The sequence below is a fragment of the Podarcis filfolensis genome (assembly GCF_964270895.1).
Source record: "Podarcis filfolensis genome assembly, chromosome: 1".
NCBI lineage: Eukaryota > Metazoa > Chordata > Lepidosauria > Squamata > Lacertidae > Podarcis > Podarcis filfolensis.
In genome coordinates this window covers 12,249,955-12,473,878 of record NC_139604.1, presented here as the reverse complement: position 1 = coordinate 12,473,878, position 223,924 = coordinate 12,249,955, and the positions used below count along the sequence as shown (strand labels likewise).

General features: G+C 43.6%; 6 protein-coding genes and 1 long non-coding RNA gene across 28 annotated transcripts; 2 read left to right on the top strand and 5 right to left on the bottom strand.

Annotated features, from left to right (window-relative positions):
- Window positions 1-550: 550 nt before the first annotated feature.
- On the bottom strand, window positions 551-55,236 carry LOC310768349 (aldehyde oxidase-like). Its single transcript, XM_083626337.1, has 35 exons — window positions 54,740-55,236; window positions 52,849-52,906; window positions 50,125-50,221; window positions 49,576-49,684; window positions 48,107-48,233; window positions 47,768-47,829; window positions 46,775-46,861; window positions 45,861-45,941; window positions 44,441-44,585; window positions 43,489-43,581; window positions 42,564-42,715; window positions 42,310-42,403; window positions 39,526-39,635; window positions 38,759-38,943; window positions 36,919-37,081; window positions 35,881-35,973; window positions 35,129-35,298; window positions 33,798-33,924; window positions 32,708-32,830; window positions 31,280-31,376; window positions 30,409-30,533; window positions 28,346-28,479; window positions 24,611-24,698; window positions 22,822-22,908; window positions 20,614-20,805; window positions 19,294-19,521; window positions 17,157-17,252; window positions 15,059-15,187; window positions 13,617-13,691; window positions 11,375-11,427; window positions 10,092-10,206; window positions 8,426-8,491; window positions 7,346-7,534; window positions 4,308-4,475; window positions 551-4,029 (listed from the first exon to the last, which is right to left on the bottom strand). The coding sequence occupies exons 1-35, from the start codon at window positions 54,815-54,817 to the stop codon at window positions 3,976-3,978; spliced, it is 4,050 nt and encodes a 1,349-aa protein (XP_083482463.1). The 5' UTR covers window positions 54,818-55,236; the 3' UTR covers window positions 551-3,975.
- Window positions 55,237-57,506: 2,270 nt separating this feature from the next.
- Window positions 57,507-77,612, bottom strand: SGO2 (shugoshin 2). 14 transcript variants are annotated; one of them, XM_083628259.1, is made up of 9 exons: window positions 77,035-77,612; window positions 70,291-70,468; window positions 67,551-67,726; window positions 66,037-66,114; window positions 65,310-65,392; window positions 64,286-64,500; window positions 61,633-63,321; window positions 59,188-59,338; window positions 57,507-57,900 (listed from the first exon to the last, which is right to left on the bottom strand). In XM_083628259.1, exons 2-9 carry the CDS (start codon window positions 70,433-70,435, stop codon window positions 57,795-57,797), a joined length of 2,643 nt encoding a protein of 880 aa, XP_083484385.1. In that variant the 5' UTR covers window positions 70,436-70,468; window positions 77,035-77,612; the 3' UTR covers window positions 57,507-57,794. The 14 variants fall into 14 exon arrangements, 13 of the variants coding, with proteins under 13 accessions (XP_083484385.1, XP_083484387.1, XP_083484390.1 ...); XM_083628261.1 differs by lacking the exon at window positions 77,035-77,612 and adding an exon at window positions 71,653-71,793; XM_083628264.1 differs by lacking the exon at window positions 77,035-77,612 and adding an exon at window positions 71,653-71,793 and having other exon boundaries at window positions 59,188-59,326.
- Window positions 68,667-70,282, bottom strand: LOC310743866. Its single transcript, XR_014539279.1, has 2 exons — window positions 69,774-70,282; window positions 68,667-69,291 (listed from the first exon to the last, which is right to left on the bottom strand). It is a non-coding gene; the product is annotated as an uncharacterized lncRNA (long non-coding RNA).
- Window positions 71,825-89,872, top strand: KCTD18 (potassium channel tetramerization domain containing 18). 4 transcript variants are annotated; one of them, XM_083631571.1, is made up of 7 exons: window positions 71,825-71,927; window positions 81,861-82,062; window positions 83,823-84,034; window positions 84,601-84,794; window positions 86,087-86,181; window positions 87,136-87,238; window positions 87,994-89,872. In XM_083631571.1, exons 2-7 carry the CDS (start codon window positions 81,906-81,908, stop codon window positions 88,535-88,537), a joined length of 1,305 nt encoding a protein of 434 aa, XP_083487697.1. In that variant the 5' UTR covers window positions 71,825-71,927; window positions 81,861-81,905; the 3' UTR covers window positions 88,538-89,872. The 4 variants fall into 4 exon arrangements, with proteins under 4 accessions (XP_083487697.1, XP_083487695.1, XP_083487694.1 ...); XM_083631569.1 differs by lacking the exon at window positions 71,825-71,927 and adding an exon at window positions 73,218-73,706; XM_083631568.1 differs by lacking the exon at window positions 71,825-71,927 and adding an exon at window positions 78,064-78,173.
- A 628-nt stretch (window positions 89,873-90,500) lies between these two features.
- On the bottom strand, window positions 90,501-160,049 carry SPATS2L (spermatogenesis associated serine rich 2 like). 3 transcript variants are annotated; one of them, XM_083629968.1, is made up of 13 exons: window positions 130,938-130,977; window positions 130,602-130,663; window positions 127,790-127,898; window positions 124,550-124,599; window positions 119,822-120,065; window positions 114,197-114,397; window positions 110,680-110,815; window positions 99,953-100,011; window positions 98,633-98,742; window positions 96,834-96,936; window positions 95,829-96,055; window positions 93,220-93,646; window positions 90,501-91,087 (listed from the first exon to the last, which is right to left on the bottom strand). In XM_083629968.1, the coding sequence occupies exons 1-12, from the start codon at window positions 130,960-130,962 to the stop codon at window positions 93,248-93,250; spliced, it is 1,725 nt and encodes a 574-aa protein (XP_083486094.1). In that variant the 5' UTR covers window positions 130,963-130,977; the 3' UTR covers window positions 90,501-91,087; window positions 93,220-93,247. The 3 variants fall into 3 exon arrangements, with proteins under 3 accessions (XP_083486094.1, XP_083486096.1, XP_083486095.1); XM_083629970.1 differs by lacking the exons at window positions 90,501-91,087; window positions 130,938-130,977 and adding exons at window positions 92,266-93,086; window positions 159,538-160,049 and having other exon boundaries at window positions 93,541-93,646; XM_083629969.1 differs by lacking the exons at window positions 90,501-91,087; window positions 130,938-130,977 and adding an exon at window positions 159,538-160,043 and having other exon boundaries at window positions 92,266-93,646.
- Window positions 160,050-200,964: 40,915 nt separating this feature from the next.
- MAIP1 (matrix AAA peptidase interacting protein 1) lies at window positions 200,965-207,665 on the bottom strand. Its single transcript, XM_083572768.1, has 5 exons — window positions 207,245-207,665; window positions 203,905-203,976; window positions 203,137-203,263; window positions 202,001-202,151; window positions 200,965-201,203 (listed from the first exon to the last, which is right to left on the bottom strand). The coding sequence occupies exons 1-5, from the start codon at window positions 207,638-207,640 to the stop codon at window positions 201,125-201,127; spliced, it is 825 nt and encodes a 274-aa protein (XP_083428894.1). The 5' UTR covers window positions 207,641-207,665; the 3' UTR covers window positions 200,965-201,124.
- Window positions 207,666-207,927: 262 nt separating this feature from the next.
- On the top strand, window positions 207,928-221,889 carry TYW5 (tRNA-yW synthesizing protein 5). Of its 4 annotated transcripts, none has more exons than XM_083572545.1 (8): window positions 207,928-208,229; window positions 209,288-209,442; window positions 213,522-213,591; window positions 215,583-215,627; window positions 217,509-217,646; window positions 217,864-217,951; window positions 219,909-220,097; window positions 220,345-220,412. In XM_083572545.1, the coding sequence occupies exons 1-8, from the start codon at window positions 208,149-208,151 to the stop codon at window positions 220,395-220,397; spliced, it is 819 nt and encodes a 272-aa protein (XP_083428671.1). In that variant the 5' UTR covers window positions 207,928-208,148; the 3' UTR covers window positions 220,398-220,412. The 4 variants fall into 4 exon arrangements, with proteins under 4 accessions (XP_083428671.1, XP_083428669.1, XP_083428668.1 ...); XM_083572542.1 differs by lacking the exon at window positions 220,345-220,412 and adding an exon at window positions 221,514-221,889 and having other exon boundaries at window positions 207,941-208,229; window positions 219,909-220,025; XM_083572544.1 differs by lacking the exons at window positions 207,928-208,229; window positions 220,345-220,412 and adding exons at window positions 208,259-208,443; window positions 221,514-221,889 and having other exon boundaries at window positions 219,909-220,025.
- Window positions 221,890-223,924: the final 2,035 nt, after the last annotated feature.

Here is a 223,924-nt window from a genome sequence, read left to right as displayed (position 1 = left end):
GGCTTTGAAGTTGGTGTGGGCCCTTTCCTGTTTGGCCGCAGGCAGGGAGCTCTGGCTGGACAGGGTGCTGGCCAGCGGAGGGTCTTGGCAGCTGATTTTGCGCCCCCCCTCGCCTGTGCCCCTGGCAGGGGCCCATCTCGCCACCCCCTAGCTATGGCCCTGTTACCAGCAGTGTTTGGATCACTGTGGCAAGGCTCTCCATGTCCAGGGATGGCAATAGCTGGCAAATTGGCCAGAGATAGTAAAAGGCACTGCTTGTGGAAGCCACTTGAGCCTCCAAAGACAGCTGTAGGAGCACCTCCAGGTTATGCACCTGTCCCTTCAAAGGCAGTGCAACCCTGTCCAGAACAGCTAGCCTCCCCAATTCATTGACTTGAAACTACCTATCCATGTTGAGTAGTTCCTGGGATTATACCAATGGTAGGATCAGGGTTGACAGAGATGGGAAAAGGTATCAACATTGCATATTTCATTCCTCATCCGACTCTATAATGACTCTCTACTTAACACGCCCAGCACTTGTGGGCGGTTTCAAGTAAAAGATCAAAAATGGAAGCTTACAAAGTTTATTTATGTAATAGGACTCCAAGGTACATCTGTCCACACTAAAACAGAATGGGACCTTTTGTTCAACAGAAATGAATACCAACAGTTGTAGTGATCACATCACCTTAACAAGCTTGATTAAACCAGCAAACATTTCCCAGACTTAGGGTACTTACAGATGACCAGGTTATCATTCATTTTGATTTGTTTGCACAAAATTTCTTGAGGTTATACACCATTAGTTGATACTGATTTGTGTGGAAATTCTAGTACATCACATCAAGCAATTGTAACCCTACATTTTCCAGTGCGTCTTCCCAACACTTTCCTTGCTACAAGAAGTGTCATTTAGAGGGAGGAGGGTTTGTTGCATAAGAGTGCCAAATACACTTTAATTTTGTAACCCGAATTTGCTACTTGCAATCGAATTCCCCCTGCAAAATAGCAAGCAGAATACCTTACATGCAACCATGCCAACAGATTTTTGCATTTTTCTACCAATATTACAATAGTACAATGCATGAGATGCACTGTACTTCTTGCTTGAATTTTTCTTTGCACAGAAATGCTAGCCTGCTGGATGAGGCCAATGGCCCATTTAGTCCAGCACCCTGTTCTCACAGAAGCCAACCAGATACCTGCAAGAAGCACGCAAGCAGGATCCAAGCATACGAGCCCTCACTCCTTCTGCGGTTTCCAGCAACAGGTATTCAAAATAATACTGCTTCTGACCATACAGACAGAGCACAAGTCTATTCTACGTTTGTTCAATACTCTTTTAAAGGCTTCCAAGTTGGTGGCTATCACTGCCGTTTATGGGAGTGGGTTCCAGAGCTTAACTATGTGTGAGGTACTTCAATAAGCATCACTGAATGTCCAGGACTTCTAGTGTTATGAGGGAGAAAATATTTCCTCAGTCCGCTTTCTCCATGCCTCACCTAGTCTTATAAAATCCTATCATGTCACTACTTACTTGCCTTCTCTCTAAACAAAAAAGTCCAAAATGCTTTCCTCACAGGAAAGCTGCTGCAGCTCCTTGATCATTCTGATTGCCTTTTCTGAACCTTCTCCAACTCTCATCCTGCGCATCATCAGTTTTTTCTGCTCTTCTAAACAAGATTCAAAAAGGTATGAAATTATATCACTGCACCTGTGTACTTAGGCTGCTTTCAGACAGGTACTTATTGATGGGTGTTCCTCGTGCAGTTTTTTTTGCACAATCTCATTGGCATCAAAATGCTACACTGTATATTCTCCCTCCTTTAACCTGCATTTACCCTTCGGCGGGGGGGCGGGCCCCTTATTAAAAAAAAACCAAAACTGTTGACAACAACCCAATTGTGATTTCTAAACAACCTACTTACAAGATTAAGTCCCTGCCCAGAAGCCCTCTGTAAGATTTAGTTCTGCTTTGGGTGAACGGACAAAAAAAGGGAGGTGCCGCCAAACACAGAATCTTTCTTCCAGCTTTATAATACATAGCACAATTTGCCCAGCGTCCTCGCATCGTTACACTGTGTGCTTCCTGGCCCACACCAGCCAATCCTGTGAAGCAAGGAAAGGCACAGCTCAATGATATCAAAATACAGGACAAGTTGTACCAGATGGCACAGAGGGGAAAACTCACAACACTGCCATTTTCATATCGATCCAAGGTGCATGCAAGGGTGTGGGTGCAACTGCACATACACAGCATCGGTTAAGTGAAATGCAAAACCCAGGAAAAAGAGTGTGAGGACAAGGACTGTGAGTGACAGCTGAGATGGAGAACCTGGGGTCTCCAAGACCAACCATATGGTATGGTGGCATGTGGACTCCAATAACATTTGGAGGGGTACCAACCCTGGATCTCTGGGAGTCCCAGGAACTGCCATTGTCTTAGCCGGAATGAGTGCAACTAGTCTTCTTCCTCTTCCTCCTCCTCCCATTAAATTCTTTGCCACTCTCATCACCCATGAGCATGGAAGGGATTATTATTTTTTATATTGCACATCTCTAATTAAACTTGTTGAGAAACTAATAAATTAAAGTTCGGTGAAGTGCAAGCCAAGTGATTCAGTCTTCCTGGCAAAGCTACACACAAGAGAGTAACAGGGTAAGTGTGAAGCAATATTACTTGTAGGCTTCATTACTCGTGCACCTGCATGCTTAATCAATTTTAATCCATGCTGTAGTTTAAAAAGGTGTGATAACAAGGCACATAATCAAACAACAGATCACTCCTCGAATTATTTCCTTCGCCTTTCAAGAAATAATCTGCATGCTAGCCTTAGGAAGTGGCATATGCATCTTTTAATGTGCATGATTTTTATTGCCTAGTGCTTGATATTCTGGAAAGACAGCTTATCTTACACAACCCAACCGTCCCAAGAGATAATGCATGAACCAGATGTCTAAGATGCACAAAGGGACTCTTCCTGGCATGCACCTTGTACCTTTAACAGTCAGCAGTCATTAAACAATGCTGTCTCACACCCTGAGGATGTTGTCTGATGCCCCGAGCCATCTTTCATGCGCACCACTGCACAGTAGGTTTCCTAAAGCCAAAACCAGCTCAAGATTTATTTTACCACAGACCTTGTTCAAAGTAAATAAAGTGAATCAATTTGAGATTCGCACTTCAAAGACAACAGCAGCAGTAGGCAGATGCTCAGTGGCAGCCAATCCTGGCATGTGGGAACAGGGAAACACACAGCATAATGAGACGAGGAGGATGCAAGGCAAGTTCGGCTACTATCAGCCTTCGCCAACCCAGATGTTGTTGGACTCCCAAGTCCCTTCAGCTCCAGCCATTTTATAACCAATGGTCAGGAATGATGGGAGATGTAGTCCAAAGCATCTCAGGCTCACTATGTCGGGGAAGGCTGAATTAGATATTGCCTGAGGTTGGGGGAACTCTGTGCATGGTTGCTATGTCTAGTAGCCGGCACATGTTTTTGTGTAACATTTAGTAATACCTTGAAAAACTGAGGGAAAGTGGTGTGAAAGAAGCAGAAGATGGATGGAAAGGTGGTTAGAGGTTGTAGGAAACTTAGTAGCCAGAAAAAAGGAGGGGACGATGAAATGGGACCCTGGGAGAGGAGGGAGAGTAGACAGGCAAATGAGATAGAGAGGCAGGAGACCCCTGGATCTGCTGAGGGGGCTCCATGAAGGAGACAGAGTATGTTAGCACTAGGAACCAAGCAAGGCAGATAGAAACAACCACCAAATGGTTAATGGTTAGGCCTTGAACTGTAGCAGCCTAGTACCAAACAGTGTGAAAATGGTAGGAGACTGTCATGTAAATGAATGTGAAGCCTGCAATATAATTCCCCACAAGAAAGCAACTACTGAACTAAAATGAACTGCATTTGTTGATAAAGCACTGGAAGATGTTGACTTGAAGAAGTTAGCACTTCATGGCACTTTCTGCACATTCCTGGTTCTTCTTCAAAGGGAGATTTCCCACGAAACAGTGGACTTGCTTTTTTCATCCTTTGGGATCTAGAAAAATGAATAAATAGTAAATGGAACAATCAGTCTCGAAGAGTCATTGCTAAGGCTTGTTGCTAAATCAGTTTGGACTTCTGTGCAACTGATGCAACAATACCTGAAGGCAACGAGAGAAAGCCACTGGAGGCACAAAAGATTTAGGGTGCCATTAAGGACAGACAGACCAGAAGATGCTACGTCCTGATTTTAATTTAAGAGTAACCTATTCCTCATCCTGACAGTCATGAGAGAAAGAAGAATTAGGCACCAGATGCATTAAAAATCTTTACCATCTTCGTAAATTGGTCATCACAAGCCATTCGCACTCGTTCAGGAGTCAAGGGGCTGTTCAACACAAAGTCTGATGGCAATCCTCTTTCCTTCCTGGCAGCCGCCACTGCATCCCATATTGCAAAAAAAACAGAGCTCCCCAAGAAAAGTGCCGCTTCACCAAGGCCCTGCCAAAAGCAGAGACAAAAGCAGTGAAATCATGTTGAGGCATTAGCAAATATTTCACATCAAGAACCTTTCAGGGAGCATCTCTGTCCGCACATGAAATGAGTTTTGTTTTCTCGTTGTGTGGGAACAAGACCCAGCATCTGACACACTCTTAAGAGCTTGGTGGCATCAGCCTTTGTGGACTCACTTGGGCAAGCAGGCAGACCTTACATGAGCCAGCACCTTCATGTGGCTGATGTGAGAAGCCACAGGAACCTACTACATAACACCCATGATGAACAATACACTCTTTGCCCTCCCTGTGCTCAGGGCTGGCTCCAAGCTTGAGGGGGCCTTCACGATGGGGCCACTAGTGGGCTTCCTGATTCGGTATGTGGTGAGTGGATGTTCTAGTCTCATTCTCTGTCCTTCCACTTATTTTCCACTAAGCTCCAAGGGTGGTAGGTGGCACTGCCTTTTTGAGGAGGAGGAGGAGTAGTGATGGTAGCAGAAGTAGAAGCACTCCTCAAATCAGTACTGAGTGGCTTATCAATGTCCACAGATTCATAATTGCAACGGTGCCCACCTGTTGCTCATTGGTGGAGAAGGAGACAGCTGTATATCTAACAAGGGTCCTGTGGCAGCCTTTCTGAGAATGCTGACTGCAAACTCTGGGTTATTTTAGAAAGGTTTTTAACCTATTCTGAGTGGTTGCTTTAAAAATATATGTGAAAGCATGAGCTTATATCCACATGTGTGCACATGCAGCTTTTTAAAGACTAACCAAAATGAAAACAAACAATGTGAGGCCACACCTCTCTGCTAGCAATGCACGGCTGCCATTCAAGAACATATTTTTCTTGTGTCCTAGTCGGTTCACAAAGATCGCTCACCGTATTCCGAAATGGTGGCAGCCGCAACTGCGGCCAGTCACAGGTGCTGGAGAGCTAAGGGTAGTGGGAAGAGCAAACTGCCCATGCAGCTGGCTGATGTTACAGGCTAGGAATCTGTGACTGTTATTATTCTGCCCCTCTCATCTGAGCTTGGGCTGCCACTATATAGCTCCCCCTCATCTGTGTTTATACTAAGATGCAACATCTGTCCAGTTCCCTGGAACGACGAGTTTCATTTTACATGCCACACTTTTTACATCCAAAAGGCCAAAAGTGAAAAGCCCTTTTGAGTGTCAGCCCAATAAGATCAAGATGTGGATGGACACAATTGGTGTCACCTGATATTAGTGCTTTCCCAGGGGCAGATGGGACTTGTCAACTTGGGAAGGGAGCCCATCTTGGAGAAGGAAAACACTGATCCTAGACCTCAAGATGCCATGTGGGATATCTTTGGAAGAAGAAAAGGCTAAGGAGTAAACCCTGCACAATTCCAGAGTGGAGCCCCTAAAATGGTTGGATGTACAGTATGCCTCTTTCCTTTAACTCCTGCAGTCAAGCTGGTGCAAAACATATTGCTCTACTTTCCTGTGGAACACATCAGTGAGGCTGAAAGGGGAGGCTCTTGTCATCTGGGCAGCCCAGGACCTCCATACATACCGCCCAGGCCTGTGCTACAGGGAGGTCATTTTGGTGCTGCTAACACAGTGGTTTGAATTCACCCCTGGAGGTGCACTCCATTGTCTCTCAAAACAGATGGATGCCAATCAACAAGCAAAGGTGGTTAGCACAGCCAGCAGAGCTACAGATAATAACACTCAAGTATGTGGTCTGCAAGGGATAATTTAGGCCTTATAGTCACATTCCGTCAAGCTGCGTAACTGGCCTAATCCCCCATTAGGCTTTTTGGCCTTGTTGTGCTAGAAGTTTGACATAACTTGTGTTCTGTTTGGCTGCAAGTAGATAACTGTGCTCTGATTGTTTTTGGCTAGTTGGCACAGTTTTTCTAGCTGCCACTGCCTCGATGAGTAGTTAAGAGAGACGGCTAAAGGTAAAGGTAAAGGTACCCCTGACCATTAGGTCCAGTCGTGACTGGGGTTGCAGCGCTCATCTCGCTTTATTGGCTGAGGGAGCCGGCGTACAGCTTCCGGGTCATATGGCCAGCATGACTAAGCCGCTTCTGGCGAACCAGAGCAGAGCGTGGAAACACTGTTTACCTTCCCGCCAGAGCAGTACCTATTTATCTACTTGCACTTTGACGTGCTTTCGAACTGCTAGGTTGGCAGGAGCAGGGACTGAGCAATGGGAGCTCACCCCATCGTGGGGATTCAAACCGCTGACCTTCTGATCAGCAAGTCCTAGGCTCTGTGGTTTAACCCACAGTGCCACCCACGTCCCTGTCTCGAAGGGTAGTTAAGAGAGAAGGCTAGGCCACTGTAAAAATTGCATTCCTTATTTCCGATTGTTTTATAGCCTGTTCTGCTATCATGCCTCCAAAAAGGGCTTGGAATGCCTCAAAACTGACTGCTCTTCTCCCGATAGGGGGGCATGCTACAGTGAAAGAATTGCCTAGCAAGGGTTCCCACTGGAGTATGTCATGTATTTTCCTTCTGGCTCTGCTGCATTGTGGTCTGCAATCAATATTCCAATGTGAAGTTGAGGACTTCAGTCTTAGGGGAGACAACTTGCTCAATAACATGTCACAAAACGGAATGAAACACTCCTGATATTATATCCATGTGGGCATAAACCCAACCGCTGTTAAGCGCATTTAATCACTGTTGATTTCAATCGCACTTATGCCTGAATGGCTGTGGGATGGATTATAGCCGCATGATTAATAATACAGTAACAAGATATTCATAGTGAAAACAACTTATTCTCTCATATCATTTCCATCCCACCCTCCAAGTCTGCAGTTTTTCCTTCAGTAATATGGGTCACTTAGGTTTAGCAGGAGCGAAAGGGAAGAACTGCACCTTGGATTTCAATCTTCTTACCTTGGATGAGTAGATCGCTGTTGGGTTTTGGCTAGATGCCAACAAGGAGACACTGATCTGTTCTGGAATGTCACAAACAGCAGGGATCTTATACTGATCTGGGCCCCGTGTGTAGAGGACCCCCTCTGGGGAATATTTGAGTTCCTCTGTTGTGTAAAGACCAAGGCCCTGGACAAATGCACCTTCAATCTGCCAAGAGGAAGTATAGCTTATAGTGAGATTTCCATATACTTTGTTGTGTTACATTAATACGAGCTTTCGTTACATTGTCTGAAAGTGATGCTAGCTTTAAAATTATAATTATTTATTATTAAAATTGAACAAATGAACCATAAAAGCAAGCATAAAAATCTAACATCTGAAAGACAACTAGACACCTTACCATTAATATTGTAATTAGACTTTCAGAATTCTATGAATAATGCTGGCCTTTCACAAATATTTCAATTCTTTCTTCTCTTTCTCTTAAATTTCACCATCTAACAAAGCTGAAATGGGTGGGTCATAAAGAAGGCTGATCGCCAAAGAATTGAAGCTTTTGAATTATGGTGCTGGAGGAGACTCTTGAGATTCCCATGGACTGCAAGAAGATCAAACCTCTACATTCTTAAGGAAATCAGCCCTGAGTGCTCACTGGAAGGACAGATCCTGAAGGTGAGGCTCCACTACTTTGGCCACCTCATGAGAAGAGAAGACTCCCTGGAAAAGACCCTGATGTTGGGAAAGATGGAGGGCACAAGGAGAAGGGGACGACAGAGGATGAGATGGTTGGATAGTGTTCTCGAAGCTACCAGCATGAGTTTGACTAAACTGCGGGAGGCAGTGGAAGACAGAAGTGCCTGGCATGCTCTGGTCCATGGGGTCATGAAGAGTCGGACACGACTAAACGACTAAACAACACATTTTAATTACCCATTTCTATCATAAGAGTTGGAAGGAGGTCCAACCCCGTGCTCAGTGAATTTATGTATTGTTGGGTTTTGTATCTGTCACTGAACAGGATCGCCTTCCAAATCATATGATTCTAACTGAAGTGAATTTAGCACCTCATAGCAAAATGAAGAAATTCTCAGGACTTACCTGACCTATATCCATTGCCGGATTGATGCTGCATCCAATGTCCATAACAATATCTGTTTTGACATTCTGTTAATGAAAAACAGGTTATAACTTTGTATTACATTCGAGGGACTGAAGCATGAGGAGATGAGCCAAATATTATGGATAGGATATCGAGAATTTGTACCCAGTGTGGTATGACCTATTTGTGGCTCATTTTGAGAAATAAGTCCCAATGAATTTAACAATACTTTATTTGTTATAAGTATGCTTAGGGCTGCAGTCCTTATCTTGTAATATTTCCCCCAGTCTAAAACCGTATTAAAGTCAATGATGCTACTTTCATTTTTAGAAGTAGGTAGAATGCACAACACTTTAATGGAAAAGTAACAGTAGCCAGGAAAACTGGTGCATTGTATTGGCTATGGCTAAGAGCTTTGGCTAAGAAACCAACAAATACCAGCTTTTGAATCCTCCCAATATACTGATTGAAAATGTATTGTAACTTTTTTTTTTTTTAAACTGAAATCTGTCAATTTCAGTTTCTCTCATATTCTCTTTTCCCCGGTCTTCCGTTTGCCACATTTCAGTCTGTGAAAAGTCCTCAAAAATGTGTCAGCATTTCAGTGCACATATCTTCTAATATACCAATTTTTGCAAGCAATTTGCACTTATATAATTGCGTTTTTGTATTCACTAAAAAGAAAAAAGAAAAAAAAGAAATAAAATGTATTGTAACTTTTGAATAAATGTTTCTGGTTTTTTTTAAATACAATTTTCCTTCAACTGTGAATGTACCGGTCAGCCTTTCAGCCTTAAAGCCAGATTCCCATATACCAAAAAGGAATAATGCTGCAGGAATCCTGCAAAAATTAGAGATACAATATATGCAAAGTGGACTACACTCGTTTATGTGCTATATAAATGCTATGTATTCTTTTTATCTTTCTGTGGCAATAAACACTATACCACTTCTATGGGAAAATTCATGTGCAAATGGAATTCATAAATTGTAAAACTTAAATAAAAATCTGTCTGGTTCTGCACAAGACTGCCTGCTTTTGCCCAGTCAGCTTTGGAAGAAAACAGCTGGGAAAAGGTCAAAGTAGAGGCTGTTGGCTACAGCAACACAAGTGCCCGGATGAATTCAATTCACATGCATGTGCCATAGCAGCAACTCATGGATTACTGAAGTCACACGAGGAAGGAGGAGAGGTTAAACTCAACTCACACAAGAAACCACTATGTATCCTGCACCCATTTCCAATTACCGTATTTTTTGCTCTATAAGACTCACTTTTTCCCTCCTAAAAAGTAAGGGGAAATGTGTGTGCGTCTTATGGAGCGAATGCAGGCTGCGCAGCTATCCCAGAAGCCAGAACAGCAAGAGGGATTGCTGCTTTCACTGCGCAGTGATCCCTCTTGCTGTTCTGGCTTCTGAGATTCAGAATATATTTTTCTTGTTTTCCTCCTCCAAAAACTAGGTGCGTCTTGTGGTCTGGTGCGTCTTATAGAGCAAAAAATACGGTAGCTGTGCTTTGTAGAAACCAGCAGGATTTATTGCTGTCCACTGCAAACAACTGTTTAGACTGAATACGACAAAGAAAACACAAGAGCCTTTCATTAGTTACACAGGAACTTGGCTGTGCTTTTTGCACTAGCTGTTAAGTGACACCTGACAGTTTACCTTGTGGTCTCCAGTCAGACAGTCTATTTCAACCTCTGCGCAGGCAGCTCCAAAAACAAAATATTCAAATGGGTGGCCTTCCCCTTTCTCCCAGTCCATGTTTGCTTCATAACCTCTGCAAGAAGCAACAAAGTATGTTGGGGAGTAAGGGATGCTTGCAGGCGTGGGAACAGCAATAAAAGAGACAAGGGGGGGGGGAATAGCAATAAAGAGCCTCACAATCACAGTGATGTGCTGGACCCTCAGTTGGTACAATCAGTCATGACAGTGGAGCTATGTGAGATTTGCTCTGATAATGCATCATGTTGTTTAAGAACATAGCAGCAGGCCTGCTGATCAGATCAAATGTTCATCTAATTCAGCATTCTGTTTCTGGAAGTGGCCAGGCCTCCAGGAACCCCACCAACAGGAGATGTAGGTAAAAGCCCCCAACATTCTTCTCCCCCAAAGCCAGTCAATACTATAATGGCTAATACCCACTAATAGATCTATGGATTTGGCTTTTCCTCATTTAAAGCTGTATCATCTACCACTCATCGTTGCCACATTATAGTCTCCCTTGATGCAGTCAGAATGCAGCGCTGACCTGAGTTCTCTGATTCGGAATGACTTTTCCTTTACAGAAACATAAAAAAACTCCTCCAGACTCACTGACAGCACGTTTAACCAAATGTACAAATTTCTGAATGCGACCAATAATTCCTTCCACTTGATCAGTGGGCTGGATCCAAAGTTACTGTGAGCAGAATGCAGATCATGAGAAAGCCCATGAGGTGGGTTGGGGAGGGGGAGAACAGGTGAGTTTTGCCTGAAAAGTTGCTCTGGAGAGTTGGGAGTGTCTCTGGAACCATTTGGGAAGCAGCACAGGGCAGCCTTCCTCTTTCTCCAACTGGTTTTTAAAAAATGCATCTTTCTCCAGCAGGACGATCTGCTGGATCTTAGTGCCTTTCACTCACAGAAAGATATTCACAGAAATATTTCACTGAAATATTATCAATTTAGTGCCATCAGTGTGCATGGTTCATTATAGAGTGCAAAACAGTAGGCCACAGTCATGTATCTTTCACTCTGCTGCCAACATTCTCCTTCAGGACCTTCATGTACAAGACTAGACACGACATGCCCTTTTCTCTGTATGCTTATGTCTAAGCAGTATATGCAACTACTAAAAGTATCAGCTCAAGTCATTCATGATCCCTGCAGAAGCTACCTTGTTATGCAAGTCATTACAATAATTCTCTTTTGACAGTCACTTCTTGAAGTCATGAGTTAATATCTAGTACCTGAAATAACCTATAGCTGACAGATTGATACTCTGCTCAAAAGCTTCTTTGGCCTGTAAAACAAGCAAGCATAGTAAGTTTATTCCTTCAAAAAGCAATCTTGTATAAAAAAAGATACCATGGCCATGCTAAAACCAAGACATTCCTATTAATATTTCCAGCTAGACGATCAACTCATGGGCAGGATTTGAGCTATGAGTAACAGAAGTAATCAGGCAATAATATTGTGGTTATGATTTAATAGATAGAATATAGGGGGCAGCAGAAGGGGAGAAAGAACTCCATGGAAAAAGGGGTGGGAAATCAACAAAAAGAAAAGACGAAATTGTGTTTTGATTGTATATGTTAAAAATGTTGAAACTTAAAATATAATCGAAAAAATTTGTATTTCCAGTTGACTGAAATGGAATGTTGCACATATGAGAACTGTGGAAATGAGGCTTTCACTGAGTATGTAAGACTGCTGGTAGGAGCTCAGGTAGCTGAATACTCCTCCAAATAAAACAATCCCATCCATCCAGAAAACTAGTGTTTCAGGGAGAAGTATGGCCTAGCCTTCTTCCTGACATGATAGTTGCAAGCAGTTATTTTTTCTATGGAGAGGCGTCCCAGTACATGAGCTCTCACTAGCACCACACACAGGTTTATTAGCTTAGTTAAGAGTCAAATTGTACCTGATTCTTAGTAGCCGTATATTTTCCTCCAGCAAAAGAGAAGCACCTGGTGGTGGTGGAAAAAGTTGCTTTCTATATAGCGGCGTGCGCCATAAAGCTTCTGGAAATGTGTCTACAGTACCGTATTTTTCGCTCTATAGGATGCACTTTTTCCCCTCCAAAAATTAAGGGGAAATGTGTGTGCGTCCTATGAAGCGAATGCAGGCTCCTTGGCTTCAGCGATAGTAACGTGAAGCCTCTGAAGCGCAGAGGGAACAGTCCCTCCGCGCTCCGGAGGCTATGTGTTGCTTTCGCTGAAGCCTGGAGAGCGAGAGGGGTCAGTGCACACTGACCCCTCTCGCTCTCCAGGCTTCAGGGATAGCCGCAGCATGAGTTTCCGCTGCACTCCAAAGGCTTCAGGTGGCTATCCCTGAAGCCTTTGGAGCGCAGTGGGAACCCGCGCTGCGCTCCGAAGGCTTCCGGTTCCTTTTGCTGAACCCGGGAGAGTAAGACTCTCCCAGCTTCAGCAGAGAGGGAGAGCTGTGCAGCGCCCCTTCAGTGAAGCGGGAGGAGAAATGGAAGGGGCTCCGTTTTTCCTGCCGCTTCGCTGAAGGGGCGCTGAGCAGAGAGGAGGAGAATTTTTTTTCTTGTTCTGCCCCTCTAAAACAAGGTACGTCCTATGGTCAGGTGCGTCCTATAGAGCGAAAAATATGGCACTTCATTTCACCTCCTCACTGCTCTTAATTTAAATGTTAATTCGTCCACTCAAACCGTAGACTAATATCCCCCCTGGAATGTGTCCTTCAGCTGTCGTAACACCCTGTGCTTGCCTAGATGAAGTACGGAGAACTGTGCATGCAGAACGGTGGGAGGGGGATGCAGAAATCTGTGACTTTTGTGCAGCTGCAATGTTGTTTCCTTTACAAAGGTAAGAGTCATCAATTGCTGTGCACACCACTTCCCACAGGGGAAAGCAGTTCTTGGTGTGAAAAAGATTCCTCTCCTCTGCACTAAGTGCATTAATTTAAGGGACAGTGGAAAAGAAAACAAGCCCATTTATAAAAGTGTGAATAACAAATCTGAATGAAGAAACTTGCCAAAGGCAGGGGCAAAGTCCTGCATAAACACAAATTCTTCATATTCCATTTTCTTTCTTTAATCATGTTGCGGTAAGCTAGGCAAGTTAAAACAAGAGGTTATGACTTGGCTCTAAAGTCATATAACATTTAATACAAGTCAAATGTCTGTTGTGGTGCTTCTTATTTAATTGCTGTAAGTCAATCAATCCCTTTGTTATGGTCAATAGCCAGTGGTCAAAATAGAAACGTCCAAATATATAAAATGATCCCCAACAAAACAAAGTAAAGACTGACAATGCCGAAATTACTAGTAACTGTATCATACTATAGAATACCAGGAATAGAGAGCAAAATTACAAGTTGCTAAAGTTTTACAAGAATCAGTACTATAATTAGCCATGCTGCAAGAAATTGATGCTTTCTGATCTGAAGGGAGTAAAAAAACATAAAATGTGCCCTGGGAATTTCCATATAAAGGGTAATCCATGGAAACCACAGAACTAATCTTACCCACTCTTTCCATGTGCCCTTAGGGTTCTGTCTAATGATGGGCTCAAGATGTTTCCGGAGGGTCTGGCAGGCATCCTGATGACATTGGCACAAAGAAGAAAAAATTCTATGTAAGACATTTGAAGGGTTCTGTTTTTGCCGTACTGCTGTGCTGTTGCTCACACCACAGGAGTCATTAAACACTAGACTATGGCATTGCCAAGAGGTTATTTCAACAAAAAACCAAGAGCCTCCACATTCAGTCCTGAGCAGCTTAAATTTTGCAACTGATGCCCAGGGGAAGGGCATCAGTTAAACCTCATTAAGACTTCTTCTGTACTACAACCAACTGGGCAAATTTGCACTAACCAGATGTTGCATGCTCTGTGCTGTAGCTCATCAGGTAAGGACCATAGCTCAGTGGGGGAGTATCTGCTTCGCATGCAGAACATCCCAGGTTCAATCCCTGGCATTGCCAGGTAGGTCTGATAAAGAGTCTTGCCTGAAAAACCGGAGAACCACTCCCGGTCAGTGTAGACAAAACTAAGTTAAATGGGCCAGATGTCTTACTTGGTATATGGCAGTTTCCTATGCTGTTCCTGTGATTCGTACATTCCCACCTAGCTGTTTGAAATCCATTGCAGGATAGAGCATGAGACTCTTAACCTCAGGGTCATGGGTTCGACCCCCACATTGGGTGAAAGATTATTGCATTGCAGTGGGTTGGGCTAGATGACCCTCATGATCCCTTCCAACTTTACAATTCTATGAATCTGTGAAACTCCCAGCACTTTCCAGCTCAGCGTGTATCTTCTCTGCAAAACACAATGTTGCTCAAGGTATGGGAAAAAGAGAAAGTAGGACTCAGCTCCTGAAGGAGTGTCTCCACCCCCATCGTTCAGCGCCAAGGGCCTTCTGGCGGTTCCCTCCCTGCGAGAAGTGAGGTTACAGGGAACCAGGCAGAGGGCCTTCTCGGTAGTGGCACCTGCCCTGTGGAATGCCCTCCCAGCAGATGTCAAGGCAATAAGCAACTATCTTACTTTTAAAAGACATCTGAAGGCAACCCTGTTTAGGGAAGTTTTTAATGTTTAATGCTGTACTGTGTTTTTAATATTCGGTTAGGAGCCCCCCAGAGTGGCTGGGGAAACCCAGCCAGATTGGCGGGGTATAAATAATAAATTATTATTATTATTATTATTATTATTATTATTATTATTATTATTATTATTATTATAGTTTATACGTTATTTAAGGTTGCAATCCTAAAACACAACCAGGCACCTGTGTTCAAGAAGTCAGTGGTGCTTTCTTCTGAGCGTTTTTGTGCACTTAGTATGAAAGTCTTTCAAAAAAAATCAATACATTTCATCATCATCTAACAGAAGTAAGCTCCTATGAATATCTTTCAAGAAGCTGGAACCTTGGAATTTTGCATTAACTAGAAGATTAATATCTTATTTTACCTTCACTGCCATTCCATTGACATCCGTTCCCATTGATCCAACTGAAGCACATGCATTAGGGACTGTCTGCGTACTTGTTTCACAGAAGTGAATATTTGACATTGGCATCTTTAATTCTCGGCTTGCAACCTAGAATGAGAAAGGAAGACATACAATATTCTGTTTTAACTACAGCAACCTAGACCAGGCTTCCTCAACTTCGGCCCTCCATATGTTTTAGGCCTACAACTCCCTTGATCCCTAGCTACCAGGACCAGTGGTCAGGTATGATGGGAATTGTAGTCTTGAAACATCTGGAAGGCCAAGGTTGAGGAAGCCTGACCTAGACCTTTACACACACACACACACACACACACACACACACAAGGGTTACACCTCATAGTTCTGCTTGTAAAAGGTCTTTTTGGGTTCAGTGGCATTCACAAAGACACTCAACAAATGCCATTGACCCAAATTCCCCCACTTTCAGCAGCTGAATACTGTATGGACATGGTCATGGAGGGGGTATAGCTGGAGAAATCAGATTAAGGTTTAGCTCCTCCACAATGTCTACCGTATGTAGACCATACAAAGAAGCCAGAACCTATTTTATTGTGTACATGTATCAGGAACTGATAACTATTTAATCTGCTTGTGTATAATCACAGCTGTTCTGCATATTAACCAGAGTAATGCTGAAGATAGGTGAAGAGATGTCAGGAGAGGTTGTTGTTGTTGCTCCTCTTTTAATGCTGCAGACGGTTAAGGGAATCTTCAGCAACTTTCACATCTTGGCACCATCTTCTTTGACTAACCTTATTGCCCCAATGCAGATTAATGTTGAAGCAGAATTAAATTATGGCTAAAAGCATGTGAAAGTAATGCAGACCAGAAACAGCCAGGTTTGTCCATCTTTTCATCAAGCATAACTAGCTCATTGTTCCCAATGTGGCTTCCCAACTACAAATAAAAGGCAGTATTGCGTGGCCAGGCGGAGACCCCCCAGCCCCAGGTGACCCCCCCAGGTGGAATAATGACTCATGACAACGTGTTATGGGATTATAATTGGCCGAAACTTTATTAAACTTTCAGATGTAGAAAGACCTTGGCTTAGGCATTGGGCGTTTATCCCTCCCAGTCCACAGCCAGGGATCTGGGGAACATCAGGGTTGTCCAAACAGTGTGGGGATTGGGCTGGCTCTGGAGAATGTATGTTTAAGCAGAGAGCCCGCCCCCCATTTCGCTGCAAAGCAGGGGAGAGCACTGACAACCTATCGGCGTACGGCCAGTGACTCCACTCAAAACAACCCCTTTAATGGGGAACCCTGGGATTGCCGCTACAGGGGGGGCATGGGTCGCCGCTTCACGCCCCGCCCCCCAATTTAGGGAAGATAGACTAAAGGATTCCGCCCAAGGCCTGAAACTGCCAAAGTTGTGACTGTTTTGCTACGGGGAAGGCAAAACCTGCCAATGCAGGGAAATTCCTTCCCGATCCTTCAACAGGAACCATCAATGACCGTAGCAGCGCCCGCATACCTGTAAAGAAGATGTTAACCTGCAAAATGAAGGCATAAACTGAGGGAGGGCAGGGGACTGAGGACTCCCAGGTAAGTTCCACCCTCTATTGTGTATGAGGGGGGTCCCAACCCTACCTGGTCGATTCCCCTGGCAACACCTCCCCAGCTGGGATTGGTTTACTGTCTGAGGTGGGGTGGGAACCTCCAGGTATCCAGCTTGGGGAGGTGAAGCCAGGCCAAATTGCCGGAATCCTGTGGGATCAGGGGGCTGCACGCGGCCACGCAAAAAGCGCCCCCCATTTGAAGTGGGGAGCAGTCATTATTAGCCACAGCTAGAGGCAGTAATGCTTCCAGTTCCTGGAAACCACGGGGGGTTGGGTCCTCAATTAAAACTGGGGTTTGTAATTACCCTTACCTTGAGATCAGACCACTATATTTCATCTGGCATAACTTCACTGAAACTAATAAATAGATGCCAGGAAGTAACATGGATTGCTGCCATCTTTTTAAAGCAGAAAATTAAAGATGTCAATCAGCAGAAAATCTCATTAAAGCAATTTGTTATTCACACACATAAGCAAGAGATAAGCAATTCCTAGTACCTGGATCATTTTGGTGTGGAGCCCTTGCCCCATTTCTACACCACCGTAAGTCAGAAGCACGGACCCATCGGTATACAAATGAACCAGAGCAGCGGCCTGCATAAAATAAGAACACACAGTTTGGCTCTGCACTCTGCATGAAATGAGCAGAAATGTTTTCAGTTGGGCTGTCTTTATCAATCTAAAAGTGAAGAGTTATATATATTTTAAAGAGACGCTCTGCAGTGAAAGGTTAGGATTGCTGCTACAATCTGCTGCACTAGTGTTAGCCCTATTATTAGGTCAGGGATTGGCAACCTCAGGCCAAGGAGTCAAATGCAAGCCTCCAGGATTTGCCCTGACTCTTCCCAAGCCACACCCGCTCTCCAAACACAAGTCCCTAGCCGTCCATGTTTCACACCCTACACGAGTGCTTCTCCCTTGCTGGAATATGCACTTGAATACTGATAAGAAGAGTTTGGATTTGGATTGCTACCCCGCTTTATCACTACCCTAAGTAGTCCCAAAGCGGCTAACAATCTCCTTTCCCTTCCTCCCCCACAACAAACACTCTGTGAGGTGAGTGAGGCTGAGAGACTTCAGAGAAGTGTGACTAGCCCAAGGTCACCCAGCAGCTGCATGTGGAGGAGCAGGGAATCAAACCCGGTTCACCAGATTACGAGTCCACTGCTCTTAACCCTACACCACGCTGGCTGTTGCTCGTTTGGAAGATAGAAAAGGGTGTGTAGAAACTAGCCAATGGTCCAAAGATGAAATTCACACTTGTTGCTCTGTCAGCTTCTGCCTTTGGCCCTCTTCACCCGTGAAGGTTGACAGAAGGGCTAAAAATTATTTCCCCATCCTTGCATTAAGCAGAGGAAAACAGCTGCCCCAGGCAAGCAGATGCTGGGATGGTAGGGAGAAGGGGTATAGGAGGACAGAGATACACGCAGCCTAGCCTGCACCCCTAAGCCAGTCTGCTGTCCTCATGTATGGTGGTGGACATTGCCTGCTCAGAAGTGCTGAAGTGAGCTTCCACTGCCAAATTTCTGTATGTGGAACTGGAAACGCCCTGTCCTTGTGGACAGCAAAATGTCTCAGGGCAGTCTTGAGCACGGTGTTGCTAATCCAGAACGCGGCAGCCAGACTGGTGACTGGGAGCGGCCGCTGAGACCATATAACACCTGTCTTGAAAGACCTACATTGGCTCCCAGTACGTTTCTGAGCACAATTCAAAGTGTTGGTGCTGACCTTTAAAGCCCTAAACGGCCTCAGTCCAGTATATCTGAAGGAGCGTCTCCACCCCCATCGTTCAGCCCGGACACTGAGGTCCAGCACCGAGGGCCTTCTGGCGGTTCCCTCACTGCGAGAAGTCAAGTTACAGGGAACCAGGCAGAGGCCCTTCTCGGTAGTGGCGCCCTCCCTGTGGAACGCCCTCCCACCCGATGTCAAAGAGAACAACTACCAGACTTTTAGAAGACATCTGAAGGCAGCCCTGTTTAGGGAAGCTTTTAATGTTTGATGTATTACAGTATTTTAATATTTTTTTGGAAGCCGCCCAGAGTGGCTGGGGAAGCCCAGCCAGATGGGCGGGGTATAAATAATAAATTATTATTATTATTATTATTATTATTATTATTATTATTATTATTATGCTGGTGGTACACAGTGCTAGTAAAACTGCCATGTTGATGGTTCACCAGCAATGTAAGGATAATGATGATGATGATGATGATGATGATGATGATAGGAAAGTCAAAGTTGCAGTGGCGGAACAATGGAGCTTAGTGGGAATTCCATGCCTGCTTGGGGGTCTGTCATAACTTGAGAATACACCACTGAAAGCTGCAAAGGAGACGGCATAAATAAAAACCACTCCCATTTATGGCCCTCCTACAGTCAAAGCGCAGTAAAGGATTACAACTGACACTGCTGCCAACCATGGCACACATATCAGGAGCATGTCTGCCCTTGTAAGGGAGAGTAGCTCAGATTTCAAGTTGTGTGGCCAGGGGCATGCAAGTGGGAACTGCGGTGAAAGGGAGCACTTTTCAAAAACGAAACAGAAAACAGCCAATAATAATAATAAAATAAAATAAAAACAAGAAAGGCAAGTGACCGATGCTTGTCTTCTTGTACAGTGTCCAGAGAAACTGACCTGACCTAGGGAGCGTAAGCCAAATCCAACAGGGAACGTCATGGGAATAATGGCAATCCCTTTTTTCTTCCAGTAATTGTCCTTATTGAATTTATTCACAGCTTCTTTCCTGGTGTGATACATAGACTTCTGAATGCATTCATCCCAGCATCTGAGGAGGTTCTCTGGGTTGAGCTCTTGTTTATAAGCTGTCTGTCCAGTTTCTTTGTACATATTTTTTTCTCTAATCTGGAAGACAAGTATCTCAGCAAACTGCAATATGGTGCCACATAATTAGCTTTGGGAGCTAAGATGTATTTACCCAAAGCCAAACCTTATATACCGTAGATTTTTCTCAGCCTATTGGTAGAATTGGGCCTATTTATATTTTATACACACACACATACACATTTGAACTATTACCAGATCATAAAGTATTATTAATACTAGCATCAATACAAGCAAGTAACAATAATATACAGGATACCTCAAAAGCAAGATTCAGTCACACAAGGAGACTTAATTATATGACCAGGATCAATATACCGTATTTTCCACTCCATAAGACGCACCAGACCATAAGACGCACCTAGTTTTTGGAGGAGGAAAACAAGAAAAAAATATTCTGAATCTCAGAAGCCAGAACAGCAAGAGGGATCACTGCGCAGTGAAAGCAGCAATCCCTCTTGCTGTTCTGGCTTCTGTGATAGCCGCGCAGCCTGCATTCTCTCCATTAGACACACACACATTTCCCCTTACTTTTTAGGAGGGAAAAAGTAAGTCATATAGAGCAAAAAATACGGTATTTGAGAAAGCAAATTTTTCAACAGTGGCTTTCATCTAGGTCTTATTAATACAGAAACCAAACAAGCCCATTTCTTATGCTACATTACAGCTGAAAGGGTCCCAAAAGTGGGGAGCAGGGAGTTGATAGCCTGCCCACCACTAGAAAGCAAGAGGGCAATTAAACTATTGATGGGACTGAAAACAATGTTAGATGCCAAGTTCTTATCTCCTACTGACACAGCTACATTTCTCTCAGGCTAACACTCCTTTCTGATAGGCTTTCTGAAAGTTCAGTCTCCCAAAAGTCCTGTGAAAAGTATCTTACAGTCCCTGGTTTATCTGAAATCTTCAAAAGTTAACACTTTCTCCTCAAAAAGATTTCCTCTGTGTACTCGGGTCTCTTCTTTCTGGGAGTGCATAAGCTACTTACATCCAGCCTTCGCTCTCACACCTCTTCCCAGAATGCCCTTTGCAACCAGGTGCACTTTTTCATTCACTCTTAAAATTTCAGAGCCATAGGCATGCAGTTTCTCTTTCTCCCCGCCCCCAATCTACCTCCTCTGGTAATAATCCACATCTGGCTGCAACGCGCGTTATCCAGGCTTCTGTAATGAGTCCTCCTTGTGGGAAGCCGAAGCCACGGAAAGCAGTGTTGGGTGGCATGTTTGTCTTGCAAGCGCGGGCATGAGCTCGGATATTGGGAATCTTGTAAGAATTATTCAGTTTCAGCAGCATTATCTCCGAAACCTTCATTAGGGGAACATTAATAGCTGAGCATGAGAATAACAACAATATGAGAGAACAGTGGGCCGTTCGCAACATAGGATGACCTTCTTCTAATACTGGCATTAACCACTCCCACTCCCCTCTCCAGGAACTCCTGAAGCTGTTGCCTCCATTTTTGCGTATTGTTTTGGCAAGGAGAACACTGAGAAGCTGGGATGGTTAGTGCTGTGCTGCTACTAGGTCTCTTGCCGAAACAAGTTGAGCAGAGGTTAAAATAGGCACGAGGAGGAGGACTGATTACAATGCACAGAAATGAAAATGGGATCAAACAGGCAAGAAAGAAGCTAAGGTTCATATGTGGTGGGTATGCGAAAAAATGAAAATATTTTGGGATTTAATATATAATGAGTTAAAGAAACTTTTCAGGTATACCTTCCCCAAAAACCCGGAGGCATTCTTATTAGGGATAATAGGGGACGAAATAAAAAAGGAAGACCATAAGTTATTTCAATACGCCGTGGTGGATGCTAGGGTTCTTGTAGCACAAAAATGGAAGTCATCGGAGATTCCAATAGTCATGGAATGGCAGGAAAAGTTTTTGAATATACGGAATTAGTGAAAATGACATATAAGATCCAACACCAAAAAGGGTCAAAGTTTGTAGAAGAATGGAGTAAATTTGTAATGTATATAGAAATTAACTGTAGAAGCCTAAGAACTATAGCAGGATTAACATAATTCTTGTGACGTGTATAGAAAAATAGAAGAAACTGTAAGAGAGGATGTATACCAAGAAAACCACAACTGGGAAGGAAGGAAGTCAAAGCGTGATTTAGCGCAATGTAAATAAGATGACATTAAGAATGATTGTAAAGAGTGTTTTTTCTTTCTTTCTTCTTTTTTTGGAAAATGTTAATAAAAAGCATTATAAAAAAGAAAGAAAGAAGCTAAGGTTCAGATTCCATGTGCCACAATCAACTGAAGCAAATCAAAGCTAATGCCTATTGCTAAAGGGAGCCAACGTGTTGCTCCCCAGAGGTTGTTTGGTTGCAACACCCACCATCTCCGAGTGTTTACCACATTAGCTGGGGCTGATGGGAGTTGTAGCCCAACAGAATGTAGAGGGGCCCGTGTTGGCTTCCCCTGGCCTACTGACACTAGCCTCTTTTCACAAATGGGGGGCGGGGGAGAGAACAGGACCGCACTAGCCATGCCCCAATGATGGCACACGTCTCGGGCCATGCCCCTCCACATGCCTTCAGGTGTATGCATGCTGGAGCTTCTGTTATGAAGATCAGGTTGTGTGTGACTGTAGCTAATGTGTATTCTGGAAAATGTACATTGCCAAAATATCCCAAGTCTGTCTGCACTCAGCTATTTATGTTGAATGCCATACCATACATTTATATTAAAAAGCCGTTGGGCGAGTTGAACATTTTCACTGGTTTGTATGTGTGTGTATATTTGTTTTGGATTTAATTGTTGAACTTTCTTGTTTTATCTAAACTGATTTCATTGTTGAAACATTGTAAACTGAACTCCTGCAACTGGACGGGTGATAATGTAACATATAGTAACTAGGGGAACAGCAGCTTTTTAAAAATCACCCTACATAAGTAAATCAATTAATCAATCTTTATTACGGTCCAGAGACCCAACAAATCGTTACAAAGCAATGCACAATTCAGACAGCCTACCTCAAGGTTAAACAAGCATTTTGTTCAGACTTAAAGATAGGGATCATTGGTTCTTGCAACCACTGATAAAAACTTTGCCACTGATAATGTTCTAGCGTTTGTTCGGTCTTCCAATAGGAACCTGACATAGTGAGCCTCTGATTTTCCTGGGAAAGGTACCAGCAAGGGTAATATCAGTAACTAGGGGAACAGCGGCTTTTAAAAAATCACCCTACATAAGTAAATTGCATTCATCCTCATAAGAGCTGCCCTTTCCCCCACTGTTCTCATAGGAAGGTGGTGTTTTGTTCATTTTCCTATTGTACAACATGAAAAATCATTCCGATTAAAACATACTCACCAGAACAGAATCATCAGTGGTGCATCCTCCATTCAAGTACAAATTGATATCCAAAGCCATGATTCTGCCATCACTCATGAAGCCAACCTAAATTGGATCAATGAAAGGACAGGCTACTTTGAGCTGAATGCCCGGTACTCTCCACTTATCTATTATTTAAATGGTACTGCAGCAAAATATAGTCTTTGCGGGGGGGGGGGGTGTTCGGGGTTTTTGAGTGGGGCTTGCTGTTCTTTTTTCGTATCTTTATTTTAGACCTTGTGATTTACTTTTGTTGTTTTGTAGTTATGTATTTTTTCATGTTGTAAGCCACCTTGAGCATGGATTGAACTGTGGAAAGGTGGCATACAAATAAAATTATGTATGTACGAACAACCATTCAGTTAAAAGGATAGCTTTCCCTGCAATAAACACAGAAGATGAGGCCAAATCTTTCCATATTTTCACTGCAATGTTGACCACAGGCAGATCTAGTCATTTCATTATAATTACAGTGCTACCTTGGGTTAAGTACTTAATTCATTCCGGAGGTCCGTTCTTAACCTGAAACTGTTCTTAACCTGAAGCACCACTTTAGCTAATGGGGCCTCCTGCTGCTGCCACGCCGCCAGAGCATGATTTCTGTTCCCATCCTGAAGCAAAGTTCTTAACCCAAGGTAATATTTCTGGGTTAGCGGAGTCTGTAACCTGAAGCATATGTAACCTGAAGCGTATGTAACCCGAGGTACCACTGTATATCCTTTTGTAAGTTGCTTTGAGAGGTGAGAAGAGGAATATGATGTTTTAAAATAGGGCAATATTTAAAGCATTTACATAGTACATCATAAGGTTCAGGGTGCTTCAAATACATTGAATGCGTTTGGATGATAAGAATGAGATATGAAACAGCCTTTTGCCAACCCTTCATTGTTGTTGTTGTTGTTTAGTTGTTTAGTCGTGTCCGACTCTTCGTGACCCCATGGACCAGAGCACGCCAGACACTTCTGTCTTCCACTTCCTCCCGCAGTTTGGTCAAACTCATGCTGGTAGCTTCAAGAACACCGTCCAATCATCTCGTCCTCTGTCGTCCCCTTCTCCTTGTGCCCTCCGTCTTTCCCAACATCAGAGTCTTTTCCAGGGAGTCTTCTCTTCTCATGAGGTGGCCAAAGTATTGGAGCCTCAGCTTCACTATCTGTCCTTCCAGTGAGCAATCAGGGCTGATTTCCTTCAGAATGGAAACCCTTCATAGAAGCCACCAAATAAACCTAGAAGTCTTAGTTATCTTCTTTGCAAACACTCTTTGAACACTCCTCATCATACCATTTCAAAAACTGAGACACAATGGCTTGCTGGGAGCTCCTGAATGTGTGAGCTGAATGTAGCAGCAGCAGAGTCAATCTCTGCCATGTTTGGATACTTCACACATCTCCAATGTGACTATGCTTGTACATGTGCAGTCCCTTCTCCAGGCAACTGGCAAGCATGCCTTTGCAGTTTCTTGCCTGCATGGGAGAGATGTTATTTGCAGAAGAATGTTGCAAATGAGTGAGGGAACACATGTGGGTAGATACCTTTCCCATAACTGCGTTCCTTGAGTGCAACGAAGAATGCCAACAAAGTTTGAAGAGGACTGAAGGACCTCTAGTAATGTGAGCCTGTGACTTTCTACTTTCACAGCTCAGCCTCTGAGGTACCATGCTACATGTGTGGCATTCACAATTGATGCAAGTGCATTGTTCTATGTACACATTTATTTGCAAGATGAGAAGCAGGAAAAAATTCTGACACACAGGTTAATTCTGCTGCTTACTTTATATTTGCCAATGGTTGGGTGACGGCCTCCGGTGATTAACATGTCAGTGCTTCTGTCTAGAACACAGCGAACTGCATGGCCTGTCCTGAAAACAAAAAAAATAGCTAAGTAGAGAGTGACAAAGAGGGCTGCCCCAACCTACTAGGCAATTCAAACTACTGCCTTGGGCGGCAAAACTCAATGAGTGCCACTGCAATACTTATGTAATCATCAAACAGATTTCAGGTTTCTGTAGAATGTGGGAGATATCAGAGGAAAGATGCAAGGAAAAGGAGAGAGCTCTTTAAGTTCAAAACAAGCTGTTCACACCAGTGGTGGCTGTGAATGGAAACTGAAGCAGGGAGAGAGAGAGACAGCTCTTTTTGCATAGATGTGAAAGTGTAATTTGTGATCTTTGAGAAACATGTTTTATTTTCTAAGTTTGCAACAAAAAGAGGTATTTTATGTAACCAAGCCTAAAACGCCCCTTTGATGCCTACTTTTATGATAATGTAGCTTAACATTTTCTTAGGAGCCCTGCACATCATATGGCAGACAGAGACATGTGATCCATGTTTATTCATCTAGAATAACCAAACCCCTGCTCCATGTTCATAATAACTGCTACCACATAAACTACTACCATATACTTGAACTATAGGCAATGGATCAAACGGGAAGGGAGCTATACTATCACCAAACTAGTTGTGATGTTAAACATGTTGGGCAGAGCCATACCATATACAGTGGTACCTTGGGTTATGAACTTAATTTGTTCCAGAGGTCCATTCTTAACCTGAAACTGTTCTTAACCTGAGGTACCACTTTAGCTAATGGGGCCTCCTGCCGCCGCCCCGCCACCTCGCGATTTCTGTTTTCATCCTGAAGCAAAGTTCTTAACCTGAGGTACTACAGTGGTGCCCCGCAAGACGAATGCCTCGCTAAACGAAAAACCCGCAAGACGAAAGGGTTTTCCGATTTTTAGCGGCTTCGCAAGACGAATTTCCCTATGGGCTTGCTTCGCAAGACGAAAGCCCATATGGAAATCTCCGGGGACAGCGGGGAAGTGCAGTGCGCCTTCTCCTCTGTTCCCGGACCTGTCCTGAAGGCGCGTTTTTCCTCCCCACCCCAAGCTGCAGATGTCTGCCCGGCGCGAGGGGCGCTCTGAAGCAGAGCGCCCCTCGCGCGGGGCAGCAGGCTGCTATCCGCAGCTTGGAGAGCCCTGCGCAGCGCTTCTCCTCTGTTCCCGGACCTGTCTTGAAGACTTGCGGTGGGAGGAAGGTTTTCCTCCCCACCGCCAACATTCAGAAGGCTGTTCTGAAGGCTGGCGGTGGGAAGAAAAGCCCTTCTCCCCCGCCAGCCTTCAGAAGAGTTCCCGCAGGGCTGCCTAGGCTGCGGATAGCAGCCTGCTGCCCCGCGCGAGGGGCGCTCTGCTTCAGAGCGCCCCTCACGCCGGGCAGACATTCGCAGCTTGGGGAGCCCTGCAGGAGTTCCCCATAGGGCTCTCCAAGCTGCAGATAGCAGCCTGCTGCCCCTATCCGCAGCTTGCGGATAGAAGCCTGCTACCCCGCGCGAGGGGCGCTCTGCATCAGAGTGCCCCTCACGCAGGGCAGACATTCGCAGCTTGGGGAGCCCTGCAGGACTTCCCCGCAGGGCTCTCCAAGCTGCGGATAGGGGTAGCAGGCTGCTATCCGCAAGCTGCGGATAGGGGCAGCAGGCTGCTATCTGCAGCTTGGAGAGCCCTATGGGGAACTCCTGCAGGGCTCCCCAAGCTGCGAATGTCTGCCCGGCGTGAGGGGCACTCTGATGCAGAGCGCCCCTCGCGCGGGGCAGCAGGCTGCTATCCGCAGCTTGGAGAGGCCTGCGGGGAACTCCTGATTTTCAATGCATTCCTATGGGAAACCGTGCTTCGCAAGAAGAAAAACTCGCAAGAAGAAAAAACTTGCGGAACGAATTAATTTCGTCTTGCGAGGCACCACTGTATTTCTGGGTTAGCGGAGTCTGTAACCTGAAGCGTCTGTAACCTGAAGTGTCTGTAACCCGAGGTACCACTGTATTTAAAGAACATTCAACACACATTTAAAGCACTTGTCTTTCACCAAAGAACCCTGGGAAATGAAGTTTCCCCATCACAGAGCTACAACTCTCAGTGCCCTTAGCAAACTACATCTCCCAGGATTCTTTGGGGGGAGCCAAGCGCTTTAAATGGGCACTTTATGTGCTTTTAATGTATGGTGTGGATCTGCCTGCTGCCATCTGTAGGTCCCTTTTCTTTTTGATAGTATCCATTGTGTGTGGAGGTGATTTGGCTTAACCCCTTTCCCTATGGCTTTTTCCACCACCAGCCCAGCTAATATTTACAGATTTGCACCTCCGGCGAAGAAACAGCAGCTTCACTCCCTGCCAGCTGCTATTTAAAAGGGTGTAGGGACCCCATGACAGACAATGTGTCTAACATTCCATCTAGTTTCGCTCTAAGAAAACCATGTTATTATAGCCTAGAGTGTTCAGGTACTTAACATTTCAGACTGCTGTGTGTTGTGCTTGTAAGCTACTGTGCTCCTTTGAGGTTGTATTCACTGGAGTCTTTTGCTGTTTTCACTGTGCTGCTCTTTTTAATTTGGCAACGTTCCTTTCATATTGGATGGCACTGCATTTTTTTTTAAATTGTAAACTGCCCCAGGAACTCTATAGTGCTTCTGATGTGGAATATAAATGCAGCAAATAAATGCTTTAGTAATTCTTTGGATGCTTGTCTTTCCAACTTTGAGCATGTTTCAGCATTTTATTCACATGCTACCATCTAAGGAAATAGTTCCAGTACTGATCTCGCACATATCAAGCACATACGCACAGAGAATAGTTATTATCATGTCTGCAATCCAGAGGAGACAAAACTTTTAAATTAAATGAGCTGAATAAGTATAGTATCTTTTTAATAAAATGAAAAACTTAAATCAGGGAGCAAGCCCCAGTCCCTTAATGTGGCTTCCTTCTCAGTAAACATGAACAGGCTTGCAATGTGAAATCCCAACATTAACTATCATTTATGGTGATGGGAATGGTAGCCCAAAACCTCTGGAAGGCGTCACACTGGCTACCCCTGGCCTATGTAGTTAGCAGCTACAGCAAAAAGTATAAATCCCTTTGTTTAAAAAAAGAATAAGGCCAATTGATCTCACCTTGGTAACACGGCTACATTTTATGTGGTACAAAAAAAGTAATCACAAGAAACCTCTTAACATACACAGCTTTTTGAAATTTAGTTTTATCCTTAGATGAGGATGCCCAGCACCAGTGAAATATATCTCTTGCCACTAAAATCTGAAATGGTGGCTTTGTATCCAAAACACAGCCTTTCTTCGAGATAGGAACCACTTGCACAACAACCCATTGCATTGGGCTACAGTAGACATCCTGTCTTTTTCTGTTTCAATGAGTCACGATGCTACTGTCTCAACAGAGGCTCTGTTGGTCTCAGCACAGTATGGCAAACCATATATACCTCCTCTACATTTGCCAAGAGTTTTATGACAATTCCTTCCTGGCATTTAAATCCATCCAATACTACTTTAAGTATCAAAATAGATAAGTTCAATTTCTAAAAGCTTGTTGACTGTCTTCCAATTAGCATTGGAAAATGGGATGGATGTTTCACCCGCCTTATTCATTATTTCATTTCCCATCCCATTCCCATTCCACTGCTTTGACAGACAACTTCATGAGCTATCGTATATACACACACACACTTACTTCTTAGCTGCCACAGCAGCAACACATGCCAGAAGACTTGTCTTCAACAGTTTTCCACCAAAAGCCCCTCCGATTCGTTTCACATGACACATGATCCTGTTGCTTGAGATGCCTAAACAGGAGGCCACCATTTCCTGCACAAAACCAAATATTTTATTATGCCGGTACAATCAGAGGTGTCTCAAATGCAGGATAACATATAGGTTAAAAAAGTAAAAGGGGAAAAAAAAACCCTTTCTAAAACTTGGACCAACAGAAATACTTCAGAGGCTGGTTGTTGTTTTTCTCCTAAATCTTCTCCAAAAGTTGCTGAACATTAGCAGAATCAGGTAAGGCACCAGCCTTGGTATAAAAGCAAATTAATCATAAAGGCAAAGGGACCCCTGACCATTAGGTCCAGTCGTGACCGTCTCTGGGGTTGCGGCGCTCATCTTGCTTTATTGGCCAAGGGAGCCAATACAGCTTCCGGGTCATGCGGCCAGCATGACGAAGCCGCTTCTGGTGAACCAGAGCAGCACATGGAAATGCCGTTTACCTTCCCGCTGGAGTGGTACCTATTTATCTACTTGCACTTTGACGTGCTTTCGAACTGCTAGGTTGGCAGGGAAATTAATCATAGCTGAAGGCTTATATGAGTCTATTGTTTCCTACCTGCGGAAAGCAATTTACCAACCAAGATCCAGAAGTCCCCGAGCTTTTAAGAGTCAAAGTTTAAGAGGAAAGTTTTGGGGCTTGTTTGGAATTCAATAAATTGCTGTGGGTGCCACAAAATACCCATTTCACAGAAGAAAAATTGGCAGTGCTCAGAACACCCTCAAAGGCAAAACAACTACCACTCCAATAAAACATAGGCAAAAGAAGAAGCAAGCAGGGAACCAACAGTTCCTTCCCGCCAACAAAAACACGCCTCAACCCCTCAATCAATCAAACAAGACAGTAGTAAATACATTGGGAGGGTCAGGAGGCCTTAGAAGGTGCCAAGGAGGATGTCTGAGGATGATATGGTGGCCATGGGCACCACAATGGGGGCCTCAACAGTAACTCTTTGAACCACCATGGAAAGTAAAAAGGTAAAGGGACCCCTGACCATTAGGTCCAGTTGTGACCGGCTCTGGGGTCATGTGGCCAGCATGACTAAGCCACTTCTGGCGAACCAGAGCAGCACACGGAAGCACTGTTAACCTTCCCACCGGAGCGGTACCTATTTATCTACTTGCACTTTGAGGTGCTTTTGAACTGCTAGGTTGGCAGGAGCTGGGACCGAGCAACCAGAGCTCACTCCATCATGGGGATTCAAACCGCCAACCTTCTGATCGGCAAGTCCTAGGCTCTGTGGTTTAACCCACAGCGCCACCCGTGTCCCTACCATGGAAAGTAGGCCAGTGTTATTATCTCACAATTACTGTGAGGCAGGAGGGGGGGCTGAGGGTGAGTGCGAGAGGCTTGCCTAAAGCCACAAAGCGAGTTCAGGAGTAAGGCAAATTCTGAGCAGGCTCACAGCTTGTTTTTGTAACCACTACTCTGTGCTGCAGAATAGCTAAGCTCAGTGACACAGATAAAATGTCAAATCCTTAAGCCCAGCCCTCCCATATCTTTAATCATCATCAGATGCCAATCTTAACTGCGGAAGGGGGGGGGCAGGAAGTTGAAAGTTACTCAGGCTTAGCCTTTTGTGCAACTCTCCGGGGGCAAAAGGTGTTGCGGAGTAATGGGGCACTATCAAGTATGCTGTTCTCGATTCCAGCCTTGATCTGATTTGATCCTTTAGGGTTTCATGATGAAAAAGGCAGTGGCACAACAGCGGTTTCTTTGCTGCTTTAGACTGGTGATGCAGAAATTGCTCTTCCTTCACAAAATGTTAGAAGCCCAGAACCAGGTGTAAGAAAGAGTCCATTCTGCAGCTAATCTCCAGGGTAGCATCCTGATTTCCAGGTAGCAGCAAAATATCAGTGGGAGCCCATAAGAGAGGAAGTGATAATGCTGAGCCCAATAAATGTAGGGCTTTAAGAAACAGAGAACGTGGCTGTCACTTGTGCAACATGTTATGAGATAGCTCTCTTAACCTGTACAAATGCTGGATGCTGGGTGGACACAAACAAGTTCATTTCTTTATCCTCTCCTGTTGGAACAGCAAGAATGCTCTGAGTTTCCATATAAAAGTGCTCCTGTCCGCCAACATGGATCTCGCCTGTTTCAGAAAGAGAACATCTTAAATCAGTACATCCAAAAGTGTGCAGCCTGGCTTTCTTGAGACTGGGAAGAAAGTGGATGAAAAGCCATACTGCATTGTGCATAATTGTAGACAAATGTTCAGAAGTTACAAATTATTGCCTGTGTGAGAATTAGGGTTAAGCACCTGCATTCTGACAAGGTATATATTCAAATCGAACAAATAGCTGTTTCTGACATTGTATGGTGCATTAACTACAGTGGTACCTCGGGTTAAGTACTTAATTCATTTCGGAGGTCTGTACTTAACCTGAAACTGTTCTTAACCTGAAGCACCACTTTAGCTAATGGGGCCTCCTGCTGCCACCGGAGCCCGATTTCTGTTCTTATCCTGAAGCAAAGTTCTTAACCTGAAGCACTATTTCTGGCTTAGTGGAGTGTGTAACCTGAAGCGTATGTAACCTGGAGCATATGTAACCCAAGGTACCACTGTATATTCGCAAGTTTGGGAGGCATGGATTTGTATTGTGTTCAGTCCAAGGGCACTGACAAGTGGGGTGTAAATCAGGTACAAGGAGCCTTTAGATTTCCAGGTGTTGCTGAACTTCCAGCTCCCATCATCATTGGCAGTGCTTGCTGTGGCTGATGAAGTCTCAGTTCAGCAACATCTGGAGGGCCAAACGTTCCCCACACCTGCTGCAAATGGTGGGGTGTCTGTTCTGTGGCTTTCATGGTAAGGTTTTGAATCAGCAGGCTGCGATTTACCTTCAAGTACATGGTCGACGACTTTAAATGCTTCCTCCACATTTCCTCGTTCCAGTTTTCTCTGTGGTTCAAAGAATGAATTGTGCTCTATTGCCTCCTGCAGCAACAGAAGAGACATACACCTAAGCTCAGAACCCTACCTGTTTATTTTGAACAAACTGCCAGCACCCCTTGAGGGAAAGCCATGATATTTAAACTTTTATGCGTTGTGAATATTTAATATAAAGGTAAAGGGACCCCTGACCATTAGGTCCAGTCGTGACCAACTCTGGAGTTGCCTGCTCATCTCGCTTTATTGGCTGAGGGAGCTGGCGTACAGCGTCTGGGTCATGTGGCCAGCATGACTAAGCCGCTTCTGGTGAACCAGAGCAGCGCACGGAAATGCCGTTTACCTTCCCGCTGGAGCGGTACCTATTTATCTACTTGCACTTTGACGTGCTTTCGAACTGCTAGGTTGGCAGGAGAATATTTAATATAGACAAGCCCAAATACACAATTTATAGGGCAGGCTGTGGTGCAGTAAAATCAGAAGCAACGAGTATTGTGACACCTGAAAGATTAACCAAGTCAATTATGGCATAGGCTTTTGTTTACTAGAGTCTGCTCCATAAAATGCAATAAAGCTTCTTTTTGTTGTGGTTGTTTAGTTGTGTCCAACTCTTCATGACCCCATGGACCAGAGCACGCCAGGCACTCCTGTCTTCCACTGCCTCCCGCAGTTTGGTCAAACTCATGCTGGTAGCTTCGAGAACACTGTCCAACCATCTCGTCCTTTGTCGTCCCCTTCTCCTTGTGCCCTCCATCTTTCCCAACATCAGGGTCTTTTCCAGGGAGTCTTCTCTTCTCATGAGGTGGCCAAAGTGTTGGAGTCTCAGCTTCAGGATCTGTCCTTCCAGTGAGCACTCAGGGCTGATTTCCTTCAGAATGGATAGGTTTGATCTTCTTGCAGTCTATGGGACTCTCAAGAGTTTCCTCCAACACCATAATTCAAAAGCATCAATTCTTCGGCAATCAGCCTTCTTTATGGTCCAGCTCTCACTTCCATACATCACTACTGGGAAAACCATGGCTTTAACTATACAGACCTTTGTTGGCAAGGTGATGTCTCTGCTTTTAGCATCTTAAAAAGCAATAAAGCTTAGGGCACAATAAGCTTATACCATAATAAGATGGTTTTTAAAGTGCCACAGGACTCTTTGGTTCTTCTGTTATAACAGACTGACTGCCAATATGGAAATTAGTAAAATCCGAACATCTGGTTGTGAGCCTACTTAGCCCTACAATGGGACTAGATTGTTTTAAATCAATGTAATTTGATTTAACTGGGTTGTGGACTGAATCAGACACCTGGAATTTTAATAGAAATAACTAGTAGTACAAATAAATAACTTTTATCACAGCAGCAGTTAAGAAAAGGCTGTTCTTTACCTCAATGGTCAGGATCACAGGTTCTTGAAGTTCATACTGTATTTTCACTTTTGCAGCTGCTTGTTTAGCATGAACATCTGAATCTGCTACCACTGCACAGACAATCTGACCCACACAGGTCACCTGAAAACCAGATAAAACCAGTGTCTTAACTTTTGGACACACATATTCCACAGAAAGCTGATGAAACTGCAGTAAGCCCACAACTTACACCCATTTAACTAGTGTGCATTCAGCTTTATGCATCTGGTAATTTTAAAAATAAAAAGGGGCAGAATTCTGGGGAAAATGACTTTGGCTATCCCACCTGCCATTGAACCTAGGTGGAATCCACACAAACATAAAAATCATTCTGAAAATGCTTTTTAAAAAAGCGTTTTTAAAAATATATTGATTTTTCCAGTAGGCTCGCCATCGCCATCTAGTGTCACATTGTATATTGCACTTAAAACAGTTTTATTTGCAGCTGTATAGCTGAGTCCCCAGTGTGTTAGACTATGCTGTACATGATTTTGGTTTTAGTCGTCATCCCCAGAATGTAACCCCTGCGTAAATAGTGGGCTTACTCTACATACATATACAAAGTTATCTCTTTTTTATATTAAAAAGTGTGTATCCTAAATCTCAGCACAAATATTTAAGTTGGTTCAATATTGGCTCCACACTGATGCACAACTAACTTGAATAATTAACGTAGCAAGTCAGTGGTTTGCTGGTTGCACACTGGTGCACAAACCAAACTGTGGGATCTGCATAATTTCAGGAGCTAGTTGAAAGCTGCACTTTTCCCAGTTGTCCCACACTTTACTTTCATTAGCCAGGCATGAACTGAGAGAAGTGTGAAAAAGTACTCTGTGAATGAAGCCCAGTCAAGAAACTGTCACACACTGTCCCTGGCAGGGGAATATTATAGAGATAAAAAGTGAGACAAATCAGTGAACACTTAAATAATAATGCAACAGAAACAAATACTCAAACAAAAAACAAAGTATATATACAATGGAGAATGAGTCAATTCTTATTTAGATTAACAAAATTAAAATAAATAGTTTAAATAACTATGAACTGTTGATGATTAAACGTGGCATACCTTTTCTCTGGCAAACACAATATCTGGGACATCATAGTTGTAGAACTCATTAGTCGCTGGGACATCCTGAACAGAAACGATATCAACTACCCCTGACACCTTGAGAGCTTCTGAAGGATCAATTGATCTGTAAGAAGCAGTGCAAGCAAGTTGACTAACAATAAGAGCAGAAACAATTATTCACAGGTTGCTGGGACAAGGGCGGGGAGAAAAGGAGGTACATGGCAGAATGAGGATGAGATGGGCCAAGGGGCTGGCAAAGACTAAAGGGGCTATGGGACTGGGGTGGGGAAGCAGTGGGATGTGTCGCTTCGACACTGAAATGGAGACGGGGCTGGTAAGGAAACTGGGGGGGGGGGAGAGGAAAGGGGGTGAAGACTTAAACTGGCTCCCAGTACGTTTCCGAGCACAATTCAAAGTGTTGGTGCTGACCTTTAAAGCCCTAAATGGCCTCGGTCCAGCATACCTGAAGGAGCGTCTCCACCCCCATCGTTCTGCCCGGACACTGAGGTCCAGCACCGAGGGCCTTCTGGCGGTTCCCTCACTGTGAGAAGCAAAGTTACAGGGAACCAGGCAGAGGGCCTTCTCGGTAGTGGCACCCGCCCTGTGGAACACCCTCCCACCGGATGTCAAAGAGAAAAATAACTACCAAACTTTTAGAAGACATCTAAAGGCAGCCCTGTTTAGGGAAGCTTTTAATGTTTAATAGGTTATTGTATTTTAGTGTTTTGTTGGAAGCAGCCAGATGGGCGGGGTATAAATAAATTATTATTATTATTATTATTATTACTACTACTACTCTGTACCTCCCTCATATTTGGGTTACATGCAGCTATTACATGCCACATCATGCTTATTTTGTATTGTTTTTACAGTGTTTTCCATTATATTGTACTTGAATTTATTGTTATACACCACAACTTCTTATCTTATAAGATCAGGTGGCATATTGTTGTTGTTTAGCCATCTTAGTCGTGTTCAACTCTCGGTGACCCCATGAACCAGAGCATGCCTTGGAAACTCTCACTTTCTTCTTAAAGCTTCTCCTTTTTTATGTCCGTGGAGTTTTCTTGGCAAAATACTGGAGTGGTTTACCAGTTCCTTCTCCAGGTGGATCACATTTAGTCTAAACTCTGAGCTATGACGTATCCGTCTTGGGTGGCCCTGCACGGCATAGCTCTTAGCTTCTTGGGGTTATTAAAGCCCCTTTGCCACAACAAGGCAGTGATTCATGAAGGGGCAGGTGGCATACACACACACACACACACACACACACACACACACACACACACACAATATATATATATAGTTTTCTATATTGCGGCACATACACAATCTTTGCATGGGGTTTAGAACTGGTTACTAAAGCCAAGAAGAGTTCTTCATCAACGGTGCGAATGTCATCACAATAAATAGCTTCCCCTGTGGCGTGCTTAGTACCGGCCTGGTGCATAATTGGACGTCCTACGGGATCTTGAGGAAGCTGTCCTGGCTCCACATCCTTTTTAATTAAAAGAAATAAAGAAAAGGAAACCACAAATCAACTACAAAAAAGTCAAGACGGCCCTTTGCTTTAACTTCTTTTCTTTTTAATGCAAACTATTTCTCCTTTCGACAATCTACGCCCCCCCCCAATTGCAATCACAATGAGATAAACTGCATCCTAAACTGTAAGGAAGAGAAATCAGGGCTTATCCACACTATGTTTTAGTTCAACTCTTTCAGTCAAGCTAGTGCCAAACTTTTACCTAATACTTTTACCATAACATGCAAGTGAACGAGACTAGCATGAAAGCAGACTGTGCTTCCCTTAGCTTCCGTAGTCCTTCAATGTATAGCCTAAAAAAGCTGAAATCAATGACTCTCTGGAACACCTCTCATTCCACCTTGGAAATAGCTCACTAATCTAACAAAGCTCACTGATCTGACAAAGAAAGCTAAGATAATGATTGAATTCTAAGCAGGCAGCAATAGCTTAACACTTAGAGAAGTCAAAGCCTGATATTACAAAACCCCCTCAAAATCACAGTTTTGAAATAATCCATTCTGTGTAATAAGGTAGTACTAAAGTAATTCTACTCACCTGATACTTTTGCATACTCTGTGGCATTTTGATATGGAAACTTTCAAGGGCACTTGCATAATTATCTGGGATATCAGGATACTGAGTAGGATACTGTAAGAAGATGATTTGTCACATTTTATAAAAAGGAAACATTTAATTAAAACTCAATTCTAAAGTTAACATGCACACAGACACACACCTCCCCATACACAATTACAGTGGTACCTTGGGTTACATACACTTCAGGTTACAGACTCTGCTAACCCAGAAATAGTACCTCGGGTTAAGAACTTTGCTTCTGGATGAGAACAGAAATCGTGCTCCAGCGGTGTGGCAACAACAGGAGGCCCCATTAGCTAAAGTGGTGCTTCAGGTTAAGAACAGTTTCAGGTTAAGAACGGACCTCCAGAATGAATTAAGTACTTAATCCGAGATACCACTGTAAATGTAATTCAATTAAATAAGTTTTTGAATGTTTAAAAATGAACTATACCACGGTCCTTGCAAAAAGGGACAGAATCCAAAAATAAGGATATGTGCAAGCATGTGTGGAAGAATAGTGGGTCTCCTCTTTTTATATGCACCTCATGGGTCATTGTGAGAAGAGGATGTCAGACTTAGAGGGGCCTTTGGTCTGATCTAGTAGCAGAGCCATAGAGACGTAACCTGGGGCAAAACATAGTCTCAAGACTTCCCCTTCCTCCATCAGAAGAAAATGCAGCATGGAATATAAACAAACTAAATGCATTATATAGTTTAGTGAATTCCTGGCTCAACATCTATTACATTCACCTTCCAACATCTAGAAATTATAATTATAAATTAAAATACTCCCAAGACAACAACTCGGCAGACTGGGATGCAGCTTCTAAAATAACCTGGTAGGCTGCTCACCCTGGGACTGCTCCCTTCAAATTCCACCCAGAAATGGAACTGAATTATGTAGGCATGCAGGCATGCTAATGTCATTTACCCAACACTTTGGCTTTAAATGATTTATGAATCAGGCTGGTCACATATAACTGCAAAACGGGAATCAATACAAATCAAAATTACCATTATCTTCAGTGACTGCAACACCTCCAAGTAGAATTTGAAGATGAAACTAACAATGAGAGTTCTTCTGTACTCCACTTTACCACCTGGAGCTGAACTTGGGAGAATAATTTCTTTGAGGACCACTCTGCAAGCTTCATCCAGCATCTGCCCATCCCAAGGTCTGGAAAAATAAATAATTATATATACTCAGTAAGCGGGCAAACTGAACAGTAGTTGTAAATCTACTATTAGAACAACAGTAGTTGTATCCTTACTATTCATTTCCTATAGGATCACAGCTCTAAATGCACAGGACTGTATTCAGCATAGCACATTGGTACAATCTCCACCTCTCCCTAAATCTGTCTGGGGGGAGGGTTTCATTCAACCCCACAGAACAGATTTGGAGACAGAGCAAAGCATACATGGGAGGAAAATTCGCCTTACACTAGCACAAAAATAGTGCCCAGAGTTTTGATCATGAAGTTTTTACTCCAACGGGCTATCTCAGTAAAATTAGATTCTTAATGGGGGAAAGACTTAAAACATGCATTCTGCAGCACACTGTTATTGTACAGCAAGGAAACAAAGCAGATTCACTATTCCAATGGGGATTGATATTTTGGGGTGCCTTAGTTATGAGTATCTTCCTTTGCTAGGAAGTAAGTGGATCTGATTTCTGTATTTTGGTTAAAGAATATGTGCACAATATACAGCTTACAAAAAGGACCCCCATCCCAAGGTGTTCCTGTTTAAAACTGTACAAACTCCAGTTTAATTTTTTTAAGACCTATGTAGCTAGACCTCCTAACTACTGTGGTAAATTTGGAGGTCAGAACAATCATAGAGGGCTAGAACCAAGGAGTCAGGCTGCATATGTTTTTCAACTCTTTTAATGACTGTTTCTTCGGTTCCATTTCAAAATAAGACTAGACTAGAATAAGTATAGCCTGTCCACCAAATCTAGTTAACGCAAACAGTGACAACTTCATTAACCAAGGATGGTATTCAACTGTTTTATTCAGTGCAGACGCACTGAAATTAATGAACTTGACTAAGTTAGGTCCATTAATTTCTGTGACTCTACCCTAAGAGCACAGGAAGTAATGGCATATGCTAACTTATATGCACAGATGTAAATTTAGAAATACAGTGGTACCTCGGGTTACATTCGCTTCAGGTTACATACGCTTCAGGTTACAGACTCCGCTAACCCAGAAAAAGTGCTTCAGGTTAAGAACTTTGCTTCAGGATGAGAACAGAAATCGTGCTCTGGCGGCGCGGCAGCAGCAGGAGGCCCCATTAGCTAAAGTGGTGCTTCAGGTTAAGAACAGTTTCAGGTTAAGAACAGACCTCCGGAACGAATTAAGTACTTAACCTGAGGTACCACTGTAGCTGCTAAGATACTCAAGGCAACTGACAATCATTAAACATTGCATGCATGCATGCATATTTTTTAAAAAATACATCATAAATTTAAAATGCTTAAAATATGCAGAAAATACAAAATGATTTCACAAGAGGGCAGAACTTGTTTAACTCTTGGTACTGAACTGCTTGCCCACTTGTGAGTTTGTGTGATCAAAGACGAACAGAATGGAAAAGTAAAGATAGTTCCATTGTGTTGATGAATCCAAAAGGAATTCTGAAGAACAATAAGGTCTGAAATATTCTTACAACCTATTTTATATAATTTGTCCATTTAATTGCTGCATGTCGAGCATTTATTCGGCAACAATATGATTTTAGTATTTGAGAACTCACAGCTTATCTAGACGCCTCTTACTTAGGAAACTGCTACCATTGGGGTGAGCTTTCAGTCTAAAAGGTGTCAATGCTACAGGAAATCATATAGTACCTTCCAATGAGCGCCTGACATGTTTGCTTGGCGGCAACTGTAGTGAAGCCAACACCTCCGTAACAGATGCGGAAGTCCCTGATGATGTTGCAGTCTTCTTCAAAGACAACCCTCATCCCTGCTGTAACAATAGGTAAAGCATTTTCCCGCCTCGGAGCTTGTCGAAATGCTGCGACAAACTCACCCTGAAAAGGGATAGGAATCAGAATAAAAAAGAGAGATTAGTTGGGCTACAACGTTTTGAAATGCCACCTTTTATTACAGGACATTCCACAGCAGCACTCACAACTTGACCATTGAAAACTGGGAGAAAGGTTTTTCCTAATTCTCCCCTGGATCGTATTCAAATCTAAGTTTAAAAGGCTGTATTCCAGTTGCAGACCGCCTTTGTGCCTTAGATTAAATTTGGAGGCTACTGCTATATATTCTCCCCTACATGCAGTTTGATTCCTATTTTTCACAGCAAGCTGAATAGAGTATGGGGAGAGCAGGGTCCGCACTACAGATGGTTCAAAGCCCTGGAGCTCTTGAAGCAAGAGGCATAGCCTCTGGGCAAGGATTGGCAGTCCCATTAAGAAAGCACTTTGCCCCATGCAGTCCCCATTGAGAACTGTTCACATATTTATGAATGTATTATGTTCCAGTCCCAAACCAATCTGAATGTTGCAAAAACATTGACATTTGCCAAAATATGAACGTTGTGGATCGTCATCTAACATTTTTTTTTAATAATTACCAATCTTAAAGGAAAAGGAAAGACTACTGACCTTCCTGGAATGTGGGATTTTAACAGACACTAGGATCTCCTCTGATTCCAGGGTATTGTTTCCAAGTCCATCAGCAAAAAGGTCACTGAAAGGAATCTGTCGCAGCCTCCCTAACAGAGAACATTAACATCCATACAAATTGAAAATAAATACTAAGCACTGTAAAGAGATCACAGAGCGATCATTTTGGCTTGGCTGACATGGAAAATTCTGGACTAGTTATGCATGTAGGTTGCAGAAACTCACAAGCAATTCCATTGGCTTGCTTGCTTAGGTGGCAGGAGTGATCACTTTCTCTTCACCCCCTATAATTATTAAAGTGTGCCAGAGCTAAGTCGGAATGCTTTTGGGAGTCTCACACCCTTGCATTTTAATATATCTACCTAAACTTGTAAGAATTAAGATTACCGGAAGAAATATCAACAACCTCAGATATGCAGATGACACAACCTTGATGGCAGAAAGTGAGGAGGAAGTAAAGAACCTTTTATTGAGGGTGAAAGAGGAGAGCGCAAAATATGGTCTGAAACTCAACATCAAAAAAACGAAGATCATGGCCACTGGGCCAATTACCTCCTGGAAAATAGAAGGGAAAGAAATGGAGGCAGTGAGAGATTTTACTTTCTTGGGCTCCATGATCACTGCAGATTGTGACAGCAGCCACGAAATTAAAAGACGCCTGCTTCTTGGGAGAAAAGCAATGACAAACCTAGACAGCATCTTAAAAAGTAGAGACATCACCTTGCCAACAAAGGTCCGTATAGTAAAAGCTATGGTTTTCCCAGTAGTGATGTGTGGAAGTGAGAGCTGGACCATAAAGAAGGCTGATCGCTGAAGAATTGATGCTTTTGAATTATGGTGTTGGAGGAGACTCTTAAGAGTCCCATGGACTGCAAGAAGATCAAACCTATCCATTCTGAAGGAAATCAGCCCTGAGTGCTCACTGGAAGGACAGATCCTGAAGGTGAGGCTCCAATATTTTGGCCACCTCATGAGAAGAGAAGACTCCCTGGAAAAGACCCTGATGTTGGGAAAGATGGAGGGCACAAGGAGAAGGGGACGGCAGAGGACGAGATGGTTGGACAGTGTTCTCGAAGCTACAAACATGAGTTTGACCAAACTGCGGGAAGCAGTGGAAGACAGGAGTGCCTGGTGAGCTCTGGTCCATGGGGTCACAAAGAGTCGGACACGACTAAACGACTAAACAACAACAACAAACTTGTAAGGGTGCAAGGATGTTACACAGTAAGGGCCATAGCTCAGTAGTAGAGCATCTGCTTTGCTTGCAGAAGGTCCCAGATTCTGTCCCTGGCATCTCCTGGTACAGCTGCAAATGACCCCTGTCCAAACCCTGAAGAGTCACTGCCAGTCAGTGTTAGCAACACTGATCTAGCTAGACCAATGTCCTAATTCCGTATAAGGCAACTTCCAATGTTCCACAAACTGCTTTGCAAAGAACATATGCAAACAACCAGAAACGCGTGTGTATACTTACCACACAAGTCTTCTCATCATAACAGAAGTGTGCCTTACCCAGATTTTGCACAGTCAACCAACTAAGCCTGGTTTGTGAGATTGCATACTGCGCCTTTCTTAATGTAACATACAAAGCATTGCTGTGCCAAACTACACATTGCATTAAATAGGCCTTCAAAGTTGTGTGCACCACAATTGCAGGAGACCCTGATTCAGATTAGGACTACAGATGGAGGGGTCCCACCCCTGTCCCCTGCCATGATGTAGTCCTGATGAAAATCACCTCTCTTGTCCACAAAAGCTGCTGCTTACCCCAAAAAGAAAGCTGATGTGGGCATCAAAAACATGTCCTTAGTAGGATAAGCAGGCAGCAGGAAACTCAGCTAGTGAATGAATAAATTTATCAAAGGCCTTAGAGTGAAATACAGTGGAACCTTTGGGTTACGTACTGTCCTCCTTACGAATGCTTTGGGTAACGAGCTCTGCTAACCCGGAAGTAGATGATCCTAGTAGCAAACTTTGCCCTGGTATGCGAGCGGAAGTCACGTGCCAGCGGCGCAGCGGCAGGAGGCCCCATTAGTGAAAGCGCGCCTCGGATTAAGAACGGACCTCTGGAATGAATTAAGTTCGTAACCAGAGGTACCACTGTAATAGGATCTTCATTCCAGTCCTCACTGAGATATTTGCTTATTTGTAAAAAGAATACACTGGCACCTTTGAGTTCCTTATTGCGAAAGGGATTAGAGTGAAAAGTACAAAAATATGATGAAGGCTGCAACTCCATACAAATTCACCTGGGGAAAGTCCCATTGAATTCAATGGGCCTTACTTCTGAGTACAGTGGTACCTCAGGTTAAGTACTTAATTCGTTCTGGAGGTCCGTTCTTAACCTGAAACTGTTCTTAACCTGAAGACCACTTTAGCTAATGGGGGCCTCCTGCTGCCGCCGCAGCACAATTTCTGTTCTCATCCTGAAGCAAAGTTCTTAACCTGAAGCACTATTTCTGGATTAGCGGAGTCTGTAACCTGAAGCGTATGTAACCTGAAGCGTATGTAACCCGAGGTACCACTGTAGACATGTATAGGATTGTGCTACACAGCTTACACTCCCTTTGCCAATTAAAGAAAGAAAGAAATATCCTCACAAGCAACTATCATAGCCACAGCCTTATCCCTAGCTCCCTCAAGGGCACAGGTCTGCAGCTGGCGTCCCAGGGACCTACAATGTGTTCCAAATACATAAAATAGATTTGGAAGGCTTGGATAATACCGAGTGTGATGGAAAACTGAGAATGTGTTTGGTCCTACCTTGCGATGCCACATTGAGGACACAGTTGCTAACTGCTAGAATAGGATTGATGTCAGATGTTGAACTTCTGCTTATGATATTTCCTCCAAAGGACTAAAAACAAAAAAAGGGGAGGAAAAATGCAGTTTCAACACAAAAAACCTGAAACACTTACAATGTCAATGTTAACAAATTAAACTGGAAAATATTTGTTTCTCAGTTAACAGTAATCCAAGGTAAAATTTGTAAAAATGTTTCAATTAAGGAAACATACAGCCACGTTTCGGATCTGCTGTCCACCCAGAGTTTTTAATTGTTGCAAAAGAGCAGAGAATATCTTGGTTTTCTCTGCTGAAAGTTTTGAAACTGCATCTGTCAGGATGTTTTTCACTGCAGTCAGGCTACACGCAGCTCCTATTATTAGTCCTGAAAAGAGTAAAACACAGGAGTAAAAACCATGCTGGAACTGCTTTTTCAGAGCTCATCAAGGGAAAAAATAATCGTTTAATGGAGCACAGTGTGCACTGTGATGGCCTGGAAATCTGATTCAGAGACTGAACCGGAGGAATCCCAGCCTGCACAGGAGTCCCCGCCTCCAGGACCGGCTGAGCTGGGGCAGGGCCTTGAATCTGAAGCGCCTGCACCTGTGCCGGATCCTCAGGAGCAGACACCAGATGAATCCACTCTGGCTCCAGAGGTGATGGAGGACCCATTGCCTGCAGGTGCTCCTCTCCCAGCTCTGTCAGGAGAAGGTGAGGTTGCCTCTGGGTCCAGTAACCCTCCAGCCTCTCCTGAGCTGCAGAGGCTCAGGGCAGAGAGGTGGAGGGAACTAGGTTCTCTCAGGAGGAGTGCTCGCCTTAAGGCCAGGAGAGGCGAGTCACCTGTGGGCCAGGACCGCCCTAGGCCCCAGAGGAGATAAAGTCAGCCCAGTCCCAGGTTGCGGGAGCAACGACGTTGGAAACCTGTTTCTGCCAGCACCCAGACCTGTTTTTCCGGAGTTCCCGACCACACCCGGCTTCTTGCTTTGGACCCCGCTTCACCCTTGATGGACAGTCTCCAGACCCTCGGCCCAGGACCGGACTCTGACCACGCCTCACAGTAACCCCCCGCCCCCAGACCAGCACATGCACTTTCAAACTGATTCCCCTGCTCTTAAAACTGCTAGTGGGGCCCAAAGATAGAAAACAAAGTTTACTGACCATCTTCTGTGCGTTCCACAACATACAGATCCATTATTCTAGTGGGCGAGATGATAAGTGGATGAAATACACCTTTAAATTTCATATCAGGTCCTAAAGGGCAGAAGATAACAGGGAAAATGAGGAGGAAGGGGAATGTTGCTTCATTGCAATTTAAACCTTTGAAAATATTTGTTTATAAAAATTGTGAGCCACTTCTCCTACTCACAGATGGGATATGAAGTACTCTAAAGCTAGTAACAATCTAGAGAATGTTTTAAAAGTACAGTGGTACCTCGGGTTAAGAACTTAATTCGTTCTGGAGGTCTGTTCTTAACCCGAAACTTTTCTTAACCTGAATCACCACTTTAGCTAATGGGGCCTCCTGCTGCCGCTGCTACACGATTTCTGTTCTCATCCTGAAGCAAAGTTCTTAACCCGAGGTAAGATTTCTGGGTTAGCGGAGTCTGTAACCTGAAACGTATGTAACCCGAGGTACCACTGTAGATAAAATCCAATAACATAAAAATGCTGCATTTTAAAATATGCCACCATAAGATTAAAATGTACCACAGTAATCAGAGAGTAAACTTACTGCTGGTAAAAGGTGTTGTGTATGTATAGGTGTGGGTGTATTCTGGGCCCAACAGAATTTCCTTGGCAGGAGTATTTTAAATGAAAAGCTGTCCCCACGGAAAAAAAATCCCACCATGTGAGTTTGCAGATTTGATCACTGCAAACGAAGGGCCACAAAGCAAGGCTCCTTTGCGGATCTCAAGGTGCGCAGCGATACATATACTGGTATTACAGTAACAGGATATGACGAAATTCTACAGAAAGAATAAATCACAGCAGCTCCATGAAACCATGGCCTACAGACAGATCACCTACAAATCATCTAACTTTAACCAGGAGCTGACTCTCAATAGCTCATTGTGGGGGAGCTGCTCCTATATGTATGGAATCTACATACCTACAGCAGTATTGCCTACTACAATAGGTGCCTGGGGGTGCTTGGCTTTCAGTTCCAGAAGTTCATTTAGATTTACAGGAGAAATCCATGCAGTCCTTTCTCCATGGTAAACAAGAGTTTGTGGTGTCTGATCTTCAGCCATTTTCTGTAGGGAAAACAGTATCAGATTCAGAGGTTTGATATGCTTTGGAGTGCATTTGAACTGTACTGACCTTGCCCCTCTCCTTCCCAGGACACTACAGCAATATGGATGGTGGGAGGTCAGTTAAGTACTGCTGCCCTACCACACTGCTAGCCTTAGGACAACTTTTAGGTAAGGGGAAGAAGAGAAGAAGTGTTTGGATTGGATATCCCGCTTTATCACCACCCGAAGGAGTCTCAAAGCAGCTAACATTCTCCTTTCCCTTCTTCCCCCACAACAAACACTCTGTGAGGTGAGTGGGGCTGAGAGACTTCAGAGAGGTGTGACTAGCCCAAGGTCACCCAGCAGCTGCATGTGGAGGAGCGGGGACGCGAACCCGGTTCACCAGATTACGAGTCTACTGCTCTTAACCACTACACTACACTGGAGTTGTAGATAAGCTATTGGATGGCAAACCCCAATGTTGGCAAAGCGTTTGGCCAGCTGCTCCAACTCAGGTGAAACGGATAGTTCACCAGTTGCTAAGTTCAGCCTCTCTTCAGAAGCTTTATATTAGTAAGGCATTCTACAATCAGGGCACACAGTAAAGCTATCAGAGCTGGTTGTGTATAGAACCAAATGTCCCCAAAGGCCTGTAAACACCATCTTGGTAGTCAATATAACTAATTGATGGGAGCTGTAAAATGGAATCATACATGATTTTCTGTTTGTTTTGAAGCTCTGAAACCTTAGTTTTGGTTCAGTTAGTTGGGAGAGGGGAGACTCCTCACTCTGCCTGCCTGCCTGCCTGTCAGCCACCCCTATATCTGAGAGATGGACGGAAGTGGGGAACAGGTCTCTAAGCCAGGGATGGTTAATTGGGCTATTGCTGCCAGCTTACATAGCTTGCTTTTTGTATAAGTAACTCATATACAAATGGCCCCTCATGGACAAAGCCATGGTGTTTGCCCCTACAACATCTGCCCTGAGGTGCGGTGGCAAGGAACCTTGCATTGCACTGCTGCAAGTCTCTTGTTTTATCTCTGTTATAAAGCACTAGAGCTGATCGCCCTGGCCTTCTGTGCATCTTTCTTTGGAATCCCTGCAACAGGGTCCTGCGGGGCATCAGGCAAACTTTCGCCCTGGTCTGTATTTGGACCGTGGGACAGAACAAGGTTGCTTCTTCACAAATTCAGTGTTCACGACTCACCCAGTAGCCCAAATATCACATTAAAATGATAGTGGAAATTGGCTCTAAGCTGTAAGACAACATGCTGTATGTATGCTAATTTTTCTTACTATGAGTTCTGGCGGAAATATTAGTTCTTGGGTGGGATCCAATGGCTGGAATTCTTCTGCAGAAAATAGTGCTGTACAAATCTTAAAAAGAGAAAGACAGTACACACATGTGTGAATTTCCATCAACAAGAGTGTGTATTTTCAAAACTGAATATTAAGTTGGGTATAGATTTCAGACTTCGCCCCGAAGAACTGGCATTTATCACTGTGACTGTGTTATGCTATCATCTCATATTGTTATTGGCCCTTATTACCATAAGGCTATCATCTCATATTAGGGTGGCTATGATTCATTCAATTATACAGTGGCAGGAAAAAGTGCTATGGGTCTTTGCCTATTCCATCTACTTACTTTCTCTGGCTCTTGGGTTTAACCTGAATCATTCTCTTCCACGTGAACAGTGGGCTTTGTTTAGCCCAGTCCACCTGAGAAGCTCGTGAAGAGGCTAACAATTGCTGCAGCTTAGCCACATGGCTCTAATAAGCCTTTTTTGTGTTCCTATACCAATAATTAAGGAACTTTCACCACTGTAACTAGGCCAAGTTTCACTGCCTGTGTTTTCTGACAGATGTACGAAAAAGCACATGAACCTGATCTTTGGAGAGTTTGTAAGTAAACCATTTAACTTGCCAAATTTGTAGTCTTTTTCTATGATGGGGAAGAGGGCAACTATGGAAGGAACTCACAAGGGCATATTTTAAAGGTCTAACAACATGTATTTCCCCGCTTTGCTGCATATTTTGTGATTTTCAATCTCTGCTGGGGTTCTGTCTCCAAATACTACCTGCCCCAAACGTGAATCTTGGCATCCAGGAATTCTCTTTTTATACCGATTTTGTTCTTGCCAGCAACAATTGTTACAATCAAACAAACAAAAATAGGAAAGGGGGAGTGTGTTAATCAAATAACTTACCTTTTTTTCATTAGTTGGTGAAGGTAAATAATCTTTTTGATTCAAGCAACAATCCCCATAAACTTTATTTTGGCAACAAGAGGATTCCTAAATACAAAATTCAGTAAAGAGAAATATGGATATTAACAAAAAGTGGAATGGCTTCCATTGATCCAAAAAGGCCTTAGACTGAACTTTTATTTTAGCCCCTACAAATTGTATTCATGTATCTATGTATATATTAATAGTTCTGCAATTGAAACAATTTTGGTATTGGGCATGGAATTCAGCACCACAACCACCTCCATTCTCTTTTCTTTTTATCAAGAAAAAAGAAAAGGCACAATACATTTTCAGTTAAACAGTCAATGGGAGCAATTTAAGCATGTACAATGAAACCACTGAGAGAGAGGGTCAGAACCATGCCCGAGGTCAGTTTGAATCCCAGGTTGAATTCAAAAGCAAGACTTTCTTGAAGTGTAATGCTGGGAGCCCCTCCATTGTAGCCTCAAGGTTGCATATATGTGTAAATATGCCTTATGTCATATGTCATAAAGACCCCACAGTCTACACTGTGCCTAATTTCCAAAAGGAAACATGGATCCAGGGTAAGTGCCTGGAACCCCTGGAATCTTGCACCACTAGGAAATTGGGGTGGCATGCAACAATGCATTCGTTTTATAATCAGCAATCCATCTCATAGTCGCGCATTGCGGTTTTTTTCTGTAGATCATAGGAAGCTGTGTATGGTCATTGTTCCATCTGGAACACTACTCTACACTAATTGGCAGCATCTCTCCAGGATTTTGAACAAGAGTCCTTCCTTGCACAACCTAGCAATGCTGAGGATTGAACCCGATACCTTCTGCATAAAATGCAAATGCTCTACCACCAAGCTATGCCCTTTATCCCAAAACCTGTGAATGCAGAATTATGTCACAGAGGGCAATACCAAATGGAAATAAGAGAACCAGATGAACAGACACTCTCTTTCTCTCACACACACACCCTTACCTTACAGAAAGTTTTACAACAGTCAATAATAGGTCTGTAACCTGTGCAGCGACATAAATTACCTAATTAAACAATAAAACAGATAAGGTTATTTCTTCAAGATAAGAAGACCCAAACAAATGTAGTTTTTTTAAAAAAATCACTATTTTTATGTACTTAACAGATTTTTATGCTACCCTTAAAAAAACACATCTACAGGGCAACTTACACATGAAACAGCAGCAATGAAATATTGAGAATTATTTTTTTTTTAAGTCCAGTATAAATACAAGTTAAGAAGCAGCAGATAAAAGCAGCATAAAACAATTTAGAGTTTAAAATTATCTTTGAACTATTTACCAGCGAGAGCTTCCATCATTTCATCCGACGTGGGTTCCATCTGGTTGCGCAGTAAAGAGTAAATCGACATCACCATTCCAGGGGTGCAGAAGCCACACTGAGAGCCATGACTTTTAGCAATCCGTTCCTGGGACAATGGAAAACCTGCTGCAGGATTACCACATTCTCTTATTCAGATATTTTAAATGAAAGCCTGCTCATGATTCATGCAGGAGCTGAACCTGAAATGCTATAAAGGTCACCATAGTTTGGCTTATTGCTTATGGAACTGCACGTGTTGCTGCAACAGCACATGAGTCGATTGCTGTTGTAAAACACGAGTAGGCAATGTGGTACCTTCCAGACCTTGTTGGACTACAGCTCCCATCATTCCTGACTACTGGCCAAGCTGGCCTGGGCTAATGGGAGTTAAGAGTTTCAATGATATCTGGAAGCCAGGATGTTGGCTTTGTTTATTCTAAAACAGGGAGCCAACCTGCAAAACAAGTGGACTCAAGTGGCAGATGCAGTAGAAAAAAGCAGAAAGCTTGGGAGTGCTGCATATATATTGCACATGAGAGTAGTCTTGTCTGATACTTAGGGCTTGACTTAGTTTGCCACATCAGACCCAAGAATCCCCTCAAGGCAGCCTACATCAGAAAAGCAATTTGAAACAGGCAACAAGAGTTTAAATCCCACATTAAAAAATAACAACCCTGTAATAAAATCACAACGCAAGAGCTAAAATGCAAAGATCGTAGTCGTCCACCATTGGTCTTATGAAAGTCCCTGGGCATGGTTTGAGGGGGAAGATTGCAGCCACCTTGCTGAGTTTAAGTAGGTCAGGTCAGAGCCTGTAGAGCAGGCTGCCTGGAGAAACTTTATGTACGCTGCCTTGAGCTTCATGATGGAAAAAAGGTGAGATATAAAGTGACTGATTAAACAAAATTAAAGTAAAATAAAACAAAAACTTTTTTACCCATCTCTCGAAGGACAAAAAGTTCAGCCACAAGTTATTTTAAATTAGCAAAATGACCATGATGTATGTATGTGTGTGCACATGTGTGTACACATGCATGCACTCCCAGGGGAGGCTTGTATATTGTGAGGATCTCTCATTGGTATGTTTGCCTTCACTGCAACATTGTAATAAAACACAATGTTTTCTTTTTCTTCGTGAATGAATGGCTGGAGCTTCTGTATGTTCCGCACAAGAGTAACCTGCAAAGCTGGATGTTTTTCTGCATTGGTGCCATGGCCTGGTGTATTAAAATGTACTTAGCTATGATACAACTGGAGTGGCTGTAGCCATGTTCACATGTGCATGTGCTCTAATAGTCTGGATGCAGGCTTCGACTGAACCATACGCAGCCCTCTGCAACCGTGTTCATGAATTGGACAGCTCCCAATAAATATTTACAGCACTGCTGGTTGCTGAAATGTACAAGGAGAAAATAAAAAATCTCCCACAAGTTACAGCATGCATTTACCTGAACTGGGTGAATCCTGGTTTCTGTATTTCCAATTCCTTCTACAGTGATGACCGCACTGCCATGCAATGAACATATGGGAATCAAGCATGCATTGGCTGAATAATGACTTGGATTGTAAAGGAGAATATGTTTAGCATTCATTATAAGTATATTATTTGCCTCTATTATTTGTTTGCATTATAATTACAAATATATTTAAAATTAAACACTGCCTAAAATTGTCACCGCCTGTATTTATGCACTGAGCTACTGTAGCTCAATTGTTTCTGGGTTTGTTTGTTTTGTATTATACTTTTGTCACTTTCCCATAAACAGCCTCCAGCATAATACGGAAAAGTAGTATGTATCACCTATCACTTTCCATTGACAATACTGGCCTGGGCTGATGGGAGTTGGGAGCCCAATGACACCTGGAGGGCTACAGGTTTCAAGTCCCTGACATGGAGATCATGGCACAGCTATAAACATACTTAACGAACAATATTCCTCATCCGAGTTAGACAGTTGCAATGTGCAGTTTACCAGTCTCTTGGCTCAAAAGGATACACAATCTTCTTAGCGACAGGCTCATATCTTGAGATCATCACAGTGCATGCACCACATCCGCCTCCACCACAGCCATACTTGGTACCTGTAAGACGGACTGAAAAAGCTGCAGTTAAGGAGGAAATGTTTCGTGCTGGAGCACAGCTACACATATTTTCTGTCTGCTTTAACCTGGAACACCACTGCTCCTGGGACAAACTTGTCTTACCCCATCCACATATAACAAGGCAAGGACAGGGACCCATTGATCCTCATCAGCCCTTAACACTGGCCATGCTGGCTGGTGCTGATGTGCCTTGTAGTCCACCAACATCCTGAGGGCCACAGTTTCCCCATCCTTGTCCTATGGCAATACACATTGAAAGGTACAAGCATATTATCTGGGAGCCCTTATGGCTATGAAGGGAGGTTGCTTGAAAAAAATGGGGGCAGTAGCCAGTTAACTATCCAAAGTTGGGATGTGGGACTCAGTAGGATTGTAGTCAGCAGGGAGGGATTTTAGTGTTCTCTATTTTCCCACTACTAGAGCAGAATAAATAACACAATAAAAGTAATTATAAATTTCATTTGTGCGACTGCATAATTTAGCTTTCTTTGGAACAGAAATTCTGCCTTGAAGCAGAATTTTAAAAATCCAGATTACATAAATCCCCACCCATAGATTATTTCAAGATTAGAAGCCTGGGGGCACACTCTCAGATTGCAATACTGACCTTTACTAGGCCTAAACAGGGCACCGTATCTGTTTTAGGTTGGTTGATTGCACTTTTATTTCACCATTCCTCCCAGAAGCTTAGGGTGTCATATGACCCAGTCCTAATGCTATTCTCGTAACAAACTTGCCACATAGTCTAGGTTGAGAGATGATGACCAGTCCAAAGAAACCCACTGAGATTCATGGGTTACTTTTGTGACAAGCAGAAGTTTGTGTTTTCCAAACTAAGGATGTAATATCATGCACTTACTTGGAAGTAAGTGTCACTGAACTAAGAAAAACTTACTGCAGAGTAAGCACGCATTTCATTGGACTGCAAGGTTTTCAAACTGTGTTAGAGAAGGGGACCATCACTCCTGAAAACAAGTGTTTCCAAAGTGATGATTCAATGGATTCCTCCCTCAAGTTTATTCTGGGAAAGTCAGTGCTAAAGAGTTAAATGAGGTACAATTAAAATAATAGAAGTGCAAAAGTTGATTTGTTGCAGGAAAGATTATCGGTAGGCTACAAACTAATGAGCGCTACAGAACAAAAAGAAGCAATTCCATTTTCATAACAGAGGCTTATATGTTGTTTGAAATCATTAATCCAAGCATAAAATCCAAGCATATCATCAGACTTAAGAAAATGACCAGCAGTCCAAAATGGGTGCAACCTCTCCAGCACTAAAAACAAAAGGAAAGTTTATGTTAAATAACACTGGCCTTCCTAGTATAAACCGTGCATAATTTGAAGACATCTAAATTAATTTGAAGTGATTGAGCAATGTTATAACATGGAAATTTTCACATTTATATAACTGACAAAAATTCTGAAGGCACTATAAATTACTACTTCTTTTCAAGACGCGCATTGCTCAGTGCTTCATGTTCTTGACTTTTGATATAGAAAGGACTTTATGTAATACACAAAGCATCCTCCCTCCATTTCCTTTCTATGTTTATCGTGTGGTTCACAGGCTGGTCACAGACTAGCCACAAAACTTTACAGTCAGTCAGTACAAAACCGCATAAATTTAATGCCACATCAACTGAATTAAGCCAAAGAACTGGGATACAAAATTATCTAAATGCATGTACAGTAATCTTCCATTATTCTTTCAAGCTGCCAAATGCTAGACCCTCGGAAAACTAAATTAATCCTCATTTTCTCTCCCTCCCCTTCTAATATGGAACTACAAAATATACAGGCAGATGAAGTTGACAGTGTCCAAATGAAGCTAGTTCCAGTAGCCCTGTGCAGCCAATGCAATAGTCCTAGGTGAATATGTTTTGCTCACTTGTCTCATGCCTTCAAGGCATGACCTTTGTGTTTACAGCTGTGTGCACAAGGTGCTCAGAGTTCCAGATCATGTCTCCATGTTCTGACTGTAGGCACAGAGGATGGCGTGTTACTTGGCACGTGATGTGGGGAAGCAAAATTACTTGGTATAGTGCCGTTCCCTTCACAAGCACTGGAACATGTGACTAGAACTCCTGCGTTGGCTAGACTCTCTAACCACTAGAATGTCTTTTAAATGTGAACATTCAACAACACAAATATTTGGAAAGCAAATATGCAGACTCCTTTCCCTGAGCCTGCATTTTGGTTTTAAAAAAGGAAGCACTGGGAGGCTTAATGACATATTTGTTTGGTGGGTGTGAAGAAGTGCGAGGAGAAGAAGAAGGAGGAGGAGGAGGAGGAGGAGTTTGGATTTGATATCCCGCTTTATCACTACCCTAAGGAGTCTCAAAGCGGCTAACATTCTCCTTTCCCTTCCTCCCCCACAACAAACACTCTGTGAGGTGAGTGGGGCTGAGAGACTTCAGAGAAGTGTGACTGGCCCAAGGTCACCCAGCAGCTGCATGTGGAGGAGCGGAGACGCGAACCCGGTTCCCCAGATTACGAGACTACCACTCTTAACCACTACACCACACTGGCGAGAGAGTGAGAAAGAACAGGAGATGAGTGAAAAACGTGGTAGAAACAGTTGACTTGATTCTGGGCTGCCACAAGTGGAAGAAGGATACGTATCTTCCGTAGATAAGGCAGCAATGTCTGCTCAGGGTCGGCATTCTTCTCCACTATCTGCAGAGGGGGGTGAAAACCAGATAGTCATACCCACAGCACACATTTAAAGCACTCCTGTACCACATTTAATAGCCGTGGCTACCCCAAAAGAATCCTGGGAACTGTAGTTTAGTTAAGGCTTCTGGGAAATGTAGGTATAGGTAAGCTCAGGTCTGGACCAAGGCTGGAGAACCTATGGCGCTCCTGATGTTGCTGAACTACAACTCCCATAAGTCCCAAGAAGCACCATCAATGGGTCAAGGATTATGTGAATCATAGTTCAGTGTCAAAGGTTCCCTGACACAGGGGATAGGTTTTTTGTTTTTGTTTTGTTTTCCATAAAAAGGTAAAGGGACCCCTGACCATTAGGTTCAGTCGTGGCCAACTCTGGGGTTGCGGCGCTCATCTCGCTTTATTGGCCGAGGGAGCCGGCGTACAGCTTCCGGGTCATGTGGCCAGCATGACTAAGCCACTTCTGGCGAACCAGAGCAGCACACGGAAACGCCGTTTACCTTCCCGCCGGAGCGGTACCTATTTATCTACTTGCACTTTTACATGCTTTCGAACTGCTAGGTGGGCAGGAGCTGGGACAGAGCAACGGGAGCTCACCCCGTCATGGGGATTCGAACCGCCGACCTTCTGATCGGCAAGTCCTAGGCTCTATGCTTTAACCCACAGCACCACCCACATCCCTTTTTTCCCATAGTGGGTAGCTAAACTGCTCTTTTATTTTTTGTAAAGGAAATCAGATGAGTAGTGATGGCTTGAGAGAACAGCATTGGCAGTGAGGAAATGCTTTTAAAAATCAAGATCGAAAGGCAGTGCTTTTAAAATTAAAACCAGCAAACTAGTCCACACTGTGGTAGTATGTTGCGGAAGTGTATAGAAGGGCCTTTTAAAAAATGAAATTAAAATGACAAAGTTGATAAAATGGAAGGAAGATATAGAGGTGAAACTAATATCAACGAGCACTATCCAAGAATGCTCTTGAAACTTAAGACCTGCTGGATCACGCCAATGGCCCATCTAGGTCACAGGGGCTGACCAGATGCCCGTGGGAAGCCTATAATCTGAACAAGAGAACAACAGCACTCTCCCATCCCAAGAGTCCAAAAATCTGGGATTTAGTCCAAAAATCTGGGATTCCGAGGCAGCGGAGGTGTAACATTTATTTATTTATTGCATGCCTATCAGCCAGTATGTTAAAAGTCTCCGTATGTTAAAAAAAATCTAAATGTCCTTGTTTGTTTCCAGTCAGTAAATATGCACACCCTTGGCACTGTGAGTTTATTGTGTTGGAGAACAGGGGAGGGGGGTGAATTTCCTGCAATATTCCAACACTCGAAAGGATATTTGTACGGTATAGCTATACCCTACACATTATAGTCTGGCATATTTTAAATAGGATTGACTGCCGAGAGTTTTGACTTGCTTTTCTTAATATCAACGAGACTCTTAAGGCTGCAATTGTCTGGACACTTGCTTAGCGGTTAACTCCTACCGTAGCCAGAGGAATTCACTTCTGAGCAAAGGTGTCTAGTTCCAACCTGCAAAGCACGTGAAATGCAAACCTTCCGGGCTTTTTTTACCGTAATTTGCCGCTGTGTTTTTCCCTAGGGCCGCAGGCAGGGAAGCAATTCTGCCGTTTGGGTTAATACACAGAATGCAAACGTCTTGTTAGAAGAGGGGTAAAGGGGGTCTATCTACTATACTGGGACCCTCTAATCGGAAGCAGGGGGCAGTACAGTACAGGCAGTTTCCTTTTGCTACACTTCAAGCTGCACTGTGAGAGCAGGAAATACCCCCCCAAGCAGCTATTCCTGCGTCCTCGGGAAGCTCGGTTCCACTTACCCTTTTGCCGTTCACGTAGAAAATCAGATCGTCTGAAGCCCTTTCTGCGCGTTCTGTTGCTGTTGCTGGGACAGACATCGCAGCACAGAGGGATAGCAACTGGGCGAGGAAACAGGAGCAGCAGGTCGTGAAGGAGAGTAAGGACTGATCGTGAATTCAACAACATGAAACATGAGTGCGAGGCGTGGCTTTGAGGCTTCAGCCCTAACCTCCTCCTTCCGCCTTAGAGGGGGGCGTGTAGGACATTTTTCTCTTGCAGAGGAAAAGTTTTTTGGTCGCCGCTCAGCCATAGCACCCCCGATCTTCCAGTTAACCCGGTGCAGAACACCGTTCCGGCTCAATTTCCTGTAATTTAATTCCTAACAACCCTTCTCTTTAACTCTGGGTGTGGGACGACATCGTCTTTGCCTTTTCCCAGTAACGAGGGGAATACACTGGATAAACGCATGCTTCGTGGCACTTCCTTGCTAATTAGTTGCATGCCCCAATCCTTCTCCAAATTGCAGCCTGATAAATTTAGCCATCCAAGAAGCCTTAAGCAATTCTATCTGGGATATGATATTCTTAATATCTGTCTTCAAGATAGTGGGTGATATTCAACTTTTGTCATCCTACAGTAGACCCAATGAAACCCACAGACTTAAATTATGTTAACTGAAGGCCAGCCCACACTAAGTTTTTTAAAACCAGTATGATCACGAGCAACGCATGTGATGATACTCACTCCCAGGTGTGATATGGCTGACCCCTTAATTCTACGATTTCTCGGACTAGTTTATGCTGATTTATTGGTTACTGTGTTTTGCTATCACCCCTTCATCACATGTGCGCTGCTCCTCTTAACATGCCTTCTCTGTGTTTCTCAGCCACTTTCACACACATCTCTTCCCTACTCCACCCAGGACTGTATATTTCTCTGGACAAATTAAGATGCTGCATGGATGGGTATCGCCAGCTATGTCATTTCCAGTGTATCCAGCTGCCCCGTCATCAAAGTTTCTTGTTTTTTTAAAATAAGATTCTTAACAGGACAGGAGATCTAGGGTCTGGCAGAAAAGGCTCAGGGCTCAGGCCCCCAGGCTACCTAGAAACAACATTCCTGCCATACAGCCATTCATTTCCATGTGTATATTCATGTTGGGCACTGGCTCAATCACTGCAGGCCACAGCTTTTCCCATGGTAAAAAGCTCACTGGGAGTGTTCCTGGGTTGGGGAAAATTAAACACAAAGCTTTCTCAGAAAACAAATGTATTATGAACACCTATTGCATAGTGCCTGAAACATCAGTATGATGAGCACTACATTTTCCTTCTGATCCCCATGCTATTTTGAGACACTTAAGGCACACTTTTTGGCCTTCTTATTCCTCTGTTTTTTGTTTTTGTTTTTGGTGGCACTGTGGTCTAAACCACTGAGCCTCTTGGGCTTGCTGATTAGAACGTCAGCGGTTCGAATCCCTGCGACGGGGTGAGCTCCCGTTGCTCGGTCCCAGCTCCTGCCAACCTAGCAGTTCAAAAGCACGCCAAAAAGTGCAAGTAGATAAATAGATACCGCTCCGGCGGGAAGGTAAATGGCGTTTCCGTGCACTGCTCTGGTTTCGGTATTCCGTTGCGCCAGAAGTGGCTTAGTCATGCTGGCCACATGACCCGGAAAAACTGTCTGCGGACAAACGCCGGCTACCTCAGCCTGTAAAACGAGATGAACACTGCAATCCCAGAGTTGTCTGCGACTGGACTTAACTGTCAGTGGTCCTTTACCTTTACCTAGTGGCACCTGCTATTATGTAGGGCACAGGAATACAGGATTATTTAAACTTGATGATGATGATTGTATTATTTATACCGTTGTTGTTGTTGTTGTTATGGTACATGGGGATAGCCCTTAATATTAAGATAATGTTTCAAATGAATTGGAAGCACAGTGAATCACAGGAATGATTAGAAAACAAGGTTAATTAAATGTAAAGACAAAATTAGACAATATGAAATTGACCACCCTGGCTCCTCCATTATTGTCACATTTTATTTATAAACTTGGCTAAGCATTTCTCCAGGTAGAAGGTTCTCTCTGAGTATTTTCTTATTGTCATGGAGGGTGGACATATTTTGTGAGAAGCCAAAAGTGTTCTTGTTAGTTGTGCCATATCCAAATATTGTTAATGTGCTGAATGGATATTAAATGTACATTGCTGTCAATGTAGGTGTCACATTTCTTGATAAAGGAAAATTTAAACCTCGCATAAGCAGCTCAGTCTTACATATGCACAGGAATAGGCTTGGGTTCCCGGTCTATACAAAGAATCCTCTGCCTGCTTGATTTGGCATCAGGAGCTGATTCTACTTCTTGCAGTAGTGCTTTTGTGCAAAGGAAAATTCATGAGGAACACTCACCTCATGGTGCAATCACAAGGCTTTTGTAGAAAAAAGAGGGAGCAGACAGATGGTAAGAAGGGGAGGACATAATTCATTTAGGAAGAGATCCCAAACTCCTATCAAAATCATATCAATGCAGGGAACTGTAGCAGAGGGTTTTCTTCTTGTTAGAAGCAAGCAAGGGGAAGGCATCTATTCTAGACCAACCTTCCTTATCTTGGATAAGAACCCTGTCCTCACTCGTCATTTGGTCACCCCATGTTTTTATATAGGCCTCTACATACAAGACACAACAGCTGTAACTCAGAATTGGTTCAGGCTGTGAGAATAGCTATTTTTCCAAGTAAAATGGAAAACTTCTGTTATCCTCTGAAATAATTATATTCACTTTACATTGTGTGCAAAACTTGGAAACTTTAATTCAACAGTTTTAAGGTAGAAATATGCTAGGCAAAGATGCTACGAAACGCTTAAACTTACTGACATAAACTATCAACACTAAAGTTTTGTCTGTGTAGATATACTTTTGCTCACCTCATTCATTCTGATTAAAAAGAGTGTGGAAGAAAGCAATCTAGTTCAAATCAAAATTGAGTCAGTGGAATTTAGTAAGGAAGAAATAATAAAATTTGTTTAAAAAGTAGATACAACATACTGGTAGGCACTTTTCTGTATAGCCTCTTTAGAGTAATCTTGATTTACTTTTAAAGCTTTGTTTATTTCTGACTTTGAAGACTGGAGCATTAAGAAACTCTGTATCTGTGAATTTATCTCCTCTCCTCAATTTGCTGAAAGACAAAAATAATTAAATCACTAGTGGCACTGAGAATAGAACTGGTGAGCTTTTCTGGCAAATATCATTCATAAATTTTACTTAGTATAAGAATTTGTACAGAATAGCCATTCCTCTAATTAAGACACTTTGGCTGCAATCCTAACTCTACTTACCTGGGGGTAAAAAACCCATCCCCACCCGCTTTAAAGCCCTAAAAATACACAAGTAAACTCCTTGTATTTTGTAATAAGCTGCAGTTGATTAAGAGATGGTAGTTTTGAACTTTTTCTCTAATGGGGTACTTGAAATAGTGTGATATACTAGATTAGTTTCGATTCACACAAGAAGCCCCTCAAAAATCTGTGTACATTTAGAAAAGTCATAGCAGCTGTGTGATTCCAGAAAGGTGTACTAATTGTGCTCGTGCTCCACTTGCAAAACACCAGCACCCATGTTTCTTTTTATGAGGCAGTGAAATGACTAATACAGATCCATCTCCTTCATGTCTACTCAAAAATATGGGTTTCATGGGACTTAGGTGGAATCACACACATTAAAAATGCTGTGAAAATGCTTTTTTATAAAACATTTTGAAAAATACCTTGAATTTGGCATAGCTCACTGTTGCCATCTAGTGTCCCATTTGTATATTCCACTTTACAACACATTTAAAATGTTATTTATTTGCAGCTATATAGCTGAGTCCCAAGTCCTAGGAAGTGTGAGGATAAGATTGCACTACAGTGGTACCTCGGGTTAAGTACTTAATTTGTTCCGGAGGTCCGTTCTTAACCTGGAACTGTTCTTAACCTGAAGCACCACTTTAGCTAATGGGGCCTCCTGCTGCTGCCGCGCCGCCGGAGCACGGTTTCTGTTCTCATCCTGAAGCAAAGTTCTTAACCTGAAGCACTATTTCTGGGTTAGCGGAGTCTGTAACCTGAAGCGTTTGTAACCTGAAGCGTATGTAACCTGAGGTACCACTGTATTAGACTAGTTTGAGTATGGGTTGCAGCTTTGTATCTGTGTGTATGTGTTATTCCTTAAAATCAAACCTAAATTTTAGGTATTATTAGTCTTAACTGTCATGATTATGGAAATTGTTTCAATAAACTCTCACAAAGTAATTATTCTACTCTCCTAAAATGTTTCTGGGTCACTTTTGGGATTCTTTTTTGTACAACTGTATGTTCCCATAAAATATATGCTTGATAAATGCCAATTACAGCATAAGGTGTCAAGCATACTTTGAAAAATATTTAAATATAACAAAACAAAAATAAACCATCTGTCAAAAACTAACCTGTTGATTTTGGGTTCTTTGTAGCAAACTGTAGCTCGCCTGCGTCTAACAGGTGATGTGGAATTTTCTTCTAGGTCTTTATTGGGTTTTGGAAGGGAAGGTGCTTTGATATTTGTCAGTTCTTGAAGAGGCTTACGCCCTGAAATTACAGCTATTATTGAATCACTAAATGCAAAAATATCTGGAACGTTAATAAACTTGAAAAAATAATAAATATATATTTTTGGAGACACAGTAGTGTGGTTGATTGCATGCCAAACTTAAATTGGGGAGACGAGTTCAGATTTTGTTCAACCATGATACTTGATGGATTTGGGAGTCATCCTCTCTAGAACTAATTTATCTCACAGAATTGTTGTGAGGATAAAATATTGGTGGGCAACATAGCTCCCTCTGGAAGACCAATAGGCTGAAACTGTAATTAATTAATCAAACACAATTTAAGCCATGGTATTTGAAATGAACATTGTGATTTGTAAAAAGTAGATGCTGTAATATTTAGCAAGTGAAACATAGCTGAAGTGAGAACTCTTAATGTTATTTCCTCACCTACTGCATCAGGCAATACAACTGGTAGCATAGAAGTACAATGTCTGATTACACGGAGGGCAAACTTTATATAGAGTGTGAAGGGGTGTTGCACATTTGTGAACACGGAGGGACACATACTTCTGAGCTGCAATCAATCACATAACTGTTGTGCATGTTCACCATATTTAGCCACTGTGTCTCCCTTTAATTATTATTATTAACGTTTATCAGTCAACTGGATAGCTCAGTTGGTTACAGCATGGTGCTGATAACAGCAAGGTTGCAGGTTCGATCTCTGTATGGGATAGCTGCATATTCCTGCATTACAGGGGGTTTGACAAGATGATCCTCAGGGTCTCTTCCAACTCTACAATTCTATAATTAATTTTTTGCCACAGCAACTTAAAGCGACTTACAATATTTTAAGCAAGCCCTGTATACATACATTAAAACCAACACTTTCTTTAAAAAACCCAAAAAACAAACCCTGTACAGTGGTACCTCGGGTTAAGTACTTAATTCGTTCCGGAGGTCCGTTCTTAACCTGAAACTGTTCTGAACCTGAAGTACCACTTTAGCTTATGGGGTCTCCTGCTGCCGCCGTGCTGCTGGAGCACGATTTCTGTTCTTATCCTGAAGCACTTTTTCTGGGTTAGCAGAGTTTGTAACCTGAAGCGTATGTAACCTGAAGCGCATGTAACCCGAGGTACCACTGTACACTAAAACATCCCATCCATGAAAAAAAAAAGCCATAGATGATTAAAAGCCAAAGAGCGGATTAAAAACAAAATATTTTGCCCGGTCTAAATATATGTAAAAATTGTGCCAGGCTAGCTTCCCTAGGGAGAGCGTTCTACAAGTGGGGAGCCAGCACTGAAAAGGCCTGTTCTTGTGTTGCTACCCTCCAGACCTCTCATGGAGGTGGGCATACAAAGAAGGGCTTCAGATGACAATTGCAAGGTCTGGGTCAGTTCTTAAGGGGAGGGGTGGTCCTTGAGGTATTAGGGTCCTGATATGCGTAAGACTTTATAGGTCAAAACCAGCACTTTAAATTGGGCCTGGAAACTAACCAGTATCAGACCAGGATTGGTGTTACGTGCTGAGACCGTCTTGCTCCGGTGAGCAACCTGGCCACTGAATCAGCTGCAGTTTCAAAATCATCTTCAAAGGCAGCCCCATGTATAACGTATTACAGTAATCTAACCTAGAGGTTACTAGAGCATAGACAACAGAATTTAGGCTATCCTTCTCCATATAGGGGTGTAACTGGGCCACATATCAAGGCTGATGGAAGGCACTCAATGCTACTGAGGCCACTTGAGCTTCAAAGAACAGCAATGGATCCAGAAGTACCCGCAACCTACATATCTTCTCCTTCAGAGGAAGTGTAACCCCATAAAGAGCAGTCAGCTTTCTGCTATCAGGTCTAGGGAACCACCCATTAACAAGTTTAGTGTATGGCATAAATGTGCATGGACTATTATAGCTCACTTTATCAGATATATGAAGTGGGCTAGAAGGCCATGAATATGAGGCAACAATCATTAGATTTTTAAATATAGCTCAAAAGTTTCTGCATACCCCTGTAGGATACCTCTGATGGACATATAAGCATCACTTCATATCAGAAAAGCAGTTAGTGCTACATGCGCTTCCAGATACTAACCAGAGCATAGTACGTGATCCCTAATCACCCAGAGCACACTGCCTGATCCAAAATGGCTATGGTCCAGGCCTATTCAATTGCATATATTCTAGTTTTTTTGTACAGGGATGTATATCTGAAGAATTTAAATCAAGTATTATTAAAATCACAATACCCACCCAATTAAATTGGGGAACGGGGGCAGAAATTGACAGTCAGACTAATACCTAGAGTGCCTTTCCTAATATCCAAAGTAAAGCTACACATACCAAAGTCTGATACTGGTCTTTTGCTGCAAGACTCTTCACAAATTATGTTCACATTCTCTGTGGAAGCATAGTAATTTTCTTCTTGGTAAATTCTTGAGAATTGCAATGTTTCAGGGTTTTTCAGAACTGGAATGTTTTTTGGAATTTTATGGAACTCAGTAGCTATTTCAGTATTGTTAGAAATTACTTTCTCTATGCTTTTACCTTGATCACATGAAGAAACACTATAGGTCATCTTGCTTGGGTTTGGTGTAGAATCTACCCTTTCTTCGGATGTTTCAACACAACCTTCAGCCGCTTTCTTTAGGTAACATGAAATGGTAACATGCTGAACATTGGAATTTCTTTGAATGTTTTCATTTCCTTCATGGATATTCTCAGTATACACATTTTCATCATGTAATTTTTGTTTCACAGAAGTTTTTTTCTGAGAGCTTGGGTATATAATGTATGTCTTTCTACCAGCTTTTGCAAAAATTCTTCTTTTATCACCATGTGAAAACTCTTCATTAATTTGATCTGTTTTAGGAATACCTAAAGCATGAGCAGATCTCTCTGTTGTTGTTCTGAAACTGGAAGACACTTCTCTCTTATTAAAGCTACTTTTTATATAAGTCTTTTCATCTTGTATAGTCTGGCTATTAGAATTGCATACCTTTGATCTAGGCCCTTTCAAATACTGCCCATTTTCCATTTCACTGTAATGTGATTTTTTTATTTTGGAAACAACAGGATAGGTCTCATTTATGTCTAAATCCTGTATTGAAACCACACAGCTTTGTACTGGTGGCAAGCTTTCAATAGAATAACCTTCTAATGGTACTTTACCACTAGGTATGTTAAAATTATGTTCCGGGACCTGGTTGTCTGAATTCTGAGCTGTTTCGAAAATTGTATCTTTCATTTTTTCTGTTTCTAAAACATGAGTTGTTTGCCGTAAGTCTACAAGTCTTAGGGGATGCACCTGTCTGTCATTCTTGTTACTGTTCTTGAAATCTTCTCCAAGTTTATTGTTCTTCAGTTTCATTTGCTGATCATTTCTCATTTGAAACAATCCTTTTTCTGGTGGTAGAACATTTTTAGATTCAACAATATCAATATCTTTAACTTTTCCATTACTAGGAACTTTCTCGTTACATTTTTTAGGTTTAATGTTATATTTATCCTCAATCTGTTTTTCTGTGCTTTTAGTTTTCACTTTTCTCAAATTTGCTGAAATTTTATAAGTTTTTACTATTTTAGCGTTCTCAACCTTGGCTTTTGATTTAATTAAGAGTATCTCACCTAGTTCACTAGCAGTCAATTCCATGTCAGCATCATATACAGTTTCTTCTGGCTTTTTACCATTTATAAAACATAGTTTATCGATGTGATCAGACTCCTTTCTAGGTTGAGATGATTTAGTGCATGAAACATCTTTTGGGGCTATCTGACCAATAGTGTGGACTTTGTCAGTGTCACAATGCAATATGCTATTTTGCTCTGTTTTACTCTCAAAATTGTTTATAGTAGACTGAATATTTGATGTGCAGGACAGTCCTCGTTTCTTCCGTTCAGTCACATATCTATGGATTAGAAGAGGACTATTGTGTGCGTTTGATTGTCTTTCATATTTTTCTACAGAAGATGCATTATCCAGATCCAGCTTAAAGGTCCTACTAGACATCTGATCCATACATGATGGATTTTCTGCAAACAAAGCAAAACCAGGTTCATTTACATTGCATAAACAGGAAAAGTTTGTTTTTCCATTTGGAACATGCTTTATTATAATCTTCAAAAACAATTTCAGCTTGCCAGATGGGACATTCGCCCCTTGCCTACACCTGTGGTGTTCTGATGGATCTCCAGACACCCAAGAGCCATTTGGGGAGAAGCATGTAGGGGGCACGCAAGAAGGGAAAGCAGGGCTTCAGCTGATAGGGTTCGTCAGGTGAATCCCACCGATTATTATTATTAACTATTTATATATCAACAACATGCATCTGATTAACTGAAACGGTTAAAAGTTTTTAGAAATATCAGATGGGAGACCTGAACAAACCTAGTGATACTGGAGCTATTTTATTCAAATTGGTCTGTAACCTACTATAGTGTTTTAAATAGCTTGCATAAAAGTATCTTATGTGCCTAATTGTTTAAAATATAATGAAAAAACATTAGGAGTAACATTATGCATTTCTGTGTTGATGTGTCCCAACATAAATGTTCATTTATTTTTTAAGACTCGAACGAGACATGAATCATATATCTAGCTCTATTGTCCCTGATTTTATAAACATAGATTGCCAGCATGAAACACCCCCTCCCCGCAATCTGAATCAAGACCCTGGCATGGAGTGGGAAGTAAGGGGCTTTAGTCCTTTATCCCCTGCTGTGGACCTGATGCAATGTGCACTGGGGTGAAATTCCTCCAGTGGGTGTATTTTTCCTTTACAAATTGCATGCACCAGAGACCCAATATGGACAGGAACTACAATGAAGGGAAAGGGCTGAAGACATCTGCCCACCATGCCGGGGTCACAATCCATACCTCTCCTGCCGACAAATTATATTTTAAAAGTCCTGTATTGAGACTCTTGCTTTCTGCAACATTTTTTGGGGAGAAAGGACCCTAGAAAATGAAGTGAATGCAATAAAATATGCTGTATACCTTTTGTAAATTTATTTGCAATAAATACTGTTTCTATTTTATTTGTTTCACTTGATTTTGAGGTATTTTTTTCAGACACAAATAACTCTGCATTGATTTGATCTGCTGCAGTTTCCTTTGATGTAACAAGATCATCAGCTACACAGACTGATATGTTACTTTGCTGATTTCCATCCTGTTCTTCAGTCTGAGTGCTCACATGCTGCCTGATAGTTCTGAAAGAACAATTTATTATGAAAGAGAGTTAAGAAAATGGGATTCACTTCAGCATTTAACTCATAAGTGAACTTCACTTTGTTCAGTGGGACACTACCAGATAACAATGCACAGATTTGTAATCTAATAATGAATCACATTTTGTGTTATAAAAAACCCAAAAAAATAAGTAGGAAACAAGATCTAACTGTAAAACAGAAGTGTATGAAATTACATCTAAGGAGAAAAACTGCTAGCACATGTACTACTGTAAACTACCTTAACCTAAGGTATACTGTAAATTGCTATTTCTAATAGCCTGCAAACAATAATTACCATGTATAGGTATAAATTATGTTTTTGTTGGCAAAATACACATAAATATCAGTTCATAAAAGATCAGAGTCTTTGTCATGTATTTTTCCAGCAAAGACTATAATCCTGCATGTATACTAGTTAAATCCTGTTAACCTCAGCAGGATTAGCTATGCAATCCTATACAGTAGATGTCTACTCAAAAGTAAATCCTGCTGACATTAATGGACTTTACTTCTGGGTGTAAGTATAGTTGCACCCTCAAGCAGTCAAACTGTACATATGATTGCAGCCTAAAACACAGTTTATGCATGACACTGTTAATGAATTGTGTTTAATTATATCTAGTTCTTTTTATTTATAAGTACAAAAACTAAACTATAAATAAGCCTTTAAAGCAGCCCTTAGGAACCTGTGGGATTATAGCCCTGATCAATACAATCTTTTGGCAGGTTTTATTTTAAGTTTCATGTTTTGATTTCCATCTAGATTAATAAATCAATTCAAATATTACCTAATTGGTTGATCAGAAATCTCAGGTTGTTGACCAGAACTGTTGCAGTGGTCTTTTTCCATTGCTAAGGGTTTTTGAATATGCTGTTTAAAAAGAGGAAAACACTCAGAATACTTAAAGAGAAATTTTATGTACAGTATGTCTATAGAGAAATAATTCCCAGTTGAAGGGGGTTTGCTCCCAGTTTTCTGGGTATAGAATTGCACCAATACCAATATATTAAGATTTCGAGTGTTAAACTATTTCAATGCAGCTGTAAACTAGGAATATATGTATAAAGCACAAATATGCAGGTCAAGAAAATATTTGCTCACATAATGTAGTTATTTCATTGAAATGCCACTCTTCTTGTGCATATATTGAGCATTTATAACAGAAAAAGTTTATTAATACACCATTGATTTTGTACACGAGTATCATTTTACTGCTAGAAAGTACAGTACAGCAATATTGTGTATTATGTTAGTTGAAGTCATCTAGTTGTATGTTTAAATCTATATAAATATGTCAACAATACAATTGGATTTCCATTGTTTTGATCAACATGTTTGTTCTGCTGTACCTGTACTTTAATCAAACCTCAAAAGTAAATCCACAGATAACTTCTGAAAAACCAAAGGAATACTGATCACCAAATCAGTTTTCATACTGATTTTCAAAACATGAAGGCATACAGTAGCAATTCCCTCTTCACCCTATGATAATAAGTCACAAAGCTGAAGCATACCTCTGAAAGAGTGCTCATTTCAATTGCAGTTGAAATGTTATTATTCACGAATGCTTCCAGTTCTATGAGAATTTTATTCTGCATACAAAAAATTAAGTATAAAAACTTTTATTTAACACAGTTAGAAAGTTAGAGAAAAACAACGATAAAAAAGATTTATATTTCTGGAGGAAAGAAAGAGGCAGTTATGATAAATTAATATATTTTATTTGGGATTAAAGAGATTAAATTTATCTAAAAACAAGAAAACATCAAAGGGTTTTTTATATTAAAAAATTGTAAAACCTTCCCCCGCTCCAACCAGGAGCATTTTCCCCTCTGCTCTTTTACACATAAAGTAATGTACCTTATACAGAACAGATTAAGGTTCAGCAGTATACTAGTGTTTACCTGATGAAGAAAATGTGTTACCCAAATGGCTGATTGTGTGATTGTTCATTGTTCATTGTTTAAAAGGAACTTTGGGCGCATAGCTCCAGTTGCTGGGTGTGCATGCACACACAGGGTCTGAGTGTGACCAAGAGCTAATAAGCATTTTGCCCTGATATAACAGGGGAAAAATGTGTATACTCATGGACATACTGTAGTCGGGGGGGGGGGGGAGGCAGGGGGGCAGCTATCCTCCCACCGTAAATCAAGTAAATAAATAAAAATAGTTAACTAACTGATCAATCACATTGCAGATAGTGAAGGAGGTGAGGACAGGTGACCCCACCTAGGCCCGAAGTCACCCCCCCAAAGCAGGCTCAAAGCTTCTCAAAATCATTTTCTCAGCAGCTAAAAGGCATTAGCTAAGCATCAGAAGCATTTCGCTCTGCTGTAACAAAAGTTGCTTCTCAGGCTAGCTGACCTTGCCAAAAGGTACAAGACAGGAGCTTTCTGTTCATGCTCAAGAAACAACATGGGGCAGGACTCTTGAAGAGGAGGAGAAAGGGGAGGGAACTGAAGGGGAATATATGCTCTGTGCAAATGGCTGTGAACTCGTGCTTGTTTTGTGATTCATCACACTTGCTCCTTCTACCAGCCCGGATGGTAGAAATAAAGCTTTTTCTCTGACACTATTCCTTGAGTGTCTGTTGACTCCCATTTCCCTGTCCCGGGCGCAAAGCTCTTCTCACCCAAGGCTAAAAAGGCTACAATAGCTCAGTTTAGCCCGCCTCCTGCAAAATCCTGGCTATGCCCATGTGCATACCGCTGGTGTAATTCCCACTATGATATATCATTTGCATCATAATGCTTATCAAAATCCCACTGAACAGGATCTTTGAAACAGATGGATGCTACTAGCTGCTTACACTGCACTAAGGTGAGCATTCCACCAGGGCAAGCATTCCCTCTCCTCCCACATGCACTCTTCTGGGGGTTATTCCAACCTGACCCACCCCCCAGCCAATTTGGGGAGTATGGTGATTGTGGGGATGCCCTGGGACTCATAGCTGAATCCCTCCCCATAAGTTTTATTTTCACAATATATGAATAATGTAATAGCTCAAATAGTATTTTTCAGAACATACCAGGCGATTCAGCTTTTGGCGCAGTAAAACATTCTGCAAATGCAGCTCATCCACTTCTTTCTGTAATAAGAGCTTTTCATTTTTTAGCTTCCTAGAATTTTCTTTCTCTGCGCTGAGGGCCATGGCCAGAGCCTTATTATTGTGTTTCAAAGAAATCTTAAAAAGTGAAGAGTTGCCTGCATAAAATAAAAATATGAAATAATAATTTGGGATTTAAAAAAACAAACACCTATGTATCAGTGTGTTTAAAAAATGTGTCTATTCTATTTCTTTATGTTTTAAAAAAATTGTTTTGTATTTATTTTAAACCTGCATCCAGACTCATATCCACAACCATGGAATAGTTATACAGAAGACATACAAATAAATAAATAAATACTGATATTGCTAATACTCTTGCACTCTACACAAAAAATTTGGAGGTGCCAAAACTTCTGTTTCTTTACTATTAAAATTAATTGAGAGGAACTGTATTTATTTATTTAAAACCTTTAAATATCACATATTCAAATATAGTAAAAAAACAAATAAAATCCTTCAGGCCTATATACCGTACTTGGGGTTGCTAATATGGTGCCCCCCAAATGTTGTTGGACAGAACTACTTGTTGGGCTTACACTTACATGGGAGTGAATTCTATTGCATTCAAAGGAACTTACATCTGAGTAAACATATTGAAGACTGCACAGTTAAACAATTACAATTTTCTGGTTAAAATGCTTGAATGACAAAGATTGTGCTCTTTTCTTGTGTACAGTTCTTGTAATCTTGCCTCACCATATTTTCTAATTTCTAGAAAATTGCTTTCTATTCTAGTCAGAATGCAAGCACCACCCCTCATATACTATATTACTGAGTGATCATTTAAGTAGTGCGGATAAGGGAATATTTATTATCAGGATTTGATAATGAATTAAATTCTACAGTATATCCTACTGAAAATGGCCTTGCCTCAAAGCACGGCGGTTGCCCGCCCCCCTCCATTTCACAGTGCTTTCCTCACTAGCTGTTCACATCAGCAAGGTTAGATTTGTTTATGTTTGTGTACATATCAGGGGACGCTGATGGGGAAGAGTTGTGTTAAGTTGTGAGTGAACATATCAGACGACACAGCGATTCTTCAAACAGCTCTTGTTTATTCACAGGCCAGAACAGAACTGAACTGAAGGGTTCAGCCAGCCTGCTTATATAGAGCTCGACTAGAACGCAACAGTAACCATTTTCTGTAACTATCCAATCACTGAACGTCACTTTCAATCCCTTATTTGCATATGTGGACCCGAGTGAAAATTATCTACAGTATCCCCCTGCTGGCCCAGGGTGAGAACCTCAGTACATAACAGGTTGTCTTTACCCTGTGCAAAGATGTTTACAACTTGGCTAGAGACAACTTAGAAATGGCTTAAGAAATCCACTCAGTGTGAAGCTGGTTTGAAAAGCAATGCATTTAGGATATGTGCACACAGATTAGAAACCTAGCACTGGAAACTGTGAGTACACAATAAACAGTAGTGTGAATACAGTCTGAGAGACAGTAATATCACAGGGGATGCCAACCACTTGGGGTCCCTGGGTGAAACTGAACCTTTGAGGAACACCAGCCACTCTGGTGGCCAATCTCCTAACCTCCTCCCTGTTTCCTTCTCCTCTCTTGCTTGCTCCATTTTCTGTTAGCTGCCAATCCAAATCTTGAAAACCACATAGAGATGAAAGAGGGAAGAAATGGGAAGTGCAATGGTACCTCGGTTCTCAAACGCCTTGGGACTCAAACAACTTGGAACCCAAACACTGCCAACCTGGAAGTAAGTGTTCCGGTTTGCAAACTTTTTTCAGAAGCCGAATGTGCTCCGTTTTGAGTGTTACGCTTCTGATTTGAGTGCCACGCTTCCATTTTGAGCGTTATGCTGAGGTCTGTCTGTTTTTGCTATTTATTTTGTGTTTTTGTGGCTTTTTTTTGTTTTTGTGACTGTGTGGAACCCAGTTAAGCTACTGATTGATGGATTGCATGACTGCAGTACATTGTTTATTGCTTTCATTTTATGGCTCAGTGGTCTCGTTAGATAGTAAAATTCATGTTTAACTGCTGTTTTAGAGGTTGTTTTTAAAAGTCCATTTTGCATTACTTTCTATGGGAAAGCACGCCTTGGTTTTGGAACGCTTTGGTTTCGAAACAGATTTCCAGGACAGATTAAGTTTGAGAACCAAGGTACCACTGTATGCTACTTTTCCAGCTTCCTCCCCTTCAGTTCCATGCACTTTTTGGAGGAGCCACCCCTGCCAGCCCATGAAGAAAAGGGCAGTAAGGAGTAGCAGTGGGAGGGGCAGATCCTCAAGGTCATTGTGCCCACATGCAGAACATTATTAAGCTTATCCTGTTTTATTTGTACAAGCTACTGGTTTATTTATTTAGAAGCATTTATAAACCACTTAATATTTTAAAACCAACAAGTACTGTACAACATAAAAACAATAAACAATATCTTTTTAAAAAACAGCAACATAAAAACCAGTAAAAACAAAAGGTATAATTATGCTAAGAGGGTGTGACTGGCCCAAAATTGCTGAATATAATTTGAATAAAGGTTTCATGAAACATTGGCTCTTTTTTCATTTTGGATAAATGTATTTTGTAGACATATTACACTGGATATTTTTAAAAAATGCTATTACTAAGGAGGTCTACAAATATTTTATTTTTCTGGGAGTTACATATATTATCAAAATTTTAGTTGACACTCACTTCTCATCTTAGTTTTGATTTTACATGCAAGAGAAGCATTCAGCTTCCCAGCTTTTAGAGATCCGTTCTTCTTCCCCCCAACACGTCTTTTAATATCTCCAAAGATCAACGAGGAAGATGCTTCTGGAAATAGGTTGCTTTCCATTTTAATGGATTCAGTTCATTACCCAGTAGAAATCTAACAATGGATAACACAAAGAAAGATACATTAATGTTTTAGTGGATATTTTTAGTTCCATAGTTTCAGTTAAGGTTTATCATACTCTATTATTCATCATTTGGGTCTTGTATTCATTCTTAAACAAACAAACAATTTTTAATATATCTTTAACCAACTCAATCACTCTCCAGAATCCCAAGTTATTCCACACATTTCCAAAGTATGTAAGGGACATGAGAGAAAAAGTAGGAGCAATATAGTGAAATTACTATCTAACAGTCTCTCCAGAGCTGGCCATGTGTGAGACTCCGTTTGGAACTATTAACATATTGAATAAAAGAAATCAGTCAGAAAGGAAATGACTCTTGTTGGTCCGTCCTTAAGTCTTTTTGAACACACTAGTTAAATAATCTACTTCAGATTTTCCTAACAGCACTTCCTTAATTGTTCAATTCACCATCAAATTTAAAGCTGCGTGTGAGCTATTATTAATAATACATCCCATTTGTATCCTGTTCTTCCCCTGCAGAGAGCTCAGGGCAGCCTTTCTAGGCCACAAACAGGAATTACAAAGTACAGTATTGGGGAAATTATTTTCAAGCCCTCTCCCTGTTAGGAAAAATGTGTGTAAACCTCAGTAGAAAGACATAGGGGAAGCCCTGTTTTTTAGATGACTGAGGTAAATGATCAGGGCCAGATTTAGGTTTGATGAGGCCCTAAGCTACTGAAGGTAATGGGGCCCTTTATATGTCCAGTTGTCCTTTGTCAACAACAAATTGTCACTGTTTTTTTGTGTTGAATGTGCTATATGGTAATTTAAGGACCTAATAGGTATCTAAAGCCATTTGCACACAACAAATAGGAGCCTACACAACACAAAACACTGTTGCTGTATGTAGGTTTTATTTTATCTTATATTTTGGAGATGTACATCCAGTTTTTTTCCTCCTTTAAATGTTTTAAGATGCCCAAGAGAGTGGGGCCCTAAGCTATAGCTCGTTATAATTATAATTAAATAATAATTAAACCTTATAATTAAATCCCGCACTGTAAATGATCTTTCCCATTTATTATTTACTTGAGGAAAGGGACTCGAGCTCACAGGCTCCCCAGGGTCGGTTTTAAAAAGTGACCCTTTTTTAAAGCAAAGTTTGAGGTAAAAGGAGGCAACACAGGGTCGTTTCTCCACACAGTTCCCTCGCCGCTCTGGTTCCCGCCAAAGCGGCGGCTGGCGGGGCGCTGATTGGATGGCCCGTCCCTCGCGCCGGAGCCGTTAAAACCGTTAAAGCCCAAGGAGGGTGCAGGCACGCAGCTGCGGCGTTCCCGCCATCAGCTGCTGCAACCCAGCCGAGGGCGACCCGGATGGCTTTGCCTCTGGCGAGCCGCGCGAGCGCGCGCGGGGCGCGTTGCAAAGCTTTGTACCCCGAGCCATTCCTACCCACGTGTTTGCTCAAAAACTTAAGTCCCACGGGGTTCAGTGGGTAAACTCTGTTTGCTCCCTCACGCCCAGCAGTGCATACCCAAGTTCAAATTGACCCCTGGGAAAACAGGAGGAGGTCGCTGTTCTTGCTTTGCCCCTGTGTCAACAAAACCAGAATTTGGAAACGTTTTGGGAGAGCTACTTTCTCTCCAAACAGAAGAGTTTTACTAGTTGAGGCTGAACTCCTATACAGTGGTACCTCAGGTTACATACGCTTCAGGTTACATAGCTTCAGGTTACAGACTCTGCTAACCCAGAAATAGTGCTTCAGGTTAAGAACTGCTTCAGGATGAGAACAGAAATTGTGCTCCGGCGGCACAGCGGCAGCAGGAGGCCCCATTAGCTAAAGTGGTGCTTCAGCTTAAGAACAGTTTCAGGTTAAGAACGGACCTCCGGAACGAATTAAGTACTTAACCTGAGGTACCACTGTACATGCTTAAAAGGTAAAGGGACCCCTGACCATTAGGTCCAGTCACGGACGACTCTGGGGTTGCTGCGCTCATCTCGCTTTACTGGCTGAGGGAGCTGGCGTACAGCTTCCAGGCATAGCTGTCAACTTTTCCTTTTTCTTGCGAGGAATCCTATTCGGAATAAGAGAATTTCCCTTTAAAAAAGGGAAACGTTGACAGCTATGCTTCCGGGTGATGTGGCCAGCATGACTAAGTCGCTTCTGGCAAACCAGAGCTGCGCATGGAAACGCCGTTTACCTTCCCGCCGGAGCAGTACCTATTTATCTACTTGCACTTTGACGTGCTTTTGAACTGCTAGGTGGGCAGAAGCAGGGACTGAACAATGGGAGCTCACCCCGTCGCGGGGATTCGAACCGCCGACCTTCTGATCAACAAGCCCTAGGCTCTGTGGTTTAACCCACAGCGCCACCCGGCAAATCATATTGTTTTTGTAGGATTGCGCTGCCGTTTCTTTTCCTTTTTTCCAAATTATTATCAATTTTCCAAATTATTACAAATCAACCCAAATTAATCTAATAGTTTCTTAAAATCAGGTTCCCCCTCCTCTGAACATATGACCACCATCATTTCCTCACGTTTCCGCATTGTTTCTTATTTAGGGTTCAGTTGACGTCCTTCAATGTTCAGTACTGCCATTTCTAAACAAAAGCTGGTACAGTGGTACCGCAGGTTAAGTACTTAATTCGTTCCAGAGGTCCGTACTTAACCTGAAACTGTTCTTAACCTGAAGCACCAATTTAGCTAATGGGGCCTCCTGCTGCCGCTGCGCCGCCAGAGCACGATTTATGTTCTCATGCTGAAGCAAAGTTCTTAACCTGAAGCACTATTTCTGGGTTAGCAGAGTCTGTAACCTGAAGCGTATGTAACCTGAGGTACCACTGTACTTGAGAGTAGTCCTGAACCTCTCACTTTGAGCCTACTGCTCCAGCTTCCTAACTATCCAGCACAAATTATATATGCTTGTAATGCGTGTCCCAGCTATTGTAAAAACAATTTACAGCCCAATTCCATGCATGTTTGATTGGAAGTTCATACTTATTCTTATGCATGCATAGGACCATAGCTTTAGACATAGATTTGGAACATAAATGGAGGCATTAGGGCACATGGGATTCTAAAACGAGGGTTGTTTGCTTCTGTGATATAATATCTTCCCGCAGAAGGTTCCTTGTTCAATTTCTGGCATCTCCTGACGGATGAGAAATACTTTTACCTGACACCCTGGAGAACTGCCAGTCACAGCAGACAAGACTGGGCTAGATGGGCAAATAGTTTTATCTATGCTCCTCTGTTCCCAACAGCAAATGTAATTATATTCCAGGTTTCACCATGGGGTTCTTAGTTAATCTTTACCGCTTAGTAGATCTTTTTCCAAACAGTTGTTACCACAGATAATTGACCATGCATAAAACCCATGCTGCAGTGAGTTACTGTGTGTAGCTAATGAGTAACTGATGGTTTTGTACAATCACTGTGGAAAAAAAATGTAACTGAAACACTCAAAGCTACTTTATTTATTTATATATTTGCTGCATCAGCAATCTCTTTTGCTGAGCCTTTCTAATTTATGTCAAAGTTATGCCATCTTAGTATTCTATTGGAAAAAAACTGATTATAGGGCCACAGTCATGGCCTCATGTTATTGGTATGATAGAAGGCTTGTCTAGTGGCTGGAGCCACACCAATTGTTGGGACCAACAACGTGAGGATCATGATGAATCATCTGAATGGTGATTTGAACCCTAGTCAGCATGAGCAGTGTGTGGGATCAAACATGCCAGGCACTCACTGGAAGGTATTATAAGATTTCCTGTTGCATTATGGGGCTGGTCCACCTGGGAACATAGTCCATCTAAGAGTAGGAAAACTCTGATCCTAAATCTCTGCTTGCGCATGCGCAGAAGCGCAAAATGACATCATACGCAGAAGCGACGAATCGCAACCCGCACGTGTGCAGACGCGCCGCTGCGGGTTGCACTCTTTTCATGTTGCGAATGGACCTCCGGGATGGATCCCATTCGCAACCAGAGGTACCACTGTACACATTTATGCTTAACACCCATAGTCAAGTGGTTAAATTTATATGGATCATGCCCATTGTTAGCTTTGATTTACAAAGCACTAATTAATTTTAACCAAACTGCGGGAGGCAGTGGAAGACAGGAGTGCCTGGCGTGCTCTGGTCCATGGGGTCACGAAGAGTCAGAAACGACTAAACAACAACAAAAATTAATTTTGAGTGGTGTGAGGTTTCATTGTTGCTGTGAATTAATACAATGTAAATTGACTTCTTGTAGAAGAGGCTTCTTATCTACAAATGTATAGGCTGAGCATCACAAAACACACATGCTACAAGTTGGAAGGATCCCTGCACAGGCATATTCAACCAGACAGATGTTTACTACTGTTAACTTTCCTCCACCTTCCGAACATGGGGTCTGCTTTGCCAAACCATATGCACTGTGTATGCAAATAGCTGCAGCTGCAGGATGCATTTATCCAGCAAGGGAAACTGCTTCTGCAGCCTCCTTATTCAGAAGCCTGCTTCTGCATGCAGATCACACTTTCTGGACTGTTGGTGCTTTTAGATCATCTGTTTTGTGTGGGATTCAATAATGTATTGAGGTCAGCTTGTACAGTTGCAATTGATTTGTAGCTCTTGCACAACAAAGCCACTTCCCCAAAATATCAGACTGTTTGAAGTAAGGCAAGTGATGAGAAAATGCACTGAAAAGCTCCCCACAAATCAAGATGAATGCACAATAAACATATTGTCTGAAAGCACCCTGTGATATTCTCTCTCTCTCTCTCTCTCTCTGTGTGTGTGTGTGTGTGTGTGTGTCATAGAAAGTCATCAAATCATAGTGTTGGAAGGGATCACGAGGGTCATCTAGTCCAGGGACGTCCAACTCACAATAGACTGCGATCTACTCACAGTATAAAAAAACTGGCCGTGATCTACCCATTGTCGTAAAAAGACTGGCAGTGATCTACTCAAAGTTATTGAGCTTCCTTAGGAAGCCAAAGTTGTGGAGCTTTTTTGCAAGGAGATCACTGAGGGACCAGAGATCAACCAGGGTCTACCAGGAACACCCTGCGATCTACCAATAGATCATGATCTACCTGTTAGACATGCCTGATTCTAGTCCAACCCCCTTGCAATACAGGAATCTTTTTCCCAATGTGGGGCTCAAATGCATAACTCTGAGACTCTGAGATTAAGAGTCTCATGCTCTCCCAACAGAGCTATCGTGTGTAAGCATATGTGTACAGTCGTACCTTGGAAGTCGAACGGAATCTGTTCTGGAAGTCCGTTTGACTTTCAAAACGTTCGAAAACCAAATCGTGGCTTCTGATTGGCTGCAGGAAGCTCCTGCAGCCAATCAGAAGCTGTGGAAGCTCCGTCGGATGTCCAGCTTTCAAAAGAACATATGAAAACTGGAACAGTCACTTCCGGGTTTTGATTGTTTGGGAGCCAAATCATTCGAGAACTAGGCAGTTCGACTTCCAAGGTACGCCTGTAATTATATATTGTAGGCCTCCATTTGTCTCAAGAGACAATGGAATGCACCGCAAAGGGTGAAGTGAAACAACTGTGTTAGCAGCACAGAAGTGACCTCCTCGGGGCGCAAGCCTGGGCAGCATGTATGGAGGTTCTGGGCTGCCCTTGGCCTTGTTGATGTGGTCCAAAGGAAAGCAGAGCAACACGTTTGGCACCAGCTTGACTGCAGGAGTTGCCACAAAGAGGTGTACTGTACAGGACACAATGCGTCCAGTTTAGGGGCTCTACTTCAGATTTGCATAGGGTTTACTCCTTAGCCTTTTTTCTCCTGAAGATATCCCATAAGGCAGCTCATCTCACTTCACTGGCTGAGGGAGCCACCGTACAGCTTCCGAGACATGTGGCCAGCATGACTAAGCCGCTTCTGGCGAAACCAGAGCAGAGCGCGGAAACTCTGTTTACCTTCCCGCCAGAGCGGTACCTATTTATCTACTTGCAATTTGACGTGCTTTTGAACTGCTAGGTTGGCAGGAGCTGGGACCGAACAATGGGAGCTCACCCCATCGCAGGGATTAGGCTCTGTGGTTTAACCCACAGCGCTACCTGCGTCCTGGCAAGAATGTTACTCGCCCACAAATGGAAAGAAGCAGAAGTCTCAGCAAAAGAAGAATGGATACAAAAACTTGTGGAATATGCAGAAATCGTGAAACCTACCGGAAGAATAAGAAATCAAGATAACAGACTTTTTGTAGAAGAATGGTTTATTGAATATTTACAGATAAACTGTAAACAGATAAGAACATTGGCAGGATTATTGTAATAACCTGCAGTTTTATAGGAGTATATATTTAAAGTAGATGAATAAATGAGCAAATTAAGTTAATTTGGATATGCAGAAGATATTAAAAATAAATCTAAGAAACTACAGAAAGGGGGAAGGAAGTCAAGTTTTGAAATATTAAAATGACTGTAAAATTAGTGAAATGTAGAAATCTGATAAGCATAAAATTTAAAAGAAAAACGACCAAAAAACCAAAATCTCATGTAAATTCCTCCTTGAGAAGGGATTCCCTCAGAGTCTATAGAACAATAAATACTTCCAGCAAGAAATAAAAAGAACAGTTGAGCTTACCTGTAAAAGGTTTCTTTCTGAGAGTGAACAGATGCTCCCAGGTGGGTTGTGGGCTCCTTCTAGTGCTTCCAGGCAGGATTGCAGCATTTTTCTCCTCGCTTGTTTACTCGGATGTCAAAACTACAGCCATCGATCCTCAACACAAGAACATTATTTTTTAACACCTCCTGCATCTGGGCTGGACCGATCTGCCTGCGTGGTCCCAGGTGCCTCTCTGGCCGGCACAGCACTCTCTGCAAAAGCCCCAAGGTGGTGCAGCCCCTTTGTAGTTTCCCCCAGGTGGGGGTCCTTCTGGCTGGGCAGGGATTCCCTCCCTCCTGGACCACAGCCCTATGCCTTTGCCCATTTGTCCTGGAATCAGAGCAAATGAATTACGTTTACAAAAATCCACGCAGAAGAACCCATCGGGGTCCCTGCCGACTCTACAATCAATCAATCAATCAATCAATCAACCATTCCTCGAAAGGAATTAACTTTCAAATGCAATCCTATTCGAGGGCTTGGCAGCCTGCAACCCTTCATCCCCGGTGCCTAGCGGGCAGTCTTTCTCCACCTTGGGTCTCCAGCTGTTGTTGGACTACAACTCCCATCATCCAGACCACTGGTCTTGCTAGCTAGGGCATGATGGGAGTTGTAGTCCCATAGCCCAACAACACGGGGGGGAACCCACAGTTTCGAAAATAAGGCAACATTTGGAGGCCTGCAAGGTTCGCCGCCTCTGCGAATAGATTGGCAAGTTATTTGTGTGCTTGTTTCGGATGCTGCTGGCCTTTGAACCCCGTGGTGGTGGTGCTGGTGGGGTCTTGCTTCTACGATCGCGCTACATCTCGTCCAGCCTCCCTGCAGCGCAGGAATCTCAACGTCAGCATCATCATAGACAGATACTGATTCCTTCGTTATCCCGTTCACTCCGTCGCGCTGTTTCCCATCCCCGCTCCTCCCAGAGGATGATGGGAGTTGTAGTCCAACAACCTTCCCTAACCCATTAACGCAGGCGCCTCTGCGCACGCGCAGCAGCGTCTTCCTCCTCCCCCTCCCCCTCGACGCCCCAGAACGTGGTGGGACAGGCTCGGCGCGCGACTGGTGGGCCGTGACGACAGCGGTGACGAAGAGGTGGGCGGAGCTTCGAACCGGGAAAGGTAACGAGTTAGCGCGGTTGTCCCTCCTTCCTTCTCGGCTCCCCACTCGCGCCTCGGTCTATCCCCTCACACCCGGCTCTTCCACGGCGGGGGGGTTGGGCAACCCGAGGCTTGGGCCCCTCCCCTCCCCCCCTTTGCTTCGGCCTGGCTGCTTTGCTTCGACCCCTTTGCCTCAGGCGGCTCAAGAACCATGGCGGTGTTTGGCCGTTTGGAAAGGGAGCGGAGGAGGCAAGAGAGTCTTGTTGTTGTTTAGTCATAGAATCATAGAATCCTAGAGTTGGAAGAGACCACAAGGGCCATCGAGTCCAACCCCCTGCCAAGCAGGAAACACCATCAGAGCACTCCTGACATATGGTTGTCAAGCCTCTGCTTAAAGACCTCCAAAGAAGGAGACTCCACCACACTCCTTGGCAGCAAATTCCACTGTCGAACAGCTCTTACTGTCAGGAAGTTCTTCCTAATGTTTAGGTGGAATCTTCTTTCTTGTAGTTTGGATCCATTGCTCCGTGTCCGCTTCTCTGGAGCAGCAGAAAACAACCTTTCTCCCTCCTCTATGTGACATCCTTTTATATATTTGAACATGGCTATCATATCACCCCTTAACCTCCTCTTCTCCAGGCTAAACATGCCCAGCTCCCTTAGCCGTTCCTCATAAGGCATCGTTTCCAGGCCTTTGAGCATTTTGGTTGCCCTCCTCTGGACACGTTCCAGTTTGTCAGTGTCCTTCTTGAACTGTGGTGCCCAGAACTGGACACAGTACTCCAGGTGAGGTCTGACCAGAGCAGACCGACTCTTCGTCACCCCCTGGACCAGAGCACGCCAGGCACTCCTGTCTTCCACTGCCTCCCGCAGTTTGGTCAAACTCATGCTGGTAGCTTCGAGAACACTGTCCAACCATCTCGTCCTCTGTCGTCCCCTTCTCCTTGTGCCCTGCATCTTTCCCAACATCAGGGTCTTTTCCAGGGAGTCTTCTCTTCTCATGAGGTGGCCAAAGTATTGGCGCCTCAGCTTCAGGATCTGTCCTTCCAGTGAGCGCTTAGGACCGATTTCCTTCAGAATGGATCGGTTTGATCTTCTTGCAGTCCATTGAACTCTCAACAGTCTCCTCCAGCACCATACAGTGGTACCTCGGGTTACATAGCTAATCTGATGTAGCCATGGTGAAAATCAAGTTAATCCAGAACACTTTTGTCACTGGTTCTACGCATTATCAGCCTGACTGCCACTACAGTGGTACCTCGGGTTGCAGATGCTTCAGGTTACAGATTCCGCTAACCCAGAAATAGTACCTCAGGTTAAGAACTTTGCTTCAGGATGAGAACAGAAATCGTGCGGCGGCACAGCAGCGGGAGGCCCCATTAGCTAAAGTGGTGCTTCAGGTTAAGAACAGTTTCAGGTTAAGAACGGACCTCCGGAACGAATTAAGTACTTAACCTGAGGTACCACTGTAATTCAAAAGCATCAATTCTTCGGCGATCAGCCTTCTTTATGGTCCAGCTCTCACTTCCATACATCACTACTGGGAAAACCATAGCTTTAACTATATGGACCTTTGTCGGGAAGGTGATGTCTCTGCCTTTTAAGGTGCTGTCTAGGTTTGTCACTGCTTTTCTCCCAAGAAGCAGGCGTCTTTTAATTTCGTGACTGCTGTCACCACCTGCAGTTATCGTGGAGCCCAAGAAAGTAAAATCTCTCACTGCCTCCATTTCTTCCCCTTCTGTTTGCCAGGAGGTGACGGGCCCAGTGGCCATGATATTCGTTTTTTTGATGTTGAGCTTCAGACCATATTTTGCGCTCTCCTCTTTCACCCTCATTAAAAGGTTCTTTATTTCCTCCTCACTTTCTGCCATCAAGGTTGTGTCATCTGCATATCTGAGGTTGTTGATATTTCAAGAGAGTCTTGAGATGCCTTCATTGCACGGGTTTGGGCTAGGTCAGGCAAAGGCAAACTCGGCCCTCCAGATGTTTTGGGACTACAACTCCCATCATCCCTAGCTAACAGGACCAGTGGTCAGGGATGATGGGAGTTGTAGTCCCAAAACATCTGGAGGGCCGAGTTTGCCCATGCCTGGGTTAGATGACCCCTGGGCTCCCTTGCAATTCTGTTCCGGGGCTGAGGAGCCTGCAACCCTCCAGGTGTTGCCAGGTTCCCAACCCCCATCATCCCTGGGGCCGGTGGGAGTTGGGGGTACCTGGGCGTAAGCATGGGGAGATAGCTGCCTCCCAAGTCAATAAAAATCAATTAAAATACTTATCTGAGTTTCTCCGCCACCTAAGAAAGGCCTGCCCCCCCATACTGGCTACACCCATATGGGAGTCCCAGCAACATCTGGAGGGTTGCAAGGTTAGCCACCTCTGTTGCAGTGAGTATATATGTTGGTTAGTTGTGTGCTTGTTTTGGATGCTGGTGGCTTTTTAACTCCATGGTGGTGGTGGGATCTTGCTTCTACGATTGGGCTGAATATTGGTCCAGTGCTTCAGTTCCACCTAGACCAGTGGTTCTCAGACTTTTTTTCCTCCGGGCCACACTTTCAGAATAGTGATTTTCTTGTGCCACACCGAAATACATTTTTTTTGATAAGATATACCTTGGTGAACACAACTAGGATTGTCTTCAGTATCACTTGATGCCCTTGCTCTCATTTTGGAAATATATCCATATTCTGCAAATAAAAAGGATTATTTTGATACTAGACTAGACTGCCCTGAAATGTTTACATGTTTCTTTGTCCTTGAATCTTCCTGCCACACCAGTGTTGATGCGGGTGGTGCTGTGGTCTAAACCACTGAGCCTCTTCTGCCGATCAGAAGGTCGGCGGTTCGAATCCACTTGTTGGTGGTGACCGCCCATTGCTCTGTCCCTGTTTCTGCCAACCTAGCAGTTCGAAAGCACGCCAGTGCAAGTAGATAAATAAGTACCGCTGCACTCCTCACCAACTAACTTCGGTCCAATTTGAAAACATAAGCTGTGTCAAGACATCCACACACTTTCTCTGCCCCACTGTGGTGGACAGACAATAGGCGACTTGGTAACACATCCAAAAATACTGTTTGAGTTGTGTGCCTGTATTACAAAGCTGGCAGGCAACATGATCCAGTGCAGCGTTCACCAACCTGATCTTCTCTGGGTATTTTGGACTACAACTCCCATCAGCCCTTGCCAGCATGGTCAGTTATTATGGGAGTCCAAAGTATCTGAGGGAGGGGCACTAAGTTGGTGAAGGCTGGTCTAGTGGTTTGACTATTGGACTGGGTACACAGGTGGCAGGTGGTTCACATGACATTTCTCAGTAGTCGAGGTGATGCCATCCAGTTCTGTCCTGCATACTTGCCAAAACAATGCAGATGTTCTTGTGGAGAAGAGGCCTAGCAGTGCCCTTTCAATGTTCCATTGCAGATAACTGGGTCATTTACATCCAGTCCTTTTGAGTGGTTGTGTAAACTGATCCTGGAAGACCCAGGATTGCTCTGGGCAAGATAAAGCGACTAAGAAATTTAAAAAAGTAAACCCGCCTCTGTCCTTATGCTGGGGTTCAAATATATGCTGCCTTTAACTTCTTGGAGGAAAGGCAACTTATAAATGTTATAAATGCTTTTTATCTGCCTTTTCAGGAGCATAAATTATTGATCTTCATGGAGAAGCCAAGTTATTCACTGTTCTGAGTACAATTTTTACTCTTTTTACAGCTTTGAAAGCACACCACCCAGCCTGCAACGTTAACTACAAATGCGATGGAAGATAGCAAGAGCGAAAAGGTCACAGATATTATTCGGCTGAATGTTGGCGGATGTATGTACACCGCTAGGCGTAAATCTTTATGCCGTTTTAAGGACTCAATGCTAGCATCTATGTTCAGTGGACGATTTCCTCTGAAAATGGATGACACAGGTAAAAAAAAGTAGTAAATAGCTAAAACTTGATTGTAAAGTAATTATGAATTCAATTTTCTAATATTCTTCCAGCTTCGGCCAAGGGATAATAAGCATGGGTCAATACAAATGCATTGTAATTTTTATTATTTCCAGTATAATGAGCAACTTATTTAATACTTTAAAGGTTAGCGATTTCCAATAAAGTGTGGTAGAAGAAAAACATCAAGTATCATAGAATACACTGTAGGGCTGGAAAGAGCTAAAGATGTCACCAAATCTCTGTGCTTGAGTATAGGATTGGCAACATCATCAATCATTTGGTTCATCTAGGTAGCACGAGATAAACAGGTGTAGTTTGAATAATATTTTGCTTTGCTCTCAGTATATTTAGCTTTTGACAGATTTCCCTCAGGCAAAAATTACAGTGTGACGTCGGCCATTTTGTCTGACTGGTCCCAAATTAAGTAGAAAGATGGACAATTTTGAACAATAGAGGAGAATAATATAATAGAGAAAAGGTTTGAAAAATCCTACCTGAAACCCTGGAAAGTGTCTTCCAGTCAGTGTTGATGTTACTGAGTTTGATCGATCAATGGTCTGACTCAATATAAGGCAACTTCTGGTGTTTCTCTTTTTCTCTGGACTGCTGTTCACAAAGAGAACGCTTCTTGCAAGCTAGTATCTCTGGGTTTTTGCCATCTGCATCAGTTTACTCTTGGGGTGTAGCCTTCCTTCCATTCACAGATAATTTCCTTGGAGCCTGTGCAGGAAGTAGTACTACTTTGCTCAAGGATGTGAGCTAAGACCCATTCAGCAGGGGGAAACAGAACAAAACAAAAATCCTTCTATCTTCTCTGATCAGCCTGACGCCAACTATTGCAAATCCTCCGGATAAGGAGAGACTCTATCAAGGGGTTGTCCAAATACAACATTTTTGGGGCATCTCTCTTCTCTCCCAGCCTCCCCAGCGACTTGTTTATGCTGCCTCAGGTTATGATTCCTCAGCAGGAGAGAGGACTTTCCTTATGCAGTTTGGGCCTGTGTTCAGGTTTAGCACTTAGTCGGGGCTGTCAATCGCTTGCCACAAGCAACAAACTAATGTAGCTGGTTGAGGAAAGAATTAGCCTTTTTAATTATGTTTGCCTTTTGATATTATCTGTCGGTTAATACATACACAGGTTCTTTGTGTCTAGTATTTTATTTGAGCAAATCTGAAAGAGAGATTGAAAAAAGATACGTCTCCTTAAAATATAACATCGCCAAGAAGAGCGTACTGAGATATACAGTGGTACCTTGGAAGTCGAACGGAATCCGTTACGGAAGTCCATTCGGCTTCCAAAACGTTCGGAAACTAAGGCGTGGCTTCCGATTGGCTGCAGGAAGCTCCTGCAGCCAATCGGAAGCTGCGAAGGACGTTCAGGTTCCAAAGAACATTTGCAAACCAGAACACTCACTTCCGGGTTTGTGGCGTTCGAGAGCCAAAACGTTCAACTCGCAAGGCATTCGGGATCCAAGGTATGACTGTATTTGTTTGATGAATTGACAGCTTGGATGTAGTTATGATAACCATGCCCTTCTCGAAATATGGATTCAAATCCCCATTCAGCTATGAAGCTCACTGGGTGATCTTGGGCCATTTACTCTTTCTCAGCCAAACCTACTTTTCAGGGTTGCTTGGAAGAATAAAGGAGGGTGAAGAAGTATATGTGTTGCCTTCAACTCTTGGGAGAATAGGCACATTATAAATGTTGTACATATTTTTATTTGCCTTTACAGGAGCTTGCCTTATTGATCGAGATGGCAGCCTCTTTAAATACCTCTTGGATTATCTTCACGGAGAGGTTCAGCTACCAGAAGATGAGCAGACACGAATTGCATTGCACGAAGAAGCTGATTACTTCGGCATTCCTTACCCTTACAATCTTGCTGACCATTTGGCCAATGAAATGGAGACTTATTCTTTAAGATCAAACACAGAACTCAAAAAGGTACGGGAATTTTCCTGTGCCTTTAAATTAAAATTAAATTAAAAACGTCATTAGCAGTTGAAGCTCAGGGGTGGCATTGATCTGATCCTGGGATACTCAGGATTGCCCTGACTCAGAAATTAAAAAATAAAAACACCCCAAACACAGTGAAACCAAAGTGACATAAGGGTGCCCTGAGGCATAGTGATAACTACAAGCCTTGCATTCATTCATTCATTCATTCATTTATGAATGGATGGGTGGATGAATGGACCAGGCAGATGCAAGCAAGTGGCTTATATGGGTGGGAGATAGGGTGCAGGAGACATTTGTGAGGCCAATGGGCTCTAATGGGGCAACAGCCCACTGTCCTAAAAGAAAATCTCTCCATTGTCTATTATTCAGAGTAAAAGCAGTAAGGCTGCAGTCCTTTGCACACTTGCAAGTTAGTACAATTGAATTTAGTGGGATTTATAATTAAACATGTACAGGTTTAGTCTGAGCACAATTTTGTGCTCTTTTAAAGTCCCTCAAACACACGGAAAATAATAAAATTGCTTGTATGTATTTGTATATTTCCTCCCCAGGCACTTCTAGATTTTTGTGAGTCTTACGGCTTAATATGCACTAAGCCTACAGTGTGGGTCTTACACTACCTCAACACTTCTGGTGCAAGTTGTGAGAGTAGAATAATGGGTGTGTATGCCACAAGAGCCGATGGGAAAGCAGCAATTGAAAAGGAGCTGGGAGGAAGATTACACAGCAAAAATATTTACAAGAGGTAAGAAGCTTTATAGTCATGTGATTACATCAAAGTGTGCTTGTAAAATTCTGCTGAGAATCTTGTACAGTCAAACCTCTGTTGTCAAAACATAATCTGTTCTGGAAGCCCGTTTGGCTTCCGAAATGTTCAAGAACTGAGGCGTGGCATCCAATTGGCTGCAGGCGCTTCCTGCACTCAAGCGGAAGCCACGTCTAACGTTCGGCTTCCGAAAAATGTTCAAAAACCGGAAATGTTCCAAAACGGAGGCATTTGGAAACTGAGATTTGACTGTATCTCCTTTAGAGATGGCAGTATCAGATGTGTAAAGACATGCATATCTCTTCCATGCCTATGGAGTTTAAAGAGATGCTTAGTTACACAAATTTCCTTCATTATATTAATATTGGTGGATTACTGTTAAATACTTTGGGCCCCAATTGATCATAAACAAAAGCAAAGGAACATCTAAATGTTTCTCCTCCAGATATAAACAAATAATAGTCAACCTGAATGTGGGAAACACTAGACTTACTAGAATATTCATAAGACAATACTCAAAAGAGTTGTTTTTGAGTATCAGAAGAAGTCCTGTTGTTTATTTAGTGTATTTTTTCCCTAGACAGTTAGGTGAGAGTGTTGCTTTAACCTTGGTGCAGAGAAAGCAAGAAAAGGAGAAGCTTACAATCTGCAAACCATTTGATCAGGAGTCTTGTTTAAAGCCAGTTGCTGCAAGCCGTTGTCCAAATGGCAGCACTGAAGCTTGATGGACCCATTAAGACTAACCTTAGTGCCATTGGCTGAGTGATTCAATAATTGCTGTGAACGTTCCCATTTGTGGGGAAAAGTTGCTATTAGCATTTAATAAATTTGCATACCACCATTCATCAGAAGATCCCAGGGCAGTTAATAACATAAAAATGCAACATAGGAACACATAATAAAACAAAAACGAACCAATAACTCCCTCTCTCAAAAGCACATTTAAAAGGCCATTGAATGTTTATCAGCCAAAGGCTTCACTTGGCACCTCAAGATGTGTAATGAAGTAGCCAGGCAAGCCTCTCTGGGGAAGGCATTCCACAAATGGGCAGTCGCCACGGAAATGGAAACCATTTACAGTTGTGAGAATGAAACTCAAAAGAATTGTGGTTTGTGACAATGAAGGTATATTACAAAATTGGGAAAACTGTGTTTTTATGCCATCAGTTTTAAACATACTTTGCTTTTAGACTTTAAGCAATTTATTATTATTATTATTCAGCTTGTAAAGCAGCGTAATTTCCTCTCTTTTCCTACATTTTTTTCTCCAGGAAAGCCGGAAACAATGTCCAATATATCTGGAGCTATTATTCAGGGTCTGAATTGGAAAAGATGATGGATGCATTTGAGGCTTGGGAAGGGAGAGGTATCTCATGTTTCTGATAGTATTTTCCGTAAAGAATAAATGTTTTATCCTGCAACTGTTTGTCCTGAAATAGTGTCGATTTGTGAAGGGCAGGCAGGCTATATTTCCAACTATCCTTTAATAAGGAAAGGGAATAATTGAATTGGCGGTGTTTGGTGGGGAAACCTTGCGATTGGCAGAAGCCAAGTTATGGATGTATTTATCTATTTAAAAGTCTGTGCTTTCATACACTGGTCCTATTGAGCTCTCAAAACAGCCAATTTATTTTGCATTGCAGTTGTGCACTGCTTTAAGTTTTAAGATTTAAGTTTACAGACATGCTTGTGGAATATCAGTGAAAGATCTCTTCTGGTGGTTGTTTGTTTTTTATTAACCTAGGAGAAAATTCGTAGACTCATCTGACTCTTAGCCTAGATAAATTCATGTTTCTCGGACATTAATGTCACTTGGCTTCAAATACTTGTCCACTACTTTGATTAATAATGCCGAAGGCAAATGTGAACTACATGGAAGTATCAGATATTTTGGGAGAGCTTTCAGTCTTCCGTACATGATGTGTGTTAGTTTAAATTTGAGTGTTCGCTGTGTCTGAAGAAGAGACCTGTGAGTTCTGAATGTTTGCACATTCTTAAAAGCAGGATTTAGTCCACCGAGTATCACACTCTCCCTCCCCTCTCTTTTCCGGAACCAACATGACACCACTGTATCAGACAGTTTTTTGAGAGAAGGAAAAAAGACTGTAAATAAAACATTTAGCTCTTTAATTAGGAAAAAAACGATTCAGGGTGGGAGTACATTGCGCCGTGTTCCCCAATGAAAGCATTATAGTTGAGCACTCGGGAGATATATGGTGTCTGAAAGAGTTGCCAATGATCCCTGATTGCGTATCATTGGGCTTATACATTTCACAGAAGCATCTTGAATATTGTATTGAAATTGCATTTGAAATTACAGGTGTCAGTTATTGGCGAGTCCCGCAGGAACTGATAGAATGTTGGACTCTTGAGGAACGCCCTTTGAAAGGAAGTCTCCAAAGCATGCCTCCGATTCATAGACGGTACGTCTTACTAATCATGCTTTGTTTTCTCAAAGAATGCTTCATATGGAACAGGGACTATTTCAAAAATAGCGTTATCTCCATGTTAATCTTTGTGCATCCCCTAGTTATAAGGGTGTAAAATCAAAAGATGATGCAGGAAGGTTTCATATAGAGTCTGTTAATTGTAAGTGTATTAAAAAAGCTGGCATAATGCTAATTACATAACTAAGTTAATGTAACAAAACTATAATTGTACACATTTTAAGGACTGTCTCTGCAAACGCATACCCTAAAACAGGAAAATATATAATTGTAAGTTACGCATTCCACAGATATCTGTGTGGTGGGCCTCTTGCTATATATTACAAAGCCAGCCATTAGCCCATTTCATAAAAATTTAATCAGGAGCATAAGACTCAGTACTTAGAAATATCCTGCAATCCATATTAGATAATAAAAGAATATGATTTCCCTTTTATTTCTGTTGAATCCAACTGGTTCATTCCAGTGTGTTGGCCTGGTTATTTTTGGCTGAATATACATGTATTTGTATACTTGTGTTATACTTGTATATTTTTTCTTGCTCTGGGTAAGTCCAATATAAAAAATAAATTTGAATGCATACACCTACTGCAGTTTTAAACAGATCCTGGAATAAGAAATATTGTATCCAGAGGTGAATGTAGGAAGCACCCTTAGTTGCATCAGAGTTATGATCTGTGCATAATTTCCCAAAGCAATAGAGTCAGTAATTTTATTCTCCGTGTTTACAGACAATTAATAGATCTTTCTGAAGAAGAAGAAAGTCACTTGAGCAGTAGAACAGGCCGGAAGCCAATTCAGTTTTCTGGTCCGTCAACAAGTACTCGCATCACAATTAAGAATTCTGCTTTTGTAAAGGTAGCAGAATGCCCCACATCTTCCCGTTCCCAGAAGACTCTCAAGCGACCTAGCAGAGACAGTTCGTTGCTGTGCAAAGACGTACCAAAACCCACACCATTGAGTAAAAATTCTCAAGAATCCGTTAGGAGCACTGAAAATGGGGCAGACTGTCACAGGACGCTAAAGGCCCCGTTCTCGAAGAAGCCTGCAACCAGTCGTGCGGTCAAACTCAAGCGGACTCCACTCTGTAACGACCGGTTAACTCAACACACTTCCCAGGTGCTGAGTACGGTAGCTGAGCACCAAGTTCCATCTGTTGCAGTTGGCTCCACTCCTGCTTCCCAAAACTTAGGCCAGGAGGAATTTGGACACTCCGAGCAAAACGTTACCGCTAAGAATCATTTACAGGAAGACCAACTGAACGATGTGGCATGAATTTTATATATATGGTGTTATCCGTCATGATCTGCTAGAGACAAAATTCTGATCTTTTGGGAGTCCTAATAAATGTGACACATTTGGGAGGGGGGAACATTCACATTTATAATCAGATTTATAATGATTTTTCTCTGTGTGGCGAAAGAGGCATATGGATGTTTGTTCAGAAATATTATGTGCTTTTTGCCGTTCGCTCATTACATTATATAAATAAAATTTGAGCTGCTCAGTCATTCTAGAATAGAGATTGTGCCAGGCTTTGTGTACACTTCGTCCCTTTTTTCCTAAACCCCCAATTTTCCCATTCCATAGACTTTTTGTGTGACTTATTCTGCATCTCTTTCCTTTTTGTGTAACTTATTCTACTTCTGCTCCTCCTGAACAGCATCAAGGGCCTACAGAGGTCAGTAAAAACTCTGTGTCCCCCACGGAATTTTGTACTCCGCAATTCTTCTAGTTTCTCAGCAGGTATTGTCCACATTTTTTCAAGCGCATCTTTGTAGCTGTTTGGGCTATATGGCATACCTTATAATCTGCACCACGGGATCTTTCAGTAGACCTTGAAAATTAGGCTACATTTTGAGAACGAGCCTTGGGCTTGCAAACTGTCCCCCTTCTTTGGCACAACTAAGAGGAGACTGGAAACTCTCTGCTTGTATGCGAGTGTCTTTTGAACTGCAGCTAATGTTAGCTAGGCTTGGTTGAAACATGCCAATTCCATAAACTCGGATTTGAAATTGAGTCCACGGTTACAATGAACTAGTGTGCCTGTGCTTGAAGAGCATGACTAATTGTAGTTAATATAAAACAGAAGTGAGATTTTCAGAGTACAGTCATACCTCGAGTTGCGTTTGCTCCATGGTACGTTTTTTCAGGTTGCGTCCCACAGCGACACGGAAGTACCGGAAAGGGTTACTTCCGGGTTTCGGCGCTCGTGCAAAATGAACGTCATGCGCAGATGCGGCGAATCGCAATATGCAGATGCGGGTTGCGTTCTGCTCATGTTGCGAATACGACTCCGGAACGGATCCCGTTCGCAACCAGAGGTACTACTGTATTTAGGCATGTGTCAGAAGAGGAAGGAGGAATGCGTCGGCCCAGGGCTTGGTGTAGCTTATATTTGTAATACTAAGTTATGACCAATGTTTTGGTGTAGATTAGGAGCTCAGAGCTATGAACCATGGTGTCTGGTTTGAATTCCCACTCTTCTCTCATCCTTAGTACTCCACCTGCGATACGGGGATAATAATGTAGCCATTCCTTGCAAGTTCAACGTGTAAAGATTATTGACAAATCAGAAGCTGCTACATTATTAAAATCAACTTAAACTTTTGTGCCATGCATTCTGGTTTGAAATCAGTGCATTCCGTCAGATGAGAGCGTGCCTGCTGGATTATTTTATTTTTAAAAAATCTGTGTTAAGAAAACTCTTGTCTACAGTAGCAGGAGAAATCAACTTTCACAAATTGGAAAATGCTGAACCCTGGCAATGTGATGAATGTGATTCAATTTTTATTGCGCCATTAACTTGATTGAGAGTAGCTCATCAGTCTTCTAGTGCTTAGTGTTTGATTTGAACTGAGTGCTCTGACCTCATTTGGAACATTAAAATCCGTTTTAAATGGATCTTATTAATGATAATACTTTTGTCAATGACGTCACAAGAAACATGTTTCTGCAAAGCTTGGTAAAAAAAAAAACTTCTACAAAAGCGATAAACTTACGTTAACTAAAAGAGATCATTAACTAAAAAATCAAGAGTTGTAGAACAAAGCTTTGTCCTTTATTTATTAAATTTCTTGCCTTTCCTCCCAAAAGAACTTTTAGGCCTGCTAATATATTGGGTGGGCTGTCTTCTTTGCACTATAATGCTTTTATAAGTACTGCTACATTTCATATAATCTATAATATGACTTTAGTTAATGATTATTTATTACAAAAATGCATTCTGAGCCTAAAATGACATTTTAAAAAATACCGTTTATACCTAGAGGTGGCAGTCGAGCTGGGTAGGTAAGGAAAAAAAACACAGGATACCCAGTCAAAGTTGACTTCTCTTTCTAGTCTCTTATATGAGAAACACTGTAGAGTAATCCTGCCCCCCCACTTGAGAGGATGGCAATACAAGGAGTCCAGATGTAAAATTCAGTATGATAAAATCATTTGCATGTGACAGAGCATGGGTTAGTCAGCCTGTTAACTGTCCTTAGGAGATGCCGTTCATATGGCTTTCATTAAAATAGCTGTAGGGTGGAACGTGAAAATGAATGATAATTTCATATGACAAGCACATGATTGTTTTAGAATCCATAGCATGACTTTTTTAACAATGAATCTGGGGAGATGAAAAGCTGTCATAAATTAAGTGAAAACATAATGTTAAGAATTTGTCGGATTCTCCAAAGGGAGGGAATGTGGGGGTGTCTTTATTGAATCTTTACTGCTTGCCATTTTGGACTTAGCCCTGACTATCATTTGGAACTGGGAAGGGTCAGTAGATCTCTTCCTAAGCAAGGCCATTTGCTTCCCAACCAAGGAAGACATTCCCTGTCATGCAAGGCAGAAAAAGAATAATGCTCAGATTTATTTCCAGATCTAATAAAAGTAATAAAATTATTACTTTTCAGGAGTTTGTCAAATGGCATGCGCTCAGTACTTCCATGGTACTTCCAGTCTCTGACGCATGGACCAATGATGGCAGAGCATTTCTCAGCAAGCTTGGATCCACCACAGGCATAGCATAGCCAACTGAGGCATGAAGAACACTGCCAGCATGTTGAATTTCCTCAAATTGGTGACTGCTCATTATTAACTTCATGACTACAGTGTTCCACCCCTGTCTCCTTTCATTACCACTTGCTGTCTCTATGGCAAGTTGTTGCTGGGTTATTTTTTCAGCGATAAAGCTTGGGTGAGTATGTTACTCCAACGAATGGAGGCAGATGTAGAAGCTTAAAAAATGGAAAACGGAAATTGCCTTCATTTCAGAGGCTCATATTCCAAAGGTGGGTGCGGAATAGTGCAACACCTTTTCTAGTGACAGTACCTCCTCTCCCTGCTCCACCCCCCCAAAAAAAATATTCTCAGCTGAATGAAGAGGATTTAGGGAAGAAGAGGAATCTCACTTTGCATTAGGATTTTAAAAGGTAAAAAGCAGGACAACTTGGGAAGAAAGCATGGAAAGCTACAAATACTAGGTAAAGGGACCCCTGACCATCAGGTCCAGTCGTGGCCAACTCTGGGGTTGCGGCGCTCATCTCGCTTTATTGGCCAAGGGAGCCAGCGTACAGCTTCCGGGTCATGTGACCAGCATGACTAAGCCGCTTCTTGTGAACCAGAGCAGCGCACGGACACACCGTTTACCTTCCCACCGGTGCGGTACCTATTTATCTACTTGCACTTTGACGTCCTTTTGAACTGCTAGGTTGGCAGGAGCAGGGACTGAGCAATGGGAGCTCACCCCGTCACAGGGATTCGAACCGCCAACCTTCTGATTGGCAAGTCCTAGGCTCTGTGGTTTAACCCACAGCGCCACCCGCGTCCCTCTACAAATACTAGCTGGTTACTAATGCAGGCCAACATTTGTGGACCCCCGTCATAGAACAGTGAGCCCGACATCTTCCTTTTCATCATTAGGGATGGCTGATTTGGGGAAAAGGTAATAAGGTAACAACAGAATCCAGATGGTTTGGTTGTTGCAAAATAAAACACTGCATTTTGTAAAATTGTTTGTTTTTTAATAAAAAGGGGGAATAATTTTTCTGAAGTACAGTCGGGCTATTAAAAGCTGTGAGCTTGTTTTAAAATATAAGCCTGGGATTTTGCATGTGCTCAGGTATGATATACATGGTATCCTGTCAGATTTGCAAGATACACAGGCCATAATTCAACAATCAATTGTATAGGATGAAACCCAAAGAAATCAAGTGCAATCAACTCCGTACAGGTTTGTGGCCAATAGTGCTTAAATAAGGAAGAGATGTCTACAGCGATGAACAAGAAAATAAAAGAATCTCAGGCTGAAACATGTCTGATTTTTAGTCTGCAAAGATATTTGAAAAGGATTTAAGACGCTGGAAAACTTACTCTTACTTTTCAGTTCAAAATTTATATCCTAACCAATCTTGTACGAGTGGCACAGCACAGAAAAATATTAATATGCCGTTTTTTTAGCTAGTATTTGTGACTCATCTTGACAATCATTCAGGCTATGAAATTTGGTTACATCAAACTGAACCACGAGGTTCGTTCCGCACAAACAATTTGGGCTCCATATAAAATGGAAATAGTTAAGAGCAATTTTATATGAACACAAGTATCTTGATTGCAGACCAACAATAGGAATGCCAGGATTACCCTAATACCAACCTTTTGGACAGTAACAAACACATTATCTATACTGACATCCTCCTGCCATTTATTTTTAACAACAATTTCATTGTTTTACTAGGCACTGGCTAGCTAAAAGCTGCATTGTTATGAGAAAAAACAATATCGAGTATATTGAGCAAAGCCTTTATAGTATGAAACGAGATATGGCAGATTACTGTGGTTTTGAAAACCCCCAGTAAGTTTGGTTTACCACAATTGTAGTATTCTACACAAGCTTTTTTTTGTACAGTATTTGGAATAAAAAGAAAGCACCTTTAGTGAGAAACTTAAATATGAAAATGCATTACATTTGCTAGTCGTCTGTCTTTCCAATCCTCATGCCACCAATGTCACAGCTGGCACTGAAAGGACAGGGGCCTCTGTGGAGGTTTCTATTCTTGCAGGACGTAAGTTGCACTGAGAAACCCTTGTAATATTGCTGCATAAAGGCCTGGGCTCTGTGGGGCCTGGCAAAGGATGCTTTCGTCTTGTTTTCTCTGGATACGTTAGAGTTTCCATGCTTTTTGCTGCAGCAGAATGCTCTTGGGTTTTAAAAGTGCCTTTGTTTTTTGACCGGAAACTATTATGGTGCTGTCTTCTGTATTCCTGTCGAGAGCTGACTTTCGTGCTGTTCTGATCTGACTCGTTAATGGCACTTGGAGACTTAAGCGGTCCATTGAGCCGAATTCCATGATACTGCGTGTAAAATCTCCGCCTGTGGCTAGAAGCTGCATTCTGTCAAGGAACAAAACGAAGGGTTATGGCAATGGTGGATTTTGGGCTCTCAAGCTTCAGCGACGCCCTGTGCAATGCTAAAATATGGCATGCGGTCCCCCCCCCCCCCCGCGCTCCATTCTACAGCAATGTTTTGGCACCCCCTGCAGCACGGCCGCACCAGTTGCGCTTTTTAAAAATGCCTCTGCCAATGGATGTGGTTGCATCTTCCCTGTGGCCATTTTTGGTGAAAGCAGAGTAGAATCATTCTCATTATATCTGTATACCTGAAGGAGCTTCTCCACCTCCAGCCCAGAGATCCAGCTCCAAGGGCCTTCTGGCGGTTCCCTCCCTGTGAGAAGTGAGGTTACAGGGAACCAGGCAGAGGGCCTTCTCAGTAGTGGCGCCAGCCCTGTGGAACACCCTCCCATCAGATGTCAAGGAAATAAACAACTATCTGACTTTTAGAAGACATCTGAAGGCAGCCCTGTTTAGGGAAGTTTTTAATGTCTGATCTTTTATCGTGTTTTTAATATTCTGTTGGGAGCCACCCAGAGTGGCTGGGGCAACCCAGTCAGATGGGCAGGGTATAAATAATAGATTATTATTAATAATAATAATAATATTGCACCTCCACACATACTTATTAAACATACAGTTTGGGATCAAGACCATTGCTGGCCACTGCGGCCTGTGTGCAATTAAACATGGGCAGGCTGGAAGAAGAGCCCTGTGGCGTTTGGGTGTCTGACGCTTTCTCGCTGCCTCCGCATCCAAACAAAGAGGAGATTGGAGAACAACGAAGAAGACACTGCAGGAGACACTCAGAGAGGACAGCAGAACCAAGAAAGAGGGATACCTGAGATTCAGGTGGTGAGTTGTGGCAAGAGGGGAATAAGGAGTTCCTAAGGAGGTCTGAGAATTAGTGTGAAAGCCTCTTCCTTGTGTGCTTATAGTGTGCTTATAATTTTCCGGAGGAGCCCTCTGTCGAGCTGACCACTGGACCATGTTGAAAGGGATAAAGAGCTGCCATCCCTTCTCCAAAGTGTCTGGTTAGTGCTTTCCTATTCACCATGAACCATATCTTCCCAGGTACATTTGACCGTGGAACAACAGCAGCAATGACAAGAACAACATTACAAGGTCCTTTCTCTGAAATAATCAAGAATACAATTTGCAATCTTAAAAAGCAGAGACATCACCTTGCCAACAAAGGTCCATATAGTTAAAGCTATGGTTTTCCCAGTAGTGATGTATGGAAGTGAGAGCTGGACCATAAAGAAGGCTGATCGCTGAAGAATTGATGCTTTTGAATTCTGGTGCTGGAGGAGACTCTTGAGAGTCCCATGGACTGCAAGAAGATCAAACCTATCCATTCTGAAGGAAATCAGCCCTGAGTGCTCACTGGAAGGACAGATCCTGAAGCTGAGGCTCCAATACTTTGGCCACCTCATGAGAAGAGAAGACTCCCTGGAAAAAAACCCTGATGCTGGAAAAGATGGAGGGCACAAGGAGAAGGGGACGACAGAGGACGAATGGTTGGACAGTGTTCTCGAAGCTGCCAGCATGAGTTTGACCAAACTGTGGGAGGCAGTGGAAGACAGGAGTGCCTGGTGTGCTCAGGTCCATGGGGTCACGAAGTGTCGGACACGACTAAATGACTAAACAACAACAACAACAACTTTCAAAACCAAATCAAATTAATTCTAGTGGGTGTTGTGCTGCAGGTAAAAATAAAAAAGGTAAAGGACCCCTGGACAGTTAAGTCCAGTCAAAGGCGACAATGGGGTTGCAGTGCTTATCTCACTTTCAGGCCGAGGGAGCCAGCATTTGTCCACAGACAGCTTCCAGGTCATGTGGTCAGCATGACTAAACTGCTTCTGGTGCAATGCAACACCATGACAGAAACCAGAGGGCACGGAAACGCAGGGATTCGAACCGCTGACCTTCTGATCAGCAAGCCCAAGAGACTCAGTGGTTTAGACCACAGCGCCACCTGCGTCCCTGTTTCTACCCAGTGCAGGACTGATAATGTGAAAGTAGGGGATAGCTTGATATTACCGAGTTTCTGATTCCAGGGAAGTTAAGGGCAGTGGATAATAAATTACAAACTTTGAGAAACGTTTTGGTCTTTTCTTAAAACAAAAACAAGATACGAGATATTGGTAGAGATTGAAAGCCACTATTATTTTCTGTACCTTACCTGTTTGTTTGTTGAAATGGTCTGAGGAGAGGATTCTGTGGTGTTTGTGCTAACTTGGTTGGAGACTTTCGGTGTTGCTGCTTTGCCATCAGGAGTCTTGGCACGAATTCGATTTGAAGATTTTTGGATGTATGTGCTTGGTATGGTGGTTGCTGTGCGCAAAGACGTCGACTGCAGCAGTGGGCCGGAAGGTGTTCTTGAGGAATAATTGTTCTTTGGGTGAGAAACTACAAGGGAGAAAAATGCCCAACACTCACAATCACAAAAGAGAGCTTTTGGTTCCAAAATGGCAACAGTTAAACTGAGGGCAGAAAGGAGTCCCTTTTTTGTTGCTGTGTGCTTTGATTTGGCAACCAACAGTCATCCAAGATAATAAAAATAATATTCCGAGTAAAGTTTTGGATATGTTTAAATACAACACTTAAAACCATATTAACTGTGCTTTATCAATTCCAGTTGGATACTTCAGCGCAGATATTATCATGGCCCACTTTTAAATGTTTTGTTTCTTAAATATAAGCCAAATAAGTCAGATCTCAATCAATTTAGAGAATTTATTTCAGGAAAACAGTAGTGAGTGACATCTGCTGGCCCTCCGACTTAATTTTTACCATATATTCCTCTGTTCAGTTTTATTTGGACTTAAATACAAGTTCATATTCTTTTGGGTTATTCAGGCACGGCGTTTACCAGCCTCTGTAATAGGTACACTGCACAGAATAAAAGAACAGCTGGATTCCTTCAATCATATTTTCAAATTATCCAATCCATTTTAAAAGCAGGTCATCTGGTGATCTTCTACCTTGACAAGTGACTAACCATCAAGGCAGAAGCTTGTGAAAGCCTATTTTGCTCAAAGGTGGGATAGTTGAATGAGGAAGAGACTATAGTACACACACACTTTGCCCACCTAGCTTCCCAAGAAGAAATGCAGTCAGAAAAGTACAAGCTGTACAAGGGAATCAAGAATCTACACGAGGCTTAGTCAGAAGCACCATGACTTACGCTCTCCGCACTGCAGAATCTCAGTCTTCAGCTGTTCTATGTCACAGGAAAAGCGGGCAGATCTTCCCAATTCTTCATCATATTTACGTTCGCTTACAAAGTGCTGCAAGGTAGTGGGGGGGGGGATGACTTAAGTTATAAACTGCACCAGGTAATAAAGGAGATGTGAAAGAAGCCTGCCCAAAATAATTTTAGAGCCTCATCTGCTGAATCTTGAGCCTTTTGGAGAGCAGAACACTCCGGTCTTAAAATGTCGGGTTAGGCTTTTATGAAATGTCCCCACACCTATTGTTGCAGCACGAAAAGAACAACACCCTTCCATCTCATGATCTGGGAAATGCTTTTCAGTTGTTAAAAGAAAAAAAGTGGATTGAAGGCAGGGCCAGATTTAGTTTGATGAGGCCCTAAGCTACTGAAGGTAATGGGGCCCTTTATATGTGATATTTTAATATGTGAGCAGGCGTGGCCCATTACTTACATCATAGGAGCCTACACAACACAAAACACTGTTGCTGTATGTAGGTTTTATTTTATTTGTTTATCTTATATTTTGGAAATGTACATTCAGGTTTTTTTCCCTTTAAATATTTTTGGGGGCCCCCAAGAGAGTGGGGCCCTAAGCTATAGCTTTTTTAGCTTATACGTAAATCCGGCACTGATTGAAGGAGGATCCTGTGCTCTAGCGCAGAGGAGGTTGAGCACAAACTTCAAAAAAAATCCAAAACTTTTGCAACACTGGGAGGGAAACTATGAATGGCGTTTTTTTTTGTTGCTCATCACTAATGTATTCACAAGCAATGTCCAACGTCTGTGATGGTCCTGCAATCCCACCCCACATGCCATGTTTTGATTAGCACTCCATGCTCATACACACATCAAAATGTGTGCATCTCTCTCTATATATATCCATATCCACATCCACATACATTTAAATAGCCAGCATAATAACAATGCTAATTCCAATAGGTAATCTGTAAACAGCAGCATAGGGACGCGGGTGACACTGTGGGTTAAACCATAGAGCCTAGGACTTGCCAATCAGAAGGTCAGCGGTTCGAATCCCCGCGATAGGGTGAGCTCCCGTTGCTCGGTCCCAGCTCCTGCCAACCTGGCAGTTCGAAAGCACGTCAAAGTGCAAGTAGATAAATAGGTACCGCTCCGGCGGTAAGGTAAACGGGTGTTTCCGTGCGCTGCTCTGGTTCGCCAGAAGCGGCTTAGTCATGCTGGCCACATGACCCAGAAGCTGTACGCCGGCTCCCTCGGCCAGTAAAGCAAGATGAGCGCCGCAACCCCAGAGTTGGTCACGACTGGACCTAATGGTCAGGGGTCCCTTTACCTTTACCTAAACAGCAGCACAGATGCATAATTGGGGACAGATGCATAATTGGGGACAGAGGCTTAATCGAGGTAGGGAATAAAACAAAATGTTAAGAACTGCAGCAGAGTTACTGCAGTACATGCATGGGTTCAGGGAATATTTCTCTAAGGGCAAAAGAGCAGAAGGAAGAGTTTAAATCTTGTTTTTACCGTCTCTGGGTTCAATAGAGACCAACCTTTTAATTTCATGACATTAAGTGAAATTCATGGATGCTTTAGCTGAGTTCCCTGCATTGCCGGGGGCTGGACTTGACTCTTGGGAATTCTACGATTCTATGACCTACCTAGTAAGTCAGATCTGCACTTTGTTTTGAAAAAAACACCAACCCTGTATTTGAGGAATGAATTATTGTCTGTCTGGTTCGTATGCTATAAGAAAGAAGGCATGGACGACTTCAAAAGAAATGGCCACACAGACTAACCTTAATTTCAGCCCTCAGTTCAGCCAACTGAGACTCTGCCATTTGGCTAGCCAAATCTGTTAACCTCTTCAATTCTTCAGCTTTTTTCTGACGAGCGGTTAAGATTTCCACTGCCAAACAAGAAGGTGATGATGATGATGATGATGATGATGATGATGATAATAATAATAATATTTTTTATTTATATCCCGCCCTCCCCAGCCAAAGCCGGGCTCAGGGCGGCTAACAACAATAAAATAGTACAACATTCTAAAATCATTTCATTATAAAATTAATTCAAATCAAATTGATTGCAACCATTAGGCTAAAGTTCTGTGAAGATTGCCAAAGGAGGGAGTCAGGCTGTGCCCTGACCAAAGGCCTGGCGGAACAGCTCCGTCTTGCAGGCCCTGTGGAAAGATGTCAAGTCCCGCAGGGCCCTAGTCTCTTGTGACAGAGCGTTCCACCAGATCGGAGCCACAGCCAAAAAAGCCCTGGCTCTAGTTGAGGCCAGCCTAACCTCTCTGTGGCCTGGGACCTTCAGGATGTTTTTGTTTGAAGACTGTAAGTTTCTCTGTGGGACATACCAGGAGAGGCGGTCCCGTAGGTACGAGGGTCCTAGGCCGTATAGTGCTTTAAAGGTTAAAACCAGCACCTTAAATGCCAACAAAAGTTTAATGTGCATTTAATATCAGAACAGAAATTGTACTTTGCCTGCAGGCCAGATCCACAATCTCTGCACCCTTCACAGGCCAACTTTGACAGGTTGGTGGGAGTGCCCACTTCTCGGCCACTTGCTTTCCTTGTGGCACCTGCAACACCTGGCAGTTCTTGAAAAAGCTCTCCTGGAGGCAACCACACTCTCAGGAAAAACCTGAGATGTGGTGTGAGCGAGGTTGCCCAAATCCACTTGTGTGAGACTGGGTGCAATCTTCCGCAAAGAGGTGTGCAAGACAACCCTGGCGTTGAACACTACAAATCCCACTGTGACCCCAGCCCTCTCTGCCCATGCTTTTGGCTTGTGAGAATTCACCCAATTCCATTAAAGCCTACTTTCATAGTTAGAAACTTGCTTTTTTGGAGAGGGGGGTGGTTGACATTTCAAACCTTACTCTCAATCCAATAACCATGTGTAGATGGTTGCAATTTCAGGCCAGAACATCTGGCACAAAACCTAGGTGCAATTCTATCTGCAATCCAAAAACTTTATGTGGTGAAACACACAGTGCCGCTTCTGAACAGATGAATGATTGTTTTTATTTCTGCAAAAGCAGCTATAAACACCCCTTCCCAATTGTTTCAAAGCATACAATATTCCCATTTACTTTCATCTTTACTTACTGGCTTCTTCTTTAACTTTGTCAACTTCTGCCATTAAAGAGACTTCTTTGTCTATGATGCTGAAAATTAAAAACATGAGATTTAAAATAATTATATTCTTTCGAAGGACATACGGACAGTACCTTGGCAGTTTGGGCGTATATTATAAGCAATTTCTGGGAAGATATAAAGCATGGGCAAATTTCTGAGTGCCGGGATAGTAATTCATCATATGTCACTACTTTATTAAATTCAAGCCTGTGCAATTTATCTTAAGAGAATTACTTGGCTGTTACCAACAGAACGCAGTGATTACAAATGCCACAATTTGGCTAGTGGTGGTGATATTTTGCCCCAGGTTTCCCATGCAAGTCCTACATATATCAACTCAGAAGCAAGCATCACTGAACACACAGGAAAGTGTGCCCAGGACTGCAGCCTTACAAAACAAGCTACAGTCACATCATGCCAGGACTGGTTATATTTTGCTGCTATGGCTGCTGTAACCAATGTGTGGTTAGCTCAGAGGGAGGGGATACTGTTACGGACTGGTGTGTGTGTGTTTCTGCATTAAACCTTGAGAATCTTTCCATCTAAAGGAGGGATATAAATCATCATAAACATGGACTATGCGCACCCCATAGTCACCTTTGACTGGACTTAACCACCCAGGGGTCCTTTATCTTTACCTGTCCATTTTAACCAGCTTCTTCACCTAATAAATATTTTAAGAATGCCTAAAATGACAAACCTAGACAGCATCTTAAAAAGTAGAGACATCGCCTTGCCAACAAAGGTCCGTATAGTAAAAGCTATGGTTTTCCCAGTAGTGATGTATGGAAGTGAGAGCTGGACCATAAAGAAGGCTGATCGCTGAAGAATTGATGCTTTTGAATTCTGGTGCTGGAGGAGACTCTTGAGAGTCCCATGGACTGCAAGAAGATCAAACCGATCCATTCTGAAGGAAATCAGCCCTGAGTGCTCACTGGAAGGACAGATCCTGAAGCTGAGGCTCCAATACTTTGGCCACCTCATGAGAAGAGAAGACTCCCTGGAAAAGACCCTGATGTTGGGAAAGATGGAGGGCACAAGGAGAAGGGGACGACAGAGGACGAGATGGCTGGACAGTGTTCTCGAAGCTACCAGCATGAGTTTGACCAAACTGCGGGAGGCAGTGGAAGACAGAAGTGCCTGGCGTGCTCAGGTCCATGGGGTCACGAAGAGTCGGACACGACTAAACAACAACAACAAAAAATGTCACAAAAGGGCACATCACAAAAGGAGGTGTTCCGAATAGGTGTAGGAAACAGTCTCATTAAACATAGCGCAGCCCCCAAGGCATTTTGACAAAAGATGTTCCTCCTGGGCAGAATCTTAGAATTCTTCTCTTGTAAAGGAGCAACAGATTTGAGCTCCTGCAGTGCTTTCATGTCTTGGTAGTTGAAGAACGTTTCTACTCATGGGGCTCTACAACCCCAGTGTGGAATGTGCAATATAGAGCGGCCTATCCAGACAGTAAGGCAGTTCATTCTACCCTGCATACGCGTTTGCTTCTGTCCTCCTATTTCAGCAATGCCGTTCTATTCCCACACCCCTTTGCTTTTTTGAGAATCTGCAAACTTGGGGTTACACAGAGCCTGCCAATACCTCTCCCTTCTGTGTGGGTGCTGCTATTTTGCTGCCTACCGCCCGCCCCCCGGTTCTGCAAGCATGACTTAAATTAGCATTAGTGCATATTATTTCCTGCACCTATTGGGAAAATCGTTTTTTGTGGTCTGGATTTGATTTAGCGATTCGGCTTTGGGCGCAGCTGAGATGCAATCTCCAGCAGATGGCGCCCTATGCATAGGTTCTCTAAGTGCTGCTGGTCAGAATGTTGGTCCAGTATCAGGAAGGAACATCTGTAAAAATGAAGAGGTTTGGCAGCTGCGGCAGCGCCAAGCACCCCCCCATGTTACTTGTCCATGACGGATCCCAGTGACCCAGTTACAAACACCCCCATCTTCCTTCTGTGTGGTATGAGATATTATTGCAAAACCATTACAATACTGGGCAGCTATTGTCTCTCTCTCTCCCTCCCTCCCTCCCTCCACTCCCCAATTCCTATTTAATATATTTTTAAAGGGTTTGACTTGGAACTCAGTGGCAATTTCTCCTAGCTCTTCAGCTTGAGAGAGAGTGTAGGGGATTTTAGGGAACTATTATAAGAAGGAGCAGTTTTTTCTTATAACAGGAACAATGTGGTACAGTGCAATACAGTGTTAACATCATGCGTCGTGGTGGGGTATGTTTGCTCATGTGGAGCCAGGGGAGACCAGCTTGGGCTCAGATAGCAGCTCTTGGGGTTTGGTATGCGTTTACAGGGAACCAGGGATCAGATGTGTTATGTACTGAAGTTCTCACCCTGGGCCAGCAGGGGGATACTGTAGATAGTTTTCACTCAGGTCCACATATGCAAATAAGGGATTGAAAGTGACGTTCAGTGATTGGATAGTTACAGAAAGTGGTTACTGTTGCGTTCTAGTGGAGCTCTATATAAGCAGGCTGGCTGAACCCTTCAGTTCAGTTCTGTTCTGGCCTGTGAATAAACAAAAGCTGTTTGAAGAATCGCTGTGTCGTCTGATATGTTCACCCACAACTTAACAAGATGGGCTGAATCAGTGGTCCCTCCCTACTCAAGAGAAAACATATTTCTTAATTAGTCAGCCTCCTCCCTCCACTGCTGTGCAGGATATCTTCGGGAGAAGAGGAGGCTAAGGAGTAAATTCTACACAAATCCGGACTGCAGTCTCTAAGATGGATAGATGGCACTTTGTAGCCTCCTTCTGGCAACTCCTGCAGCCAAGCTGGTGCCAAACGTATTGCTCTGCATTCCTTTGGGCCAAATCAGTGAGGCCGAGAGGGAGGTCTTGTTGTCTGGTTAGCCCAGGACCTCCAAACACACTGTCCAGGATTGCGCCCGGGGGGGTCACTTCGATGCTGTTAATGCAGCGGTTTCACTTCACCCCTGGAGGCACACTCCACTGTCTCTTGAGACAGACGGATGCCAAGAATAACAACCAACAACAAGAACAAGGCTTTTACAGTGACCAATAACTATTCTCACGTTTTTGTGGGGTAAAATAATACCGGTGTTCAGTAGTGGGTAAAGTTTGGAAGCACTTTCACCAAATCTGTTATGTACTGAAGTTCTCACCCTGGGCCAGCAGGGGGATACTGTAGATAGTTTTCACTCAGGTCCACATATGCAAATAAGGGATTGAAAGTGACGTTCAGTGATTGGATAGTTACAGAAAATGGTTACTGTTGCGTTGTAGTGGAGCTCTATATAAGCAGGCTGGCTGAACCCTTCAGTTCAGTTCTGTTCTGGCCTGTGAATAAAGAAGAGCTGTTTGAAGAATCGCTGTGTCGTCTGATATGTTCACCCACAACTTAACAAAATCAATCCGAACTTTCTCCTCAGCATCAAGCTGGTTGTTGGATTTGGGGAGTGGGGGTGGGAATGTTTGCTGGCGAGGCGGATGATTTTGCAAGTTTGCAGCATGGGCTTGCCGTGAGTAGCGCTGACCTGTTTGCACCCATGAAATCGCCTAAATGCTCAGTCTCCAGAGCAGTTCTGCAACAGTGTTTAAATGCTGCTGTTTATTTATTTATTAAAAAGATAAAGGATGAACATAGCAGCAGATAGAGGTACATGTGGCACAACTGGGGGCAAAAATTAGGGCAGAAGAAAAAGGGAAAAAGTGAGAAGGGACAGGACTGATGACGGAATCCGTGATATGTCTGTCTGTCACAAACATTGCAATGTCAGGAAAAATCTGCTGTGAATTCTCTTTAGATATGTGTCTCTACCTTTGCCCTAATTTACTTCTCACAGGCAAAGTTACATAGAATCATAGAATCATAGAGTTGGAAGAGACCACAAGGGCCATCGAGTCCAACCCCCTGCCAAGCAGGAAACACCATCAGAGCACTCCTGACATATGGTTGTCAAGCCTCTGCTTAAAGACCTCCAAAGAAGGAGACTCCACCACACTCCTTGGCAGCAAATTCCACTGTCGAACAGCTCTTACTGTCAGGAAGTTCTTCCTAATGTTTAGGTGGAATCTTCTTTCTTGTAGTTTGGATCCATTGCTCCGTGTCTGCTTCTCTGGAGCAGCAGAAAACAACCTTTCTCCCTCCTCTATGTGACATCCTTTTATATATTTGAACATGGCTATCATGGTCCTTTGAAGTAAGAGACAGCACTGTGAAATCTGAAGTGTATGTTGAGTGCTTGCCCATGGCAAATTAAGCAGCCAATGCATGATTGGGAAGGTCTCTAAAGATAGCATGAAATCATCTCAGAGAAGATCCAGGTTTTGTGTGGCGATTGCTAATTCGGGCTGGCTTCCTGCTGTTTCCAAAAGGCCAAAAAAATGTCTCTCTCTCCCTCCCCATACGGAGAACTTGGCTCACAGTGTTACTGGAAGTTGGCTGCCTAGAATAAACAACATAAATGGTTTCATTGCTGCTTCAAATCCCCCATCCAGTGAGAAATTTTATTAGTGGGAATTCTGCATTCTAGACTTCTGCTGGCTTCTGCACCCACACAAATGAAAACAAACTAAAATGAGGGTGGAAAGGAAGGAGCATATCCACTTGCACAGATAATCTTTGGAACATCAGCACCACCATGCCATAGTGATTACCGTATTTTTCGCTCTATAGGACGCACTTTTTCCCTTCCAATAATGAAGGGGAAATGTGTGTGCGTCCTATGGAGCGAATGCAGGCTCCTTGGCTTCAGCGACAGCAATGCAAAGCCTCCGAAGCGCAGAGGGAGAGCTCCCCCTGCGCTCCGGAGGCTTCGTGTTGCTTTTGCTGAAGCCGCTTGAAGCCCCTGGAGCACAGGGAACTCCCGCTGCGCTCCGGGGGCTTCAGGCAGCTATCCGCAAGCCTTCGGAGCGCAGCTGGAGTTCCCGCTGCGCTCCGCCGCGCGAATGCACGCTGCGCTCCGGGGGCTTCGGGCAGCTATCCGCAAGCCTTAGGAGCACAGCAAGAGTTCCTGCCGTCCTCCGAAGGCTTGCAGATAGCCGCCTGAAGCCTGGAGAGCGAGAGGGGTCGGTGCACACCGATCCCGCTTGCTCTCCAGGGTTCGCTTCGCTGGAGAAGCGCTGCACAGTTTTCCCTCTCTGTGCAGCGCCCCTTCAGTGAAGCGGGAGGAGAAATGGAAGGGGCTCCGTTTCTCCTGCCGCTTCACTGAAAGGTCGCTGAGTAGAGAGAGGGAGAATTTTTCCCCCCTTTTCTCCCCCTCCTATGGTCCTATAGTCCGGTGCGTCCTATAGAGCGAAAAATACGGTATGTAGTACATGAGGGGGGAAAACTTCCAGAAATGCTGATAAAAACATCAACAAAAGGCCCACACCCCACATGTAAATTTGCAGGTTAAGGCCAAAGGATCTTTTCACTGCTGCTGCAACAACTGCTGCATTTGCATGGAGTGTAGAAAAGGAATTTGGGTAAAGCACTAATAAAAATAATTGTGTTTGTTTAGATGAATGCTTAGAACTGGAAATATTTTTTAGGAAACAAGATTAGTTGATTGTCAAGTGGCATCTCAAACCCTAAATCTGGTGAAACTACTTTTTGTTCATTTATGAGACAAAAAGAGGCCCCTTCAACTGTACGAGCTTTGCACCTCTTCCAATGGAATGTGCATAACAAGAGACAAAATAATTACCGTATTTTTTGCTCTATAAGACTCACTTTTTCCCTCCTAAAAAGTAAGGGGAAATGTGTGTGTGCGTCTTATGGAGCGAATGCAGGCTGCGCAGCTATCACAGAAGCCAGAACAGCAAGAGGGATTGCTGCTTTCACTGCGCAGCGATCCCTCTTGCTGTTCTGGCTTCTGAGATTCAAAATATTTTTTTTCTTGTTTTCCTCCTCCAAAAACTAGGTGCGTTTTGTGGTCTGGTGCGTCTTATAGAGCGAAAAATACGGTACCTGGGTGCTTAATGCAAATATATGCATGATTGCAGATCTAGTAAAGTGATTAGAAGCTTTGTCAAATGACTGATGAATAGAACCACTGCCTGGCTGGGTGGAAACATGTAGGCAGGCTCTCTATTCAGCTAGGACCCCAGGAGGATAGCCATTAAATTACATAATTTTTGCCAAGCTCTGGAATACAACACTGTTCCATTATTACCTCAGCTATATCCATTGTGCACAAGATTTGAATAACAAACCAGATTATGCTTCATTCTTATTCTTGATACAAGAATTAAGCTTGCTGGCGGGGGGTGGGGGAGAGATTTAAACATGTGATATAATATAAAGCAACTGGGCCAAAGTCCAAGAGGAAGCTCTCTAGGATATAGTTAAAATACCTGAACACACTGTAACAAAAAACTCTATTCTATAAAAATAATTGGATCCAACATTTTGCAAAGTGGGTTGTTTCACCCTAACCTTTGCAACTGCTGGCCAAACACATAATGAACACTTTTGTTTTGCAGGATCATAGCCTGGATGCATGAAGGAAAGCAGGCTGCCTACACAGCGCTCTCCCCAAGCTCTCTGCACTTTGGGAAGATTTAGTTTAATGTTCTAAGCCTGCAGCATACAAAAGGGTAGTCACCCATCTTTGGTTGTTTATCCAGAGTAGATGTCTGGAAAATGTCTGGAAAAAACTCAGAGGCCAGCATTCAGAGGGCTAGAAATCAAATTCTGCAAAAGATGCTGCTACCTAGAAGCAGGGACGCCGGTGGCGCTGTGGGTTAAACCACAGAGCCCAGGGCTTGCCAATCAGAAGGTCAGCGGTTTGAATCCCGGCGATGGGGTGAGCTCCCGTTGCTCAGTCCCTGCTCCTGCCCACCTAGCAGTTTGAAAGCACATCAAAGTGCAAGTAGATAAATAGGTACCACTCTGGTGGGAAGGTAAACGGCGTTTCCGTGAACTGCTCTGGTTCGCCAGAAGCAGCTTAGTCATGCTGGCCACATGACCAGGAAGCTGTACGCCGGCTCCCTTGGCCAATAAAGCGAGATGAGCGCCGCAACCCCAGAGTCATCCGCGACTGGACCTAATGGTCAGGGGTCCCTTTACCTTTACCTAGAAGCAGAGGGTGGGGTGTGAGGTAGCAAAGATTGCAGCTGTGTGCTCTAGAAGTGACTTGAACTCAAAATTAGTTTCTTACAGACCTGACTTCTCAACTGCAGACCTCTGCCCTATCAGAAACAGCAGGAAGTGTCTCAAGCCCAATCAGGCTTGAAGAATTTCCCTTGTATGTTTGTTTGTTGCAAAGTTTGTGGATGGCCCAGTTAGTCTTCGCTCTGACACTATGTTGTATAAATATAGACAGAGCCTGAACACAATGTTGGACTGAAAGCAAACATTAGCCACCCTATTTTCCTTACCCAGCAGAACTAAACTGTTCTGGTGTTTATACAGCTAATACCACACCCCTCGCCTCTTGTATGTAAGTAAAAGAATTCTATCAGTGCTGACTTTGGCTTTCCACACACTTCCTGCTTTTTATTGCTCGTGGATTCATTCTATATAAGTTTTCTTAGGATTGATAATAGCGTCTGGAATTACTCCTCTCTCTGCCTCCCTCCCGCGCCCGCAGTGTTATTCTGGAACCAATTTCTTGAAAGCATCTGGTGAAGCTCTGAAAGTACTATCTGCACATTTCCAAATATTTAAATACACTGAACTTAATGCTTGGCCTAAGCCATTTGGTGTATGGAAACATTTGAGAGGCAAAAGGAGGCGAGCTGTTTCTCCGGTCAGATCTGCACATAACACAATGACATCTAGGTAATTTCTTTCCCACAGTTTGCTTTGCAACGGTGGCAAACGACAGGCCAAACGGTCCTAGGAACAGATGTTTACTTTTCATTGGTAGCAAAGCAGTAATTTGGGGCAGAACTGTCTTGGGGCAGAACTGTCCTGATTCCTGTGTTGCTGCGGCTTACCTGAAAGGTACTGGGCAGGTGAGATCAGGGCTGTGCTGATGCACTCATGCGAGTGCACTTAACTCAGAAACTAAGCCCTGCTGTGTCCAATGGGACCACTCCAGATCATGCAATGGATCTCTTGGATCCCCTGCTCTCCCCACAGGGGTGATGTCTTCTTCCCACTGCAGCCCTGCTGTGCTACACAGACCATGCTACAAAGAGGCTTTTCACTGCTAAACACAATGCACTTGGTCCTTCTGACCGAGTCGCTGAGGGGCCTACTAGTCAGCAGAGCAAACAGCTGCATCACATCTGTATGCAATCATCCAGTGACAGCAGAGGGACAGCTTCCGTTTTGCAGGTGCGGTGAAAACTCTACTGCATGCAAATATGTGTGTGTGTGTATACACACATGTGCGTATCCCATCCTGGCATGCTTTTATATTTAGACAACATTTTTTCTCTCTCTCTTTTAAAAAATTATATCTGGCTCCTTTAAAGCTAGGAAATAAGTCCTCCCTATTTTTAAGGGACGCGGGTGGCGGTGTGGTCTAAAACACAGAGCCTAGGGCTTGCCGATCAGAAGGTCAGTGGCTCGAATCCCCGTGACGGGGTGAGCTCCCGTTGCTCGGTCCCTGCTCCTGCCAACCTAGCAGTTCAAAAGCACGTCAAAGTGCAAGTAGATAAATAGGTACCACTCCGGTGGGAAGGTAAAGGATGTTTCTGTGTGCTGCTCTGGTTCGCCAGAAGCAGCTTAGTCATGCTGGCCACATGACCCGGAAGCTGTACGCCGGCTCCCTTGGCCAATAAAGCGAAATGAGCGCCGCAACCCCAGAGTCGGTCACGACTGGACCTAATGGTCAGGGGTCCCTTTACCTTTACCTATCTTTTGTTTTATTACTGCAGTACATGCCACCCAACTGTTCTACACATGTACTGTATGCTAAAAGGACAGGAAGAGCATCGTTTTTGGATTAGGTGACTATTTGGAGCAGGGAAGAGGAGGGAGGCAGCAGTGGGAATCTGCTCATTCAGAATCAGTGTCTTCCTATCAGAAGCATGGTGAGAATTAGAAAGTCAGACATAGATAGAAGACTTCCTGTTGGAGCTGCTATCATTGGCTTTGTGCCCTCGGCTGCTAAAGATGAAACTAGATAGCAGGCCGTTCTGTGTGTGTGTTTCTTCGCCTGGAACATTTCTATAATCAAAAGCAGCTGCAGGAGTCTGCAGCCTTGTAAAAATGGCTGGAGTGAGAAAGGGTTCAGCAGCTCCCATTCTCTGTATGTACTGCTTTGCTAAAAAAACCCTGCAGCCCCCCCTCCAACTGCTCTTGATCTCTCTCAAGAGAAGCATCATCATCATTATTATTCACATTTGCTAGTTGTTTTATACAAAAATAAATAAAACTGAAAGCAATTGAACAAGTTGAAATACAGATAAACTAAATTAAAAGTCAGGTATGATACAAATAGGGACGCGGGTGGCGCTGTGGGTTAAACCACAGAGCCTAGGACTTGCCGATCAGAAGGTCGGCGGTTTGAACCCCCGCGACTGGATGAGCTCCCGTTGCTCGGTCCCTGCTCCTGCCAACCTAGCAGTTCGAAAGCACGTCAAAGTGCAAGTAGATAAATAGGTACTGCTCCAGCGGGAAGGTAAACGGCGTGTCCGTGTGTTGCTCTGGTTCACCAGAAGCGGCTTAGTCATGCTGGCCACATGACCCGGAAGCTGTAGGCCGGCTCCCTCGGCCAATAAAGCGAGATGAGCGCCGCAACCCCAGAGTCAGTCACGACTGGACCTAATGGTCAGGGGTCCCTTTACCTTTACCTATGATACAAATTACGCAAGCATGTGTGTCAGGTGTAGTTTCAGCCTCAAAATACTTGTGAAACTTGGGATATTATTACCCACCCTGTGACCTGTTGGTGAAATGCAAGCAAGAAATTATTAATTATAATCCCTTTTATTCTAGTGATGAAATTGGCCCACCACCCACAATGCAGTACTGTAGCTATGTGGGGTGGGGGGCTAGCCAGGTTTTTTGCCCTGGGGGAAACCTCCATTGGGGTGCCAATGAGGCTCCCAGTCTGTGTGTGTTTGTATGCAAATGTGTGTGTGGGGGTGCCAAACTGGGTCTTTGACCCGGGTGAAATAAAGACTAGTTTCGCCTCTGCACAATGGCAAGGGGTAAGGTTCAGAAGAAAAATTATTTGTACATCAGGTTAGACAGGACTGTAGAAGTCACATGTTTATAAAACAGAACTGTCCTAGTTACATAGAAAGAATGAGTGTGATCTGATTTTGGCAGCAAAAGGTGAAAAGAGGGCAGAATCATTTCCCCACCCCCATATGTGATTTATCTCCCCAAATGTTTTCACGGCTTCATTAACTATGAACCCCATAATCTGGGGCCAACTCTAAATCTGTGCCAAAATTTTGCATTGCACATCAGCTGTGTTGCAAAACTTTGGTACAGGTTTGGATGGGATCCCAAATTTGTTTTGTTGTTGCTGTGCTACAGGAAAACATTTCAGAAATAACAAGAACAAAACTTATATTGACAGAGCTGTCTTTCCCCCAATGTGGCATGAAAAATAACTCAGCTGCATTTACCTGCTTGGGTAAAATCTTGGTTAATAGGTCCCTGAAATTCTTACCTCTGAGACCAGCAACCAAAGAACATAAAATGTGCCAAGGTCTCAAGTGCTCTTATTTTCTTTGTGGAGTAAGTCCAGTGAGACTGGAATGGCCCTCTAACGGAATGGACTTCTGAAAGATCTCACCTGACTTCCTTGTCCCTCGCCTACTTACCAGCTATGTAGTTCTGCAAAGGCGGCTTTAATCTTCTTCACAGAATTATCCACCTCCTCTTTAATCATCATGCGGTATCTGGTCAGAGAAACAGTGCACCGCTGAAGATCTTTTACAGATTTTTCAATGTTCGGACCTGTAACAGCAAACAAACGTCAGCTATCCTTCTGCTGTCAGATTTAATCTGGAAGTGAGAAAAAATTGCACTAAGCAGCAGCAGATGTGTTGGGCTGCATTTCGACGTAGCGCCAACGAGTGCTTTGTGCAACCAGAACGACACCCACTTGTAAAGAAACTGTCATTTGCAAAATGGCAATTGCATTATTTTTTTTTAAAAGATATTTATTGAGGTTTTACAAAAACATAGGTTTACAAAATAAAAAAGGTCATATCAAAAGAAAAAGATACAAAAAAGAGAACATAGAAAAATGCATAAAAAAGAAAAAAGAATAAAAATACAAAAGACAAAAGACAAATAGCTAAATAAGAATTAAAAACAAATCAGTTCTTTGTAACTTTAAACTCATTAACTTATTTCCTTGGCCTCCTCACACCTCCCCTTTTTGTATTCCCATTTAAATAATCAAATCAGCAAATCCTTACCCTCTTTCGTTTATCTTAACTCTGTATCTTAACATATTATAACTCTATATTTTCATCCATTATCAATTCATTTTTGCATATTCTTATTAACTTTGTTGCTAATGCCACTTATTTTCAATCCAACATCATTTTAACATTCATTAATTTTACAATATTTCTGAAGATAGTCTTTAAATTTCTTCCAGTCTTCTTCCACCAACTCTTCTCCCAGGTCTCGGATTCTGCCAGTCATTTCCGCCAATTCCATATAATCCATCACCTTCATCTGCCACTCTTCCAGGGTGGGTAGCTCTTGTGTCTTCCAATACTTTGCAATAAGTATTCTTGCTGCTGTTGTTGCATACATAAAGAAAGTTCTATCCTTCTTTGGCACCAATTGGCCGACTATGCCCAGGAGAAAGGCCTCTGGTTTCTTCAGGAAGGTATATTTAAATACCTTTTTCATTTCATTATAGATCATCTCCCAGAAAGCCTTAATCTTTGGGCACGTCCACCAAAGGTGAAAGAATGTACCTTCATTTTCTTTACATTTCCAACATTTGTTATCGGGCAAATGATATATTTTTGCAAGCTTGACTGGTGTCATGTACCACCTGTATATCATTTTCATAATATTCTCTCTTAAGGCATTACATGCCGTAAATTTCATACCAGTGGTCCACAACTGTTCCCAGTCAGCAAACATAATGTTATGTCCAACATCTTGTGCCCATTTGATCATAGCAGATTTAACTGTTTCATCCTGCGTGTTCCATTTTAACAATTGCATTATGAAATAGACAGGGCTTCCCTGCTGCACACAGTAATCCTGCAACTTGCGGAGGAGGATAGAAGAAGGCAGAGATAAGGAACTCTCTCTCACCCTTATATTATGCCATACTGGCCTGATTATCACATCACTTCAAACCACAGCCAAACAAAACTATAGTTTCGTATGTGTGCACCACTATGTTGCTGAAATCACAGGTGCTTTGCCCCTTCTCATCTCCTGCTGAGCTGCTGCAAGCGAAACCATGGTTTGGCCTAATATTACATCAGGACATGGACTCATGGGTTCCCCTACCACTCCAAACAACCATGAGCAGTAAGCAAAAAACAAACCTTGCTTGCATCTCACAGTTTATTTGCACTTGATACGTTCCATGAAATACCAGAGCGATAGTGCAAAACACAGTTCGTTACATACATTTTTGTCTGAGCCGTGAAAATGGTGGTCTTCATGGATAAAGAGGCAGAATGACCACCAAGGACACTTGGTTATCTCCCGCTTGGACTACTGCAATGCACTCTACGTGGGGCTACCTTTGAAGGTGACTCGGAAACTACAACTAATCCAGAATGCGGCAGCTAGACTGGTGACTGGGGGCGGCCGCCGAGACCATATAACACCGGTCTTGAAAGACCTACATTGGCTCCCAGTACGTTTCCGAGCACAATTCTAAGTGTTGGTGCTGACCTTTAAAGCCCTAAACGGCCTCGGTCCAGTATACCTGAAGGAGCGTCTCCACCCCCATCATTCTGCCCGGACGCTGAGGTCCAGCGCCGAGGGCCTTCTGGCGGTTCCCTCCTTGCGAGAAGCAAAGCTACAGGGAACCAGGCAGAGGGCCTTCTCGGTAGTGGCGCCCGCCCTGTGGAACGCCCTTCCAGCAGATGTCAAAGCGATAAACAACTACCTGACATTCAGAAGACATCTTAAGGCAGCCCTGTTCAGGGAAGTTTTTAACGTGTGATATTTTACTGTATTTTTGGTTTTTATGGAAGCCGCCCAAAGTGGCTGGGGAGGCCCAGCCAGATAGGCGGGGTATAAATAATAAATTATTATTATTATTATTATTAAGGCAGGTCTGGGAAAGTTGTGGCTCTCTAGTTATCGCTGGACCCCAAATCTCACTACACCCAGTCAGCACTCAGTCAGACGCCTCAATTGTCCCGATTTAAGTGGAACATCGCGTTTGGGGGGTTGTGCTCTTGTGCGAGTCACCTGGCTCCCATGAGCTCACAGCCCTGAAAGACGCATGTGCTCACGCAGGAGCAACAGCGGAGCATGTTGTCATGGCGCCCAGGGAGCACATGTGTGCGTACCAGGCGGGTGAATGAAGCCCGCTGCACACCAACTCAGCCCTTGTTGCCACTTGAGCAACAGCATCCCTGAGCCACTTTGCAAGGCTGGAATGGTCCCAGCCTTGCAAAGTGACACAGGGTCCTGTGCTGCTTTGCAAGGCTGGGATCTGATCAGATTCCAGCCTTGCAAAGTGGCGCAGGGCTGACTTGGGGAGGGCAGCGTTAGCAGTGCCTCCCCCCCCAAAAAATGTGCCCAGGGTGATCGTCCTGGCAGCCTCCCAATGCTACACCCCTGCGCAGGAACACGGCCCCAAACAACATGCGTCCAGGTTTTACCCTGGGGCATGTTGGAGTGCATGTCAGCGTGGCCAGTGATCAGGATATTTTGAGATGTAGTCTAGGTGTTATGTACTGAAGTTCTCACCCTGGGCCAGCAGGGGGATACTGTAGATAGTTATGCAAATAAGGGATCGAAACCCTGACATTCAGTGATTGGATAGTTTTAGAAAATTTTTACAGTTACGTTGTACTGGAGCTCTATATAAGCAGGCTGACTGAACCCTTCAGTTCAGTTCTGTCCTGGCCTGTGAATAAACAAGAGCTGTTGAAGAATCTCTGTGTTGTCTGATACGTTCACCCACAATTTAACACTAACCACATCTGGAGGGCCAGAGGTTCCCCACTCCTACTTTACAGAGAAGACAAAAACAGCATTGACATACGGTGCTTCTTTTAAAGATTACTAAGATTGAATGGCTACACAGAATTTTTGGTAAGGTTAATAAAAGCTTTGGAAGTAAGAAAAAAAATGCACTGGGTTGCACTTCAGAGCAAACAAATCTCTTGTACCTACCTCTTTTCTTGACTGAATCCTCTGGTTTTATTTCAAGATGGGCTGTGGGGACAGACGGCTTAACCACGGATGTCTTTGCCTTCGGCCTACCAACACTGCACTGAGATGGGTGGGAGGACTGGAAAGTATCAGGCAGCTGTGCGCTATTTACATATTTTCGGCCAGCTTCTATAGGTATGGTTTTTTGGTCTGCCTTTCGGTCTGCAAAAACCCAAAAACAACAAGTTGGAAGATCAACGGCGGAGTTTCTTGTATCAGTTCATGTGAGAAGTCAGAGGCTCTTTCTCATGGGAAAAACATTCTAAAGGTACAGAGGAGAGGAATTATAAAAGGTCCATGATTAGAAATGTCAGCCTCCTGCTTACTTTTCCCATACTCTCTTACAACTTCTGGCGCTGGGGTCACCAACCCAGCGCCCCCGGGGCCGCATGATGCGCATAAAGACTTTTACTGGGCAGGTGCCTGGAGTTTGAGCTTTTGCTCAAAGTAAGTAAGTCTCTAGTCCTCCTAGAAGCAAGTTATGGGGGAAATGGTGCAGGTTCTAAGTCATTTCTGTGAAATCAGAGGCAGTGTGGTGTGATCACCTTGTATGTTTTCCCTCTCTGCTATTAGACAGCAACGGTGTGTGTGTACAGTGGTATCTTGGTTTACAAACTTAATCTATTCCGGAAGTCCGTTGTTAAACCAAAACCGTTCTTAAACTGAGGCTCGCTTTCCCTAATGAGGCCTCCCACCGCCGCTGCCCTTCCACCATTCGGATTCCGTTCTGAGACTGAGGTAAAGTTCTCAAACCGGGACACTATTTCCGGTTTTGCAGAGTTTGTAAACTGAATCGTTCTTAAACCGAGGTATGGTAAAGGTAAAGGGATCCCTGACCATTAGGTCCAGTCGTGACCAACTCTGGGGTTGCGGCGCTCATCTCACTTTATTGGCCAAGGGAGCCGGCGTACAGCTTCCGGGTCATGTGGCCAGCATGACTAATCTGCTTCTGGCGAACCAGAGCAGTGCACGGAAACACCGTTTACCTTCCCGCTGGAGCAGTACCTATTTATCTACTTGCACTTCGATGTGCTTTCAAACTGCTAGGTTGGCAGGAGCAGGGACCGAGCAATGGGAGCTCACCCCGTCGCGGGGATTTGAACCGCCGACCTTCTGATCGGCAAGCCCTAGGCTCTGTGGTTTAACCCACAGCACCACCCGTGTCCCTTAAACCGAGGTACCACTGTACAATCAATATTGTGTGATCTCCACAGTCAGGACCAGTAGGACATGGCTGACTTCCCATGGTGAACATAAGGTTGCCAGGCACTGCAGCTTATCCAATTTTGTGTTATGCCATTCTCCCCATTGCAGCCATATTATGTGGTGCCACACACACCCCAGCACTTATTTTGTGCCTGGCGTCTCCAGCACTCTCTCAAAATCCCAAGAAGTTTGGCAATCCCTGTTCTAGTGAGATGTATCTCATCATGACAGAATATCACCACGAGCTTTCAAACATCTCCCTACGTCAGCCAATGATGCTGAATGGAGGTGGCCTGTTGGCATGATAGGATGCACCAAGATTCATTAGAACCAGATACAGGGAGAGACCACTTTTCGACAGCAGGGATGTCTAAGGTTTCCAAGGCAGTTTTTCCTGCTTTCACGACATTTCCCTGTTAGTTTCCCTCTTACTGTTCACATTGAACTTTCACATGATATACAAGGCACTTCTGGAAATATAGTGCATGTTTAGTGCTCATTTCCATGTTATTTGCAAACAGAACTTTTCAGTTTGCAAAGAAAAGGGGTGCTAAACTTGAGCAATAGTCTACTATATTGGAAGAGCATTCAAACATAATGCAGAAGTTAACTGTAAGAAAAACACTGGGGAAACAGAATAAACTGTTGTGTGAATGCGGCCTAAATCCCTCCCTGACACATTGTGTAGTTTCTATTTGTTTAATTCTTGGCATTTAGAATGTGCTTTCAAATGTTCAAAGTGCTCCACGTACTTTACCTTGTTGTAATGTTTGTTTTAAATATATATATATTTAAAAAATGAAATTGTGATTTTAATTTTTAGTAAGCTGTTCTGAGTCGTGCTTTAGGAATGAGGAGGAGTGGGGTATGTTTTATTAAATACATGAAATAAACTAACCACCTTGAAAAGTAGATCAAGGAACCCTGTAAGGTAGATCAAATTAACTTTATTAGGTTAAATCCAACGATTTCTCCCACGATCCTCACAACTTCAATAGCCTAAGTTAATGCTTTATTATTTTGATATATTTTGCTTTTATTGTGTTTTTTGTTGTTGTAAAGGCTTCTCAGCAAGCTTTGTGACACATGGAAAACTGTGCTTGCTAACAAAACTTAAAACTCGAGGGCACCAAAGGTACTGCCAGTGTTACAAACATCTTAATAAGAAATCAATTGCTGGTGTCTCAAGCACCAGAACAGTACCCTTTAGAATCTCTTTCGCACAGAGCTGAAACACTATCTGAGATGTAGCTCTCCAGTCACTGTATTAAGGGCTGAGTGTTTTATCAGGCTGGCTGATAATGGGATGAGCTCAAAGAGTCTACTCTGAATCCCAAGCTCCCACATGCTAAGGAGTGGCTGTTTTATCTCGATATTTTCAAACCCCCTAAAGAGGGGGTGGGGGAGCTCACCCTGAAGCTAGAATCCCTTTCTTATTAAAAAGATACCTTGAAAGGTCAGCTAGGAGTTGGGGAAATTCTCAATTGCCTTTCGCGAGAAACACCACAACCACCATTCTATAACAAAACGTGAATTCGGAAAAACTTCAGGCACTACTAGGCAACGCCCATCACATATCTCTGTGTGGCTTTTCTATATAAAGATGTGCCCACCAGCAAGATGTCAAAGGTAGTCAAAATCTAAGCTATTCTAACTGAACAGAATTCCTTTATTAGCTCTCAAGACAGATACCGTATTTTTCGCTCTATAAGACGCACCAGACCATAAGACGCACCTAGTTTTTTGGAAGAGGAAAACAAGAAAAAAAATATTCTGAATCCCAGAAGCCAGGACAGCAAGCGGGATCACAGCACAGCGATCCTGCTGGCTGTCCTGGATTATGGGATAGCCACGCGCAGCCAGTGGCGTAGCGTGGGTTGTCAGCACCCGGGGCAAGGCAAGTAATTTGCGCCCCCTAACCCGTGGATTTGCGCCCCCTAACCCGTGGATTTGCGCCCCCTAACCCATGGATTTGCCCTAACCCCAGATGTTGCGGCCGGCCCCCCCTGCACCCCCCACGCTACGCCACTGCGCGCAGCCTCTCCAGGGCAAGGGGAGCCTTCAAGGGCAAAGGGGAGGGTAAGGCTCCCCCAAGAGCCGCGCTCCCTTTAAAGAGCGAGCGGAGTGTGTGTGCGACTCTTGGGGGCTTTTCCCCGAGGAGGGAGAAGGGAAGCCCATCTCCCTCCTCGGGGAAAAGCCCCCAAGAGCCACATACACACTCCACACGGCTCTTTAAAGGGAGCACTGAGCAGAGTCTCCCACCTGCATTCACTCCATAAGACGCACACACATTTCCCCTTACTTTTTAGGAGGGGAAAGGTGCGTCTTATAGAAAAATGTGGTATATTATGAAACCGCTTTGAAAGCTTCCTTGCTGCATTTAACCAGGATTTTATTACGTAGCGTTTAGCTGTAACACAAAAAAATGTTCTGTAAGTCCACAAGGCAGCAGTCTGATTTCTTTTTCTTTTTTTTAATTTAAGGCAATCATTACTGTTATTAATTAAATTTATGTACCTCCCCTTAGCAAAAGAGTGGATTAAAATGTAATTAAATGTAATTAAAAACCACACCAATAAAATATACGATTAAATTAAAACCAATAAACATGTCAGGAAATTGTGCTTGCGATACCACAAGCAACCTCCCCATCTCCCAGTTAGCCTTGCAATTGTTTTGAAAATGTTTCTGCCTGGATAAAAGGAAGGGTGAATGCATAAATGAATGTTTCACAAGTGGTGCTTTGAAATGTGTTTTAAAGTGTACTCTACATGTGGAGCGTTAGTAAAATATGTTGGGGCACTTGCCTAAAGCACAGGGAAAGGACCACGGCTGATTGCTAAGGCAGTGGTTGACTGGACAGGTGCTACCCCCAAAAGCTGCTACCATTCTTCATAAGGAAGTCGCCCAACCCACTTAAATCATTTCGGTTGCCTTTCTCTGAACCTTTTGCAACTCCATGGTATCTTTTTTGAGTTGAGGCGACCAGAACAGTACATAGGATTCCAGATATACCACCAGTTATATGCAGCTTTTATGTCTGTGTAGAAAGACATGTCAGCCCCAAATTGGCAGCAGCTTTGAAGTCTTCCTTAAGAATCAAGGATGAGTAAAATACTACAAAAGCCCCAGGAGAGGTATGTACTGCCAAAGGGAAGAAATGTCCTCTCTTCATGTTAAGACTGATGTGGGAGGAGAAAAGCTCCACATCTACAGTGGTACCTTGGTTCCCAAACTTAATCAGTTCCGGAAGTCCGTTCCAAAACCAAAGCGTTCCAAAACCAAGGCGTGCTTTCCCATAGAAAGTAATGCAAAATGGATTAATCCGTTCCAGACTTTTAAAAACAAGCCCTAAAACAGCAATTTAACATGAATTTTACTATTTAACGAGATCGTTGATCCATAAAATGAAAGCAATAAACAATGTACTGCGGTCACACAATCAATCAATCAGTAGCTGAACTGGGTTCCACACAGTCGCAAAAACCAAAACGCAAAATAAATAGCAAAACCAGACAGACCTTGAGTGTAACACTCAAAATGGAACTGTGGCACTCAAATCGGAAGCGTAAGATTCAAAACAGAGCATGTTCGGCTCCCGAAAAAAGTTCACAAACCGGAACACTTACTTTCGGATTTGTAGTGTTTGGGTTCCAAGTTGTTTGAGTACCAAGGCGTTTGAGAACCAAGGTACCACTTGTACACACTGCAAACAGCACATCACTCCTGGCAACCATGATAGCTCCCGCCTGCATTCCAGACAGGCTGGAACCCAAGACAGATCAAAGAACAGAGGTGGGGTTTGGATGTGCAGTGCAGTGCACTGTCTTGCTTCCAGCACAGAGCAGCTCTAAAGGAGGTGGCTGGAGGAGATGCACCTATATTCACAGCCCTAAACGGCCTCGGCCCAGTATACCTGAAGGAGTGTCTCCACCCCCATCATTCTACCCGGACGCTGAGGTCCAGCTCCGAGGGCCTTCTGGCAGTTCCCTCATTGCGAGAAGCAAAGCTACAGGGAATCAGGCAGAGGGCCTTCTTGGTAGTGGCGCCCGCCCTGTGGAACGCCCTCCCATCAGATGTCAAAGCGATAAACAACTACCTGACATTCAGAAGACATCTTAAGGCAGCCCTGTTCAGGGAAGTTTTTAATGTGTGACATTTTAGTGTATTTTTGGTCTCTGTGGAAGCCGCCCAGAGTGGCTGGGGAAACCCAGCCAGATGGGTGGGGTACAAATAATAAATTATTATTATTATCCAGAATAAATACAACAATGTGTTCAACAAAATCTTCCTGTTGGTGTGAGGACTTCCATCCTGGGGGGCTGAAAAGGAAGCTGTTTATACATCTTGCAAAAGCCACCTGGCGCACAGTGCACTGACCTGCGATTTCTGGTTTTGCCTCTGCCCTGTCCTTGCCTTCAAAGCTCTTTGGTTCTTGAGGAATTGCTTTCGGTTTTTCACTGGCAGGTTCGCTGGGGGAAATCTCCTTATTACAGCCATTCAGGTGGCAGCCATATAATCCTTGGGATTCCAGAGACGACAACTTTTCTCTCCCATCCTCTTTACCTTTCATATCTCTGCTATGGAAGTGCTGCTTAGAGCTGCCTCTTTTCCTTTTGCTGTTCTGCAGGGGGGAGAAAATAATTCAAGGATAGCAATGCCATGAAATATAGATCACATCGCAGCAGGTAAAACAACCCTCAATGTTTTCGTTTTCTAAAGCATGGCATAAATTTAACTAATTGTACTAGAATTTGAGTAACTGATGCACTACATCATAAGCTTTGTCTTTGCGCCTTAAAAGTAGATCAAGGAACCCTGTAAGGGAGATTAAATTAACTTTCTTAGGTTAAATCCAATGATTTCTCCCACGATCCTCACAACTTCAAGAGCCTAAGTTAATGATTATTGTTTCGATATATTTTGCTTTTATTGTGTTGTGTTTTTTTAAAAAGGCTTCTCTTGTCTTTGCTCCGAAAATCGCGAGAGACAAATATATATATGTGTATATCAGATCTTGGATCTACAGAAGCTGTTCAATCTAAGTTCCTAGGCCAATTTTTTTCCTGTTTCATCCTGTGTTCCAAATGCTTCTCCCCTCTGTTGAATTACAGATTTGGTGCAGGGCATTTAATTATTTGCTTTGGCTAAATTTAAACCCCCTGGTCTACTACCCTTAGAATCGCAAGATTGTCATGAGAGCGCTTGGACTAAAATTGTCAACCAAAAGATTTACTTTTCTGGTTTATCACCACAACAGTTATTACCAGGCTTCAGAAAGCAAATAATTTAATCTGACAGCGCCTATATCAGGCATCCCCAACCTTTGGCCCTCCAGATGTTTTGGACTACAATTCCCACCATCCCTGACCACTAGTCCTGTTAGCTAGGGATGATGGGAGTTGTAGACCAAAACATCTGGAGGGCCGCAGGTTGGGGATGCCTGGCCTATATGATATCGAGTGACAGAATAATTTGGCCACGCTAAGGAATATTTTTCCATGGTATGGTTATCTTCCACCTAGTCATTTTGACACTTTGGAACCGTATTTGCAAAATTTGACAATTCCAAAATAGACATGCTTTCACTTCCACAATATTGAATATACTGCTTTCAACTGTATTTGAGGGTTGATTTCAAAAAATATTGCTGGAAAAACAGTTATGTCCATGTGGAGATGGCAGTATTGAGTCAGTGGCTCATGAGCTTCGGTCTTGCACTCTTTATAACGGTTTGAGGAGTGAGCTTATTATTACCCCTCTGTTATTCTCCATGTTGGGTCGCTCAACCATTGCTACTGTGTCCTTCCTTTTAGCAGATCAAGATGATCAGGTGACAGCAAAAACTACAAAGTTTTTAGCACGGGCAATTAGAATAAGATCTATTATTTGACTATTGATGTAAACCTCAAAAATGTATTTTGTATAGTTAAGCTTTTACCTCTATCTTCAGTACATTTTATTTTATTGCTATTGCTAGTGGTTGATGCAAATAAAGATTCTTCTGCATATATATATATATATATACTCTCTCTCTCTCTCTCTCTCTCTCTCTCTCTCTCTCTCAAATGCACCATAATATCTGGCTTCTTTCTGAGTTGCTATTCTGAACACAAATGTCTGCGCATTTAAACCACAGTAGCTCATAAGTACTGTATCAAGTATACATAAAAACGGGAATTTGAGGACAACACTCATTCACAGCAAGAAAAAAAAAAATACTGGCACCCAAAGAATTCCAGAACACATATTTCTTTTGGTGCCATCTGAAGATCACGTGGGATGGAAGTAGAACCCATGTTTCCTATATTTTTTCAAAAGTATACACTCTCTTCTTTTTGGAGCAGCAATCAACATCCATAGCAACTGAATTTTGGACTCGGTTGGATGCTATATTCAGATGGGTTTTATTTCTTTCTGCCAAACACCTGCCATTTGGCACAGTCAGGATAATTCGTAGGACAGTAATTTAAAGTGCTTTCCATAGCTGGAAATTATACATTATGTTTGCCCTGGCAGTAATTGCTTGTAGATTCCCTCTAATTCTTCCTTCTGTTTCACAGAAGATATCTGTGAGCTGACACTAGCAGGAGTCTGGCATAATGTTGTTTCTGAAGAACAGAATTTATTTCTTTTTTTATGATTGGGGACCATTAGATAAATAAGTGCTATTGTCTCTCTGCACCACATTCAGTGCCTACATACTGTCAGAGTTACGTCCGTATCAATAAAAAAGACGAGCACTTCCTAGAACCTGCTGAATCCATTGCTTAACAGAGCTAAACAGACTTCACTTGAGAGTTCAATACCAATTTGTTTCCCATATCTGAAATCTTGGAAAGGGACACTCAAGTTGACATCCAGCTTGAAACACCCTGTGGAAATAGTTCTGAGTGCATCAGTAAGTATTGTAGCCATAGCGGGAGAAATTAGAGGCACACGATGTCACACCTTTGATTCCTTCCAGGAGTCAGTGAGCACTACAGTTGTACCTCGGGATGCCAACGGGATCCGTTCCGGAGCCCCGTTCACATCCTGAATGGAACATAAGACACGACGGCGCGTCTGCGCGTGCACGGGTCGCGTTTTTCCGCTTCCGCGCATGCGCGTGATGTCATTTTGAGCGTCTGAGCGAGCAGCGAAACCCGGAAGTAACACACTCCATTACTTCCAGGTTGCCACGGAGCACAACTCGAACGTGCTCAACCCGAAGCACATAGAACTCGAGGTATGACTGTATAGAAAAATGCACACTTTTACTGGACTGCTGTCAACTACTTTCTAGAGTTGTGAGGAAGGGGGGCGGTGAAGACCCAATTTAGCACAGCACCCTTGTGGCCTCTTAGCATGCTTGCTTTGGGCAGGTGTATGTGCATATATATGGGACCTGGGTGGCGCTGTGGGTTAAACCACTGAGCCTAGGACTTGCCAATCAGAAGGTCAGAGGTTCGAATCCCCGCAATGGGGTGAGCTCCCATTGCTCTGTCCCGGCTCCTGCCAACCTAGCAGTTTGAAATCACGTCAAAGTGCAAGTAGATAAATAGGTACCGCTGGGAATAGGTACCTTCCGGCGGGAAGGTAAACGGCGTTTCTGTGTGCTGCTCTGGTTCGCCAGAAGTGGCTTAGTCATGCTGGCCACATGACCTGGAAGCTGTGCGACGGCTCCCTCGGCCAATAAAGCGAGATGAGCATTGCAACCCCAGAGTCGGTCACGACTGGACCTAATGGTCAAGGGTCCCTTTATCTTTACCTATGTACATCTATATGTAAAGTCCTTCTCTTATACGGAGAACAAGCCCTTCTGGGTGTAGCTCAAACATTTGCAAGACCTTTTCCCTATTGTGGCCCTGACGCCAGGGGCGGCGCAGTGGGTACAGGCCGCCCCAGGTGTCACCACTGAGGGGGGTGACAAAATGCTGGGCGGCACTCACTACGGGGCCTGCAGCGCGCCCAAGCCACACGTCTCTCCTGGGAGTAACGAGGTGGCTTGGGTGCGCGCAGGCTCTGCGCTGCCCAAACGGTCTGCCCGCTGCCTCCCCCCCCAGCTGTAGGGCGGCTGAGTGGGAGGAGGCAGGCAGACTCCAGAGACCCCGCAGTGCGCCCCGCCCCTATGGGAGACTCGCCTGCCCTGGGGGCCCCACCCCAGGTGCCCGAGCGGCTTCCTCCCCCACTGCCTGACGCTACTCAAGAACCGTGTCCATGTAAGGTACTCAGGAGAGAGCAACACAGTGAAGACCAGAGCTTTCCCAGATAGGGGATTTTATTAAGAAGCTAAAGCAAACTGCAATTTTATAGGCTAGCTATCGGCGGCTGCCCCAGAGAAGGGGGTGGTAAAAGGGGAAGAGAAGCAGCAGCTAAACAATTCAAACGAGGACCAGAGTGCAGGAAAGGGTGTTACCCAAAAGTATATTTTCCTTAAGAGGGCAAGGTGATGTGTGTGTGTGTTTATATGCTTTGCATCAGGAAAAGTGGGGGGGGGGAGAGAGAACCCTTTCCTCGGGGCTGCAGTCCAGATCTGAATTAGGGAAGGCTGCTTAAATATATATATATATATATATATAGAGAGAGAGAGAGAGAGAGAGAGAGGGGGGGGGGGAAATGGAAGATACAATTCTGGATTTTCAAGGTCTCTTCTCTTTTTTGGTCCTAAACTGGTTGTCATCACTTGCATATCTTTACAGCTGAGTCCCACATATGTATTACCCTTGATGTAAAGGAGAACGTCCTTTTATCATTCAAGGGTCAGTTGCCAGAGCAACAGCTTGGTGCTGATTAGAATTGCTCATAGCAACTTGAAGAACAGTTTTGCGATCTCCATATGAATACCTTAATTATTCCGACAATTCTGTCAGAATAGCAAGCTCAACCTGCTGGTATAAAAACAGCAACAGCAAAGCGGGATTAAAAATGTAAAAAGCACCTATTTATTTTGAAGTCTTTTGAAAGCAGGCTTGGAACAAACAGTCCACAGTTGTTAAAAAAAAAGAAAAGTGTATTTGTGTGTTTGTGTGCGAGCAAAAGCCTTGGCAACAAATATGCTGTTGTGCTCCAGCGAACTACGATGATAAAATGGACTTAATGACTTAACTTTCACAGGAAACTCCTTACCTTCTTTTTCCCTGACATATTCCATTCTTTTAGAACTTGAAGTGCACTGCCTAGAGGAGAGAGAGAGAGAGAGACTTCAGCAAGTCAACAATAACCCCCTTCCAGTCTGGTGACCATTTGCTCAATTTATTTTAATTTGTTTTGGTCAATGTGTCCCAAGAGTCAGTGAAAATGGTATTTCATTTCCTTTAGTTCCCTTGTCTTGAAACAAGAGAATGTTACCTGTTACCTGTTCCTGTCCCTTGCAGGCTGCTTTGAGTAACGGCAGCTTAGCAACTCAGCTGAGCCTAGGACTTGCCGATCAGAAGGTCAGCGGTTCGAATCCCCATGACAGAGTGAGCTCCCGTTGCTCAGTACCTGCTCCTGCCAACCTAGCAGTTCCAAAGCACATCAAAGTGCAAGTAGATAAATAGGTACCGCTCTGGGGGGAAGGTAAATGGCGTTTCCGTGTGCTGTTCTGGTTCGCCAGAAGCGGCTTAGTCATGCTGGCCACATGACCCAGAAGCTGTACGCCAGCTCAATAAATAAAGCAAGATGAGCGCCACAACCCCAGAGTCGGCCACGACTGGACCTAACGGTCAGGGGTCTCTTCACCTTTAGACTTAAGCACCCAAGTGGAGAGGCTGTCGTGTACCTTGCTCTAGGTATCTCTGCCTTCTGGTGAGATCAACAACCAAAAACAACAAGAGCTTTCCTTAAAAGTGCACCTTTCCTATGGGGTCACCCTTCTACATAGTGGGTGGGTTTAGTCACCACAAACATTTCTGTTCGCCCAGCAGAACTATCTGCCCTCTCCTCCCCACGGCACACGGTTCAGGCTGTTCTCCTGACCCTCCACAGCAGATGTGGGGGAGGCTAGAGGGCACACAGCAGAGGGGAGGCAAGGGAGAAAAGACACAGAGCACCAGCAGGAGTCATTGCTCCCGATTCTACTAACAGTACCCAATAACTGAATCCAGCCCCATGTCCAATTGTTTCTCAACCTACACTTAGGTTACCAGACATCCCCGTTTACCGGGGACAGTTCCTGGAGTTACAAATCAGTCCCCATACAAAATCCATTGAAGTTGAAAAGTGTCCCCGGATTCATTGAAAAAAATCTGGTAACCTTAACAGGCTAGTCCTCAAGCTCACAATGCATGAATAATGAGTAATAGATAAAATGCAACATGGTAAATTCTCAGGAGTTAGAAAGGAATCCAGCTGCCAGGGAATGTGGAATCAGTGCTCTGCATAGCTCTTTGCGTTGGCTCATGGCAAGGGCAAACACAATCCTTTTTAAAACTAAAGGGGTAAATTATACAGTGCATGTATTGCATACTGATAGTTAAAATAATAGCGTTACTGAGAACCATACCACACATATGGACCACCAAAGTCATTTTGCTCGCTTTAGAATAGCCTAAGGATTTGAATTAAGTCTTAAAAGCAAATTTAATGCTTGTTCTGGGCCTCCTGTGGTTTAACAGGATTTCCTTCTTCCGTGAGAAAACACAGTGTAAAGGGTTTGTTTTTGACAAATCAAAGGGGCAGGGATTTTAAATAACTACCCATGTGAAACTTGCAGTAATGAAATGTTTCCTAAATTCAGCTTTTCTACCAGACTTCGTCATTTGCCCGAGAATCTAAACTGGCTTGAGTATGTTTTTAACCATTTTGATTTGGTCCTTTAAGAAATAAAAGGTTTATATGCAAAGTTGAAAATGAACCTCAGTACGTTTTTCCTTGTTTGTTATCCATTGCTTATCTCCCGCTAGGTAACATTTTCTGACATCTATTGAAAGGGAGCCAGTCAGCAAATAATACTTGGCATTGCAATCCGCATTCACACACACCCTCTCCAAATATGAACAAGACAAACTGCAGTCTGGAAGAGGAAGGCTTGCACAATTTTTAAAAGCAACCTTCCAGCATTCTACACCGGCCAATTGAACCCAGATTTAAGTTTGTTTGGTTAATTCATGGACACCAAATGTGTTATGAAAAGGTATAAAAATGAGCAGATGTAGGGAGGGTGGTCTATTTTTAGGATTGAAGTTGTTGAACTTTTTTATGATTTTACCCCGAAGTTCTTGAGCTTTTTTTACAATTCTACCCCAAAGTTCTTGAGCTTTTTTTAGGTGTTTACCCCAGAATATAGACTGCCACAGAGGGCCATATTAGGCCCCCAAAAACAATCCTTGGGGCAATGTATGTCCTTAATGAGGACGGTGCATAGACCTTTAGCAGCTAATGCAGCCAATGATCTCAGCTTCTTAACCATGTGAAGTTAAGGCGCAGGTTCCTTTCCTCCTCTGGGGGTTGGTACCAACCTTAGCTGCAGTTAATGCCTAGTAAGGTTTCCTGGGGGTGGGACGTGGGTGGCGCTGTGGGTTAAACCACAGAGCCTAGGACTTGCCGATCAGAAGGTTGGCGGTTCCAATCCCTGCGATGGGGTGAGCTCCCGTTGCTCGGTCCCTGCTCCTGCCAACCTAGCAGTTCGAAAGCACATCAAAGCGCAAGTAGATAAATAGGTACCACTGCGGCGGGAAGGTAAATGGCGTTTCCGTGCGCCAGTGGCGTAGCGTCGGTTGTCAGCACCCGGGGCAAGGCAAGTAATTTGCACCCCCTAACCCGTGGATTTGCGTCCCCTAACCCGTGGATTTGCGCACCCTAACCCCCAGATGTTGCGCCCGGTGCGGCCGGCCCCCCCTGCACCCCCCACGCTACGCCACTGCCGTGCGCTGCTCTGGTTCGCCAGAAGCAGCTTAGTCATGCTGGCCACATGACCCGGAAGCTGTACGCTGGCTCCCTCGGCCAATAAAGTGAGATGAGCGCCGCAACCCCAGAGTCAGTCACGACTGGACCTAATGGTCAGGGGTCCCTTTACCTTTACCTTAAGGTTTCCCTGTGCCCAGGGTTTCCTACCACTTTAAGAACCTGCTTTCAAATCCTCATTTTCCAAAAGGAAACATGGACCCTGCATAAAGCATGCCTGGAACCCCTGGAATCTCACAACGCTTGGAGATTGAGATGATATGTGATGTTATCTACACAGGGATTTTCATACAGGGCACACATGCCCACACAAGTTGGCTAACTCTTGACTTTTTAGAACAGTCTCTCAGGTTGCAAAGAAAGACATCATAATATCTTAGGAAATTCTGAATGTTCACTTTTTAGCAGCATATACACCTGTGGACTTTATTTTCGACAGTGTTACTTTTCACAGTGTCCGTGAAATAGAAAAAGGGTACAGACCATCCACAAAAGCCTGTACAGCTTTGTCGACGTTGTTATCAAACTGCTGTAGCACCAGCACTATTTCATTGTTGCTTTTGTTGGGTACAATTGATCGTACCGCATTGATCTGCAAGCAAGAGAGATGAACACAGGCATCTTAAAACACAGAAAAGGCAAGTAGGTATTTTTCACAAAAATGCCCCACAATTCTGCAAAGGACTGTTTGTACTATGTAGTCAGAGTGCATTAACTACACCATATCAGTACAATTACATCCAAAACACGTAAAATAACAAATGAATACCATTCCCATTCCTTCCCACACACTTCTGATGATTTCCTGAATGCTGATCTAGGTTACAGTATATTATTTCTTTAGCAACAACTTACCCTAACGGCACATGAAATTGGTGCTGATATTTTCCATTTATTTGCATCCTGTAGACTGCTTGATAAGTCTTAACTGATTTTCAGCCAATGGTACAGAAGCACAGCTGTATGTATGAATATGTATGCATGTATGTATTTACACACACACACACACACACACACTTTGCCAGCCTGGATATGCTCTTGACATTTAAGATGGTTGAAGCAGCACTTTAACACTGTACGATTTCAACAAAATGAGATGCACTACAAGCCCCGTTTCCCTGGCTAAATTCAGCTCCCCCACTGTGCTGACTTTTACGCTTCTCCTAGCATTCTGCGTAGAATCATAGAACTGCAGAGTCGGAAGGGACCCCAAGGGTCATTTAGTCCAACCCCCTGCAATGCAGGAATCTCAACTAAATCATACATGGCAGATGGCGATCCAACCTCTGCTAAAAAAACCCAAACCTTCAAGCAAGGAGACCTCTTGTCCCCAGCTTGTCAATATCCTTCTTGAATGATGGTGCCCAGAACTGGACACACTACTCCAGGTGTGGTCTGATCAAGGCAGAATAGAGCGGGACACGGGTGGCGCTGTGGGTTAAACCACAGAGCCTAGGACTTGCCAATCAGAAGGTTGGCGGTTCGAATCCCCGCGACGGGGTGAGCTCCCGTTGCTCGGTCCCAGCTCCTGCCAACCTAGCAGTTCGAAAGCACGTCAAAGTGCAAGTAGATAAATAGGTACCACTCCGGCAGGAAGGTAAACGGCGTTTCTGTGCGCTGTTCTGGTTCGCCAGAAGCGGCTTAGTCATGCTGGCCACATGACCCGGAAGCTGTACGCCGGCTCCCTCGGCCAATAAAGCGAGATGAGCGCCGCAACCCCAGAGTTGGTCACGACTGGACCTAATGGCCAGGGGTCCCTTTACCTTTACCTATGATTTCCCTTGATCTGGATATTATATTTCTGTTGATGCAGCCTAGAACAGCATTAGCCTTTTTTTGCTGCTGCATCACTCTGTTGACTCATGTTAAGCTTGTGGCCTACTAAGACCCCTAGATCCTTTTACATGAGGTGCAAGGTGACAGATATGGGCAGAGTGCACCTAGAAGACCTCGTCTCATCTTGAGAAGCAACCTCCTCAGGATGTGCCCTTTGATAACCTCCTGCTGACTCATCGAGTGTTGCTACCACTGCAGAAGACAGCAACAGACAGAGAATAGAGGGGTGGTAGAATAGGGATAAAGAAGGATGCAGAATTGTACTGTTGGATTCTAAATCCCATCAGCCCCAGCGAGTGCGGCCAATGGTCAGGGATGATGGGTGTTGTAGTCCCACCCAAAATATGGAAGGTCATGTGCTTTTATACTATTATTATTATTAAACACAGAATCAGTTGTTATTCTGTTTACAAACAATATTAGATAGCTGTTTTAAGGCAACCAAATGCCATCAGTTGATAACCATAGTCTCAGCACATTTCCCCCCTTTACCCACGGCTAAGGCAAAAATATATTTAAAAGCCCTATATCATTATAGGGGACGCGGGTGGCGCTGCGGGTAAAACCTCAGCGCCTAGGGCTTGCCGATCGCATGGTCAGCGGTTCGAATCCCCGCGGCGGAGTGAGCTCCCGTCGTTCGGTCCCAGCTCCTGCCCACCTAGCAGTTCGAAAGCACCCCCAAGTGCAAGTAGATAAATAGGTACCGCTTTATAGCGGGAAGGTAAACGGTGTTTCTGTGTTCTGCGCTGGTGCCGGCTCGCCAGAGCAGCTTCGTCACTCTGGCCACGTGACCCGGAAGTGTCTCTGGACAGCGCTGGCCCTCGGCCTCTTAAGTGAGATGGGCGCACAACCCTAGAGTCGGACACGACTGGCCCGTACGGGCAGGGGTACCTTTACCTTTATATCATTACGGTATTTAATGGAATGCATCAAGGCCCTCAGATAAATGATACGATTTTATCATTTTCATAATTTGATGGGGGAAAGTCAGCGTTTATCAAGCTAGGCCAGGAAATGTCTAGTACTGCAGAGAGATTAAATGCTTTTCAGATATTTTCTTGCACAAAGAATTCTCATTTTTATGGGCAGGGTAATAATAAAATAATAATTATTATTAATAGCTTGATGAACTATTTTCTTTTGAATTTGGCACCTTCTTATTCCCTTAAAACTCCTTATTAAGAGATTTGGGCCTAAAATAAAAATAAAAATGGGGAAATGGATACAGAGATCAGTAACCATAAGAAACAGGTCCAAATAAGCTTTACTGAGGCAGAAATGCAGAGTGGGGTCGCGACTTTCCAAATAGCCCAGTGGTGCCTGTCAAGAACCAGAGGAGTTGATTTAATATTTCATCTCCAGTGGGAAGGCAGCTGTGGCCAGTATATTTCTTAAACATCTGACGGTTCTGGACCTATATGCTGTGTATGTGGAAAAGTATGATAATTAGAGATCTTACCTTTTCCTTGATGTTCGCTTGCGAGCCAATTTCTGCCATCTCCAATTTGATATGGATAAGACCTGCAAGTTAATATAAATAAGTTAAATAAACAGTATTATTTTAGTAATTCAAATGCTTCCCTTGCTATGGAAACGCTTTGCTGCTATGTTCATTTTATTAAAAAACGAACTACATTGAAAAGAAAAATAAAGACATTTTATATGCACTTTCTTTATAATTTCTCATTTTAGAATATCTCAAGCATATATTTTTTTTCTCTCTTTAGGATATCTCAAACATGAAAATGCTTTCAAACCCTCAGGCTGCATATTAATGTCATCATCCTGCACTTACCTGGCAGTAAATTTAATCTGAACATAATGGGATAGATTCTGCTATGAAGTTTAAATCCTAGGAACGATCACAAAATTGCCAACTTTTTGTCAGCCCTTGGTTTTAACCGAACTTGATTGTCAGACGTTAGGGCAGAGGTGGGAAATCTCCAGCCCTCCAGATGATGTCACAGTAAAATTCCCATCAATCTTGGCAATTGGCCATGTTAGAAGGAGCTGACCGGAACTGGAGCCCCACAATATCTGGAGAACCACTGATCTCCTTTCCCTGCAGTATAGCGAGAATACTCTGAATAAAGTTTACCTGCTAATTTCTGTGGATTTGAGCAGCTGTTAAGGACAAAAAAAGAGAGGCTAAATCATTGGTTTTCTTGGCGGCGGCGGCGGCGGGGGGGGGGGGGGAGAAGGGGCTTTCCTAGCAAGAAAAAGTGGTTTGCAAATCCTGAGGGAAGGGATCAGTACTTCACAACCAAACATGGGTGTAGCCAAGGGGGGGGCAGGGAGGGATAGCTGCCCCCCTAAATCAATAAAAATACATAGCTAACTGAGGTTCTGCCCCCCTAAAAAAAGGCCTGGTTACGCCCATGTAACTAAGGCACTTCTGTTGGGTGGGGAATAATTCCTCTGGCAGCCCTACCTGAAGTATCAAAATAATTTATAATAATAATTTTTTATTTATACCCCGCCCAGAAGGGTTTGTTTTCCGTACAGTGGTACCTCGGGTTACAGACACTTCAGGTTACAGACGCTTCAGGTTACAGACTCCGCTAACCCAGAAATAGTACCTCAGGTTAAGAACTTTGCTTCAGGATGAGAACAGAAATTGTGCGGCGGCAGCGGGAGGCCCCATTAGCTAAAGTGGTACCTCAGGTTAAGAACAGTTTCAGGTTAAGAACGGACCTCCGGAACGAATTAAGTTCTTAACCAGAGGTACCACTGTAAAAGTGTAAGCAGCCAAGGTAGTTTGGTGGATTTCTTAGAGATGAGTGAAAGGACAGTGACCTGTGGTTGTTTCCCATTAAATACAGTGGTACCTCGGGTTAAATACACTTCAGGTTACATACACTTCAGGTTACAGAATCCCCTAACCCAGAATAGTGCTTCAGGTTAAGAACTTTGCTTCAGGATGAGAACAGAAATTGTCCTCCGGCGGCGCAGTGGCAGCAAGAGGCCCCATTGGCTAAAGTGGTGCTTCAGGTTAAGAACAGTTTCGGATTAAGTACGGACCTCCGGAATGAATTAAGTACTTAACCCGAGATACCGCTGTAGTCATATAGTATGACTTCCTCTCACAAAAGTATACACAAAGTCCAGCAAATCCTTAATTGGGATACTAAGGCACAGCAGAATCGGGACCTTAAAAATGAGACCCACCGAACCGACAGCAATAGTGGAGATAGAAGGACCTTTTAAGCTAAAGATTCTTCTTCTGAGAATGAGCAAGAGAGAGGACGGTCTCTACCGTTCCAGTGAATTCAAGCCCTGAATACTAAATGGACTGAACACAGGGTATGTATAGAAAGCCTGCTAGGGAAAGCTTTTCAAGTCTGAATGTCAGCTTTAATATTATGCCTCTTTCTTTAGCAGCATCTCATTCACATTTCTGATACTGAAATGTCATTGCATGATCAGTCTTGTAAAAAGAAAAGACATAGAGAGAGGAGAACTGGAGGGGAGAGAGATTAAATAAAAGAAATAAAGGATCTCTTATTTAAAGAAGGTCTCACCTTCTGAAACTGGTTTCCAAGCGCATGTTTCTTGAGACAGTAAAATGCTTTTCTATTTATTCCTTACATAGCAAGGGACAGGAGGGCAGCCTCTGTTCTCATTCAAACTACACACCCTTTCCTTGCAAAACTGAGCAAGTTAAATATAACAGCCGTACACTGGGGGGAAAGCAACAGAAAGCCTTTCCATTTTGCTGGAGCTTTTCTCCCATATGGAAAGTAGCTGTGACTTTCTCATGAAAGAAGAACAAAGAGACATTCAATGAACTAAGAAGCACCAAATTCTGTAACAGAAAGCAACAACCCTGACACACTGTAATGGAATTTAGAGCCTCAAAAAAAGGCATTTTTTATTTTTATTTTTAAGGAAGATGTATTTATGGCTGTCTTTTCTATTTAAAGATGGAAGTGTTCACAATTCTACTTTTGCATGGCTTGTAGAACTCATTGCAAATTTTGATGAGATATGGAACTTTGAGAAATCTTGCATTAGCCTCTCAGCTAGGGCTACTTGTATTTCAAAAAGCAAATAAAGTTTTTGAGCTATTTTTTTTAAAAGGAAATTTGCCCCCCAAAATCAACACTTCCAGTATGGGCTGCCAGGTTTTCCTGGACATTTCAACCGATTATAAAAAATTTTCGACTGGACACAAATATGATCTGAGCATTTCCCCCCCAAGATAGCATGAGGACATTCTTTTCTTACTTCCATGTGAGCAGTGTTAGCATGCTGCAGCAAAACCAAAACAACTGTTGCTTCTGATGCAGTGGGGTGCTACTAAGACAGTGATGGCCAACCTTGGCCCTACGGCTGTTTTGGGACTACAATTCCCATCATCCCTGACCACTGGTCCTGTTAGCCAGGGATGGTGGGAGTTGTAATTCCAAAACAGCTGGAGGACCAAGTTTGGCCATCACTGTACTAAGAGGTGACCATAGAAACATAAGCAGAGCCTGAACGCTGGATCAGGTCAAAGGCTCATCTAGCACTTTGCTCTTACAGTGACCAACCTATGCTGCCTTATGGGGAGCCTGTAAGCAGAACCCAAGCATGACATCACTCTCCCCACCTACGACTCCAGCAAATAGTATTTAGAGGCATATACAGCCTTTGAATGGGACGCGGGTGGCGCTGTGGGTTAAACCGCAGAGCCTAGGACTTGCTGATCAGAAGGTCAGCGGTTCAAATCCCTGTGACAGGGTGAGCTCCCGTTGCTCGGTCCCTGCTCCTGCCCACCTAGCAGTTTGAAAGCACGTCAAAGTGCAAGTAGATAAATAGGTACCACTCCGGCGGGAAGGTAAACGGCGTTTCCGTGCGCTGCTCTGGTTCGCCAGAAGCAGCTTAGTCATGTGGCCACATGACCCGGAAGCTGTACGCCGGCTCCCTCGGCCTATAAAGCGAGATGAGCACCGCAACCCCAGAGTCGGCCACGACTGGACCTAATGGTCAGGGGTCCCTATACCTTTACCTTTACCGCCTTTGACAGTGGATGTAGAGCAGTGGAGGTAAAAACATAGCCTCTGTGTCTAGAAGCGATTGGCATCCTGCAATAATTTGTCTAATCCTCTTCTGAAGCCATCCAAGTTGGGTGGTTCCCACTGTCTCTTGTGGGAGTCAATTATATAATATGTGCTGTGTAAAAGAAGTACTTTCTTTTGTCTCTCCTGAATCTTCCAACGTTCAACTTCATTGAATGTATGGGGGGGGTGAGGTTCTACCTAAGAACTTTCACCACACCATGCATAATTATACACCCACATCACATCTAAAGAGATCCAAATGTTTCAACTACTGAGCCTCTTGGGCTTGTCGACTGGAAGGTCGGTGGTTCGAATCCCCGGAACAAGGTGAGCTCCCATTGCTCTGTCCCAGCTCCTGCCAACCTAGCAGTTCGGAAGCACGTCAAAGTGCAAGTAGATAAATAGGTACCACTCCGGCGGGAAGGTAAACGGCGTTTCCATGCGCTGCTCTGCTTTCACCAGAAGCGGCTTAGTCATGCTGGCCACATGACCTGGAAAAACTGTCTGCGGACAAATGCCAGCTCCCTAGGCCTGTAAAGCGCGATGAGTGCCGCAACTCCAGAGTTGTCTGCGACTGGATTTAACTGTCAGGAATCCCTTTACCTTCCCCCCCCCCCCAAATCCTTTGATCTGCCACATACTTTAGAATTCTTTATGCTTTTAGTTACTACAAGTCTCTTGGTTGTTGTTGTTTTGGTCTTTTCCTGTTGTACAGTGGTACCTCGGGTTACATACGCTTCAGGTTACATACGCTTCAGGTTACAGACTCCGCTAACTCAGAAATAGTGCTTCAGGTTGAGAACTTTGCTTCAGGATAAGAACAGAAATCGTGCTCCGGCGGCATGGCGGCAGCAGGAGGCCCCATTAACTAAAGTGGTGCTTCAGGTTAAGAACAGTTTCAGGTTAAGAACTGACCTCCAGAACGAATTAAGTACTTAACCCGAGGTACCACTGTATATACATTTGAGCTCTGTAAAGAAATGTTACAATTGACTGTGGCCATTTCATAGCTGTTTGGCCCCCCAGATCACCATTCCCGCCTTATGCAATATTCTTTGTCATCTTCCGGTCAGCGCCAGCGACAATGGCGGATTTCCCCTGATCTCCCAGGGGAACCGCTCCGGGGATTTAGGGTCTTTCGCTGCGGCGAAAGCGGAGACCCGTTAGAAACCACAGGCGGGGGAAGCCTGTGGACCTGGGATCCGGCGTGCACCTTTTGCGCCTCCCTTGCTTGCGAGGAGTCCTTTTTTTGAGGCTCCGTTGCAAGGCGGGGTGAGCAGCGCGGTGCTTCGGATCGACCGCTTCGTCCCCGGAGTGAAGCCGCACAGCTGTTGTCGGAGAGCGCTGATTTCTTTCTGGACAATTCGGCTCTAAAAGTAACTACCCGTGAGTAGAACCGATTAGAAGATTTAAGATAAAGACCGAGGTTTAAAGAAATTAAATTTTAATTGGAAATTTTTAAAGAGGAAGAGTTAATCTGGATTTAATAGCGGGAAGGTGTAAACAGGAAGTCCACCTTCCGCTTTTGTATATAGCTTGAAGCAAAGACACTACAAGCAAAATCCTGCAATTTTATTTTGCAAGTTTAAATATCCGCTGTTTAAGGTACCTACCCCCTTTGGAGGAAGTAGGGGGAAACTTTGATTTGGACAATATTAGGACTTAAAACCATCTCAGCACTGACCTGGGAACAGGCTGCCTGAATGCTAAGATTTGATTTTAAAAATTACTTTTTTTCTAACAAAGGGATGTTGACAGCTGTTCAAAAGATACAGTTTCCTCTATCCCCTTTTGCATTCAAAATGGAGACCTGCAACATTGTTTACTTCTTGAAATTGAACTGGCACTTGGGAAATAGTTAAATTGTATCCCTCTAGTGGGGAAACTTTGAAACTTTGAAACTGTTACAGGAACAAGTGCCAGCTGCAGATAAAAGTCTGGGAATTGACCTTGAGCAACTTAAAATGCAGACCTCTGAAGCAATAATGAATGAAATACACAAAATAAACTTTCTGCTGGAAGGGATCCATAAGAAATTGGATGACATGATCGGATTGGACAGCGGGGAACAGGAAAAGAATGGTGAACTGGCAGAAGGAAAGGAAGAAGAGACTAAAGGAATACATGAGGAACTTTCGACTCCACAGAGGCAAACTGAGGTTTACAAACCGAGGACATGTGACATGGATTTTGCTGAGGGACAGATTGTTATAACAGGATGTCAGTTCGGATTGGTAAAATGGAAAGATCCCATTTCACAGGGATCTGTGGACTGTTGGAATATGGACATGGACCTGGGTTTGGAAGATTTAGATGGACTGGGGGCCTACGGGTTTGGAGGTACTTGGACATACCTTCTGAAAGATCACTCAAATTACAATTATAACCTTGGAAACCTAACTGAATTGCACAAAGGGTGTAACTTCAATGTCAGGATGGAATACTTCAGAGATGAGTCAGTTGGTATTAAAGAATTTAAACAAAATCGGCAGAAGGGGCTTGGAGGGGACTTAAGAGCCTCTGATATTAGATTTCCAGATTGAGAGACATCAGGGAATGGACGGAAAGGACAGGCAGTTTTTGGGACCAGGGGGATGCTGAGGGGGAAAATTAGGGAAATTCAAAGTGTATAAAATATATATTAGGCTCAAAGTTTAATGTAAAACAAAGTAAAATATTTGCGAGATTGAACAACGGTGGATAGACACTCCCTGGATTTTGTGTAAATGATGTGAGAGTTTATGTAATTATATGTGGTTAATTTAAAGTTTAAACAAGGTTGAGGAAAGTACGCTAAGTATACAGACAAAATTTCTGGTAAAATGGGAGGGATTTGCTGAAATAATAATCTGAAGCGGAATACAAAAAAGGGAGGTGTGAGGAAGTCAAAGAAACAAGCAAACGAAAGTATGACTATGGATGTTTTAATTTGTTTTTATGTATTGTTTATTGTTAGATTTTTCTTTTTTTTCTTTTTTGTGTCTTTATTTGTTGTTATTGTTTGTGTTTTATCTTTTAAAACCTAATAAATATTACTTTAAAAAAAAATAAAAAAAAAATATTCTTTGTCATGCAAAGGACAACTGCGCAAAAACTTCTAATTGTTTTTCCACAATACAAACCATTGTGTTTATTTTTGCATTAATGTGTTTAATTTGAGAACCACCTTGAAAAATACTTTTATTAGGAGAGAGGTTTTCTTAAACCGACCAATAAAATAGTCTTTTCATTTGTGACAGGATATTTCACTCTGCATATGTAATATCCTTGCTTGTTCAAACAGAAAATCACTAAATACCCAGCCAAATCCTAAAAACAAAGAACTAAGCTTTGTACTACTTTACATAGCCATGTTTAAAAGACTTTTCAGCTCAGATCACAGGTAATTGTCATTTACGATTTCTGGATTTTCAGTTTTCAAATTGCTAAATGAGAGGCTTTGCCCACAATGCAACCTGCTTTTAATCATGTACGTGTAAATGGATTTGGAAATTTGCCACGCAATAGCTTTGCTTAAGCCTGTCAAACAGCATTTGCAAGGAAAAACATCACTGCAAAGCACCATGGGCGATCTCCTTTTATGGCATAATCAACATTTGTCAGGCTTATTTAACCGTTGAAGGAACCGAATATGTTGGCAAACATGCCAGACAAGCAAAAGCTGTATGCGACTTAAGACAATTAGGACCGTGAGCTTGGGCATATGTTCCATGGATCTTAACGTGATAATGTTAGAAGGAAAATTGTAAAATATGCAGTTCAATTCTAAAAACGTATAGAATGTTCAACAGGGCTTACTCCCGAGTAAATCTATATGGGATTGCAGCCTTAATTGCAAATAGGGTTTCGCAAGATAAAGACGTACGTGATAGAAATGAATTTCACATTCTGGGTTGTAGTTCCAAGGTTCTGGACTAAACATGCTGAAAATCATGCTTTTTGCTGATGGCGGGTGTTATGTACTGAAGTTCTCACCCTGGGCCAGCAGGGGGATACTGTAGATAGTTATGCAAATGAAGGATTGAAAGTGACGTTCAGTGATTGGATAGTTTTAGAAAGTTGTTACAGTAACGTGGTACTGGAGCGCTATATAAGCAGGCTGACTGAGCCCTTCAGCTCAGTTCTGTCCTGGCCTGTGAATAAACAAGAGCTGTTTGAAGAATCGCTGTGTCGTCTGATATGTTCACCCACAACTTAACAGCGGGTGTAGCAAAACAGCTCATCTATAGATATGAACACACACACACTCTCTCTCTCTCATTAGCAATTGGGTTCACAGTGATCGTCTTAAACTTGAAGTGGCTCTCTGACTCCAAATCTGACACTAAAACCTCAACACCACACTGATTGGGGTGGGAGACTTACTCCTTGCCAGATGGCCAATCATTTGCAGTTATCCAGTGAAATGTTTTCCATCAGATGTCCTTCCACGGACATAAACATCTCTTCCCCCCACCGGAAAATCCTGCCCATGAGATTTGTACTCTCCTGTTTAAATACTGTTTATTGATGACATTCATAGATTTGCATGGCTGAAAGACAAATGAGTTCACTGATCAACACCACATGGCCAACTGTATTATATTCTTGTAATTTTGAGTACAGCGGACAGCAAGGAGACAATAGGGCAGGACTGAAGAGGAGGTTCAGCACCTTTTAGCAGGAAGGGAGCATTTAGCTGTTCTAATTAAATGGCTAAGGTGATTTGTGTGCAGGAACATGAATAGAACTCCATCACAATCTGGATATAATTGCAGCAGCGGAAAACATTATTAGCAATTCAAATGCAGCATATGCACTTAAAAAATATGTCGTTTTACAAAATCACATGTATCAAAAGGGTTATTTTAAGAGTGCTTATGTTGCACAGAGGGCAGAGCTGCAAGATTACAGCAACTGCATTTTAAATTATTACGGTATGGTCCTGATCGTGGTTTTGCACTTTGCATTAGAGCTCCAGTTTTGATCTTTTGTGACCCACCCTTAACACGGAAAGAAAGGGCATTCCTTTCAACCTGCTTAGTCAAGAGAATTTAAAATGGACTTAAAAAACCCCAGCAAGATCCAGCATTGTCCCAGCAGATGGAAAGGAACTCATCCTTCCTCTACACCCACTGTGACGCCTCCTCATCTGCTCTGAAGTCTCCGCTGATCCTCCAGAGCAGATTTTGGGGGCACACAGGGGACTGCAGGGGGGAGCAGAGGATGTCCTCTTGTGTAAGCAAGCTGTCAGAGTTGGCATGTTGGCACCATGTTTTTAAAGCAACCAAAATACTTGGGGCGCTAAGTACCACCGGAAGAACGAAATACTTGATTTCACTTTTGGAAAATGTTTTTGTGTGTGTGCGTAAACTAAAGTGCAGAGGGACACGGGTGGCGCTGTGGGTTAAACCACAGAGCCTAGGACTTGCCGATCGGCGGTTCGAATCCCTGCGACAGGGTGAGCTCCCGTTGCTCGGTCCCTGCTCCTGCCAACCTAGCAGTTCTAAAGCACGTCAAAGTGCAAGTAGATAAATAGTACCACTCCGGCGGGAAGGTAAACGGCGTTTCTGTGCGCTGCTCTAGTTCGCCAGAAGCGGCTTTGTCATGCTGGCCACATGACCCGGAAGCTGTACGCCGGCTCCCTCGGCCAGTAAAGCGAGATGAGCGCCGCAACCCCAGAGACAGTCATGACTGGACCTAAAGGTCAGGGGTCCCTTTACCTTTTTTAAACTAAAGTGCATTTTTAAAAATAAAATAAAATGTTATCCCAGTAAACTTTCTTAGCGCACCTAGCCTCTTGAACACTAAAAGTACTTTGGCCTAGACAGATCTTTTCAAGTATCATCATTTCTCATTTCATTAGTTAATGTTGTTAGAGCGTTCACACGTTGATGGAGCAAGGCTGCCTCCAAATGAAAACTGCAAGGCAAGATTTCTTACATAGGTTTCATATTACCAGCTTTCCTTCCAGCACATATCACAGGTGAATTTTGAATGCTCTCAGAGAATGCTGTATGCAAACCTGGAAATCAATATTGTCAAGTCCGAAAATGTTCCTTTGGGAAGCATGAGACATTATGCTAAGTGGCCCATCAAAAAGTTGCCATTTAGGGGTCAGTGGTAATGGATCAAACTCATAGGATAATGTCCAATGATAATCATACTCTGAGTCGATCCACTGAAATCAATGGACTTTAGTTCATTGGTTTTCCTGGATCTACTCCAAGTACAAATTACTGGGTATCTTCCACAGAGAATCTGTGATAGGATGCATTCCAAGAGGGTTTAGCTTGTTTTTCTAAAGAAGGGCAGAAAGGCTATTTTGCTCTCAAGATCTGTCTGGTAAACGCTGTGGTCAGTGTTTGAAACTACCATTGTTCTAGGTGCATCTTGTGACAGTGGATTTCATTAGCGCAAGCAGTTTCTGAGCTCCGGGCGCAGTACTGCGCCTAAGATTTCAGTTTAAAATTGCAGAGTGGAAGGAAGGGAGGACCTTTTTCTGCCTCCCCACTTCCAGCTACTCTCTGAAGACTGGAGAAGAGACCCTCTTCAAGAATATTAGGGTGTGGGCAGGGAAAGGGCTAGACCATGTGAAAAATGAACATAATATTTCAACTGCGGTTCATTCATTTTCAGCTTTGTATTGTTATTAAAAATGTGTGCCTAGACATTCCGTTGTTGCACAAATAACCTAAGTTTAAGGCGCCATTTAGCTCCGTATCTCAGTTTCTAACACTGGCTGGGGTGTGGAACTATGAGAGAATGGGTCAGTTTACACCTGATTAAAAATTATTAATTTATTTTCTTTTTTTGTTTTTTGCTTAGAACATACTTAGTTGGTCTCTAAGGTGCTACTGGAAGGATTTTTTTTTTATTTTGTTTCGACTACGGCAGACCAACATGGCTACCTACCTATAACTATCTCTGTTAGCTGTAACTCACAGCATAATTTGCTGGGGTGGACCTTCTAAATCAGATTACTCAAGCCCTCTTAAACGAAATAGCTAAACACAACATATTAATCAAACAAGACTCCCTAAAGAAAGTGTCTGAGAAAAGCTCATTATTGTCATTTGGTTGACTGAAAACCATTAAGACATTCTTGTGGATAAACAGATGAGGAAATACGGCAGAATGTGACCTAATTCCACCTCAGCGGTTAAATAAAAGATGAAGCAAAAGCTTATTAATATTGCTGTGCAAAAGGATAGGAAAAAGAAATATTGTCTCAAGTGTACCCACCCCTTTTTTTAAATGTGAACTATCCATTTGGATTGGAAATTTTATACGAATAATGTATACATGCACAAGTTAAAGTAAGCCTTCATCAAGGTATGTTTTCCTCAATAGACGCTATTAGGGAATAAAAATAATCAGCTGGTGTGCAATGAACAGAGTAGGAGATCCAAACAATTTGTTAAGAAGTTGCCTGTTATATTTACTACTTGCACAGAATTGGTGGGGTAGGTAAGGAGAGAGAGAGAGAGAGAGGAAGGAAGGAAGGAAGGAAAACACTTCATTTTAACTTCCTTTTAACTTCCTATGGTTGAGTCATAAACTTTCAGTTCCCAGTAGTGCAGTAGCTAAGTTAGAAAATATTTCACAACCTCTCAGCCAACTTCATTCTGAAAAAAGAAAAAAACACCACCACCAGGATAAATGTGACTTGAGGTTTGTTTTTTCCTAGACTTGTCCTGTTTATGTCTCTAAATCCATTGTCTTTGAGAGATACAGGAAGAAGAAAAAAGGTGTATACAGTGGTACCTCGGGTTACATACACATCAGGTTACATACGCATCAGGTTACAGACTCCACTAACCCAGAAATAGGACCTCGGGTTAAGAACTTTGCTTCAGGATGAGAACAGGAATCATGCTCCGGCGGCACAGCAGCAGCAGGAGGCCCTATTAGCTAAAGTGGTGCTTCAGGTTAAGAACAGACCTCCAGAATGAATTAAGTACTTAACCCGAGGTACCACTGTATTGGGATGATTCCACCCTATTTCAGTTTGCTGGTGCTCAATTATAGGTCCATTCTGTCTCATTTTGTGCAGATCCCCCCCCCCCAATGTCTGCTTTTAATTAGTATACATTTTGTCAGGGCTTTTTTTTTTTTTTTAGGGGGAACTCACCAGAACTTTGGAATTGTCTAGTGCTTCCCTTTGCAAATTAATCTGAAGTATAAATTTGGATGGATTTGTACCCAATTATGTTTTTATTTGCATTTTTAATACAGAAACAAAAATCCCCCACCCCCTTCCCTCCACCCACCAATTATTTTTTTAAAAAGGATTTGTTCCTAATTATGTTGTAAAGTCTCTAGCTTTTCTACAAACTGTGGACCTGATAATGGGAGTACAGTCTTAAAGAAGTTGCATACGTAAAACCCTCTCTCTTTCCAAGCTTTAGGACTTCCCGATCGTCAGGTCGGCGGTTCGAATCCCCGCAGGGTGCACTCCCGTTGCTCGGTCCCAGCGCCTCCCAACCTAGCAGTTCGAAAGCACCCCCGGGTGCAAGTAGATAAATAGGGACCGCTTACTAGCGGGAAGGTAAACGGCGTTTCCGTGTGCTGCGCTGGCTCGCCAGATGCAGCTTGTCACGCTGGCCACGTGACCCGGAAGTGTCTGCGGACAGCGCTGGCTCCCAGCCTATGGAGTGAGATGAACGCACAACCCTAGAGTCTGGCAAGACTGGCCTGTTAAATTACCTTTAATTTTTTCACTACAATAAAACAGGGTGCAAGAGAAAGGGAATGAGCAAGAATATGGGCGCGGGTGTTAATTTATCCATCTTCTCCACACAGTCACTGTACTTTTCATAAATGGTTCTCAAGTCTAAATATTTTTTTTTAAAAAAAGAGCAGTCTTGTGAAGTCCCCTTTCCCTTGTCCGATATTAGAAGCCTGTTTCATCTGCACCAATGGTCTATTTAGTTTAAGTTGAATTATTGCTGAAACAGCTAGCAACAGCAGCATGGCATAATGTTTAGGGTGACTTTCCAGGTTCCCCCACATATGTTTTCTATAAAGCACTTTAGTGATGTATGGAAGTGAGAGCTGGACCATAAAGAAGGATGATCGCCGAAGAATTGATGCTTTTGAATTATGGTGCTGGAGGAGACTCTTGAGAGTCCCATGGACTGCAAGAAGATCAAACCTATCCATTCTTAAGGAAATCAGCCCTGAGTGCTCACTGGAAGGACAGATCCTGAAGCTGAGGCTCCAGTACTTTGACCACCTCATGAGAAGAGAAGACTCCCTGGAAAAGACCCTGATGTTGGGAAAGATGGAGGGCACAAGGAGAAGGGGACGACAGAGGACGAGATGGTTGGACAGTGTTCTCGAAGCTACCAGCATGAGTTTGACCAAACTGCGGGAGGCAGTGGAAGACAGGAGTGCCTGGTGTGCTCTGGTCCATGGGGTCAAGGAAAGTCGGACACGACTAAACAACTAAACAACAACATAAAGCACTTTGTAACAGAGTCTCACTCCCCCCCACCCACAATGGATAAATTTAAGAAGTAAATTTTGCAATTAAAAACAACACAAGATTTTCTTTTTTTTTTAGGGTTATTGGAATAACTTGGAAACAATATAGGGAGGAATTCAATGTAATCTGATCGTATTTTGGCTTGCCGGGTGGAACAATCCCCCCTCCCCTCGCTGTTCTGGGGGTTCTCTCAACGCCCCCCCCCCACCAGAGCCAAACTTGTCCATCTGCCATTTTCATAAAGCACGTGAGAGTTACTAATTTCCCAAAGACCAGCAAATGGAAGAGCCAGGAGCCTTTCCGTTGATTCTTGGGAGCTTTCTCAGAGTTCTGAGATCCAGTTGTGTTCACTCCTGCAGGCTTTTGCAGGCATCTGGTCTTGTTCTTTTTTCTGTATTGTCACTGATAAGTGCCTCTCGATTCCTAGTCGATTTCGCTGTCATCTGAATCAACAGCAGCGATGTTGTCACCCATATTAATGCAGAAGGAATCCATAAAGCCTTTGCCACTTTGTGAGTTGTAGCAGCATGGGAAGATACCCGTATTGGACACAATTATCTCCTCGAATGAATATCTCCCCAACTGTAGCAAACTCCTTAATCCTGAAGGAGGGAGGTATACACTGTAAAAATACACGTGTTATGCAAAGTGCTCAAGTCAGGGAAGCCAAATACTTTTTGACTTTCATATTCTATGTTATTCTTTTCCATGGCAAGGTTAAATATATTTGTATGAATCAGGTAGTGAGGAAATCACACAATAATATCTCTTGGTTTTCCCCTGTCAGTATGGGTCTTGGGTAGGGAGAGTTCTGTGAATTTTGTCAATGTCTCATTCCAGGAGTTCCAGTTAGTAGCTCAGATAAACCTTTTACATATGATTTCTATCTTCCACGTCAACTAAGAGGAGTTTAATCTGTCGTTATGTTTAAGGAATAGAAGTGATAGATGGGTAACTATGCACACCTAAATTCCAAAGCTGAAAAAAGCAACCCTTTTATTATCATCTTTTATGACTACTCTTCTGATAAGTCACTCTTAATTTTTTCCCCAGCATTCTGGTAAGAATTTCTAATTCTCCTTAACGTCACTGTGTTTTGGATGTCACTGCAGACCCACCAGGTTTGTCACTGAAGGCTGCAGAGAAGATAACATGCTGCAAGCCAAAATAGATCTTGAGAGACATTTCTTCGAATCCATGGACTTCCTTTTCAGGCGCAGTATTATAAATATTTAGTTTATGTGTTTTGGTGCAGTTAACTGCTATTTATCCAGGTGTGTGTGGGGGGGACTCAAATCAGCTAGCCATCTTCAAAGGGGCGGAGAAAGGGGGTGCGGTGGGGGAGGGCCGCCCGAGGTGTCACCGCTGAGGGGGGTGACAAAATGCCGGGCGGCACTCACTGCGGGGCCTGTAGCGTGCCTGAGCCACGCGTCTCTCCGGGGAGTGACATGGTGGCTTGGGCGCCACGGGCTCTGCACTGTCCCAAACGGTCCGCCCGCTGCCTCCAACTCAGCTGCCCTACAGCAGACCCCACAGAGCGTCCTGCCCCAGCTCACCCACCCTGCGGGCAGCTGGCCCCACACCTGGGCACAGGGCACACACACCACCTCAGGCGCCCAATTGGCTTGCTCCACCACTGCATCTTCATCAATGAAGTCACTGCTCCTTGTGCATTAGGTTTTTTTTTCCCCCTCATCCCACACGCCTTCACAGTAAACACCATCAATCCATGACATAAGGATGAAAAGCTATAACACAGATAATTTGATGTCACAAATTGGTTTATTTTCTCCTGTCTAGCAATTTAAAAAAAAATAGCAAGCATTTTTAAAGCAGTGAAAGAGAAATAAGGCTGGTACAAATAAGATTTATCTGATATAAAAAGCCTCTTCCAGAACCATAGCGTATATGTCATGTTCGATCAAATGAAATATAATTCCTTGAAAATAATAATAAATGGTTTCATACGGAACTTTCCTCTGTAATAAATTTACTCCCTTGACTGTTTTGTTCACTAGCTAAATGTTCCATGGCAGATCGTCAAAGAAAACACTGTAAGAAATAATGACTTAAGGGAGGGAAGAAGAAAGGAGTAAAGGTACTCTACACTTCAAATAATTTTTGGTAAATAGTAAACATTATAAAAGCAATTCTCTGGCCCATTCCGGAGTTACAGTGATGCCAACAGGATGTACAAATAACTGATAACAGAACTCCATGCTCTGCTAGGTTGGAGGCAAGATATCAGTTGCACTCACATGTAACAATAAGCTGGAACCTTAGCTTGATAAACTGTACTGTACATGAAAGAAGCCTTCAATCCTCCTTTGCATGGACAGGCAGAGTCCCCCAGATCCCAGGCAGCCCCCCCCCCATCGTGTGGAATAACGACTCAACTTTATTATATTTCAGATGTGGGTAGACCTTGGCTCAGGCATTGGGCGTTATCCCTCCCCAGTCCCCAGCCGGGGACCTAGGGAACATCAGGGTTATCCAGTGGGGGGGGGATGGGCCAGCTCTGGAGAACATATGTTCAAGCAGAGATAGCCGCCCCCGTTACGCCGCCGCAAAACCTGCCAATGCAGGGGAATTTCTTTCCGGCCCTTTAACAGCGACCTTGACGTAGCAGCGCCCACATACCTGTGAAGAAAAGTTAACCTGCAAAATAAGACTTAACTGAGGGTGGGTAGGGTGGGAGAAGCTCTGGAGCCAAGTGAGGATTCCCAGGTAAGATCCTCCCTCTATTGTGTGGGCAGGTAGTCCCTCCCCTACCTGGCCTGGTCTCCTTGGCAAAGCTTCCCCCAAGCGGGATTGGACAACTGACTGAGGTAGGCAGAGATCTCCAGGTATCCCACCTGGGGGAAGGCGAAGCCAAGCCTGTGTTGATGGAGCCACTCCAGATCCAGGGGCTGCGTGTGTCCACACAAAGGGCGCCTCCCGTTTTATGCGGGGAGCAGTCATTCACACAGGTGGGTAAAAGCAAACCTGCAAAGACACAGGCTAGCATTACTGAACCCAGGGTTGTGGTTTGCTCCCCACTAACAAGCCAGGGTTCGTATGTCAAGACCAAACTCTGGTTGCCAGAGAGTCTTTGTCAGAGAGAAACAAACCATGATCCTGGGTTCAGCTATCCCTCCTCCTGGTTTGTTTACCTGCTCACACAGATGAGGAAGCTAAGTAGGAACAATCCCAAATTTCTTGGCTTATTGTTATGTGCAAACACAGAAAATTGGATATGGCACAATGTAAGTTATTGTCACTTTCGCAGAGTACCCATATTTCTTTGGTGTCATTATCCTCTCTGGTTAAACAGGTTTTGTAAATTTTTGAAGCACCACAAAACTCTGTTAGCTAGTAGATAGTAGAACAAGTGCATACAGTCCAAACAACAATGCCTCTTTCATACCACCCTCAATAGTGGAAAAAAACTATTCTCTTTCCCTAGCCCTAGGTACTTTCCCAGGCTTAACAATAAAAGACCAGGCTCAGTAACAGCTTCACAGTTCAGATCTTTTCACGAGCTGGTAGGTAATATATTTCAGCTGGGTTACATGCTCTGTGTTCAGATGGCACATATGTAATTGCTTGCAAGTTGACAATGTCTGTCTGCCTGGAATTAAATATGCTTATCGAAAAGAAAAGAAAAGAAAAGAAAAGAAAAGAAAAGAAAAGAAAAGAAAAGAAAAGAAAAGAAAAGAAAAGAAAAGAAGTTTAGGATATGTCTAGTGAGATTCAAGGTCTTTCTCCCAGGTGCAACAAATCCTAGATCCTTTGCACTCCAGCCACAGCAAACCTTTCCAGACTTTCCTACACAATCAGGATATTTATTTTTTGTACACCAAGAGTCTATTTGTTTATGATATTTTGCACATAGTCCGCATGCCTCCCTTCAAGGCATAGTTCATTGTATACCTGGGAAAATGCAATACCTCCCACAAGATACTCATTGCCTTTATAACCATAGTGTGAAACATGGTGCTGTGGTTGGTACATGGAAATATTACTGCTAATACTAGTAGCCCTTCCCCCAAATAATCCCAGGGCAGCTTACAAAAATATCAGAAATAAAAACAAAATACTGAATCAATAAAAATCACAAAACTGCCAAATTTTGTAACCTATCTTGTGAACAAGGACATAAGATTCCTACTGGCTTTCATTAGTTGTTCAAACATGTGGTGCCATTTTTCCTGCTTAAAAAAAGATACATGGATTTGACATTTCCAATACACTTTGTGGCTGTTCTGCCGCAATTTCTGTGTGGGAATGGGATGAGGTAGTGTGATTTTTATTTAATTATTTTTTTAAGGCGGCAAACAGCAGAGAGGCTCCTTACACACAACTGCTGCAAGAGCAATTGAGGATGTTGATTGTAGGGCAGATGTGGCAATACCTTAAACTGCGGTTGAAGCGTATTTTGAATGATCATTCAAAAAGGACTTATGTGTTCCTACAGAGTCCAGAAAATGATCTGTTATGGCACAAAATGAAATAAAATGTTAGCTAGGAGTTATGCTTGAAATGTTGCAATACCGCATTAAGAAGAAGAAAAAGATTCTAAAAGAGGTTTAATTTTCTTTATATTTAATTTTGTTTGTATTGCATAATATTTCTGGACATAAACAGAAATAGTTTATTAGGTTTGCATTTCTGTTTGTTTGAAAAATGTGCAAATGATCGTTTGAACAAGGAACGCGGGAAAGCTTGAAAGACCTGAAAGAATTACCGTAACGGGTAACAAGATTAATTAAACGTACTGTGTGCCCCACTCCTTATGGGTATCCATTGGAGAGTCATAATTTTTTAGGATCAAGCCAGTTTCAGTCCTTGGCAAAAGCAACTTAGTACAAGTATGGCTCACGTATTTTAAAAACTGCAATGGCCAGTTTGATCTGTTTACTCTTAGCAGCTACCACCTGTATCTGTCAAAATGCTATTACTGTAAGTGAATGTTAGAAAGAATGATCCGAAGGACAGAAAGTCATCTCACGACTTAGAAAACGTTGTTGTTGTTGATAGAATACACACAGCACTGTATTTGTCTGGAGAGTAAATAAAACATTTTGGCAACTTTGCCAAACTTTGCCAAACAATAAACAACTTGGGAGGAAATTGCAAAAAAAACCGCAACAACCATGTTATAGTCATCATGGGCATTGAACCGCAAGCTTCAAAATTTACTATCTCATCAGTCTCTAGCAAGTCAGAACAATCAGCCATTTTATACTGAGTGTGATTAATGACCAGGGCCGGCCCCACCATGAAGCAAGGTGTGCTGACTGCCTCGGGCGGCAGGATCCACAGGGGCAGTAGATCTGGCCTCCAACGAATGCACTGTCTGCCGCTGTTGCAGCAAAAGCAAAAATGGCTGCAGAATGCTCCTTGGAGACTGGATCTGCCACCTCTTTGGCAATAGCACCCCATTCTGCCTCTACAGCAGCCTCTTGGAGAATAGGAGGAGCTGTTGGTCTGCTCACACCCCTAGGGAGGAATGGCAGGGGCTGCCCTCTGGGGTCTCCTGGGCTCTGCACCCACCCAGCCGATTCAGAGTGAGCGCCTTTCTCCCCCATGACCAGGGCCGTCTTAAGCATATCTGGCGCTATGGTGCAAAGCTCCCTTGGGTGGCCCCCCGTTTTCCAGAGTTTTTTAGGGAGGACGGTGCTGCTGGCGGGGTTGGAGGAGGCGGGCAGTGGCCGGAGGGCAGTTCCTCCGGCGGGGAAGAGGCAGAGGCTGGACACAGCACCTTCCGGCTCAGCTGGCCGTTTCGTGCCGCGGTGGCCATGGCAGATGGAGGCTCTGGGTGTGGCGCTGCTTCGGCGCGCTACGGCAGGCGAGGGCGGTGAGCGGATGCTGGGAGGCGCCGCGTCCAGCTTCCGCCTCTTCCCTGGTGCCCTCCAGAACTTGGCGCCCTGGCACCCCACACCACTAGCCTCTATGGGTGTAGCAGGAAACCCCCCCAATCATTCAGTTTCTACAAACTTCACACACACTCACACACTACATACACTACGCTTCTGTTATAAATTCATAGAAAATCAACCATACATCGGATTTGCACTGTTCCACTTTTATTTTACTCCATGAAGGAAGGACTACAAAATGGGGAAGGTTTGATACAGGCCACCATAATCCCTTGAGCATACCAGCACATCCACAGGAGCCCTGCCCAGTTGCTATGCCAACCCTGATGGTCTCAGACAGAAGACCATCAACAACACAACGGACTGCATACACGAGTGGATTCAACACGGACTATAACAAAAGAACAGTGATTGCATTCCCCCTCAGGGGGCAGGAAACTGCGACTACCTTTTGTCTTCTGAAAATGACTCATGGGGAGGGGGAGAAGGGAACCAGCCAGGTGACAGGACACTCAGGTTACCACCACCACCCCTCCCTCAACCCCTTCTTTCTGTGATGTATGCATGATGTTTCTGGGGGTGGGCTTGACCTACAGGATGGGAATTTCAAAAGTTTTTATAAGGCCTTGCACACCATTTTTCTGTGTCTTTCCTCTCTCCTACAAGTGAGGGGAACACCCTGTTGCAACAGTTCAATAAAGGCCAAGCCTACAGGCTGCTGTTTTGCTCCAAGTTATCCTGGTTGGTGTCTTTGTTTTTGTCCAAGGAAGCCCTCGGATTTTTCCGGTAACATGGATAAGACGCCCCTGCCCATGACCACCTTTGATTCCTTCTTCAACTGTCAGGTAAGGTTGATTTGATTTCCTCCTCCCTCGTTGCAGTTGTAGATCTTTATTCACCCCCTTGTTCCCAGTGTAGGATTTTATTCCACACACCCACCCTTGTTTCCAGTGCAGATCTTCCCTCAACCCTCGATCCCTGGCGAAGGGAGGAGTTATTTTGTGGTTTGCCTCAGGTGCCAAAATGTCTTGGGCCAGCCCTGTTGATGACAGCTGGAATACCTCACATTTCCTTTACAAATGTGATTGCAACTGCAGCTCTCTCTCTCTCAACATTCCTTTGGCATTCCTCAATTTAGACTCCATTCTATTATGTTTTCAAATTAAGGTAAGTCTGCGCTGCTGCCTATTCTTCGTTGTTTGAAAAAGGCTGTCAAAGCTACAAACTGACTATTTCTGCTGTTCTGCCATCACTTTCTTGAGAACTGTCCCCAAAGGCTTTTTTTTTTTAAAAAAAAAAAGAGAATTAAACTGTACCTTGAAGTGAATACTGAAAGCAACCTTTGATGTCAGACTATGAATTTTACACTACTCTTTTAAACTGAAAAACGAATTGCTAATCAAACAAAATTCTAAACAGAAAGAACAGGATGGAATGTACAAACAGCTTTATTTCTAGATAAAGGCTTCTTCAGATCACTCCCAATATCCTCCAGCCACACAAAGACCAATGTTGCCCTTTGATTATCCTTATTAGTCCAAATGGAAGACTGGGGACTAGCCAGATTATCGGTGGCACTGCACAAATACAGAGAAAACCAAGAAATGGTTGTAGCCATTTATACACTGTTTAACCTAAGAAGTTTCTGGTAACATGTGGTAGGGTTGCCATATTTCAAAAAGTGAAAATCTGGACAGAAAAGTTGTTGAGCTTTTTTGACCTTTATCCCCAAATTGAAGTGTTTTTGAGCTACTCTAAAGGGAAATTGTCAGAAATGACACTGATGACATGGGTTCCCGGACATTTCAGCAACTGCTGCCTAGGCACTGTACGGCAACCCTACATATGGACAGCGAGTGCAACCTTTTAGGCATCAGTTAAGGTGAAGGTAAAGGGACCCCTGACCATTAGGTCCAGTCGTGACCGACTCTGGGGTTGCGGTGCTCATCTCGCTTTATTGGCCGAGGGAGCCGGCATACAGCTTCCGGGTCATGCGGCCAGCATGACTAAGCCACTTCTGGCGAATCAGAGCAGCGCACGGAAACGCCGTTTACCTTCCCGCCGGAGCGGTACCTGTTTATCTACTTGCACTTTGACATGCTTTTGAACTGCTAGGTTGGCAGGAGCAGGGACAGAGCAATGGGAGCTCACCCCGTCGTGGGGATTCAAACTGCCGACCTTCTGATCGGCAAGTCCTAGGCTCTATGGTTTAATCCACAGCACCACCCGCGTCCCACGGTGGCATTAGAAGTCTTGCCCTTGCAATGGTCTAACTGCAGCATTTTGCTTGGGGCTTCCAGTCCAGGCTTGGGCGTAGCCCCAGAGAGCACTGCAATGCATTTCAAGGGACTGCGAGCATTTCCTATTTTACTTATTTCCATTTGTGTCTCAGCAAACGAAAGTGAATGCATCACACAGAGTGGTGTTTTGGACACTAAGGCCCAGTTTAGAGGAAGCCACTGCAAAAATGGCACAATGGGTCGAAGGAGTTGCTCAGTCCCAACACAAATGGTTTGTTCTGTGGTAACGATGTAAACAACAAAATTCCTATTCCAAACAAGTAGCAATTTGCAACGAAAACAATGTAATATAACCTAGCAGATGTAGGCTCAAACCCCAAATCAACTACAGACCCATGTGAATTCCATTCACAGCACTATGTTTGGCCTTAGATTCCCATCTGCAAAATGTGAAGAGACTGCCTTCCTTAGAAGGATGCTGCGAGCGGATACAACAATTGTACAGTGCTCTGTACAGCTAAAATCGTAATGAAATGCCATATATGCCTATATAAAACACCCCTTGGAAGACTCAACTGATGAACTGTTACGTCTTACCCAAAGTTATATATCTGATATTGAATCATTTTCAATAAGTAAAGCATCTTTTGGGCAAATCATAATTGTGGTAATTCTGACAGCTGGTTACATCCAATGCAGAAGTAGAATTCTTCCTAACAGTGCAGGAAAACGTACAATACCGCAAAGTTGTTAAGTACTGTAATTTAACACAGGATGTCATTTCATGCAGAACAGCAAGTGAGTGGTTAAGAGGCCAACACATTCCTTTGAGAGGACACTCCCTTCTAGTTGGCACTTGTGTTTCAGGATAGCGTCTCAGCAATTTGCCTGTCTGTAATGTGCATATATTATATCCCGTATAATAGGATAGGTCCCGTATCACCATTCATAGGCTACACTGCACTTTCAACGGTTAGCATTTGGGCTATTATCTGTCTGCCTCCTTTGCAACAGAGCCAGCATCCATAAATTGAGGGGAATTTCAGTTTCATGAGAGGAAGAGGGGATTTTGTTGAAAAGGGAAGCTTTGCTAGAAATAACACATACACACAAAAAACCCATCAGCCTCATTTTGCCTATGTGAAGTTAGCTGTTCTTCCTGTCTTTTGTGTGGATACTGTATAGAGGTTCCAAAATGTAGTCTGAGTGAAGACTCCTCCTTAGTTACAATGCTGTGCACTCCCTCTTTTACACACACACACACACACACACACACACACACACTGCATTGACACGTCTACAAGAAGGGTAAGCAAGAATATTTAGTTGTTGACTGTATAAAGAAAGATTGCAATAGGCTTTTATATGCCTGTTTTGCATGTCTTTCAGCATATGCTTATCCCGGCATTTGAGTTATTTGTTTTGTGGGACATCTCTTCTGCTGAATCTATACTGTTCTGTTCCATTTGGAACTCTTTTACTTGTTTCAGTCATTGTGTAATGGTTTCTTATGTTTTATAACTGCATATTATTTTCGTCAAATCTACCCTGGGACCTTATGGTGAAGGGTAGGTAAGGAGTCTTCTGAAATAAATATGTAAATGTTCCCTTGTAATGTCAGACTCTCCTTAACAAGAAATGGTGTGTTTTGTGTGGCGATGACAGGTTTATGATGTGCGCTACCCATCCACAGAGAGTTTTAGGCACCAACAATGGAGCTGGTTACTTTAGCAAGACGTCTTATGAAAATTATGTATTTTTATTATCTTCTTGTCCAATTACCAATGTTGTAATCCTGATTCAATAAGGTATTTTGCTTTGATTTTATGTTATGCTGCTTTGGTTTCAACCAATATTTTGTACGCTGCATAGATATATTTTTATACGACTTGTGAAATGAAAACCACCACTGTACAATGTGTCATGTACTCCGAAAATTTCAGGCAATGGACAAGACCTGATGTATTACTACAGAGCCTCATTGTACTTTCTGGGCGATCTTACTGAGGTAGTGGAATGGATCCTAGACTTAATGCCAATCGGTGTGCTTGTCTGAGGTCTGTATCTGCTGGTTATGAGGAGTGTGTTCCTGTAGAATATGAAAAACCCCATAGAAGGGTAAACGGGACACTGCAGCTGAACCTAAAATTTCTGGAAACTTGGAAATTCCTGGATACTTTGTGGGTCTTCACCCATGCCCTTTTCCGACATCTAGATTCTTTTTGCATAGCAAAAGTGCCAGGCATGAAGAAGCTCACAGCTAAGTCTCACTTGAAACCCAAGGAAAGTTAGTTATTAACTTACATCCCATTTTTGGCCCCACTGATTACATCTGTTTTTCTCCATATCCATGTAAGCGCCTGCCAACAGAGGATAACAATTCATGCATCTGACAAAATGGGCTCTAGCCATAAAAGCTCATGTCCCAATAAATCTGTGTAAGTCTTCAAGATAATGCAATACTCTCTGTTGTCCAAATTTCATTATTTTCAGTGGAACTAATAGTGCAATTGGAAGAAAGTCCCACTGTGTTGAGAGGGACTTACTCCCATGTAAGCGTCTTTAGTATTGCATGACTGACTGGATTGAGATCTTGCAGTGAAAGAGAGGGAAATGACTACATCAGCTCAGTGGCTGATTCATGTCAACATCTCACTTCTAGCAGTGGGTAAATCTTAATGCTATAAAGGTAAAGGACCCCTGGATGGTTAAGTCCAGTCAAAGGTGACTATGGGGTTGCAGCACTTGTCTCGCTTTCAGGCCGAGGGAGCGGGCGTTTGTCCACAGACAGTTTTCTGGGTCATGTGGCCAGCATGACTTAACCACTTCTGGCGCAAGAGAACACCATGACGGAAACCAGAGCGCACAGAAATGTTGTTTACCTTCCCGCCGAAGTGGTACCTATTTATCTACTTGCACTGGTGTGCTTTTGAACTGCTAGGTTGGCTGGAGCTGGGACAGAGCAATGGGAGCTAACTTCATTGTGCAGATTCGAACTGCTGATCTTCTGATCGGCAAGCCCAAATGGCTCAGTGGTTTAGACCACAGTGCCACCCACATCCTATATAATGTTATAAGAAGTCATACGACAATGGAAAAAGCTAATGGAGGGTTCCCATCAAGCATTTGACAATTTAGAGCATCCGGGAGCATGCTAAACATTAAGATGAATGGCCTGAACGTCCTAGCTAATAATAACTGTTGACAGCTGAAAGTTTGCTCTTCAACTTGAAACACTTTAAAATCTGTTGTACTTCTCATGAGGTCTAAAATTGTAGTGGGTCACGCAGTCCAATGCCCTGCAATGCAGGAATTTCAACTAAAGCAACCATGACAGATGGCCATCCAATCTCTGCTTAAAAACCTCCAAGGAAGGAGAGTCCACAATATACAGGGTCCTTCCCAATGCAGAGAAGTCAATGGAGGGTAGACAACAGAAATCTGATCAAGACCAAAAGATACTCAACAAATACATATTGGACTAATTAGAGCTGGAAGATGGTCCAAGTATACAATAAACCCAAGATCACTTTTTTGAGAGTAGCTAGCCCATGCCAAACCTGAACAGCTTTACTCTCTTACGAAATTGAACAAAAATTCGTCTTACATGTTTGAAAAGTCATTTATCCAAGAGGCAGCCACTTCCAGGGGGTGAAGGGTAAAAAGTCTAGTACAAACTACAGTATTCCAAGTCAGGGAAAGAAGGAAGCTATTGTTTCAAATGCTGGATCAAAGGAGCTTAAGATGGTACACAGTACATGGTTGTACTTTGAGGAGGTTTTGTTGATGATGACAGATGCTGTAAACTTATAACCTGGACCAAAATTTGACTATGGTTGCTTATGACAAAATAGTATTGCAGAATGATGGTTTGGAAACTGCTGGTTTTACCTGTATTATGATAAATGTGCGGTCATGCTTACTTACTTCCAGTCTGTTGAGATCCCAGCACCTGAAGGCAACATACACACAGAAGGGGGAATCTATGCTAGCTGAGTTGGGGGGCTCACATATCATGCTTTCCGCTGGATTACACAAGGCCTTTAAAAAGTCATGTTGGGTCTGGGCAGAGGAGAAGGGGCACAATAGCTCATCTCCATTGCTGGATGGGAGAGCACAGCCCTGGAGCCAAGCCCCAGCTCCAAGCTGAGCAGCAAGGAAGCAGAGGACCAGGAAGGTGAAGGAACAAGGAATCCAGACTCCTTGCTAGGTTGGGAAGTGGGTCTTGGTTAAAAAATTGAGCTAAGCCCAGGCTCCAAGCTGAGCAGGGTGACACAGCAAAGGAGCAAATCTCCTTTCACCCCTATACTTTTTTGTGGGTTTCCAACTGTGTGAATTAAAAAAAATAAATAGAGGTAACCATCTTATAGCAAAATTACATTTATTGCTAACTTGCACTTTTGAATAATAATGTTGCACACATATCTGAGTGTAACTCCACTGAACACAATGTACCCGATTCCATTCTGAGTAAACAGGCATAGGTTTGCGCTGCTAAACAGCCTGCCTGAATGCACACAGACGCCTTAGCGTTCCATTTCCATCAGCACCAAACTCTCTCTTATAAGGAACAGCTGCAATTACACCCCAGTTAGCAAGCTACATTTTAAACCCACAACTGATGCAGACATTGTGCTTATGAAACCTTTCTGTAACTAAGCTACTTAACCGAGTGACTTACAGCAGTAGTAATAATAATACTGGTCATTTGGCACCCCAGACAAAAGTAGCTTTAAACAAGCCCTGGACTAGAGAATTCCCAACCGCCTCAGGTGCCCACTAAAGCCTTGTTGCCTGATCTCTGGAAGTCCAGCTCATAACTTCTCTGGCTTTTGAGATTTCACCAAGTGTTGCCAACCTGTATACCTTTCCACAAGTTGCATCCCATTCTTTTACACCAGAGTGAAACATGTTTGCTAGATGGGCCCCATGCCTTAAAAAGGAATTTTAATATCATTTCTTTGGGAGGTCATCCTGACACCTCCTCTTATTATCTGCATTTTGTACCTATTCTCAAGGCTGTTTATTCTACTATTCTCAACAAATGTGTAGGAACATGAGAAGAGCTTCATCAGATCACACCAAGGGTCCTTCTACTCCAGCATCCTGTTTTCTACAGTGGCAAGAAGACTCTTCTCATGTTCTCTTGATGTTGCTCCTAGCAACTGGTACTCAGAATCAAACCACCTCTGAAATCTGTCAACTGCATTTAAATCATCCTATCTAGTAACTATTTATAGAATAATAAATTTGCCCACTTTCCAGTTCAAGCCATGTAAGCTACTGGCCACAACCTCAACTTGTGCTAGCTAATTCGATAGGTTCTCTGTGAAGAAGTACTTTCTTTTGTCTGCCTTGAATCTTCTGCCAATTGGTTTCTCTGGATCACTCAGAGTTCTGGTATTAAGAGAAAGGGAGAACATGAAAGACCATTGAAGTATGCTGGACCATCCACGGCCGGATTTAGAAAGCGATTGAGCAGGATCCGGCCCCTGGGCCTTAGTTTGTCTACCCATGTTCTAAGAGAATGAGGGAGGCATTCACGATGACTTCCAGAACCTCTTTTTCTAGAAAAATAGCACTGGTCTTGAAAGTAGGTGGGCAAAGCTTGATGAAACTGCAAAAGTTAGAAATTCTGAGTTGAGATTCCCAGTGGTCATGGGGGAAAGGCTTCAGTGACCATCTGAGAGGGCTGAGACAAAGTGACTTCGTGTTTCCTTAGGCCAAGGTAGGAAAGCGTCATGGGTAGGGATGCAGGCAAGAATTTCTTCTCCCCCTTTTCTCTCACACGGAGGGTTTTGCCCTTTGTCTGCCTTACATTTTCCAACCCCAGTATTCAGGCACCGTCACTGAATGATTTCCTCAACACCTGAGGATGGCTGACTTGGAAAGAGGTTGTGCTGAGTTTGCTTGGGGAGGGCCACGGCTCCAACAGAGGTCAGTCAAGAAGGAAAGGCCAGCTCCTTTGAAAGGTCAGGCAAGATGCACTAGTTTGTTGAGGGATCTGGTTTCTCAAGGGAGAAGCCAGTGGAGATAGTCAGTTTCTCCTACAGCTCCCCTACCTTTTTGCATCTTTCCCAGCAGACTTTCGAATTACTCTGTTGGGTGGTTATTTGTGGATGAGCCTCACAGGCTCACTGAATTCTTTTTTCTCTTTTGTCATGGACCACAAGGGCAGGCATCAAGCTGTAAAGGCTTGTATTTCCTCTTTGTGGGTCCGTCTCCTCCCACAAAGGTGTATTCCGAAAGACTTACAGCAACATCTCTCTAGACAACCATTCAGTTTTCCTTAATTTCCTTAATTTTATGCAAGTTGCAGAATTCAGCTTTTCTTGATGCAGAATTTCAGGCTTTTTTCTTCGTTTAAGAACAGATAATACCCTGCATTTTATCAGCACTCATATATAATCGCTCACATATATTCATTCACATATTCTAATGGATGGATAGAACTTCGGATTGCAAATGTTACAAAGGTTTTTACATGAGCAGGAATGCAAGCAATGGGTTGTTGCCTATTTGCTATCTCTAAATGTGGGTAGCCGCACACTGGCAACCAAAATCTCTTTCCTTCTCTACCTCACCAAGGAAAGAAGCAGCATTTACAGTTGTGCAGGAAAAGAAAACCACTGTGATGATATGGAACAAAACTAATCCTGTTGCTGCCAGCTGCCAGTAGACACAAAACGATCTGAAAATAGCAACGGCGATTTTTTGTGCTCTGCAAGGGAAGACACTGAATGTGAACAGCGAAGCGCTGATTGAAACAGCAGCTAAAAAATAAAATAAAATGACAGAACCACCGTGCAAACAGCCGCTACAGATCACTCACCTTTGCATCTGCCCGTTAAATCTCAGCACATTTCTACAGCCACATTTGGGGGCAGTTCCTCCAGAAAATGCCATGCATCCCTTCTCGAAGAAACGAGCAGTGCTGCTGTCTCAGCACATTTTGTTTCATTTTTTTCCAGGGGCAGCCAGTACTACTGTCGCTTCTGAGTTTCACGGCGCCGCTCCAGTCATTCAGAATTAATATTTCCACAAAGCCATCCAACTTTAATACCGATATCCTTTAGAGACTTTTAGCAGGGGTATGGGAGACAAGGAATGAGGGAGGGCGCCTGGGGAATGTGGTTTATATGTGACTCATACATAACATCTCCCCTTGCAGAGAGCCTTGGATTGCATCAGTACTGTACTATGTACTGTAAGACGAGCCTCAAAAACAAAACATGGGTCGGCGGCTCCCGTCTAGCTAGCTCATAACCAAGGACCCGATCCTGGGCTTCTGACGCCCCCCTGTGCTGGAATCCAAGGGGAGCGCCTGTGGAAGGAGTGCCAGGATCAGATCCCCGAGGCTGTTTATAGATTGGACAATGGCACGGGCGGGCTCCTTTCAACGTACACTTCCCTCAAGCTGCAATTCTATTTTCGTTTCTCCGGGCTGAAGAGCAACACTGCATTTGATTTGGGGGGGGGGGGTGGAGGAGAGAGAAAGAGAAACCGAGTTCCCTAACTGACCCCGCAGCACCAGAACCACATTTGGTTCCCCCCCACAGTGTCACAAAATCGCCTTCCTAAATATGCGCGCCCTGGAAAGGCTGGGGAGGGGGCACTTTATTTTGTGTGTGGGGGGGGTCTGGATCCTTCCAAGCATTCACGAGAAGACGGCAAGTCCCCACCCTGCTGCTCCCCCGTGTGTGTGGGGAGCCAAAGGCATTCCCCAAGGCGAGGCGCCATTGCGCCCCGGAGAGGCGCGCGAGAGACGCGCCGGGTGCCTTACCTCACAGACGCAGCCAATGGTCTGTTGTCGCCTGAGGCGTCGAGGTCCGGCCCGGGCAGGCTTCTTCTAAAAGGGAAAGGCTGCAGCTGCCGAGGTCGAGCGGGCGCCTTCTTCTTCTTCTCCCTTCCTCGCCTCTGGCTCCCCTCACGGAGCTCGCTTGGCAGGGAAGCGGCGTCCTTTCCCCGCTCCAAGCTGGGTCTCCACGTCCAGCCAACTTTCCTCGCGCGCGCCCAGATGCTCCCCCCGCGGAGACACTCCCCTTCCCTCACACAATCTCTCTCTCCTCCTTCTCTCTTTCTTTCTACGCTCCCTTCTTTTTTAAAAAAGCAATGCACAGGAAAGGCGAAGGGCTCTCCTTCTACTCCACAACTGCCAAATGACTTTACGGCTCCCCGCAGCAGCCGCCACTGGCGTTTAGTCGCTTTTGCGCGCCGAAATGCAGAACCTTGGCTCCCTTCTGCGTTCCCGTGCATTGCTAGCTTCTGCCTGGAATTGAGGAGGAGGTGTGTGGTGTGTGAGAGAGAGAGAGGTGGAGAAAAAGAGAGAGAGAAAGGGAGATCATGACAAGCCAAGGGGACATAGCCAGCATATTTCCTCGATGAGGCATTCCAGAGGGGGGAATAATATAGCGAGGAGTTTCTCACAGACGAGGCACACAGCCTAAAACACGTCTCCCCGCCCTCCAAACTGGATCCTGAGGGAAATGGCCCCACTTATTTCGTCAGATTTTAAGTCTTCGTTCCTCACAACTTGCCCCGGTTGCGAGATGCGATTTCTCCTGCGATTCTAGCACGTTGGGGCAGACACCGAAGAGGCAAACGAGAAAAAGATAAATAGCGGGTTAGATGGGTGGCCGAAGAGACTAGCCATAGACAGAGGGCAATAGTTCACTAGGTGACTCACTGAACTGCTTCAGAAGGATCCAATAATCTCCTCCTCAAACTATTTTTTTTCATAAATAAGCCCCATAAATAAACTCCCTCCATCAGGACATGTAAACAAACCACACTTTATGTACTCAGATTGAATTATTTACCACATTCATCCATTCAAGGAGCTAAGAATCTCTCAGCGAATTGTCCATGAAGCAAACGGTGGTGCTGAAAGATTGTGACAGGTTTTTCTTTGGTTGGTTACTTAACACCAGTAATTTCCATTTTCAAGTAATGCTCAAGTACCGTTGTAGCTGCTAACTGATGGGCAAAATATGGGATTTTTAAAAAACTGGCTTCAGCAGAGCAATCCTATGCCAGTTTACTCAAAAGGAAGTTATATTGTGTTCAGTGGAGTTTTGCTCCCAGGTAAAATGTGCATAGCTTTTATTATTATTATTATTGTGCAGTATTTTGGAGCAATGCAATGTCAGTTCCATGGCAGTTTAAAACTACCTTGTTTCTTGTTCTTCACTTCTGGTCATCCGGGGCTGAAACTATGACCCATAAAAAGCAGTGGGAGTTTTGCTACTAGCTTGAAAAGGAGCAGGATCCTGTTCCAACTGTGTACTTAACCTTTCCCAATCTCTCTCTGTTTCTTTGCAACTGTAGTTCAGTTACATGTGGCATTTCTAACAATATTCTTAAGAAATGATCAAACAAAAGGATACTTCATGTAACTTGCAACTTACTTTACACATACATACACATGCTTTACACATACTTTACACATACAAAGAATGCTTCATGCAACTTGCAACTTACTTTACATACATACAAAAACATGAATGCCAACAAGCATATTTGCAAGTGTGTGTGTATTAAAGAAAAACACTTGGCAAGGAAGAAACAGAGGACATTGCCTCTCTATTAGGTAGTGTTAGGGAACTACCTCGGGCAACTTGTTTGGAGTGCCCTAAATCCCAAATAGTAATCACTTTGACAAAATTAAATAGTTTCCCCTCTGTGGTTATGTCAGGATGCTTCAGAGGGATTTCCCTAGAAAAGTGCTGGTGTCCCAAGAGAACTTGGGACTGTTAAGTATGTGTGCTGTTACTATTGTTCCTTTTCTTTAGTCTCCACTGGCAGACAGGGTAATACTGTTATGGATTTGTGGGTGCCAGGCTTCTAATCCCTACAATCCTAGCAAGTGTCAAAATATAAATCAGGCAGAGGTGATCGACTGGTGAACAGGCCATTAAGAGAACCAAGGAAAGGGGGCTTTGTGGCAGATGGGGAAATGGGTGTGGCTCCTCCTCTTCTCTCTCTTAGATCACGAGTCGGACAAAGCAGGAGTTGAAGGGCGGAATTTACTGTTATGTGAGTGAGAAGCTGGAGTAAAAGCAGCAAGCAAAGGATCAGAGAGCAATGTGTGATTTCTGTTTCAATCACAGGCTGCTGCTATGGGAGAAAAAAGACCCTTTTGGGGTGTTGATGCTGTGAACCCCTACATCGTATGCTCAGGTTATATATATGCGTAACTAAACCATAAATCCTGAAGACACCACACTCTTGACTGTGCCTCATTTTGAAAAGGAAACACAAACCCTGGAGTTTCACACTGCTGGGAGATTGGGGTGTCATGCAACAATACCACACCCTAGCTTTTTGTTTAGTGTGAAATGCATATGCAAACTAAGAGCCCGTGCTTGGAGAGTGTACAAAGGGTTTCCCATTTTGTTCTTAAAGCAATCTATGTGGAAAAGGTTAAAACGAGACAGTGCTTTCTGGTGGCTTTCCACTGTGCATCATAGTCAGAATGGAGACTTGAGCTCTGATCCACTATGTTATGTGGGCTGTCATTTGTATCCTCTTTCATATGACTAGCATACAACCTAGTAGGGATAAAGCAGGCATAGGGAAACTCAGCCCTCCAGATGTTTTTGGGACTACAATTCCCATCATCCCTGACAAGTGGTCCTGCTAGCTAGGGATCATGGGAGTTGTAGTCCCAACACATCTGGAGGGCCGAGTTTGCCTATGCCTGGGATAAAGGATCAAAGTAAATATTGCGTGCAACTTCTGAATTTTCTAAACATACATTTTGAATTTCTGGGATCTAAGTTCTTTTCTAGTTACAAAGTTCAAACATGCGTCTTATATTATGCAGCGCGGTGGGGATTTTGGGAATCACTGAGGATTCTTATAGAATAAAGCTGTTATTGCAAACCAGCTGGGAAAACAGGATTCAACAAAAGACTCGGACAAAAGTCTTGGAGCGGAATGTAGCTATAAGATAAAAGGCTATAAAAGATTTACAAATTATATCTGGATGTGGGAAAGTGAAGAGAAAAATCTGGAAAGTGAGCAAAAAAGTGTCCTGCTGTTTAGTTCATACATCAAATGTATATGTTCAGCCAAAGGTCAGTTAGCTTATTTTTCCATTTGATTCATAGACTGGTGTGGGTGTGGGTGTATAGCACATGCATTTCTGTATTAGGAAAGTAAATGCTAAAGCATATCAGGATGCTGTCCAAGAATTTACGTATCATTTGTACTTATCTAAAATATTTAGTTTTTGTGTTAATAATTTTCCAACTTCAGCCATAGCTCCAAAGTTGGTTTTGCAGTCTGTAGTCATTTGGTTCACGTGATAGGAAACATTTTTCATTTGATCCAATGCTACTTTTGTCTGCCAGGAAAAGTTCAAATATCCAGAGATGCCAGAACGCCATAAAGGTAATTTAATAAAAACCCACTTCTCCTTTATGGAGAACTACATAGTTATGTGGCAATGCATATAACAGCATCCCAATGCCGTTTTTTGTTAAAGAGCAAAACAAATTTGGGAAGGGAGAAATCTATAGAAGAGACATGGCAGGAGGGGGAGCTTCAGATGTTGTTAGTGAACACAGGCAAGCTACAAAAACGATGAGTTCAATCTAAAACCTCTAAAAATAATACTCATTTTAACGTCTTTTCATAGGTGTTCAGCATAAATCAGGGTCACTTCTTAACTGCCCACACATAAATAATTAAATGATAAAATCATTCCTTAGAAGAGATCTGTATCCTTTCATAACTGAATGCAGCTGCTGACAATCTGGCCAAATCTCTCTATCCACACTAAAAATAGCCTATACAGATGACATTTATGTGCTCTTTCACAGCAGAACTGCAGGCTATAGCTTTTGATAAAATATGCATTATAAAGGCATTAGAACCTACTGTTCTGCATTCACTAACATATAAATGTACAGTGGTTTTTTTAATATACAGTTACTGACTCACACTTGCATGCATGGAAGGGTTAACCTTTGTTTCCTCCCTCTCAGTTTTGTTCTCTTCATGCTTCCTGGAACCAGTGAAGAAGGAGAAATGTGGCTTGGCTCCCAACTCAGCAAATGCTGCTTGTGAATGAAGAATCTCTCTAAAATGAGATTTTATACCCTGCATCTTTGCTAACCTAAACATTGCATGATCCTTTTTTTGTAACCAATTCCTTTTCATTTTTAAGTTTCTTGTAAACTTTTTTCTTATTTATTTTACTTCCCATGGATGGAGACTTATTTGCTTTAACTTCTGTAAACACTGTGAGTAAATCCTTAACTCATTTGCAAAGCTTAGTGCCTGTAATTTATTCTAGCCTAAGTATTTTTGTTGGGAACATTTGTTTAAAGGTGGATGGGGGTAGATGTAAATCTAACCAAGTCTGAATATGCTTCAAGTAATTGTCATTGGGCTTAACTCTGTTACTGGAGAGTAGGATCTCTTTTCCAAACCTCTCCCCAAACCTCTTTGAACCTCACTACACAAGTACAGTTTTCACAAAACTTTCCTTTGCCACATTAATACTTAGTGATCACCATCTCAACAAGCATCTACAAGATCACCACACACACATACAAAAATAAACTCAGGACTGATTTCAGGAGCACCCTCCCATACTCCAAAAATGGGGATTTTAATTCCAAAGTTTTGCATAGTGAGATTATTGGCATTGCATGTATGTGAAAATGACAAACGGGAGAGAGGATGGAGAGGCTTCTTTTTCACTAGCACAAAAATGTAGTTGAATACTACCCAAAACTTACAACACCAGAAAAGCAACCACCCAAAGTCTTGTGACTTAGGCCACTTCTAGACAAGCCATTGTTATCCCACACTTTCCAGTGCACCTTCCTGTCACTTACTGCAAAAAGTCCTGGAGCGAATTCTGGATGCAGGTTTGTTGCACAAGTGCCAAACCCAATTTATACCTGCTGTTATTCCATTGAATCTCACCTGCAAAAAAAGTGACTACAAGTGACATTCGTCTTTTTCAAGACAATCAGTTGGTCTCTATGGTGCCACAAGACAAGGCACATTTTTTGCATTTGCTGAAACAGATCAAACATGGCTACCCTGCTGGTATTGGTCACACCAGTAGAAGAGGCTTGAAACTAATCTGGGCCACCCTAGAATTGCATGTATGAAACAGTCTCCAAGTAGCTGTCTTAATAATAATGAAAAAACCATCCCACTCAAGTCTCTTTCTAACCAGTGGATGGTGGGATAGAGAAGCAATACTTACCTGACCTCCCTGCTGCAGAGTTGGTGCTGCTTACCAGCTGGGAAGAGTGGAAGGGGTGAGGCAGCATGGAGTTTGGCACTATGTAAAACACACTGGCAGGAACGCCATATGGGCTCTGCTGATGTGCTTGCACAACACTGACCTCCTTGCCACCTCACCCATCCCAAACGTCTTCCCAGTAAGTAGCAGAAACTCCACAGCTAGGTCAGGCAAATCCCTACTGTTAAGTTGTGGGTGAACATATCAGACGACACAGCGATTCTTCAAACAGCTGTTGTTTATTCACAGGCCAGAACAGAACTGAACTGAAGGGTTCAGCCAGTCTGCTTATATAGAGCAGTACAACGTAACTGTAACAACTTTCTGTAACTATCCAATCACTGAACGTCACTTTCGATCCCTTATTTGCATATGTGGACCTGAACTATCTACAGTGTCCCCCTGCTGGCCCAGGGTGAGAACTTCAGTACATAACACCTACCACCTCCACCTCCATAATCTGCTAATGCTTACGACTGGTACTCTTTATGACTGCCCTTGATAGCTCCTTAATTTGGATGATTTTCTTTTATCTTCTTTGTATTCATTTTCTATAACCAAACCACAAAAAAAGAAAAACAAAAATAAACAACACACACCAAAGAAAAAAGAAAACACCAACCAAAACAAAACACATGAACAAACCAGGAGACAAACATTAATTAACAACAAATAACGGTTGACTTCCCTCCATCTCGGTTTTGGGTTATGTAAATATTAAATCCATTCTGCAGTTTTTCATTTTATATCATCTACACATCGCAAGGGTTATATTAAACCTACTGTGATTTTTATATCTCTAGAATTTGTTTCCATATATGTTATGAATTTGGTCCAATCGTCAATAAACTTTGTACCTTTTTGCTGTCTGATGTTCTGCGTCGTTTTTGCCAAATCCATATATTCAAATAATTTAATTTGCCAATCTTTAACGGTCGGGATATTTGGGGTTTTCCAATTTTGTGCTAACAGAATGATTTTCGAAACCGATAGCTAATAGGAAGGGATAAGGTGACCACATGTGACAATATTTCACCCTGTTTTGACTCGCGGGGATAACAGTGGGAGGATAAGAAAACCAAGTGAGCACCCTTGCATTTGGCTTAAGAACAAATGTTCAACTCAACATGAAACTGATGCGGACCACAGCACAAACATTTCAGAAGATAACGTGGTGTGTTCCTTCCAACACACATGGGAGTTATCAGGAATCTGGCAGCTTGTTTTAAGGTGTTGATATATAGTTGATATGCTATGTTCTTGCTACAGAGTTAGAGACTGGATATGGCCTCAAGGAAATGTCCACACTGAAGCCAGTTAGTTTGTTCTCACCCCATCATCTCAAACAACTAAACTCCTGAAATAAGAGAAGTGGCTCAAACATATCTCCTTAATGACTTTGTTGTCCAAGAAGGCAACCTGAGCTCATTCCCCATGTTGTTACTGTTATATTACAGTGGTACCTTGGGTTATAGACGCTTCAGGTTACAGACTCTGCTAACCCAGAAATACCACCTCAAGTTAAGAACTTTGCTTCAGGATGAGAACAGAAATTGCGCGGCAGCAAGAGGCCCTATTAGCTAAAGTGGTAAGGTAAAGGTAAATTGACCCCTGACTGTTAGGTCCAGTCGTGACCGACTCTGGGGTTGCGGCGCTCATCTCACTTTATTGGCCGAGGGAGCCGGCGTACAGCTTCCAGGTCATGTGGCCAGCAGGACTAAGCCAGAGCAGCACACGGAAACGCTGTTTACCTTCCCGCCGGAGTGGTACCTATTTATCTACTTGCACTTTGTGCTTTCGAACTGCTAGGTTGGCAGGAGCTGGGACCGAGCAATGGGCGCTCACCCCATCATGGGGATTTGAACCACTGACCTTCTGATCGGCAAGTCCTAGGCTCTGTGGTTTAACCCACAGCGCCACCCGCATCCCAGCTAAAGTGGTACCTCAGGTTAAGAACAGTTTCAGGTTAAGAACAGACCTCCAGAACGAATTAAGTTCTTAACCCGAGGTACCACTGTATTACTATCATATTGCAGCTCAGAATCCGAATGCTTCAAGAAAAATGAACCTTAAAAGTGTTGCTTTAGGGAGTGTTTTATGCACTGCAAAGCATCGCCTTGTTCTGGATGGCTATCTAGGGCAGCCCATTTGCTGATTTTAGCTAATCACAGGATCCAGCATTGGCTGAATGCCTTCAACAGTATTTGTTTACTAGCCTGAGGAGTATCTGATCCCTGTGTAAAAACTATGTGCAACTTCTCCTGTGTCATAGTATATAATTAGTGAATTTGTCACTTGGGTTTGCAGAACAGTTCTTAACTTGCAGTGTGCCTAATTTCATGATAAACGCTTGTGCTTCACATGTCAAATGGATCGTATTGGTAAGTTGTTATTCCTGTCTTGTTTTAATTATGAAGATTAATGTCTATGAAATATGTCATCTAACTTGCAGTGTGCATTATTTCATTACTCTGCTTGAAATGTAAATTAGCTTTTTGGGGTTCAAAATAGCCATACGGAATATGTAAGTAATGCCAGCATCCTTAATATACTGTATTTTAGGAACAGGATTAGTAACTAGAGTCTGGGGTGTGTGTGAGAGAGTCTTTGACTACCTTCCTAGTCTACATCACATATAATCCTGCAGAACAGCTGAGTAACTTAAATTGGCTTAATATGTCACTCGTTTATTTTGTCCCAGTCAAGACCTGGAAAGCAGGAACCCATATGGGACAATTTTGTGAACTTGCATTGGTTGTCAGTAGAATGATGAAGAATTTCAGCTCTCTGCCATGATTACCAGCCTCTGGGAGGTTCTTGCAAGATCTCAAAAGGTCTTGTGAGAACCTCCTACAGCCCAGTAAGTAAGGCAGAGAGCTTTTAAGTTTTTCTTGGGGATGGGGGGAAAGACCCATTAAGTGTGCTGGCACAGGTGGAAATGTAGGCTGTTAGACCTTTAAAATATGCCCTTCTAAGTTCCTTTCAAAGTTCCCCTCTCCCCACTAGCACAGAAACAGACCGCATGTTTCGTAAGTTAAAAAATAGTTTACTTACAAGCGTTCCAAAGGTCAGATTCATGTGCTTTTCCATGCAGCAGTCAGAAAATGTTGTATAGGCAGTAGAACTTGGCTCAGCTACAGTGGTGAAAGTTCCTAGATTGGTATAGGAACTCAACCAGCTCAGACCTCCTCACACACTGAGCTTCTCTAGTAGACTGGGGAAACAAAGGCTTGATTACCTAATCCCTCCCAAGGTGAGCTAAGTCTGGCAGCACAGCTTACTCTATGGTCTTAACCAGGGGTCAGCAAACTTTTTCAGCAAGGGGCCAGTCCACTGTCCCTCAGACCTTGGGGGGGGGATGAACAAATTCCTATGCCCCACAAATAACCCAGAGATGCATTTTAAATAAAAGGACACATTCTACTCATGTAAAAACATGCTGATTTCTGGACCATCCACAGGCCAGATTTAGAAGGCGATTGGGCTGGATCCGGACCCCGGGCCTTAGTTTGCCTACCCATGGTCTTAACCCTTTTGTGCATTAATTAGACTTAAGCATGATGGTTATGGGACGCGGGTGGCGCTGTGGGTTAAACCACAGAGCCTAGGACTTGCTGATCAGAAGGTCGGCGGTTCGAATCCCCGCGACGGGGTGAGCTCCCGTTGCTCGGTCCCTGCTCCTGCCAACCTAGCACCCCAAAAAGTGCAAGTAGATAAATAGGTACTGCTCCGGCGGGAAAGTAAATGGCGTTTCCGTGCGCTGCTCTGGTTCGCCAGAAGCAGCTTAGTCATGCTGGCCACATGACCCAGAAGCTGTACGCCGGCTCCCTCGGCCAATAAAGCGAGATGAGCGCCGCAACCCCAGAGTCGGCCACGACTGGACCTAATGGTAAGGGGTCCCTTTATCTTTATGATGGTTATATGAGACTAATATCCCAAAGAATGGAGCATGTTGTTGACAGATCTGGATATGAAGCACAGCATTTCCAGCAGATCCAGGAATCTAGCCCAGTGGGGTTTTTTGCCAGTGCAAAAGCTGCCTATTCACTGAAGATGTACAACTTTAAAAGAAAGGCTGAAGGTGAAGAGTGGCAAATGACCCTGAAGTTTACAAAATAGATTAGACCATTATTTTTCTGACCAGTTTGGGCAACCCTGGAATTTTAGCAAGTGTCTGACATTTCCAACTCTGCTCTAGCCAAGGGTCTAGTTAGCTTCCTATATCTTCTTGTACTTTGTCGCTTCACCAGTACTCTACATGGTTCCTGCTATTTTTAAAGCTCTGTGGCCTGTGAAGGCTGTAGCTTCATCTTTCTAAATATGTTAACTGTAGTTGCCACAAATTGATCTTGCATCAAGTAAGACCTAGTCTACATCCTAATCAGCTTCATCAGCTTATCTTTACAATTAGTCTTGCAATATTTCTCTGCTCTCACCTACAGCAATCGTGCATTTCATCTTAATGAAGGGTTGACATGTTGCTGAATAGCAGCTTGTGAGTAGAAGCCCCCTTTTGAAAGGTTTCCCATGAGAAACTTGCATAATATATCATAAATCAGAACGTTTTAATCCTCTGCAGCTGCCACAATAGACATGTTTACATATTTCTTTCCCTATTGAAAGCAGTCTTTATACTGCATTCTTGATCGGGATTAGGAATGCAACGTGTACTCAGAACGCGGCAAGCTTTTTTAATATAAAAAATAGCACTCTGCACAAATAATGGAATTTTTCAGACGCTACTTGAAAAAGGTCGTGATTCAGCAGTTTTCTTTACCATCTGCAATTATTCAGGGTAAAATCAGTGCTCTGCTCAAACCTAGTAAACTACAGTATACTAAATGCAGCCACAAGCACGAGCTAAACCTTAATTCTTGCTTATGTGAGCAGTACTATTTTTCATGATTGAAAATACCTATATTAGCAACTCAAGAGTAGTGCACTGTCAATGTACTAGATACGTGGCCTCAAAGAAAGCAGAAAGCTTAGCTGATAGCAGGTGGAGTTTGGCAGTGCAGTTACCATTAGCCCTAATGGACCAGACTCCACCGACAATGGGGCTGTTTGCCACTATCTCCAACATCTGCTACCCTTTGGGTGGTTGTTTGGGGGCCCTCTGGACTATAGGGCCCTGAACCTTGGCCCCCAAAGTCCAGCTCCAGCTGCACCACTGAGGAACAATGTAACCCTGCCTGTTTCCATTCTAAATTCTAAATCTGAGAGCCAGTGTGGTGTAGTGGTTAAGAGCGGTGGACTCGTAATCTGGTGAACCAGGTTCGATTCCCTGCTCCTCCACATGCAGCTGCTGGGTGACCTTGGGCCAGTCACACTTCTCTGAAGTCTCTCAGCCCCACTCACCTCACAGAGTGTTTGTTGTGGGGGAGGAAGGGAAAGGAGAATGTTAGCCGCTTTGAGACTCCTTCGGGTAGTGATAAAGCGGGATATCAAATCCAAACTCTTCTAAATAGGCCCTAGTAAATCCCAGTGCATGTACTCCGTCAACTTATTTTAGGTGAAATAGCCCTGAGCAATGAAATATACAATGACCCTTCAGGTATTGTGTGGTTCTGTTGTACCATTGCAATACACAGCCTACTATAACATTTTGAAGGTCTTAATATTTACAGTGGTACCTCTGGATGCGAACGAGATCCATTCCGGAGCCCCATTCGCATCTAGAAGCGAACGCAACCCGCCTCTGCGTGGGTCGCAATTCGCCGCTTCCGTGACATCATTTTGACTATCTGCACATGCTCGAGCGGCGAAACCCAGAAGTAACACGCTCCATTACTTCTGGGTCGCCGCAGCGGTAACCCGAAAATACTTATCCCGAAGCTACTTCAACCCGAGGTATGACTGTACAGTGGTACCTCAGGTTAAGTACTTAATTCGTTCCGGAGGTCCGTTCTTAACCTGAAACTGTTCTTAACCTGAAGCACCACTTTAGCTAACGGGGCCTCCTGCTGCTGCCACGCCGCCAGAGCACGATTTCTGTTCTCATCCTGAAGCAAAGTTCTTAACCTGAGGTAATATTTCTGGGTTAGTGGAGTATCTAACCTGAAGCGTATATAACCTGAAGTGTATGTAACCCGAGGTACCACTGTATATGTGTGACAAGGTTTGCTGTGTGCCCACCTCCTTGTAGGTTACCGCTGACCAAAAGACCACTCATGATTACATTGCATAGTTCAGATTCAGCCACAACTTTTTTGGTTACAGCTGCAAGAAGTTTGGCAAAGGCATCGGGTTACAACTGATGTCAACCAGCCCCAGGGGTCAAACCAATGTTGAGGAGGCCCTATGACATACATCAAACAGGTATCACCTCCCGAGGATTGCCAACTCAAGAAGTGCTATGGCCATAGTCCCCCCTCCTCCAATTGGACGTCTGGACAGAAGCACCACCTCCAGGATCCCCAGGGAGAGGACCTGAGTGGAGTCCTTGTTGGACCCAGACAGGTCCATCCCCCAAAGTGAGCCTGCCTCTGAGCCCATCTGCCATTGGCCAATCTTGCAGGCGGGCTACTTCAAATTATCCAGCTGGAGGAAGAGCGCTGTAATGTCTCCATCCGGGCTGTTGCAGCTGCTACAAATGCCTCATAATGCTTTTCTCATGGATATTAGGCAGCCATCTTCACTGTACAGTATTGTTTTCGTCACCTTCTAAAAACTTCTTTGTTTCGGTGAAACTACCCAGACATGCAAATTCGACATATCAATATGTAATTTTGCTTTATAATGCCCTTTTAAAACCATTGAGTTTATTTGTATTTTAAGGTCAGCTTGCTTTTTAACACCTGATTTCCTCAGTATCATTAGTGTATATTTTATATGAACGGTTTAGAGGTTTTGATTATTAAGTGATATATAAATCCTGTTAAATAAATGAGAAAATAAAGGTTTGTATGGGATTGGATGAAGACATTTGGTTGCCTGAAGCACAGCAGCAAATTGTGCATCGTATATCCAAGGGTGGCTAAATTATTTTGGCAGTTGAGGCATGAAATCGCAGGGAAAAAAATAGTAATATTGAATTATATAACAATTTGCAGCTATTTTACAACACCCAAAATCAACTGCCTGAGGCAGCTGCTTTGCTCTGCCTAATGGTAGAACCATCAGTTCATGCAGCTGGGTGAGTTAAATCATCTTTTAAAAATAAAATAAAAATGCTGCTCCATCATTAAATACCTTCAGCAAAATGACTGGTGTCACCTTTAATCTCTACCTATGAAAGGAAGCTAATCTCTTGCCCAACAAAAAAATGTATGTCCATTGCCTTGATATATTTAGTGTAACATATGCTCTTGAAAAGGATTTGATTAATAATCCATGTTAAAAAGAGAGAGAGAGAGAGAAATGAACAGAACCCACTGAGTACAAAAGCCTGATAAACTGATTCCCTGAGCGCGAGCTGATGTCATCAAAATGTAAATGAACCAGTTCCAGTAATATATTTATAGCCTGAAAGTGATGTGGCTGATTGGAGATGCCTTATTTAATGCTGCTGGGAAAATTAGAAATATTGTTGTTGTTGTTTTTTAAAATACTTGCAAACAATTAATGTGTTGGCATAGAAATGAGCCTCTTTGGAAGCGTGTTCAAAAAGTTGTGAGCAACAGATTAACAAAGCTTTTAAATGCCACGAAGCAGAAAAACATCTGTTTCACCATTATCCTGGACATAGCACTCTCAAAGGAATCTAAGTCAAAAGGCTTGATATCTAAGATTTCATCCCAGCTACTAATGTAGGTCACACACATTTGGCATCCTATGACGGTCTCCAGCTGTCCGCTTTGGAATACAAAAGGGGGAGGAATGAGTTTTGGCTACAAAAGATGCCAGAGAGTACATATTGAGTTAGAGCTATGATTCTAATATCTGTGGCTTAAAATGTATAAATAAACTTTTTCTTGCCTTCACTGTTGCTTTTATATAACAGTGGAACAGTCCAATTAAAACTGTGCATCTTGTCAAATATTTCATCCATGGAAACTTATGCCATAATACATTTGTTAGCGTTGAAGTTCTGTGCTGCCAAGTGACCCAGACGCTTTTAGGATAACTTTTTAAAGCCCATCATGATTAGAGATGCCTTTTCTAAAGTCAAATCCCTGCCAGAACTTACCCCCAATTCACTGTTAGTTTTTGGGTTCTCCTTTCCAGCCTATAAACGTAAAAGGACCCCTGACCATTAGGTTCAGTCGTGACCAACTCTGGGGTTGCGGTGCTCATCTTACTTTATTGGCTGAGGAAGCCGGCGTACAGCTTCTGGGTCATGTGGCCAGCATGACTAAGCTGCTTCAGGCGAACCAGAGCAGAAACGCCGTTTACCTTCCCGCTGGAGCGGAACCTATTTATCTACTTGCACTTTGACGTGCTTTCGAACTGCTAGGTTGGCAGGAGCAGGGACCGAGCAATGGGAGCTCACCCCGTCGCAGGGATTCGAACCGCCGACCTTCTGATCGGCAAGTCCTAGGCTCTGTGGTTTAACCCACAGCGCCACCCACGTCCCTTTCAGCCTTTACAAATGGATCTATTTTATACCTGCCTGCTTAGAACCTGAAGTGGTAATTACTCGTGTAATTATGCCACTTGTGACAGCAGGCAAGTTGAATAGCTTGTAAAGTAGGAATTACTGATTAGAGTTGAAGAGGGTTAGGCTAGTAGTGAAGCTCAAGTGAGAAGACCAACCTTTTCAAACTGTGTGCAGAATAATTAGAGTGGCACCACGTCTAGCATTACCGACTTTTCAACCTGATCATAATTGCTGGCTCCAATAGCAATTGCTGGATCTGTAGCAAACGGTAGGCGGTTATGTTTAACGCTATGTCATGAAAAGCTTCCCCAGTTGATATATGCCTATGCTGCATAGCTGTCAACCGTCCCTTATTTGGCGGGAAAGTCCCTTATCCCAGCGCCGTGTCCCGCTGCTGTCCCTTATTGATGATGTCCCTTAAATTTCCCGGGTTTCAAAGGAAGCAGCTCCTCTCCCTCCCTCTCTGCTGGCCAGGGAGGAGGGAGGCTCCAACTGTGTTGCTTGGCTGCGTTGCTCACCCAATAAGCAGTCTAAGAATGACTGGGGGGTGGAGCTTGCATGCCTTGTGCCGATCAAATCGGCCGCGTTGCCTGGGGACTCGCCTTTGCTCAGTGCTTCCCAGCAGAGATGTGACGGTGGTTTTCCTTGCTGCATCCCCTTTGCCGGGTTGCTGCGCTGTGGGAACCACCACTTGAGGCTTCGTTTGGCTGCTGGCTGGGCTTTCTGCCGTTGGCTCGGAGGGGCTCAGAAGTTGAACATACCTGTGCTGGGAAAATCCCTTATTTTGGCTGCTGATCCCTTATTTTCGAGGCTGCTGGTCCCTTATTTTCAAATCTGTAAGTTGACAGCTATGCAGTATGCTGTCAGGAGGAGGGGGACAGGATGGTGGGCAGGTTGGCATGGGGAGGATGCATTGACAGGACCACCAGATTGGCCCTGTGCTGACCTCCCAATGCCTTGCCCCTCTCACTCCTGGTAAGCAACAGTGACATTGGTGCTGAGAGGACAGGTAAGGGTCACTGCCCCTCCTCACTGGACGCTCCTGAACTCATGACTTCGGGAGGGCTTTCTATTCTTAGCATTTAGCATCTAACCCAGGCATAGACAAACTCGGCCCTCCAGATGTTTTGGGACTACAATCCCATCATCCCTGACCACTGGTCCTGTTAGCTAGGGATGATGGGAGTTGTAGTCCCAAAACATCTGGAGGGCCGAGTTTGCCTATGCCTGATCTAACCTTTTTACCTGCCTACTTAGAAGCTGAATACAGTCATACTTCTAGTTGAATGTGCTTCTGGTTGAGCGCTTTCGGGTTGCACTCCGCGGCAACCCGGAAGCAACGGAGCGCGTTACTTCCGGGTTTTGCCGCTCGCGCATGCGCAAACACTCAAAATGACGTCGCGCGCATGAGTGGAAGCGGCGAAATGCGACCTGTGCACGCGCAGACGCATCTTATGTTCCGTTCGGGATGCAAACAGGGCTCCGGAACAGATCCCATTCGTATCCCAAGGTACCACTGTAAAGTGGTCATTTCTTGTGTTGTGTCACTTGCAATGCATGGAAATTGATTGCCTCGCAGCGTACTGATGAGTCTAAAATATCAAGGCTGAAAGATGCGAAGTATAATATGGAATATGCAGATAAACAATATATCGGTTGGCATCAAGAAACCAAGTGAACAACTTAAGCATTCAAATTAAATTATCTCTTAATTGAAGTCCATCAGAGATGTGGCAAAGCAGCATTGAAAGCATTCCTAACAACTGACAGAATTTTAAAACTGTCCAAGTATGCATGTGACTGTGAGCCATGTGATCCACAAGAATCAGTTCAGTTAAGAACAAGTTAGAGAACCTTCTGTCTGTTAAGTATAGTGTTTTAATTCACTGAAATGGTAAATGCTTGTGGGCATTACCATGTACTTAAATTCGATTCTTGGTAACTAAATTCTAGAGAGTTCTCTAGTAGTTCTCATGTGATTGGCTAATGTTGGTCACATGGGACATATCTAGTGAAGGAGAGACTCCACTTTATGAAGTAATAATAATAATAATAATAATAATAATAATAATAATAATACTCCACCCATAATAATACCCCAACCTCAGAAAGCGGTTTACATATTATTATTAAAACAATAAGCATCAATTTAAAAAACAAGTTACAATAAAATGGAAAAGACAGCTTATTTATTTAGAAGCAGCTGTTACCACTTCTTCTCATTCCTCTCAGCGCAAGATGGTTCTGCAGAAGCCCTTATAGTAGTGATGCCATATTGGATTTTAAAAGCATTAAAAAAACAACAACACCTCACCCTACTTGCCATACAACCGGCTTTTACCGGACATTTTGCTGACCAATTCCTGGACAATAGTTTCCTGTGATGGCAGACAGATGGTGGCAATCCCCAAAGCTTCTCTTCCATCTACAGTGGTACCTCAGGTTACATGCGCTTCAGGTTACATACGCTTCAGGTTACAGACTCCGCTAACCCAGAAATATTACCTCAGGTTAAGAACTTTGCTTCAGGATGAGAACAGAAATCGTGCTCCAGTGGCGCGGCAGCAGCAGGAGGCCCCATTAGCTAAAGTGGTGCTTCAGATTAAGAACAGTTTCAGGTTAAGAACAGACCTCCGGAATGAATTAAGTACTTAACCCGAGGTACCACTGTATTCACTAAATGTGGAAGACTTATTGGCAACTCCAGACAAGGCTGAGGAAGATTCTTTTCTTCTTTTCTTGTTGAGAGCTTGGCCAGCCACTGTTGCCAGTGTTGTGTAGATCAGGATAGTCAATGTGTTGTCCTCCAGATGTATGGTATAAGCCAGGTTCATATGTTCAGCTGAGAAAGACTTTCTAGGCCAAAAGGTGGGGAAAAGGACTAGTCTGCATGTGCTGGCCCATTCTAACTCTGCATTTCTCACCTGGTTACCAATCACATATCCACTATATGGTTTCTACACTGAGGATGCTTTAGGGCAGGGGTGCCCAAACTTTTTTCAAAGAGGGCCAGATTTGATGAAGCGAACATGTGTGGGGGCCGACCACAGTTGCTGAGATTATTATTTTTTACGATTTTACTCCAAAGTTGTTGACCTTTCTAAAGGATTGAAGTTGTTGAACTTTTTTAGGGTTAAAGTTGCTGAGCTTTTTTACAATTTTACCCCACAGTTGTTGGTCTTTTTTTTTAAGGATTTAACTTGTTGAGCTTCTTTTGGGATTTGACCACAATAAATAGACTGCCACAGGGGCCGGATAAAAACGGCCGGGGGGGGGGGCAGATTAGGCCCCCAAATCAGACTTTGGACATGTCTGCTTTAGGGGGTTGGGCTAGGGATTACGGAAGTTGGAGTCCAATCACAACTGAAGGATCACAGGCTCCTAGTCCTTGAGCAAGGAAAACAAGTATTATTGTTGTTGTTGTTGTTGTTGTTGTTGTTGTTTCAATTTACATACTGCCCTTTATTGAAAGTTCTCAGGGCAATGTACAGTGGTGCCTCGCAATACAAAATTAATTCGTTCTGCGAATTTTTTCGTCTAGCGAATTTTTCGTCTTGCGAAGCACGAAATCCCATAGGAATGCATTGAAAATCAATTAATGCGTTCCTATGGTCAAAAAAAGTCCAAACAAAGCCAAATTTGGTACAACAAGAGTTTATTAAGTGCTCTTTAAAGTCACACATACTGTAAAGAGCATTTCAAAATTCAAACCCAGAATTTTTTTAAAAAAACAGCAGAGTGCCCCAATGGTCACAAAAAATCATAAAAATGCAGGGAAAAAACACACAAGCTTCCAGATTCTTGCAAACCCCTCCTCAACACCAAGTCCTTGAATTCCAAACACCCCAACCCAAAATCCAAACCCCCCCCAAAAAAGTTTTAAAAGCTTAACTTACCAAATGGCTGCAAAAGAAGTTTTGGAAAAGCTTCAAAAATCACCAAAGTCTTTAAAAACCTCAAAAAAGGCTACTATGTACACTGCGTTCTATGAGTTGCTCCTCGAAGTCAAGTCGCAACTGTATTAACGGTGTTAAGAAAAAGGAAACAAACTTGCAAGACGTTTTCATCTTGCGAAGCAAGCCCATAGGGAAATTCGTCTTACGAAGCAGCTCAAAAAACGGAAAACCCTTTCGTCTAGCGAGTTTTCCGTCTTGCGAGGCATTCGTCTTGCGGGGCACCACTGTACAACAATAGACACATTACAAAACACCAGTGATAGAAACATAATAAAAGCATAGCAGAAACTAGCATGCTGACAAACAGCCTAATAGTTAATCAGAAGGCTTTTTGTATTTGTTTAAACCTGGACGCATTACATGGAATTAAGATACTTTCCCCTCATAAAAGGCAACTAGTAATTCAGATTAGAATTCTTACAGCATCAAAGCCTGTTCCTCTGCTCTTTCTTTTACCTGTTCCACTTGATTCCATCCCTTAGTTTTATGTCAAACAAATTCTTAAAGTAATGCAATGCATGGGATATGTTTTCCCTGGCTTTTGCTCCTTATTTTCCCTGTTGACCTTGGCTACGAATATATCCAGACATTCTAGCCGTTTATTTGGACCTGTTGTGAGAAGCTCCTTTCGGCACGTCTGAAATGGTCTTCCTCAAACCAGACAGAACTCACTAGCTAGCAGAACTTGGTTTTTTTATGTTTATCGGGAACAAGCAGTTCGAGGCAGCGAATGTCCTGTATGTTAAGCAGTGTTTGGAGGCGATGATAAATATTAGACTTATATGAAACATTCCTAGCATTCTTCCATTGCTCATGGTGAATGGACATTAATGGCATTTGCTTAGTGTTTTAAGTAAAGCTGGCTCAGAAGGATGTTAAAATTTGGTGTTGGGGAAGAAATCAATATTGGCCCAAGAAGTATTTTTTAAAAACAAACAAACATAGATTTCGTTTTATGGAATATTTTACAGCCTGAAAATTTATTTCCACACGTTGTCTCATATGCTCACTGCACTGGGAATTTAACTCTTGGTCTCAAGGCTGTTTAGCCCTGCCATCATAACATTTAATTTCAGGGAGGTTTTTGGAATGAGTCTACTGGAAGAAAACATATGGTAAGCATTGCACTGCAATTGAAAACCCATGTGGATTTTTACAGAAAAGATTCCAACCCTGTATCTAAATGGTATCTAAATAGCATAAGATATCATTTCTTGAAAAGTTAAGAGAATTTTCAACGCCAGCATGACAGTATTCCATGTATATTCCTCCACAGGAATCACTCTAAATCTGTGAACTATTAGAACGCTCTGGAATGTTTTGTGCAAATTTTCAGCACATGACATAAATATAGAATCAGCTATTTTAAATTCAGGAACAGGGCAGCCATGTTTATCTTGTTGCGGCGAAACCCACAAAGGGCCCTGTGGCACCTTGAAGACAAATTATACATCATAATAAATATGTTAGCCATTTAATGTTCCAGACTTTATTATATTTCACCCAACTGCACTAGTTTCCTTGTTATCCCCCACCCCTTCAGCAGTAAGGTAAAGGTAAAGGGACCCCTGACCATTAGGTCCAGTCGTGACCGACTCTGGGGTTGCTGCACTCATCTCACTTTATTGGCCAAGGGAGGCGGTGCACAGCTTCCAGGTCATGTGGCCAGCATGACTAAGCCGCTTCTGGCGAACCAGAGCAGCACACGGAAACGCCTTTACCTTCCCGCTGGAGCGGTACCTATTTATCTACTTGCACTTTGACGTGCTTTTGAACTGCTAGGTTGGCAGGAGCAGGGACTGAGCAACGGGAGCTCACCCCGTCATGGGGATTCGAACCGCTGACCTTCTGATCAGCAAGTCCTAGGCTCTGTGGTTTAACCCACAGCGCTACCCGCGTCCCCCCCAATTATTAGTGGGGCCCGAAAGAACTGGGCCCCCAGGAGTTGGTGCCCCTGACTGGAGGATAGATCTAGTTACACACCTGTAGTTAACAACATCACCTTCTTTTTCAGAGGACACATGCCTCTAATAACCAGGTACAGAATGTCTGTCTCCATCAGCTTGGCAGTGGTATCTAGTGGTATCTTCCCAGGCTGAGAGGGGAAAATGGTGAAAACAGGTCATTTATTGGGACAGTGTGATTTTTGCAACTGCTGTTAAAGTTGCAAAACAATGGAGCACGGGACGGAGCAATGGAGAATTTCTGAAACTCCAATGGGATATTAGCTCTGCCCAAGGCATGATGGAGAACAGCTACAACTGGGAAAAGACAGACATAATATTCTACAAGGACAGAGAGAAACAACACGGACAGAATAATTGCCACACACAGGAAGAACAAGGATATAGTTTGAACGCTTCACCTGTAGATTGATGTGTCAATACGAATGGAAGTTGTTAATACAGTGGTACCTCGGGTTACATACACTTCAGGTTACATATGCTTCAGGTTACAGACTCTGCTAACCCAGAAATAGTGCTTCAGGTTAAGAACTTTGCTTCAGGATGAGAACAGAAATTGTGCTCTGGCGGCACGGCGGCAGTGGGAGGCCCCATTAGCTAAAGTGGTGCTTCAGGTTAAGAACAGTTTCAGGTTAAGAACAGACCTCCGGAATGAATTAAGTACTTAACCTGAGGTACCACTGTACTGCGGTTGTTGTATAAGGAATTGTTCTTTTGACTGGAGTGCAAATGAAATTAATAAGATCTTGGAACACAGAAATAAAGTAAATAATCAAACCATCAATTCTAGCACTTGGGGGGCCACCTAAATTATATAATTTGGTATCTGAATGATTGGCATTAGTATTATAATTTGGCATTGTTATAATGAGGCTACTATTGGATTATTGTAATTGAAAACTAATCTACTGGATCAGTGCTGGAGACTGACTGCTGAGCTAGATGAGCAAGATTTTTGTTTAACACTCATACACGGATTCTGTAAGTATGCCAAGCTGCAGGGAGTCCAAGTACAGAGGAATTGACAAGGAAAGCCATCCTGCTACACAAGCAATCCATCTACTAATGCATGAAGTATTGTGTTTGGGCCTTAGACCACTGTATTCCAATCCCTGCTTAGCTATAGATTCACTGAGTATCCTGTTGTCTCATAGTTTTGCTGCTCTTGTGCAAAATCACACCAATAAGAACTCCTCTCTAAATAATAACATTTGTACATTAGAAGTATGAGGCAAACAAAAGATACTAAAAGTCAAACCTGCAGAGCCCAATAAAAGGATGTTCTTCAAAAATTAAGCCTCAGCATACTGCCAATTCAGCCCTACTTGTAATTCAATGTTCTTTGTACAGCTGTTATTTTGTAGAGCAACAAGCCGCATGGTTTTCCTGTTACTGAAAAGTAAGAATGCCTGTTTCTACAAGTGTCTTAGTAGTATCTTAGTAGAGAGTTATTTTGGTTTTCAATACAATCATAAATCCAAGATCATCTGTCACTGTGATTACCATGAACTGAACTTGTGTTGTGGACAGAGTTCAGCTTGGATCAGATAAGTGCTTGGTTTGAAGTATGAAGTTCTCCAGTTGGCCTTCAGAAATGTATATGTAAAATCAACCTCTCAGTAGCCTAGTTTACACATAATGCTAAGCCATGGTTTATTAAACTAGGGCCTATTAAATCACATCTTAGTATTATGTGTGAATCCTGTCAAAGAGCTTAACTATGGTTTGTTCAAGTGATAGTTTGCTTCTGTCTTATGAACCTTGGTTTGTCTTAACTATGACTTGGTATTACATGTAAAGCTGGTACTCTTCCTTAACCATAGTTTGTTTTATCATCCCACCCCATGAAATTACAAAGGTGCAATACAGGAGCAGTTGGGGGGGGGGGAATTGAGACATTAAGCTGTGGGTTTCTTTTTAATGGTCGATAGGAAAACTCATGGTTTGTTAAACAAACCATGGCTTAGAGCTTTGTGTGAATGAGCCCAGAATTGTGAAGATAAAATGTACACACACACCCCCAGCTCCTTGGAGGAAGGTTGAGATTACCAATATGAAAAGTGCTGATTTTCTCAATTTTGTTAAAAAGCCCGGAGAACACCATTTATACCAAATCAGCAAAGTTGTTCCATAGAAAGTAAGATGACTTACCCTTATCTCCTTCCTGTCCTCTGTGCTTTGGATTGCCTTTAGCAGGTTTGCTTAGAGATAACAACTTGACAGATGTTAAATGCTAGAGTAAAAATCAATGACCATTCCAAACAAATTGCAAGCGCATCAAATGGTCCGCTGTCAGCTTCAGGGGTCAGCTCCATGTCAAGAAGGCCTGCACAAGTCAATTCTACAAACCTCGCATGTAAACACCGCTTTCAACGCAGGGTCACAGAACTCATTTCGACACAAAGACCCTGACATTTGTTTCAGTGGCTATGTACTGGAAAAACCATAATTGCGTGGTTAGGGAGGGAAATAAAACACCACATTCAGAGAATGACCTTGTATTATTATGTTCAAAATCTTTAAGTAGCATGGCAATGACATTTTTTCTTATTTCCTGATTCTGCAGAGACATCAGCCATGAGTGTCCTTGAGTTACTGTTTTCACAGGCAGAGGGACTCCCTTTCTCCTCCAGATGGAGTCTAGGCCAGGGGTCAGCAATCTTTTTCAGCAGGGGGCCAGTCCACTGTTCCTCAGACCTTGGGGGGGCAGGGTGGACTATATTTTTTTGGGGGGGGATGATGCAAGAGCACCACGAGCCCCGGTGACTGCTTACCCGTGTCTTGTGAGCAGCAGGGGCTGGCGGCAGCGGTGGAAGGATGATGAGCGGCGTACGAAAGGACTTTGGAGCGGGGCTGCTTAAAATGGCGGCCCTCGAGCGCTGCTGCTGCTGGCACCAAGAAAGCCCATCCTCCTTCCTCCTCTAGGCAGGGCGGGGAGAAGCCAAGAGGAGGGAGGGAGGAGGCGCCGCCGCCATGTGGATGAGAGGGAGGGAGAGGGAAAGAATGCGTACCTGGTGATCCACACTGCAATTCCTGGACTGTCCACAGGCCAGATCCAGAAGGCAATTGGGCCTGATCTGGCCTGCGGGCCTTAGTTTGCCGACCCATGGTCTAGGCTGATTCTGTAGGCCAGGGGTGGAGAACATATAATAATAATAATAATAATAATAATAATAATAATAATAATATTGAGGGGGGCAAAACCTCTTCTGCCCCTATAGTTGATGCTATAGGGGATACTGGATACTGTTGTCTCTATTTTTATCTAAAAGCTGTTTCCATGTTCCAGGAATAAGCCCTTTGGGGACAATAGTGGCTGGAGGAATTGTGTTTGGTGCTCAGTGAACCTCTTCTCTTTGCAGTCCACAACATTATTCCTGACATTGATCTGTACCATGGTAGATGATCATCCTGGTTCTGCAGCTCCACTCCCATTCGCAGCCACTGAGAGAAGGATCCCTGGGGCATGTCAAAGAAGGGATGTCCTCTAACTACAGCTTTCCACACCTCACAGCTTCCTGAGCAATCAGGACGAGCCCACACCAGTTTTTTGTTTTGCTTAGTGAACAAAATAAAGGTCCAAGAATAAGCCCTCCAGGAACCAGAGATGGCTGGGAGAACTGAGTGCTCTATTTTTGCCAAAGGATGGGCTGTTGTCTGTCTGGTAGTGTGCTGGCCCAGGAACTAACCGCTTTTGCCAAATTAATAGGAACACAGCATAGGTTGTTATGGATAAATGCTGTCTAGATGTGGCTCTGCTTATGTTTCTGTGACCTTCGCTGACGTTGGAGGTCTCCTGCTGTTCCTTTGTTGCTGCCTGTTTAGTGGTATGTAGCTGCTTGGTAACCAGATTTGAAAAGAGAGAGAGAGAGAAAGAAAACCCGAACCCCTTGCCTGGATCAAGTAAATTCATATCAATTGATCTTGGGGAACAACAGGCTCTGATTGGTTGTCAGTTTGGAGTCGATGGTCAGAGGGGAGAAATAAGGAGTTAGGAAAGACAGTTAGAAGGGGACGGCTGAAGACTGCTGGTGTGGACTGTTGACCTCCATCTGCCTTGGGAGACCATGGAGAAGTAGACCTTTCAGGGTGAAGTCAAACCATTGGGGAGTTACAGCTCCTGCTGTGGCTGTAGAGACCGATACAAGAAAGACATGTTTTGTTGCAGCTGGGGCAGATGAAGCCGTCCTGTTGTGCTGCTGCAGATGCACCATGGCATTTCTTTTCTCTGTGTTCCTCCCAATGGTCATTCCTCTTTTGGTTACTGCTGTGGATACTTGACCTGACAGTCTGTCTCCAGGCGCTGCAGTCATCTGCAAGGGATTTCCACATGGCAGGAGCTGATGCTGGCCAATGAAGCCACGCCATGCTCAGCTCTGTGCTTGGCCTCCTCTGCCCCCTGCTTTTGTTAACATTGCCCCTCCCAAATTATTAGGTAAAGGTAAAGGGACCCCTGACCATTAGGTCCAATTGGGACCGACTCTGGGGTTGCGGCGCTCATTTTGCTTTATTGGCCAAGGGAGCCGGCGTACAGCTTCCAGGTCATGTGGCCAGCATGACTAAGCCGCTTCTGGCGAACCAGAGCAGCGCACAGAAACGCCGTTTACCTTCCCGCCGGAGCGGTACCTATTTATCTACTTGCACTTTGATGTGCTTTGGAACTGCTAGGTTGGCAGGAGCTGGGACCAAGCAACGGGAACTCACCCTGTCGCAGGGATTCGAACCACTAACCTTCTGATCAGCAAGTCCTAGGCTCTGTGGTTTTAACCCACAGTGCCACCCGCGTCCCAGAAGGACCAAAAGGAGAGGGAGATGCTCTCTTACATCAACAGCACACAAGCGGGAGAGGTAAACATGTTGCTGTGTAGCACCTTTATATTATAGAAGCTCCCCTCTCAGCCCATGTGGCCAAATCACTCAAGTGCTCAATTGATCTCCTGCTCTATGTGAAAAGTGAGCGTGACCTTCTTTATCTTCTCCTGCGTTCAAGAGACACTAGAATCAGCAGTGGGTGTTGGTTGCAGAATGGCGTAAACAAACACATTGGGGGACATCAATGCCGTGGAAGTGGCGCTTTCACCCTGCCTTACAAACACGACGGCCTATAAGGAGGAGGATATAAATTGTTACTATTCACACGGTGCATCTTCATATACAGCCTTTGGCAGTGTGACATGGGAAAAGGGGACATGATCCTGTCTGAAGAAACGTGCAGTCTAAGTTGCCATGGTTCAAGAACTAACAGATGTTGGGGTAGAGGGCTAAGAAAGGTTAGATGTTTCTTTATTTTTAGGCAGTGCTTTTTTCTGAGGGGGGGTACGCAGGGGTATGCATACCCCTAAATATTTTGTTAGTGATGTATGGAAGTGAGAGCTGGACCATAAAGAAGCCTGATTGCCGAAGAATTGATGCTTTTGAATTATGGTGCTGGAGGAGACTCTTGAGAGTCCCATGGACTGCAAGAAGATCAAACCGATCCATTCTTAAGGAAATCAGCCCTGAGTGCTCACTGGAAGGACAGATCCTGAAGCTGAAACTCCAAGACTTTGGCCACCTCATGAAAAGAGAAGACTCCCTGGAAAAGACCCTGATGTTGGGAAAGATGGAGGGCACAAGGAGAAGGGGACGACAGAGGACGAGATGGTTGGATAGTGTTCTTGAAGCTACCAGCATGAGTTTGACCAAACTGCGGGAGGCAATGGAAGACAGGAGTGCCTGGCGTGCTCTGGTCCATGGGGTCACGAAGAGTCGGACACGACTAAACGACTAAACAACAACAACAAAATATTTTGTGCATCTAAGTTTGGCCTTATTGAGGGGCAGTATTTCAAGATGAGTAGGAAAACTGAGAGTACCCCTAAACATTAAAAAGCACTGTTTTTAGGTGTTTGGGGAATTCTTCAACACATTCAGTGGTTATCTTTCCTAAACAGAGCTTTGTTTTACAGCCCCAGATCTGAGAACCAGTGAGGTTGGCAACCTCCTGGTCTATTCCTTCCCTCCCTGAGCATGGATAAGAGCTAATGGAGATGGATGTGAGCTACTTAGGTTCCGCTTGCTCCGACGATGATGAACATTGGATAATGTGATTCTGCAAAGCAGCCCCTTTTAAAAGGACAGGAGTAAATGATGACTTGCCTCCTTCTTCTGCACATGTAGCAGGAAGCGCCCCAGACCTTTCAGAGTGCTGATGGACATTAGAGGAGCTAAACTAATCCTGTCAAACAGGAAGGGGCTTCTGCTGACATAGCAAACCTGAACATCAAATACTTCATCTATGAGTACTTTACGAGACAAGGTGTTAGTAAGCATTTGGAATCACAGGTCTCTACATAATCTTAACCAGTAGCCAAGACAACAAGTAGCAAGCGCTATAAAAATAGCCAACTTAACAAACCTTAGCATGGTCCATTAGGGTGATGGCGCATTGTATATGAATTTGAATCAGCCACCATCTAAATACTGTACACTGTGACTGGAACTGATGCAAGATCAATACAGATGTAAAGACTGGAGGATGCCTGAGCTCAGGATGTTTCAAATTAAGATGGTTCTATAATAATAATAATAATAATAATAATAATAATAATAATAATAATAATATATTTATACCCCGCCCATCTGGCTGAGCTTCCCCAGCCACTCTGGGCGGCTCCCAATCAAATGTTAAAAACAATACAGCATTAAATATTAAAAACTTCCCTGAACAGGGCTGCCTTCAGATGTCTTTTAAAGATAGGATAGCTGCTTATTTCCTTCACAACTGAAGGGAGGGTGCTCTACAGGGTGGGTGCCACTACTGAGAAGGCCCTCTGTCTGGTTCCCTGTAACTTCACTTCTCGCAATGAGGGAACCGCCAGAAGGCCCTTGGCGCTGGATCTCAGTGTCCGGGCTGAACGATGGGGGTGGAGATGCTCCTTCAGGTATACAGGACCAAGGCCGTTTAGGGCTTTAAAGGTCAGCACCAACACTCTGAATTGTGCTTGGAAACGTACTGGGAGCCAATGCAGATCTCTCAGTGTTATGTGGTCCCGGCGGCCACTCCCAGTCACCAGTCTAGCTGCCGCATTCTGGATTAATTGCAGTTTCCGGGTCACCTTCAAAGGTAGCCCCACATAGAGCGCATTGCAGCAGTCCAAGCGGGAGATAACCAGAGCATGCACCACTCTGGCATGTGTGTCTGTGCATGCATGCGCTCAAAACACACAAGTGTAGCATAAGCATAGCCCTTTTACCTTTGTGGCGGCAAAGTGTTCAAGAACAGACTTGAGCATGGAAAAACAATTACCGGTAGAGTGGGTGCCGCACGCAAAGAAAGCAGGAAAGTGAACTGCTGAAATAGACAGGGTGTTATGAATGAAAGCCTTTTAAAAAAAAATCATAGTAAGTGATCATGAATTCCTGCACAAATACTTTCTCAAACCACAAGAGACAATGCAACAGTGTGGGAGGAAGCCATAACCGCTGCAGATCCTATTTAAGTTTCTCTAGCAGGAATGAATGGAGAGAACAGAAAAAACTGCTCAGAACAGATCCCAGAGTCCTGCAAGTGCAGTGATTGTTTTAGCAGTGAAGGAAGAGGCTGGAAGACAGAAAAACACAACGTCTAAATTCATTATCCAAAGCAGTGACTCTTGGGGTGTGTGGTCTGTTCGGAAATCTGTACTAGTGTGTGGCTGCAGTAGGATAGGAGGGAAGAATGAAATCTGATATAATATCAAATTTTGCAGAAGTAAGGTAGTTTTTTTAAGGGATGTGGGTGATGCTGTGGGTTAAACCACAGAGCCTAGGACTTGCCGATCAGAAGGTCGGCGGTTCGAATCCCCGCGGCGGGGTGAGCTCCCGTTGCTCGGTCCCTGCTCCTGCCAACCTAGCAGTTCGAAAGCACGTCAAAGTGGAAGTAGATAAATAGGTACTGCTCCGGCGGGAAGGTAAATGGCGTTTCCGTGCGCTGCTCTGGTTCGCCAGAAGCGGCTTAGTCATGCTGGCCACATGACCCAGAAGCTGTACGCCGGCTCCCTCAGCCAATAAAGCGAGATGAGTGTCGCAACCCCAGAGTCGGCCACGACTGGACCTAATGGTCAGGGGTCCCTTTACCTTTTTAACTATGCAAGCCCACAGTTTAACTACAGTATTTTGCGCAGTTTAACAGTTTGCATAGACCTGGATTCTATTTTTTTTTTTATAATAGATTTTTATTGATTTTACAACATATATTAAAACACAATACAACTAACAATTAACGACATAACACATAAACAAACAAACATGTAAACACATATAATTTCTTAACCTCTCTTTCTTGAACCTTGTTTCAACGACTTCCCCATACCTCCCTTTTCTGCATCCCTGTTTTAAACTTTTCCAGCAACCCCTAATTTCAATACTTGTAATTCAGTTTCTAATCTTTTTCCTCTTACCCAATTATTTATCACTGCAATTCTGTTTTACCTTACCCATGACATTTTAGCACTCATTAATTTTACAACAGTTCTTAAGATAAACTTTAAATTTCTTCCAATCTTCTTCCACCGTCTCTTTTCCTTGGTCACAGATTCTGCCAGTCATCTCAGCCAGTCCCATATAGTCAATCACTTTCGTCTGCCACTCTTCCAGCGTGGGCATAGACCTGGATTCTAAAAGTGCAATGAGTTTCTAGGTATTAGACGGGGTGGGGGGCACCAATGGTGGCCCTCAGCCGCATTTTACGAGGTCCTCTTCAAGTGATGGTAAATTCAGACCTCTGTTGAGGGCAATCTGTCTCTGATGTCCCCCTCGTATTTATTTTTAGATTACAGTGGTACCTTGGTTCTCAAACTTGATCTGTTCCGGAAGTCCCTTCCAAAACCAAAGCATTCCAAAACCAAGGCGCGCTTTCCCATAGAAAGTAATGCAAAATGGATTAAACCGTTCCAGACTTTTAAAAACAACCCCTGAAACAGCAATTTAACATTAATTTTACTATCTAACGAGACCATTGATCCATAAAATGAAAGCAATAAACAATGTACTGCGGTCACACAATCAATCAATCAGTAGCTGAACTGGGTTCCACACAGTCACAAAAACAAAACAAAAAAGAGCCGCAAAAACACAAATGCAAAAGAAATAGCAAAAAAAGACAGACCTCAGCGTAACACTCAAAACAGAAGCGTAACACTCAAAATAGAAGCGTAACACTCAAAACGTTTGCAAACCGGAACACTTACTTCTGGGTTTGCAGTGTTTGGGTTCCAAGTTGTTTGAGTACCAAGGCGTTCGAGAACCAAGGTACCACTGTATAAGCAATTTGGGGCAAGGACTCATCATCACACACTTTGTCTGAGGGTTGTGGATTGTTTGTTGTTTATTCTATGATATTATTTATCTATGTACATAGGTGACACTATGTCAATTAACACCAACGTTATTTTACACCAACATATTGCTAGAGAGGACGCGGGTGGCGCTGTGGGTTAAACCACAGAGCCTAGGACTTGCCGATTAGAAGGTCAGCGGTTCGAATCCCTGCAACGGAGTGAGCTCCCGTTGCTCCATCCCAACTCCTGCCCACCTAGCAGTTCGAAAGCACGTCAAAGTGCAAGTAGATAAATAGGTACAGCTCCAGCGGGAAGGTAAACGGCGTTTCTGTGCGCTGCTCAGGTTCACCAGAAGAGGCTTAGTTATGCTGGCAACATGACCTGGAAGCTGTACGCCGGCTCCCTCGGCCAATAAAGCGAGATGAGCACCGCAACCCCAGAGTCGGCCACGACTGGACCTAATGGTCGGGGTCCCTTTACCTTTACCATTATTGCCAGAGAAGAGCACACGGTGTGGCTGGTATCCTGTCATACATTTAGGCTGAAGAATGTGAAAGCAAACTGACAGAATACCAGTCAAGGTAAGCTAGAGACATCCCTCTGCAGAGACCCGCTGGGATTCAAATCTGAATATCACAGGTAAGTAATTAAAGGCTTAAACCACTTTTGCTATAGTGGTTTGGCAATGGATAGTCTAACAGAGAAATAGTGCAAAAAGGGATCCAATGGGCCATAGCACATAAAAAGCCCAAATCTGAATCCAGAAAAGCCTAATCTGAATACGGTGCATTTACAGGTTGCATTTAGCCACACAGGCTTTCCCCTTTATCAGTCAAAACCTTCAAAGCACCATTTGCTAGTTTAAAGGGTGCTTGCGGGGCGCAATGTAACACAGCGGGAAAATTACATTAAAAACCCAACCCCCTCTCCCCGCACTGACTGCCAGCCTTTCTCAGCTCCTCCAGGCAAATGTTACGCCCCTGTCTAAATGTCAGCTTCTCTTAGCTGGGTGACCCTAGAGCAACAGTACTGAATGGCTGTAAGCTTCTTGAGAGAGACAACTATCTAGAAGGACAAATTCATTGCAACAGCAATTTTAACCCAGAACACCCTTATCTGGTAACTGTGAAGAGGCTTTCCCAAACTCTTGGCCCAAAAGGGTCTCATGGTATTTTTGAACCACATTGCTGGGGAAACTGCATTAGGCGATTCTCCCTCTGACATTAGGTTGTTAGGACAACAACAACAACAACAACAACATTTTTACCCTCTCCACCTGACTGGGTTGCCCCAGCCACTCTGGGCAGCTTCCAACATATATAAAAGCATAATAAAACATTACACGTTAAAAATGGGTGTGCACATGGTATCGGCGCTTCATTTGACGCATGATCAAAACTGACAATAGCATCCAGCCATGACATCATTCAGCATCGCTCATTTTGCAAAACCCTGCTCTAGCTTATCCATATTCTTTCTCAGTTCGGCGAGGCTTGGGAGGGTTTCAAGAGGTATTCGTGGCTTTCCAACATGTTCATGTCTAAATCTTTATCAATCATCTTTAAGAAATTGGAGAAGTCAGACAGCAGCACCCAAAGAGCATATGTGAACAACGCATATACTAATGTACTGCAGTTGAAAGCTTTTTCCAGTGCCTCTATCCAGGGGCGTATGAAGGGGGTGCGGGGGGTGCAGTCCGCCCCAGGTGCCACCCTGACAGGGGGTGAAAAAGATGGCGGGCGGAACTCATCTTCACGGGGCCTGCAGCATGCAGAAGCCATGCGTCTCAGTGCCCACAGGCTGTCTGCCTGCTGCCTCCCCCCCAGCTGTAGGGTAGCTGAGGCCCCGCTGCGCTCCCCATCCCTATGGGTGCCGCATCCCGTCCCATATGGGTGCTGTGCGCTGTGTCTCCTCCCTATGGGTATCACGCCCCATCCTGTATGGGTGCCACGCACCCTGTCCTTATGGGTGCCACGGCTGTGTCTTGTCCCTATGGGCGCCGCGGTGCATGCACGAAATCAACACAGACTGTGGAAACTTCACACTGGACTTCAAGCATCTGGCATTGTGTGCCTCTCCATTCTTCCTCCAGACTCTGGGTCCTTGGTTTCCAAATGAGATGCAAAAGCTGCTCTCCTCAGAAAAGAGATTTGGGGAGCCATGTCATCACTGTGCTTCATTAAGTCCAGGGTCAACACAGCTGTCTACCAGGAGATTTTGGAGCACTTCATGCTTCCTTCCACAGACGAACTTTATGGGGATGCTGACTTCATTTTCCAGCAGGACTTTGGCACCTGCCCACACTGCCAAAAGTACCAAAGCCTGGTTCAAACTCGCCTGACCTGAACCCCATAGAGAATCTATGGGGCATTGCCAAGAGACAGATGAGAGACATGAGACCGAGCAATGCAGAAGAGCTGAAGGCTGCTATTGAAGCATCCTGGTCTTCCATAACACTTCAGCAGTGCCACAGGCTGATAGCATCCATGCCATGCCGCATTGAGGCACTAATTGATGCAAAAGGGGCCCAAACCAAGCACTGAGTGAAGCACGTGAACGTAAGCAGGTACTCGCTTGGTGCTAAATAAGGATCAGGCAGACTCAGCAATGGAGAATAAGAAGGTGAAGTTTATTGCCAGGCAATAAGGACCCAGTTTGGAATCTCTTCCAAAAGGAACTGGGACCCCGATTGACAGAAATCCAGAGGTCTTTATACCTGAGCAGATCACAGCAAATCATAGATCATGAGACAACCATGAGGCAGTCACGATATTGTCAGCGAAAATTAGCCAATTAGCAAGCTTCTTGCTATGCTACCAGCTCCTGGTCAAGCACTGGTCAAGCACGGAGTTCTAGTTCTGCTTTCCGATGCTTGCAGTGACGCTCTGTCTAACCTCTCCCTTAGTTATGACAGGACAGGGAGCTTGGAGATTTTGTGGTTTTCATCAGCTGTACGCCATAATTATCACAATTATAACAAATAAAGGCTTGACATATCTTGCTTTGCATGTCATGAGTCTATCTCATATATTAGTTTCACCTTTTAAGTTGCCTTACTGAAATAAATGAACTTTTCCACGATATTCTAATTTTCTGAGTTTCACCTGTATGTCAGCCTTATAGTGATGAAACAAAAGCAGATCCCTTAAAAAATGATTCAAAGTTCCCCTTGCTAAGTGCAACACTTTCAAGTTTCTGGTTTCCCTGGCTCAACATTTGAATGGTTCAAGCCGTCAGCTACCAGCACCGCATCTTTGCCATGCACCGTGCAGCAGTCACCGTGCTTAAAGAAGCACACAGTGGTGCCTGGCTTGGCGGACAGTGCAAGTTTGGTGCAGATGAAGCCACTCTCGGCACCCGCCCTGTCAGGCCAGCGCCCCTCACGTGAAGTTGTCAAGGAGGAGGTGTCCACCAAGACCACCATGCTGCCGGGATCTCCCGCTAATGGCCTAGGAGGCTGCACCCCAGCACTTGCCAGATGTCATGGCAATGGATAGATGGATGCACACACGGCAGGTGAGATTGAGGGACCGCTCTGGTACCAGTTTCTCTGTTCAGTGAAGTCATTAAAAGAAGATACAGTGGTACCTTGGGCTACAGACACTTCAGGTTACAGACTCCGCTAACCCAGAAATAGTTGTTGTAGTTTAGTCATTTAGTCATGTCCGACTCTTCGTGACCCCATGGACCAGAGCACATCAGGCACTCCTGTCTTCCACTGCCTCCCGCAGTTTGGTCAAACTCATGCTGGTAGCTTCGAGAACACTGTCCAACCATCTCTTCTTCTGTCGTCCCCTTCTCCTTGTGCCCTCCATCTTTCCCAACATCAGGGTCTTTTCCAGGGAGTCTTCTCTTCTCATGATGTGGCCAAAGTATTGGAGTCTCAGCTTCAGGATCTGTCCTTCCAGTGAGCACTCAGGGCTGATTTCCTTAAGAATGGATTGGTTTGATCTTCTTGCAGTCCATGGGACTCTCAAGAGTCTCCTCCAGTACCATAATTCAATAGCATCAATTCTTCGGCGATCAGTCTTCTTTATGGTTCAGGTCTCACTTCCATCCATCACTACTGGGAAAACCATAGCTTTAACTATACGGACCTTTGTTAGTACCACAGGTTAAAAACTGTGCTTCAGGATGAGAACAGAAATAGTGTGGCGGCGGCAGCGGGAGGCCCCATTAGCTAAAGTGGTACTTCAGGTTAAGAACAGTTTCAGGTTAAGAACGGACCTCCGGAACGAATTAAGTTCTTAACCCGAGGTACCACTGTACACCATTCAAAGCAACAAAACAGAAAACCTACCGTATTTTTCGTCCCATAGGGCGCACCGGCCCATAGGACGCACCTCGTTTTTTTTTGGGGGGGGGAAATGAATAAAAAAAAATTATTTCCCTCCCCCAGCCGCGGCTGCCGCCCCAAGCCTTGCGGACACTCGCCCGAAGCACGGGGAGCCCTCCGGAGGGCTCTGCGTGCTTCGGGCGGCAGGCTGCCGCCCCAAGCCTCGCGCGCCCGGCAGGACCTCCCGCCGGACGCGCAAGGTTTGCGGACACTTGCCCGGGCTGCAGGCTGCTGCCCGCAAGCCTTGTGAACCCGCGGGAACTCCCGCCGGGCTTGCAAGGCTTGCGGATAGCTTCCTGAAGCCTGGAGAGCGAGAGGGGTCGGTGCGCACCGATGCCTCTCGCTCTCTAGGCTTCAGCGAAAGCCTGCATTCGCCCCATAGGACGCACACACATTTCCCCTTCATTTTTGGAGGGGAAAAAGTGCGTCCTATGGGGCGAAAAATACGGTACTTGTTGCAATACATTCTACTGCAATCCGTTTTGCCTCTGCTGCTTTTCTGTTACATATGCCCATTTTTACCAGTTGCAAAATCATATTTTTTCTCCATAACGGTGTTTATAATTAGGGTTGTGCCGTGCTTTTTAAAAATAATAATAATAATAAAGGTTCTGGTACTTACTATGAAGTTGTTACAGTGAGTGCCACATGTTTAACATTGGGGGGGGGGAGCAAGTGCCAGTACTGAGTACCCTTGAGTAACCCCAGAAAAAAAAGCACCAGGACTGTGTATCTTGTTTTAATTATTCCACTACTGCAACTTTGGCAAAAACTGAATGTGGTAAAGGGCTGGATGCAGCAAATAATTAGAATAATGCAGTTCTTTGGCTGAATCTATGGCCCAAGTCAATTCTTGGATGGGAGACTATAGAAAGCCACATATAGTACTGAGAAATAGGCGAATAAATGTGTGTTTAAAAAACCCAACAACCCCAGATTGTCAATAGTCCCAGCAGTCTCCATTTTATTTTTAAATGGAAAATAATAGTCGTTATGGATGCAAAATAGGCTTCAAAGGGCCGGGAGGGGGGGCAGGAAGGAGGTGAATAGCCCAAGATGTTCCACTAGTGCTTAGAGGGTGGGATTCTGCTCCTTCTACTTTCAGCTATAATAATACCAAAGAAGTAAACAAGGAACAAATCGTTTAATTTGCAAAATTAGAGAGATCAGAGATTATCGCTTTTAATTGGCAGAGATTTGGGATTCATGTTTTCACTTCCCCACTGAATCATCAAACCATCTGCTGCAGATAAAAAGTATTAGGCTGAGGAGTATCCTTCCATTTAGGAAAAACTAGCTGTTTGAATAAATCAGCCATTGGTGTTTCAAGTTGCTGGAATAAAATAGTTGGGAGTGGCAACAAAATGTTCTAGCTGTAGAAAAACACTCCCACCTAATGTTTGCAGAAGGGAAGTGCAAAGAATACGGCCTCTTACATATGTTTTATATAAGGGTTATTCCCGCCCCCCTTTTCGTTTATGCATTTTTACAACTTATAAATACACCGTACAATATTCATCACTATCTCTTATCCTTGGACTTCCCAGTCCATCTCTCCATGGCATTCTAGGTAGTCTTTTGTCGGCTGCATAATCTAATATCCCACCCATTTTCGTCTCAGATCTTCCTTTATTTAATGCTATCTGCTGCTCATATGTTCATTTCTACTTGTAGGTTAAACTGACTATCATACCCTCTGAGATACTCTTCAAAACATTTCCACTCATTTCTTATCCATGACGCATCCTTATTTCTTAGTTTCGCGGTCATAGTTACTAATTCTGTGTATTTATTCTGCCATATTATTTCTTTCATGGGTATCTCTTTTTCATTCCATTTTTATCGCATATACGATTCTAGCTGCAGCAGTCACATATAAAAAGAGACTGAGTGCCTTTTTCAGGATTTCAGCGCTTGTTATCCCTAACAGAAAAGCCTCAGGTCTTTAGGGAAATGTGATTTTAAGGATCTTATAAATTCTGTATGAATCATCTCCCAGAATTCTCTAGCATATTTACACAACCACCACATATGGATCATGGCACTTCCAACATAGATTTGACCCCTTTCTGTACATTTTCACCAGTTTGCTGGGTGTCAAGTATCACCTTTGTAAATTTTCCTTAATAAGGTAGCAGGCAAAGAAGTTCAGTTTTTCCCCATAGTTTTCCCCCACACTGACATTTCTATATTATAACCAATATCTATAGCCCATTTAATCATTGTCGCTGTTATGTACTGAGTTGAATAAGATCCAAAATGCAGCAGTCTGATTGGTCCTAGAACAATAGGATCCAAAATGAAGCAGTCTGATTGGTCCTAGAACAATGCAGCAGTATGATTGGTCCGCAGGAGCCACCCAATCCAGCTCCAGGTGGAAGTGAATCCACAACCTGATTGGCCTACAGGAGAATCCCGGAATTAGCCAATCACGTGCAGCCCATTGTGTAAATAATGTATATAAAGCAGATATTGTGGGGGAACTTCCACTCCTCCTCACCACTATGAGCTGAATAAAGAGCATCAAATCCACTCTCGACTCCGAGTATATTTCAGTCGCCTTTACCAAGGATTATTTTTCCACCCTACCTGGGCAAGGTAGTGCTTCCCTTCCACTTTCAGTTCAGAAAATGTTTGCCTGTTGTAGAACATTCATCAACGTAAAGCATGGATCACAATATTGCAACTTAAAAAACCAACAACACGCTTTTAGTTAATGCTGAGTTTTCTCAGTTTGCGCACGAGATTGTGGCAAGGGCTTTCATGTTTGCTAATCTGTTTTGCTCCCTGCGCCACTGCCCGCAATTCTCTAGTTATCTCTAACCCAGCAATATTCCTTCCCCTGACTTTTCTGAGCTCTCCGTTTTAGGCATTGACTCTCTAGTTGTGACGGCAATATAGGTAGGTAAAGGCAAAGGTACCTCAACGTGTGCGTCCTCTCGGCGCCCGCCTGCCTCCACGGGTGGATCCTTCTCTCGCTCCCCCCGCTCGCTCGTGTGCTGTCCGCCAGTGGGGTCCCGGCCAAGGGGATGGCCCCAGGGCACAGTTCCAACCACGACGACCCACCCGCCGGTCGTGGCTACCTGGTTGATCTTGCCAGCAGCATATGCTTGTCTCAAAGATTAAGCCATGCATGTCTAAGTAAATATGGGCGTTACAGTGACTTAGTTCCAGGATGAGAGGAAGGGTAGCTTTCTGACTATCCGTCCCTGGGAATAACAGGCGACGACAATTGCCTTCATATCCTGCTTAGGGGCTTCCCAAAGGCATCGGGTTGGCGTCTGCTGGAATAATAATAATAATAATAATAATATATATATATATATATATATATATATATATATATATATATATGAATGGCAAACTGCGACATGCAGCGCCTTACTTGGATGTGTCTGGAGTCTTGGAAGCTTGACTACCCTACGTTCTCCTACAAATGGACCTTGAGCTTGTTTGGAGGTTCCAGCAGGGGAGCGCAGCTATCGTATACCCTTGACCGAAGAACGGTACACTCCTTCTATCTGGGATGGTCGTCCTCTTCCACCGAGCGCGCAGCTTCGGGAGGGACGCACATGGAGCGGTGAGGGAGGAAGGGGACACCCGCCTAGCCAGCCAGATCAGCCGAATCAACCCTGGCGATCAATGGGGTGACAGATGTCGCGGCCAGATCGCCCTCACATCCGAATAATAATAATAATAATAATAATAATAATGGTCTCTTCCAACTCTATGATTCTATGATTCTAAAAATAATAATAATATATTATTTATACCCCACCCATCTGGCTGAGTTTCTCCAGCCACTCTGGGCGGCTTCCAATCGAGTGTTAAAAACAATACAGCATTAAATGCAGTGGTACCTCGGGTTACATACGATTCAGGTTACATACACTTCAGGTTACAGACTCCGCTAACCCAGAAATAGTACCTCGGGTTAAGAACTTTGCTTCAGGATGAGAACAGAAATCGCGCAGCAGCGGCACGGCAGCAGCAGGAGGCCCCATTAGCTAAAGTGGTGCTTCAGGTTACGAACAGTTTCAGGTTAAGAACGGACCTCCGGAACGAATTAAGTACGTAACCAGAGGTACCACTGTATTAAAAACTTCCCTAAACAGGACTGCCTTCAGATGTCTTTTAAAGATAAGATAGCTGCTTATTTCCTTCACATCTGAAGGGAGGGTGTTCCACAGGGTGGGCACCACTACTGAGAAGGCCCTCTGTCTGGTTCCCTATAACCTCACCTCTTGCAATGAGGGAACCGCCTCGGTGCTGGATCTCAGTGTCCGGGCTGAACGATGGGGGTGGAGACGCTCCTTCAGGTATACAGGAAACAGAATGCAGGGCTTTATGAGTCTTTGGCCTGACCCAGCAAAGCACTTCTTACATTCCTTAGTGACATCACAGAATCACATACAGGGTTCTGAAAGCAACACAAACAGCGCCTCATACTTTGTTTAAGCTACCTGTAAAACTAATTCAAATATTACATACAGCATATTCTAATTGATGGGGGGGGGCATAATAGGAGAGACCGGGAGTTAATGACACTATATTTTTATACAATCATTTCAGCATCAATGTGTTACTCTAATGGGACAAACTTAAAAATAATATAGATTTTTCTCCTTAGCAATTAGTTGCTGGTTTTTTCTTTTTTTTTAACTGTAAGGTCTTTTATGCTTCCTTTAGGTCAAGCTTTCCCAAACTTGAGCCTCCTGCTGTTTTTGCACTACAACTCCCATCATCGTTACCTAGTAGGACCAGTGTTCAGGGATGATGGGGATTGTAGTCAAAAAACAGCTGGAGACCCAAGTTTGGGAAACCCTGCTTTAGATCCTGAAAAACACTTGGGTTGGAAGATGTTATGAAGGTTTGGTTAATGAAATAGATCAGTTTTGGAGAGAGACAGTGTAGCCTTACTGGAGTTCACCGATTGGGTCTGCGTTGCTCCGGGACAGGAGGAAGGAAGTCAAATGACACTGAGGTTGATTCAAAGAGTTTATTCTGCTCTCCGGATAGCAGAAGGCACTTGCGTGATCAAGTCCACAGCAAGTCCAAAGAAATGACAAGTTTCATGCAGTATATATATCCTCCAGGCCCCCTCTCCCTCCTACCCCAGGAGTCCAACCACGTCAGCCTATGTATGCAGGTTGACATCACATATGTTCTTGCTCTGGTATTCTTAACCATAAAAGGAAATTCCTTCCTGTACTTCTGACCATAAAAGGATCTTCCTCTTCCTACTCTTATCTTGGAGGAAGAGGTCGTCATCTCCGAGAACATGCTTTGGCGTTGTTCCGGACTTAGGTCTGTGTGTCTTTTGTGGTCAGCACATAAGATAAGATACAGATGTGTCTTCTCTGTTCTACTGGTGCAGTCAGGGTCATCCCTGCCGTCACAAACTGATAAAGGAGAGGGCTCTGAGCACAGCCGGGTTTTGGTTTATACATTGACTCAGAGCTCAAGTTAATGGATTTTAGTTAAGGAAAAATAGGGATTTTGGTGCAGTTTCAAACTGCCTGCACAGTCAGTTTTGGGTTTGGGAAACCCATTCCTTCAACAGTAGTTCAGATACTTAATTGGTGAGCTGCCCTACTTAATGAGACAGCATATGAATGAATTTATTAATACGGTCATAGACCAGCTTCAACACACACAATATCACAGATCATAAAAAATATCAGGAATACAAGGGACAATATGCAATAACAAAAATTTAAATATAAAAATTAAAATTAATTGTTAGCGTGCCCCCTGTAATTACCATTTAGGGGATTGGACATTATGGGATACCACTTGCTTCCTGCGATTGATTGCAGACGCACAGAATTTAGCTACATTTAATGTAGTCTTGGGCTTCTTGTCCTCTAGCAGTAATTTTAGACTATGGTATTCCGATTCTTTCCTAGACTTTTGCAAAACAGGTGTAATAAAAGTCAAACGTATATCCTCATAAAGACAACAACGTAATAGTACATGTGAAGCAGTTTCAACTTCCAACGAACCACAAGGACAGACCCGTGCTGTGTATGGTTTACCCTCAAATCTGCCCGAGACAGCATAATCACTGGCCTGGTCACACCCTGCAAGCATACATCAGATGTGTTTTGGGTTATGCAATATGGGAAAGCTTTCTTATATCATGTCAGATTATATGTCCACCAAGCCTAGTGTTGACAACTCTTCACTGCAAGCGGCCCTCTGGAGTCTCAGGCAGAAGAGAGTTTCTTATCACCTGCTACCTAATGCTTTTTAAATCAGGTGTGGGGGTCCTTTGGCCCTCCAGATATTGCTGAACCATCATTCCTGGCCACTGGCCATGCTTGCTGGGGCTGATGGGAGTTGTTCAACAACATCTGGAGAGTCAAAGGCCCCCCACACTTGTTTTAAATGAAGATTCCAGGGATTCTGCATGCAAATCAGTTCTCTTCCACTGTATTATATTTCCTCTCCAGTAGGTGTGGTAGCTTTCAGATAATGGGAATTATTAAAGCAAGGTAGCAGCAGAAAAAGCACCCCACCTTCCACCCCGAATTGGTAGGCATTTTGGGAAAGCAGTCTCTAGGTCATTTGTTAACAGTTTTGCCTCCTCCAACAGCTTACTAGAATGCCATTCATATGAATGAGTTGTCTGATGCTGGTAGGCACTATCGATGGCAATATATATTTGTGGCTTATGGGAAGAGTCAGGGCATCCGTTTATCATGGCTGATGTTGACGTAACACCCTCAGTGATTCTTCCACGAGTGCCTAAGCTACCAGATTATGGTCAGCATTAGAAAGGAGCAGGTCATTGTAGGAGGAACGAGAAGTCACAGAACATGTTTTGCTGATGAGACAGTCTAGTCTGACGTGGAGTTAATATATGCCTAACCCTCCATATAGGTTCAGAGTTTAAATCCTTCCAGTCATACAGGCGATACCAAAATTGCAATATGTGCACTTCATTGCTGAATTAGTCAGGAGCTAAAAAACAGATGCCTTCTCAATAGGGTGAGATAATATTCACTTATAAGCTCTCTGGCAGAAAACACACTTTGCATGTATAAGGATCCAGATCTCTCCACAATCACACTGAGCTCATCGAACCAAGCCTATAGTAGCCCTTTCTTCCTACCCTTTAATGTACCTCACCTTAAGAGATTGGGGGGGGGGGGTGAAGGGCAGTGAAGGAAGAGAGCTCATCACAAAGCTTAACTTGCTGTATAATCGCAAGTTATAAAGCATCTTTTCTTTCACAGTGGAATGCTACAGATGAGATAGGCCAGGCATGTCCAAAGTCCATTTCGGGGGCTGGTCAGTTTAATCTGGCCCCTGTGGCAGTTTATTTCCTGGGGTAAAATCCCAAAAAAACCCTCAAATCCCCCCAAAAACCTCAACAACTTCAATCCTAAAGAAAGCTCAACACCTTCAGGGTAAAATCAGCAACTTCAATCCTTTGGTTGGCCCTCATGGTACTTTACTTCATAAAATCTGGCCTTCTTTGAACAAAGTTTGGACACCACTGAGACAAGCTGTAAATTAGTTCTAATGTTCCTGAAAAACAAAGATTTTTGACTGTATCCATTATGTAACTTCTACTTTCGGTGACACATAAAACAGGAAGTTTGGAACTCACTTCTCTCCTTTCCTTATTGTGCACCCCCCACCCCGAAGAAAAAACCATTTGAACAGATCATTGAGGGGGGGAAACAGGACATTCAGTTATGAACTGCCAGACAATGCATCACTTTTTTTCAAATTTACACCAATATTTCTCAGCACAACCACTTAGCATGCTTCGTATTGAAAGTGACTTCGAATGACGCTTTCAACGGCGGGCAAAGAACACATCTGTGAAGTTTCCAAGTCTGCTGAAAAAGATTTTATTTTTATGCTTTGGAGCAAGACTGTGTTCCGGTAATCGAGAAGTACAAAAACAGTCCACAAAAGATTGTGGCACACAAATCTTGAGATGTCTTCTGATATGCCAGAATATTAATAACTGTCTATGAAAGTGTCCAGTCAATTCATTCTAATAGCTTTGGATGTTCAATCCGTGTAATTGTCCAGTCTGGTTTCACACCTTGTGTAAATTCTCTTCGAAATCTGGGGGTGGGGGGGTGGGGGAGAAAGAACAGAAATAAGAGACTATAACACAAGCCAAGCAGTAAAACTTTCGCAAATCCTTTATAACGCTTTTAGTGTTTTAGCAAATCCAATACTGAACTGATGGATAAAGTATCGTTTGGTAATGTAATAATAGGCTCAAACTTGGCTGCTTAATCCCAGTGGGTTGTATTCAATGTAGAAATAAGGCAAATATTCCACCAGCACAAGGTTATCTCCTTGCAAAGGGAAACATTTCCCTACTCTTCTCCCCCTGTACTCCTGATAATCTGTTTTGGGTTCCCCCCAACCCTCTGGTGCAGATTTTGGGATTGTGTGGGGTGCAGAGAAAGTCCAATGGTTCTTCCACTCTCACAGTTTTTTTATTTAGCTGGATACTTCCCAATGGTACAATAAATGTTGGGACAATAAACCAATCAAATCTTAATGTTTCTGTATCGATACTTTAGGAGACCTGTTAAAACATTCTCTCTTTTGCAGGAGTTTAATGTACCTATTCCTGGCCTCGACTTTTATTTGCCATTTTTTCACATTTATGTATTATTCACAATTATAAGTGCATAAATTCGATTATCTTCTTCATCCCCCACACCCACCTTACTGTTGCTCATATTTCAGGAGAGAAAATAGTCAACTAAGTGGCTTTCTCACAATGGCATGGGGTTTTTTTTTTCCAGGAAAGTACACCCTGAACTAAAATGCACTGATTTGATGGGAGTTTCTTTATATACAGAGCACAATGCTGTGGCCACGTAGAAAACCAAGGATGTGCTTACTCATAATTTGCTGTTAAAAGACGCTTCGTTTCCTGTGAAGTTTCATCTCCAAACACGACCTGGAATATTTTGGTTCCATCTGGAGTCTCATCAGGGAGGTCTGCACTCGTCAGATACCAGAAACGCATCAGGATGCTAACAAACTTTCTTCCTGTTTTCAAGATAAACAGAGTATTAGAAGAGGAAATACGATTCTACAGCTTGACAAGTGGATTGGTACAAAAAGGATGGAGCAGAAAGATGCTCCATTTAAGAACAAACACACACATACAGCCTAATTTGGAAGGCTATTATACACCTACTACAGCTTTCAAGGAGGTGAGGAAGGTGGTGGGACAACAGATTGTTGATGGAGAAAGGATGTTACTTCCACTCAGCTATTCAAAGGTTCTTAATCAGCTTAAAGATTTTAGGTCAGGCTTCCTCAACCTCGGCCCACCAGATGTTTTGAGACTACAATTCCCAGCACCCCTGACCACTGGTCCTGCTACCTAGGGATCATGGGAGTTGTAGGCCAAAAACATCTGGAGGGCCAAGGTTGAGGAAGCCTGCTTTAGGTCTTTGTCCACTCAAAAACTGCCATGCCAAAGAGAGAATGAGCCCCATGCTTAATACAGTGGAAGTTATTATTAAAGGTAAAGGTAAAGGGACCCCTGACCATTAGGTCCAGTCGTGACCGACTCTGGGGTTGCGGTGCTCATCTCGCTTTATTGGCCGAGGGAGCCGGTGTACAGCTTCCGGGTCATGTGGCCAGCATGACTAAGCCGCTTCTGGCGAACCAGAGCAGCGCACAGAAACGCCGTTAACCTTCCCGCTGGAGCGGTACCTATTTATCTACTTGCACTTTGACGTGCTTTCGAACTGCTAGGTTGGCAGGAGCAGGGACAGAGCAACGGGAGCTCACCCCGTCGCGGGGATTCGAACCGCTGACCTTCTGATCGGCAAGTCCTAGGCTCTGTGGTTTAACCCACAGCACCACCAGCGTCCCTCTAGTGGTATAGAAGCCCTTAATATTATTAATGTTAGCATCAGATTGAAGAAAAGTACTTTGAACAGTATCACAGACAACGGATGATAAGTGTTTCCCAAAAGTGGCCAAAGGATTTAAAGTAAAGCATTCTGAACCGGTTGCATACCACTGTCGTCATAGTAAATGCCAACATCTCCTGCTGTTGTGTACATTATTTCATCCACGTCAGCAGCTAGGGCACTTCTGTGGCTTTCAGAAAGTGAAGAAAGCTTCTCCTTCAGCACCTGCAGCATCTGATTGAGAAGGGATCATTGTTAACACATCTACAGAATGGAAGACGGCAGGATCTCCAAGGATGTGCTCTACAGGGAGCTGAGTTTGGGCACCAAGCACACTCCTTTTCACAAGGTGCTTAACTGAGAGATTCAGGTCTCACAACTTAGTCCCTCCATAAAGGTTACAGTCTCTAACTTGGGAGCCTTTCCCCCCCATGAGTGGCTGGTGGTGGAGATAGCTCACTGATGAGGGGAGAAGTACTCTGCATGTGTTCATAGATGGTCTTCCTAGTAGTACTACATCTTCCAGGAATGAGCCTTCCCACTGAAAGAGCTATGGACCTGTGCTTCTTTAAGAGATGGCAGTAGAACTGAGGGAGTTAAATGGGGGGTGGGGGACTGAAGAAAGAATGAAGAGAGTACGAAGTGGCAGTGAGTAGGTTATAAACTGCAGGACACAGGAGGATACATCCTGCTTTCTGTTACCAGAAGCTCAGGTGCTAAACCCAGTTTTTTGAGGTGTCAGTTGCTATTCCTGCTTAAGCAGTAGATGGGGGTAAATATGACCCAAATAATGTATTCTAGTCTTGGTCTACTACATCAGCTTAAGGAACAATGGATATATCAGTTTCACCATAACAATGGAAACAAACATTTACCTCTTTTGATACAAGCTCCTCCAGTAGATCATATTTACACTGAGAAATTAGCCTTGAAACAAGAGCAAAAGCCTAGAAGATAGGACACACAAACAAATATCAATTTTTTACTCCGAAGTAAATTCACAGTATTCTCTCTGTGTATTAAGTACATATTATGTCTCACAAATCGATGTGCTCTTGTTGTTCAGCTAGAGTCCCAACCAAAGCAACGGCAAACAGGGAGTGGTAGTTATTTTATGCTCAGTTGCCTAGACTGCTTAATGGTGTCCTGTTTGTGCAACTTGAAAACGGACTCGAATGATGGATAGTGCCAGAGAAAAGGAGGAAGAGCTCTCCTACCCAACCAAGAGGTAGTGCAGTAGAAAAAGGATCAATAGAGAAGAATTTCAAGCAACTGGGAAATCAGAGTTAGGGATGCCACCTTTCTTTCTTAGCTGGATTGATGTACCTTTAACAGTATCCTGAAAACTAAGGAATGGCATAGTCACTGCAGTCTTCATCACTAGACTTTTGGAATAGTTGTGGTAGGGAGGCAGGGAAAGAGAGGTAGGATCCTGTTGGATCAGACCAAGGATTCATCTAATTCAACATCCATCACTGTTTTTCCTTGGCATCTAATACTCAAAGCAATACAGTCCATGTGCCCAGAGGGGCCATTTAGTTATCACTGGTACCCTCCATGGATTTCACTTGTAAGAGACTTACACTTAACAACTTGCCACATGTAACCAGGAATGAGTGGGCTGCTAGGTGGAAGTAGCACAGTTTTCTCATTATTCCCTTGGCTTCCACAGTAACTGAAGAGAAAGTAGAACCACAACCAGCATTGAAACCAAGAAGGCTGGCGAAAGTGGGATGGACTGTTGCACCCTTCCTCCACCACTTTTTGATATAAGATACAGTGGTACCTTGGGTTAAGTACTTAATTCGTTCCAGAGGTCCGTACTTAACCTGAAACTGTTCTTAACCTGAAGTACCACTTTAGCTAATGGGGCCTCCTGCTGCTGCTGCGCCCCCGGAGCACGATTTTGGTTCTCATCCTGAAACAAAATTTTTAACCTGAAGCACTATTTCTGGGTTAGTGGAGGCTGTAACCTGAAGCGTATGTAACCCGAGGTACCACTGTAATTTCACTTATTTTTGACCAAACTGCGGGAGACAGTGGAAGACAGGAGTGCCTGGCATGCTCTGGTCCATGGGGTCACGAAGAGTCGGACATGACTAAACGACTAAACAACAACAAATTTCACTTATTTACCTTACTAGGTAATTTTAATCTCTTATTAATGTTTTAACTTTTGTAATGTTTTAATGTATGGTTGTAATTGTTTCTTGATTTTATTGTTTTATCATTTTGGTAAACCACTTCGTTCTTGTTTTTGTACAACTGAGCAGAATATGAAATAAATAAATAACAACACTAGCTTGCTAAAATGCTTGCCACTTGGATTTTCATGCTAGGCAGGGGAGGGGGATAGGCTACCTTTCCTCTGCAAACAGCATAGAAAAACAAGCTACTTCCGTCTTTGCAGTGCTCATGTTGCTTTTCAGGTCAAAGGAACCAGTGTTTGTCCGCAGACTTCTTTCCGGATTACGTGGCCAGCTTGACTAAACCGCTTCTGGCACAACGGGACACCGTGACGGAAACCAGAGCGCACGGAAATGCTGCTTTCCTTCCCGCCGCAGTGGTACCTATTTATCTACTTGCACTGGCGTGCTTTCGAACTGCTAGGTTGGCAGAAGCTGGGACAAAGCAACAGGAGCTCATCCCGTCATGTGTTCGAACTGCTGACCTTCCAATTGGCAAGCCCAAGAGACTCAGTGGTTTAGACCACAGAACCACCAGTGTCCCTAGTGAACTAAGAATGGTATAAATGTAGCATAAACACTGACAACTGGGAAACACTGGCCTGCGAGTGCTCCAATTATAGAATAGCCTCTACCAAAGGTGTCATGGACTCGACCTCAGGACGAAAGGGAGAAATGTGCTAAGAGGAGGGCAGGTTTGGCAATCCCTCACCGTGATCAACTCTTATCTGGAAACCTATGTCCCCACTGTGGAAGGACGTGCGGATCCAGAATTGGCCTCTGCAGTCACGGACTCACACCGTGTTCATGGAAGACAACCTTACTCGGCTACGAGTGATTGCCAAAGAAAAAGAAAGATAAGGTCGCCATAACCCAGGGTCGACCCAAGACATTTTGGCGCCTGAGGCGGATCACAAAATGACGCCCCCTTCCTGCCAGAAAAGAACGGGCGAGGTAAGATCTGCATCAGCGAGTAGCGGGGCCAGATTTAGGTTTGATGAGGCCCCAAGCTAGTGAGGTAATGGGGCCCTTTATATATCCAGTTGTCCTTTGTCAACAACAAACTGTCTCTGTTTTTTGTGTTGAATATATGCTATATGGTAATTGATGGACTTAACAGGTATCTAAAACCATTTGAACATAACAAATAGGAGCCTACACAACACACAACACTGCTGCTGTATGTAGATTTTATTTTTTTGTTTTTTATCTTATATTTTGGAAATGTACATCCAGTTTTCCCCCCTTGAATTATTTTGGGGGCTCCCAAGAGAGTGGGACGCGGGTGGCGCTGTGGGTTAAACCACAGAGCCTAGGACTTGCCGATCATAAGGTCAGCAGTTCGAATCCCCGAGACAGGGTGAGCTCCCGTTGCTCGGTCCCTGCTCCTGCCAACCCAGCGGTTCGAAAGCACGTCCAACTGCAAGTAGATAAATAGGTACCACTCCAGCGGGAAGGTAAACGGCGTTTCCGTGCACTGCTCTGGTTCGCCAGAAGTGGCTTAGTCATGGTGGCCACATGACCCGAAAGCTGTACGCCGGCTCCCTCAGCCAATAAAGCGAGCTGAGCGCCGCAACCCCAGAGTCGGTCACGACTGTACCTGATGGTCAGGGGTCCCTTTAGCTTTACAGTGGTACCTCAGGTTAAGTACTTAATTCATTCTGGAGGTCCGTTCTTAATCTGAAACTGTTCTTAACCTGAAGCACCACTTTAGCTAATGGTGCCTCCTGCTGCCGCTGCGCCACCGGAGCACGATTTCTGTTCTTATCCTGAAGCAAAGTTCTTAACCTGAAGCACTATTTCTGGGTTGGCGGAGTCTGTAACCTGAAGCGTATGTAACCTGAAGCGTCTGTAACCCGAGGTACCACTGTACTTAAGAGTGTAGGGCCCTAAGCTATAGCTTCTTTAGCTTATACGTAAAATCCGGCCCTGGCAAGGGCTGATGGGGAGAAAGACGTGCTGCCCCATGGATCCTGACCCCCTGAGGCGGCCCTCCTTCCCTCGCCTCCTGCCCAAATCCCCTCCTCACCTGCTTGGCCCCTTCCGTGAACTCGTGGACGCTGAACTCCTGGTCGAAGTAGGCGCGGACGAGGAAGAAGTAGAGGCGGGTGCGGAGCCACATGAGCGGGTTGGGCACCCCGACCACCACCACGCCGGCCTTCCGCCGCCCGCCGGGCTCGGGGCCGCCGCTGCAGGGACGCGAGGGGGCGACGGGCAAGCGGGGCGGCGGCGGCGCCGCAAGGGCAGCCCGGCGGGGAGAGGGAGGCCGCGGGAACCCGGCCCGGCCGGGCTTGGCCTGGTCCGCCGCCGGGAGCTGGAAGTACCGGCGCGGGTGGGCCGCGGGGACCCGCAGGGCCCACGGGCAGCGGCTGCGGGAGACGCCCACGGGCAGCGCCATCGCTCCCCGCCTCAGCCCTCCCGTCATCCCGCGGGAGTCCGGCCGCGAAAGGGGTCCGGGCGGAGCGAGAGAGCGCCGGGAGGAAGGTTCCGCCGGGAGGAAGGTTCCGGCCGCCTCCCCTCCAGCGCCTTAGGGCCGAGCCATAGAAGCGTCGAAAGGGACCAGCTCACCCCAAAACCCTCGCAACGCAGGGATCTTTTAGCCCAAACTTGGGTTTCCTGCTGTTTTCGGACTACAATCCCCGAGCACCGGTCTTGCTCTCTAGGGATGATGGGAGTTGTAGTCCAAAATCAGCTGGAGACCCACGTGTGGGGAACTCTGCCTTACGGACTGAGCTGACCCAGCCCAGGATCGTCTCCTACGCGCTGGGCTGGAAGCGCCTCGCAAGGGGTTTCCAGGCAGGAGTCTGCTTTATCCCACCTTCCCCTTGTGAGGAGAAAACAACCGCGCGGTTTTCTCGGCCTGGAAAGCCTGGTTTCCCTGGAGGAAGCAACCCGATCGCGGAAACGAGAGGGAGAGAGGATCTGGTCCCGGAATGGAGGGGCAGCGAGTCATTCCCCTGGCTCAGTACCCCGGGGTCACCCGGGAGCGCTTTCTGCAGGACATCTACCCTCTGGTAGGGAAAAAAAAAGATCGCACCTTCCCTGGTTCTCTGGTTACCAGTGTTGTAACGATAATAAGTTTTATATTTTTGTAGAACTCTTAAAAAAACAAAAACAAAACCGTCAGACTTATTGCCATGATACTTCTTCGCTTTCTGTAAAACAGCAACACCACATGATGTCCACTCCAAATGCATGTGTTTGAGAGGTCATGCATTTAAGCCCTAGGTGTTGTTGTTTAGTCGTTTAGTCGTGTCCGACTCTTCGTGACCCCATGGACCAGAGCACGCCAGGCACTCCTGTCTTCCACTGCCTCCCGCAGTTTGGTCAAACTCATGCTGGTATCTTCTAGAACACTGTCCAGCCATCTCGTCCTCTGTTGTCCCCTTCTCCTTGTGCCCTCCATCTTTCCCAACATCGGTCTTTTCCAGGGAGTCTTCTCTTCTCATGAGGTGGCCAAAGTATTGGAGCCTCAGCTTCAGGATCTGTCCTTCCAGTGAGCACTCAGGGCTGATTTCCTTAAGAATGGATAGGTTTGATCTTCTTGCAGTTCATGGGACTCTCAAGAGTCTCCCCAGCACCATAATTCAAAAGCATCAATTCTTCGGCGATCAGCCTTCTTTATGGTCCAGCTCTCACTTCCACACATCACTACTGGGAAATTAAGCTCTGGGTAGCCAAGCCCAAACAGATTTACAAATTCATGTGTGTGTAGGTGACAATTTCCAGAAGGGTCCTCCTGTTAGGCTGCTATAGGTTGTAATGGATTGCTTTCAAGTCACTTCAGCACCAGATGAAAAAAAAAATCATTCACCAACCGCCCTGCCCTGCCCTGTATTTTACCAGAACATCACAACGTCAACATGACGCTCATATTGACTTTCAGCATTTTTAAGTTGAAACTCAACAAAGATGTAAAGTTTGAAAGCATGTATGTATTTGCATTGATTAGTAACATTATGCCAGTATATTCTTAGATGTCATAACTGTCTGTACTGTTGAGAATGGTTGTTGGTAGAAGTTAGTAGAATTGCAAAAATGTTCTGCAATAATTTTTTTTTTTAATTCTTAGAGAAAGCCAGTAGTGCTGAAAGGTATCGATTTGGGCCCTTGCATGACCAAGTGGACTGTGGATTACCTCAGTCAAGCATCAGGAAATAAAGAAGTAAAGGTTCATGTTTCTGCGGTGCCACAGATGGACTTCCTCAGTAAGAACTTTCTGTATAGGTATTCCGTTTCAATACTTTCTCTGCTTTTGGAGGAATGCTCCAGACTTTTAGAGACTCAGTACTTCTGCTTGAAACTTTTTATACGGGATCTGTGCTTTCACTTTGCAAATGACATTCTGAATTATGAGTTGTTATCTTGTGCTGCTTTTGAAGCTGTAAGAGATTTTTTCCTTTCCAAGAACGGTTGACCTGATGTTCTGTGGTGGGTGATATCTGGTTTTCAACGTGATATATTACCAGTTAAACATTGTGACATACTGATATACAGTGGTACCTCAGGTTACATACGCTTCAGGTTACATATGCTTCAGGTTACAGACTCCGCTAACCCAGAAATAGTGCTTCAGGTTAAGAACTTTGCTTCAGGATAAGAACGGAAATTGTGCTCCAGCGGCGCGGCAGCAGCAGGAGGCCCCATTAGCTAAAGTGGTGCTTCAGGTTAAGAACAGTTTCAGGTTAAGAACAGACCTCCGGAATGAATTAAGTACTTAACCCGAGGTACCACTGTATCACAATGTTTGAAATAAGGTTGGAGCTGTGTAGAGGCATTTTCTGGCTTCATGTTTTCCCCCCACATTTGATTTTGGCATCACACACACACACCATGATTCGCAATATATTGGCGGGTCAAAAATTATAAAACCAGTATCATATGGACTTGAAACTGGTTTTGGATGATATATTGCCCAGCCCTAACACACACCATGATTTGCGATATATTGCTAGGTCAAAAACCATGAAACCAATATCAAGATATGCATGATATATTGATATATCGCCCCGCGCTATCTGTGACCTCTTCTGCTCCTCAGTTTAATTTTCAGGCCTTCACATCTTATGGGACACCAAGGCAAAAGCAGTTCCCTATGTGGCTTTGCGATACATTCAAATATTGTGCAGATCAGACCACTTCGCTGATGACTTGTGCTTTCTTCTGTACACTCACCCTGTTGTTTTCCTATTGTCATGACAACACAATTGGGTTTTGTGGCTTTTTCAAACCAGAACTGGGAAATATATATACCAGGAGTGTGGAACTTCTGGACTGTAGGCCTAATTAGGCCTTGCTTCATCTATGACATGAGCTGTGGAGGACGTAAAGTAGTGGCTGGGCCAGAAAGCCCTTTGCAAGGAACTTTGAAGGAACTGTCCGCTGTTTGTAGGGGTGAAGGGGGGACCCCCCCAACCAGGCCTCAAAGCCTCAAGCACTTTTCAAATTGCACTTTTCAAATTATTTTCTCTAAGGCTAAAAAAGTTTTTAGCTAAGCGTCTTTCTTTGTAGCAAAAAGGTAGCTGAAGAACAATGCCTTTTCGCTTCTCAGGCTAGCTGACCTTGTCAATAGCACATCCAGCTTGTTGCAAACTTTATTCCGGGAACAGAGCCAGGGAACAGGAGAGAAACATTTCTATGCAAACCTGTGAAGGGGGAGAGGAAAAAAGGGGTTTGAAAAAAGGATAAAACCTGCTTGTAAAAATGTTTTCGGCGCGGCCTGTTTTGTGAATTCATCACACAGGTGCCTCAGCACCCCCCCCCATGGCAGAATAAATGCTCTTTCTCTGTATTTAACCCCTTGGTGTCGTTTTGACTCTTTTCTTCCCTCCCCGGGTGCAAGGCTTTCCTACCCATGGTTAAAGGGCCTAGAAAGGCTACAGGGGCTTCAAGTGCAGTGCAGACTCTGCAGGCACCGGCAATGATGTGCAGTGATGGGCTGCACAAGGAGAGCTGGCTTTGATTCAGAGAGCTTTCTCCAGCACTTTGAATACGCTCCGTTGAAAAACAGAACATTTTTCTTTCTTTCCAGAGGATGCAGTTTGTATTTAAGGTGCTGGGGGAAAACATTTCTGAATCCCAACCATGTTCTTAGCAGACAGAAATGCTCTCTTTTCAGGCGATTCCATTTAAGTGCCAAGCAGCTGATTAACTGCTGAACTTTGACAGGTGTCAATCACCTGCCATCTTTATGACATCAGGTAATTGACTAGTGGTCCCACCCACCTGTCAGAGTTAGAAGGCTCTCTTGCCTGTTTCCCCATAACTTCACTTCTTGCAGTGAGGGAACCGCCAGAAGGCCCTTGGAGCTGGACCTCAGTGTCAGGGCTGAATGACAGGGGTGGAGATGCTCCTTCAGGTATACTGGGCCGAGGCTGTTTAGGGCTTTAAAGGTCAGCACCAACACTTTGAATGCTATACAGTGGTACCTCAGGTTAAGTACTTAATTCGTTCCAGAGGTCCGTACTTAATCTGAAACTGTTCTTAACCTGAAGCACCACTTTAGCTAATGGGGCCTCCTGCTGCCGCCGTAGCACGATTTCTGTTCTCATCCTGAAGCAAAGTTCCTAACCTGAAGCACTATTTCTGGGTTAGCGGAGTCTGTAACCTGAAGCGTATGTAACCCGAAGCGTATGTAACTGTATATACCTGTGTCATGTCTTGTTGGTAGTAGGCCAATAAAGAATCAAGACTTGGAGTTCTAAAATGGGTGATCCTACTAGCATTGTTGAAAGGAAGGGGTTTCAGATTGTGCTGAGAATCCATGTTCCTGTGTGTGACAGAGAGGGAGGGAGAGAGAAAGTGTGAGCTGGGTATGTGGTGAAGAAGCAGTACAGTGGGTCCTAGAGAGCTTGGGGAAAATAAGCAATGGGGTTTATAGGCTAAGGGCCAGGGGTAGCCAGAGTCTTGCCCTCCAGATGATTTTGGACTATGATTCTCATCAACCTCAGCCAGCATGGCCAATGGTCAACTGTCGTTCAGCAACATCTAGAAGGCACCATGCTCACTACCCCAGTTGTAGGGAAGCGGGTGACATACAAAAGACCTAATATGTTTAGGAAACAGGTGGGATTCAACTACCCAATTTCATTAGCAGAAGGCAGCACAAGGAATCCCACTAGTGGAGGCATGTCCAAAGTCCTAATCTGGCCCACCGGTTGGTTTAATCCTGCCCCTTCAAATCCCAAAACTTCAACCCTAAAAAAAAAACTTGGTTGGCCCTTTGGTCAGCCCTCACGGCCCTTCACTTCATCAAATCTGGCCCTCTTTGAAAAAAGTTGGGACAGTGATTAGCGCAATGGGATTCAGGAGAATTCAGGAGAATGGGTTCAGGAGAACCCCCAGAACAGCTCATACCCTTTATATAAGCAGTGTAATTGACAGTAGCATGTCTGATTATATGACAATTACAGTATGTATTTTAACAGGTTTCTGATAAGTTTCCATTACTGGAAGTTTAAAATTGATTTGATCTAGCACAATTAACTGCAAAAATGCAGTTTTGTTAAAATGAAAAAACAACTTTTTTGGCATTGGGTTTGGGAGCGTTCTACTACCCGGAGTGTTCTTTCTTGAATTGTTGGAACTGCTTTTCAAAGCCTAATTGCTGTATTCCCACCTCACGACCCTTGATGCACAGACCATTTTTGTTCCGCTGTGGCTCTGAATAATCGCCCCTTCTTCCCCAGTGAACCAAGCAGGGTAATGTCACTACCAAGATCTAATTTATCCAATTGTCCATTTTCATTTGCCTGTGAAATTCCTAAGCTGTCTTAGACAGCTCCTATCCTCGTGACCCATTCAAACACCAAAGGGGGACATTGTGTGCTCTTACTTAAACTTCATGGTGCTCTGTGTGAAAGAAAACGAGAGCCTTGGTTTTAGAATATAATGTCCCAGCATAAACGAAAACCACAAATTTGGTGGGTCAGGGCTACTTGTAATTATTTCCATTGTAAACAGTGGGGCTAATAGCACAGTCCTAAAGGAATGCACTTAGAGTTAAGTCCATTGACATGTTTCCTTGCCAGTATTAACATGACACAACATAAATGAAACATTAAAACCACCGATGCTGTGCAAAGCTAAAAACATAAATCAAAGAACAGTATAAATATAAGCCAGTTAAGCAATTTGCAGTGGGTTCCACACACCCCTGGTCCCCCCCCCGGTAAGCCTTGTGGGTTTTAAAAAGCAAAGCAATCTATTTTTGGAGTTGTTATTGCAATGGTGCCCCATATCTGGTAAAAGTCCCATTCCATGTGAAACGCCTGGAGAGTTTTAATTTAAATATATTTTTATTTCAGAACGTTACCTTTCGATGTATTCATAAGGAGAGCTGCTGAAGCCAAACATACAGATTACTTTATTTCAGAGGTAAGATGGTGATATTGTAATTACACTGAGATACGGCTTTTTGGGGGGAGGTGTAGGTTGAAATTCAAAATATTAATCCCACAAAATGCCTTAAAATGTGAGATGAGAACTGTACTTTGCTGTAAATTCTACAGGGTGTGGGTGGTTCTTACTCTCAAGTAACTGTGGGCAGGGTTGCATAATATCAGTACAATCTTAGGACTGTCTACTCAAAAGTAAGTACTCCCAGGTATGTGTTTGTGTGTGCAGGATTGCAGTGTCTCACTGCAGCCGAACCTTTGATGCATTTATAGCCAGTGCACATAGACTCTGGTGGGATCCAGCATTAACAACCACCATCAGCTGGGGGTCCTTTCCAACTCTTTGCAGTGTAATTGACTGCATTATGACTGATTATATGACAATATGCAGAAGAGTTCTTTTTAATTCTCTCTCTTTTTAATAGCACTTGGTCTATGCTGGATTCAAAGCTGTTTCACATACAGTTTCTGAAGCACTTTGACCCCTTTAGCTGAGTAGCTACTTTAAACATTTCTCCTTTTATTTCAAAATGTTTTTGTATTTGCCACATGACGTGAGGGCGCTGCTGATTGAAAAGCATGAGTCTAATGTCCTCTTGGGCCACAGAATTAGCTGTGTGGCTTTGGGATCTCAGCCTAGATTTGCAACGCAGTCCTGCATGTGTGTTTATTCAGAAGTAACTCCAGTGCCCTTTTAAAATGTGTTGGGTGGGATATTGGGTTGTTTTTGTTTGGATTATGTATTTTGTGTTTTTACTGTGTAATTTTATCCTGTGAACTGCCCCGAGACCTGCGGGTATGGGGCGGTATACAAATTTAATAAATAGTAATAATAACTCCCAGAGGGATGCAGGTGGCACTGTGGGTTAAACCACAGAGCCTAGGACTTGCCGATCAGAAGGTCGGCGGTTCGAATCCCCGCGACGGGGTGAGCTCCCATTGCTCGGTCCCTGCTCCTGCCAACCTAGCAGTTCGAAAGCACATCAAAAGTGCAAGTAGATAAATAGGTACCGCTCCAGCGGGAAGGTAAACGGTGTTTCCGTGAGCTGCTCTGGTTTGCCAGAAGCGGCTTAGTCATGATGGTCACATGAACCGGAAGCTGTATGCAGGCTCCCTTGGCCAGTAAAGCAAGATGAGCGCTGCAACCCCAGAGTCGGTCACGACTGGACCTAATGGTCAGGGGTCCCTTTATCTTTACCTTTAATAACAACTCCCACTGTATTAAGCATGGGCCTCATTCTCTCTTTGGCATGGCAGTTTTTGAGAGGACAAAGACCTAAAACAGGCTTCCTCGACCTCGGCCCTCCAGATGTTTTTGGCCTACAACTCCCATGATCCCTAGGTAGCAGGACCAGTGGTCAGGGATGCTGGGAATTGTAGTCTCAAAACATCTGGAGGGCCGAGGTTGAGGAAGCCTGACCTAAAATCTTTAAGCTGATTAGCTAAATGATACATGTTTTGCTGATTAAAGATAAGACGGTGGCTCCTCTTGGCTAAAGATCACCATACAACCAATGGTTGAGAGAGACTTTAATATTGTAATAATTTATTCAGTTAGCTGCTAATGATTAGGTGAGTGGCATATTGCAACTCTGTTTTACACATCTACAGCCCACTTTTTTCAAAAATGAGATTTTTTGCAATAAGGAAAGTGACTGGAAAATGCACTGCAAAGTATGAGGTGAACAGTTGCTTTGATGCAAACAAATCAGAATGAATGTCAATTAAATAACAACTGTTGGATGGGCTTTAAATCTAAATGAGTAAATAATTGTCCAAGATGTCAGGACCTTGCTTATGTTTTTTCGCATTATTTCTAAATAATGTTCCATTTCTTCAGCAAACAACAGGGAAAAACCCCATCAACTTAGCAAATTAGACTGGATCTATCGAGCCATTTATTGTCACCTAAATGGCCCCATAGCAAAATGTTGATGTGTGTTCATTTAAATGACTTCTGTCTTTCTTAAGGATGAAAAATATTATTTGCGATCCCTGGGAGAAGACCCAAGGAAGGTGAGTAATGGTGTCTCATCTTAAGGAGTGTTCCTTTGCTTTCCTATAAAACACTTCATTGGGATATGCCTTGTTTTAAAAAAATAAAAGAGGGGGAAAGAGGGCAGTTTGGATCTGATGGGGGTGGGTAGGAGAATTGACTGAACCCTCTTCACTCATTTAGAGGGCATGTAGGGATGCGGGTGGCGCTGTGGGTTAAACCACAGAGCCTAGGAATCCCCACGACAGGGTGAGCTCCCGTTGCACGGTCCCTGCTCCTGTCAACCTAGTAGTTCAAAAGCATGAAGTGCAAGTAGATAAATAGGTACCGCTCCGGCGGGAAGGTAAACGGCGTTTCCGTGCGCTGCTCTGGTTCGCCAGAAGTGGCTTTGTCATGCTGGCCACATGACCCGGAAGCTGTCTGCGGACAAATGCCGGATCCCTTGGCCAATAAAGCGAGATGAGCGCCACAACCCCAGAGTCGGTCACGACTGGACCTAATGGTCAGGGGTCCCTTTACCTTTAGGCACCAAATGCTGGATGAGATTCATGAGGACCATTCCCTGTCACAGTCCTCCCTGATCCACAGTCCTGGATTTATGTATATGCTTAACATGCTATAGCTTAGGGCCCCACTCTCTTGGGGGCCCCCAAAAAAATTTAAAGGGAAAAAAACTGGATGTGCATTTCCAAAATATGTTAAAAAGAAATAAAATAAAACCTACATACAGCAACAGTGTTGTGTGTTGTGTAGGCTCCTACTGGTTATGTGCAAATGGCTTTAGACACCTATTAGGTTCATAAATTACCATTAAGCATATATTCAACACAAAAAACAGTGACAATTTGTTGTTGACAAAGGACAGCTGGACATATAAATGGCCCCATTACCTTCAGTGCTTAGGGCCTCATCAAACCTAAATCCAGCCCTTCATATGGTTTTGGAGATGGATCTGAAAGTGTACAAGTAGTGTTTGTAAAAGACGCTACTGGTTCTGAAGAATGTGGAATGTTTCCTACGCAAACTTCAACCATGTTATTCTAGCCAGATGTTCCTAATCTACTCGTACCTCTCCTGCCCCCTTGCAAAAAACAAACCCCCGTTTCTGCAGGGTTTGGAATTGAATGCGGTGTTTGGGACTTTTTTTTTAAGATGCAAAATGTACACACAATTACCGCATTTGTACACATCATATTGTGCCTTATTTATCCAAACGCAGACCACAAACAACCCTGGTTATTGTGGCTCAAGGACTCAATTTATCCTTGGCAAACGAAAAGGCCTTTTTTTTTTGGCAGCTCGTACTAGTTCATCTAGGGACATGGGTGGCGCTGTGAGTTAAACCACAGAGCCTAGGGCTTGCCGATCAGAAGGTCAGCGGTTCGAATCCCCGCGACGGGGTGAGCTCCCGTTGCTCGGTCCCTGCTCCTGCCAACCTAGCAGTTCGGAAGCACGTCAAAGTGCAAGTAGATAAATAGGTACCACTCCAGCGGGAAGGTAAACGGCGTTTCCGTGCGCTGCTCTGGTTCGCCAGAAGCGGCTTAGTCATGCTGGCCACATGACCCAGAAGCTGTACGCCGCCTCCCTCGGCCAATACAGCGAGATGAGCGCCGCAACCCCAGAGTCGGTCACGACTGGACCTAATGTTCAGGGGTCCCTTTAACCTTTTTACTAGTTCATCTACTAAGTCAAATATTCAGTCAAGTTTCCAATGGCCCCTCATGTTTATGTGGGAAGAAATACAGGTGGATCTGCTCCTTAATTATTCTCAGCACCTGCTGAGGAATGAGATCATGCCTGTATGTAGTGTCCCAGTGATTTCCACCCTTTCCCATTGAATCGGACACTTTATAGAAAACCTTAAATATGACCCCTCCCTTTATTCTTTGTTTTTGTTTCAGGAGATTGCAGATCTCAGAAAGCAGTTTCCTCTGCTGGCAGATGATATTCAGATCCCGGAGTACTTTGAAAAAGAGCAGTTTTTCTCTACTGTCTTCCGCATAAGCTCAGCAGGAATGCAACTTTGGACACATTATGATGTAGGTAATATGCCTCTAAGCATCTTTTAACAAAGAACGATGACAAGCTCATCTTACGCTTTATTGGCAGCGTAACTGAAACGGTTCTTAACCTGAAGCACCACTAGTGGAGTCTGTAACCTGAAGCGTATGTAACCCGAGGTACCACTGTATTGTGATAACTGAAATTCTTTTCTGGTCGCATGCCAAGTAATACTTGTCATTTTCACATTTTTAGGTAATGGATAACTTCTTAATTCAGGTGACCGGAAAGAAGAAGGTTGTACTGTACAGTCCTCGTGATGCACCATATTTGTATTTATCAGGTATGGTACATGCCACAGGAACTCACTTTCACTTGTGCAGTGGGACTCCCCCTCCCTGCCTCCTCCTCCCCCCCAGTCCCACCTGCGACACCTCCCCCCAGAAACTACTCCAATGGAGACCCTCCAGAGCAGATTTGGGGGGCACACAAGCGAAAGGAGAAATCCAGTTGCATAAATGGAAGTCGGCCTTCCTAACAATGGATTCTGCCTTGGGGTTTTATCTAGCTAGGCCAGAGCAGATCCACTGAAGTCAATGAGCTTCAATTAGTCATGTCCATTGATTTCAGTGGGTCTGCTCTGACTTAGCTGGATACAACCCATTTTCTTCAGTGGTGGACAGCTTACTACTCACATGACCTGCTGGATCAAACCAAAGGCCTGTCCTGTCCCACGGCGACCCACCAGATGCCTCTGGCGAGCCCACGTGAAGCAGGGCATGACAACAGCAACATTTCCTTGCTGTTGCTCTCTAGCAGCTGCTATTTGCTGTCAAACTGCCTCTGAACCTGGAGTTTCCATTTAGCCATAACCATTGATGGTCATTGGGCCCTGGGATAGCCCAGCTGGTAGAGCATGAGACTCTTAATCTCAGGGTTATTCCATATTAAGTAATGCTTTATTCCACTTTTTTTACAGACCAGATGTTAAGCTAACTGCCCTGTAATTTTCAGGATGCCTTTTTTTAAAAAAAATAGCATTGCCTAGGATTGTGAGCACATTGCTTTCTAAACAACTCCACATCTCCTGGGTCAGCACTTAGTCACTTCCAAGCTATAAAAAGGGGGGAACACCCCCAAACCCCAACCAGACAAATCCAGTCCTTTTCCCCACTGAGATAGCTAGGCAGATTAGGCAACATATGAACCAGGTGCAAATTGGTAGAGATCATTTGACAGTTACTCAGATTGGCAGTTTGCATTCTAGATGAGACTGAGTAGAAGATTCTGTTCAGAATGATCCATACATTCAAGCAATCTTTACGGAAATCACTTGAGTGGAGGAACATAACAGGCTTGTAGCAAAATCCTGTTGTGCTATGTTTACTTTTGTAGCCTTATGAGGCTTTGCCCTCGGGTGGGAAAAATATTGCGCCCGGGAAAGGGGAAATGGGAGTCAACAGACACTCAAGGAATAGTTTCAGAGAAAAAGCTTTATTTCTACCATCCATGAACTGGTAGAAGGAGCAAGTGTGATAACTCACAAAAGGCATGCACGAGTTCACAGTCATGTGCACAGAGTATATATCCCCTTCCAGTTCCCTCCCCTTTTCTCCTCCCTCAGGAGTCCTGCCCATGAGTTCCTCTGAGCATGAACAGAAAGCTCCCCTGTCTTGGGACTCTTTTGGACTCTTTGCACCCTTCCCAGGAAAGGGGGAATGAGAGAAGCCTTGCGTTCAGCATGTTCAGATGTGTTGCAACTGGAATGAGAGAAGATGCAGTTCTCAGGCCTTGCTTTGAACAGAACATTAGCTTTTTGAAGCCTTCTTGTACTGATAAAAAGTAACGGTTTGCCTATGCACATCATCTTGTGAGAATAAGCAGAGGAAAGCTTTAGCTGTGGATTTTTAGAAGACAAAAGGAATTTTGGACAGTTTTGAGGCCTGGGGTGATTTCACAGACAGGATTTGGGTATCCTGTCCCTTCACTTTCAGTGAAAACAGGTTCTAGTATTTTTAGGATTGAGGGTAAGTATGTCAGCTGTTCTGATGAATGTTTCCTTTAAAAGTACACCGTGGCTGAATTGGATTCACTTATATTTGATAGCTGCAAATGTCCGCTAGAGTAATAGAAATAGGGTACTATTGACAGCCTTCAGCACACAGGAGTGTATACACACACATGCAGTTTTTCCTCTCTGCCTTTTCCCACATTGGGATACCTGCATAGTATGTTTGCATCCCTGAGAGTAATCGAATAGCAAAACAGTCATGTCCATTGTTTGTTCACATCTTCATTAGGTACCAAGTCAGAGGTGCTAGATGTGGACGAGCCAGATTTGAAAAAATACCCTCTCTTTGTCAAGGCCAGACGTTATGAATGCCAGCTAAATGCAGGAGATGTCTTGTTTATTCCAGGTAAGTGGGCACAGAAATCTCATTTTGTTTTCCTCCATTACTTCTTGGATTGCTGTTTAAGGGGCTTAAGGTGTACAGTGTATGTAACAATCCAAAAAACTTACGGTGGTATGATTAATCAGCTTAAATCTCATGGTGCAGCCGTGTGTGTGTCGCTGTGGATTTTTCCAAGAGGATGCATCTTTTAAAAACTGCACCCAAATGAATGCTGCATCACACCTACAAAAATTATGTATTGGGTATGCTTTGCATGTGGATACATTTTCAATATAGCTTGTTTCAAAACTGACCTGGCATAATTATGTTAGCATAATAATAGCATTTCAGAGTACTGACAGCGTTGCAGATGCTGAGGGCACTAGGCAGTTGTAGCTATCTGCTCTCCTCAAGAGGGTTTAAGTATTTAAATAGCACACAAGCGGACTAAAATCTAATCAATGTACTTGCATCAGAATACATGACATGCAGTTTAAGACAGCATTAATGTTCAGGTGAGGAAATAGTTGCATTCACAAGTCTTTGTTTTGTAATAAGTGTGATTAATCTAGCCTACCTGGGAAAATGGCAGAGTGGACTGTTACAAACTTAGCACTTCAGTTTTCTTAGAAAACGTGAATGCAATGTTGACTGAATTAGATAACATTTCTGGAAATGAGGATTGGTGTATAAAGCAGAAAATCACATTTCCCCTCTTAACACTTACTGCCATTTTTTTCAGTTAACCATGGTGCTGCATTTTAGCAACCTGAGTCCTCTGCTATACAGGTTTTTCAAGCTTTCTTCCTTTAAACAGTAAAAAGTAAGTCCCTGAAGACTTACAAAAGGCTATGTCTGAATACTATTAAGATAAGGACTCATTTCTATGAACTGATCTTTGCTGGTTTGAGGTTAAAATACTGTCTTCTTCAAAATGTGTCGTTGGGAGTCTTTATTTCAATTTATGCTTAAATCAGGCCCCTGCAAATTATGAGCCACTAAATCAAACCTAGCTGCTTGCCCATGGCAAAACAGATCACTAGCAAATAAATATACCTCCTATTTTTGCTGCCAGGCTTGTGCTGTGGAAACAGGGGTAGGTGTCAAGCACTTGGCAGGTCCAGATTGCATGGTAGGTGTGCAGCTTGGTGAGGGCATTACATAGTCCTGCTCCTAGGTATTGCATTAGTCACACAGGATCTTAGGACTGGGTGACTGAGAATATAGTCATACTGTACTGTGTTCTCAGCTGTAGAAAATCATAAGCTCCACCTAACTTACAGAAATTAATATTTACAGAAAAATACTGAATGCTGAATACTGAAATTATAGCAGTCTCTGCCAATCTGAAACATTAAAGTACAATTACTGTTTGCTAGCCATAAAAATTGGTATTTTTTATATAAGAAAAACACATCAGAGCATCTTTAACTGTTCACAGCAATATCTTACAGATTCTAGTTACTGTATTCAAGGCATTTTCATTCAAAGTTTTTCTCTCTCTGCTTATAGCTTTGTGGTTCCATAATGTGACTTCTGAGGAGTTTGGCGTGGGAGTCAATGTTTTCTGGAAACACCTTCCTTCTAATTGCTATGATAAGACAGACACCTATGGAAACAAAGATCTTGCGGCAGCCTCAAGAGCAGTACAGATTTTAGACAGGGCACTGAAAACCCTAGAAGAGCTACCAGAGGAATACAGAGACTTTTACGGCCGGAGAATGGTTTTACGGATTCAAGAAAAAACCTACAGTACTAACTATGAGTAGTTTTTTTTACAGACATCTCATGAGCTGGCCTACAGACATTGCACCACTCCCCACTTAATGTGTGTGTTTGTTGGAACTTTGCCCCAAGTTTATATAAAAGTAAAGCTGGAGTACTGGTCCATTAATGAATAGACACATAATTTGTCACCAAAAGAATTTATTTAAAACAAGTTTTAAATAGTTTAGATTATACAATACAAAGAGATGTGGGTGGTGCTTTTCTCTAACATTTCTTCTAAAAACTGCTCTGTAAGTTTGCGGTAGCTTCAAGCAACTATTTGCACACAGGGCTCTCTGGACCAGGTGATTTTAAATATATAAAGAAGAATAAAAAAACGGTAAAGTATCCCCCCCCCCGAACTGAAATACAAAGTTTATACAAGCAAAGCCTACACAGCCTTGCCGCTGCCCCCCAAGCTTGTGGAGTTCCCGCTGTACTCCAAAGGCTTGGGGCTTCGGGGACAGCCTTTGTAGCCTCCGCAGGGCAGCAGGGTGCCTTCACCCCACTGCACTGCAGAGGCTTGAAAGGCTGTCCCCAAAGCCAAAACAGCAAGACGGGGCGCTGTGCAGCCCTCCGTCTCGCTGTTCTAGCTTGGGGATGGCTGCGCAAAGCCTCCGCAGAGGAGGCTTGAAAGGCTGTCCCCAAAGCCTCAAGCCTTTGGAGTGCACCTGCGCTCCAAAGGCTTCAGGGAAGCAGCGCTTCCCCCCACCGCCAGCCCCACAAGCTCGGGGGGCAGCAGCAAGGCTGCGACCTGCTCTTGAACGCACCTTCTTTTAGAGGGGCAGAACAAGAAAAAAAAAATTCCCCCTGTTCTCCCCCTCCTATGCGTCCTATAGAGCGAAAAATACGGTACTTTAAATTTGCCTGGTTGTTTCTTAAAGCCAAACTTAATTAGTCCACCTTGCCTTGGTAGATGACTATGTCTCCTGTATAGACATACTTGGTATATGAGAAGGTAACATTCACATTTCTAGACCAAAACCTAAAGAGTGTTTGAAGGGGACTGGCTAGTTTAAAGCAAGCAGCTTTAAACTAGTGCAATCTTTTTTTGCTGCTATTTGCTGCCGTCAAATGGGAGTACTTAAAAGAGAGCAACTAGTCAAGAGCTGTGGATTTATCTGATGAAGCATGGAACCCTAATGAAAGCACTACTATTAGAGAAACAACGGTCTGTGCAGGAGGTGGGGGGAACCTCTTGGAACACTGGAGAAATTATTCAGTGAGCTCCTTTTGTCAACAGCAGCAATTTAGAGAAAACAGCATTCTATCACATGAATGGGTAACAATACTCTTAATGACTGTAAAACAGGCAAGCATTATAGTCACTGAATGAAATCCAATGCTTCCACTATGATTATGTAACAGCTTCTGACACAGGAGAGGCATCTGCTAGCGTAAGACATGGAGAGGCAGTTTTCTCCCTCTTCCCTCTGTAATCCCCCACATTGTGTTCTATGATGTTCTGGAGGATCCCCCAACTCTCTGGAACTGACTGAGGGACGCAGTGGGATGTAAGAGGGAAAAAAGGAGAATACCACGTCCTTTCATATTAGTCGACACCTCCACTGGATTAAAAGACATCCCATTAAGTGGAGCAGCAGCACAGGATTCTACTCATTTGCTTTTTGCCCAAGGGGATGATGTTTCAAGGTCGGAACATGATTGAATATATTCTTCCTTAAACACTAGAAATCTTTCATCTTGGTTATAGAAAGCTGTCGGTCTCATTCCGACATGGCAGCCTTTTTAAAAACACTGTAAAATAGATGTCCAACAATCAGAACAGCTTAAGTACTGACTGGAACAACTAGCAACCACTTTTTCACTCTTCAAATTATTTTCAGTTTTAATTAAGAATGGCGACTCGATATGAACATTCTTAATTAAAACTGAAAATAATTTGAAGAGTGAAAAAGTGGTTGCCAGTTGCTAAACTGGTAAGAGAACCATTTCAAAATATATCAACACTTAATGTAGGGGAAATGAATTGCTTATTCATAAAAGCAGCTTTCAAAGGCCAACAGTAGTTTCCTGTATACCACATTGAAAAAAAATATTTATTGGCACAGAAAACCAACTTAACATGTTCATACTATGGAAGTTAGTCTTATTCCACTATTCTGGTCAACATCAGCTTTCAAATTGATACTAGA

Coding starts and splice junctions, on each gene's coding strand:
- SPATS2L (XM_083629968.1), bottom strand. CDS start 130,962: ATGTTCAGATTAAATTTACTGCCAG. Junction 124,600..127,789: donor TGTACAGGCTTTTGTGGATG/GTCTGTACCCTT, acceptor TCTCTCCTCTAG/GCAGTGCACTTCAAGTTCTA. Junction 110,816..114,196: donor GGATTCAGTCAAGAAAAGAG/GTAGGTACAAGA, acceptor TTGCTGTTACAG/GTCCGAACATTGAAAAATCT.
- KCTD18 (XM_083631571.1), top strand. CDS start 81,906: ATGGAAGATAGCAAGAGCGAAAAGGTCACAGATATTATTCGGCTGAAT. Junction 82,063..83,822: donor TCTGAAAATGGATGACACAG/GTAAAAAAAAGT, acceptor TTGCCTTTACAG/GAGCTTGCCTTATTGATCGA. Junction 87,239..87,993: donor ATGCCTCCGATTCATAGACG/GTACGTCTTACT, acceptor CCGTGTTTACAG/ACAATTAATAGATCTTTCTG.
- SGO2 (XM_083628259.1), bottom strand. CDS start 70,435: ATGGAAAGCAACCTATTTCCAGAAGCATCTTCCTCGTTGATCTTTGGA. Junction 64,501..65,309: donor ATTTCTGATCAACCAATTAG/GTAATATTTGAA, acceptor TTGTTCTTTCAG/AACTATCAGGCAGCATGTGA. Junction 63,322..64,285: donor TGCAAATAAATTTACAAAAG/GTATACAGCATA, acceptor CTTTGTTTGCAG/AAAATCCATCATGTATGGAT.
- MAIP1 (XM_083572768.1), bottom strand. CDS start 207,640: ATGACGGGAGGGCTGAGGCGGGGAGCGATGGCGCTGCCCGTGGGCGTC. Junction 203,264..203,904: donor AGGAGCTTGTATCAAAAGAG/GTAAATGTTTGT, acceptor CTTCTCAATCAG/ATGCTGCAGGTGCTGAAGGA. Junction 202,152..203,136: donor CATTTACTATGACGACAGTG/GTATGCAACCGG, acceptor TCTTGAAAACAG/GAAGAAAGTTTGTTAGCATC.
- LOC310768349 (XM_083626337.1), bottom strand. CDS start 54,817: ATGTCTGTCCCAGCAACAGCAACAGAACGCGCAGAAAGGGCTTCAGAC. Junction 38,944..39,525: donor AAATCCCACATTCCAGGAAG/GTCAGTAGTCTT, acceptor ATCCCTTTTCAG/GGTGAGTTTGTCGCAGCATT. Junction 10,207..11,374: donor TCAGCTATAGGTTATTTCAG/GTACTAGATATT, acceptor TGCTTCTTGCAG/AGGTTATGAAGCAAACATGG.
- TYW5 (XM_083572542.1), top strand. CDS start 208,149: ATGGAGGGGCAGCGAGTCATTCCCCTGGCTCAGTACCCCGGGGTCACC. Junction 208,230..209,287: donor TGCAGGACATCTACCCTCTG/GTAGGGAAAAAA, acceptor TTTAATTCTTAG/AGAAAGCCAGTAGTGCTGAA. Junction 215,628..217,508: donor TGGGAGAAGACCCAAGGAAG/GTGAGTAATGGT, acceptor TTTTTGTTTCAG/GAGATTGCAGATCTCAGAAA.